The 288,358-nt window shown below is 38.1% G+C and overlaps 1 protein-coding gene across 1 annotated transcript; it reads left to right on the top strand.

Annotated features, from left to right (window-relative positions):
- Positions 1 to 86,261: 86,261 nt before the first annotated feature.
- Positions 86,262 to 258,213, top strand: PRR16 (proline rich 16). Its single transcript, XM_068981277.1, has 2 exons — positions 86,262 to 86,430; positions 256,794 to 258,213. Exons 1-2 carry the CDS (start codon positions 86,272 to 86,274, stop codon positions 257,547 to 257,549), a joined length of 915 nt encoding a protein of 304 aa, XP_068837378.1. The 5' UTR covers positions 86,262 to 86,271; the 3' UTR covers positions 257,550 to 258,213.
- The last annotated feature ends 30,145 nt before the right edge of the window (positions 258,214 to 288,358 follow it).

The raw sequence follows: 288,358 nt of genomic DNA, 5'->3' as shown, positions 1-288,358 counted from the left end.
GCGTCCAGAATAACTTCCTGATTATCATTAAATCCTTCTCTCAGTCCATTTTCTACAAGGCAGTCTGTGTTATCCTTTAAAAATGAAAATCTGATCATATTATTTCACTAGCTTAAAACTTATCAATAGCTTCTTACTGCTCTTGGGGTAAGATTGAAAATTTTAAAAAATGGCTCAGAAGAACCTGGATAATGTGGCTTTTGTCTAGGTTTCAGCATTTTTCCATATCTCTCTAAAAATGATCATATTTGTGTAGTCTTCTCAAATATTCTATTGTCCTTCCCAGAGTGCTTCTGGAATTTCTAGAATGCTCTTTCATTTCCTTGTTAGAAACTAAATATCCTTTATATTATAGGAAAAGAAAATATTTCAATTTGGATCTCTCTCTTCGTTTTAAACTCACATATAGCCTCCTAAGAGTCCCTTGGACTGCAAGGAGATCGAACCAGTCCATCCTAAAGGAAATCAGTCCTGAATATTCATTGGATGGACTGATGCTGAAGCTGAAACTCCAATACTTTGGCCACCTGAGGTGAAGAACTGACTCATTTGAAAAGACCCTGATTCTGGGAAAGATTGAAGGCAGGAGGAGAAGGGGATGACAAAAGATGAGATGACTGGATGGCATCACCAACTCAATGGACATGAGTTTGAGTAAACTCCAGGAGTTGGTGCTGGACAGGGAGGCCTGGCGTGCTGTAGCCCATGGGGTCACAAAGAGTCGGTCACGACTGAGCAACTGAACTGAACTGATAGCCATGTTATTTCCCTTTATACTATGTGTTTTCATTAGTAACTAGTAATAATTTGTGTGACTGTTTGAATGAAATCTGTCTCCCCAGCTGAACAAGGAACTCATGAAGGAAAGGATTATGTATGAGTTTCATCATAATTTCACCCTTTATATAGCAGACTACTTTTAATTTATTGCTTGATTGAATGACTTTAAAAGATACTAGCAAACCAAATCCAACAATTCATAAATAGGTCTACATATTATGACCAAGTGGAACTTATTGCAAAAGTTGAAGCTGTTTTAATAGCTTAAAACAAAAGAATAAAATATGCCCTGCCAATAGATAAAGTATAAAAAACAGACGACTACCTCAAATAGTTCAGCAAATATCCTCATGAGAAAAATGCTCAACAAAGTAGGACTGAATAACAACTTCTTCAATCTGATAAAGGATATCTACAAAAAACCCATAGCCACAAAATATTGACAAACTGAATGTTTTTCACTTAAAATTGGGAGCAAGTCAAGAAGATCCACTCTTGCCACGTAAATTAAAAATTGTATTAAAGGTCTTTGCAATTAGGCAAGATAAAGAAAAACAAATCCAGATTAGAAAGAAGTAAAATTTGTTCTATTTGCATATGGCATGAACTTGTGTATAACCATTCTAATTACTCTATTGAAATCATTAGGACTAATAAGCGAACTTAACAGGATTTACTTCAGGGTAAAAGATAAATATACAGAAAATAAATATTTCTATATACTAGATTAATATTCAAAAAATTAAAATAATTTCACTTATAATAGCATGAAAAAACAAAATACAAATAAAGTTAACAAAAGAAATTCAACATTTGAACACTGACAGTGACAAAACATTGTTGAAAGATCTAAAGAAAGAGAAAGGCATTTCATGTTCGTGGATCAGAAAATTTAATATTGTTAAAATGAAAGCACTTCTCAAAGTGATCTAAAGATTCAGTGCGATTTGTATCAAAATCCTAGATTCTTGTTTGTAGTAACTGACAATCTAAAGATAAAATTTATCTTTAGAACAGAACAAAACAATTTGAAAAAGAACAAAGTTGGAAGACTTATACTTTCCTATTTCAAAATTTACTACAAAGCTACAGTAATCAAGAAAGTGTGGTACTGACATTAGATATATAGAACAGTGGAACAGAAGTGAGAGTCCAGAAATAAACTCTTACATTTCTGGTCCGTTGACAAGGGTGCCAAGACAGTTAAATGGGGAATATTTTTTTCAATAGATGGTACTAAAATAGCTGGATAACCATATACAAAAGAATGAAATTGAACCTCAACCCCATACCATACAAAAATATTAACTCAACCTAGATCACAAAGTTAAATACAAAAGTATTCCATCCTTAGCAGAAAATATGGGGATAAACCTTTTAATTTTGAGATAGACAGTGGTTTCTTTGACACAACACTAAAAGCATCAGCAAAAAAGAAAATAAACACATACATTGAATCACATCAAAATTTTAAAAAATTGTTTTGTGCTACAAATGATATCATCCAGAAAATAAAAGAGAATATTTCTAAATCATATCTGATATGCTTGTATCTAGTATGTGCAAAGAACTCTTACAACTCAATAATAAATGTGCAAATAGCTCAATTAAAAATGGAAAAGAAACTGAACAGATATTTTTCAAAGATATCAAATTACCAAAAAGCATGTGAAGATATACTAAATATCATTAGTCATTAATAAGATGGAAATCAAGACCACAATGAGATACCATTTCACTCCCACAATTATGGGAGCTATAATGAAGAAGACAGACAGTAACAAGTCATGTTGAGTATACAGAGAAATTGGAATCCTCAGACATTTCTCTTAGAACAAAATGCAGTCACTTTGGAAAGCAATATGAAAATTCCTTAAAAATGTAAATATAGGGTACCATATGAGTCAACACTTTCACCCAAGATAGTAAAAACAATTATTTACACAAAAATGTGTACACAAATGTTCATAACAGCATTACTCATAATAGTCCAAAGTAGAAACAACCGAAATGTCTATCAACCAAAGAACAGATAAAGAGTATGTTGCATATCCATACAATGGAATATTATTTTCCATTAAAAGGTAATGAAATACTGATAACACTACAACAAGATGATTGAAAACATTATACTAAGTGAAAAAAGACAGTGACATGTAACCACATCTTGTCTGATTCAATGTATTTGAAATATCCAGAACAGACAAATATACAAAGTCATAATAAGATTAGTTATTGCTGACAGACAGGGGTGTCATGGGGAGGAAAAAGATTTGTGGTTTCTTTCAGAGAGGTCAAAGCTGTTCTAAATTTTGTTTGTGGTGATGGTTGCACAAATCTATGAAATACTTGAAGGCATTAAATTGCACACATTAAATGGGTAAATTGTATAGTATATGAATTATGTCTCCCTCAGTTCAGTTGCTCAGTTATGTCCCACTCTTTGGGACCCCAAGGACTGCAGCACACCAGGCTTCCCTGTCCATCACCAACTCCCAGAGCTTACTCAAACTCATGTCCAGAGAGTCAGTGATGCCATTCAACCATCTCATCCTTTGTCATCCCCTTCTCCTGCCTTCAATCTTTCCCAAGATCAAGGTCTTTTCAAATGAAAGGCCATATCAGGTCGCCAAAATATTGGAGTTTCAGCTTTAGCATCAGTCTTTCCAGTGAATATTCAGGACTGATTTCCTTTAGGATGGGCTGGTTGGATCTCCTTGCAGTCTAAGGGACTCTCAAGAGTCTTCTCCAACACCACCGCTCAAAAGCATCAATTCTTTGGCACTTAGCTTTCTTTATAGTCCAGCTCTCATATCCATACATGACTAGTGGAAAAACCATAGCTTTGACTAGATGGACCTTTGTTAGTAAAGTAATGTCTCTGCTTTTTAATATGCCGTCTAGGCTGGTCATATCTTTTCTTCCAAGGAGCAAGCGTCTTTTAATTTCAGGCTGCAGTCATCATCTGCAGTGACTTTGAAGCCCAAGAAGATAAAATCTCTCACTTTTCCCATTATTTCAGATACTTTAAAATGGATTGAGTAAGCACACAAATTAATTCTAAAAACAATGGTATACATTGAAGATATTTTGTAATAAATATACTAAATACACTAATTTTTTTATGTTTAATGGCTATAAAATATAAACTCCCCCAGTTGCTCTATTAATTAGAAATTTGCATGCATTTATGAAGGTGTTCTGGAGGCCATCCATAAGCAACAGTTTAAATGTGTATCCTATATGTGAGTGTCATATCTTTAACAGCTTCTTGTTTCCCCAAACTGTGAAACTGGATTTGGTGTTTCATCATGGCCTCTGAAATTAAATCCACTACCAAATCATTAGTGAGCTATGTAGATTTTATTTGTCAGATTCAAGAAAAGAGAAGACAGGGTTTATACCAAATTTTACACGGAAAAGGCCTTAATAAATATCCCATTTTACATTTCAGTCATCCCATAAATTCTTTATTCAGTTGTCACTGTTTTATCTTAACTTTCCTCCACTAGTCTAAACCTGTTTGTTTCTGCTTCCTTTGTTACACAGATTTCATGATGATCTCACAGATTTACTCAACTGCCAACTGACATATAGACCTGGACATACAACTTCCAAGTAAGTTCCTTTTGGCCTTAACTCAGTAAAACTGATGGTATTTTGTTGCCTGTATGCAAGAAACATTTTCTCTTTATCTACTGCTGCTGCTGCTGCTGCTGCTGCCTCAAAGTCGCTTCAGTCGTGTCTGACTCTGTGCGACCCCGTAGACGGCAGCCCACCAGGCTCTCCCGTCCCTGGAATTCTCCAGGCAAAAAGACTGGAGTGGGTTGCCATTTCCTTTTCCAATCCATGAAAGTGAAAAGTGAAAGTGAAGTCACTCAGTCGTGTCCCACTCTTCGCGACCCCATGGACTGCAGCCTACCAGGCTCCTCCGTCCATGGGATTTTCCAGGCAAGATTCCTGGAGTGGGTTGCCATTGCCTTCTCCTCTCTTTATCTAGATCCTTATAATTAAATATAGAGTCTTATTAAGGTAATTTGTTAAATAAATCATTAGCATGTTCTTGATGTCTAAACTTTGCAATTCAGTTGGACAACGATTTATTGACACAATGTGTCAGATAACATGGTACACACTGGATACATACAAGTACATGGTCCTTGTGCTTAAATCAACTCCTTTCACAAACATAACCTAGATTAACATTCTTCCAATACTGTAAAGAAACTCAGGCTCAAGTAAAGAAAGTAAGGAAATAAAGGCTCAAGAAGATCCTGTTGAGTCACATACCCAGTGTCCAGATTTGTGCTCACAGTTGCTAATAATAAATGTTTTCTTTTTTAATTTGACCAGTGAGTCACACTAACTATAAAACTGTATGCATACATTATCTTATTTAGGTTTCATAAAATTCCATTCACAGATTCCAAAAACATTTAATCAGAATACTTTGTATATGTATTTTTAGGCCCTATATCTGTCAGGGCTCTTATTTACGTAAGACAGGATCTGCTATGGCTAATTTGAGCAGAGAGGAATTTACTGCAGGGCAATCAACGCTGTGAGTGGGTCTTTGTTGTGATAGTGAGAGGTTCAGTCTCATTTTGATATACAAAGTTTCCAGACCCACATATTCTGGTTTGGGGAGTGAAGTATATAGAACCATGTACTGCTATCTGAGGAACATTTTAATGTGTATTTCCAAGCAAGTGCTGTAGCTTTCTTCAGTATTCCTGTCCACTCGTCTATAGTTTAGGTGATTTCTAGGTGATAAGACACCTGGTAAGGCTAATGAATCCTGTGAACAAGAGCTTCTTTCATTCTGAACATGAGTTTCTTGATCAGAAGAGATAATAAGATAATATGGTGGTAAATATTTCATAAAATACAGATATGGCTACTTTTAGAAGTGTGATGGGCAATAAAGTAAAAACTATATACAAAATAACTGTCTATTAAAACAGGAAAAATTTTGGGAAGTAATTTATTTGCCATCAAGTGATTTGTTACTCAGATATATGGCCATGTGGGAGGCCTAAGGTTAGACATAGCTGATATTATATCAGGTGAAATTGGTGGAAAATGTCAACTTAGATGATGGTTATCCTGTGTTTTTACATCTGTCCACTATCTCCATTCCTTCTACCATAACTACTTTGTCAATAAGTTCATTAGGCGAGTTATACAGATGTTTGGGTAAAAAGGCTAACTGATATCTGTAGAGTAGTTTATTTTGTCAGCATAAGATTTATTCCGAGAGGAAAGTTTGCCAAATTTTTACCAATTCTCCATTCCTACTCTTTCCAAATCCTTGACCATCTTGGCAAGCCATTCTTTAGCTCATTCTCTGAGGTTTAAGTGTCTATACTTTGGAATATATTTCCTTCCTGGAAAAAAATATTTCCTACCTACAAGGAAGTTTTCTCTACTATCCTTCAGGGTCAAGCCTAGATTGGGCTGTAGTACTCCACTAGTCTACTTCTAGCAAGTGCAGCCATTCTGTATAAAGAGATTTGTAAATTAAGCTTGTTACTGTTCCTCCTTATTAAACTAGAGAACTCCATATGAGGCTAAAGCTGTGGTCTGGGGGCGCTTGGGCAGCACAGCAGGAGTGAACACACTGAGAATGTGAGCCATCTGCTTTTGGCCTTCTTCACTTATAGCACCACATTATGTCACATCAAATACTTCAAGTACTGTGGGATAATCCTGGTAATGTCAGAATTTATGGCTTGCTGCATCAGAAGACATCCAAGTCATGACAGACAACTGAGGTTGAATGTTCACCTGGTGTCCCATGGTCCAAGAGCAGACTTTCCAGGTAGACTAGTGGTAAAGAATCTGCCTGCTGTTGCAGGAGATGCAGCAGACTTGGATTTGATCCCTGGGTAGGGAAGATCCTCTGGAGTGGGAAATGACAACCCACTCTAGTATTCTTGCCTGGAAAATTCCATGAACAGAAGAGCTTAGTGGGCTACAGTCCAAGGGGTCCCAAAGAGTTGGACAGGACTGAGCCTGCACGCACACACACACACAAACACACACACACACAGAGCCCAAGAGTAAATTGAGAGCTCAATAGGGCTCCACTGTGATTGAGTTAGTGCAGTTTGCCTATCATCCTTATCAAGCACTGACATTTTAAACCAATGTGCTTGACCAAAATGGCCAAATGACAAGACTGCTTATGCCACAGATTGTGTCTACAATGAGAACTAAGAGCACTTTGCTTCCTGCAAATAAGAACTGTAATTTCGAGTTTTCAGACAAATATAACCTGAGATAGCTTACAACAGGCATTATTACATAAAATGCTAGAGGTTTACTTTACAAATGAGAAAACATTTTTTAAATAAGGAAGATCTGAGATCAGAATAATGAACAAAGAAATTGGCAAATATCTGGGACGATATGAATTATCAATCCTGTTATCTAATTTTAGAAGTTAAAAACCAATAGAAACATATTAGACAATAACATATAAGCCAAAAAGAGAGATATGAGAAGATTTAAAGGGTTCCAAAATCCTAGTTTGTAAGCTAGGATTAACCTTTGAATGATTATGTATCTATGGTAAAAGTACAATGGCAACCAGTGAAATATTTGACGTGTGTGTAACTTCCAAAAGAAGGATTTAGAGTTTTAAAAAATCAATCCTAAGAAACAGTATAGTAAGGAAAATCAAACAATATAGACAAAATAGAACAAAACAAGAGAGATATCAAGTCATACATATTTGTGATTGAAAAACATATAAAGGAAATAGAACCACCAGTAATAAAAAAATAAATGAACAAATAAAAATGAAGGCACTGATGCTAGGTAATATTCACATATATGTTGTTTATAAAAAATAAAGTTAAAATAGGTGTACAGGCAGTAAAGTCAGAATCACAGTGGCATAAATGTCTTTTGTTTGTGTTCCATTCATCAACAATGAAAATCTGGCATCCACAAACTAAAGTGCCTTTGAAGAAACTAGGGGGTTAGTCACCATATGTGAAGGGATATAAGAGGAGTCTTGTCCGTCTTTGTGTCAAGTAATAGGCAGAGGGTCCCTGGTTCTGGCTGTGGATTCTGCAGTGTCCTGTAAACCAGCTCCAGTCCCTCTCAGTTATGGTCCAGGAGGCCCTGGGGAATGCTAACGCAAATGATCACTCATGAACAAGAGAGCCTCTATGGAAGTCCTGGTTTCCAAAAAAGAAATTTCAACATTTTGTTGGAGGAAAAATTAGAGATCTTCCATGACTTACAATGGAGTTATATCTTGGTAAACCCTCATGAGCTGAAAGAACCATAATTTGAAAATGCGTTTAATACTTCTAACCTACCAAACATCATAACTTAGCCTAACCCCACTTAAACATACTCAGAGCACTTACATTAGCCTAGAGTTGGCAAAATCATCTAACACAAAACCTATTATTTAATAAAAGTGTTGACTATCTCATGTGTGTAATGAATTGAATGCTGTACTAAAGGTGAAAATCAGAATGGTTGTATAGGTGCAGAATGCCCATAAATATATCGGTTTTTTACTGTTGTGATCATGTGACTGACTAGGAGCTGTAGTTCACTGTCACTACCCAGCCTCACAAGAGGATATCGTTTGTCATCAGCCTAGCCCTTTTCTTCAGAATTTGCAGTAAAGTTTTTACTGAAAGCATGTTGTTTTTGCATCATCATTAAACTGAAAAATTTCAAGTACGGATTCCACTTACAAATGAAACCATCTTAAGTTAGGATTCATCTGTATATATTTGGATCCACTGCAGTGGGCAGGGGAAACACTTTTACTTTACCTACATCCCTTCCTTCAAGAAAGTACAGCGTAGGATCAAGAAACATCTTTTTTTGACCAATGATTTATTCAATCAAGGAAAGAGAGAGTGTGTGAGTGAAAACCTGGCTTCCTCAGCTCTGCAGGATGCTGCCAAAATGACTAATTTCTATCTCATATCATCTAGAGCACTGAACCATGACTGCAGGATGGAAAGAGGCAGGGAGAATGGTAGCTAGAACTCCTGAGGATATTAAAGGCATATCTCAGAGATACTGAGGGTATGGTTCCAAACCACCACGATAAAGTAAATATTGCCATAAAACAAGTCACATGAATGATTTACTTTACCAGTGCATAAAAAGCTGTATTTATACTACACTGTAGTCTATTAAGTGTGCAATAATAGCATTATGTTTAAGAAACTCTGCACATACCTTAATTAAAAAATGTTTTATTACCAAAAAATGCTAACCATCATCTGCCAATGTAAGGTTGCCACAAACCTTTCATTTTTTAAAAAATGTATTGTCTATGAAGTGCAATAAAGCAAAATAGAATAAAATGAGGGATGCCTATAAGAGGCTGTGGTTCTTAACTGCATTGGGGATTCCATCAAGAAGGCAATCCACAAGTGACTGGAGCTACCTCACTTGGGGATGCCCCACCTGCCCTATAGGCACCTTTTGCATTCTATATGCTTCACCACATGTACACACCTGCCCTCTGGTCAGCTGTATACACAGAGTCTCCACAGTGTCAAGAGAGAGTTTTGACAGGCAGCTAAGGAATAGCCACAGAAAGTCAGTCGAATCTGTGGACCATGGTGAGACCACAAACTTCAGCTTTAGCACCATGTTTGAAAAAACAAGAAAGACGGTCAGCACTTGGCCTGGTATATTGCAGCATCCAGAGAAAGCCCACAATATTAAATATTCTGCCACAAGATAGAATGCAAGAGTAAGGCAAGTATCCTACAGGAAGTCTGAGATAGCCTCAAAATCTCTAGCAGGGGCAATGGAAGGTATTTCTCTTCTGAAGGCACTCTGTAGAGACTGGAGGAAGTGACTGTTCCTTCAAATATGAAGACGAACACCACAAAACTACAAAGAATATGAAAAATCAAAATAACGTGATACCACCGAGGGATCACAGTAATCTTCTGGTAAATGAACCCAAAGTCATGAAGATCTGCCTTTTATCAGATAAAGAATTCAAATAGCTATTTTAAGAAAATTCAATGAAATACATGAAAATATAGAAGGAGAGTTCAACAAAATTGGGAAAGTAATATAAGAAAAAAATGAGAATTTCAGCAAAGAGATAGAAATCATAATAAAAACAACTGGATAGAAATTATGGAGGTGTCATAGAAATTCAAAATTGTAAGTATTGAAATGAAAAGTGCAATAGAGAGAATTAACAACAGAATATATCAAACAGAAGAAAGAATCTGTGAGATCAAATACAGGAAATTTGAAATAAGCCAGTTGGAGGATAACAAGAATAAGGATAAAAAAGAATAAAGTAGAAGTGATATATCGGGTATCATCAAAAGTATCAATTTAAGAATTATTGGAGACTCAGAAGGAGAAGAGAGAGAGGAGAGGCAGAAAGCTTATTTAAAGAAATAATGGCTGGGAAATTCCCAAATCTAGGGGGAAATTTGATATGCAAATTCTTGAAAGTCATAGATCACCAAACAAAATAAATATAAAAATACCCTCCTTGATATTTTTCTCAAAGACAAAGAGAGACACTTAAGAAAGAGAAAAACTTGTAAATTGTAATGGAACCCCTGTACAACTGCTAGTTAATTACTCAGTAACTTTACAGCCCAGGAGAGAATAAAATAACATAGTCAAAGTACTGGAAGAAACTATTCTATCTAGCATATTATAGCACACCAATAACTCTTTTAGCAAAGCAATTCCTCAGAAATAAAAAAGAAATAAAGACTTTCCTAGACAAACAAAACCTGAGGTTATTCATCACCTTCACTGCCTGACAGAAAAAAGCTGAAAGGAGTTCTATAAGTGGAAATGAAAGGGTGCTAACTGGTAATATAAAAACATATTAAAATATACAACATACCATTAAACATAAATGAATAGTCAAATTCAGCATATTCTATTAGTATAATGTTGTTGTTCAGCCGCTCAGTTGTTTCTGATTCTGTGACCCCATGGACTGCAGCAAGCAAGGCTTCCCTGTCCTCTACCATCTCCCAAAGTTTGCTCAAACTCATGTTCATTGAGTTGGCTGTCGTATCCAACCATCTCATCCTCTGTTGTCCCCTTCTCCTCCTGCTCTCAATCATTCCAAGCATCAGGGTCTTTTCCAATGAGCTGGGTTTTTGTATCAGGTGGCCAAAGTATTGAAGCTTTAGTTTCATCATCAGTACTTCCAAAGAATATTCAGGGTTGGTTACCTTTAGGATTGACTGGTTTGACCTCAGGAGTCTTCTCCAGCCTGAGAAGATCTCAGGAGTCTTCTCTCAGGAGTCTTCTCCAACACCACAGGTTGAAAGCATCAGTTCTTTGGTGCTCAGTCTTCTTTTCGGTCTCTCATGTCCATACAAGGCTACTGGGAAAACCATAGTTTTGACTACACAGACCTTTGTCAGCAAAGTGATGTCTCTGCTTTTTAATATGCTGTCTAGGTTTGCCATAGCTTTTCTTCCAAGGAGCAAATGTCCTTTAATTTCATGACTACAGTCATTGTCCACAGTGATTTTGAGCCCAAGAAAATAAAATCTGCTACAGTATCCACTTTTTAAGTGATGGGACCAGATGCCATGATCTTAGCTTTTTGAGTGTTGAGTTTTAAGCCAGCTTTTTCAGTTTCCTCTTTCACCTTCATCGAGTCTCTTTAGTTCCTTTTTGCGTTCTACCATTAGAGTGCTATCATCTGCATATCTGAAGTTATTGATATTTCTCCAAGCAGTCTTGATTCCATCTTGTGATTCATCCATCCCGGCATTTCGCATGATGTACTCTGCATAGAAATTGAATGAGTAGGGTACACTTGGTGTACACTTTTCCCAATTTTGAACCAGTCCATGGTTTCATGTCTGGTTCTAACTGTTGCTTCTTATCCTGAATACAGGTTTCTCAAGAGACATGTAAGATAGTCTTGTATTCCCATCTCTTTAAGAATTTTTATAGTAGCCAATGAAACCCATGTCCAAATTCTAGCTGATAGAATCGTAAGATAATAAGTTTATATTGTTTAAGTCACTAAGCTTGTAGTAATTTGTTAAAGCAACAAAAGAAAAATAGTACATTCTTTGGATAATTTTATGAAGCTCATATATTCTTGTTAATACAAATTAAGAACAAGAAAGGGAAATTAATCTTCTTTTTGAGCCAAAGAAAAGAAAAATACCCACAAACTAAATCCACCAATGTATAAAAATAATACATTTTAAATAAGTATGATTTGACAGAGATACAAGGATGGTTTAACATTAAGAGAGTAAAGGAATAATCTGTTATGATCACCTCAGTAGATTAAAAATCTTTCCTCCAATAAAATTTCACCATGCATTCATGATTAGAACCAGAAATAAAAAGGAATTTTTTAACTGTAAATATTCTAGCTTATGAAAACCTTCATGAAATAAACTTATTGGTGAAATACTAAAGTAATTACCTTTGAAAGTAGAAATAGGACAAGAATACTCACCACCACTTTCCCAAGGATATTCTGTAGACTCTAATTCAGGATAGTGATAATAATAAATAAATGGTATAAGAAAAGGAAAAAAGAAGAAAACTGTCATTTAACTGTCATCTACTTAGATAAAAAAGGAATTTTTTTTACATGTTTGTAGAAATGGATTTACTTATGACTTCATTAGTAAAGTGAAGTTGTTCAGTAGTGTCCGACTCTTTGTGACTCCATGGCAAGAGTACTGGATTGGGTTGCCATTTCCTTCCCCAGGGGATCTTCCGGACCCAGGGATTGAACCCAGGTCTCCTGCATTGCAGGCAGACGCTTTACCCTCTGAGCCACCAAGGAAGCCCAACTGTTTCTTAAGCTATGTGATATCTACATTGATGTACATAATAGTATTATTCAATCCTATGAATAATATATTGAATATTCAATTCTTATTCTTACATATGTACTATGACAAAACATTTTATTTTAATCACACAAAGAGATTGCTTTTTTTGCTTTTGTTCTATTTTATATCTATAGTTCCCTATCAAATATTATATCTAATTTGATACTTTGCTATCATTTTTAACATACTTTTTTGTGTTGTTTAGATCTGAAATATATAAACATATATTTTTGTATGATTCCACAGATCAAAATGACTATTGATTATTTCCCTAAAAGTAGATGTTGTATGTTCTTTATTGACACAAACTTAGTCTGTTTGTTGACACAAACTTGACTGTTTAATAGCCACATTGCTACTAGTTTGTACTAATTTTTCATTTAACTAAAACTTATAACCCTAAGCTACATAATTAAATGAACCTGTACTTCATTCACAACTTATGCATTCATCAAGTATGAATTGAGTGGTATATATTAAAAATTCTGTTTGACACTGGGGCTTATGTAGCTCATAGTCTAATAGGAAAGACTGACTGAATCAATTAAACATACCACGTAAATTTTATGTCAGATTGTGATGGAAGGAAGTCAAAAGAACTTGACTTCTTCAGATAGGCCCCAGTATTGGCCTTTGGCACAGATATATCATGATACATTCGTTTAAGCAGTTTGCAATCTAAAACTCAGTGTGCATAGCAAGAAAAAAATGAAGCAGAAATTAGAAAGTTTGTTTCTGCTATTGTTACCATATTAAAGAGTTAGATATTGTCCTAAAGGTGTTAGATACTAACCTCCTTGCAACTTATGCAAGGAAAAGAAAATGTGTTTTACACCTCCAAATTATTATTTTCATCACCAAGACAGAGTAGATTAAAGAAGTTACATTATACATTATCACCAATATATAAATTATATTATCACAAATTATAGATTGAATTAAAGGTAGGATAATTGACCGTTAAGGGCATAGGCTTTTGAATGAGAATACCCAAAGTAAATCCATTACTGGCTTAGTCTCCAAAAGCTCCCTTAATATCTTTCTGAAATTGCATGATTCAATCCTGCAATCTAAGGTGTGGCATGAGTGAAAATATAGTTTTTAGAAAAACTACTATATGAAGAGTTACTGCCATACACTATTATATCAGTAAAGAATGATATCAGCAAACAGTGCATGCCTTTTTTTCAGTGACCACACAAACTTTTCACTCATGAAAAGTTTATTTGTGCAACTAACCTGCATTAGCTTTTAATACATTGCAGCCTCTTAGCACTTCTTCAAAATCTGTTACGTGAAATACTTGTAATTCAAATAATTACAAATGGCAATAGGGTCAATTAAATTCCAGCCTTAAAAAGATGTTAAATAGGCTCCTTTTAAAAACCCACCTTCTAATTACTCTCGGAAATAGTAACTAGGCATCAACTCTATAAATACTAAGATTGTTGTTTTAGGAGACAAGCTTCAAGACAGAAATAGAGTTTTACATAACCCCCTCCCATCCTTCATTTCAGCCACTTCAAAGTGTGTATTTGCAGCCAGACAGCCCTTGACAGGCCCCTGAGGGTGCTACAAGAGTCTAAGTCAAATGCTCCACAAGAGTTAAGCTGAAGTTATTCTATGGTTGAGGTTATTTGCGTCTGAGTTCAAACGTTTCAAGTCAAAATAAGTTTTCCTATTGTGAGCTATAGAGCCAAGAGTCATGATGAATCAATTATCTAAATGTTTAAGTAAGCTTCAAAGGAACTTTTAAAATCAGCAACTGGAGCAGTGTGCAGATATCCTATGCCCTACATGCACTCTGATAAGTATTGATACGATGGTGTCTCGGGCCAGTTTGCCCCACTGCCCACAGCATTCACCTGCAGATGACGACTGTGTTTCCTGAGTATCTTGTACCTAAAATCTGTGGATTATTCTTCGTTCAACCTTCTACTCAGAGGGAACAGAGTGGTCTTCTGAAATTTTAAGTAAATTAAGTAGCACCACCCTCCCTAAAAACCCTCTCTTGGACGTGGGATAAACTCCAAATTCTGTAATATGGCCCCAGGGCTCTGCAAAATCTGGCCAGGGCCTTCTCTAACTAAACCTTCTCCATCAGACCAACCAGATAGTTCCTCAAGCACACAAAGCTCTTATCTATTTTGGGATCAGTTTAGTCAGTTCAGTCACTCAGTTGTGTCCGACTCTTCGCGACTCCATGGACTGTAGCATGCTAGGCTTCCCTGTCCATCACCAACTCCCAGAACCTACTTAAAGTCATATCCATCGCATCGGTGATGCCATCCAACCATCTCATACTCTGTGGTCCCCTTCTCCTCCTGCCTTCAATCTTTCCCAGCATCAGGGTCTTTTCCAATGAGTCCATTCTTCACATCAGGTGGCCAAAGTATTAGAATTTCAGCTTTAGCATCAGTCCTTCCGGTGAGTGCTCAGGACTGATCTCCTTTAGGATGGACTGGTTGGATCTCCTTGCAGTCCAAGGGACTCTCAAGAGTCTTCTCCAGCACTAGAGTTCAAAAGCATCAATTTTTCAGCTCTCAGCTTTCTTTATAGTCCAATTATCACATCCATACATGACCACTGGAAAAACCATTGCGTTGACTAGATGGACCTTTGTCGGCAAAGTAATGTCTCTGCTTTTTAATATGTTGTCTAGGTTGGTCATAGCTTTTCTTCCAAGGAGTTAGTGTCTTTTAATTTCATGGCTGCAATCACCATCTTCAGTGATTTTGGAGCCCCCCAAAATAAAGTCTGTCACTGTTTCCATTGTTTCCCCATCTATTTGCCATGAAGTGATGGGACCAGATGCCATGTTCTTAGTTTTCTGAATTTGGGGATATTTTTACTTATTTCTAAAATGTGAAACTCTTCTCTACTCAGGACTTGACTTAACTCCTGTGCTGTGCTGTGCTTAGTCACTCAGTCGTGTCCAACTCTTTGTGACCCCATGGACTGTAGCCCACCAGGTTCCCATGTCCATGGGATTCTCCAGGCAAGAATACTGGAGTGGGTAGCCTATCCCTTCTCCAGGTGTTCTTCCTGACCCAGGAATTGAACCAGGGTCTCCTGCATTACAGATGGATTCCTTACCAGCTGAGCTACCAGGTAAGCCCATGACTTAATTCCTACTAACCTTCAAGTCTCAGCCAAAACATGATTTTCTGACTTCTCAGAAAAGCTGATTATCATCACCACTGCTGAGACTTCAATAAGGCACTCTTCTATAAAATATATATATATACATATTTGCCTGCACTGGGTCTTAGTTGCGGCACACAGAATCTCTGTTGCAGCATGTAGGACCTTCAGCTGTGGCCTGAGGAATCTTTTGATTGTGGGATGTGGGCTCTTAGTTGCAGCATGTGGGATCTAGTTCTCTGACCAGGGATTGAACCTGGGCCCTCTGCATTGGAAGTGAGGGCATAGACTACCACGGAAGTCCCAATATGGCATTCTTATTCTTCCAATGCTTCTAGATAGTGGAATGCATGAAAATACCAGTAAATCGCAAACATGTACAGCCATTAATTTGTTTATGTCCCTGTTAAGTGTTTGTTATACTCATGTACAGTTGTATGGAATATCATCATTATATATAGGGAAGTTGTTAAGTCCACAAAGATGATGCTGTCAGAGGTAAATTCAAATTAGTATGTAAACTTATTTTGGCAAGAAAAAAATACTATGTACTTCATAATGGATGGGATTGAGTAGAATCTATCTGCCACCTAAACTTGCAGCTTACTTTGACACGTTACTATAAAGGAGAATCAAGACAAGTTGAGTTGCTAAAAACTTGTACATCCTGCTGCCAAACAGCGTTTCAACAGTAACAATAGAATCCATAGTAGTGGTGGGATTGACTTTGTTGAAGAAAGTCTGTGTCATCACGTCCATGCATAGTCTACTTCCCTGTCCCCACGGCCACGTTTTTAGGATCAAGCTGTGACCTGGATGACAAGGAAAGATAAATGATACCCACAAAATAGGACCTCTTATTCCTTTCGGTTGTTAAGACTTTCTTCTTGAAAAGTTCTCTTGATGAGCATTTGCAAAGATATATTCAAGTTCGGGGACCATCTCAAAAGGTCAATTTACAATATTTCTTTCCAGTCACATTGCTGTTAATCCTCCATCTTTCATCTGAAGCCCTGACTGCTTGATTACACTGTTAATCACTGGCTAGTTCATCTCTTCTTCGAGTTAAAGTGGATCAGGAAAATGTACTGGTCAGAGTTCTGCCATTGCCCTTCCAGGACACAGTGACAGAAGCCGAAGTTTCTACTTGTTACCACAAGTTTCTACTTGTAGATGGACTAGACCTGTTCTTACCACCCTTAGAATTTTGAATTGATTCCATGAAATCTGTCCAGAATTTAAAAACTGTCTTTGAAGCTTTTGTTTTCTGTTATTTAATACTATTGGGAATATTTGCTTTAAATTTTCCACAGTGTCATTTGTTCAAATCTTCAGAGTTTTAGCCTCAATGAACTTATGGTCAGTGGGTCACAGAACAGAAAATGATTGGCTTATTTTGACCTTTTGTACCATAGAATACTTGCCATCTTAAAATAAGAACTCAATATATTTCCATTTTCCTTGGCCTGATATTCCATTGCTAATATTCTACCATGTCCCTAAAGATCTTTTGTCTACAGTTCACTCTCTGTTAACAGTATCTGTATAACTTAAAGTTCCATTTTATCTGTAGGCAACAGAAACCAACTCTGGACCAAGTAACAGCCATAACAGCAACATGGTTTGTTTGTAAAACAGCAGGGCTAGAAATTAGGAATCAAAGAGCTGGAAAACACAGGTCAAGAGAAAAGTTAATTGAGGAACTTTGGGGGGACTTCAACAAGAGAAATTCATGGACCTTGTCTTTAGGAAGTGTCTAACAAATTAATTCTACTCCAACAAGTATCTTTATGTTACATTATGAATTTTCAAATTCCTTGAGTAATTTCTCTGATTGACTCAGGCTGAAACAGTTTTTAAGGGAATGAGCTCGAGAGAGTAGAAGCCAGGTCACGTGACCTTTAAGGGTCAATGTATTTCCTGTGGTCACAAAGAGTTGGACACGACTGAAGCTAGTGAGCATGCACGCACGCACATGTTTCGTGTATAGGGCCATTTATAGAAAAAGGGGACTCTTGAAGAGAGGTACCGATCGGAGTGTACTGCATTCTCTTTTTAAGACTTGTCAGGATAGAAGGCCAGTAAAGGGCACAAGTCATCCTAAACATTTCTAAGACTCATTCTTAGAATTAAAGCATTTCCTCTTTACTCCTCCCTCAAAGTTATTTTTTATATAAAATTGTCATTTTTGTCTAATAAACTCATTGACACACTAGTCTCTTCTTAAGAGTTTACCAATTGTTTTCTTTATTAGGATATGTGCTAAAATCATGATTCACTAAGTCATTATCAAGTTTTTCCCCTTGCAAGTTTTGACTACTTGTTTCAGTTAATTTAGAAACTGAAATATTTTAACACATATAAAATCTTTGAGGTATATATTTTCATAAATTTTATTTCAATTTCACTTGCCTGCAGGTAACTTTTATTTGCATTTTAAAAATTGATCATAAGTATGCTGAGAACAGGAAATGACACTTCAGTTTCTAAGATAACTATTTAGTCATAGGCTTATTAGATTTATTTTGGAAAGAGTTCCATGAAAGTCAAATAAAATGGAAATTACTTGACAAAAAATGTTAATGATTTTGAACAAGATTCAAGACAAGAATTGCAAGGCTATTGCACGACTTGTAACTTTTGTCTCCTGGCTCTGATATATTTCTATTTGTTGTTGTTGTTGTTGTTGTTGCCCAGTCATGTAACCCCATGGACTGCAGCACACCAAGCCTCTCTGTCCCACACCATCTTTCAGAGTCTGCCCAAGTTCATGTTCATTGCATCGGTGATGCCATCCAGCCATCTCAGGATGCCCTCTTCTCCTTCTGCCTTCAATCTTTCCCAGCATCAGGGACATTTCCAATTAGTCATTAGTTGACCAAAATACATCAGATGACCAAAATACAGGAGCTTCAGCTTCAGCATCAGTCCTACCAGTGAATATTCATGGCTGATCTCTCTTAACAATTGACTGGTTTGATCTCCTTGCTGTCCAGTGAACTTTTAGGAGTCTTCTCCATCACCACAGTTTGAAGGCATCAATTCTTTGGCATTCTACCTTCTTTACTGTACATCTCCCACAACCATACACAACCACTGGGAAAACCATAGCCAGGACTGTACAGACCTTTGTCAGCAGAGTAATATCTCTGCTTGTCAACACACTAGGTTTGTAATTGCTTTCCTGCCAAGAAGCAATTGTCTTCTGATTTCATGGCTGTAGTCACAATCAACAGTGATTTTGGAGCCCAAGAAGAGGAAATCTATCACCACTTCCACCTTTTCCCCTTCTGCTTGTCATGCAGTAATGGGGCTAGATGCCATGATCTTGGTTTGTTTTTTGTTTTTTTTTTTAATATTTGGTCTTAAGCCAGCTCTTTTACTTCCCTCCTTCACTCTCATCAAGAGGCTCTTTAGTTCCTCTTCACTTTCTGCCATTAGAGTGGTATCATCTGCATATCTGAGGTTCTTGAAGTTTCTCCCTCCTGTGTTGATCCAGCTTATAACTCACCTAGCCCAGCATTTCTCATGATGTGCTCAGCTTATAGGTGAAACGATCAGGGTGATAGCAGACAGCCCTGTTGTACCCCTTTCTTGATCTTGAATCAATCAGTTGTTCCATAATGGGTTCAATCTGTTGCTTCTTGAACTGCATACAGGTTTCTCAGGAGACAGGAAAGATAGTCTGGCTTTCTCATCTCTTTAACAGTTTCCCACATTTTGTTATGATTCACACAGTCAAAGGCTTTAGCATAGTCAATGAAACAGAATTTTTTTTCCCCTGGAATTCTCTTGCTTTCTCTATGATCCAGCAAATGTAGGCGATTTGATCTCTGGTACCTCTGCCTTTCTAAACTCACCTTGAACATCTGGAAGTTCTGAGTTCACATAATGCTGAAGCCTAGCTTGGAGGATTTTGAGCATAACCTTACTAACATGGGAGATGAGTGCAATTGTTTGGTGGTTTGAATATTCTTTAGTACTACTCTTCTTGGAAATTGGGATGAGGATTGACCTTTTTTCAGTCCTATGGCCACTGCTGGGTCTTCCAGATTTGCTAAATAATGAATGCAAAACCTTGATGGCATCCTCCTTTAGGGACCTGAATATTTCGGATGGAATTTCATCACATCAGTACCTATATTAACAGCAGTGCTTAAGGCCCACTTGACTTTGCACTCCAGAATGTCTGGCTCTGGGTGACTAACCACACCATCATAGTAATTGATTCATTAAGATCTTTTTTATACAGTTCTTCCATGTAGTCTTTCTATCTCTTCTTGATCTCTACATCATCTACTAGGTCCCTACCATTTTTGCGCTTTATTGTTCCCATCTATGGGCGGAATGCTCCCTTGATGTTTCCAGTTTTATTAAAGAGGTCTCTAGTATTTCCCCTTTTGTTGTTTTCCTCTATTATTAAGCACTGTTCATTGAAGACAGCTTTTCTGTCTTTTCCAGCTATTTTCTGAAACTCTGCATTTCATTGGATATATTGTTCCCTCTCTCCCTTGGTTTCCACTTCTCTTTGTTCTTCTGATATTCATAAAGTCTCTACAGACAACCACTTTGCTTTCTTACTTTTCTATTTCTTTGGGATGGTGTTTGCCACCTCCGGTACAATATTAGAGACCTCTGTCCACAATTCTTCAGGTAAACTGTTCACTAGATCTGGTTCCTTAAATCTATTTGTTACCTCTACTGCAAATGCTCACTAGACCATTCAAATATGACTTAAATCAAATCCCTTACAATTATACAGTGGAAATGACAAATAAATTCAAAGGATTAGATCTGATAGATGGAGTGCCTGAAGAACTATGGACGGAGGTTCATGACATTGTACAAGAGGCAGTGATCAACACCATTCCCAAGAAAAAGAAATGCAAAAAGGCAAAATGGTTGTCTGAGGAGGCCTTACGTAGCTATGAAAAGAGGAGAAGCCAAAGAAAAGGAGAAAAGGAAAGATATACCCATTTGAATGCAGATTTCCAAAGAATAGCAAGGAGAGATAAGAAAGCCTTCCTCAGATAGCAGTGCAAAGAAAAAGAAGAAAACAATAAAATGGGAAAAGACTAGAAATCTCTTCAAGAAAATTAGAGATACCAAAGGAATATTTCACGCAAAGATGGGCTCGATAATGGACAGAAATTGTATCGACCTAACAGAAGCAGAAGATATTAAGAGGTGGCAAGAATACACAGAAGAACTATACAAAAAAGATCTTCATGACCAAGATAATCACGATGGTGTGAACACTCACCTAGGGTCAGACATCCTGGTATGCGAAGTCAATTGGGACTTAGGAAGCATCACTGCAAACAAAGTTAGTGGAGGTGATGGAATTCCAGCTGAGCTATTTCCGGTCCTAAAAGATGATGCTGTGAAAGTGCTGCATTCAATATGCCAGCAAATCTGGAAAACACAGCAGTGGCCACAGGACTGGAAAAGGTCAGTTTTCATGCCAATCCCAAAGAAAGGTAATGCCAAATAATGCTCAAATTACCACACAACTGCACTCATTTCACACACTAGTAAAGTAATTCTCAAAATTCCCCAAGCCAGGCTTCAACAGTATGTGAACTATGAACTTCCAGATGTTCAAGCTGATTTAGAAAAGGCAGAGGAACCAGAGATCAAATTGCCAACATCTGCTGGATCATTGAAAAAGCAAGAGAGTTCCATAAAAGCATCTACTTCTGCTTTATTGACTATGCCAAAGCCTTTGACTGTGTGGATGACAACAAACTGTGGAAAATACTTCAAGAGATGGGAATACCAGACCACCTGACTTGCCTCTTGAGAAGTCTGTATTTAGTTCAAGAAGCAACAGTTAGAACTGGACATGGAACAACAAACTTGTTCTATATTGGGAAAGGAGTAGGTCAAAGCTTGTGTTTTTCCACCCTGCTTATTTAACTTATATACAGAGTACATCATGAGAAATGCTGGACTGGATGAAGCACAAGCTGAAATCAAGATTGCCAGGAGAAATATCAGTAACCTCGGATATGCAGATGGCACCACCCTTTTGGCAGAAAGTGAAGATGAACTAAAGAGCCTCTCGATGAAGGTGAAACAGGAGAGTGAAAATGTTGGCTTAAAACTCAACATTCAGAAAACTAAGATCATGGCATCCAGTCTCATCACTTCATGGCAAATAGATAGAGAAGCAGTGGAAACAGTGACAGACTTGTTTTTTTTTGTTTTTGTTTTTTGGCTCCCAAATCACTGAAGATGGTGACTGCAGCCATGAAATTAAAAGACACTTGTTCCTTGAAAGAAAAACTATGACCAACCTAGACAGTATATTAAGAAGCAGAGACATTACTTTGCTGACAAAGGTCCATCTAGTCAAAGCTATGGTTTTTCCAGTGGTCATGTATGGATGTGAGAGTTGCACTGTAAAGAAAGCTGAACACCAAAGAATTGATGCTTTTGAATTGTGGTGTTGGAGAAGACACTTGAGAGTCCCTTGGGCAGCAATGAGATCCAGCCAGTCCATTGTAAAGGAAATCAGTCCTGAGCATTCATTGAAAGGACTGATGCTGAAGATGAAACTCTAATATTTTGGCCACCTGATGTGAAGAACTGACTCATTTGAAAAGACCCTGATGCTAGGAAAAATTGAAGGTGGGTGGAGAAGGGGATGACAGGATGAGATGGTTGGATGGCATCACTGACTCAATGGACATGAGTTTGAGTAAACTCCAGGAGCTGGTGATGGACAGCCTGGTACACTGCAGTCCATGGGGTCACAAAGAGTAGGATATGACTGAGCGAATGAACTGAACTGTAAATTCATGATAGCTTACAGTGAACGATATCAGATTCATGATCTCTGAAGAAGAAGATTTAGCTTTGGAACCAGGGACCAGGCTTGATCACTCAAGAGCTTTTGTGTAGCAGAGTTTTATTAAAATGAGAAAAGGGGCAGAGAAAGCTTCTGACATAAACAGCAGAAGTGGGATGGAGAGTGCCCTCCATCCCTAGTCTTAGCAAGGTAATTATATACTTTTTAATTGGTTAGTACAATAAATCAAAAGTATGTCTCAAGGTTGTAGTGATCCTACTAGACCCATTCCCATAATATACATTTTAAGATAACAGGTTTAGCAAGAGGTTTTTCAGGAAGGAGAGACGTGTCCTCAAGCAAGATACATTATTGTTATATAATCCTTACTAAGGAATGTAGAAAAAAACGTTTGTCCTTTTCTCTCCTCCTTGAGAATTCCAGACCCCAATTTCCTCCTTAAGAGCCCAGACCCCTTTCTCCTCCTCGGGGAACCCAGACTTCTTATCAACCTGCCTAGGAATTGACTGTCTCATTCATATGGGATTTGATTTAAGTTGTACTTGGCTGGCCTAGTGTTTTTCCTGATTTTCTTTAGTTTAAGCCTGCATTTTTCTATAAGAAGCTGATGATCTGAGCCACAGTCAGGTCCAGGTCATGTTTATTTTGACTGTATGCAGCTTCACCATCTTTGGCTACAAAGAATGTAATCAGTTTGATTTCGGTATTAACCATTTGGTGATGTCCATGTGTAAAGTTGTTTCGTGTTGTTGAAAAAAGAGTATTTTCTATGACTAGTGCATTTTCTTGGCAGAATTCAGTTAGCCTTTGCCCTGCTTCATTTTGTTCTCCAAGGCCAAACTTGCCTGTTATTCCAGGTATATCTTGACTTCCTACTTTTGCATTCCCATCCCCGATGATGAATAGAACATCTTTTTTTGGGTGTTACTTCTAGGAGGTCTTCTAGTTCTTCATAGAACTGACTAATTTCAGCATCTTCAGCAATGGTGGTAGGGGCATAGAGTTGGATTACTGTGATGTTGAAGGGCTTGCTTTGGAAATGAACCAAGATCATACTATCGTTTTAGAGATTGTACCCAAGAACTATATTTTGGACTCTTGTTGATTATGAGTGCTACTCCATTTCTTCTATGGGATTCTTGTCTACATTAGTAGAAATAAAGGTCATCTTTATTAAATTCCCCCATTCCTGTCCATTTTAGTTCACTGATTCCTAGGATGTCGATGTTTATTCTTACCATCTCCTGCTTGACCACATCCAATTTTCCTTGATTCACAGACTTAACATTCCAGTTCCTATATAGTACTGTTCTTTGCAGCATCAGATTTTACTTTCCTCATCAGACACATCCACAGCTGAGCATTGTTTCCACTTTGGCCTAGCCTCTTCATTCATTCTGGGGCTATTGGTAATTCTCTTCCACTCTTCCCCAGTAGCATACTGGATACCTTCTGACCTGGGGGACTCATCTTTTGGTATCATATCATTTTGGCCTTTATACAGTTCATGTGGTTTTCACAGAAAGTATACTGTGGTGATTTGCCATTCCCTCCTTCAGAGGATCACATTTTGTCAGAACTCTCTGCCACAACCTGTGCATCTTGGTGGCCCTGCATGGCATGGCTCAGAGCTTCATTGTGTTATGCAAGCCCCTTCGCCATGACAAGACAGTGATCCATGAAAGGGCTTATATCTGTGCCATGGTCATTTTATCATCAGTTAAGTTTGATGTCGCATTTGCACAAAACCCTTGTTTGGATTGTGTAAATGTGAAAAATATTGAAACCACGATTGTCAAAAGAAAAATTAATCTCTGATCCCTAACTGAAGATAGTCTGCATAATTGATATGTTCATCACATGAGATGAAATATGTGACTATACTCTCAGTGTTAATAATCTCAGTGAGAAATACTGAGTGTTGTTGCCTCTTTCTCTTTTTCCCTTTTATGCTATTCAACTATAGAATCTTGTTGCTTGGACTTTGAGGCATTTTTGAAATAGAATTGAAGTGTTTTCTTCTCTCTTCCAGATATCCACAATAATGTGTGACTGACATAAATTCTAACAGTAAAAAAGATACTTTCTCATAGGAAATAGTTTGTAAATCATAGTAACTCATAGTAAAAAGAGACTAGATTAAAAACCTTGTTGTAAATGCAAAGAGCTGGCTGCTGCTCCACACAGAGCTATACCCATGATCAGCATATCAGGAGATTGAAATCAGAAAAAGAAGCTTGAAAAGATATCTTGTAAGAGGGATGAGACTTTGAAGCATATATATGCACTAAGACAAGTTGGAAAAGAAGATATTGTATGAACAAAAATTAATATTATATTGCCCAGATATTGTATTCAGCAGTCAAATATAAGGTGTATAATTAGTTTTTAGACTTTAAGGAAATATATTGTTTCCTCATTCTTTCTATTTTAATTAAATCCATTTACCTCCAAATTAAAAATGATCTATTAAATATCTATTGTAATATGCTAATCATAGAAACATAGCCTTTACTTTTAATAATTTTCCTGACAAGACAGAGAATATTTGTATAGACAGACATTAATTATACATTTATATAAATGATTACATAATGGATACTTTTATATTATCTATTATACATAAATATAAAATGTTACAAAAATACCTGCATTGAACACAGAAGAAATTAAGGCATGCTTTTAACATTTTCCAAAAAAATGTACGGTTGACTAGCATAAGATTAATTGGCATAAATAAATGTATAAAAAGTATTTTATATGTGTGACTAACATCTGTTGGTATAAATCCACCCCCCTAGGAATATATAATGGATGCCAGGACAAAAGACATACAGATATCAATAGATGTGAAATAGAATTTATTACTAAGATAGTAAACCATGAAAGGATTTCCCAAGGTGAAGGGTTCAAGTTCCTTAAGGAGTGAAGCAAAAGCAAAGCAGAGAGAGTTCACTGGATACTTGTAGTCATTTGGATATGGAGCAGGGGGAGAGCCCACATGCTGCCTGGGATTGGCCAGGGAGGTTACCACTGGCTTCGCAGGATGAGTGGCTCACAGACTCTCTCTTATCTTGGTTGCCCTATGTAGAGCAACAGCAAATGGACTTAAGCAACTAAAACGATGACAGGTCAAACATAAAAAATGGAGTCAAATTCTATCTTATAAGAATAAGTGTAGAAGAAATCATGCACTGTTTTAGAAATTGTAGTTGAGTGAGAACAGCTTCTTTGATGGCTCAGTGGTAAAGAATCTGCCACCAATGCAGGAGATGCGGGTTCGATCCTTGGGTTGGGGATATCGCCTGGAGAAGGAAATGGCAACCCACTCCAGTATTTTTGCCTGGAGAATCCAGTGGACAGAGTAGCCTGGTGGGCTACAGCCAAAGGGGTCACAAGGAATCAGACACAACTTAGAGGCTAAACAACAACAACAAAGTCAAGTGAGAAGAGAGGATAAGCAAATAAAACAGAGCTTGAATTGGAGAGTGAGAGACTTGTGTAGGTCTGTCAGATGACAGAATATTCTCTACGAGGCTAAGAACTTTGGCAGGGCCTAAGCATTGTCAAGGGAGAGATTTTGTGGTGGTTTTGGGAGTGACCATTAGCAGGCTGTGCTAAATTAAGAAGTAATTGTGGCAGAGAGAGTTTAAGGATGGTTTAGACAAGACCCATTTAACTGATGATACTTAGAATGATAAGGAAAGTAAGAGTGAAGGTGACAGATGAAGGTTTCTTTTTCTCACTAGGAGAAATGTCTAAAGAAGTTAGAAACATGATACACATTTTCTCTACTGACTTACTCAGTTTAGAATTCCAGTGGTTGCTTGGATAGAGAATGTAAAAATAATCACCACAGTAGAAAGTATATTTAAAATCATGTAAAAAAATTTACTTTTCAAAAATAATGTTATCTATTAATATTTATGGTATATATCTTGTATTATGTATTGTGTTAGATTTTCTACTGTGTATAAGGATTGATATTTTCAAAAATATGAGTATTATCTAAATACATAAAATTTTTTTTCCACAAATAGAGTTTTTTTGTGGGATAGATTACATAAGACTTGACTTTTTTTCTATATACAATATTCAGTCAATGTTTTTGCCTAAGGTAAGGGATAAAACTTTATTATTTCTGTCCAGAAATTATCTGTAGATGGTTTAATTAATACTTGATAGGTTAAATGAAATGTTTCATATTACATAATATTTATAGAAAAATTCAGGTTTACTTTCTATCTATCTCAATATGAGGATTCTTTTTATTTATGCTCAGTTCAGTTCAGTTCAGTGGCTCAGTCATGTCCGACCCTTTGCAACCCCATGAACAGCAGCATGCCAGGCCTCCCTGTCCATCACCAACTCCTGGAGTTTACTCAGACTCACGTCCATCAAGTCGGTGATGGCATCCAGCCATCTCAACCTCTGTCATCCCCTTCTCCTCCTGCCCCCAATCCCCCCCAGCATCAGAGTCTTTTCCAATGAGTCAACTCTTCGCATGAGGTGGCCAAAGTACTGGAGTTTCAGCTTTAGCATCAGCCCTTACAAAGAACACTCAGGACTGATCTCCTTCACTATGGACTGGTTGGAACTCCTTGTAGTCCAGGGGATTCTCAAGAGTCTTCTCCAGCACCACAGTTCGAAAGCATCAATTCTTCAGTGCTCAGCCTTCTTCACAGTCCAACTCTCGCATCCATACATGACTACTGGAAAAAACATAGCCTTGACTAGATAGACCTTAGTCAGCAAAGTAATGTCTCTGCTTTTGAATATGCTGTCTAAGTTGGTCATGACTTTTCTTCCAAAGAGTAAGTGTCTTTTAATTTCATGGCTGCAATCACCATCTATAGTGATTTTGGAGTCCCCAAAAATAAAGTCTGACACTGTTTCCCCATGTATTTCCAATGGAGTGATGTGACCGGATGCCATGATCTTCATTTTCTGAATGTTGAGCTTTAAGCCAACTTTTTCACTCTCCTCTTTCACTTTCATCAAGAAGCTTTTTAGCTCCTCTTCACTTTCTGCCATAAGGGTGGTGTCATCTGCATATCTGAGATTATTGATATTTCTCCTGGCAATCTTGATTCCAGCTTGTGCTTCTTCCAGCCCAGCATTTCTCATAATGTACTCTGCATATAAGTTAAATAAGCAGGGTGACAATATACAGCCTTGATGTACTCCAATTCCTATTTGGAACCAGTCTGTTGTTCCATGTCCAGTTCTAACTGGTGCTTCCTAACCTGCATATAGGTTTCTCAAGAGGCCAGTCAGGTGGTCTGGTATTCCCATCTCTTTCAGATTTTTCCACAGTTTATTGTGATCCACACAGTCAAAGGCTTTGGCATAGTCAATAAAGCAGAAGAAGATGTTTTTCTGGAACTATCATGCTTTTTCCATGATCCAGCGGATGTTGGCAATTTGATCTCTGGTTCCTCTGCCTTTTCTAAAACCAGCTTGAACATCAGAAATTTCACGGTCCACATATTGCTGAAGCCTGGCTTAGAGAATTTTGAGCATTACTTTGCTAGCGTGTGAGATGAGTGTAATTGTGTGGTAGTTTGAGCATTCTTTGGCATTACCTTTCTTTGGGATTGGAATGAAAACTGACCTTTTTCAGTCCTGTGGCCACTGCTGAGTTTTCCAAACTTGCGGGCATATTGAGTGCAGCACTTTCACAGCATCATCTTTCAGGATTTGAAATAGCCCAACTGGAATTCCATCACCTCCACTAGCTTTATTCATTGTGATGTTTTCTAAGGCCCACTTGGCTTCACATTCCAGGATGTCTGGCTCTAGATGAGTGATCACACCATCATGATTATCTTGGTCATGAAGATCTTTTTTTGTACAGTTCTTCTGTGTATTCTTGCCACCTCTTCTTAATATCTTCTGCTTCTGTTAGGTCCATACCATTTCTGTCCTTTATCGAGCCCATCTTTGCATGAAATGTTCCCTTGGTATCTCTAATTTTCTTGAAGAGATATCTAGTCTTTCCCATTCTGTTCTTTTCCTCTATTTCTTTGCATTGATCACTGAGGAAGGCTTTCTTGGCTCTTCTTGCTATTCTTTGAAACTCTGCATTCAGATGCTTATATCTTTCCTTTTCTCCTTTGCTCTTTGCCTCTCTTCTTTTCACAGCTATTTGTAAGGCCTCCCCAGAGAGCCATTTTGCCTTTTTGCATTTCTTTTCCATGGGGATGGTCTTGATCCTTGTCTCCCGTACAATGTTACAAACCTCATTCCATAGTTCATTAGGCAATCTGTCTATCAGATCTAGTCCCTTAAATCTATTTCTCACTTCCACTATATAATCATATAGGATTGGATTTAGGTCATACTTGAATGGTCTAGTGGTTTTCCCTACTTTCTTCAATTTGAGTCTGAATTTGGCAATAAGGAGCTCATGATCTGAGCCACAGTCAGCTCCTGGTCTTGTTTTTGTTGACTGTATAGAGCTTCTCCATCTTTGGCTGCATAGAATATAATCTAATATCGGTGTTGCCCATCTGGTGATGTCCTTGTGTATAATCTTCTCTTGTGTTGTTGGAAGAGAGTGTTTGTTATGACCAGTGTGTTCTCTTGGCAAAACTCTATTGGCTTTTGCCCTGCTTTATTCCATATTCCAAGGCCAAATTTTCCTGTTGCTCCAGGTGTTTCCTGACTTCCACTTTTGCATTCCAGTCCCCTATAATGAAAATGACATCTTTTTTGGGTGTTAGTTCTAAAAGGTCTTGTAGGTCTTCATAGAACCATTCAACTTCAGCTTCTTCAGCATTACTGGTTTGGGCATAGACTTGGATTACTATGATATTGAATGGTTTGCCTTGGAAATGAACAGAGATCATTCTGTCGTTTTTGAGATTGCATTCAAGTACTGCATTTTGGACTCTTGTTGACCATGATGGTTCCTCCATTTCTTCTGAGGGATTCCTGCCCATAGTAGTAGATACAATGGTCATATGAGTTAAATTCACCCATTCCAGTCCATTTTAGTTTGCTAATTCCTAGAATGTCAATGTTCACTCTTGCAATCTCCTGTTTGACCACTTCCAATTTGCCTTGATTCATGGACCTGAGATTCCAGGATGCAATATTGCATCAAGCATCAGACCTTGCTTCTATCACCAGTCACATCCACAGCTGAGTATTGCTTTTGCTTTGGCTCCATCCCTTTATTCTTTCTGGAGTTATTTCTCCAATGATCTCCAGTAGCATATTCGGCACCTACCGACCTGGGGAGTTCTTCTTTCAGTATCCTATCATTTTGCCTTTTCATACTGTTCATGAGGTTCTCAAGGCAAGAATACTGAAGTGGTTTGCCATTCCCTTCTCCAGTGGACCATATTCTGTCAGACCTCTCCACCATGACCTGCCCGTCTTGGGTGTCCCCACGGGGCCTGGCTTAGTTTCATTGAGTTAGACCAGGCTGTGGTCCATGTGATTAGATTGACTAGTTTTCTGTGATTATGGTTTCAGTGTGTCTGCCCTCTGATGCCCTCTTGCAATACCTACCATCTTACTTGGATTTCTCTTACCTTGGACATGGGTATCTCTTCACGTCTGCTCCAGCAAAGTGCAGACGCTGTTCCTTACCTTGGACGAGGGGTATAAAAGAAATATTAATTAACACAAAATACTTTCCTATATTTAGTCCATTCCAGTGAAATAGTCTAACAACCTCTGAGGGCTGAGTGCTCAGTGGTGTGTGCTTACAAGGAAGACATTTTCTAGGCAGTGTTTTAAGATATGTTTTGTTTGAAAATTAAGAAAAACAATGGATATCTCTCCTACTTCACAAAATAGAGGATGAAACGTATACCAATGGCATTAAGTAGTTTTTATTCCTAAAACTTTGGGTATACAAAGAGTTTACCTACAACTTGATTAAAAAGTGGACCAAAGGATCCCCTGATGATCTAATGGCTAAGACTCCATTCTCCCATCATAGGGACCCTGGTTCAAACCCTGGTCAGGGAACTAGATCCCACAAGCCACAACAAAGATTGAAGATCCTGCATGTGACAACTAAAACCTGGTGCAGCCAAATAAATAAATATTCATTTTTTATAAAGTGGACTAAAAACCATAACAGACACCTCACCAAAGAAGATAGGTGCCAAATAAGCATATGAAAAGCTGTTCCACATCATATGTCATCAAATAATTGCAAAGTGTATGTTTTTTTAAAATAAATTAGCCTCAGGTTTTGGGTTGGCAAGATCCCCTAGAGGGGGTTTTAGCAACCCACCCTAGCACTCTTGCCTGAGAAATCCCATGGACAGAGGAGCCTGGAAGGCTGCAGTCAATAGGGTCACAAAGAGTCAGACACGACTGAAGGGATTGAGCATGTACACAAGTTATTATTCATTTAAAAATATTATGCAAGAACTGATAAGATCTTTTGATGATGAGATACACAGTGAGTTTAGATTTTTTTCATGTCCATTTAGCTTGAAGAAGAAGAGATACTAAGAATTATGCCATGTACACTGTGAAAACATATATTGTAGTTTATTGACTCAGCTAGGCAAAGCTCTATGTTAAGTAACAGTATTATAGTTCTCACTTGGGCAAGTAGCTGTGTTTTTTCCAAGGTCATAGACTGTAATCTGGATCTTAGCCATCTCTTTTTATTTCATGTCATTGATAGGAAGGAAAAATGGAACAAGAGCAATGAGTCAACACATATCTATAAATTATACTAGAAAAACATCTTAAAATACATCTCCAGCAGAGTCAGGCAGTGCTGTCACCTCCAAGTTCACCATTATTACCAGGTAATTAGTACATAATACGTATCTTCCCTAGTGGCTCAGATGGTATAGGAGACCTGGGTTTGATACCTGGATAAGGAAGATCCCTTGGAGAAAGGCATGGAAACACACTACAGTATTCTTGCCCGGAAAATCACATGAACGAAAGAGCCTGGTGGGCTAATGTCCATGGGGTCACAAAGAGTTGGACATGACTGATGGACTAACACACGGTACGTAATACAGTTGAATTCATCTTCCAAGATGGCGTTACTCTAGGAGATCACTGTATTTATTATGTTTATCAGAGAAAATGTTTATGTATAACATTGGGTTATACTTTGCAAAGGTCTTGTAGTACTGCATATATTTCTAAACCAAGAGAATTTCTGATTTTTGCTTATCTTTCAATTTACACATAATTCACATTTACTTACTCTTTATCTGATCAATACCAGATTGTTAGAATCTCAAATCCCTTGAGTGATTTATCATCTATTGAGGCACATAGCACTTTTCAAGAACACAAGTCAAAAATTTAGAGAATCACAAATTACATTACACATACACAACTTCTGTCAATTTTATCACACTCAAAACATAACCAGCTGCTTCTGAGATGATATCAAGTGACAATTAAAATAGCAACACTGATGTTATCCTACAGTTAGGTACAGAAAATATTTTATCTGGAAAAAAAAGGAAGAAATATATTTAGACGGTTAGGATTTATGTTCCATGTTAAGAGAACAGATGTTTTAAAAGATTAATCTTTGGTGCCATCATGTCTATTTGTGCAGAATGTTGGATACGACGGGGCTTGTGAGGGCCCTATGCCTGCCTTGTCCAACTTCATTCAGACCTCTAAGCAGTGATATCCAAATATCTTCTGCAGACCATTAGTTCAATAGAATACTAATACGCATACTGTCAAAAATGGGGTCTAAGGTTAAATACAATTTGGAAACACTGTGTTAAGTTTGCACATTTTCCTCTCCAGTGAGCTGTCAGACTCATTAATATACTCACATGCATTATGGATCATCTAGAGAAAATACCTCACTTCCCCAAATTATTTAGCTGTCGAACCTGTGCCAGAACAACCATTAACCATTAGGCAAATAAAATACATGTCTGGGACACCAGCAAAACTGGGAAGGAAAATTATGTCAGAATTTAATTTTTTTAGAAAGCATCAAGAAGTTAACACCAGGGAAAAATCAGAATTTTGTTGACCTGTTACATTTATTCCATAATCTAATGTGCTTATTTTACATGATGGGTATAAACTTTATTTTTTTTTTCAGTACTTTAAGGCCTTTGATGGAATAGATCCAAAACCCTTTTTTTTCCCCCTAAGGAGCATCTACTGGGGTAATGATGTATGGAACACACTTAGGGAATTGTTATTCTAAATCCCACTTGCCATATTTGTCTTTCTGCTCATCTAAGAATATCATAATACTGTTCATGCTTGGAACCTTCAGGTACAACAGTTCTCTTGAGATGTCTGTGGGTCTGATGTGGTTGCCTCAGGGTTTTCTGGTCAAGGAGGACCTAGCTATCTCCTGAGAATATATAAGGACCAATGATTGATTCAGGAGATATGGTAAGACTGCACGGGTCTCTTGCTTTGAGCAGTTGCAGACAGTGGGACAAGGTCACCTGCGTTAAACTATATCTCCTCTCTCTGAGCTGAAAAGAACTCTGCTTAACCCAAGAAATGATCACCAACCTTTGGACCAAACCACGACACAATAACAAAGCAGGCAATTTATTTTTCAGGTCAGTTCAGTCACTCAGTCGTGTCCGCCTCTTTGCGACCCCATGAATCGCAGCATGCCAGGCCTCCCTGTTCATCACCATCTCTTGGAGTTCACTCAGATTCACATCCATCGAGTCGGTGATGCCATCCAGCCATCTCATCCTCTGTCGTCCGCTTCTCCTCCTGCCCCCAATCCCTTCCAGCATCAGAGTCTTTTCCAATGAGTCAACTCTTCTCATGAGGTGGCCAAAGTACTGGAGTTTCAGCTTTAGCATCATTCCTTCCAAAGAAATCCCAGGGTTGATCTCCTTCAGAATGGACTGGTTGGATCTCCTTGCAGTCCAAGGGACTCTCAAGAGTCTTCTCCAGCACCACAGTTCAAAAGCATCAATTCTTCGGCGCTCAGCCTTCTTCGCAGTCCAACTCTCACATCCATACATGACCACAGGAAAAACCATAGCCTTGACTCAATGGACCTTAGTCAGCAAAGTAATGTGTCTGCTTTTGAATATGCTATCTAGGTCGGTCATAACTTTTCTTCCAAAGAGTAAGTGTCTTTTAATTTCATGGCTGCAATCACCATCTGCAGTGATTTTGGAGCCGCCAAAAATAAAGTCTGACACTGTTTCTACTGTTTCCCCATCTATTTCCCATGAAGTGATGGGACCGGATGCCATCGTTTACTGAATGTTGAGCTTTAAGCCAACTTTTTAACTCTCTTCTTTCACTTTCATCAAGAGGCTTTTTAGTTCCTCTTCACTTTCTGCCATAAGGGTGGTGTCATCTGCATATCTGAGGTTATTGATATTTCTCCCGCCAATCTTGATTCCAGCTTGTGCTTCTTCCAGCCCAGCATTTCTCATGATGTACTTTGCATATAAGTTAAATAAGCAGGGTGACAATATACAGCCTTGACGTACTCCTTTTCCTATTTGGAACCAGTCTCTTGTTCCATGTCCAGTTCTAACTGTTGCTTCCTGACCTGCATACAGATTTCTCAAAAGGCAGGTTAGATGGTCTGGTATTCCCATCTCTCAGAATTTTCCACAGTTTATTGTGATCCACACAATCAAAGGCTTTAGCATAGTCAATAAAGCAGAAATAGATGTTTTCTTGGAACTCTCTTGCTTTGTTGATGATCCAGCGGATGTTGGCAATTTGATCTCTGGTTCCTCTGCCTTTTCTAAAACCAGCTTGAACATCAGGGAGTTCACGGTTCATGTATTGCTGAAGCCTGGCTTGGAGAATTTTGAGCATTACTTTACTAGCATGTGAGATGAGTGCAATTGTGTGGTAGTTTGAGCATTCTTTGGCATTGCCTTTCTTTGGAATTGGAATGAAAACTGACCTTTTCCAGTCCTGTGGCCACTGCTGAGTTTTCCAAACTTGCTGACATATTGAGTGCAGCACTTTCACAGCATCATCTTTCAGGATTTGAAACAGCTCAACTGGAATTCCATCACCTCCACTAGCTTTGTTCATAGTGATGCTTTCTAAGGCCCACTTGATTTCACATTCCAAGATATCTGACTCTAGGCGAGTGATCACACCATTGTGATTATCTGGGTCATGAAGATCCGTTTTGTACAGTTCTTCCGTGTATTCTTGCCATCTCTTCTTAATATCTTTGGCTTCTGTTAGGTCCATACCATTTCTGTCCTTTATCGAGCCCATCTTTGCATGAAATATTCCCTTGGTATCTCTAATTTTCTTGAAGAGATCTCTAGTCTTTCCCATTCTGTTCTTTTCCTCTATTTCTTTGCATTGATCCCTGAGGTAGGCTTTCTTGGCTCTTCTTGCTATTCTTTGGAACTCTGCACTCAGATGCTTATATCTTTCCTTTTCTCCTTTGCTCTTTGCCTCTCTTCTTTTCACAGCTATTTGTAAGGCTTCCCCAGACAGCCATTTTGCTTTTTTGCATTTCTTTTCCATGGGGATGGTCTTGATCCCTGTCTCCTGTACAATGTCACGAACCTCATTCCGTAGTTCATCAGGCACTCTATCTATCAGATCTAGGCCCTTAAATCTATTTCTCACTTCCACTGTGTAATCATAAGGGATTTGATTTAGGTCATACCTGAATGGTCCAGCGGTTTTCCCTATTTTCTTCAATTTGAGTCTGAATTTGGTAATAAGGAGTTCATGATCTGAGCCACAGTCAGCTCCTGGTCTTGTTTTTGTTGACTGTATAGAGCTTCTCCATCTTTTGCTGCAAAGAATATAATCAATCTGATTTTGGTGTTGACCATCTGGTGATGTCCATGTGTAGAGTCTTCTCTTGTGTTGTTGGAAGAGGGTTGCTATGACCAGTACATTTTCTTGGCAAAACTCGATTAGTCTTCATTCCACATTCCAATGCCAAATTTGCCTGTTACTCCAGGTGTTTCTTGACTTCCTACTTCTGCATTCCAGTCCCCTAGAATGAAAAGGACATCTTTTTTGGGTGTTAGTTCTAAAACGTCTTGTAGGTCTTCATAGAACCGTTCAACTTCCGTTTCTTCAGCATTACTGGTTGGGGCATAGCCTTGGATAACTGTGATATTGAATGGTTTGCCTTGGAGACGAACAGAGATCATTCTGTTGTTTTTGAGATTGCATCCAAGTACTGCATTTCGGACTCTTTTGTTGACCATGATGGCTACTCCATTTCTTCTGAGGGATTCCTGCCCGCAGTAATGGTCATCTGAGTTAAATTCACCCATTCCAGTCCATTTTAGTTCTCTGATTCCTAGAATGTCGACGTTCACCCTTACCATCTCTTGTTTGACCACTTCCAATTTGCATTGATTCATGGACCTGACATTCCAGGTTCCTATGCAATATTGCTCTTTACAGCATCGTATCTTGCTTCTATCACCAGTCACATCCACAACTGGGTATTGTTTTTGCTTTGGCTCCATCCCTTCATTCTTTCTGAAGTTATTTCTCTACTGATCTCCAGTAGCATATTGGGCACCTAATGACCTGGGGAGTTCCTCTTTTGGTATCCTATCATTTTGCCTTTTCATACTGTTCATGGGGTTCTCAAGGCAAGAATACTGAAGTGGCTTGCCATTCCCTTCTCCAGTGGACCGCATTCTGTCAGACCTCTCCACTATGACCCACCTGTCTTGGGTTGCCCCGCAGGCATGGCTTGGTTTCACTGAGTTAGACAAGGCTGTGGTCCTAGTGTGATTAGATTGACTAGTTTTCTGTGAGTATGGTTTCAGTGTGTCTGCCCTCTGATGCCCTCTTGCAACACCTACCATCTTACTTGGGTTTCTCTTACCTTGGGCGTGGGGTATCTCTCCACGGCTGCTCCAGCAAAGCGCAGACGCTGCTCATTACCTTGGACGAGGGGTATCTCCTTACCACCACCGTTCCTGACGTTCAACGTGGGATAGCTCCTCTAGGCCCTCCTGTGCCTGCTCAGCCACTGCTCCTCAGGTTGCTCCTCCTGGCCGCAGGCCCTGGCCTCGGGCGTGGGTGGCTCCTCCCAACTGTTCTCTCCTCTCATATCCCAGGCAGCAATGCTCTCTGGAACCCCTCACACAGCTTTTTCTCTCAATCAGAGATTTCCTACTGCAACAATTCATTTCTCTAGTGCACTGAAGTTACTACCTCCCTGATCTACTGCTGGTGTTTATATGCTCTCTCTTCAAACACTTAGCTAAATAACAGTCAATGAATTTTTTATGACAGCTTCACCACGTGAAAAGAAAAATAACTTCTGTTTTTAAGTATAAGACTTTGAAAGTTTTTTTTTACCACTATGTGCATTTATTACTGTGATGATAATGTAATTCATTTTTAAAATGAGAATACAAACAAAGCAAGGGCAATAGAGCCTTAGCGTTTTCCACTGTGGTGAAGACTGAGTAGAGTCAAGCAGTAGAAGAGACCGCCCCCCCCCCCCCGCCCCCCGCCATTTCTTAGTCACACTTGCCCAGACTTAGTCTCAACAACACATAGCTGAGGGTAGGATAAAAAATGCTGATGGTCTCAGCTCCTGAGACTATAGCCCTCCTAATGGGAGCCACAGGAGAGGGACCTGTTCTGGGCTGCACCTTGAATGAGTGAAATCTCAGTCTCTCAGCCCCAAGGATGAAGGAAGGAGTGGGTCTTCATTCAAGTATCACAGACTCTTCTTTTTGAGTTTTAGTATGTATTTTTTAAAGAAATGTTTCTTCTTTTGCTGTATGCTCTTAAAACGATTCCTGGAAACTTAAAATGATTTTTCTTAGAAAATGATTTTCCCCAGTTTCATGGGGTACTCTAGCCATTAAACCAGAAGTATCTCTCTAATTTTATATCAGCTTCTGGTTTTATATCAGTAACTCAACTTTTGTTAGATTCAGCTACCTATTCTTTAAAATGAAACAAATACTACCTAATTTTTAAGGTGTTTCTTAGCATTAAATAACTATAAAGTATTTATAGCCTATGGTGAATGATGTCGAATTTGTGATCTCCAAAGAAGATTTACCTTCCAGACAAAGACCAGGCTTGACCACTCAGGGATCTGGTGAAGCAGAAGTTTTACTACAGTGAACAGGGTCAGAGAAAGATTCTTATATAGACATTAAAAGAGGTGGAGAGTGGCCGGCTCGCTAGTCTTTAACAAGGGAGCTATATACTTTTTTTTTCTTTTTTTTTTTAAATATAAATTTATTTTTTCCCCCGCTACACTTTATTTTTTTTCTTTTTTTAAATTTTACTTTATTTTACTTTACAATACTGTATTGGTTTTGCCATACATTGACATGAATCTGCCACGGGTGTACATGAGTTCCCAATCCTGAACTAACCTCCCACCTCGCTGCCCGTACCATTCCTCTGGGTCATCCCAGTGCAACAGCCCCAAGCATCCTGTATCCTGAATCTAACCTGGACTGGCGATTCATTACATATATGATGTTACACATATTTCAATGCCATTCTCCCAAATCATTCCACCCTCTCCCTCTCCCACAGAGTCCAAAAGACTGTTCTATACATCTGTGTCTCTTTTGCTGTCTCACATACAGGGTTATCATTACCATCTTTCTAAATTCCACATATATGCGTTAGTATACTGTATCAGTGTTTTTCATTCTGGCTTACTTCACTCTGTATAATCAGCTCCAGTTTTATCCACCTCATTATAACTGATTCAAATGTATTCTTTTTAACAGCTGAGTAATACTCCATTGTGTATATGTACCACAGCTTTCTTATCCATTCATCTGCTGATGGACATCTAGGTTGCTTCCATGTCCTGGCTATTATAAACAGTGCTGTGATGAACACTGGGGTACACGTGTCTCTTTCAATTCTGGTTTCCTTGGTGTGTATGCCCAGCAGTGGGATTGCTGGGTCATAGGGCAGTTCTATTTCCAGTTTTTAAAGGAATCTCCACACTGTTCTCCATAGTGGCTGTACTAGTTTGCATTCCCACCAACAGTGTAAGAGGGTTCCCTTTTCTCCACACCCTCTCCAGCGTTTATTGCTTGTAGATTTTTGGATCACAGCCATTCTGACTGGTGTGAAATGGTACCTCATTGTGGTTTTGATTTGCATTTCTCTAATAATGAGTGATGTTGAGCATCTTTTCATGTGTTTGTTAGCCATCTGTATGTCTTCTTTGGAGAAATGTCTGTTTAGTTCTTTGGCCCATTTTTTGATTGAATCACTTACTTTTCTGGAATTGAGCTGCAGGAGTTGCTTATATATTTTTGAGATTAGTTGTTTGTCAGTTGCTTCATTTGCTATTATTTTCTCCCATTCTGAAGGCTGTCTTTTCACCTTGCTTATATTTTCTTTTGTTGTGCAGAAGCTTTTAATTTTAATTAGGTCCCATTTGTTTCCTTTTGCTTTTATTTCCAGTATTCTGGGAGGTGGGTCATAGAGGATCCTGCTGTGATTTATTGCCTATGTTCTCCTCTAGGAGTTTTATAGTTTCTGGTGTTAGGATTAGATCTTTAATCCATTTTGAGTTTATTTTTGTGTATGGGGTTACTTTTTAAATTAGATAGTTCACTAGTTCAGTCAGTTAGTCATGTCTGACGCTTTGCAACCCCATGGACTGCAGCACACCAGGCCTCCCTGTCCATCACCAACCCCTAGAGTTTATTCAAACTTATGCCCATTGAGTCGGTGATGCCGTCCAACCAACTCATCCTCTGTCATGCCCTTGCTCCTCTCACCCTCAATTTTTCCCAGCATCAGAGTCTTTTCAAATGAGTCAGCTCTTCGCATCAGGTGGCCAAAGTATTAGAGTTTCAGATTCAGCATCAGTCCTTCCAAACAATGTCACGACTGACTTCCTTTAGGATGGACCGGCTGGATCTCCTTGCAGTCCAAGGGATTCTCAAGAGTCTTCTCCAACACCACAGTTAAAAAGTATCCATTCTTTGGCACTCAGCTTTCTTTATAGTCCAACTCTCACATCCATACATGAAGAAGGAAACATGACTACTAGAAACATCCATACATGAAGAAGGAAACATGACTACTAGAAAAAATGTCCGCCTTGATAGATGAACCTTTGTTGGCAAAGAACTGTTTCTGCTTTTTAATATGCTGTCTAGGTTGGTCGTAACTTTCCTTCCAAGGAAAAAGCATCATTTAATTTCATGGTTGCAGTTATCATCTACTGTAATTTTGGAGCCAAAAATAAATAAATAAAGTTTTCCATTCTTTTCCAATCTATTTCCCATGAAGTGATGGGACCGGATGCCATGATCTTCGTTTTCTGAATGTTGAGCTTTAAGCCAATTTTTCACTGTCTTCTTTCACTTTCATCAAGAGGCTTTTTAGTTCTTCTTCACTATCTGCCATAAGGTTGGTGTCATCTGTATATCTGAAGTTATTGATATTTCTCCTGGCAAAGTTGATTCCAGCTTGTGCTTCATCGAGCCCAGCGTTTCTAATGAGGTACTCTGAGTATAAGTTAAACAAGCAGGGTGACAATGTACAGCCTTGATGTACTCCTTTTCCTAATTGAAACCAGTCTGTTGTTCCATGTCCAGTTCTAACTGTTGCTTCTTGACCTGCATACATATTTCTCAAGAGGCAGGTCAGGTTGTTTGGTATTCCCATCTCTTTCATAATCTTCCACAGTTTATTGTGATCCACACAGTCAAAGGCTTTGGCATAGTCAATAAAGCAGAAGTAGATGTTTTTCTGGAACTCTCTTGCCTTTTTGATGATCCACCAGATGTTGGCAATTTGATCTCTAGTTCCTCTGCCTTTTCTAAATCCAGCTTGAACATCTGGAAGTTCAATATTCATGTACTGTTGCAGCCTGGCTTGGAAATTTTGACCATTAATTTACTAGTATGTGAAATGAGTGGAATTGTGGGGTAGTTTGAGCATTCTTTGCCTTTGCTTTTCTTGGAGTTGGAATGAAAACTGACCTTTTCCAGTCCTGTGGCCACTTCTGATTTTTCCAGATTTGCTGGCATATTGAGTGTAGCACTTTCACAGCATCATCTTTCAGGATTTGAAACAGCTCAACTGGAATTCCATCACCTCCACTACCTTTGCTCTCAGTGATGCTTCTAAGCCCCGCTTGACTTCACATTCCAAGAAGTATGGCTGTATGTGATTGATGACCACATAGATAGATCACCATCATGATTATCTGGGTCGTGAAGATCTTTTTTGTATATATTTCTGTGTATTCTTGCCATCTATTCTTAATATCTTCTGCTTCTTCTAGGTCCATAAAATTTTTGCCCTTTATTGAGCCCATCTTTGCATGAAAAGTTCCCTTGGTATCTCTAATTTTCTTGAAGAGATCTCTAGTCTTTTCCATTCTGTGGTTTTCATCTCTTTTTTTTTGCACTGATCACTAAGGAAGGCTTTCTTATCTCTCCTTGCTATTCTTTCAAATTCTGCACTCAAATGGGTATATCTTTCCTTTTCTTTTTTGTTTTTCACTTCTCTTATTTTCACAGCTATTTGTGTGGCCTCCTCAGACAGTCATTTTGCTTTTATGCATTTCTTTTTCTTGAGGATGATCTTGCTCCCTGTCTCCTGTACAATGTTAAAAACCTCTGTCCATAGTTCATCAGGCACTCTGTCTATCAGATCTAGTCCCTTAAATCTATTTCTCACTTCCACTGTATAATTGTAAGAGATTTGATTTAAGTCATACCTGAATGGTCCAGAGGTTTTCCCCACTTTCTTCAATTTAAGTCTGAATTTGGCAATAAAGAGTTCAATGAACCTAAGAACGTCTCAAAGTTTTAAAAATTTTACCAGACCCACTCCCACAATTTACATTTTAAGATAACAGGATGAGAACTTAACAACAGAAAAATCTTACCAGACCCAGTCACATAATATACATTTTAAGATAAAAGTAATTATTATAGTATTAACAGTATTTAAGATAACATGGAACAACAGACTTGTTCCAAATAGGAAAAGGAGTACCTCAAGGCTGTATATTCTCACCCTGCTTATTTAACTTATATGCGTAGTACATCATGAGAAACGCTGGGCTGGAAGAAGCAGAAGCTGGAATCAAGATTGCCCGGAGAAATATCAACAACCTCAGACATGCAGATGACACCACCCTTATGGCAGAAAGTGAAGAGGAACTAAGGAGCCTCTTGATGAAAGTGAAAGAGGAGACAGAAAAAGTTGGCTTAAAGCTCAACATTCAGAAAATGAAGATCATGGCATCTGGTCCCATCACTGCATGGGAAATAGACGGGGAAACAATGGAAACAATGTCAGACTATTTTGGGGGGCTTCAAAATCACTGCAGATGGTGACTGCACCCATGAAATTAAAAGACGCTTACTCCTTGGAAGAAAAGTTATGACCAACCTAGATAGCATATTCAAAAGCAGAGACATTACTTTGCCGACTAAGGTCCATCTAGTCAAGGCTATGTTTTTCCAGTGGTCATGTATGGATCTGAGAGTTGGACTGTGAAGAAGGCTGAGCGCCGAAGAATTGATGCTTCTGAACTGTGGTGTTGGAGAAGACTCTTGAGAGTCCCTTGGACTGCCAGGAGATCCAACCAGTCCTTTCTAAAGGAGATCAGCCCTGGGGGTTCTTTGGAAGGACTGATGCTAAAGCTGAAACTCCAGTACTTTGGCCACCTCATGCAAAGAGTTGACTCATTGGAAAAGACTCTGATGCTGGGAGGGATTGAGGGCAGGAGGAGAAGGGGACGACAGAGGATGAGATGGCTGGATGGCATCACCAACACGATGGACATGAGTTTGAGTGAGCTCTGGGAGTTGGTGCTGGACAGGGAGGCCTAGCGTGCTGTGGCTCATGGGGTCACAAAGAGTCAGACACGATTGAGCGACCTAAATGAACTGAACTGAAGATGACATTCAATATCACAGTAATCCAAGTCTAAGCCCCAACCAGTAATGTGGAAGAAGCTGAAGTTGAGTGGTTCTATGAAGACCTACAAGACCTTCTAGAACTAACACCCAGAACAGATGTCCTTTTCATTATAGGGGACTGGAATGCAGAAGTATGAAGTCAAGAAATACCTGGAGTATCAGGCATTTTTGATCTTGGAGTACAGATGTTAGTAAAATAATGCTCAAAATTCTCTAAGCCAGACTTCAACACTATGTGAACCATGAACTTCCAGATGTTCAAGCTGGATTTTACAAAAACAGAGGAACCAGAGATCAAATTGCCAACATCCGCTGGATCATTGAAAAAGCAAGAGAGTTCCAGAAAAACATCTACTTCTGTTTATTGACTAGGCCAAAGCCTTTGACTGTGTGGATCGCAACAAACTGGAAAATCTGAAAGAGAAGGGAATACCAGACCACCTGACCTGCCTCTTGAGAAATCTATATGTGGGTAAGGAAGTAACAGTTAGAACTGGACGTGGAACAACAGGCTGGTTCCAGATCAGGAAAGAAATACGTCAAGGCTGCATATTGTCACCCTACTTTTTAACTTATATGCAGCATACATCTTGAGAATAGGTGGGCTAGATGAAGCACAAGCTGGCATCAAGATTGCTGGGAGAAATATCAACAACCTCAGATATGCAGATGACACCACCCTTATGGCACAAAGTGAAGAACTAAAAAGCCTCTTGATGAAAGTGAAAGAGGAGAGTGAAAAAGCTGGCCTAAAGCTCAACATTCAGAAAACTAAGATCATGGTATCGGGTCCCATCACTTCATGGGAAATAGATGGGGAAACAGTGGAAACATGACAGACTTTATTTTTTTTTTTGTGGGGCAGGGGCTCTAAAATCCCTGCAGATGGTAACTGCAACCATGAAATTAAAAGACGCTTACTCCTTGGAAGGAAAGTTATGACCAACCTAGACAGCATATTAAAAAGCAGAGACATTACATTGCCAACAAATGTCCATCTAGTAAAAGCAATAGGTTTTCCAGTAATCATGTATGGATGTGAGAGCTGGGCTATAAACAAAGCTGAGCACCAAAGAATTTATGCTTTTGAATTGTGTTGTTGGAGAAGACTCTTGTGAGTCTCTTGGATTGCGATGAGTTCCAGCCAATCCATCCTAAAGGAGATCAGTCCTGGGTGTACATTGGAAGGACTGATGCTGAAGCGGAAGCTCCAATACTTTGGTCACCTGATGTGAAGAACTGACTCATTGGAAAAGACCCTGATGCTGGGAAAGATTGATTGTGGATGGAGAAGGGGATGACAGAGGATGAGATAGTTGGGTGGCATCACCAAATCAATGGACATGAGTTTGAGTAAACTCCAGGATTTGATGATGGACAGGGAGGCCTGGGGTGCTGCAGTCTATTGTGTCACACAGAGTCAGACGTGACTGAGGGACTGAACTGAACTGAGCTGAAGAAAACAGGATTAGTCAGAAGGTTTTCAGGAAGGAGAAACTGTCCTCAAACAGGATACATTGTTATTATATAATCCTTAATACAGAGTTTAAACTGAGTTGTCTGTTGTGTAATCATCAGTTCCAGGCTTAAAGGAAAAAATGTTTTATGTGACTAAGACTAAGGAATGCAGAGAGAGAAAAAAAGATGTTTGTATATTCCTCCTCCTTGAGAATTCCAGACCCCTATCTCCTCCTCGAGAACCCCAGAACCCCTCTCTCCTCCTTGGAGACCCCAGACTTCTTATCAACCTGCCTAGGAATTGAGTCTCAGTATTTAATGTACTATTTCTCATATGGAAGAGTTTAATTTGTGTGTGTGTGTGTGTGTTTAAAGAGCAACTGTGTGTTCTTTTATAAAGAACAACTATGTTCTGTATTTTGTCATTCACCCAAATATTTCTTGAGTAGAAAAGCTATGCTAGATTATTCTAGATGGTAGGAATTTTGAGTAAATCAAAGGGGATGCCTTCAGAGAGTTAATATTCTAACGGAGGAAACAGACAACATATGCATACATAAAGTCATGTCAGGAAGCACTAATTATGATAAGGAAAAGATTATGTGGCTGAAAAGTAATGAATGGGGAATGGCTATCAAAGATAGGCAGATCCCAAGTATTTATTCCACTTTTTCTGTTTGAACATCAAGTTACTTTAAACTCTCCCAAAGTTTGGTATTATATGCCTTTTGTCTTCAGAAATGGAGCAAAAATCCTTGGTTAGTTCCTGGCCCCCAGATCCTAGTTTTGGACCTGGAGTGTGTGTGTGTGTGTGTGTGTGTTTCTGCCATGATAGAGGCTAGACTTCCATACCATTGCTTACATGCAATAAACTTTAGACATTGCTTTTAAGTTCAAGCTTACCTAAAACCAGTGTCAACTGGCTAATAGACTGTTTGGGTCACTTTTAATTCTGTTCTTCTATGATATGATGATGTGCTGCATATATGAAGGATGGTTTAGAGAAAGTGAAGAAGAGAGGTTAAACTAAAAGTCCTATTAGTTTAACTACTGGAATTAAAAATATTTTAGACGTCAGAATTTATAATACTGATAGCAACTTTAAAAAAGAGAGAGAAATGTAAAATATAACAAACATCTCATCCTCTGTTGCGCCCTTCTCCTCCTTCCTTCAATCTTTCCAGGCATCAGAGTCTTTTCCAATAAATTGGCTCTTCATATCAGGTGGTCAAAGTATTGGAGCTTCAGCTTTCTCATCAGTCCTTCCAATGAATGTTCAGGGTTGATTTCCTTTAGGACTGACTGGTTTGATCTCCTTACTGTCCAAGAGACTCTCAAGAGTCTTCTCCATTAGTTTGAGTGTTCAGTTCAGTTCAGCTCAGTTCAGTCGCTCAGTCGTGTCCAACTTTTTGTGACCCCATGAATCGCAGCATGCCAGGCTTGCCTGTCCATCACCAACTACCAGAGTTTACTCAGACTCGCATCCATCGAGTCTGTGATGCCATCCAGCCATCTAATCCTCTGTCGTCCTCTTCTCCTCCTGCCCCCAATCCCTCCCAGCATCAGAGTCTTTTCCAATGAGTCAACTCTTTGCATGAGGTGGCCAAAATACTGGAGCTTCAGCTTTAGCATCATTCCTTCCAAAGAAATCCCAGGGCTAATCTCCTTCAGAATGGACTGGTTGGATCTCCTGGCAGTCCAAGGGACTCTCAAGAGTCTTCTCCAACACCACACTTCAAAAGCATCAATTCTTTGGTGCTCAGCCTTCTTCACAGCCCAACTCTCACATCCATACATGACTACTGGAAAAACCATAGCCTTGACTAGATGGACCTTAGTCGGCAAAGTAATGTCTCTGCTTTTGAATATACCATCTAGGTTGGTCGTAACTTTTCTTCCAAGGAGTAAGCGTCTTGTAATTTCATGGCTTCAGTCACCATCTGCAGTGATTTTGGAGCCCAAAAAATAAAGTCTGACACTGTTTCCACTGTTTCCCCATCTATTTCCCATGGAGTGATGGGACCGGATGCCATGATCTTTGTTTTCTGAATGTTGAGCTTTAAGCCAACTTTTTCACTCTCCTCTTTCACTTTCATCAAGAGGCTTTTTAGTTCCCCTTCACTTTCTGCCATAAGGGTAGTGTCATCTGCATGTCTGAGGTTATTGATATTTCTCCCGCCAATCTTGATTCCAGCTTGTGTTTCTTCCAGCCCAGTGTTTCTCATGATGTACTGTGCATATAAGTTAAATAAGCAGGGTGACAATATACAGCCTTGACATAGTCCTTTTCCTATTTGGAACCAGTACTGAGTTCAAATAGAAGGGAGATGGAAATAAGTAAGTAGGAGCTAGAAGATAGGAATATGTGATTTGAGAAATGAGACAGTGAATTTTAAGATTTTAGAAATGGAACAGTTCTGGGTTGTTTAAGAAGTGACCTGTAGGTGAAGGACATTGGAAATACAGGACATCAAAGAATGAGTCTAATGAATAGGGTCGGGTATTCTCATGGAAGTTGATGTTAAACAAAAGATGAAAACAGAGCAAAGAACTGTTAATAAAGCTGGTGATACAGAATTCCTCCTATGATGGTCACTAGAATAAGGGGAAAGCAGTAAATTATGGTGAGGATAAAAAAAGTAAGATAGTCTGCCCTAACCCTACCTAAGAAAACTTTCTGCAATAATGGAAAGGCTCTCTATCTGTACTAATCAATATAATATTCGCCAACCACATGCAATACTGAGCATTTGGAATATGACAATTCAATTGAGCAACTGAATTTTTAATGCTATTTAATTTAATATTAATTAAGTTTAATTGGAATAACCACATTAGGCTAATGACCATCATATAAGACACTGCAGTTTCAGAGATTTGGAAGAGCAATGTACTGAAACCAGTAAGAGTGAAGTAGTACGTTACTGATTCTACCACCAGACTGGACCTCAGAGACAAGAACATCACAGTGCCCCCCATGGTTTGTGTTTCCAGGTGTTTCGTTATATACCTTACTTGTCTAAGGGTTCAGTGGTGTGGAGACTAAAAGAAGAAGTCATGTTTAGAGGGCAGAGAGTAAATAATTAGGTGTTGGTGATAAACGTGATATTCTAATCTGTGTATGTATTTTTTTATACCAGATTATCTTTTAAGCTTCTAGAGCTACAGTAATGATTCCCAAAATTTGTTCCAGAGATCCCTGGAGATTCTTAGGACTCTTTCAGAGAGTCCAGAGATCAAAACTATTTTCAAAACATACTCTGACATAACTCGCCTTTTTTCACTATGCTGACATTTGCATTGATTTTATGCACGTAATAGTAGATAAACTTAGCACCAATCAAGGCATTGGCACCAAACTATATAAGTAATTACTGGATTTTTCACAGCCAGGCAATTGCATTTAAAAGAGAGAGCAAGAAAGATAGGGAGGGACAAAAGGAGAGAGAGAGAGAGAATATCTTGTTTAATAGTGTCTTTAATGAAACAATGAAGTTATTAATTTTGTTAAATTGTGACTCTTGCTTTCTCAAACTTTAAATATTCTTTGTGGCAAAAAAGAAATATATATTGAAGCACTTATGCTGGACACTGATATACAGTGGTCATTTCAAAATATTGTGCAATTATTTGAGTTGTAAGCTGAACTAGCTTCATTTCCCAATTAACACCATTTTCACTTGAAAGAATAACTTCCTGATTATTCAGAGTTGGGTGTCTGGCATATGTTCTCTGGAAAATGAACAAAGTGAGCCTATTACTTCAAGAAAGAGAAATAATAAAGTTTGAGATTTACATGAAAATTGGAATGTTGGACAACTTTCACTTGCCACTGTAGTCTGGACCACTTTATAAAAATTTCCAGCTTGAAAATTTTTCTGATGATATTGGTGAGGATATTAATGAATGATATATATTTTTTACATTTTATAAGGGAAGGTGTCCAAATTCGAAAGATCTGTATAATTCTGTGAGCAAATATCTTCCAAATAAACAATGTAAAATTTACAATTCATGAGGAAAACATCAAAGTGCAAGACAGGCCAGTGGATTTTAATGAAACAGGGCAAGAATAGGTTATTGACATGTTTGTAGGTTGCATATAACAACCAACCTTTAGGAGTTTACTGCTTACTGAGTTTTAACATAATATCAAAAACAATAGTCTCAATTATATGAAAAATATATTAAAATCATCTTCCCTTGTTCAATTATATATCTGAGCGAGGCAGGGTTTTCTTTGTATACATTAACCAAAACAACACTCTACAACAGATTAAATGCAGAGCAGGTATGAGAAACCAGTAATGTTTTACAGATGTTAAAGAAACTGGCAAACAGTAAAAAGCATAGTGTTACATATTATTGTAAAACAGTAATACTTTGCTTTCTTCTTAATGTGGCTATTTTTTGTAAAAATATTTTTATATTAACATGCAGTTGATTTTTATTGATCAATCTCACATGCATAAACAAAAGCTGTTTGGGGTCCTCATTTACTTTTAAGACCTCAAAGGATTCTTGAAATAAAAAATGTTTGAGAACCTCTGATCAAGTAAAAGTTATTGATTCTTCAGTGCTTAGCTTAAATCTCAGTCTTAAAAAACCCTTTTCCCTAGCTTCCCAACCACTCACTTCCCATTCTTTGTTTATAAAACATTTGTATAAAGATTCTTCAAATGTCTATATACTGTATGTGAGAGAGAGACAGAGAGAGAGACAAGCAGAGAAAAAGGAGCCAACAGATAAAGGAAATAAAAAGTAGAAGAAAAATATAGAACAATTACGCAAGAGCATTTGCTGGATTTCAAGAAAGCTGGTTATGAGGAAGAGTCAAGGAAAAAGAATTAATCTTAGGCAAGAGGAACTGCATTTTTCTCTATATATGGAGAAAGATTAAAATTTAGTGTTAGTGAAATGAAAACTAAGAATGATGAGAGACATCATGTTGAGCACCTTATTTTTTCAAAAGAAAAGAGAAAATGCTATCATCAACTGAAAGCTTTAAAAGGAGAGAAGAATTTGGCATCACGATGATTGCAGCCATCATGGCCACAAGACAGTGCAAGGAAACAAAGGATCCGAATAAAAAGTCGCACTGCACAGAGGGTGGGATGTGGCCATGATTAGATAGCTCAGAAGCTTATTGGTCGTGGTGGGGGTTTAGTTGCTAAGTCATGTCATGCTCTTGCAACCCCATGGACTGTAGCCTGCCAGGCTCCTCTGTCCATGGGATTCTCCAGGCAATTAGAGCCTCTCCAACCTTTCCCTGACTTCCTCTTATACAGCAGGACAGGGAGAGCTATTTAGAGTCAAAGTTCAGAGAAAAGGGAGCTAGTGAGCAGTTTGGGCAGACATGGAACTCTGTAATCAGGGAGCTCCAGAGAGGCTTTGTTTGTTTGCTTTATTTGGCACATTTAATTGTATGTTAAGTGTGGGGCCAATTACGTGAATAACTTACTCAGGCATGTTATTGGAGTATATTACAATTTTTGATGTCGGGATAATGTCTAATTTAATTAAGAATAATGAGCAAGTTGACTAATTATGGCTCTAATTGTAATTATTTTATGGGAATAAGGAGACCTTAGGGTAAAGCATCCCCTATGCCTTAACTCTCAGAAAACACTAATTGAGCCTAGCGTATTTTGAAATCTCTTTCATCAGCAATCACCCTTAAGTGTCACTGATGGGGGTATATAGCAGTAAATGTATTAATACATAGGTTGTGGGTGTGTGTATTTAGTCATTCAGTTGTGTCCAACTCTGCGACCCCATGAACTGTAGCTTACCAGGCTCCTCGTCCAGTGGATTCTCTAGGCAAGAATACTGAAGAGGGTAGCCATTCCCTATTCCAGGGGATATTCCTGACACAGGGATGGAACCCAGGTCTCCTGCATTGCAGGTGAATTCTTTACCACCTGAGCCACAAGGGTAGCTCATATAAATTATAGTCTTTTATAATAATTATAAACTGAATCTCTTAAATAAATTGCCATTTTGTCTGGCTTACTTTGAAAATTAACCACTGTTTAGTTTCAATCTTGTTATAAAAATACTGTTAATTTATAGCTTGTGTATTTCCACCAAAAACCTTTGATTCCTCTTCTAATTAACTATTTTTCTTAATTAATTTTTTTAAGTTTAATTTTAAAATCTTTAATTCTTACATGTGTTCCCAAACATGAAACATCATCCAAGGAGCTATCTTAATTGCCCAAGGCTAGCTGGATCCTTTTCTATCAGGTTCCCGTAACACATTGTACCAAGCTCTCTCTTGAGATGTATCATAAGATATCATAAGCACTCATTCACTTGCCTGCATCTCTCAGACAGAAATTTCCTTAGGGCAAGATATGTATTTTGTATTTTATATCCTCCTCATAGCCACAAATATTACCTTATAATTAACAAGTATTTTACACCAAATTGAACACACACCAAAAAATAAGGAAAATGAAGTACTAGAGCAAGTCACAATTGGTTTAACAAAAGTTGGTATTTTCAGGCTACGTAAAGGGACAAGGTGACACGGGGACATATTTCAGCACTCATGTTTCCAGGTGCAAACCTTGTACCTCTTTTTTGTGGGCTGCAGGAGATTTTTAATTAAAGATTACACAGACAGCCAATATATTTATGTCCCATTATTATTTAAGCACCTGGGGTTATATGTTATCTAAGATGCACAGTTTTACTTAAATATTTGAAATATGTGTGTTGCCTTCATTCTACTTGGGCACATAGAATCTCTCTACTCTCCAGAGAGTCTAAAAACCTCAGTGAACTGTCATGTACTTCTCTTTGGATATTACTTTAAATTAGAAAAATTATTTATCAGTTCTGTCTGAGAGGCTTTCAGATATTTAAAGATAATTTTAAATGATCTTTTTGAATATGAGATACTTGCAGTTAGCATTATTCAAAGGCTATAGGAGAATGTACATAATAGAGCCTCCTTCTTTTCTCCACTCACAGATACATAGCTACAAATGGGAAGTTAACTTAGGTGAGATGTTTTTTTACAGTAAGTTCTTTTCTTCTCACATATTAATCTTACTGTATACACCTTGTCAAGACTCTCCTTCATTTTAGATCTCATTTGAAAAGGCACAAACTTAAGAATTTTCCTGTGGCATGTAGGATCTTAGTTCCCCCCATGAGGGATCAAACCCACACCCCCTGCAGCAGAAGCACAGAGCATTAACCACTGGACTGACAGGGAAGTCCCATGACTCATTTAGGTTTAACGTTCTATTGTTTTGACCCCATAATATAATGTAATTTATCTTTTATAATATGCATCACACCCACAATTTATTATACAATATCTATCTTTCCCACTGGACTGTAATTTTTATAAACGGTAGGGAAAGTATTTTATCTTGTTCACAGATATGCTCTTACTCTTAAACAGTGCCTTGCACAAGTTTGATATATAATGAAGTCTCGGTGGATGAATATGAAAGGAGTAAGCGAAAGGTTGATGAATAGGAAAGGTTAATCTATGAGTCCAGTCCAAAAAAAACAGAAACCATACTAGGTCTTTTAAACAGAGGGAATAAAATTCATGGAATTGTTTGCATGGGCAGTAGAAGAGCTGGTAAATCAATTAGGGATAATGAGGCAAACCAGTGATTAATAACATTTGGGAGCATCACTAACATAGAGAAGAAGGGATAGAAAGAAGAAGCAGTGATGAAGCTATAGAAGACATTTCGAAACTCAGTAGAGCACAGATCCTTATGTCTGGGTGCAGAAAGAATTCAGCGAGAGGCAGGGTGACTGGTAAGGAAATAGTTTATTAGTACAGAGATACAAGCAGGCAGCCAAGGGATTGCCACCACAAGAATTTAGTGGGCTATATTTTTACAGTCAAAGGAAAAGTAGGGAGGGGAAGAAAACCATCTTCTTACTCATTCTTGAGCAGATGTCACACTTCCATCTTCACCTCTGCCTCCATGTCCAATGAAGGAAATTTCTGGTCCCTTCATGGCGCAACCCAGACTATCATGGCACTATCGAAATGAACAAAAAGGTTATAACATATGCTAAAATATGGTAAGTCATCTCAACTTTCAGTATGATGTCGCCTTTCCCCTATATTTCTGTTCTTAGTACAGGCAGAAAAATCCCTTGGCAAGGATCCTTAACTTATTGACTTCAGTGGGTAGTATGTGGATCTCATTCCACAATTCTTCTATTGTTTTGGGGCATGATTCACACTTCTCTTGCACAGTTTTGTTGCTAGGCAAGCGTACTTTCTTGAGTAATCATGGCATCTCCCATACTTCCTTCTCCACTTATGATCCGTTAGTGGGATTGACTATGTAATCACCTGCTTTGTCCCTTTACCATCAGTGATATCAGATCTAGAAGGTGGAGTACTCAAAGAGCAAGAACTGTGGCCATCAGCAGGTGGGTCCCTAGGGGAGAGGTTTTTGTTCTGCGTGAGCTGAGAGGATGCAGCTGCAGACAAAGTTGTTGCTGCAGAGTCTAAGAGAGAAAGAAATACTTTGGTTTCTCTATTTCTCTCACCTCCCCCTTTTTAACCATTGCTTAAAGCTATCCAGAGACTTTCCCTTTTCACTTTCATGCATTTGAGAAGGAAATGGCAGTCCACTCCAGTGTTCTTGCCTGGAGAATCCCAGGGATGGGGGAGCCTGGTGGGCTGCCGTCCATTGGGTCGCACAGAGTCGGACACAACTGAAGCGACTTAGCAGCAGCAGCAGCAGCAGCAGCAGCATAGCTATCCAGAAGCCAGTTGGCAAGAGAAACTAGCTGGCAGGAAAATGGTGTTCCCTGTGATGTAGAACAGAGTGGGAGAAAGGACAGGAAACGGATTATTAGGATGACAAATATCCAGTACAGTGGACCCTATAAATGACCCAGCAGACTGTTTTCTGAGGGAGCCAGCCTGTGATCAGTGGGACACAATATAATAATCCAGTGCAGATGAATTCAGTATAGATGCCTTTTCTGGCATTATTATTTTAAGACAAGAAAGAGCAGCATATATTGTTTATAAAATGAAAGTACCATACAGGGTTTAAATCAAGGCATAATCATAAGATGTCACTGGGTTGGTGTATAGGAAAACATATTGAATAATTAGTAAAATGAATTAAATCCCTGGACAAAATGAAAACCATGGTCCAAGTAGTTGTTTCTGACATGTAGACTATGTAGGACTTTTAGAAACACAAAAAATAAAATCACAAAATTATTTTACACACTTTTGTGGCAAACGTTTATAGGTCCTGGGACATAAAAAAGTGTGATCATAAAAGATCTTGTGTTTTTCTGACATCAAATTTATGGTCCAAGGAATAGATTTCAACCATCAGAGAAAGTATTCTTTTTTTTTTTTTTTCCATTGCTTTATTACTGAAGAGCTGAAAGGAAAATGAGAAAAGCAGTTAGTCAATTATAAAACTCTAAAGGGTTTTCAATAAGTATACTCTGTCTTGCATACAGGGTCGTCATTGCTATCTTTCTAAATTCCATATATATGTGTTAGTATACTGTATTGGTGTTTTTCTTTCTGGCTTACTTCATTCTGTATAATCGGCTCCAGTTTCATCCATCTCATCAGAACTGATTCAAATGAATTCTTTTTAACGGCTGAGTAATACTCCATTGTGTACATGTACCAAAGCTTTCTTATCCATTCATCTGCTGATGGACATCTAGGTTGTTTCCATGTCCTGGCTATTATAAACAGTGCTGCGATGAACATTGGGATACATGTGTCTCTTTCAATTCTGGTTTCCTCGGTGTGTATGCCCAGCAGTGGGATTGCTGGGTCATAAGGTAGTTCTATGTGCAATTTTTTAAGGAATCTCCACACTGTTCTCCATTTTGGACTCAGAGGGAGAGGGAGAGGGTGGGATGATTTGGGAGAATGGCATTCTATCATGTATACTATCATGTAAGAATTGAATCACCAGTCTATGTCTGATGCAGGATACAGCATGCTTGGGGCTGGTGCATGGGGATGACCCACAGAGATGTTATGGGGAGGGAGGTGGGAGGGGGGTTCATGTTTGGGAACACATGTAAGAATTAAAGATTTTAAAATTAAATAAAAAAAATTAATTAAAAAAAATAAGTATACTCTGTCTCTAGAATAAAGAAAATATTATTAGAGTAAAGAGGATGTGATCCAACAGTTAGTGAAGAGAATTATGTGTGTGTCTGTAATATTGGTACTGGAAGGAATCTAGGGAAAGAAGCAAAAAACACAGATGATGAGTTATTTCTGTTTCCTGGAGGAATCTGATAAGAAAAATAATGCAAATAAGTGAATTATTTTAATTTAAACTATCCAGGTAATCTCGTGATATACTTCAAAATTTCTGTGCACTTGATGCAAACTTTTTAAGTAAGTGATTGATTGAATATATTGAATAATACAGGTAGAAAATTTATTAGAAATCATAAAGTATTTTCATTATACAGATGAAAAATTGAGATCAAGAAGGGGAAACAACTTTCAAGTTTGCAGATATATGGCAGATAATAAATAAGAATTCCTATTTCTTGATTCAAAACTAGTACTTAAGGATACTGACTTTGCAGTCAGTCACATTTGGGATTGATTTAGAACTTTGTTACTTCTTGCCTGAACATATGAAATTAAGTTCTTTTTGCCTCAATGTTCTCATCTGTACTGTTGGTCCTCCACATCCGTGATTCCACAACTGAGGATCCAAAATATTTTTTAAAAATCCATAAAGTTCTAAAAAGCAAAGCTTTAATTTGACACATGCCAGCAACTACCTCCGTAGCATTTACATTGTATTTACAGCTAGTGACATAGCATTTACATTGTATTAGGTATTAAAAATAATCTAAAGATGATTTAAAGTATATGGGAAGATACACATAGATTACATGCCAGTACTATGCCATTTTCTATGAGGGAGTTGAGTATCTTTGGATTTTGGTATCCATAGTGGTACCAAATCCCCTGAAGCTAATCCCCTGCAGATCCTGAGGGATGACTGTAGTGTTAACTTTAGCTACATTTTCCCCAAGGACAGACACTTTTATGTTCACCAGATGCACTGGGAGAATTCTTTAAAGATATGATCAGTAACACTCCACCCTCTCAGTGAGAATCAGTCCAACATGTCTTCTCAAGTCTTCTCCTTTATAGAATTATCACGAAGGCTGGAGGGCTCCAACAATATGTAACTCTGTACAAAAACATGCTGAAGATTTATCTAAACGCTAGAATACTCTGAGCCACTATATATATATATATATAGAGAGAGAGAGAGAGACAGAGACAGAGACAGAGACAGAGACAGAGAGACAGAGACAGAGAGGCAGACAGACAGAGATAGACACTATACATATATATATATATACAGATATATATGGAGAGAGAGAGGCCATATATGTATAGAGATGCAGTCTCTCTCCATATATGTGTGTGTGTATGTATATATATATATAGTGTCTCCATCTATCTCTTTCACCAAATGAGAAAAAAATACACAGAATAAGCCAGAATGTCATGAAAACAAACTTGAGTTTCTAATAGAATTTCTAAAATAATAAACATGTAAAGCAATTTAGATATGTTCTTTCAAGTTAATCAGCCCTACCGCTGCCTATGCTGTGAAACCTGTAAGCACAGGAGTTAAAAGTATTTCAAGTACATTGAAAATATATTTACTGCCACCTAGGATTTGTGGAAAATTCAGAAAGAGATGGGAATACCAGAGCACCTGACCTGCCTCTTCAGTTCAGTTCATTTCAGTTCAGTCGCTCACTCGTGTCCGACTCTTTGTGACCCCATGAATCGCAGCACGCCAGGCCTCCCTGTCCATCACCAACTCCTGGAGTTCACTCAGATCGCGTCCATCGAGTCAGTGATACCATCCAGCCATCTCATCCTCTGTCGTCCCCTTCTCCTCCTGCCCCCAATCCCTCCCAGCATCAGAGTCTTTTCCAGTGAGTCAACTCTTCACATGAGGTGGCCAAAGCACTGGAGTTCCAGCTTTAGCATCATTCCTTCCAAAGAAATCCCAGGGTTGATCTCCTTCAGAATGGACTGATTGGATCTCCTTGCAGTCCAAGGGACTCTCAAAAGTCTTCTCCAACACCACAGTTCAAACACATCAATTCTTCAGCGCACAGCCTTCTTCACAGTCCAACTCTCACATCCATACATGACTACTGGAAAAACCATTGCCTTGACTAAACGGACCTTAGTCGGCAAAGTGATGCCTCTGCTTTTGAATATACTATCTAGGTTGGTCATAACTTTTCTTCCAAGGAGTAAGCGTCTTTTAATTTCATGGCTGCAATCACCCTCTGCAGTGATTTTGGAGCCCCCCAAAATAAAGTCTGACACTGTTTCTACTGTTTCCCCATCTATTATCCCATGGAGTGATGGGACTGGATGCCAAGATCTTCGTTTTCTGAATGTTGAGATTTAAGCCAACTTTTTCACTCTCCTCTTTCACTTTCATCAAGAGGCTTTTTAGTTCCTCTTCACTTTCTGCCATAAGGGTAGTGTCATCTGTATATCTGAGGTTATTGATATTTCTCCCAGCAATCTTGATTCCAGCTTGTGTTTCTTCCAGTCCAACGTTTCTCATGATGTACTCTGCATATAAGTTAAATAACCAGGGTGACAATATACAGCCTTGATGTACTCCTTTTCCTACTTGGAACCAGTCTGTTGTTCCATATCCAGTTCTGACTGTTGCTTCCTGGCCTGCATACAGATTTCTCAAGAGGCAGGTTAGGTGGTCTGGTATTCCCATCTCTTTCAGAATTTTCCACAGTTTATTGTGACCCATACAATCAAAGGCTTTGGCATAGTCAATAAAGCAGAAATAGATGTTCTTCTGGAGCTTTCTTGCTTTTTCCATGATCTAGCAGATGTTGGTAATTTGATATCTAGTTACTCTGCCTTTTCTAAAACCAGCTTGAACATCAGGGAGTTCGCGGTTCATGTATTGCTGAGGCCTGGTTTGGAGAATTTTGAGCATTACTTTACTAGCATGTGAGATGAGTGCAATTGTGCTGCAGTTCGAGCATTCTTTGGAATTGCCTTTCTTTGGAATTGGAATGAAAACTGACCTTTTCCAGTCCTGTGGCCACTGCTGAGTTTTCCAAATTTGCTGGCATATTGAGTGCAGCACTTTCACAGCATCATCTTCCAGGATTTGAAACAGCTCAACTGGAATGCCATTACCTCCACTAGCTTTGTTCATAGTGATGCTTTCTAAGGCCCACTTGATTTCACATTCCAAGATATCTGTCTCTAGGTGAGTGACCACACCATTGTGATTATCTGGGTCATGAAGATCTGTTTTGTACAGTTCTTCCATGTATTCTTGCCACCTCTTCTTAATATCTTCTGCTTCTGTTAGGTCCATACCATTTCTGTCCTTTATCAAGCCCATCTTTGCATGAAATGTTCCCTTGGTATCTCTAATTTTCTTGAAGTGATCTCTAGTCTTTCCCATTCTGTTCTTTTCCTCTATTTCTTTGCATTGATCGCTGAGGAAGGCTTTCTTAGCTCTTCTTGCTATTCTTTGGAACTCTGCACTCAGATGCTTATATCTTTCCTTTTCTCCTTGGCTTTTCGCTTCTCTTCTTTTCACAGCTATTTGTAAGGCCTCCTCAGACAGCCATTTTGCTTTTTTGCATTTCTTTTCCATGGGAATGGTCTTGATCCCTGTCTCCCGTACAATGTCACGAACCTCATTCCATAGTTCATCAGGCACTCTATCTATCAGATCTAGGCCCTTAAATCTATTTCTCACTTCCACTGTATAATCATAAGGGATTTGATTTAGGTCATCCTTGAATGGTCTAGTGGTTTTCCTTGTTTTCTTCAATTTGAGTCTGAATTTGGCAATAAGGAGTTCATGATCTGAGCCACAGTCAGCTCCTGGTCTTGTTTTTGCTGACTCTATAGAGCTTCTCCATCTTTTGCTGCAAAGTATATAATCAATCTGATTTTGGTGTTGACCGTCTGGTGATGTCCATGTGTAGAGTCTTCTCTTGTGTTGTTGGAAGAGGGTGTTTGCTATGACCAGTGCATTTTCTTGGCAAAACTCGATTAGTCTTTGCCCTGCTTCATTCCATATCCCAAAGCCAAATTAGCCTGTTACTCCAGGTGTTTCTTGACTTCCTACTTTTGCATTCCAGTTCCCTATAATGAAAAGGACATCTTTTTTGGGTGTTAGTTCTAAAAGGTCTTGTAGGTCTTCATAGAACCGTTCAACTTCAGTTTCTTCAATGTTACTGGTTTGGGCATAGACTTGGATTACTGTAATATTGAACGGTTTGCCTTGGAAACGAACAGAGACCATTCTGCCATTTTTCAGATTGCATCCAAGTACTGTATTTTGGACTCTTCTGTCTTGAGAAACCTATATGCAGGTCAGGAAGCAACAGTTAGAACTGGACCTGGAACAACAGACTGGTTCCAAATAGGGAAAGGAGTACATCAAGGCTGTATATTGTCACCCTGCTTATTTAACTTATATGCAGAGTACATCATGAGAAACACTGGGCTGGAAGAAGCACAAGCTGGAAGCAAACTGGTCGGGAGAAATATCAATAACCTCAGATATGCAGATGACACCACCCTTATGGCAGAAAGTGAAGAGGAACTAAAAAGCCTCTTGATGAAAGTGAAAGAGGAGAGTGAAAAAGTTGGCTTAAAGCTCAACATTCAGAAAACGAAGATCATGGTATCTGGTCCCATCACTTCATGGGAAATAGATGGGGAAACAGTGAAAACAGTGTCAGACTTTATTTTGGGGGGCTCCAAAATCACTGCAGATGGTGATTGCAGCCATGAAATTAAAAGACGCTTACCCCTTGGAAGAAAAGTTATGACCAAGCTAGATAGTATATTCAAAAGCAGAGACATTACTTTGTCAACTGAGGTCTGTTTACTCAAGGCTATGGTTTTTCCAGTGGTCATGTGTGGATAGAGAGTCGGATTGTGAAGAAAGCTGAGTGCCGAAGAATTGATGTGTTTGAACTGTGGTGTTGGAAAAGACTCTAGAGAGTCCCTTGCACTGCAAGGAGATCCTCCATTCTGGAGGAGATCAGCCCTGGGATTTCTTTGGAAGGAATGATGCTGAAGCTGAAACTCCAGTACTTTGGACACCTCATGCGAAGAGTTGACTCATTGGAAAAGACTGATGCTGGGAGGTATTGGGGGCAGGAAGAGAAGGGGGTGACAGAGGATGAGATGGCTGGATGGCCATGAGTCGATGGACATGAGTCTGAGTGAACTCTGGGTGTTGGTGATGGACAGGGAGGCCTGGCGTGCTGCAATTCATGGGGTCACAAAGAGTCGCACACGACTGAGCAACTGAACTGAACTGAACTGAGGACTGTGTTGCTGAATCTCTTTGATTTGCCTGCTACTGCTTATGGGAGAAACAACTGATGCTACTTACATATCCTGTTTTTGAATGTATCTCATTGCTTAGAAAAATAATCTGAATAAGGTGTATATGACGGTAAAGTTATTTTCCTAGCTTAAATGTGAAAGCTAAAGAAAGAAAACTTCCGAAAAATATAAAATTTTGTGTGTACCTATAAAAACATTTGACCATATAAACTTGCCAAAATTCTAATGTTTTTAATCTAATGTGTAAGCAGGACACATTAGAGAGAATGAGACGACAGGTACACACTTGATTATAAAACACCCACACATTATTTTCCTACAATGGATCTAGGATTAAAGTGTGGGACCCTAGATCTCTCATTTCCTAGACTGAAGCACTCCTATATTTTTTATAGTTTTACAAATGGGATCCTAACTACTTGGCCACCCATATGTTTGCAGACATGTTTGACTTCTAGTGTATACAAGGCAGAGTCAGCAAAAACATAGCGCTTTCCCACTGGGTAATTTGCAGAGTTTAACATAAAGACAGTCAGCAGAAATTGTCTTAGAGTGAAACGAAGCGGTGGTGCAGAACCTGAGAAGGAGCTGAGGCCTGAAGGGAAGAAGAAAATAGGATAATATAAATAGAGCCCAGGAAGATCTTTGTCAAGGGCTATGACTAAGGGACATGGTCAGTCCTACAGGAAATATGCCAGACAAGGAAATAGTTTTCCTCTAGTCCTGATTACCTGAACCAATCTGGAAAGGCAGAGGCCAAAGGAGCTCAAGAATGTAGTCTACACAGGTGAACCTCCTGTGCAGAGATCACTGCAAACAACAGTGGACAGTGTGTCTGGTTTCATTAACTCAAACTCTTACTCTGGTGATTCCTCCATCGGGTTCCATTCACTCAGCCTCTTAGCCCCCACCTGCCATCCAGTACACGTTTGTTAGCACAGAATCACTTCAGTAGAAAATACTATGGAGTAGAAAATACTATGGAACCTCATCTTAACTTTATAGCTTTAACAGTGTTATCCTTACAAAACTGACTAAAAGAGATTTGAATGTATATAGTGTAGCAAAATCAAAAGAATATTAAATTAGCTTTATAATAGATCTTGTATTGCTGGATTTAGTGAAACGTGATCTATTACAATGATGTTTAAGGTTAAAAACATATTATGTTGCAGATAAATAAGAAACAGCTTACACTCCTACTACAATCAATGTTGTGTAAGTTGTTGATTTTTTTGCTATTTTTGTACTAGAATGTAATTGTTTTACAATGTTCTGTTAGTTTCTGCTGTACAACATTGTGAATCAGCTATATATATACATATATCCTCTCCCTATTGATTTTTATGCTGTGACTCCCAAAACAATAAAAATCCTGGGTAAGGAGCAAATTGAATCCAGTGGTTACATAATTGAGAATTTGGTACATAGTGTGGACTTCCAGTCATCAAGTCCTGTGACTACAGATTACTTGGCATTCAGCCTAACCAGGAGAAGCTGTCTGAAACTCTTGTATTGCAGCATGGGTCTGTGCTGAAGTAGCCTCAGTCACACTTTCTCCTCATGGGCTGCTCTCCTGAAAGCTCAGAAGCGTCAGGAATGGTACTGAGCTGCCAGTGTGCCAAATGCATGGTGGAAAGTCCATAGGAAAGCTTTCTCTATTGTTTTCTTGGTTGCATTAGTGTGTTCTGAGCTCTTTTATGGCTCCAGATGGGCACCACTTGAATACGGCTTTCTTTTTGTAAAAGCATTGCTATGCCCTTATGGCAGGAAAAGTCCCATTGTTATATAGTACATACTGTTCTACTTCAGAATTAACCCAAAACTTTGAGGATGCAGTCTTATGCTAAAAAAAGTCTGAAAGAGCTACAGTCTTTGACATTTCTTGAATAAATCTTGGTCTGAATTTGAGAGCAAGCGATGTTCCTTCAGTATTTCAAACCAAATATAAACCTCTCTGCCTTTCCCTCCTGTTCCCAAATAGCCTGTAGCAAATAAAGATAGGGGTTCAGTTGTAGGCAGCTAAAAATAAGTGAGCAAATTCTACCCTTCACATTCCTGACCTGGAGAAGAAAATGTGTGTGTGAGTTAGTTGTTCAGTCATGTCTGACTCTTTCCAACTCTGTGATCCCATGGACTGTATCCCACCAGGCTTCTCTGTCCATGGAATTCTCTAGGTTAGAATACAGGAGTGGGGTGCCATTACCTTCTCCAGGGGATCTTCCTGATCTGTGGATCGAACCCAGTTCTCCTGTGTTACATGCAGATTCCTTACCATCTGAGCCACCAGGGAAGCCCCATTGTTTTTTGTTTGTTTGTTTGTTTTCGGTTTTTTCTTTCTTTTTTTTTTTTTGGTGGGGTGTGGAGGGGAGAGGGGCATGCAAAGATAGCAAAGAGATCTGGGAGTTGACAGTCTGAAAAGCAAAGAGTTTAAGTTGTGTTACCTTGTAGAGGAAAGCTTGGAGGGCAAGGATGAGGACTTCCAGTTTCTGTTGCTAGTTTTGCCCCACATAGCTATGTGTGATCTGGAATAACTCTCTTAGCCTTGTAAGCCTTATGTGTAAATTGAGGATAACAGTACTTCCCTGCTTTAGTTTTGTTGGATTATCCTGAGATTAAAGGAAGATGATGATATGACATTGGGACATGCTTGGAAAACAGTAAAGTTATGTATGAATATAGCATCAATCACTTCAAGAAAAATAGAAAGGGGAGAAAGTGGAAGCGGTGACAATTTTTATTTTCTTGGACTTCAAAATCACTTTGGACAGTGACCGCAGCTGTGAAATTGAAAGTCACTTGCCCTTGGAAGGAAGGGTACAACAAACCTAGATAGCATATTAAAAAGCAGAGATATCATTCTGCTGACAATGGTTCATACAGTCAGAGTTATGGTTTTTCCATTAGATATGTACGAATGTGAAAGTTGGATCATAAAGAAGGCTGAGCGCTGAAGAATTGGTGCTTTTGAACTGTGGTACTGGAGAATACCCTCAAGAGTCCCTTGGGCTGCAAGATCAAATCAGTCAATCCTGAAGGAAATCAACCCTGAATATTCACTGGAAGGACTGATGCTGAAGCTGAAGCTTCAATACTTTGAGGACCCAATGCAAACAGCAAACTCACTGGAAAAGACCCTGATGCTGAGAAAGATTAAAGGCAAAAGATGGAGGAGGAGGCTGAAGATGGGATGGTTGAGTGGCAACACTGTCTCAATTGACAAGAATCTGAGCAACCTCGGGAGTAGTGAAGGACCAGGGACCCTGGCATGCTGCAGTCCATGGGGTCTCAAAAGAGTCAGACACGACTTCGTGACGGGCAACAACAGCATAAACAAAAATACAGAACAAAATGTGTCATATGGAAAAATACATCAGCAAAAAAATATTATTGAAACATACACACTATGATTCCTGGTAAAGTCCTCCTATATAGAATAATACAGAAGACCTCCTGTTCAGCTGCCAGGCCATTCTTAGGAAAAGCAAAATATGATCAAAAGCAGTCACTAGAAACATTTTACATAGATCTTACGAAGTTGTGTTCCATGAAAATTTTTAAGCAGAATACTTTTAAGTGTTATGTTATAAAGAAGAAGGAGGGAAGAGAAAAAGTGGCTGGAAGAGAAGAAGGAAAGAAGACAGGAAAGGAAGAGACACAGAAAGGGGATTTGGAAATTTCATGGTCAAAAGAAACAAGTTTAGAAAGTAAAATTAATTGGATCTATTTTTTTTTTTTTTACCTACTGATATTTGACTTTAACTTGTGTAAGAGGGGTGCATATTATGCAATGTTTCGGTTTTTTTTTCTGAAATTTGAAACTGCTGAAACATATGTTTAAAAAAATGCTGCTGTAGAAAGTCTTACTTAATCAAGCAATTCTGGAAAGCAGCCAAATTCTGGAACAACGAAGGTAGCATTTTCCTTGATGCACAATGAACATCAGTCAAAACAAACACAAAAAAGAATAACAATGACTAACACTTGTTCAGTACTTTACAGATTAGGAAACGTTTCCACCTGCATTCTCCCTCTTGACTTTCAATCGACCTTGTAAAATAGGTACTGTATCCATATTTACAGATAAAGAAGCAAATGATGGTGGACTTTCACTGTCTGTGATCACTTAGCTGGTGGCAGAACATGGTTTTCAAACGGAAGGTGTCTTGGTGGAAATCCATTAGCTTTCCGCCAGAGCCCAGTGCTCCGCTACTGAAAAGGAGACACCGTGAGGCACTTTGTACTGTTCTTTGAAAGTTCAAAATAAAGGATAGAGACTTTTCTCCTACTAGATCCTGCATACTTTTGGCATGGTGGTTTTTATTTAATATCAACTTTTATTGGAGTACAGTTGCTTTACAAAGTTGCATTAGTTTCTGCTGTACAGCAATCAGTTACAATGTATATGTCTACCCATTCTTTCTTAGATTTTCTTCCCATTTCATTCACCACAGGTCAATGAGTAGAGTTCCCTGGACTATATAGTCACTCTGTTCAGCTGAGTTCCTCAGTTGTGTCCGACTCTCTGCGGCCCCATGGACTGCAGCACACCAGGCCTCACTGTCCATCACCAACACCTGGAGTTTGCTCAAACTCATATCCATCAAGTTGGTGATGCCATCCAAACACCTCATTCTCTGTCATCCCCTTCTCCTCTCACTTTCAATCTTTCCCAGCATCAGGGTCTTTTCAAATGAGTCAGTTCTTCGCATCAGGTGGCCAAAGTATTGGAGTTTCAGCTTCAGCATCAGAACTTCCAATGAACATTCAGGACTGATTTCCTTTAGGATGGACTGGCTGGATCTCTTTGCTGTCCAAGGGACTCTCAAAAGTTTCTCCAACACCACAGTTCAAAAGCATCAAATTTTGGCGCTCAGCTTTCTTTATAGTCCAACTCTCACATCCATACATAACTACTGGAAAAACCATAGCTTTGATTAGATGGACTTTTGTTGACAATGTAATCTCTCTGTTTTTAATAAGCTGTCTAGGTTGCTCATAACTTTTCTTCCAAGGAGCAAGCGTCTTTTAATTTCATGGCTGCAGTCACCATCTGCAGTAATTTTGGAGCCCCCATCCCAAAATAAAGCCTGTCACTGTTTCCACTGTTTCCCCATCTATTTGCCATGAAGTGATGGGACCAGATGCCATGATCTTAGTTTTCTGAATGTTGAACTTTAAGCCAACTTTTTCACTCTCCTCTTTCACCTTCCTCAAAAGGCTCTTTAGTTCTTCACTTTCTGCCATAAGGGTGGTATCATCTGAGGTTATTGATATTATATTTGAGGTTATTGATATTTCTCCTGGCAATCTTGATTCCAGATTGTGCTTCATCCAGCCCAGCATTTCTCATGATGTACTCTACATATAAGTTAAATATCAGAGTGACAATAAGTAGCCTTGACATATTCCTTTCCTGGTTGGAACCAATCTGTTGTTCCTTGTCCAGTTCTAACTGTTGCTTCTTGACCTGCATACAGATTTCTCAGGAGGCAGGTCAGGTGGTCTGGTATTCCCATCTCTTTCAGAATTTTCCACAGTTGATTGTGATCCACACAGTCAAAGGCTTTGGCATAGTCAATAAAGCTGAAGTAGAATTTTTCCTGGAACTCTTGCTTTTTTGATGATCCAACTGATGTTGGCAATTTGATTTCTGATTCCTCTGCCTTTTCTAAATACAGCTTTAACATCTGGAAGTTCATGGTTCATGTACTGTTGAAGCCTGGCTTGGGAATTTTGAACATTACTTTGCTAGCATGTGAAATGGATGCAATTGTACAGTAATTTGAGCATTCTTTGGCATTGCCTTTCTTTGGGACTAGACCTTTTCCAGTCTTGTGGCCACTGCTGAGTTTTCCAAATTTGCTGGCATATTGAGTGCAGCACTTTCACAGCATCATCTTTTAGGATTTGAAATAGCTCAACGGGAATTCCATCACCTCTACTAGCTTTGTTCGTAGTGATGCTTCCTAAGGCCCACTTGACTTCACATTCCAGGATGTCTGGCTCTAAGTGAGCGATCACACCATCGTGGTTATCTGGGTCATGAATATCTTTTTTTATAGTTCTTCGGTATATTCTTGCCACCTCTTCTTAATATCTTCTGCTTCTGTTAGATCCGTACAATTTCTGTCCTTTATTGTGCCCATCTTCACATCAAAAGTTCCCTTGATAGCTCTAATTGTCTTGATGAGATCTCTAGTCTTTGCCATTCTATTGTTTTCCTCTATTCTTTTGCATTGATCACTGAGGAATGCTTTCTTTTTTCTCCTTGCTATTCTTTAGAACTCTGCATTCAAATGCAGGGTATATCTTTCCTTTTCTCCTTTGCCTTTCACTTTTCTTCTTTTCATAGCGGTTGTAAGTCCTCCTCTGACAACCATTTTGCCTTTTTGCATTTCTTTTTCTTGGGGATGGTCCTGATCCCTGCCTCCTGTACAATGTCATGAACCTCCATCCATAGTTCATCAGGCACTCTGTCTGTCAGATCTAATCCCTTGAATTTATTTGTCACTTTCACTGTATAGTCACAAGGGATTTTATTTAGGTCATACTTGAATGGTTTAGTGGTTTTCCCTACTTTCTTCAATTTAAGTCTGAATTTGGCAATGAGGAGTTCATGATCTGAGCCACAGTCAGTTCCCAGTCTTATTTTTGCTGACTGTATAAAGCTTCTACATCTTTGGCTGCAGAGAATTTAATCAATCTGAATTTGGTATTGACCATCTGGTGATGTCCATGTGTAGAGTCTTCTCTTGTGTTTTTGGAAGAGGGTGTTTGCTATGACCAGTGCATTTTCTTGGCAAAACTCTATTAGCCTTTGCCCTGCTTTGTTCTGTACTCCAAGGCCAAATTTGCCTGTTGCTCCAGGTATTTCTTGAGTTCCTAGTTTTTCATTCCAGTCTCCTGTAATGAAAAGGACATCTTTTGGGGCATTAGTTCTAGAAGGTCTTATAGGTCTTCACAGAGCCGTTCAACTTGAGCTTCTTCAACGTTACTACTTGGCGCATAGACTTGGATTACTGTGATATTAAATGGTTTGCCTTGGAATGAACAGAGATCATTCTGCCATTTTTGAGACTGCATCCAAGTACTGCATTTTGGACTCTTTTGTTGACTATGATGGCTACTCCATTTCCTCTGAGGGATTCTTGCCCACAGTGGTAGATATTGTGGTCATCTTAGTTAAATTCACCCATTCTAGTCCATTTGATTTCGCTGATTTCTAAAATGTCGATGTTCATTCTTGCCATCTCCTGTTTGACCACTTCCAATTTGCCTTGTTTCGTGGACCTAACATTCCAGGTTCCTATGCCATATTGCTCTTTACAGCATCAGACTTTACTTCCATCACCAGTCACATCCACAACTGGGTGCTGTTTTTGCTTTGGCTCTGTGTCTTCATTCTTTTTAGAGTTAGTTCTCCATTGATCTCCAGTAGCATATTGGACACCTACTGACCTGGGGAGTTCATCTTTCAATTTCCTATCTTTTTGCCTTTTTATACTGTTCATGGTGCTCTCAAGGCAAGAATACTGAAGTAGTTTGCCATTGCCTTCTCCAGTGGACAACGTTTTGTCAGAACTCTCCACTGTGACCTGTCCATCTTGGGTGGCCCTACCCAGCATGCCTCATAGTTTCAATGAGTTAGACAAGGCTGTGGTCCATGTGATCAAATTGCTTAAATTTCTGTGATTGTGGTTTACAGTCTGTCTGCCCTCTGCTGGAGAAGGATAAGAGGCTTGTGGAAGCTTTCTGATGGGAGAGATTGACTGAGGGGGAAACTGGGTCTTGTTCTGATGGACAGGGCTGTGCTTAGTAAATCTTTAATCCAATTTTCTGTGTTCCTTCCCTGTTTTTTGACCTGAGGCCCAACTATGGTGCCTGTAATGGAGATAAGGGCGACCTCCTTCAAAAGGTCCCATGCACACACTCAATGCCCCCAACTCTGCAGCAGGGCAACGCTGACCCACGACTCTGCCAGAGTTCCTAGACACTCATTGGCAAGTCTTGGTTAGTCTCTTGTGGGGTTATTGCTCCTTTCTCCTAGGTCCTGGTATGCACAAGTTTCTGTTTGTGCCCTCCCGACTAGTTTCCCAAGTCTTGTGTAAGTTCTGGTGGCTCTATGGTGGGTTAATGGCTATCTCCTCCAAGAGGGCTTATGCCATACCCAGATCTACTGAACCCAGAGCCCCTGCCCCCTCAGCAGTCCATTGCTGACACGTACCTCCTCAGGAGACACCAAAACACAGTTCTGTCTCAGTCTTTCTGGGGTCTCTGGGTCCTGGTACACACAAGTATGTTTAAACCCTCTGAGTATCTCTGGAAGGTATGGGGTTTGATGCTAAATGCAATTTCGCCCCTCCTACCATCATACTGGGGCTTCTCCTTTGCCCTTGTGCTATGCAGTAGGTTCTCATTATTTCACACATAGGTAGTGTGCATATGTCAGTCCCAGTCTCCCAATTCATCCCACCCTGCTGCTTCCTCTTCGGTAACTGTAAGTCCATTCTCTATGCCTGTGTCTCTATTTCTGCTTTGCTAATTATTTCATGTGCACCATTTCTCTAGCTTCCACGTATAAACAATATTATATGATGTTTGTTTTTCTCTTTCTGACTTACTTTGCTCTGTATGACAGTCTCTAGGTCCATCCACATCTCTCCAAATGATACTATTTCATTCCTTTTTATGGCTGAGTAATGTTTCATTGTATATATGTATCACATCTTCTTTCCTCCATCAGTGGACATTTAGGTTGCTTCCATGTCCTGGCTACTGTAAATAGCAGTGAACACCGGGATGCCTGCATCCTTTCAAGTTTTAATTTTCTCCAAATATATGCCTAGGAGTGGGATTGCTGGTTCATATGGGCTCCAAAATCACTGCAGATGGTGATCGCAGCCATGAAATTATAAGACGCTTACTCCTTGGAAGAAAAGTTATGACCAACCTAGATAGCATATTCAAAAGCAGAGACATTACTTTGCCAACTAAGGTCTGTCGAGTCAAGGCTATGGTTTTTCCAGTGGTCATGTATGGATGTGAAAGTTGGACGGTGAAGAAGGCTGAGCGCCGAAGAATTGATGCTTTTGAACTGTGGTGTTGGAGAAGACTCTTGAGAGTCCCTTGGATTGCAAGGAGATCCAACCAGTCCATTCTAAAGGAGATAGGCCCTGGGATTTCTTTGGAAGGAATGATGCTAAAGCTAAAACTCCAGTACTTTGGCCACCTCATGCAAAGAGTTGACTCATTGGAAAAGACTTTGATGCTGGGAGGGATTGGGGGCAGGAGGAGAAGCGGACGACAGAGGATGAGATGGCTGGATGGCATCACTGACTAGATGGATGTGAGTCTGAGTGAACTCTAGGAGTTGGTGATGGACAGGGAGGCCTAGCGTGCTGCGATTCATGGGGTTGCAAAGAGTCGGACACGACTGAGCAACCAAACTGAACTGATGGGAGCTCTATTTTTAGTTTTTTAAGGAACTTCCATACTGTTCTTCAATGGCTGTCCTAATTTACATTCTCACCATCAGTGCAGGGGAATGTGCTCTTCCTTTTCGTCACACTCTCTCAAGCATTTATTATTTGTAGATTTTTTTGATGATGGCCATTTTGACTGGTATGAGGTGATAACATCGTTGTAGTTTTGATTTGCATTTCCCTATTAATTAGTGATGTTGAGCATGTTTTCGTGTGCTTGTTGGCCCTCTGTATATCTTCTTTGGTGAAATATGTATTTAGGTCTTCCACCCAGTTTTTGATTGGGTTATTCATTTTTTTGGTATTGAGCTGCATGGGCTGTTTGTATATTTTGGAGATTAATTCCTTGTCAGTTGCTTCCTTTGCAAATAAAACTCTTAGAGGAAAATATAGGCAGAACAATCTTTGGCATAAATCACAGCGATATCTTTTTGGATCCATTGTTTAGGGTAATGAACATAAAACCAAAAATAAACAAATGGGACCTAATTAAACTTGAAACTTTTGCATAGCAAAGAAAAGCATGAACAAAACAAAAAGTCACAGTGTGTTTAAAAGAGAACAGGACCACCACGTAGGGGGCATTTTAGATGTCTGGACAGCTGGTATGACTGGCACTTACTGGAATGAGGGATATTAAATGTCTGTGTATGTGAGAAAGAGCTGAACCATTTTCAAACGTCTGGCTAAACTATTAGTTTAGCTAGTGCTAAGCTTTCTGAAAATACAAACTAGTAGTGATTTATACATGATAATCTTAAAAAGTTTTTACAAAAATTATATGAAAAGCTAAAGGTAAATAGGAGACAGTCATTATGATGGAATATTATTATAGAATAAAAACTTTGTCTTTAAATTTATTGGCATTAAGCATCTTTTCCTCTCAATTATAGCATTTACAAATACATAGTGAGTTGAAAAAATTCAGTGGATTAGAACAATTACTAGAAAAGGAAAACAGCTTTTATGTATGTAAAAAGAAATTTGAAAAAAAATGACAGAACATATATTATTAAAATAGCAGAGATATCAAGGCTTTGGTCAAATTTTATTAGGAAAAGATGGTTAAAATAGTTCCTATGTGGCCATCCTAAATTTTGAAACAAAAGAAGGAATCTGTGTTGTGAAAAGTTACATACTAAATTTTGTTGTATTGCCTAGTTGACAGCTTTCTTTCTAGTTTTGAGACTGTCGCTCCAGTATTCCTGCCTGGAAAATCCCATGGACTGAGGAGCCTGGTAGGCTATATGTGTCCATTGGGTCACAAAGAATCAGACACAACTGAGCAACTTCACATGGAGGTCTCCTATTTTACTTTCCTAGAATCTCCAGCATTTTCTAATTATTGCTCTCTTCCAAAGGATATTATTGGCAAAATCTTTTTCAAGTACTAGTTGTTCAGTCACTCAGTTGTGTCTGGCTCTTTGCAACCCCATGGATTACAGTATGCCTGGCTTCCCTGTCCTTCACTATCTCCCAGAATTTGTTCAAACTCATTTCTGTTGAGTCAATGATGCCATCCAACCATTTCATCCTCTGTTGTTCCCTTCTTTTTCTGCCCTCAATCTTTCCCAGCATCGGGGTCTTTTCAACGAGTCAGCTCTTCCCATCAGGTGGCCAAAATATTGGAGCTTCAGCATCAGTCTTTCCAATGAATATTCAGGGTTGATTTCCTTTAGGATTGACTAGTTTGACCTCCTTGCTATCCAAGAGTCTTCTCCAGCACCACATTTCGAAAGCCTCAATTCTTTGGTGCTCAGCCTTCTTTTTGGTCCAACTCTCACATTCATACATGACAAGTGAAAAAATCTTAGTTTTGACTATATGGACCTTTGTCAGCAAAGAGATGGCTCTGCTTTTTAATACACTGTCTAGGTTTGTCACAGCCTTTCTTCCAAAAAGCAAACATCTTTTAATTTCATGGCTGCAGTCACCATCTGCAGTGCTTTTGAAGCCCAGGAAAATAAAGTCTGTCGCTGTTTCCATTTTTCCCCATCTATTTGCCAAGAAGTGATGGAACTGGATGCCATGATCTTAGCTTTTTGAATGTTGACTTTTAAGCCAGCTTCTAAAGTACAAGAGATCTTAGTAATTATGTCTTAAGATGTAGGAATCTCTTAAGATAGGAAAAGTAACTTCTATGCAACCTCATTATTACAGTGCTTTCAAAAAGAGTCAGCTTAAGGATAGGTAATATTACCTTAATCTGCTTATATCATTCAAGGGCCCATGTATGCAAGTCTGATTCTGATCATTTGCTGACTGTTGACTTTGTTGATTCTCCAGCTAATCCTACACTTTCTCTACTCAGTATCTCTAACAGTAAGACTAAAATATTTGGATTATATAGCTTCTAAATCATTTCCATTCCTGAAATACTGAGATTTTTTAAACTCTTGCTACAATCAGTGTTTTCTGTTAGAGTGCAAACATCTGCTTCTTTTGTGATGTTGACTATTTTTATACATGAACTTTTAGAAAATACTGCTTGGTCTCTGAATGGTATATTATTTATATACATACTTCGGTTCTCATTAGGAGAACAACGTATGGACATTCAACTTCATGCTATATGGTATATTTATTCTGCTTATTTTTCCTTCATTCCATCAAAATGTACCTTTACCAGATTAGGCATGACTTTTAGCTATATCTCAAAACATTAGAATGGGCATTTGAGAATAATTTAGATTCAAACTTAAAATCAAACTTAACTTCTTTCTTACTGATATATTAAATTAGTTACCAGATCATGTGGCTGATAAGTCCTTCTCATTCCTGAAAACCTATGGATTATCTCCAATTTAGGCTCACTATTTCTATGTAGTTTTGGCCCTTAGGCTATATGCACATCCAAAGCAACCATCATCCTACCTGGGCAGACTTCTGCTCTTTCTCTCTAATCCTTTCTCTCCATTACAGAAGACTTGAACATTCAAATTTATACCTTGTGAATTGCAAAGTCCCAGAGGGCCTCGTGCGTATCTATGCTCTGTGTACCAGCCAAATTCTGAAACTTATCTCAAATACTGCCTAAGAGAGATGCCACCACTTTCATGTAATTGTAGAACTCCTCTGGGGTGGACAATACCTTTTACAGGGAGCTCTGCCTGCTGTAACAAAGCACCATAGACTGTGTGGCTTAAAGAACAGGAATTTATCTTCTTACAATCTGGAAGCTGAGATGTCCAAGTTCAAGGTGTCAGCACATTTGGTTCCTGGTGAGAGGTCCCCTCCTGGCTTATTCTTCCTTTTCCTGATATGTCCTCACATGGCCTTTCCTTGGTGCATGTAGATGGAGAGAAAGACAGAGAGAGAAAGGGGACAGTGGAGAGTTGGGGAAAAGAGAGAATCTATTCCTCTTCTTTGAACGCTACTTATCCTACCTTGAAAGCTCAACCTCATGACCTCATCTTAACTGCCTCCCAAAGGCCCCATCTCCAAATATTATAACATAGGGTTAGGGCGTAAACATAGGAATTTTGAGGGGAAGTAAGCCAGTTGAGCTCTTTCAAATCCTGAAAGATGATGCTATAAAAGTGCTGCACTTAATATGCCAGCAAATTTGGAAAACTCAGCAGTGGCCACAGGACTGGAAAAGGTCAGTTTTCATTCCAATCCCAAAGAAAGGCAATGCCAAAGAATGCTCAAACTATGGCACAATTGCACTCATCTCACACGCTAGTAAAGTAATCCTCAAAATTCTCCAAGCCAGGCTTCAGCAATACATGAACCATGAACTCCCAGATGTTCGAGCTGGTTTTAGAAAAGGCAGAGGAACCAGAGATCAAATTGCCAACATCTGCTGGGTCATGGAAAAAGCAAGAGGGTTCCAGAAAAACATCTATTTCTACTTTATTGACTATGCCAAAGCCTTTGACTGTGTGGGTCACAATAAACTGTGGAAAATTCTGAAAGACATGGAAATACCAGACCACCTAACCTGCCACTTGAGAACCTATATCCAGGTCAGGAAGCAACAGTCAGAACTGGACATGGAACAACAGACTGGTTCCAAATAGGAAAAGGAGTATGTCAAGGCTGTATATTGTCACCCTGCTTATTTAACTTCTATGCAGAGTACATCATGAGAAACACTGGGCTGGAGGGAGCACAAGCTGGAATCAAGTTTGCCAGGAGAAATATCAATAACCTCAGATATGCAGATGACACCACCCTTATGGAAGAAAGTGAAGAGGAACTAAAAAGCCTCTTGATGAAAGTGAAAGAGGAGAGTGAAAAAGTTGGCTTAAAGCTCAACATTCAGAAAATGAAGATCATGGCATCTGGTTCCATCACTTCATGGGAAATAGATGGGGAAACAGTGGAAACTGTGTCAGACTTTATTTTTTTGGGCTCCAAAATCACTGCAGATGGTGACTGCAGCCATGAAATTAAAAGACACTTACTCCTTGCAAGGGAAAGTTATGACCAACCTAGATAGCATATTGAAAAGCAGAGACATTACTTTGCCAACAAAAGTCTGTCTAGTTAAGAGTATGGTTTTTCCTGTGGTCATGTACGGATGTGAGAGTTGGACTGTGAAGAAAGCTGAGCGCCGAAGAATTGATGCTTTTGAACTGTGGTGTTGGAGAAGACTCTTGAGAGTCCCTTGGACTGCAAGGTGATCCAACCAGTCCATTCTGAAGGAGATAGGCCCTGGGATTTCTTTGGAGGGAGTGATTTTGAAGCTGAAACTCCAGTACTTTGGCCACCTCATGTGAAGGGTTGACTCATTGGAAAAGACTCTGATGCTGGGTGGGAATGGGGGCAAGAAGAGAAGGGGATGACAGAGGATGAGATGGCTGGATGGCATCACTGACTCGATGGACGTGAGTCTGAATGAACTCTAGGAGTTGGTGATGGACAGGGAGGCCTGGCGTGCTGCGATTCATGCGGTCGCAAAGAGTTGGACATGACTGAGCAACTGAACTGAACTGAACTGAACCGAACTGAAGCATTCACTCCATACCATTCTATCCCTGGCCTCCCAAATTCATGTCCTTCTGAAATGGAAAGTACATTCATTTCATCCCAACAGACTTCAAAGTCTTAAATTATTCCAGCATCATTTAAAATCTGTAGTCTAAAGTCTCATATAAATATTATATTAATCAGGTATGTGTGAGATTTCAGATAAAGTTTTGTTACCAAAAGTGCTGTCTGGCTGCTTCTCACTCTAAAGCCAATACTCAAGAGGCAAAGCTGGTGGAAAGGAAAGTTTGATTCATTTCTGGAGAAAAAGCAGACTTGTGGCCAAAGGCCAACTCTCTGCACTGACAAGCGGGCAAGAGCTTCTATAGGTGAGGGGAGGGGGCTACATGCAGGCAGAGCACAGTCAGCTCTGACAGTCATCGTGAAATTGGTCCTGCAGTGTTCTGATCAATGTCATTTTGATTGATTTATGTACAGTTAGTCTTCAGTTCCAGGGTTATTTATTTTTCCCATTTCTTTGAGGCATATTCTCAGAATCGTAGCAGTTTATGTTATGGCTATAGTCTTGTCATCATACAATTAACTTCTTCCACCTGGTGGAGGTTTTGGTATCTATAAAATGGCTCAAGGGATATGGCTCAGAATATTATCTGTAGCCCTTGAGGAGGAACTAAGTTCCTTGACTTTGCTTAATGACTAAACTATTACTATTTTGACTGCTTTCCTTAGCTTCCACATCTTCTCACTTCTCTGATTAAGCTTACTCTTTGGCTAAAGTTTTTCAGCAGACAAAAGGCAGGCAGAGGACATGGTGGCCTCCAAGAGGTGGGGTAAGGAAGGACCAGAGGAGGGTCCTGCTCTGTTTCAGTTCTTCCTGGGGCAAAATTATTCTCTATCAATGAATCTGTGAACAGATATGTCAGTGCACTTCCAAATTACAGTGGTGGCATAGATAGGCATTCCCATTCCAAAAGGGAAAAACATGGAAGAAGGAAAGAATGATGGGTTCAGAGCGAGTCCAAAATCTAGCAAGGTAAATCCCATCTCATCTTCAGTGCTGTACACTACAGGCCTGCCGTGGCAGCAGTTCTGCCTTCAGTACCCGCTGAAGTTGTCAACAGAGATTTTCTGTGAATCTGATGGGAGGGGTTCATACCCCAAGACTCTGGGTTGCCCTGTCCCATTGCTTTGCAGGACTGTCTCATACCCAAGTCTTTGGATGAAAGCCATCTGGTCTATTAAATCCGCAGTGGTGACCCTGATGATCTCGACATGATTTCTGGGATCTTTTCATTTCCTTGAAAAAGAGTACATGTTTCCATCCTTATAGAAATATGATCCAACCCAACAGAATCTAAGTCTGACATCTTTCTTTCATTTTGTTCCATCTCTGTCCTCTTCAATTCAATGGCTATATTTCAGTTTTTATAATTCTATAATATCTTTGATTGATTGTCCAGCCTTTCCCTTGGTATTCTCTTCAGAATATGCTTTTGTTTTTTTTTTTTGTTTTGTTTTGGTTTTTTTTTGCAAAATAGTCAGACTGAGAATTTTCCAAGTCATTAAGTCTGATTCCTTTTTTGCTTAAAAATCCCCCCTTCAATTCACCTTTTTTTTTTTTTGCTTTATGCTGTAAGCAGTCAAGAGGAATCAGACTGCTCCTTCAACATTTGCTTGAAAATCTCTTTAATTAAATATCCAATTTCATTACTCATGAGTTCTGTCTTCTGTAAAATACTTGAACTGACATACTTTAACCAACTACTTTGTCACTTTATAATAATGATAGCCTTTCTTCCAGTTAACAATAACATATCCTTAGGTCTGCAGGAGACATCACCAGAATGGCCCTTCATGTCCATATTTCTACAAACATCCTATTCATGAGTATTTATGCAATCTCTTAGAAGATGGAGGCTTTTTATTCTGATTTCCTGTTTTATTTCTCAGCCCCCTCCAGAATGGCCTAAATGACCATAGTTCAAGCATGTACCTCAAAACCTTTCAGCCTTTACCCATTACCCCGTTCAAAAGCTGCTTCCACATTTTTAGGTATTTGTCACAGCAGTGCCCCATTTCTCAATATCAAAATCCTATTTTAGAATTACCAGGTAATCTAGCAATTGCACTTCTAGATATATGTCTAAAGGAAGTAAAATCAGGATCTCAGAGAATTATGTATACTGTCATGTTCATGGAAGCTTTATTCGTGATGGGAAAGATATGGAAATAACCTATGTCAGTCAATGGATGAACAAATAAAGAAGATGTGGTGTGCATAAACAGTGAACTATTATTCAACCATGATAAAACAAGACAGCTTGCCATTTGTAACAGCATGGATGGATCTTGGGGGTATCATGCTAAGTGAAATATGTCAGACAGAGGAAACAGTGTATAATATCATTTATATATTGACTCTAAAAAAATGTTGAGCTCTAGAAATGGAGTAGAATGGTGTTTACTAGGGGCTAGATGGTAGGGGCTAGGGGAGAATTTGGTCATAGGGTACAAATTTCAGTTACAAGCTGAATACCTTCTGGGGATCTCAAATACGGAGTGGTATGTGTGTGTACTTAGTTGCTTAGTTGCGTCTGACTCTTTCTAACCCCATGGACTGTAGCCCACCAGTTTCCTCTGTTAATAGGAATTCTTCAGGCAAAAATACTGCAGTGAGTTGCCATGCCCTTCTTCAAGGGATCTTCCCAAACCATGGACCAAACTCAGGTCTCCCACATTGCAGGCACATATTTTTACTATCTGAGCCACCAAGGAAACCCAGTGATTTTAGCTAATAATACTGTATGATATAATTAAAAGGTACTAAGAGAACAGATCTTAAATGTTCTTATTACAAAATAATAAATTGCAATTATGCAATGGAATAGAGGCATCCGCTAATGCTATGGTGGTAATCATTCTGCAACATGCAGATGTATTGAATTAACATGTCTACATCTAAAAATTATGCAATATTATATGTTAATTATATTTAAATAAAGCTAGAAGAACAAAACAAAGCTAAATATTAGTCATCTTGGACTTCCACACCACATTACTGTAAGTTGGGTACATTCAACACTGAGATTCATTTTTCTCACAGTTTTAAAAGTTAATCATTACACAAAATGTTCTTGATTGTATCCAGATTTGGGTTATTCTATCTGAGATGAGAGACTAAACTGCACACTCTATCTAGCCATACAGAGTGGATAATATTGGTGCCACTTTACACCTGGCAGGATACGGCTTTATATTCCTGAAGGTCAAGGCTATCTATAAGTGGATGGAGGGGTACAGCCTCTGCCAACTTCTCAGTCCTCTTTACTCTGTTAGAAACAGTAGTGCTTCTTGGCCCACCATTACTAATTTCCATGGGGCAAAACAATCCTGAAACTTAATAAGGATAAGGATCTTCAGGTATATCTAAAATTAATTGGGTGCACTATGCCAAAGCCTTTTACTGTGTGGACCACAATAAACTGTGGAAAATTCTGAAAGAGATGGGAATACCAGACCACCTGACCTGCCTCTTGAGAAACCTATATGCAGATCAGGAAGCAAGTTAGAACTGGATATGGAACAACAGACTGGTTCCAAATAGGAAAAGGAATATGTCAAGGCTGTATATTGTCACCCTGCTTATTTAACTTATATGCAGAGTATATCATGTGAAATGCTGGGCTGGAGGAAGCACAAGCTGGAATCAAGATTGCCAGGAGAAATATTAATAACCTCAGATATGCAAATGACACCACCCTTATGGCAGAAAGTGAAGAAGAACTAAAAAGCCTCTTGATGGAAGTGAAAGAAGACAGTGAAAAATTGGCTTAAAGCTCAACATTCAGAAAATGGAGATCATGGCATCTGGTCCCATCACTTCATGGAAAACAAATGGGGAAACACTGGAAACAGTATCAGACTTTATTTTTTGGGGCTCCAAAATCACTGCAGATGGTGATTGGAGCCATGAAATTAAAAGACGCTTACTCCTTGTGAGGAAAGTTATGATCAACCTAGATAGCATATTAAAAAGCAGAGACATCACTTTGCCAACAAAGGTCCATCTAGTCAAGGCTATGGTTTTTCCAGTGGTCATGTATGGATGTGAGAGTTGGACTGTGAAGAAAGCTGAGTGCCGAAGAATTGATGCTTTTGAACTGTGGTGTTGGAGAAGACTCTTGAGAGTCCCTTGGACTGCAAGGAGATCAGTCCTGGGTGTTCATTGGAAGGACTGATGTTGAAGCTGAAACTCCAATACTTTGGCCACCTGATGCAAAGAGCTGACTCATTGGAAAAGACCCTGATGCTGGGAGGGATTGGGGGCAGGAGGAGAAGGGGACGACAGAGGATGAGATGGCTCGATGGCATCACCGACTCAATGGACATGGGTTTGGGTGGACTCTGCGAGTTGGTGACGGACAGGGAGGCCTGGCATGCTGCGGTTCATGTGGTCACAAACAGTCAGACACGACTGAGCAACTGAACTGAACTGATGAATGGTTGACTAGAACTTTCAGTCATTTTAGTGTTTACAGTATGTATTGGGCTCTACAGAATGATCAAATATCCTTTAGTTGTTGCTGAATCTCTTTGCATAGAAAAGCTGTTAATCTGTGTAGGGTGGCAACTGGCCAAGTTTTTAGAACACCTCTTTGGCCAAGTCTGTAAGAGTCCTGGAGTACTGAAAATCTCAGGTTCTTTTTTCACTTGGTCCAGCAGTTTGTAGCTGAGAGGTAGAATGAGATTGGATAGAATGAGATGTCCGGCATGGGTCCCAAGGTTTCAGGATGAGTAGAAATTCTTAAAAACTTAGGTGAAAGGGTATAGTAGTTTCAGTATTTTGCTTGCACACATGGTGGGGTAATTTAACAACTATGGTTTTAGTGAGTCCTTGAAATGAGTTCTTGGGCTCAATTCCAATGTGAGCACATGTGCATGTGTGTGTTTGTGTGTGTGTATATGTGTGTAGGTTTCCCCACACCAACAAGCAATTCTGGATACCAGCAACATGTCTGAACATTCAACTCAGTGCTCACACTATTTACTGGAATGTAGAATTAGACTCTACAAGTAAAGTGTTTAGTCCTAGAACCCCTCCCCTTACTTCAAACCCCAATCACAAGTCCTAGTTGTTGTCCATACTTTTGACCAACTAGGTACAATTCAGAAGTACCCACAATCCTCTCCTCAGGTTCAAAGAATTTGCTAGAATTGCTCACAGAACTCAAGAAAACCCATTACTCACTTACTGATTTATTATAAAAGGATATTAAAGGGCACAAACCAACAGTGAGATGAGGAGATACATTGGGTGAGGTTCAGAACAGAAGAGCTTCTGTCCACCTGGAGGCTGGGGCCAGCACTTGGAAACACTCTTGTTCCCCATCTTGAAAGCTGTCCAAAAAGGGGTGACAGAAGCTGCCCTTCTGGGTTTTTATGGAGGCTTCACTACATAGTCATGACTAACTAAATCATTGGCCAATGGTGATTGATTTAACCCAAAGCTCCTCATCTCTTTCTGGGAATCAGGGAGTGAGATTTAAAGTCTCAACTTTCTAATCATATGGTTGATTCTCTTGGCAACCAGCACTCTCCCTTGGGTGAGATCCAAAAGCCAGTTTCCTTGTAGCATTTTCAAGAACTAAAGGACAAGAGACCAAACATTATCACATTGTTACTATTGCCCAGGAAATTCCAAGGGTTTTAGAGGCTGTGTCCATCTGAATAACCAACTGCACACACACACACCTGCACACACATGCACACACACACACATGCACACACACACACATGCACATATACACACACGTATATATATCACAATAGTAATATTGCAGGTGTTTAGAGCTGGGACCCTAAAATGGGAATGGATGAAGGGGTTAATGCTCAAACTAAGACTTGAGTGCCGCTAGCTTTGCAATGGCGCCCCACTCCAGCACTTTGCCTGGAAAATCCCATGGACGGAGGAGCCTGGTGCGCTGCAGTCCATGGAGTCACTAGGAGTCAGACACGACTGAGCGACTTCACTTTCACTTTTCACTTTCATGTATTGGAGAAGGAAATGGCAACCCACTCCAGTGTTCTTGCCTGGAGAATCCCAGGGACGGGGGAGCCTTGGTGGACTGCCGTCCATGGGGTTGCACAGAGTTGAAAACGACTGACGCGACTTAGCAGCAGCAGCAGCAGATTTGGGAAACAAAGCAATTTAGAAATGTTAATCTACAGGTATGCAAAAGAATCTATAGGCGGTATGGTAAATAACTTTTCTCCAGCTTTGAGGGAGAAATAGGCCAATGGTGTAGGAAACTTGACCCAAGTTGGGCCAGTCATTAAACTGCCTCATTACCAGTTACTGACCCAAGAAGTGCATATGTGACTATTAGGTTGCTTCAGTTGTGTCTGCCTGTTTATAACCCTATGGACTGTAGCTGGCCAGACTTCTCTGCCCATGGGATTCTACGGGCAAGAATACTAGAGTGGGTTGCCATGCCCTCCTCCAGGGGACCTTCCTGACCCAGGGATCAAACCAGGATCTCTTACATCTCCCCCATTGGCAGGCTGGATCTTTACCTCTAACACTACCTGGGAAGCCCTGACCCGGGTAGAACCATTGCTGATTCATATGATGTCTTTCTTTGTATGAATCTGAAAATAAGTTTGCTTCCTAAAGATACTTTACCTCTATAGATTAGAAAATTATAACACACCCATTTTTGTAGACTGACTCATCTTACTGCCACCTGCTGGAGAGTCATGGCAATAAATATACAAATATTTTCATTTATAGCTTAGACTTCTCTCTAAGAATGGCACACTGTAATCGTTACTCTGCACCTGAGCCTGTCATAGTGATTGGCCACAGTGTATATCTCTGACCGAAGCTAGACCTATTAAAGTCCTCTCCTAGGAGCTTACTGTAATTAGCTCTTTTTTTTTTTTTCTTCTACTTGCAGAGTTATAAGATGTGAGTATGTATTTATCATTGACCAAAGTTCAACTTTAGGGAGAAACTGAAGACAATCCACTAAACGAGGATGGGATATAAGGACAGAAATAAGTAGTCCCAGTGGACTCTGGCTCCATTTCTGGCTCCAGTTCCACTAGAAAATATGTCTCTTCTTGCCTTTCTATGGTTAAGCTATGACATAATTTCCTTTGTTCAGTTAAGCAAAATTCAGTTTCTGTCTCATGAATAAAAAGTAAGGAAAACAATGTTAAATATACATTAACTTTGTAGGTAAGTAAAGTAGACTGACTGTCGTTGAGAAAGAGGGCATAAAAGAGATACTCTGGGGTAAAATCATTTTATATTAGAGTCATGTGTGGGATTATCTAATTGTTCTTGCTGGGGCTGTGTCTTGCTAATCCTAGCAGCACATCCACTCCATAGCATAGATTCTTACCTAAGCTAACCATTTGCTAAGTATTTGTCAAATTAAATTAGTTTCAAAACACACAAGATAGACAACACTTCATTCATTCATCTCCTTATCAAGTATTTATTGATCAGCTACATTGGAATAGACACAGCTCTAATTACTCTGGATACATTTGTATTTTAACTTCCATATCACATTTGTTTTTCACCAATATGCTTCTATAATAGATAGCCATCATGCCAAGAGCAATGGAAACATTAAAAAGGAGACCTTCTCCAGACAAATGGAGACAAAACCACAAGATATCTAAGGCAGTATGAGGTTCTAGCTTCCAGTTTATATTCCCTAGATGTGATGTATTGGAGGTATCATTTAACCTCCCCAGACCATGTTTCCTCATCTGTCAAATGAAGATTTGTAACTGGATGATCTTTAAGGTTGATTTTGGCTAAAAGGAGCCTAAAGTTTTCTTTCAGTCTTTCTAGGTAATGGCTTTCAGAGTTTGACCCTTTCCATCGGCCTAAAAACTTAGTGGAACACAAATTTCAGACCCTTTTCCCAGACCTACTGGATCAGACACCCTGGTAGTGGGGTCTGTTAACAATGGTTGGTTGTTAACCAATGATGTATGGTTTTCCAGTAGTCATGTATGGATGTGAGAGTTGGACTATAAAGAAAGCTGAGTGCTGAAGAACTGATGCTTTTGAACTGTGGTGTTGGAGAAGACTGTTGAGAGTCCCTTGGACTGCAAGGAGATCCAACCAGTCCATCCTAAAGGAAATCAGTCCTGAATATTCATTGGAAGGACTGATGCTGAAGCTGAAACTCCAATACTTTGGCCACCTGAGGTGAAGAACTGACTCATTTGAAAAGACCCTGATGCTGGGAAAGATTAAGGCGGGAGGAGAAGGGGACGACAGAGAATTAGATGGTTGGGTGGCATCCCTGGCTCAATGGACAAGAGTTTGAGTAAACTCCAGGAGTTGGTGATGGACAGGGAGGCCTGGCGTGCTGCAGTCCATGGGGTCACAGAGTCAGACACGACTGAATGACTGAACTGAACTGAACTGTAACAGTAGATTGGTAAGTCCAACTATTTTGGATCAAAATTGGATCATAATTATTACTATAAAACATGTTATGCACATCCATATCACAAATTACTTTTAAGTAAAGGCTAGCCTCCATCTATATATCTATCAATCTGTAAATATGATATGGAGTTAACTGAAAGGAGAAAAGTTAAAATTGGCTTCCAAATCCAAACTATAACAGCTAGTTAGCCCCCAGCAGTGATGAATTACTTCTTCTTAAGACTAAGAAGCTCTAGTGTCTCTGAGAATCGCGGCCTAGACATATCATGTACAGTATATTTCTTAGTGTGCATGTGGAGAACTCATTTTCCTCTGTTGCATTTCACGAGCAGTATTTTCTCTCATAGATATCCACGTTGTTCTCCATTATTTTTCACCCAGTGAAAACTATTTTGATGGGGACAAAGTTGTCACTCCCCCATTTTTTTTCTTTTTTCTTAATGTTTTCAAAAATCTCTAATGACTTCACTGGATTTTACAGTTTATGCAAAAGAAAAAAAAATGAAAACAGTGTTGCCATTATTATGCATATTATCCTCTTTTTAAAGATGCAACGAACATTATTGTGATAGTATAGTAATAAAAGCTGCTGCCAACAAAATATTTTGGGATTCTTTTTGAGTTCTTCATGAATTAAAAAGTATGGCAGTGTTGTAGCATTCCTCATGTAGGTTAATTATTACAGCTTGAATTCAGTAGATTAAACACACACAGAGGAGAATATTGATAAGTGCCCGGAACTGAACAAACCACCATTAGATGATTTCCTATAATTATCCAATCCTTCCTGCTGCAACACTCAGAAAATACTGACTAAATAGACAGAAAGAATAAAATGCTGGGTGCACAGTCATTTCTAAAAGAAAAAATCAGATACTTTTTTATTAGCAGTCTGTTATTCTAAGTTTATAAGTGATGTGGTTTGCATATGTACTCATTTGCCTCTACCACTAGTACATAAACATATTTATGAACACATTAATAAGAAATTTTATTAGGTGTCATTTTTGCTGTGTGATCACCATAAGTTGGCTTTAAAACATCATACATACTAATCTCTGAGAAAGAACAGGATGCATCAAAGGGATGTGTCTGACTCTTTGAAACCCCATGGAATTCTCCAAGCCAGAATACTGGAGTGGGTAGCCTTTCCCTTCTCCAGGGGATCTTCCCAACCCAGGGATCAAACCCAGGTCTCCTGCATTGCAGGTGAATTCTTTACCAGCTGAGCCACAAGGGAAGCCCAATTTTTCCCAAGGGTGATTAAAAAAATAGAGTGAATAGACTTGACTATATCCTTCTGTTCTTCTCATTCTGTCTCCTTCCCCTCAATATCTTTAAGTCTCTTTGTAAAACTTTCTTCTTTAGGAATATTTTATGCATACCTGATTAATGACTAATAGATAGTGGTAGTCATCACTGCTGGGGGCTGTCTAGCTGTTATAGTTTGGATTTGGAAGCCAATTTTAACTTTTCTCCTTTCAGTTAACTCCATATCATATTTACAGTTGATAGATATATAGATGGAGGATAGCCTTTACTTAAGAGTAATTTGTGATATGGATGTGCATAGCATGTTTTATAGTAATAATTATGATTCAATTTTGATCCAAAATAGTTGGACCCACTCATCTACTGTAGTTCAGTTGCTAATTGGTGTCCAACTCTTTGCGACCCCATGGACTGCAGCATACCAGGCTTCCCTGTCCTCACTTTCTCCTGCGTTTGTTCAGAATCATGTCCATTGAGCTAGTGATGCCATCCAACCATTTTATCCTCTGTTGTCCCCTTCTCCTGCCTTCAACCTTTCCCAGCATCAGGGTCGTTTCCAATGAATAGGCTCTTGGCATCAGGTGGTCAAAGTATTGGAGCTTCAGCTTCATGAAGTAACCATCCTTCCAGTGAATATTCAGGATTGATTTCTTAGATACTATAGGAGAAAAGAATATTTTAAATTGTCAGTGAAGGAGATTTAGCATAGCATGAAAATATTCTTATATTAATGAAACTTACTTTGTCTGTGGGAGAAAACCACCAAGACACCATCGTCTTTCCTATTTTCCAGTATTCTTGCCTAACTTTGTTATTTCTGAGTTTTGAGGGCTTTTCTATTCACTTGTCTACTGTTGAGAGTCAAAAATTCAGACATAAAGGAGTAGCACCTTTCCTCTTTCTCACCTTCTTTCCTGCCATTTCTGACCACTTATCCTTCTTCCGATATTAAGTAAGAGTATAATTAAAGATTAGGAATTTACAATGGAGGAGTTTGTAAACCTGTTGTATATACTTATTACTGTTACATCTTTTAATATAAAGAACCTGCAGACACATGGTCATTTAAAACTATATATTCTCTTTACCTTAGAGAACTCAAGCATATTACTTATTTAACACTTATAATTATTTCTTCCCTCTTCTCTCCAGTTTACCTAGTGCACACTGGTTTCTTTATTCTTGCCTTATTTTAATTTTTTCCAGCAGCCTCTGCTTTCTACCTTTCTTCTTTTGCCTCTGATTTTTCAATGAATTTTAAATTTTTAAATTAATTTTTAAAATTCTCTTTGACACCACTTCTAAATTCCTATTTTTCTTCTGTTGTGTCTTTTTTTCCTTCCATATTGCAAATAAGACTTACAAGGATTTATCAAGATGAATTATTCAGAATGAAGAGACTGAATATGAGGGGCCCAAGGGACTAGGAAGAGGGGAGCTGCCAAGATTTTTTTCTTGTATGGAAGCATGTTGGAACAACCTGGGGTATGAGAAGTAAGAGACAGAGATGCCTGCTAAGGCATGACCAAATGGGAAGTCTATTAAAGTAATAGTTTGGAGTAGAGTGCACTGAAGAAAACAAACTAAATCCAGCCCTCTAGGTCAATAGCTAATAACCCATGAGTTTGCCACTCAGGAAATTAGAACTTTTAACTAATGAGAATCCTAGCCACCTACTGAGAATGAAACCCAAGGCTTCCTATTAACTCCCTTCCCTAGATCTTTTTAACAGAGCAGTCAAAAAGTTATTTCCTCTTTATTTAATTGCAAAAGACTTGAAATAGATACAAAAACAAAAAAGAAAAAAGTTGGAAGCAAACTCTTCTTAGTCTCTCTCACAGCAGGAGATTCAGTGTATTTCCCCCTCTACCCAAAACATACATCAGCATAGGTCGTGAAAAGAGGAAGGACAGTTAACAAAAAACAAAAAACAATTGTCCCAGATAAGTAGAGCCAAGATGACTCAGTCTCCTAGGGGATTTTTTGGTGAGTGGACTTGCGATTAATAAATCCTCTATTAGCTCTGTGGAATCAGCAGGATTAAGCTACCTCTTTCAAGAACACTGTTTAACTATCATGATTCCAGGGGGTGAGGGGTCAATTTTACCGACTTCTCTCCTTTTAAAACAAACAAACAAACAAACAAAAAACCTGTTCGTCTGTGTTAACTCTTAGCTGAGTAGGAGAGTGACTGGAGGCCTTCTGGACATACTCTCGCCCTGGATAAACATTTAGGTTCGCTTTTACTAACCCTATATCCAACTTCTGACCCTCCTGTGGTTCTTGATTAATTGATCAGGAAAAGTGTGGTGGGGATCCTGGTCCCTGCTGGTGGGGAAACAGCAGGAATCCAAGCTGGATGTGAAAAGACATCCAGCATGATCAAATGAGGGAGGGCATTTCAGGATCTAGACGAGAGGGTGGGCAGGACCCTGCTCCCAGACGCCCAGGTATTCCGGAGAGAACCCGGAGGAGGCACGTGCCGGGGACTGCAGCTGACAGCCGGGCCGGCGGCCCGGCGCCCCTCTCGGCGCGCGGGCGGGGAACAGCGAGCGCGTGTGTGCGCGAGAGCGGCGGGCGGAGGCGCAGGCGCGCTGTTCGCCCGTCTGCAGCCCGGCGCCGAGCGCCGTGTCTTGTGGAGCCGATGGCAGCACCACCACGGTGCGGCCGCCCGGCCGAGCGCCGAGCGCAGCCACCACCCGCCGCTGCCCGGGGAGCGTCCAGGATGTGGGGGGACCGGGGCGCGCAGCAGCCTCCGCTGGCCCGCCTGTGCTGACCTGCCTCGCTTGCCCCCAAAGAATGTCAGCCAAGTCCAAGGGGACCCCCTCCTCGTCCTCTCCAGCCGAGGGACCGCCGGCAGCCTCCAAAACCAAGGTGAAGGAACAGATCAAGATCATCGTGGAGGATCTGGAATTAGTCCTGGGCGACCTGAAGGACGTGGCCAAGGAACTTAAGGAGGTGAGAGGTGGCGGGGGCTGGGGGGTGGAGGGCTGGGGAAGGAGTTCGTTGTCTTTTACCCACTAGGGGTCCGTTTTCACTGGGGACCGCCAGATTTCTTAACTCCTAGGAAACTATAGAAAGAGGACGCCTGCGGATAGACTTGCTCTGCTCCTGCGACTCCCGAGAAGTTGCTGCACTTTCTTGTTTTTAATCAGGAGGAAATCAACTAGTGTTTTTTAATCGATGGACCTGGGCTGGTAGGAGGGGTGAACATGCGAGTCTCCGTATCTAAGTGTGTGTGTTGAGTGTGTGTGTGTGAGAGAGAGAGAGAGTAGGGGATTAACTGGGGGTGTGTCGACAGAGGAAGAGACCAGCCACCGGCCTGAGAGTGCAAGATGCTTCTCCCCTGCTCTCTTGCTCTCCCAGGCTTGTCGCTCCTTGCCTGGCAGCCTTCCTGGACCAAGGCTGATGGGGCGGGTTTCGGCCCCGAGCCAGACCCTGGAGGGCAGCCTGGGAGAAGCTCGACTCCAGCTCTGCTCCCCGCTTCCCGAGCCTCGAACCCTGCTGGAGGAAAGCGACCCGGGGTTGCTTGCAGGAGATCTCAGACGTGGGGATATAGAAGGGTCTGGGACTTCCTCACTTTCGCAGTTCAGGAGGCAGCCGCTGCACTCCTTAGTAACTCCGGGCCTGCCCGCTACCCCACCTCCTTTCTTCTTCCCGTCCTATCGCCAGTTGGCATAGAAGCTGGGGCACAGAGCGCCTCGGGGTGTGTGTGTGCATGTATGTGTGCCTGTGATGCGCGTGCACCAGCTTCTGGCCACTTGAGTACTAGCTTTTGGGGCCCCGGACTGTTTTGGTTCTTCCTCGCTCCCACGAACCCCCATTCTACTTCTACCCTTTCACCCCCACCAGCCTTGATCCGGATAGAAAGAAGCACAGACAGTGTCAAGGCTGAGGATGCGTAACTCCCGCTGCAGCTCCAGGCGGGGGCGAGGGCAGGGATGGGGCGGTGGGGTCTCCCGCGAGCCCGAAGGTGGCTTCTTGGAGGAGCTGGTGGCTGTCCCAACCCAGTAGTTCCCCGCTACTGAATTGGTGCCGGTGCTGTTTTGCGTCAGAGAATCCGCACCCCTAGTCGCAGGAGAGCTACCACGGTAACTTCTAAGGTGGTAGCCACGGTGGGAAGGGAAGGGGTGGGGCATAGTCTGGATCCAAAATGTAATCCTGTTTTAGAGGCCAAGTGGGAGGAGATTGAGGGTCTTTTGGATGTCTGGCCTCTAGAGACTGACCTCTTTTGTCCAATTTCCAATCCAAATGTAAAGATAGAGCCCCCCCCCCCTCTTTTTTTTCTTCACATCTCCCCATTCAGTGAACTGAACTCAGCGAATGTTACCAAATGCAAGTCTGTTTACATGGCCCATTTATCAACAGGGTTCGGTTTGGCAATGGCAAGTGTCATTCTTGGAGGCTGCTCCATCGACAATATAATTACTAACCTGGAAGCGGAGAGTGATACAGGTGATCAATCCGAGGAGGAAACTTACTTGTTCATGTTTCAGGGCTTCTCTAGGATCACTGCTTCACTACTGGTTGGCAGATGGCAAGGTTATGCATTGAAATTCAGTTCTAAAGGCGCTGTTTGTTTCTTTGTTACCCTTTTATTTGACATCTTTGGCAGGTTGTGTTTTCATTTGAAACGTAATGATGTTTTTTTTTAAAAAAAAAATAAACAAATTTTTGCACGTTCCTTTTGGTAGAATTGTGCTTTTCAGTTGTTGAGGTTTCTAAGATGGGGGATGTGGGAAACTTACATCAGCACAGAAACGTTTTTACTGTTTCATCCAGCAGCCTGAGATAAAGAGAAAGGTAGTCAATGAAAATGGCATCTTTGGGCAAATACTTCTTATATTACCATGTGTCACTCCACTCTCTATTTTAGGCAGCATAAATGACAAGAAACTGCACATGGTCCCAGTTCTGCTTCGCATCCTTATTTTGTGGATGTTTGCAGACCAGGTTGATGTATTGTGAAACTTTTAACCTCACCATAGATCTTGGTTGGAATCACAAGGAAGTAAATCAGGGAGTCTGTGGGTCTCTCTCCCTTTCACTCTTTCTGTGTTTTCATTTGCTTGAGGATTTTTCTTTTTTAGGGAAAACAACACCAGGCAAACCGGTATGTAAAAGAAATAGAAAAGCATAGAAAATGTACAACCAATTAAATTAAAGGATCTGTCTTCCAGGCATATCTCAAGATGAAATGTTGACTTGATGCTTTGTAAGCTTTGATTGGGTGCTGGGGCCTGACTGATTTAAGATTTCACTCTCACGAGTAAACTTTATGAATGATAAATTATTTGATGTGATTGTTAACTTTTGTGAGGAGGATATCATCTTCCTAAGTTTGCACTCGGAGTTGTATATATTATGTCTGAATCTCAAAACGCTGGCCATTTATATTGTAGGAGAAAGAGTTATTTCAAGAACAAAATATTTATAGGGCATGTTTAACCTATGACATCTTGCAGTTGTCCAGCATTTATCTTTTTAAGATAATGTAGCACACATGACTGAACATGTCTATGACGTAATTTTGAATGGGGGAGTAAGTGAAAAACCTGTTAGTGTCTATGCTTATGATTTGTAAATATAAATATCACTATTTATCAGTTACTACATTCGCTATTCTGGCAGGTTGTCATAGGAATATATTAAATACAAACTGTTGCATTTAGAATTCTAATTCTTTTATTGGCAATGGTATAATTTTAGGCCATGATGTATTTTGATATAAATTAGCACAGAGCTCTTATTAACTTGGAACAGAAGTTAAAAATAAGAAGGTGATTATGACTTGATTACTATATCATTCACCATATGGTATTTGTTTTTCCCCCTGTTCATTCTATCTAAAATGCAGTATCTTTTTTTGAATATTTTTTCCTTTATTTTTGTATAAATTCTGCACCAACAATATTGGACTTTTGTTTGAGGTTGTTTTGAAATTTATTTTCTTTTTAGAAGTTTTCTGGACTTCAGTCAATTCAGGTAGTGGGATGGATTCCAATATAATAGTAGGTACTTGGAACTCTTTAATAGTAACAATATTTCATTACCATTGGTATCTCTTATCATTAGCTATTGTTACTTAACCATTTATAATTAGATTGAATATTAGGAGAAGAGGGTTGGGATTTCTCTAGTGTCTAAGGGCAGATTTATTCTGCCCTCTGAATTTAATAAAACCTCAAATAGCTTGACTGTTCAGAAATAATGTGAGTTTCTTAAGGAAAAGCCTTAAGTATAATTAAACATATTTATTCAGTAGTTACTGTGTGCCAAATACTATGTTATCATTTTATTGCTACTAGTATGAGTAGTTTGAGCTTCTGATCTCAGTGAACTCAGAGAGTTGTTTGGGAGACATTTATCCTGTCTTTCAGCATCAATACTATGTAAAGACATTGCTGCTTTTAGTGGGTACCCTTACTGTGATCTAAGAAAAGAGACTTGAGTATAAGAATATGTAGATTTATAAACGAGTACTTACTATGTACTTAGTAGTATGGTAAACCTTTGGTGAAAAGAGTGGTAGAAGCTTAAAAAAGATGGTAAGATATGAATTTGAAGAAGCTTATGGTTTCTTCAGATTGTCATGATTAACAAAAATGATCAGTGCCATATATGGGAACTCACATATCCAACTGTTACAATGAAACAGTGGAGATTTTATGAAACAACAGCTGCTACTGCTAAACAACTATACCCCAGTAAAGAAAATATAAATAAACAGTGGAGATTTTCATGATGATTAAGCTCTTAGGGGGGATGAAGAGTTGAAAAGGAAAATTTGGGGTCTTTGAGATGTGGATAAGGTTTGAAAAGGTAGAAAGGAGGACTTGAGGAGGGGAAATAGCATTGGAGTGCAAGATAATTCCATGTTGCTTTTTTATACACAGAGAAAAAAATTAGTGGTGAAATGCTAAAGTTGTAGGGATAAAATTAGCAATTTCTGGCTTATTAGGTATGGAATGATCCTTTTTTTTTTTTTAATGAAGTAATGCAGAAGAAAGAGTGCTTTTAAAAAATAATTCTCATATAATCTGACAGCTCTTCATATCATTTTGCCTGTTCTTTATGAAGAAGCTTGCATGCTCAGTCACTCAGTAGAAGTCAATTCTTTGTGACCCCATGGACGGTAGCCCACCAGGCTCCTCTGTTCAAGGAATTCTCCAGGCAAGAATACTGGAGTGGGTTGCCATTTCCTCCTCCAGCAGATCTTCCAGACTCAGGGATCAAACCCACATCTCTAGCCTCCCATGTTTCCTACATTGCAGGCAGATTCTTTATCACTACACCACCTGGGAAGCTCTTTTATGAAGTCACTGGCAAACTTGGTTTGCATCAAGTGTTGGTGTTAGTATAGGATCACAGATCTTCTTGATTAGGGAAATACTGGAGTATGTAATAAGTAGCTTTTTACTTCGAAACAAAATTCACTGCTGCTTTAGTTGGATTCTCATTTAGACTGTTTATAGCCTTGGTAATTTTTCATACTATTTCATTTTATGATTTTAAGTAACATGACTATCATATGAGTTAAATATATATGTACATACATATATCTGTATACATACATATACGTACACATATGTATATAACATATAGCTAAGCCATGTGAGTAGACATACTGTTATGGAGAAACCAGCTAAGATGAGTTGTTTTGTCTGCCCCACAGTCACTGACTGATGGGACTCCATGAGTGGGAAGGTTTTGTCAGCTTTGTGACTATGAATTGGAAAGCATTCATCTTTTTTCTTATAATGTCATAAAAGGAAATAAAATTAAGTTTAATTTTAAAAAGTTTGAAAACCTTGGGAAATGATCCATTTGTGGGGGGCATTGAAAACAGAATTAATCGAATTAACAGCAACAACAAAATAGAATTAACAATTATCTACAAAATATTTCTGTTTTGTTAAATGTTTTTACCCTTATCCACATGAAGTGCTGTAGTTTATTGGTCTGGGAAATCCTACCAAATATTTTCTGGTTAATGAATCCATGCATATAAAATTCATTACTTGAACAAATTACAGAAAATAATCTCTGCAGTATTTTCTAAGTTCTAAAATTGTGAATGAGTAAAATTTCATAGTTAATTCAATTGCAGCTATAGCTGTAGTTCTGCTACTCTACTCAATAGTCTGCCTTCTCAAACAAGTATATTTACCTGCTAAAATGCTTTTTAGTTTTTCTTTTCTTAAGCATGATGGCTTAGCATGTTACTAAAAGAGCAGCATGGTTCTGAGGAAATAAAAATAACCAGTAACCATCCCTTACTGTCTCTCTATTTCCAATGCATTAAACTATTTAAGACTCAGAGAATTACCTGATAAGAAATTCAAGCAGACTGAAAGTAATAAATAGTGTACTTCAGGCAATAGTGAAGTAATAGATAATAAAACCAATGCAGTAATTTGTTACCTGCATTATTTTTTTTTCTACCTTTACTGCTCTGAGGATCTCACGTAATTAAAACAAAGTGTAAGAAAAAGATAGAATGTAAGTTTGAGTAAAACATATTTTTCTCAAATAAATTAAACTATAGAAGCTTCTATAGAACTAGTTCATGAAAAATAGCATGGGCAATATTTTAAAATTAAAAAGGAAAATTTCCAATAATATGCTAACTAATTTCTGATTAATATGTACATAACTGACATAAAGCTGAAAATCAGAGTTTGGTAACAATGAAGGGTACTTTTTTTTCTTTAAAAGATTAATTTGTGTATTTTATTTTTTGGGGGGGAGCAGTTTTAGGTTCCCAGCAAAATCGAGGAGGAGGTGCAGAGATTCCTATGTCCCTATGTCCCTGTCCGTATGTATCATCCTGCATTATCAGCATCCCCCACCAGATTGGTACATTGGTATAATTGATGGATATACAGAGACTAAGGGCAAAAGGAGAAGGGGGTGACAGAGGATGAGATGGCTGGATGGCATCACCAACTCAATGGACATGAGTTTGAGCAAACTCCAGGAGGTAGTGAAGGACAGGGAAGCCTGGTGTGTTGTAGTCTATGGAGTTGCAAAGAGTTGGACATGGCTTAGTGACTAAACCACATTAACACATCATTATCATCCAAAGTCCGTAGTTTATGTTAGGGTTTACTCTTAATTTCAGACATTTTGTGACTTTAGACAAATGTCTAATGATATATATCTATCATTTTGGTGTTCCATAGAGTATTTTCACTGCCCTAAAATTCCTGCTCCACCTGTTTTTCTTTCCTTCCAATCCTGAGGGTATTAATTTTTTTTAAAGAAAATATTTCAATTTTTTTGTGATTTCTTACATAATACAGTGTATGAATAATATAGAAAGTTTGGGACAAGTCTAAAAAACAGGAGAAAACAAAAGTTGTCTTTAATGCCACACATAAATAAATATATTGAGAATTTTGCTACATTTTCTTTCCATCTTTTTTTTTTTTTAATATCTGTTTATGTAATTTGTCTGCATTGGGTCTTTATTGCAGCTCACAGACTCTCTAGTTGTGGCACTCAGGCTTAGTTGCTCCATAGCATGTGGAATCTTAGTTCCCTGACCAGGGTTTGAACATACATCCTCTGTACTGCAAGGCAGATTCTTAACCACTGGACCACCAGACAAGCCCTTCTGTCTTTTTGTATGTGTATTTTTAAATTAGACAAAGTCATGTAAAATTATGAAGTTATGTGCAATGATGTTTTCTGCTTTCTGGAGTACTATTAGATCATAACCATTATATAAATCTATTGTAAGTTACTTTATAGGTCCCCTAATGTGGAAATATATGGGGAAACAGTGGAAACAGTGTCAGACTATTTGGGGGGCTCCAAAATCACTGCAGATGGTGACTGTAGCCATGAAATTAAAAGACACTTACTCCTTGGAAGGAAAGTTATGACCAACCTAGATAGCACGTTCAAAAGCAGAGACATTACTTTGCCAACAAAGGTCCGTCTAGTCAAGGCTATGGTTTTTCCAGTGGTCATGTATGGATGTGAGAGTTGGACTGTGAAGAAAGCTGAGCGCCGAAGAATTGATGCTTTTGACCTGTGGTGTTGGAGAAGACTCTTGAGAGTCCCTTGGACTGCAAGGAGATCCAACCAGTCCATTCTGAAGGAGATCAGCCCTGGGATTTCTTTGGAAGGAATGATGCTAAAGCTGAAACTCCAGTACTTTGGCCACCTCATGTGAAGAGTTGACTCATTGGAAAAGACTCTGATGCTGGGAGGGATTGGGGGCAGGAGGAAAAGGGAACGACAGAGGATGAGATGGCTGGATGGCATCACTGACTCGATGGACGTGAGTCTGAGTGAACTCCGGGAGTTGGTGATGGACAGGGAGGCCTGGGGTGCTGTGATTCATGGGGTCGCGAAGAGTCGGACATGACTGAGCGACTGAACTGAACTGAATTGAATGTTCAACAGCCTATTTATTAACAAGTTTTTGTGTTTGTTAAGGATCTCTAAAAGAACAGCTTTGACAATAAAAACAGCAAAGAAATTTTTACCCTCTGCCTGGTACTGTTCTAAGTATATTTCTTAATATTAGGACTTCTAATTCTCAAAACAGACATGTGAGGAAGGTAGAGTTGTTACTGTTTTCCAGATAAGAAAACAGAGGTCAGAGATATAGTCACTTGCCAAGGTCCCTTACTTGTAAGTGAGGCTTCATTGCTAGGCATTTTATTGCTGCAGCCCAGGCATTTCCCAGGTGGCACTTGTGGTGAAGAACTCGCCTGCCAATACACGAGACTCAAGAGACACAGGTTTGAATCTTGGGTTGGGAAGATCCTCTCGATCTTCAATATGCTTGCCTGGAAAATTCCATGGGCAGAGGAGCCTGGTGGGCTACAGTGCATGGGGCCCCAAAGAGTTGATCATGACTGGACACACAGCACAACTCAGGCATTTAACCACTAAGCTCTGTATTTTCCTCCTTTTCCTCCATTTGTTTAGAAATCAAGGGTGTGGAAGTTTTAAAGTCTTCAATCCACTTTGCCAAGTTGTCTTCCAGAGAGTTTTTCACAAGTTTTTTTTACCCCTGGTATCTGTATATGTATGGACTCTGCTTCTTCAATGTCTAGTGAAAATGATAAAACTTTTCATGTTGTTGTGAGTGAATTATTTCTTTGTGATAACATTGTTTTTGTTGGGTTGTACTCAGTTTTGGACACCAGTATTGAAGCAGATCTAACAGTGGGTTAATTAGACATTGTAGTTTTCATCCTTCAAATAAGTAGGTACTGCAGTGAATTACTTTTGACCTATTTACTCTTCAACAAAAACATTAATAATAATATGACATCTCTATTTTTATATTATGACTTAGAAAATAAAGGAGCAACTAATATGGGTACTTCCTGATCTTGAACATTATATAGAGAAGTTTCAAATGAATTTAAAAGAATTTGTTGTTCAGTCATTCAGTATGTCTGATTCGTTGTGACATCATGGCCTGTAGCATGCCAGGCTTCCCTGTCCTTCACTGTCTCCCAGAGTTTACTCAAACCCATGTCCAGTGAGTTGATGATGCCATCCAACTATCCATCCTCTGTCTCTCCCTTCTCCTCCTGCCCTCAGTCTTTCCCAGCATCATGGTCTTTTCCAATGAGTCAACTCTTCACATCCGGTGGACAAAGCATTGCAGCTTCAGCTTCAGCATCAGTCCTTCCAGTAACTATTCAGGGTTGATTTCCTTTAGGATTGACTGGTTTGATCTCCTTGCTGTCCAAGGGACTCTCAAGAGTCTTCTCTAGCACCACAGTTTGAAAGCATCCATTCTTTGGTGCTCAGCCTTCTTTATGGTCCAACTCTCATATCTGTCCATGACGTCTGGAAAAGCCATAGCTTTGACCATACAGACCTTTATTGGCAAAGCGATGTCTCTGGTTTTTAATATGCTGTTTAGGTTTGTCATAACTTCTCTTCCAAGGGGCAAATGTCTTTTAATTTCATGGCTGCAGTCACCATCCACAGTTATTTTGGAACCCAAGAAAATAAAGTCTGTCACTGTTTCAATAACTTTTATTCTCTTTTGTTGTTTTCAAATTGTAGTAGAAAGGGACTACTGTACTTAAGTTTTCTGAAATGTCTGGGGTTTTTACAGTTGTTTTACTTTCTGCTGTGACAGATGAGTAGAGAAGCTTGTGGAGTTATGTAAAAGGCTCCAAATTATTGAGCTGCCTAACAGTAGCATGGCTTCCCTGGTGGTTCAGTGGTAAAGAATCTTCCTGCAGTTGCAGAAGGTGTGGGTTTGATCCTGGATCAGGAAGATCCCCTGGAGAAGGAAATGGCAACCTACTCCAGTATTCTTGCTTGGAAAATCCCATGGACGGCGGAGCCTGGTAGGCTGCTGTCCTTGGGGTCTCAAAGAGTCAGACATGGCGGAGGGACTTCACTTTCACTTTCACGTATGAGGAAGCTGAAATGGAGAGATAACTTGAGCTGGCCAAAATGTTTGTTTTGAGTTTCCCCTGTAAGATGTTATGGGAAAACCCGAATGCTCTTTTTGGCTGATCCACCAATGTAGAGAGCAGAGATGGAGCTGGTCTCTTGATACTTGTCCCTCTAGACCCTTGTCCAGAAGTACAGCTTCCCAGTTGTCAGCAGCAACAGTGTTACTCTGCTATTTTACGGGCTTTTAACTTCAGTATAATCTCTTTCTCTCTCCTTCCTCCTCTACCTCATCTGTCACACTTTCCCTTCTTGTTCTTCCCTTCTTCTCTGTCTTCTTCACTTTTTTTGTTCTTGAAACTTCTCTTTTCCTTCTCCTTCCACGTAAGCTTCTTTGATATGCTGCATAAGCGTCTTTGATTATGCCTCAATATATTATACACTTACGCAAAAATTTTGTTTAAATTTCTACGTTCTTTAAATAGCTACTATATGCAAGGCAGTGTACTAGGGAATAAAAGCACAGTATTGAGCAACACACAACACCCCGACATCTGGAACTTACATACTAATAGGAAGACATTATTCAAATAATAACAGAGATAATATCTTTTAAGGCCCGTTAAAGGCTGTGAAAGAAAAGCTCCTGGTACAGCAGGAGCGTAAAATCTTTGGGAAGTCTTGTAAACTCTTCTAAATAGGGGGCTTCAGATTGACCGCCTGCCTTCCTGCTGCCACCTCTCCTATCCTTGTGCTATGAATTTCATGGATGATGTTTTATTAGCCCTAGAGCTGTCTGTCTCTTGTTCAGCTCTCCTCTGCCAGTTCATTCTTTAAACACTACCAGATTAATCTTCTTAACACACTGCTTTCTTCAGGCCACTCCCCTGCTTAAAAGATCACACACTGTTCTCCTGATACTTAAAATGTCAAGTGAACAAACCCAGACTTCCAGGCTGATATCTAGCAGTTCCATTTTTATAGCGTGGCCTTATCTCCTCTTCTTTGAGGGGTAAAGCAGAGACCATCCCAGACAATCTTGACATCACAGTTTTTAACCCAACTTGAATTCTGTATTCCTCATGTTTATGGTCACTATGCCACTCAGCTGTGTTTTCTTATGTTCCGTAACAATCGTTCCATGATTGTGCCTTAAAAAAAGTTAGTAACCTTTCTCTTTTAGTTAGTAACCATGTAATATTCATTGCAACATTTTTAAAGTCTTACTCTTGTTATCTGAGGAGGGACTTAAATTTGAGGATCCAGTTCTGAGTAATACTTGTTAAAGATGTTAAGGACTAAAATTCAGTAATTCTGCTTGTGCATAACAGCCTGTTCTTTCTCATCTACTCAAGAAAATCACTAACAATTCTCACCTATTTCTGCTATATTATTTTTTATTCATTCTCCCCAGATGATTCCCATGAATGTAAAAGTGAAAATAATGATAATAGTAAAGCCCTCTCTTGACTCCACTTGCCTTGAAAATGACCATCCCACTTCTTAGCTCTCTTCTATAGAATATCCTGAGTCTTATATTTGCCATCACCTATTTCATCTTACTCTTTCCTAAACCCCCTTTGATCAGACCTGTACTCTACCTGGGGCTTCCCTGGTGGTTAAGATGGTAAAGACTCCACATGCTATGCAGGAGACCTAGGTTCGATCCCTGGATTGGGAAGATCCCCTGGAGGAGGGCATAGCAGCCCACTCCAGTATTCTTGCCTAGAGAATCCCCATGGCAGAGAACCCTGGTGTCTCCAGACCTTCTAATTTTTTAAGATCAGTGGTCTTCTCTGTATCTCTACCTGAATGTCTTAAGAGACATCTTCACCTTTTTGTGTGCAAATTGGAATACTGTTTTTTCTCTTTCCCTCAAAACTTAGGTTTTGCAGTCTCTCCCAAGTCAATGGATAGTGTTAGAGTTAAATTCATCAGTCTGGTTGGCTGTACCTTCAGAATATTTGTAAAATTTGACCAGTTCCTCCTCTGGTGCCACTCTGGTCCATGGCAGCAACATCCTCTCTCACTCCAGTCGCTACAGTAACGTCCTGATTGTTCTCTTTTGCTTCCTTGAGCCCTCATTTTTTGCTCAGCAGTCTGGGTAAACCACCATCATATTGTTCTCAAATCTGCGTAATGATTGGCTGTTCTCAAAGTGCTTACAGTGGTTACAAGGCCCCAGATTTCCTTTCACCCCTGTTTTCATGCCGACTTTCACTTTCATGCTCACTTACTAGTTTTTTGGCTCTCTCCGCTTCAGCTTCATTAATCTTGGCTATTTCAGGCATGAATGTGTCATCCACATTTCCATGGCTAACTCTGCCCTACTGCTCTGTAATTTTATTAAAGTTTCCCTCATGTGTTATCCCACCACGGCTGATTCTGGCGGCTCCGTATGTTACCATATACTCTGGCAGCCTCTATCTTTCTTTTCTTATTTCAACTTTTCTCTCTTTATTAATAGTTTCTAATATACTAAACAGCTTATTTCTACTATTCATTGTTTGTTTGTTTCCTACATCTAGAATATTCACTCCTAGAGGTCAGTGACTTTTGTTTTATATATCTCAAAGAACTAGAGCAGTGGCTATCATATAATAGGTGCTCATTAAATTAGTTTATGAATAACCGATGCCTTTCCAAGTCTTGTTCCATTAAAGTTCTCAAAGATCAAACTATTATGTATCAGTTAGAGAGAAAGAACATGTAGTCGATGCTTTCTAAACACTTTTTACCTGGTTTCTTTATCTTCCTGCCTTTTCATGTGGTGGTAGTTTGTAGTAGGCTGGAGGCAGCTCTTGGTCCCCTGCTTTGCCCACTCACCTCAGTAAACCCACTACACTAAACCCAGTTCATATTCTTTGAAATGGCCCAAGGATCTCTCAGTAATGTTTACTATGTGTCATGTAAGGTTCTAAATGTTGAAAAAAACATTAACTCATTAAGTCCTCACCTTTCTTGAACCCAACCACTGGCTCCCTTATTATCCCTCCCATATGGAAATTCTAGAGACATCCTGTCTATTTAAACCCCGAACGTGGTGTAACTTTAGGCCCTCACCTTCAGACAAGTCTGGCTTTGATTTCAGAGCTCATTATTCCCTGAAGATCAGAGTTGTCATTTTAAGCTCTTTGAAGCACATTAGATGCAATTCTACTTTCTTCTAATCGAGTGTGTAAACTAAAATGTGGAGAAAGTATATATATATATATATATATATATATATATATATATAATTTTTTTTTTACAGCATTTACCATGTTTTTCTGCTTTTTGAACATTGTGTCCCTGTCTTACCATTAGTCATTATAAATTTTAAATTGACTGGAAAATGACATGCAAAAGAGGTTTTGGATATTGCTTAAATATGTTTTAATTATTCCACTATGTCCATAAGAAATAAGAAAGCAGTTCATTGAGAAGACCTGATATTATACAAAATCTTATATTTGTATTTGGCCTCTTTTTCTTTTTTTTTCTTTTGTGTACTCCCTCTAGTGTTCAAAAATATGAGTACTTGTAATTAGCTTATTCAGATACTGAAGAACACACAGTAATGTAGAAATAAGGCCTTCTTTACCTGATATATGTGTGTGTGTGTGTGTGTGTGTGTGTGTGTGTGTGTGTATTTTGTTTGTTTGTTTCTCACACTGGAGATTATATTATCCAGTTAGTGAATTTTCAATGTTTGTATGAACAGCATTCTTTCTCCCCTTTCCTGTAGGGATTTGATTGTGTCTGTTTTTTCATATGTGTAATTTTACCCCGTCTACTTTAGTCAGGGGAAATAGTGGATTTCTTGAACATCTGTCTTTAAAGATCAGAATTTTCCTCAGTTTTAAAAACTAAAGTCTAGATATTAGTTGGGCAGTTTGGATATGAACAGGAATCCTCCCACATGCTAAAATTAAAAAATAAAAATAAAAAACTGTTTAACTAGAGCTGTGTCTTTGAACATAGAATTTAAAGTATTTAAATAATTGACATAATTTTATTTTAATATACTGAAACATTATCTAAATACATTGGCTTCAAGATACCTTAAGAAATAATGAAGGTATCTCTAGGAATAACAAATATGAAAATTTAGAAATCTTCCTAATCCAGGGATTGAACCCAAGTCTCATGCATTGCAGGCAGATTCTTAAACATCTGAGCCACCAGGGAAGCCCTTAAATAATGTATATATTACTTTATATATTATATATATTATATTATTCTCATTTAATATAGAATATTAAAACTGCTAGCATATATGGAAGAGAAAATAATTTTAAATTGTAAAGTTAACTAAATTATTACTATTCAGAAATTTTTAAAAATTCGAGGCTACTGTTTGAAGTGAATTTTTCTAAACTGATGTATAAGATTGTTACTTATATTTGATTAATGCCCTATGTTTTTAAACTTCTTTGATGCCTACTATTTTGAACTACTTTGATGCCTACTATTGCTCATAGTCAAACAAAGCATTGATAAAAAAGAATAGAAGTAATAAATTAAGTGACTTTCAGAGACATTGTTTTCTAAGCTCTATCTACTCCCTGGAAATACTTTTATATTATAATGATTAGTGCATTTTAAATGAATCTAATACTCCACATTCATACTATATATTTTAAGGGGAGAATTATTCAATACTTTAACCTTATTCATAACAGACTGCATTATATGCCTTTGGGGAAACATATTTTTTAAATATGCAGAATAGTAATATGCCACCGATGCCTATTTGGGGTTGTTTCATTATAGACAGTATGTACCAAAATGCTTGAGAACTTAACATCTGCTTTCTGAAGTTGTTATTACTAATAAATATAATGTCTAATGAAGTCCATTACTCACTGACAACCCTAGGTCCTGATATACTCTGTTACTTAATACTAGGTTGGCCAGTAACACTTCTTGAATTTTTTATTTTTTGGCTAACGGGGGATAGTTACTGAACCACTATCTGAATTCCTGTTCATAATGCTTTTTTTGGTCACTCTACTGATTTAGTAGTATTTATTGGCGATAACGCTTATATTGCTACACTTAGCTCTTTCTTAGATTTGAAATATTTCTAACCACATTACATTTTTATTGGTTCCTGATCATGTGTCTTCTTTCTTCAGAAAATTGATGGAAAAAAGGGATGTAATTTTAAAAAAAGCACTGATACCTGAGCAGAGTTGCAGAGAAAAAAAAAAAAAAAAAGAAGAGCAGGGGCTATCACTTAATTTAAAAATATAGTAATAAGCTTGCTTTGTATAGAGTTAGAATACCATTATAACATTTACTGAAGATGGGAGATGATTTACTAAATTTGGCTTCCCTGATGACTCAGTTGGTAAAGAATCTGCCTGCAATGTCAGAGACCTGGGTGTGATCCCTGGGTTGGGAAGATCCACTGGAGAAGGAAAAGGCTACCCACTCCAGTATTCTGGCCTGGAGAATTTCATGAACTGTATAGTCCATGGGGTTGCAAAGAGTTGAACATGACTGAGCGACTTTCATGTTCATATTTGAGTTTACACAAGAGGATGATAGCTTTAAATTGTGAGGAAATCTAAACCAATTAAGAACTCTTTAGTAAGAAACTTTGATCTCCTATGCAGTTATATAAAATTGTCTTATTTTACCATAGATGGAAGTGTTAGTAGCTAAGTCATGTCCTACTCTTTGAGACCCCGTGGACTATAGACCGACAGGCTTCTTTGTCTTTGGAATTCTCCAGGCAAGGATACTGGAGTGGGTTGCCATTCGCTTCTCCAGGGGATCTTCCTGACCCAGGGATTGAATCCAGGTTTCCTGCATTGCAGGCAGATTCTTAAACCAACAGAAAATGTATGAGAACTGATTGAATTAATGTCTTCATACGTCCTCTTCAAAGTCACCCTACATAGTACTCCTGAACTTGGCAATGACCTGAAGTACTTTTTGACAAAGAAGTACATAGCAGACAGCACTTTGGCTAACTTATTTCCCTTGGATATTTGATAATTATCAAAAATAACACAGACACTTAACCAACATTTTAAAAGATATCATTACAGATATTGGTTCCATTTTTAGTATAGGAGAAGTACATGTGTGTATTATAAAATTCTGAAAGTCTGTGGGAGATCTTGTGTTTTTTGAAAATAGATATCTAAATAATACTATATTATATTAATATATTTCCTATAAATTATTGAAAGCATATTACTTTTCTCAGTGCAGGTGGAAACCAATACATGGCTAGGAGCAAACTTTAAAAAATGCTTTTGTGCATTTAAGAAAATCTTCTTAATACAAGTTCCATTAATACACAGAATTTGGTAGGTGATAAAGAAAATTTTAGATTGTAGTATTAGGTAAAATATGTAGCAATTTTCCTAGAATATTTCTTTTCCAAAATAAATTTTGAAATAGTTTGCTGATTATATTCAAATAGGAATCCATTACTAAAGAGAACCAAGAAATACCAAAATTTGATTTAGTATCTGATCTGTTATTCTAACAGAAAATAAAGATTAATGGCTCATTTTTTGTTTCTTTAATCACCATAATTTCCATATGTTTTTAAATGACAATTAGCAGGGAAACAGAATTACAAATATAATTATCAAATAAGAAAAGTGCCATCTTTTTTTTCTTTAATGAGCATATTACCCACTGGGCCTTTTCTTCCTTATAGTCAGAGTATATGTTCCATGAGAGTAAACACCTCATATGTCTTATATTACTTTGTTCTCTTAGTTTAGAGCGGTGCCTACCATGCAGTGGGGTTTCTCAGGTGGCACAGTGGTAAAGAATCCGCCTGCCAACCAGGAGTTGGGTTCGACCCATGGGTTGGGAAGATCGCATGGAAGGAAGTGGCACCCACTGCAATAAGTGAAGTCACTCAGTCGTGTTCGACTCTTTGTGACCCCATGGACTGTAGCCTACCATGCTCCTCCATCCGTGGGATTCTCCAGGCAAGAATACTGGAGTGGGTTGCCACTTAATACTCTTGCCTAGAAAATCCCATTGACCAGAGGAGCCTGGGTGGGCTACGGTCCATGGGGTTGCAAAGAGTCGGACAGAACTAAGCATGCACCACATGAAAAGCAAATTCCCTCTTAAAAAATGTATACTTTCTGTCAGTCTCATTAAATTCAAACAGAGAATTTCACTGAAGGATATACCTTAATGTTATGTTTTGTTATTTAAAAGAATGGATCTTGTAGCATGCTGATTAAAGTCCGTCCATGAGAAGAGAATCATAATTATTTGAGTTCATGCTAAACTGCATAAATTTTATACTCTTCTTTGTTTGTCTTATAGGTTGAATAGAATTCAGTGCTAGGATGAGAATTTCTTGCTTTCATTTTATGATACTTTCTTACATAACAACTGAGAAAGCTTAAAAAACAAAGTGAGCTACTATGATATGAACTACATTAGAAATGAAAGATGAAAAGATTGAGCAGTTGCCCCCAGAGAATTCAGGAGAGCGGCTTTTAAATTTATTCATAGAACCATTAAAGTTGTTATCTTGAAATAATGCAGAATATTTTTCTTGAAAATATATAGTAAATGTGAAAGGACTGAAAATGAAAGTGAAGTCGTTCAGTCCTGTCCAACCCTTTGTGACCCCATGGACTGTAGCCTACCAGGCTCCTCCCTCCATGGGATTTTCCAGGCAATAGTATTGGAGTGGATTGCCATTGCCTTCTCCAGGGGATCTTCCCAACCCAGGGATTGAACCCAGGTCTCCTGCCTTGTAGACAGACACTTTACCATTTGTGCCACCAGGGAAGTCCCTTTTCATAGAAGCATTAAAGTTGTTATCTTGAAATAAAACAGAATATTTTTCCTGAATATATATAGTAAATGTGAAAGGACTGAGGAAGGTAGAAATGTGTAGAATAAATTAATTCTAATTAACTTAATTAGAATAAATTAATTTAATTAATGTAAATTAAATGAAGAAATATTCAGAATTGGGTTTAGCCTTTGTGAATGACATACTTAACTTAATCACATAAAGTAAATTAATTGAAGTTTACATCTGAATCCTATCATCAGTAACTTTCAAGTGAAAAAAGATTTAAACATTTACTGAAAAGAGGATAGTATATCCATCAGAAGTTCAACTATGTGCCAGATGTTTCTTTTGTCTAGAAAAAAGAAGGGCTTGGAGATACAAAAATACACACACATAAACATACATATATAATGTGGAGTCTTGATAAGTAAAGATTAACTTGTAAGAATGTCTAATTTATGATGGTATGATGAAAAAGAAGTTATTTGCCACATTTTTAAACCCTATTTTAAGGGGATATATTTAATAAACTATTCTTCTCTATAGTTTAAAGGACATTTACATTAAGCTGACATTTCTATATGTTGGTTAGAACATATAGAACACATATGTTGATTAGACATTTCTATATGTTGCATTTTTTTCTATAAATAAAAAATATCAGAGAATGTGATCTAGTGATTCACAAAAGAAGAAAAAGAAATGAAAGACTGGTGTGCATTTAAAAAGTCACTGTACAGGGGAGGAGAGAATCAAGCATTTTCAAAATAAAGCTAATGAGAGTGTAAATTGGAACAATATTTCCGAAGGACATTTTTGTCAATATTCATCAGAAGTCATGCAAACTCTTTTTTCCCAGCGAACAATAGACTCCATTTAAAAGGAAATAATTAGAGAAGCAGAGAAAATTGTAAATAACAGAGTATGCATCAAAATATCTATATCAATTTTCTTTTATGTGTTCTCTTTATTCATATTTTTCTTCATATTTCTGCTCTTATTTATTTTTACATTGTACAACTGAAAGTGTCACTTTCCTAATTCTTAAAGAAATCCCAAAAATACTATTTTCAAAAGCAGATACTAAAATTGTAACAGTTAACCCATTTAAACCCCATGCAGTATCTAGTCAAGTCTTATATTCTTTGTATTGTCTTTGTTATTCCTCAGGCAGAAAATCTTTTTAATTCTGCCTTGTATGTGTGACAGGAGTGTTTTTAGTGGTAGGAAACAAAAACTGTAATAAAAAGACAACTGGTATGTTAAGCGGCTCTGTGTGCTTAAAATTCAAGGCCACCTAGTGTGGGAAATCAGAGGTCTTGCTTTGGATTCCACCTTTGTTACTGCTGCTAAGTCGCTTCAGTCGTGTCTGACTCTGTGCGACCCCATAGACGGCAGCCCACCAGGCCTCCCCTCCCTGGGATTCTCCAGGCAAGAACACTGGAGTGGGTTGCCTTTTCCTTCTCCAATGCGTGAAAGTGAAAAGTGAAGGTGAAGTCGCTCAGTCATGTCGGACTCAGTGACCCCATGGACGGCAGCCTACCAGGCTCCTCTATCCATGGGATTTTCCAGGCAAGAGTACTGGAGTGGGTTGCCCGTTGCCTTCTCCAGCTTTGTTACTAACCTTGGACTAGTCTGTTAACCCCTCTGGGAGGCAATTTTCTTTTTATTAGTCAAAGCATATGATATTGCCATTTTTTTGGTCAAACACTTCCGTACTGGCAGTCTGGTTCACCCTAATAAAATGAGTGATCGATTTTTTCCTAGCACCAATGATCTATGAGTTTATTATAGAGGTAATGAAGTTTTGCCTAAAAAAAGTGATTTCTTCTTAGGCAAAAAGTCTCCTTTTAGGAGGCAGAGGGACATTTCTGTCCTTTTAAAAGCCTTCTCATATTAACTAGAGAAATGTTTAGCTCAAGTAACCTGTAACATATCTTTTTATGTGAAAAATATTTTGCTGGTTTACATTTCCGTGTTATGTTGAAGCACATAAATACTAGGGCACCACTAAGTTAAAAAAAGTTAATCGTTGCACATTCAGTTAATCTTAAAAACATCAGATTCCACCAGCAATTCTAAGAAAGTTTAAGAATAAATTAGAAAATTAAATATTGAAAACTTTTGTAAATGTCATAAAAATTCTGAGAAAATATTTCAGACTCTAGAGACCAAAGTATTTCATGTTTAATGAAAGGAGGGAAAAGGACAGAAAATGCAAATTTAGAAAAACATTTACTTAAAATGATGCACATTATAAAAATTTAAAGTGTTTTTTTAAAAAATACATAATTTCATTCATTTATGATTTCTACCAAGTGGCATAATTTTGCGCAGTCTCATTTTAGGTGTAGGAAAAATGTTTTTATTGATAGTGTGAGTGCTCTAATGGAAATAATAACAGACACAGAGTCAATGCAGGGAAATCTGGAGGCCAGTGGCACTATAGCTGAAGTATGGTGAGAGGACTCAGGGCAGAGAGATTCAGATAATCTCCTGAACTGAGAACTTTTATTGTCATGCAAGTGAGATTCCCACTTCCTTGAAAAGACTGCGAAGTAGTCCATCTGTTGGCCACACAACGGTTTTTAGAGGAGGCTGAGGCCCCTTGCCCACACCCTTCTTCTGTCTGCCCTGGCCTTGGTGCTGATTCTGCTGGACGTTAACAACCAGCCAAGTTCCATCATCTCAAGTTGGAAAAGTCATTGGCAGCACATCTGAAGCAGCAGGAATTTGGGGTCTCATAGCATATCATATCCTAGTGGAGACAAATCAAGAGAGATGAATTTCTTTAATTTTTTACCAAGTGTTTCTTACCCATGAAGCTAAGCTCCTTAAGACATTGTGGAGATATTCCTAAAATCTTTTTCTCCTACCTTGTGACTACCTGCCATGACGTACTATGTTCACATGTTGAAAAGAAACTCTCTTACTCGTCGTTGAGAAGTACTTCCAGTGAATAAGGACAACAGTGAGTCACCCTTCAGAGGGTTGATGTGGGCAGTGAACATTTGGTCCAAGAAGGGCAGGGTCTCTGGAGGAAAATGATGATGTGGTCATTAAGGAGGAGCTCAGGCAGGGATTCAGAAAAATGCAGCAACCAGTTTCTTGCTGCACAGCCATGATGTCCCCCAAAGCCTAGACTCTCAAGGTGGATGACAGCACCTCTGGCCTTTTCTTACTGCTTCTTAGGTTTATTAAATGTGAGTGTCAGAGACTCCCATACTCTGGGAGTACCTGCACTGTCACATCAAATCCGGCAGGGCCCACAGTTATAGATCTGTAGGCAATGAAACACTCTGCATTCTCAAGGATCTGATCCCACTGACTCATGAGTACAGAAGGAAGTGGTTGATTTTCGAAGGCAGGAACACTTGTGCCTGATGTTGGCATCTATTATTGTAGAACCTCTCTGGGTTTTTAGGAATTCTCTCAATTTAGTATTATTTTTTTCTAAACATTTGGAATGTAATCTGGAGAATCAAGCTGCGTTGGAGTGGTTTCAAGAATAATGTTAAAAAGAATTCCACCTGATTAATCCTCTCTGCCTTCTCTTCTCCTCTTCTCTTTCTTCTCCCTTTCCAAACACGTTTCTGACTCCTAGAAAGGAGTTTCAGGATAATATAAGTTTAATGAGGCTCATCAGAAGTATTTGAATTGGAAACTCTATGTCTAAAGAAACACTGATGGGGTGCTTAATAAAGAAACAATTTCTAATCTATTTGATTATTAAAGTGTTCCTGAACAAATGCAATAAAAACAATCCAAGTCTTGGGCAAGAAATTTTAACAGGAAGTGGGTTACTTTAAACATGTTTGAATGTGGTTTTTGCTTCCTGCTTGGGCAGGTATTCAATCATAAATGAATTTCCCAAATGGACTCCTTTGCACTTCACTTACCAGATGGAGAGTGCTTGAGTAGCTGAAGCTGGAATTCCAAAACCTGCCTCTCAAAATTTAGTTTAAGACTGTTCATCATAAGAATTATCAGGCTATCCATCACTGGAAGACAAAGGTTACAAATGTTTGGCAGTTATACGTTTGGCGTTTACTTTAATGGAAAAAGTGGCAGGGAATTTTCCATTTTTCTTTGATAACAGATCACTACAGAGCAAAATTTTAAACAGGTTGAAACCATTTGTAGTCTTTTCTCTATGAGTAATCTCAAAAACTGTATAACATAAAAATTATTCATGAATTATTTGCTCTATCTGCTTGAAACTGATACATAATATCTACTTTTAAAACTTACTACTCTTCTTCTGAAATATGTATATGTATTTCTATAATATGTATATGTATTTCCACCTTCTTGAGCACAAAATATATCTTGTTTTGTCACATTTACTTGTAAAGTCATATCATGTGATAAAATTCATGAGAACTGAAAAATGCTGATGTCTGGGACTTCTCTGGTGGTTCAGTGGTTAAGAATCCACTTTGGAACGCAGGGGATGTGAGTTTGATCCCTGGTCAGGAAACTAAGCCTGTGCACCCAGCTAGAGAGTCCACAAGGAAAGAGCCTGCATGATGTAACCAGGACCTGAGGCAGCCAAAGAAATAAATATTAAAAAAAAATACACAAACAAACTGATTTCTCAGCAATGATACTTTAAAAACAAATGAAGAAACAGATAGGTATGGATACTATCCAGAAACTGTGGGCTATTTTCATCTGAATTACCTTCTAGTTACTGCCTGTGTGTTCTTGTTTTAACTTGGAATTTTGACAATAATTAGTTTTTAGGCTTTATGTTTAACTCTTTCCATCTTTATCCTATCTTAGAAGGGAAGGACAAAAATAATAGCATTTTGGAAGAAATTCCTGCAAACCAAAATTTAAACATATTAGACTATGTTTGGATTAGCTATTTCCAAAAAAGCATTTAAGAATTTCATTAAGAGATATGGTCTGATGTTCTACAAACATAGGGTATGAGGATAAGTCCAGTTCTTTCATGACCTTTCTTTCAAACTGGCAAGATGAGGGTTGGAGAAGGGAAAAAGCACGTGCGTTGACTATTAGTGTTTCAGTCATTCTCGTGTGTTAAATATGGCATTTTGAGCTTGGACGTCTTTGGGGCAGCAATCACTTCCTGCTAAAAAGAATCAGTAGAAACTGAATCTCCCTTTCTGAGACTTTCAGAACTATGTTCTGTTGGGTTATACACAGAAATACCTGGACAACAAAGCAGTATATTTGTAACAGCAAGCTACTGCTTGTTGCCTACCCACTGCCTGTGCCTCTTTCTCCCTTCATGTCAGAATCTTACTTTGATTTGAGACACATTTGATTTAATGTGCCCATTGTAAATAACTACAATTTTCTGCTTTTCTTACTAAAAGCTGACATACTCAGGTCAGTCATTTCAAAATATAAGTCGTTGGTAACACTTATGGGGACACTTTTAAAAGAGGGAAGATGCTGTACATTGCTTTTCTCCTCTTCTTCCTTCCCCGCCCTTCCCGTTGCCTGGAATAGAGATGTGATGCCCAAGGAAAAAGTTGTCCTTTTGAGACCGTGAGGATGCATGCCAGACACCAAGATGGACGGTGTCTGGAGTATTCATTCAAGACTTCTTATAGTTGTTGCATCATCTTGGACTACTTAAAATTGGGCTTTCTATTCTGTAAACCCCTATATGCTGAAAGCAGTTTTTTTTTTTTTTAATGTGCAATTGAATGCAGTTTTCAGTTGTTACAGCAACATAAAGGAGCAAATGTGGAGACTAATGACAATTTGCCCCCTTCAGTAGCAGTCTGCTGCAATATGATAAAATCAGCTTCCTTTGGGTAGATGGTAATCCATGCTATTTCAACTGCTTTAGAAATTACAGTAGAAAGGAAAGGCTTTAAAACGATGGTATTATCCCTCTGTATATCATTGAATTCCTGTATTTAGAGGCTCAGGCTTTCCCAGTATATAAAGAATATGCTTATAAAATCTGTCTTTGCTTAACAGTGCCTTATGTGAATAATATCTCTCTGCAAACACTTTACTTTTACGTTTTGAACGTTTACCCCATATGCAGGGATCATCATCATGGGTTTTAAGTAAGACATTTGTTTGAGGAGAAAGCTATTTTATGCTTGTGGTTTGCTGTATCAAACAGTGAATATGTTAAATGTATAAATGCTGCCTGTGGATTAGTTAAACTAAAATGTCATGAGAATTACTACACTTATCATCATTTGAATTTAAATTTTCATTATTATGTGCTTTTTTCCCCGGTATAACCGGTAACTTCTGTTGTATGAAATTGGATGGTGATCATTTGTTTTTCTTAGTCAAATAAAATTTGTAAAATTGAAAATATATACTGGTGATACTAGCTCTCACTCTAAAATAGGCTGTTGTTGATTTAGATTTCATAACCCTTTTCTTATATCATGAGATTCCATTATGGCTCATCTGGTAAAGAATCTGCCTGCAATGAGGGAGACCTGGGTTGGGAAGATCCCCAGAGAAGGGAAAGGCTACCCACTCCAGTAATCTGGCCTGGAGAATTTCATGAACTGTATAGCCATGGGATCGCAAAGAGTTGGACATGACTGAGTGACTTTCACTTTCGTCTTATATCATACACCCATGAATCTAGATAACAAATTTCTAATTGGTGGGCAAAATTCAACAGTGCAATCAATCCTTATCTTTTACATTCATGTGTACTTTGTGTTTCTTGTTTTCATTTTGTAAATATTTTAACTTGCATGGTTTATGAGTAACACAGGCCCACTGGTATAATCATACATCTGTAGGCCAGATTACCCCCTGGGCTTCTGCTGAGTTCTCTGTATACATCTGTAGGACTGTTTACAACCATATGCTCTAGGATCCTGTGAGAGCAGAAGGTCTGGCTGAGACCACCAGAAGATCGATGGCAAGTCACTTGGGCTACCGAACTTTTTCAATTAGATGCAATCACATGCTGGAGAGTAGGCTGGGTGGCTGAGGCATCTTACTCTCTGTGGGAGATGCAGGAAACAATAGCTTAGAAGGGCTTCCCCACTGAGGATTTCTTTATCTATGGAGTTTCTTCCGTCATTCTTTGGAGTTAAATATACTAGCATCTGGATGTTACTGGGAGTAGGGGATTTTAAATTTTAAAATTAAAATTTTATCAGTTTTATGCTACTGTAGGCTGTTGAGTTTATGTTTTCTTTCAATGTTAAAGAAAATGAAGTGTTAGTGGCCCAGTCATGTTCAACACTTTGCAACCCCATGGAGTGTAGCCCACCAGACTCCTCTGTCCATGGAATTCTCTAGGCAAGAATACTGGAGGAAGTTGCCATTTTCATCTACAGAGGATCTTCCTAACCCAGGGATTGAACCAGAGTCTCCCACATTGTGGGCAGATTCTTCACCTTCTGAGCCACCAGGGCAGCTCCTCAGTGTTAAAGGCATCAGGATTTTACTTTATAGTATTTGAGTTAGAGCTGGAAGAAATTGGGCTTCCCTTGTGGCTCAGCTGGTAAAGAATCCGCCTGCAATGCAGGAGACCTGGGTTGGGAAGATCCCCTGGAGAAGGGAAAGGCTACCCACTCCAGTATTCTGGCCTGGAGAATTCCATGGACAAGTCCATGGGGTCACAAAGAGTCGGACACAACTAAGCAACTTTCAGTTATGAAGAAATTAATATGCACTAGTCAGGTGAATATCAAGACAGTTCAGTTTTTATTTATCTATTCAATCAGAAATGTTCAGTAATAGTGAATAGTCTCCTAAATGGGAATTTTGTGCCATCACTGAGTAATATTTAATGTATAACAGCTTATCAGAACTTCAGGTCCTTTCATCAGGGTTTTTTTTTTTTTTTTTTTTTTCTCAGCTTGACCTGCTGAGTTTCTGACATGACAAGGCTCCTGGTTTTCTATTCCTTAAACTGCCTTCTCCATGTATATATTTGGGCTAGTTTATCAGTGAGGTTTCTATTAGCCCAAAAGAAAGTTTCAAAAAGAGCTAGTCCATGAAGGGTTAAAAGAGTCTCACAAGAGAATGGCCTAAACTGGGTAAATATATCTTTGATTCTAACTGGGCTTATTATTGAAACAGTTTTGTTATTAACTTGCTCCAACTTAGTTTCTCAGCTGTTAAAGTGAGAATGATTTATGCCTGCCTCCAAAGAGATGGTATTAGTAGCAAAGTACCCATGATTGGCAGGACACTTTGTGTTCTCAGAAAGCTACTTAAATACTAAATAGTAACATTCAGGACATTCTGTGGGAGCTTGTTAATGTATGTGAGAATACAGTTCATAGGAAAACATGAGAAATGGATAAGTCTTGACAGTTGAAACAGGCTCCTCAGTTGAAATTGCTAAGATGAAAAATTACTCTCTGGCATGTTATTATTGTGCAGAAGAGTCTGCTATCTTTGAGGGATTACTTTTCACTTCCTGTCATTTATAGAAAAGGATCATGTCCTATGAAATGCCATCTGTACCCACATATTGGGTGTTAGACATGGCATGATGCTACTGTATTTTTAAACGTTCAGAGACAACCTCATACATGGCCAGTGAAGAAGGAGATAGGATGCACTGGGTGATGGTGAGGGGGAGTTTGAAAAATCACTTAATTATGAATTCAGCTTAGCAGTGTTGAATTGGAATGCCTAGGGAATTCTTACTTATCCCACACTCTGGAATTTAGACAGAGAGTCAATAGATAATTAGTGTGTTACATACATTTCTGATACAAGGTGGACAAGGAATCAGAACCAGATTCCAGTTCTGGTTGTGCCACATAGAAGCCGTGTGCCTTTAATTATCTCATCTGCCAAATGTATGGGTTGTGTTTTCCCTACTTGTTTAGAAGCACTAATATCATGTTTGCAAGATGATATTGCATGATATGGTCTGGTTTTCAGCTTTACAGTCTCAGAAACCTAATTTATTGGCATTCTGGATGTGAGTCTGTCTCTCAGCATCCAGCATATAAGTTCCCAGAAATTAATGGAAACAAGCAGAATGCTGGCATGTTCATGTGTAATGAAAATAGCACTACTAAAGGGACCATTATTTTTTGGCTAGCTGATTTCTCCACAAAGGCAATCTAACTGACAGACCAGAATATATTTTAAAAACCTTTACTGATTGCACAAAATCAGTTTAGATTGAATGGCATCAATGTAAGGTAACTTAATTCATGCAAATAAGATTTATTTGTCCATGGAATCAGAGAGAACTCATCCTTGGGCAAAATCGTTCTCTTCCTTGCACCAGAACTCTAAGAATGTTTGTCTTCTGTATTTTTATCAAATCTCATTGCTGATTTCCCTTTGACTGGTGCATTATTTTTGGCTTTAGTTTCATTATAATCAGGTTTCCCTATCAGGGAGCCATTTGTGACTTTTCAAAATGAGTCAGCTTGTTTCCCTTTCACCTATTATATGATTATTTTATAATTTAATTTTCAGAGGGAAACCTTATCTCTCTTATTTCTCAGTTCTTGGTGGGATTTCTTGTTATAGCCCCTCCGTTAATTCAATATTTAGAGAACTCAGACTTCGAGCCACTTCCCACTCACTTAGTGTATTTATTTGGGTAGTTTTGGAGTTTAAGAGGCAATTTGATTTTTTTCAGATTTTCCTCTCATCCTGTAGAAAACACTTAGATTCCTTTGAAACATTAGGTATATGTGCGCAGTAGCTTCAGTCATGTCTGACTGTTTGCGACCCCATGGACAGCCTGCCAGGCTCCTCTGTTCATGGAATTCTCCAGGCAAGAATACTAGAGTGGGTTTCCATTAACTAGGCAACAGAGGAGAAATAGCATTATCTTTTTGACATAGTTCAGTGTCAACAGACATAGACAGAAACCAAGGAAGCTGCTCTAGGTTGTGTCATCCCATCAGTTTGGATTATTTTAGAAAAGTAAGGAAACTCATTCCTTCTGGAGGCCCTCCAAGGAAATGAACAACTGATGTTTTTAAAAACTGGTGAAAGAAGTATCTGTGAAGCTTTGTACCCCATAATTAAATTAGTTTTTATCTTTGCAGATATTTGGCGATGCTTTATTATTGTGATTTGGCCTTCCCTGGTGGCTCAGACAGTAAAGAATCTGCCTGCAATACAGGAGACCTGGTTTGATCCCTGAGTTGGAAAGATCCCCTGGAGAAGAGGATGGCTACACACTCCAGTATTCTTGCCTGGAGAGTCCCATGGACAGAGGAGCCTGGTGGGCTTCAGTCCATGGAGTCACAAAAAGTTAGACACGACTGAGCAGCTAGCACTTTGACTTACTTTTCATAGCACTGCCCCAGATCCAGGCATCTGCTGATCAGCTCTGCAGGCTTCCAGCATTACCCAGGATATATTCCTGGAATCCACTTCCATCGACCTGTTCCTTCACCCCCACTCCATGTAGAAATAGTGTTCAGGATACACATCCCTATTCCTCCCATATCCATTTCCCTAACTTTTTGATTTGACACAACTGCATTTCCCTGCAGCTTTGTGAGCATGAGGGGTATAAAAGTTCTGGGGGATCAAATCCATAGAAGATCAAAATTGTCTGGGTATGGTTCTACAATTAGCTAAAAAAAGGTCTGCCATCATGAGAATGAGGTGGAAAACTTCCCATAAGCCTGGGGAATCTCTGGCAGAAGTTTATATATGAAAATCCTTTCTTCCTGGGATGCTTGCTTTTGACCATTCTTCCCAGATGTATGGGACAGATGGATGAATTTCATTTTGCAGGGGGTTGGTTTCTGGCAGTAGAAAAAAGATCTTAGGAAGATATTGAGGTTGTATTTTCTATAAGCACTCTCTAAACGTTCTACTTAAGGCTTAGATCCAGGTCATGCTGCTTGTATCCTTTGAATGACTTCATGATGACCTTGAAGTACAAACCTCTCACAAATGATCTCTTGTTGCCTACCTTTCAGGCTTTGCTGAGATCTCACTCTTCTTTGCTTCTTATAGCGTCACCATGCCGACCCCTTCCAGTTCTTAAATGCTTATGACTCTTGGGGCTCAAACCCTTCATGCATGTTTCCTTTGTCTGGAGTTCCAGCTCTCCTCTTTAAGTCTCACAGTGAGACTTAAAAGGTTAGATAACATCTGTTTCATTCATCATTATATGTCCAGTTTTTAGCATCATGTCTGACACATGCCAGATACTCAATAGGTCTTTTATAAATGAATGATGAATGGATACACCTAAGATGCCATTTGCAGCCTAATGATTTATCAGTTCTCTATGCCTCTATGTCAAGTGGGGTTTAGAATGCTTGGGCAGTCAGTAAACCCAAGAGTTCATTCTGTTTTATTTGAAATTGAAGGCTTTTTGCAAATTTGTGATAAAGAAATGTTAATGCATTTTCTTTAACTGTCAAAGATATATATATGGGGATGTATCTACTGTTCTAAATTATCTTCTAGGGATTCCTTAATATTCATAGGTTAGCTTTTTTTAAGTAGGAAGGATATGCTAAATGCCTTATCCCATTTTCAGTTGGAGTGTCTTTCTAAAATAATGTGTTTTTTTAAAATCAATGAAAAAGTAATATATGATTGATAATGCTGATTATATAAATAATACAGATGATGGCATGGATGACAGGAATTTTTTATAATGTAGCTGAACATGGCACTTTTCTATAGAAATTGCTTGGGGTAAACAATATCAGGAATATGCTCACCTACTGATATCTTTTTCTCTTTAAAAAAATTTTATCCACTGACTCAAAAAACTGTTAATAGTATACTGTACCAGTCTTTGACATAAGCTGCACCCATGTGCATATTAATTTACACAGTAAATACCATGTATTTTCACAACCAGTGTTAAGTAATATATTATAGGAAGTTTACCCACGGAAACAAAGTATGCCATATGTTTATGCAAAGATCTCAGATTTATTGCCTTTATAGCATTTATATTTCTGAGATTATTTCAGTTTTATTCAGTTGGGAGGTATTTCTGTACATTTTATATTGGTATTATTTCTTTCTTCAAGGATTTCTTGTTCAAGAGAGCCTGACCTTAAACATCTTTTAAACTTCAGTTGTTGCTGTCTTTCTCCTTATTGTGGATTTTCTGGTAGGTGATTTTCACTCCTCTAAGTCCATCTTGTTAGTGCAATTGTTTCCCTGTATCATCCCCACCTTACAGTTCAAGTCTGAGCATTTTTATGTTAGAAAAAGAGATCCCTTGATATTATCTCTCAGGGAGGAAGTACAGACATACATCAGCAGTCACAGGAAATTTACAGTACATCTTCAGGCCATCCTATCACAACATTAGTGCCTATAGAATGTTAATTCTGCTGAGCAAAATATGGCCTGTATGGATGTTTTTCTGGGTACATTTTCTTGTTTCAAAATGTAGCTATTTCAGGCACCAAAGAGGTGAAAAGGTAATAAGAATATGTTGAAATACTATTTGGTGTAGCACCATGGATTGGTGATATTCCATGGATATTGGGCATTTCAAAGGCAGGAATGTTTTGCATCATAGACTAATGCTGATTCTACCATGGCAGGGGAAGCTGGTGGCTTCAGAACCTGCTGCTTTATTTCCTATTTTAGCAATTTCCATATGGCTCATGTGGTACCTACCAGCAGGCTTGGCCAGGTAAGACTACAGAATGGCCGGTGGCATTTTGAACATCCTGCTGGTACTGTATCATAACCAAGAAATGATTTCTATTGTTAGCAAATTCTGTGAGAAATCCTCCTGAGGTGAATACAACCCAAAGAGAAGGCTTCTTGGGGATTTCCCTGAGTCAGAGTAAAAAATTGGTGCAAAGTTATCATTGGCAATGGATACTTTTACATGGATGATTTTAAAATGGATACTCTCCTTGGGCTCCAGAATCACTGCAGATGGTAATTGCAGCCATGATATTAAAAGACACTTGCTCCTTGGAAGAAAAGCTATGACCAACCTAGACAGCATATTAAAAACCAGAGACATTACTTTGCTAACAAAGGTCTGTCTAGTCAAAGCTCCAGTTTTTCCAGTAATTATGTATGGATGTGAGCATTGCACTGTAAAGAAAGCTGAACGCCAAAGAATTGATGCTTTTGAACTGTAGTGTTGGAGAAGACTCTTGAGAATCCCTTGGACAACAGGAAGAGGAAACCAGTCAGTCCTAAAGGAAATCAGTCCTGAATATTCATTGGAAGGACTGATGCTGAAGCTGAAGCTCCAATACTTTGGCCACCTGATGCAAAGAACTGACTCACTGGAAAAGACCCTGATGCTGGGAGGGATTGAAGGCGGGAGGAGAAAGGTATGACAGAGGACAAGATGGTTGGATGGCATCACCACCTTGATGGACATGAATTTGAGCAAGTTCCAGGAGCTGGTGATGGACAGGGAAGCCTGGTGTGCTGCAGTCCATGGGGTTGCAAAGAGTTGGACACGACTGAGTGACTGAACTGAACTCTTACACGGTTGTGCTGGAATAGTCTGTAGGAAAACAAGACAGAGAACAAACCAAGGTTGATTTTCCTGACTTGAATCCTTTTGAGTAGCCTACTTTTGCTCTTTTGAAAACATTAATTTTAATGTAGTATTGATTTTATTTTAGTTATACAAGCAATGCCCTGAATTCATTTCATTCCCCTATAAGAGAAATTAGAATATTACAGTTGAAGCATAAGTCTGCCCAGATAGCTACAAGTGTGCTTCTCTCTTTTCCTGCTCTCTCTGCCTACTCCCCACTCATGCGGGCCCTCAGAAACTCAAGACTGAAGACTGTTAAGCCTTTCGTGTGTATTCTTTCACTTAGGAAAAAAAAGCTTTTCACATGCACATGTGGATTCCCTTTTAAAATATATGGTTTTCATTTTTTTATATTTAAAATGTAAATGGAGGGGGGGAAAAACTTTTCTATGGTGAAAAAAATATCCTGGGAAATGTCCAAAAAGCAATTTCATATTTTGGCTTTATTCACTTTTTATTTAAAATTCTTTAGTGAAGTATACTTGATTTACAGTGTTGTACCAGTCTCTCCTGTCCAGAAAAGTGACTCAGTTGTATACATATATACATTCTTTTTTTTAATTAAAGTTTTTATATTGAATTCAGTTCAGTTCAGGCACTCAGTCATGTCCAAATCTGCGACCCCATGGACTGCAGCATACCAGGCCTCCCTGTCCATCACCGACTTCCGGAGTTTACTCAAATTTATGTCCATTGAGTCATTGATACCATCCATCCATCTTATCCTCCCACCTTCAATCTATCCAAGCATCACTGTCTTTTCAAATGAGTCAGATTTTTTTCCATCAGGTGGCTAAAATATTGGAGTTTCAGCTTCAGCATCAGTTCTTCCATTGAATATTCAGGACTGACTTCCTTTTGGATGTTCTGATTGGATCTCCTTGCAGTCCAAGGGACTCTCAAGAGTCTTCGCCAACACCACAGTTCAGAAGTATAATTTCTTCAGTGCTCACATCCATACATGACCACTGGTAAAACCATAGCTTTGACTAGACAGACCTTTGTTGGCAAAGTAACGTCTCTGGTTTTTAATATGCTGACTAGGTTGGTCATAGCTTTTCTTCCAAGGAGCAAGTGTCTTTTAATTTCATTGCTGCAGTCACCATCTGCAGTGATTTTGGAGCCCAGAAAATAGTCTGTCACTATTTCCACTGTTTCCCCATCTATATGCCATGAAGTGATGGGACCAGATGCCATGATCTTAGTTTTCTGAATGTTGAGTTTTAAGCCAACTTTTTTACTCTCCTCTTTCACTTTCATCAAGAGGCTCTCTTTGCTTTCTGCAAATAGTGTATTGTCATCTGCATATCTGAGGTTATTGATATTTCTCCCCACAATCTTGATTCCAGCTTCTGCTTCATCCAGTCCAGCATTTCTCATGATGTACTCTGCATATATGTTAAATAAGCAATATGTGTGACAATATACAGCCATGATGTACTCCTTTCCCAATTTGGAACCAGTCTGCTGTTCCATGTCCAGTTCTAACTGTTGCTTCCTGACCTACATACAGATTTCTCAGGAAGTAAGTCAGATGGTCTGCTATTCCCATCTTTTTCAGAATATTCCACAGTTTGTTGTGATCCACACAGTCAAAGGCATTGGCATAGTCAATAAAGCAGAAGTAGATGTTTTTCTGAAACTCTCTTGCTTTTTCAATGATCCAGTGGATGTTGGCAATTTGATGTCTGGTTTCTTTGCCTTTTCTAAATCTAGCTTGAAGATCTGGAAGTTCACGGTTCACATACTGTTGAAGGCTGACTTGTAGAATTTTGAGCATTACTTTACTATTGTGTGAAATGAGTGCAATTGTGTGGTAGTTTGAGTATTCTTTGGCATTGCCTTTCTTTGGGGTTGGAATGAAAACTGTCCTTTTCCAGTCCTGTGGCCACTGGTGAGTTTTTCAAACTTGCTGGCATATTGAGTGCAGCACTTTCACAGCATCATCTTTTAGGATTGGAAATAGCTCAACTGGAATGCCATCACCTCCACTAGCTTTGCTCATAGTGATGCTTCCTAAGGCTCACTTGACTTTGCATTCCAGGATGTCTAGCTCTAGGTGAGTGATCACACCATCGTGATTATCTGGGTCGTGAAGATCTTTTTTGTACAGTTCTTCTGTGTATTCTTGCCACCTCTTCTTAATATCTTCTGCTTCTGTTAGGTCCATACCATTTTTGTCCTTTATTGTGCCCATCTTTGCATGAAAAGTTCCCTTGATATCTTTGATTTTCTTTAGGGGATCTCTAGTCTTTGCCATTCTACTGTTTTCCTCTATTTCTTTGCATTGATCCCCGAGGAAGGCTTCCTTATCTCTCCTCGCTATTCTTTGGAACTTTGCATTCAAATGGGTATATGTTTCCTTTTCTTGTCTTTCGCTTCTTTTCTAGTCATAGATTTCTGTAAGGCCTCCTCAGACAACCATTTTGCCTTTTTGCATTTCTTTTTCTTGGGGATGGTCTTGATCACTGCCTCCTGTACAGTGTCTGAAACCTCTGCCCATAGTTCTTCAGGCACTCTGTCTATCAGATCTAACCCCTTGAATCCATTTCTCACTTCTACTGTATAATTGTAAGGGATTTGATTCAGGTCATACCTGAATGGTCTAGTGCTTTTCCCTACTTTCTTCGATTACGTCTGAATTTGGCAATAAGGATTTGCTTTCTTTACAAAAGTAGCTGAATTTTTGAGATTGCTCTCTCTTTAGAGAAATACTCCAGAATATTAATGGCTCATACTTTGTAGGTAATAGGAGAGTATTCCTAGATGGAACATGGCTCTGTGCCTGTCTCAGTAATTCTCTTCTTGATTTCTGTAGAGAAGGTCCAGTGTGAAGTAGCGACTGAGCTCTCTCTTCTGAGAACCAGAAGACTCAGTGTCTTATCTGTCTCTGCTCTATGTGTGACCTTCCTCGGCATTACTTCTGTGAGATCTACAAAGACTTACTGAACTCTAAAAGTTTGAGACTCTCTGTGATGCTTGCAAGGAGAATAGAGTAACCTGGCTGAAGGAAAAGTTGTGTGTCCATGGAACAAAGGATGAGTCACCGTATTGAATCATAGAATCTGGAGTCAACTTGCCTGGATTTGAATCTTTCTTGTTCATTCTTGGGTGTGTATGACCCTGTATTATTAAAAAGCTCAGTTGTCTTTCCTGATTGCCTTTTTTATGAACTTAAATCTCTAGGAACCTATTTGTATTTCTCACCTAAACCATCTTTTGTACCAGAAGTGAAATAACAGCTGTGTGTTTTTTTTTTTTTTTTTTTGCTGTTGTTGACTCATTATTTTAAATGCTGTGCCAACTATTTCTATTACTACAGGGGAAAAAAAAAGTTGTGTACAATGAAATAAGATAATATGCTGATTGAGAGGAATACCAGAGCAAATTTCTCTGAGGAATTAACATGGGATCCGTTTTTAAGGATGGGGTGGGGCAAAACTTTAAGAGGACAGGATGCATGTAAAAGCTTTGAGATAGGAAGTGTTCTGCATAGTTGAGGACCTAGATGAAAGCTACATGCAGCGCTGTGGTGATACTGGGGAAGGACTTGTACAGAGTAAAGCTGTAGAGGGTGTATAGGACCCTGTGATAGCACGAACCGCATCTGGTATTGCTCACTCTTGTGTCTCCAGACTCCATTCTGCTAAATAAATGAGTGAACAAATACATGTATGAGGTGACCAAAGACAGAAGGGGCTGCCAGCAAGTTAGAAAGAAAACCACGAGAGCCTGGTGTCACGGAAGAATAAAGCAGAACGCTTCATAGATGGAAGGGATGTTCAGTTACTGCTGAGAAGCGGAGTAAAGTGAGGATGAAAGTTACCCAGCGGTTTTGGTAGCATCATGGTCACTGTACACGAAGTTGGAACAATTCCGTTGGGCAGTAGAGTTGACAGCCGGACTGGAGTAGGGAGGTGGTTAGGAATAGTAGTGAAGAACATAAATATAAGATATAAATACAACTCTCTTTCAGAAGTTGAGGGAGTCTTTTAAGATTGAAGGTATGAGATTCAAGAGGCTTTGAATATTTAAGGGTATAATCCAGTGGAAAAAAGAGCACAGATGTAAGAGGGAGGTGACATATTAGGGGAGTTGGTATGCTGAAGAATTACTGAAAATAATGCATTTTATGTTTTTATTCTTATTTTTTTCACACTTGGTTATCTCCTTTTCAGCTTTCCCTTTCTATACTGAAAATACCTACTCTTTTTGCTTTGCTCTTCTATAGATAAGTCCCTAAACGAATCCCTTTTCTTCTCTGCATCTTTTCTAGATACTGTTAATCCTGAACATTATTATTAAAAGCATCACATGTATGGAAGCACCATAATTTTATGAAAGAGTAGAATCACATTTTTCTACTGTCATATGATAATATACAGTATTTTAGTAGAATTTTGCCAGCAAAGTTTGAGTCTAATCCTGAAATTGCAGTAAAAGCCAGAAGAAAGAAAAAAAAGCAAAGGGTCCTTGTCAATAAAGGACATCTTCTTCCCTTTAAAAGAACCCAGGCTGAGAGAATCCTTTCCCCCAGATTTCAGTTCATGTCAGTTCAGTGTTTTAACAATTGAAGCATGTGGTATTTGACTACTTGTAGTGCATTAACATTGGATATCTTTTGATGTGGGTTGAAATTTCATCATTGCAACCCAATGAATTGTCATGTACATTTGAAAATTAATCATACTCTATACAATGCCGAGAATGGTAATCCTTTGTTTAAAACCTTGAGGTTCTTATTTCTCCATTTGGAGTTTGTCTCTTCCTACTAAAAAAAAACATTCTTAAAGGTTGTACTGATTGCCATTTTGGTTAATTTCTTTTAAAATGAATTATAGCACATCATACTTTTCCTTCACAGTATCACAGGTCATGTTTCTCAGGAGATGGAGATTTGTCTGTAGGAGACTGATGAGGAAATGCCTTTGGAAGCAGCTATGAGGGAATCTGAGAAGGGGCAGGCAGGAAGAGAAGCAGAACTGTGCCGTGGTCCCAAGAACGGGCTCAGCCAGTTGTAGCTAAGGCTGTGAAGATGGTATGGCCCTTTAGAAATATCAGATTTGAGGCAAGAGTCTTTGTACCTCTGTGCCAGCTAGACTTTGGGTAAGTGATGCTTCCAGGAGGGAGGGTAGCTTTGGATAAGACAACTTCCTTGGGCTGAGGAGGAGTCCTAGATGGAACTCAGCTGTAAGCTGTCCACAGGCATCAATCCTGGCATCTGGGGGTATTAGGCCTCTGTTCCGAAGAGAGAATGAGGGCAGCATACAAAGTTAAATTGACATTTAGTGAGGGGAATAAGGGAAAAATGCAAAAAATGCAAAATGAGTTTAAGGAAAGAGGAAATAGAAATAATAGGCTCTCAAAATAAGTGTCCATTTTCTGTTGTTAAAGTATATTAGTGCGTTAGTCACTCAGTCATGTCCAACTCTTTGTGACCCCATGGACTATAATGTCTCAACTGAGATTATTGACTTTTATTAGAATAATCATAAAGAACACACCTTTAGTACTACAGGTTTTTTATTTTGTAAATTTCTGGATGTATTATTGCTATTATCATTGTCATTTATCTCTGATGGAATATATGTACTTTCTTTGTAATATGTGTACAGCAACCCAGAGTCACAGGTAGCTTGCCTGTCTTTACGGGACTCATTTTTGTGGTAATATTTTGAGCCTCTTATCTACCTTTTGGCTTCATTCAGAATCATAGAACTTGAATCCCAGGCTGTCTTATTCTAAATTACCTTCAAAAGGGTCACTAAAATGATTTTAAGTTTTTCATTTGTTACTATCTTATTTGAGGTAGAATTCATAGTTTGAGCATTTCAAGAAAATAACACATCATTACATTTATGTATGGTTTTGATCTAATCATTTGTTCTAAGTTGGTATCTTGAAAACATATGGAACTTTTAAAGGTGTAATTGCCTCTAAAAACAGTATATTTCAATGGAATCTCTTAGTTACAGCATATAGGATTAAGTGTGTTATATAATAGTCAATGTTATTATTAATGTGCTTTTATTAATGGGGTAAATGCTGTTTTGAATTGCATTTATGAACTTGGCCATAGCACAAACAAGTACAAAAATCCATTTCTATTTTCACATATTAAACACCATTTAGTATTGATGTCAGTGAAAATGTTTTTTTCTGTTTATACCATTTAATATCCTTTAAATTTATAATAACATTTATTAAACATAAAACTCATTAATTTTTTTAACAATATTTATTTTGAATTGAATCCGATTTTTTTCTGAGGGCTTCATAATTTACTGCTGTTATTACTCCCTATAGCCAGTAGAGGTAAAAAGCTTTATCATGCTTGAATTTATATATATTCTTAATTTATCACATATATTTTCTAGCAGAAATCACCTTTTGTCAGCATTTCAGTGTATATTATTTATGAATTCATTTATTGATTTCTTAAAATCTAACTTGTACCATGAAAATTTGAGTTAATATTAAAAAATACTTTCTCATAAAAGTAGAATAAAGAAGAAATATATAGTTATAAGCAAAGGAAAATTTAAAGAAGTTATCACTGAAAACCAGGGGAAAGAATATTAATATGTAGACCATACGGTCTTCAGTGCCTGAAGCTGAGTTTCTAAACTGGCTCTGAGTTTTCCAGCCACAATAGAAAGCAATAAAGGCTCAGTTATGTAGCATTCATTGTTAGAGAAAGTGATAGAGTCATTTTCAATTTACAGATGACAAAAGTGAGACACAGATATTTATATAACCTGCCCAGTATCACCAAACCAGCTTGAATAGGGATATCAGCACAGTTAAGCTGACTTGTGTTGAACCTCTATCCTTCTCTATGACATAGTTTTCAACATATGCCCCATAAAATCCCTACAGAAAACACAGTACCAGAATCCAGAGGTTGTTGTTACTGAGTTCCTGTTCTGAAAACGGATCTTAGTGCCTTTCAGGATAATTGTGTGTCTTTGTTGATACTTTTTGCCTAATGAAGTAAGAACATGTACAATCTAGAAAGTTAAGTGAGGGTGAACACATTTTGATATTTCAGAAGATCCGTGTCACAGTTTGTTTTCACTGATATCTAAATCAGGAAGGTGAATATGGCTGATATGTAACCAGTTTTGACCTCCAGAATGATAGTTCCATGTAGTTCAGCCTAGTATTGAAAGTGATATCTTAAAAATATAATAATAAAGAAATGTCCCATTTGTTCACAGGGTCATGTAGAGATTCCCTGTAATAGGTCCTCTAATTCTACTTCTCATGTCTATATATGTCTTCTTAAAAACATTTGGTGTCACAGTCTACAGAAAGCAGGTTTCAATGATAAATCACTTTTTCCAAAGAGACTTAGTTTCCTTATCACTAAAGCAGAGTTACTGAGATAAGAAAATGCATATAGTTGGTGTTTTTATATATACTTAAAAGTGATATGTAAATGTGAGCTTTCTCACTGTATGTTTAAATATACTAAATCAGGTTGACTTCAAATTTACCACGCTGTCCTCTTTGCAAGCTAAATGACTCAAGCTTCACTACACGGCTCATTACAGCTCCTTATTTCTGCCAGTTCTTCCATACCCAGACTTAAACAAAATAATGTAAATTGTACCACTACCATTGATTTTCTCTTTTATTCCCCCCTCCCTTTAATTTATGTTCTCTTGCTCCATTTAAAAAATCTTTATAAGACATCTTATATTTTTTTCTGGCATATGGCTCATTATAAATAAATACATTTACTAAGAGGATGTTCCACTTCAAACTCTTCGGTTCCATGGGCCACTGTGAATATGCAACCATGGCCTAATTCAATAACATATGATTTTCCCTTAGCATTGACATTTAAAATATTGCATTTTAAAAGTTGACCACTGGGTAGAAAATTCTGCTGTGTATCATGAGGGCCTTGTCTTGCCAAATCTGTGCCCATAAGTAACTAATGTGGACAAATGGACACACATGAAGCAGTTACGGAATTGGTGTTTATAAGTCATTAGTGCACTTTGAAACATAAGCCTTGACAAGGACTCACTGTGCAGTTCAGATGGTCACGTTGGTGCAGTAGATGTTGAGCATAACATTTATTTATTTTTTTAATGAGGCAATGAATGGATTATTATGTAATGATAAGGTTTACTCCCTGTTGAAAGAATTTCATGTGTTCAAAAAGAACCGATAGCATTTTGGGACAAGCATTTTGCCATGAAAAGCAGCAGATTATGGACATGACTGAGCAACTGAATTGAACTGAACTGAACTGAAAGAGCAATCTGATATAATTTATTCTTGCCAAGAAAAGGGACTGGGTGACAGTCAGGTCCCCAATTCCAGATCTAGTCTTTCTGTTCTGAGGGAGAAGATCAGCTGTGGTATGAGCTGTGAAGCAAATATAGTGTACTCCCAGAGACTTTCTGTGCCTGGGTTAAGAGAGGTCTCATCCTCTTGTCATCAGGGTAAGCCTGGCAAACTGTTCCCCTTTCACACACCAGGTTCCACCCAGACCCGCCTTTCCCAGTGGGAACACAGATCAGGCTACCTCAATCCCTTGTTATTCCTGAAAACAGGTACACAAGTACTTTCACATCCATATATCTCCTAAGAGCTCAGTTGGTAAAGAATCCACCTGCAATGCAGGAGACCCCAGTTCAATTCCTGGGTCAGGAAGATCTGCTGGAGAAGGGATAGGCTACCTTCTCCAGTATTCTTGGGCTTCCCCTGTGGCTCAGCTGGTAAAGAATCCACCTGCAATGCAGGAAACTTGAGTTTGATCCCTGGGTTAGGAAGATCCCCTGGAGAAGGGAAAGGCTACCCACTCCAGTATTCTGGCCTGGAGAATTCCATGGACTGTATAGTTTGTGGGGTTGCAAAGAGTCAGACACGACTGAATGACTTTCACTCACTCATTTAATTATAATCATGTAACACTTACTTCCCTTTTTGACTTCCTGAATACATTTCTGTACCTTATGTATTTGCTACTCAGGCAACAAATCCAGGAAATGACATGAATTACTGCAGCCCTCCTTCACTTACTCATCTTACACTGCATTCACTGAGCTCCACTGTGTGTCAAGCCCTGGACTGGGCCCATCTTTGGGAACAGAGCCACTGTATCCTCTATCACCTCTGCTGTGTTTCAGGGACTGGTAATCAGAAAATATTAAAGCCTGTAAGTGCATCAATTGGTTAAATCACATTATTAAAAATTTGGAATGCTCTGATTTTAGAAACCTCAAAATAAAGTAATAGGTGAAATAATATATAGTAACTATTTCCCAAGAGTTTATAGACTATTTATCTTAAGTTTCCAATGACATCATTATAGCAGAACCATCCTAACTATTCCAGATAAGCCTTTGAAGAGAATCAGTAATGTGTGATCTGAAGACAGTATCAGAATAATTTTCTCATACCCAGCCACTATTCAGATAGCATTCTTCTCTAGATTATGTCACTGTGTAGGTGGACTTTACAGCCCAAGGGTCATGGGAAGTAAAGCTTGGTGACATTGTAATCTTCAAAGTGCAAGTAGTAAGGGAATCAAAAACCCCTGGTAGTATGAAATGAAAGCAGTGTTGCAGGAGTCAATGGTTGAAGTGGATTTACCTACTGTTAAAGCACTGACTTTCCTGATCAATTTATTTGTGTTTCCTGTAGCTATATAGGTTTTCACCCTGATTAATGATATGTCCCTAAAGTCTATTCAGGTTAGTGTCTAAGTGGCAGATACAGTAAATCCATTCCCGTGCCCAAAGCTCCTAACTTCAGGGCAGTGAATCAAACCTCTTGGATCTGATAGCCGTAGCTTGTTCGCAGCTGGATCTTGGGTTTTGGCCTTTGTTCAAAATTCCATGCTGGACTTTGTGATTTAAACAAGGTCACAGTACCAGAAGTTCAAATTAGCAGTGAGACATAGCTATTGATGCACTTCTAAATCTCCATGCCAGTGTGACTACTTCTCAATGAGTGTTGGAGGGCAGAGTGAACAGAAGTGAAGAATTGCTGTCTTTAGGACAAATAGAAGCTGGTGATAGTTAAAGGAAATTGCTAGAAAGAGAGGGTAAACCACAGTGGAGACAGTGCATTAGTGTGGTTAGGAATGGGAGCTCAGTAGTCAAAGTGTAGTATGCTGCGTACTAGCTCTGTGCCTTAGGTAAGCTGGATAGCTTTTCTGAGTTTGCATTTCACTATTATCTTTAAACGGAAACAATGCCAACCTAAAGGGTTTGAAGTTCATAAAGCCCAATACTTAGTAAGCAGTCAATCAATTCTAGGAATGAATACCAATTTGAAAAGGGTGACATGAGTTTTAGTAAGAAAATCATAGTTGCCACTTGATATTTAGTCAATAAGCATTATAACCAGCAGGAAAAACTATATAGAGATAAATGTCTATGTATATATTTAGACCTATCTATCTGTCTGTCTGTCTATAGTTTAATCTGTTACAAAAAAATGTATATAAGGTGAAGCTCCTAGAAGTCTTGGATTAAACAGCTATGGAAGTTTTTCTTTGCAATTCATGGACTATTTCCAGCTGTGTTTCAATAAAGCAGGGATCAGCAAACCTGTTTTATAAAGGGCCAGATAACTGTTTCAGGCTTTGTAGGCTGAGAGATAAAATCAAGGACATAATATAAATAGTTATGTAACGAACACTTTTCCATAAATTTTGATTCATGAAATTCAAAATAAAATAATGAGTACAAATATTTGTATCACAAGTCTACTAAGTCTAATTGAATTATGAGACTTTAAGGGGGAATAATATTTTCCTTAATAGTGGTTCAAAGTTATTGTTCCCTGTCATCAAATTGACTGCTGATATTCATCTGTAAAATCCGTTCTTAGCTTATGTGCTGAGTAGAGACAGGTGGCAGACTGGATTTGGCTCATGGGCTGTTCTTTGCTGACCTTGGTCTTAAAGGATTAAGGAAACAGCCTTGAGAGACTCTGATCAAATTAACATGTTAGCAAATAACAGTTTGAGTAGCCTCTGGCTAATTTTGAGTCATGAAATGAGAAATACAGCTAAAATAGTGTCTGAACAACTTTAGATGTAGAATGCAAATGGGAACAAAGCTTGGGACTATGCCATGGGTCCCTGATCCTTGGAAGAACATTCTGGAATCTGAAATTGAATTTCCTTTCTCCCTTTTCATTTGCCTGAACTTTCTGCTAAGAGGGTAGACAGGGTTGACAGATGCCTCATTATGTGCAGGTTTCTAGATGCTGGGGCCATGTTAGCAGAAGGGAGAAAAGGCACATTAACTGAGGTGCTAAGGGATTCTCATTTCACTTCCTCTCTTCAATGATCATACATGCTTAGTTGCCTCAGCCGTGTCCAATTCTTTGCAACTCTGTGCACTGTAGCCCTCTAGGCTCCTCTGTAGATGTAGGAGCCTGGAAATGGAAACAGACAAGAATGGAAATTACCTTTCCCCTTTCTATATGCCCAATGCAGAAACAGCATGAAGAAGTGAAAGAAAATCAGCAGATAGTCCACAGAACCCTTTTGCAAAAAAAAAAAAAAAATTTGGATTAAGTTACTTAGTATTATTTTAAAGACAAGTCAGATAGGAAAAACGTGTAGAAGCCGTGATAGTGATGGGGTGTCCAGCCCCTCTTGCCTGGCAAAGCTGAGCTTCTCATACACCTGGGACTGATAGACTGCTGCTGCTGCTGTTGGCATAATGGAGAGATGAGGTCAGAACAGGGAATCTAAATGTGACACTAATAGAAACAAAAATATGCTGAGCTTTTGGCACCGTCAGCACTGTGGAGAACCAAAAAGGTGAGAAGAGAGAGCCCTGGTTGAGGAGACCCACTGATACAGTTGCTGTTGCCCTAAGATGGCCTTTAGGGCTTCCCAGTGGCTCAGTGGTAAAGAATCCCCCTGCCAATACGGGAGACACAGGTTCGATCCCTGGATTGGGAAGGTCCCCTGGAGATGGAAATGGCGACCCTGGGAAACCCTTTGGACAGAAGGAGCCTGGAAGGCTACAGTCCATGGGGTCGCAAAGAGTCAGACACCACTGACGGACTGAGCATGCACGCCCACAAAATGCCCTTCAGTTGAGTGCAGCTGAATGGTGGCGATTGCTGTACCCCTCAGTATTTTACAGGAATCAGGGCAGTAATTTTCTGTGGCAACTTTGGCATATTCTGAGCTTAGGGTAGAGGAACGAGCAGTGAGTGGCAGGGAGCCCATGGAAAAGAAGAAAATGGGAAAACTGGTACCTCAGGGGAAGTATGGAGAGTCCCTCAATCCGATGGAAATTCGGGCTCTGTGAAGGCATCTGAGTTTCCAGCTGAGATTTAGGAATCCAGTACAGAATAGAGAGGACAAGGGCCTCAGTTTTATTTTTGCCTTATTTATTTTTATTTTTTAAATACCTGAGTCTAAGACAAAAATCTAATTTTTTTCTCTGTAGAACAGCAATCACAGTAAATAATCTTTGGATTATATAACATATCCTGCAACATTTATCCATTTCAATTAAGTGCAAAAATTCCTGCTGGGAGTTCACTGTCCCCAAGTGCATCAGCTTTCATGGTTTGAGAACTGCTTGCTTGCAAATCAGCTTGATGAGGAGTGAAATAGGACAGAGAAAAATCCTTAAACATTCTCTTGAAAATGACAGGGGAGGAAAGGACAAACTTTAAGAGTGAAAAATAATCTCAGAATTCAGGAACAGGATATTTTTTAACCCCTTTGTATTGGTTTACACTAAAATAGAATAATTTTCAAAGGATCTAGTTACCATGGTGATACATCTTTTAAGAGTATATAAGTAGATAAAATCACTTAGTTATAATACCAGAAAATATTGAACACAGTGCTACAGGTTTCCTTTCTTTTTAATATTAGCCTTTTTAAATTAAATAAAACTAATACAAAATTGAGTTTTGTGTGCTGGAATAAAATGAGAAGAAAAGAATATATTATTATACAATATTTCATTTTTAGGAAGCTTACATTTCTTAAAATATGTACATATATATATATATTTTTTTTTTTTCCTGGCATATATCAAGCTAACACAAATTGACCATTTGGGAACCAAGTACATGCAATTCACAACGAGAGTTTTATCCCTATAAATATGCTACTCACATTTTTTTTTTTACTTAAATGCTGCATATAAAGCAGTTAGCACAATGCCTGCCCCTAAGTAAGCCCTCACTACTTACGAACAATGATGAATCTCTTCGCTGCCTTTCCACCTTTCCTTTTTCCAACTTCCAATCTCTTTCTTGTCCTTCTTTCATTGTGTCTCCCTGAACTTTCTGTTTTGTAGTTACCTCGATTGTCTTAGTTCCCTTCTCTTTTGCTCCCTTGTTTTCCTTTTCCTTCCATTTTTCCTAACCAATTTTTAAAAATTCATCCATTTATAATTGGAGGATTAAAAAAAAAAAATAAAGTAGGAGGGAAGTAGCATAACACTCGTGCTTGGATAACTCCACAACAGTAAAACAGTGTACTTTAGCAAGGTTGTGTAACATTTGATTTTAGATGAGGTGAGGTGCAGGGAATCCGGGGGAAGTAAGCATGATAAAGGGGTGGCAGGGTGGAATTTGATAGGAGGAAAAAGGAACAGCCTTAAGTAAAAGAGAGATTTGAATAATGAGGATTAGTTTCCCTGGCAGCATCAAGACAGAAGTTTCTGTTTGCCTATGTATGCCAGGGAGCTTCATGCAGTCTTTACTACCAAAATAGTAGATGATTTTAGCAGACGTTCTGCAGGAGGCTTTAGTAGAGCACATTGCAATCTTAGAATTTTACCTCCATCATTGCATACAGTGCGTAGCTTAGAGAAGCAGAAAATAGAAATAGAAATACAGTTGGTGAAGAATAATTGAAGTATAAAAGAAATGCACTGACAGTCTCCTTCTTCTTCCAGATCAAACATTCTCTTTGCTTAGCTCCATTTTTCTATGTTTTCCAATTACACTGGCTGGAATAAGAAAGGGGTATGAAAACCCAGAGTTCAGTTTTTTGTTTTGTTTTTTCCTGTTTAAAGGAAATAAAACTATCAAGTAAGAACCTTTCTTGAATATAACAATCTTCTTTCTGTCTTTAGTGATGGTAGTTTTATGGCAACCTATAGGTTGATATGTTTGATTGTAGTTTAACCATGGGAAATCGTTGTTTGGTGGGAGCAGTTCAGATCTTTAAGAGAATATTGCTCCTTGGTTTCTTCTCTGTGATGCCCTACTGATCTTGGTGTTATTATGACCAGAATGAGCAGGTGAGGTAGAGGTCTGAGAGGTCTAGAAGCATATGCTTGGTGTCCACCCTTCCATCCATAACACATCATTCCTAAATACAATAAAGGGGTCAGTGGACATAGGCACCCTCTAGCAGGTCATTCTCATAAAAGCTTCATTTTTGGGTGAAGTAATTTGGATCTTTTGATTTCTGCCTTGTTTGTATTTTCAATTATTTCGGCAGTTTGTCTTGCAACATGCTGTCACTATCTAAATGGTGCTTCAGAACCCTCTAAATTGGCACACATTTTGTATAGAAGAACCCAAGAAAAAACAGAAAAAAAAGACATAGTATCTCCTACTCATAATACTAATATTTAATTTGTGCATACATCTTTAAATACGTAAATATCCTACAAAGCATCATTAATTTATTGATGAGACTCTGCTAAGCCATTATATGGTGAGTTGACAAGACAGTGATAAAAGAGTTGTTAACTGGCATCTAATGAATTGAAAACATCCACGGTCACCTTATTACTGTGAGTTAATTGAAAGGGTACTTATTAAAAAAAAAACTCCATTAGAAATATCCTTTTTGAATGTGCTAGAGTTTTCTTTTCTGGTATTCTGAAAAAGAAAGTGTAGATTGAGTTTTATATTATCAGAGAACATGAGAATGAAATTTAAATGATGATTATATAATATGATGTCAAAGTCAATAAGATCCTATTGATCGGGACCCAGAGACACCATCTTACCAAATCCTCTCACTCTGGACTAACCTCCACATCAGTCTCACTATGATTATCCAGGCATGCCATTGTTGGTTAGGATAATACACTGTAGTTTGGAAATATTTTCCTTATTTCTTTCTTACGCATAAGTTCTTCAGAAAATCTGTCTAGAAGTCCTTTGGAACACTTTTCTGGCTTCTTTATAACAGTCAATTAGAAAGTTATTTGTTAGGTTTCATATGACATCACCTAATCAGAATGGTTGACATTTCTAGTTTTTTATTTTGACAGTTTTTATACCTTCATTGTCCAAGTCATACCTCAGGATAGAATGCTTGAAACCTTATAATGTACAATATTACATTCAGGGAAATTAGAAGTAATTTTAATTATTCAATTTTCTCCTATACGAATATAGTTTTATTTTTGTAAGGAAATGTGTATAGGCTTTTAGAAGAAATTGTATGTAAGAATGGACCTTCAGTGTTGTAGAATTATTTGGAAAGAAATCCACATACTAGAATAATGACAAAAAAAGCAAAACCTCACTCCAAAGGGCTGGGGCTGTCATTCTAGTAACTTCTCTGTATAAACTAGAATGAGTAGGTTAAGATAGTGTCGACCTTCTCTTTTCAGTGTTCCCAGGTGGTGCTGACTTACAGCAGGGTCCCTTAAGTCACAGGAAGGTTGTTACTCTCCTGCGCTTTCTTTTCCTTTTCATCTCTGGTTGTCGTCCTCAGGGATCTGCTACAAATGGAATGAAGAAGCTTAACTAGAAAGCACCTCTTCTCCTCTCTTGCCCTTATGGAGTAATCTTCTGGATTTCTGTGCAGAAATCTTTACAATTATAGATAAGATTTAGTAGTTCCTAAAAACCTAAACATCTGTATCTCTTAAGGTTTTTTCTTTGTTTGTTTTAGTTTCAGTTTAACTCAACAAATATTTATTGAGTGCCAATTATGTGCTAGGCTATCGGGGTTTGGTGTGTATAAGTAAATGGAAACAATGTTGGAACCGAATTTTTAAAGGGGAGATGGATAGTAAACAGTAGACATAATAAATTGGTAAGTTATATAACATTTCCCTGGTAGCTCAGAGGTAAAGCATCTGCCTGCAATGCGGGAGACCCAGGTTCGATCCTTGGGCCGGGAAGATCCCCTGGAGAAGGAATTGGCAACCCACTCCACTATTCTTACCTGGAGAATCCAATGGACAGAGGAGCCTGGTAGGTTATGGTCCACAGAGTCGCAAAGAGTTGGACATGACTGAGCTACTTCATTTTCACAGCATTTTAGAGTGGCTTATCTGGTGGTTCAGCTGGTAAAGAATCTGCCTGCAATGCAGCCAGATTTCCACTGTTTCCCCATCTATTTCCCATGAAGTGATGGGACCGGATGCCATGGTCTTAGTTTTCTGAATGTTGAGCTTTAAGCCAACTTTTTCACTCTCCTCTTTCACTTTCATCAAGAGGCACTTTAGTTCTTCACTTTCTGCCATAAGGGTGGTGTCATCTGCGTATCTGAGGTTATTGATATTTCTCCTAGCAATCTTGATTCCAGCTTGTGCTTCCTCCAGCCCAGTTTCTCATGATGTACTCTGCATATAAGTTAATAAGCAGAGTGACAATATACAGCCTTGATGTACTCCTTTTCTTATTTGGAAGCAGTCTGTTGTTCCAGGTCCAGTTCTAACTGTTGCCTCCTGACTTGCATACAGGTTTCTCAAGAGGCAGGTCAGGTGGTCTGGTATTCCCATCTCTGAACAAGGGATGCTGAATAGTCTATTAATTGATTTCAGCCACATTAAATATTTACTATTTAGAAAATGTAAGTAAGCTGTTATTAATATTTGCATTTCTGATTCCAACAAGATTTCTAGTACCCTTCTTTCAAGCAACTGAATTAGTTTAATTGATGGATATTCTGATTTTGGAAGTCACCCAAAACAGGGCAATTTCAGCTGTATTTCTCTGTGATGTAGAATTTTGTCACTGTTCTGTAACCACAATGAAATCTATGAATAATGCATCTGTGAAAGCAACAGTCATCTGTCACCCTCAACTTCAAAATTTTATGTTGTTAAGTGAAGTCACTCAGTCGTGTCCGACACTTTGTGACCCCAATGACTGTAGCCCACCAGGCTTCTCCATCCATGGAATTTTCCAGGCAAGAATACTGGAGTGGGTTGCCATTTTCTTCTCCAGGGGATATTCCTGACCCAGGGATCAAACCTGGCCTCCTGCATTACAGGCAGATACTTTACCATCTGAGCCACCAGGGGAGGCCCTGGTGTAGTATGTTGCTAAAATATACATCAATTGATGTATGTTGTTAAAATATACATCAATTCAGTTTACTGAGTATACAAATTGCAATTTTGAATTTGTAAACATTAATATATACTATTAAAATGCCACTTTGACTGGATATTTAATGGACTGAACAAAGGTTTCCACTGCTAACAGTTTCATCATTGCTTGGTGATAATCATGATAGTATGATCACCAACCTAGAGCCAGACATCCTGGAATGCAAAGTCAAGTGGGCCTTAGGAAGCATCACTACAAACAAAGCTAGTGGAGGTGATGAAATTCCAGTTGAGCTATTTCAAATCCTAAAACATGATGTGTGAAAGTGCTTCACTCAATATGCCAGCAAATTTGGAAAACTCAGCAGTGGCCACAGGACTGGAAAAGGTCAGTTTTCAGTCCAGTCCCAAAGAAAGGCAATGCCAAAGAATGTTCAAGCTACTGCATAACTGCGCTCATCTCACACGCTAGTAAAGTAATGCTCAAAATTCTCTAAGCCAGGCTTCAACAGTATGTGAACCATGAACTTCCAGATGTTCAAGCTAGATTTAGACAAGGCAGAGGAACCAGAGATCAAATTGCCAACATCCACTGGATCATTGAAAAGGCAAGTGAGTTCCAGAAAAACATCTACTTCTGCTTTATTCACTATGTGAAAGCCTTTGTGTGGACCACAACAAAGTGTGGAAAATTCTGAAAGAGATGGGAATACCAGACCACCCGACCTGCCTCTTGCAAATCTGTATGCAGGTCAGGAAGCAGCAGTTAGAACTGGACATGGAACAACAGACTGTTTCCAAATCAGGAAAGGAGTAAGTCAAGGCTGTATATTGTCAACCTTCTTATTCAACTTATATGCAGAGTACATCATGAGAAACTGGATGAAGCACAAGCTGGAATCAAGATCACAGAGTCAGACAGGACTGAGCAACTGAACTGAACTGAACTGAACTGGTGTTTTAAATTTCCTCGGGGCTTGGTGCGGGGGAGGGGAGTGGTGGCGGAAAGATACAGATCCACAGTGTGTTTTTGCAAACTGAAAGGATCTTCAGCATTTACACTAATGTGTTGCAATTAAAGGTAAAAAAAAGAACATTGCTCTTGTTTCCCAGACTTTTCTAAGTGCTCCCAAATAATCTGGTTCCTTGGAGATATCAATCTTCTGAAATACCTCACAGTTTCCTTTTTTCTAGGGGTTTCAGCCAGGTTTGGTGGAGAAGGCAATGGCACCCCACTCCAGTACTCTTCCTTGGAAAATCCCATGGATGGAGGAGCCTGGTAGGCTGCAGTCCATGGGGTTGCTAAGAGTGGAACACAACTTAGCGACTTCACTTTCACTTTTCACTTTCTTGCATTGGAGAAGGAAATGGCAACCCACTCCAGTGTTCTTGCCTGGAGAATCCCAGAGAGGGGGGAGCCTGGTGGGCTGCCGTCTATGGGGTCGCACAGAGGCGGACACGACTGAAGTGAGGACAGCAGCAGCAGCAGCCAGGTTTGGAGTGGTAGAGTTTAGCACCACTGCTGAAGAAAATGTTGGCTGCTGACTAGCGATTGTATTGTGAATTTGTTCCCTGGAGGAAGATTGTGAAAAAGTAGGAGAAGTGAAATAGAGAGAAATAAAATTGGTATGGAGGAACATGGCTAAATCAGGAGTAGATGACCCTAAGGGCAGAAAAGGCTTTTTTTTTTTTTTTTTTTTTTAATACCTGGTATCCTGAGAAAGCAGGAAAGAGCAGCTCAGAATGATTTTTAGCATTTTGTGAAATTTCTGACAGGCAGCTTTGAGACTATTTCTACAGCATGAAGAGAACAGATGCAGGCTCTCATACATATTTCCTATTGAAGTAAGCAAGATTTTAAAAAGTTCTGATATTGATAACACACAGCAGCTTTATTTGTTTGAACATGGTGCTTTTTTCCCCTGAAAGACTGAAACTATTTCAAATCAGGACCAGATACTTAAAAAAGAGATCAAGGAATAAGAAATAATAACCACATGTTATTCAAAAAGCTTTTCAAGTGGCATTTATTCCAAAATTTAAAAGATTGATAATCATTGATTTTGTGAACAACCATCTTAGACTACGATTGATTTCAGTCTTTTTATCCAGCAAAATATTAGCTGTATTTGTTGGCAGAAGGTGTGGAGACAAACGTTATGAGGCATGAGGTGCTTGTATTATTCACTCATTAGTCTTTTGAATTATCGTTTTGTATAATATAATTGAATGTTTATCTTTTTTGACAATAATTATTATATCAGCCTAATGCAATTGAAGTGTCTGTGTGTGTGTTATGTGTGTTAAGTAGTGCATTTGTGTCCAAAACTTTTCAACCCTATGTACTGTAACCAGCCAGGCCCCCCGTCCATGGGATTTCCTAGGCAACAATACTGGAGCGGCCATTTCCTCCTCCAGGAGATTTTCCCAACCCAGGGATCAAACCCATGTTTCTTGTGTCTCCTGCTTTGGCAGATGGGTTCTTTACCACTAGTGCCACCTGGGAAGCCCTCAAGTGTGTTTTTTAAGTATTTTATTTTTGCCTTTTTTTTTTTTTCAGGAATGATCGTGGAAAATTGCAAGCATATTAAGTTTTCTTTCTTTCTTTCTTTTTTTTTTTTTTTTTGATGAATGGTTTATGCTTAGTGGGAGAGATAACTGAGACATGTTTAGAGTTTATTGTCTTTTACATTTGGGGATCTTTGTTGTTTCAAAATGTCTGGTTGAAATTCATGCACATTACTCCTAAAACTGAGAACACAGCTGCTTCTGCTGAGACCCATGCCCTTGTTATTTTACTTGGAAACCAGTTTCTATTTTGTTGAACCTAGCAGTGTTCCATATCGTGGTGGATCATTAGACAGAAAATGGTAATGGAAGTGTTGCTTTCTTGAGCGAGCCAAGCACGTTCATACAGTGGACGTGTTCATACTTTTTGTCCAGCCGGGACCTGAATTCTCATCAGGGCCACAGCTGAGGACCCTCTGGGGCATCTCTCACCTCCTCGTGCAAAGCAGCAAATTGATCTGTCTTGAGTATAAGTGTGAAAATGCCTCTTTCCTCCTTACCTGTCTTACAGACTTGGGCTTACTTTTACCTGAAAATTCAGGGCTCTGAGGATAAAGACGAGATTCTTTCTCAGTCCTCTAAGACCCTCTGTAGCCTCTCTCACCGGGTGCATACCTCCCTGAGCAGCCAGAGTTCTGGTCCCATGGGCCTGTTTCCTGCCCCTTGACAATGTCTTACTCCTTCCTGCCTGGGATCTTAGATATCCTGCACCACACCCTCCCCCACAAACAACTCTTTTCCATTCTTCAGAACTCAGACTAAAAAGCTTAGCCTTCTCTTGACCCCAGAAAAGGTTAATACCTGCTTTGTGCTATCCTCCAATATCTTGTGCTATATTCCTTTGTAGCATTTATCATATTACAACTGTAATTAATTTTATTATTGGTGCTTCAGTATCTACCAGCCCCGATCAAGTGTATGTTCTGGATAGGCATGTGGAACTGTGCCATGAACACAGAAGATATGCAGTAAATACTATTCAAACAAATGAATTCAGATCCATAAATATGGATAATATATATAATATATAATGTATCATATAAATAATTTATAAAACAATTCTTTTGAGGTTTTATACATGATTGCTTTAGAGTTTGATGTAAGGCAAAAGTAGCACAGTCTAGAAATATAGCAATAAATTACTGTTTTTTGAAAGTCTGAACATTTTTCAGTACTTCCCAACTCTGTCTCATTTCTAGTCACAAGCACAGGGTTTTGATGAGCAGTGAAGAGCAAAATGCCCACTAGAGTATGGATTATACTCCTAAAAACTACTGATGATCAATTAAATATGCTCTCCTGCCATATTTCTGCCAAAAAAAAAAAAAAAATGTGGTCTTCTGCCACAGTAGATATAGGGCTTTAAAATATAGGGTTCAAGGACATTTTGAAAAAGTACCTGTTTCCTAGGATTCAGGTGCTGAGATACCCTCATATACAAAATCATTTTTTATAACAAACATTCAGTTCAGTTCAGTTCAGTCGCTCAGTCGTGTCCTACTCTTTGTGACCCCATGAATTGCAGTTCGCCAGGCCTCCCTGTCCATCACCAACTCCTGGAGTTCACTCAGATTCACGTCCATTGAGTCCGTGATGCCATCCAGCCATCTCATCCTTCTCCTCCTGCCCCCAATCCCTCCCAGCATCAGAGTCTTTTCCAATGAGTCAACTCTTCGCATGAGGTGGCCAAAGTACTGGAGTTTCAGCTTTAGCATCATTCCTTGCAAAGAACACCCAGGACTGATCTCCTTTAGTTTTAGTAATAACTGTGGATCCAGACATAGGAGCATTCCTGCTGGGATAAATGGGATCATACAACTTTCAGGGCCCAGGTGGGCTATTTTGGAAATAAACATATTCATCAACTGAAAAGCCATTTCTGCCAGGATATCTTGACCTCTTCATATGCTTCTGATCTCTTTCTGAAACAATACGTATATTGATTGGTACATATCAATATATGTATTGAATACGTATATAGGCTTCCCCTCACCCTTTGTTCTTTTTTTTTTTTCATACTGGTAAGTATTCATTGAAACCATAGATTAAAGATAAGTAAGTAATCTTATCTTGAGACTAAATAATCTTATCTTGAGACTCAAGTAGTCTTCCTGAGACTAAAATCATTGGCATTTCTTCTGAAAAGACTAAAACTCTGTGTGTGTGTGTGTGTGTGTGTGTGTGTGTATTATATCTTACAGGGGGCTTTGTGTTTCAGAGTTGGAGCAACCTCAGGGCTTTGTTTTAGCCATGACCTTGTTATAAGCCTTCAGCCATCTTGTTGCAAGGTTTTGAGTGTGGACACAGTTGTGATGATGTAGCTTTTTGATAAAGGGATGTTTTCCTCAGGATGCATTTATCCTTTTCTGTTTTTACTGCTAACTAACATGGCATTCTCATAACATCTTTATTAATGGTTTCTCATGATTTATAATAAACCTTTTAATTTTAGGTTTTTATAGAACACTTAATTGCAAAAATAGTCCAGAGAGTTCTTATATATCTCTCACCTAGTTTCCCCTAATGTTAACATCTTTCATTACCAAGATATATTTGTCAGAATTAGGAAATTAATGTGGGTTCTTCATATTTTAGAAGGTATACTATGTAGTAATTGATTTACACCAGTCTACACTCCATCAACACACACACACACACACACACACACACACACACACACACATATACACTTGGATAATGGAGATAAGGAGGAAAACTAATGTGAACAAAAGATGAGATTAGTGAGAATAGAGTTGTTGCTGTTTAATTGCCATGTCATGTACGACTCTTGTGACCCCATGGACTGTAGCCCACCAGACTCTTCTGTCCATGGGGTTTCCTGGGCAAGAATACTGGATTGGGTTGCCATTTGCTTCTCTAGGGGATCTTCCTGATGGAAACATCAAACCTGCATCTCCTGTACTGACAGGCAGATTCTTTACCACTGAGCCACCTGGGAAGCCCTATCTGTATTGCTCGTAGATCATTCACACATAGCACATCACATTGGCTTTATACTGCTTTTCACTTCTGAAAATCATTTAACTAAAGGCAGTCATGTGTTATTGAAAAGGCATCAAGATAGGAGTGAGAACTTATTTCTAATCATGAAATTACTAACTCGTTGACCTTCAACATTTTACTTGCTCTCTTTGTATCTCAGTCTCCTCATCTGTGAAATGGAAAGTTTAAACAGGATCTCTAAAGCATGTGTTGGCTTTATAAACAGAGGATTTGGTAATCATTTCTTTGATGATCAGGTACAGTCACTATTCAGTGTCCTGTCAGGCTGTGGAATAATTCAGGCCAAATCATGAGTTTCTGTAACAATCCTTAGACCTCTGTGATCATCGTGGGAGCAAAAGTCTAGACCAGAGGGAACAAATTCAAATGGATGATGTTATCGAGCAGATACAGAACTGAGTGAAAAGGTAGGAGGTAAGGACCCTGATGACTTGAAGAGCCCATCCTCTTCCTAATGGTGCACCTGTTACTCAGCTTCCAAGGCCTATGCCCCAGAAGAACATCTTTTGACCTTTCAAAGGAAGCCACATAAATAGCTTTTCATTGAACTCTCATTGTCTTTATTAGCAACTAGTTCAATGTAAAGAAACCAACCCTTAAATATTCAGTAGTCTGGAACTTATGCAGTGGATGCCACTTTGTGATTTCTGTTCCTATTTCTGTAGCTTTCCAACATTTTTGCCCATTTCAACATAATAAATGCCTGTGTCTTCACAACCCAGTACACACTTGTGTGTGAGTGTGTTACATGGGTATGTGTGTATGTGAAACTAAAATGAAAAAATAGAATGATGATCATAATACAATTATATTTTCAATTTTATTCAATATGACATGTTTTCTATAGTTTTATATTTCACTTCTTGAAAAAAAGTAGTCACACAGAGACTCATTGAGTACAAGACCCACCAACTGGTTGATTTCTTAGTCATTGCTCTTTTTCAAAAATCTAGAAGTTAGCACTCCTGATGGCTGTATATGATTTTCCCACCCAGAGATCTGATATCTGAAGTATCTCAGAGGTGTTTCCTCAGCTTGAAGTCTTGAGGAGAGTATGAATGTATTGCTTGCTGGGAATTTGATGTTTCCAAGTAAACTTTTCCAGTGTACTGGGAAATAATGTCCCCAAGAAGAAAGCAATGCTGAACAGAGAGCATGGGCGAGAGGGAACAGAGAGGGGTTTATTTAGGAACCCTGAAATGAACATTGCATGTCTTTTTGGTTGACGAGATAATTTTCTTCCTTTTAATTGCTTACATGTGGCATGTCTTTATGTTTGTTCATATGCACATAGATGTATCCATAAAAATCTTTGTCTCTTCCAAATGTTTAAGTTATTTTCTGGGAAATAAAAATTAGCTTCATTAGATAATCAGTTTATGTGGCATTATATATTGTATTCTGTCCATGAGGTTCATATTTTGATTATACTCTTTATTTGGAGTGAATCAGTGTTTTCCACCTAATGTGAAACTCATTGGTTGGGTTCCTTTCAACCCTAACACCTTATAATTATATAGTTGACAACTTATATATGGCATGGCTTTCATAATGTCGTAAAGTGGTATGAAAAATCTTGACTTACACTTCTTATACTATAAGTCAATGAAGCTTGATTTTAGAAGAAAATAATTGGCCAAAAAAATATAAAAATAAGATGTTGTATAGTTCTTTCTAAATTACATTCTTTTTAAAATTGCTGTATGATATATAGTTTCTAGTGGAGAAATGTCCTAAAAGCATATATTTTGTCAATAAATCATTAAATATCAAGACCATGTTAGACTACTTGTAATGAATAATTTGTCTCATTAAAAAGAAAATAAAAAGACATTGGGTACTACAGATTTGATATTTTTTAGCTCTTACACATCCATTTTTTCCTCAATTTCCAAATATAAGTGGAAGGAAAATATCATCCTCAAACAGTTTGAAAGGTAAGGTACACATCTTATCAATTTCCTTTTGGATACTTTAATATACACTTGAGGTTCTGTTTTCTGTTGATCTCAACAATGTAGTTCAATGAAGATATGGTCTTCTTCAACTGAGGTAGATCAGTACCAGCTTTGCTATATAAGTGCTTTCCATATATTACTCTCAGAGCACTATAAGGAGTATTTTTATCACTTCCATTTTATAAGTGCAAAAGCTGAAATTTAAAATGTTGTAACACAGTTAGACCTAGAGTCCATGTTCTTAACACTTTATCCATATTTGGTATCAAAAAAATTTATTTGCAAGGCTGTCAATATTTGTCATCATACTCCCTAAAATATAGAGATGTTTGGTGGCTCAGACTGTAAAGAATTGGCCTGCAAAGCAGGAAACCCTGGGTTGGGAGTATCCCCTGGAGAAGAGAATGGCAACCCACTCCAGTATTCTTGCTCACAGACAGAGAAGCCTGGTGGACTACAGTCCATGGGGTCACAAAGAGTCAGACACAACTAAGTAACTAACACCTTCACTTTCAATCATATAGCTATGGCTAATATTCAGTCGGTGATAAATGATAAAGATGTACCTATTGGATTGTGAAATTACTGAAACGTTTTCCTTTGAAAGATAATTATTAATCTGACCTTGTCTCCCTGCCCTCTCCCCTAGAGCCAGAGCTTCCCCCAGTGTATCAACAGGTCCACCCCCATTCAGAAGTGAAACGATCATTGCTTGACACAACAGGAGGAGCTGGCAGAAGCCTGTTCTAGTACACAAGCCCAGGCTCTTATCTACAAGCCCTGTCTACTTATCAGTGTTGTAACTTGTGGCAACAGTTGCTATTATTGGTCAGCTGTCATTGCCTGATCTGCTGAGTCAAAAGCACACCATGGGAGGTGACCAAGGATTTGACCAGAGATGTCATCTCTACTCTTGGGAGTCTGGGGGATGAGCATGGAAATCCAGTCATCTCAGTGAAGGGGCCTTAGAGATTTCTAAAGAGCTTAAACTATTATCGTTTTCCAAGACTGCCGAAATACTCCCAAATCACTGAGTCCCTCTTAATTCCTGGGACAATACACCTCATTTCCCCCCAGAAAGACAGGGAAACAATATGGAAATTCTTGGGGTATAGTTTTAGTTGCCGAATGAGGTAGAAAACAGAAGAAAAGAAAGCATTAGTCATTCAGTTCTGTTCAACTCTTTGTGACCCCATAAACTGTAGCCGACCAGGCTCCTCTGTCCTTGGAATTTTACAGGTGAGAATCCTGGAGTGAGTAGCCATTCCCTTCTCCAGGGGATCTTCCCCACCCAGGCATCAAACCCCAGGTCTCTTGCATTGTAGACAGATTCTTTACTGTCTGAGACAGCAAGGAAGTCTTGAATATTTCACCAAATCCCATCCAACCATCATGGTCTGCCTCAGCAGGGTGACAGAGCCTCCCTCTAAACTCAGAGGCTCTGGCAGCCTGTCCTGAGAAGAAAAATGTAAGATCTTGGGACTCTCCTATCTGTGATTTTTTTAAAACCTTGACTATTATTTGTAGATATGCCTCTTTGGGAAGGTAGATCATCGTCATTATGATGCAATTTTCATTCTTTTACAATACTGATTATCTTTTGGCATTATCTATAAGAACATACAGTCAAGAAGCAACAGTTAGAACTGGACATGGAACAACAGACTGCTTCCAAATTGGGAAAGGAGTATGTCAAGGCTGTATATTGTCACCCTGCTTATTTAATTCATATGCAGAGTACATCATGAGAAATGCTGGGCTGGATGAAGCACAAGCTGGAATCAAGATTGCCGGAAGAAATATCAATAACCTCAGATATGCAGATGACACCACCCTTATGGCAGAAAGTGAAGAATTAAAGAGCCTCTTGATGAAAGTGAAAGAGGAGAGCGAAAAAGTTGGCTTAAAACTCAACATTCAGAAAACAAAGATCATGGCATCTGGTCCCATCACTCTATGGCAAGTAGATGGGAAACAATGGAAACAGTGAGAGACTTTATTTTTTGGGGCTCCCAAATTACTACAGATGGTGACTGCAGCCATGAAATGAAAAAAAACTTGCTTCTTGGAAGAAAAGTTATGACCAACCTAGATAGCATATTAAAAAGCAGAGACATTACTTTGCCAACAAGGTTTGTCTGTTCAAAGCTTTGGTTTTTCTAGTAGTCATATATGGATGTTAGAGTTGAACTGTAAAGAAAGCTGAGTGCCAAAGAATTGATGCTTTTGAACTGTGGTGTTGGAGAAGACTCTTGAGAGTCCCTTGGATTGCAAGGAGATCCTTCCAGTCCATCCTAACAGAAGACAGTCTGAATATTCATTGGAAGGACTAATACTGATCCTGAAACTCCAATACTTTGGCCATCTGATGCGAAGAGCTGACTCATTTGAAAAGACCCTGATGCTGGAAAAGATTGAAGGCAGGAGGAGAAGTGGACGATAGAGAATGAGAAGGTTGGATGGCATCACTGACTCGATGGACATGAGTTTGTGTACACTCTGGGAGTTGGTGATGGACAAGAAAGCCTGGCATACTGCAGTCCACGGGGTTGCAAAGAGTCGGACATGACTGAGTGACTGAACTGAACTGAACTGATAAGAACATAATTGATCAAAAAAAAAAAAAAAGATTCTTCCTTTCTGGCCCAGGCTGTTTGAAGAGTACAATGTCAGTCACTGAAATGAGCAAAGTAGTCAATTATTTGAAATGTTTAAAAATTTCTGCAACAATTATGAATTGTCTTGTGCTGTGAGACTTACACTCAAAAAAAGGGAAAAGATATGAATATCTATGGGGATATAATTTTTGTTGTTGTTCAGTCACTCAGTTGTGTCTGTCTGTTTCCAACCTCATGGACTGCAGCATGCCAGGTTTCCCTCTCCTTCAGTATCATGGTAATCCAAGTCTATGCCCCAACCAGTGACGCTGAAGAAACTGAAGTTGAATGGTTCTATGAAGACCTACAAGACCTTTTAGAACTAACACCCCCAAAACATGTCCTTTTCATTATAGGGGACTGGAATACAAAAGTAGGAAGTCAAGTAACAACTGGCGTAACAGGCAAATTTGGCCTCGGAATGCGGAATGAAGCAAGGCAAAGTCTAATAGAGTTTTGCCAAGAGAATGCACTGGCCATAGCAAACACCCTCTTCCAACAACACAAGAGAAGACTCTACATGTGGACATCACCAGATGGCCAACACCAAAATCAGATTGATTATATTCTTTGCAGCCAAAGATGGAGAAGCTCTATACAGTCAGCAAAAACGAGACCAGGAGCTAACTGTGGCTCAGATCATGAACTCCTTATTACCAAATTCAGACTTAAATTGAAGAAAGTAGGGGACGCTAGTGCTGCATGCTAGACCATTCAGGTATGACCTAAATCAAATTCCTTATGATTATACAGTGGAAGTGAGAAATAGATTTAAGGGACTAGATCTGATAAAGTGCCATGATAGACGGAGGTTTGTGACATTGTACAGGAGACAGTGATCAAGACCATCCCCAAGAAAAAGAAATGCAAAAAAAAAAAACCAAAATAGCTGTCTGATGATGCCTTACAAATAGCTGTGAAAAGAAGAGAAGCAAAAAGCAAAGGAGAAAAGGAAAGATATACCCATCTGAATGCAGAGTTTCAAAGAATAGCAAGGAGAGATAAGAAAGTCTTCCTCAGTGATCAATACAAAGAAATAGAGGAAAACAATAGAATGTCAAAGCCTAGAAATCTCTTCTAGAAAATTAGAGATACCAAGGGAACATTTCATGCAAACATGAACACAACAAAATAGAGAAACAGTATGGACCTAACAGAAGCAGAAGATATTAAGAAGAGGTGGAAAGAATACACAGAAGAACTAAACAAAAAAGATCTTCATGACCCAGATAATCACGATGGTGTGATCACTCACCTGGAGCCAGACATCCTGGAATATGAAGTCAAGTGGGCCTTAGGAAGCATCACTACGAACAAAGCTAGTGGAGGTGATGAAAGTCCAGTTGCAGTATTTGAAATCCTAAAACATGATGCTGTGAAAGTGCTGCACTCAGTATGTCAGCAAATTTGGAAAACTCAGCAGTGGCCACAGGACTGGAAAAGGTCAGTTTTCATTCTAATCCCAAAGAAAGGCAATGCCAAAGAATGCTCAAACTACCGCACAATTGCACTCATAAATGGCAACCCACTCCAGTATTCTTGCCTGGAGAACCCCATGGATTGAGGTGCCTGGTGGGCTACAGTCCACAGGGTTGCAAAGAGTTGGACACAACTGAGCGACTTCACTTCACATGCTAGTAAAGTAATGCTCAAAATTCTCCAAGCCAGGCTTCAGCAATACATGAACTGTGAACTTCCAGATGTTCAAGCTGGTTTTAGAAAAGGCAGAGGAACCAGAGATCAAATTGCCAACATCCGCTGGATCATCGCAAAAGGAAGAGAGTTCCAGGAAAACATCTATTTCTGCTTTATTGACTATGGCAAAGCCTTTGACTATATGGATCACAATACACTGGAAGATTCTGAGAGAGATGGGGATACCAGACCACCTGACCTGCCTCTTGAGGAATCTGTATGCAGGTCAGGAAGCAACAGTTAGAACTGGACATGGAACAACAGACTGGTTCCAAATAGGAAAAGGAGTATGTCAAGGCTGTATATTGTCACCCTGCTTATTTAACTTATATGCAGAGTACATCATGAGAATTGCTGGGCTGGAAGAAGCACAAGCTGGAATCAAGATTGCTGGAAGAAATATCAATAACCTCGGATATGCAGATGACACCACCCTTATGGCAGAAAGGGAAGAGGAACTAAAGAGGCTTTTGATGAACGTGAAAGAGGAGAGTGAAATAGTTGGCTTAAAAGTCAACATTCAGAAAATGAAGATCATGGCATCCGGTCCCATCACTTCATGGGAAATCAATGGGGAAACAGTGTCAGAGTTTATTTTTTTGGGCTCCAAAATCACTGCAGTTGGTGATTACAGACATGAAATTAAAGGACGCCTATTACTGGAAGGAAAGTTATGACCAACCTGGAGAGCATATTAAAAAGCAGAGACATTACTTTGCTGACAACAGTCCATCTAGTCAAAGCTATGGCTTTTCCAGTAGTCATGTATGGATGTGGGAGTTGAACAGTGAAGAAAGCTGAGTGCTAAAGAATTTATGCTTTTGAACTGTGCTGTTGGATAAGACTTCTGAGACTCCCTTGCACAGCAAGGAGATCCAACCTGTCCATCCTAAAGGGGATCAGTCCTGGGTGTTCATTGGAAGTACTGATGTTGAGGCTGAAACTCCAATACTTTGTCCACCTCATGCAAAGAGCTGACTCATTTGAAAAGACCCTGATGCTGGGAAAAAATGAGGGCAGGAGGAGAAGGGGACGATAGAGGTTGAGATGTTTGGATGGTATCACTGACTCAATGGACATGATTTTGGGTAAACTCCGAGAGCTGGTGATGGACAGAGAGCCCTGGTGTGATGCAGTCAATGGAGTCACAAAGAGTCGGACATGACTGAGCGACTGAACTGAACTGAACTGACATATATTATCTTTCATGGATTGATTTTAACATCCTGATTCATCTGACTTGTTATTGGCCAAGATGTGACTAAAAAATTAAGCAACCGACAGTGATATAAACAGTTGCTTGACCGCCAGGCTTTTTGCTTCCAGTTAACTTACACAAATTAGCTTCTAATGTACTGAACCAAGTTTAAATGCACTGATATCTGAGTGCTAAAGAGGTTCAGAGTTGGTGTTAAAAAAAAGAGAACTGAAAAAACTAGGTTCTCTCTCTGTCTCTCTCTCTCACTCACACACACACACACACACACACACACACACACATCCATGTACACACCGATACACATTTGTTTTTTAAAAAGAAATAACAAATAAATAATAAAGCTAAATTACCATTCTAGAAGAGTGTATTAACTTATTTTCCTGATGTTTCCAGTTTGCCTAAACTTGTATATTTTTCCACTTTTATTCTTTAAAAGATAAATTTATTAGGATAATCTTCCTAGAATGTAAATTCCAACATGTACTCCCAATATTAAAAATTGAAAGTGACTCTCTGTGGTCTACCCCATAGAATGAAATTGCAGTCTGAGTTTTAACACACTTCTTAATATCTGATCTTTCTCCTTAACGTCCTCACTATTTCTTCATCTTCTGTAAGAGTCAGCAAGCTTCTTCCTGTTCCTTCATAGTAGCTAGTGTTTTCTGTGTTTCTGTGGTCAGAAACCACCTCTTTTAATCCACATCCATTACATATTTTGCTGATCACTGGATCCTATACCCCTGGTCTACCCTGAAACCTTTTCTGGCTGCGTCACCTTCAGTGAACTGTCTTCCTGATATCCCTGTGTTACTGCTGCCATTTTTCACTTCCTCAAATTTCTCTCAGCTTCTTAGTTATTCAGCTAGACTCTGAACTTTTTGAGAGGAATAATCACAATCTGTATGTCTTTGTTCTTCTGTAGCATCTCATATGTATAAAGATTCTGAATACACACTTGGTGAGTCTGACATTTATCAGTAATGAATTAGGGGCCAAGGCAGTTCATGGCTAAAGTGGCTAGGATGCAACATTGGTTCAATTAATTAAGTTTCAAAACCAGTAAATATTATTGTGTTCCATGGCTACAGATTTATGTTGCCCTAACTTTTGGTTCATCTGCAAATTAATTATTTCAGCAAATGCTTATGAAGCATCTATTATGCATAGGAATGCTGTTAGACACTTAGGGATACAATGTTGAATTAAAAGAGAGGAGTTCCTGCTCTTCTGGAGTTTATATTGTACCCTGAGGGACTAAAACTATATAACACCTCATAGAAACAGATAGTTGCAACACTCTTCAGCCCTGGAAAGGATACCTGTGGGGATTTGGCAAAAATTAGAACAAAGTTTCTTAGGAGAGGAAAGTAAAGAATGAACGCACATTAACTAAGTGATGATAAGGAGGTCTGACTGTGCTGGACAGAGAGAATGCCATTCATAAAAGCGTTCTCGTAAACATGAGATATTACATGGCATTTTCTATCCTATCTTATCTGTCCCCGTCACTGGAAAAGCACCTTCAGACCTACAGTCCTCTGTCACTGCTTACTCAAGACATTATACAATTTGTTGGGAAATTACAGATGTAGTAATTAGGTTTGAATATTTTGTATCTCAATTTTTCTAAGAGGTTCTGTAGAACAAAAAGTTATTTGGCTATACTGAAAATGGAAAGGAACAGAAAAAATGTTAAATTATGGGTTTATTTTACAGGCACAAAATATAGGAAGTTCCTGGGTTTGGTGAGTAGCTAAAGGGTTTAGGTGAGTTACCAAAGGAGTAAATAAAGAGGTTTTAGAAAGCAGCTCTGCTTCTCTTCCAGTCTCAAGAGAGCAAGAACTGTTCCAGTACCCTCTGTGTTGATTAGGATTGATAGGAGTGAGTGGACCTCAATATATGTAGTAAACATAGGTGTTTGCAAGTGTATCATCTCTGAGTCAAACAGGCCTGATTTTAAATCCTGGTGCTGCTATTCAGAGGGTGATTTCTCTATCAGTGAAAATAGAAACACTATTAAGAGGATTAACTGTGTTAATACTTGTGCAAGTGCCCAGCATGATAGATGAACACAGATGCTTCTTTTATTTTATCCCTCTTTCTGTTCTTATCCTCACTCCTTTTTTTTTTTCCTCATCATTAACATATTTTTTAAAACACAATACAGCCTAAAGGAGGGAAAGACCAAACTTGGCAGATGCCTTCATTGTTTCAAATCTTCATTGCTTTTCATTAGCCCTCAATATTGTGTTTATTCAGGGAGGCTGCATTAAGATTTGACTTTTCGAATCAGATGAACTTGGGTTAAATTGCTGGCTCTCAGGCTTACCAGCTGTGTGACTGTTGTCCAGTTATTTAACTTCACTTTAGATTCAGATTTATCCTCTATTAAGTGTGGATAATAAGTACTCCTTCATGAAGTTATGCTCTTAGCAATCATGAGTGCATGACAATGCACGTTAGCTTCTTCTGTCAAACTGAAAGTGAAGCTATATCAAATGTTACTGTGTGGTAAACCAAGAATTTTCTACCCACAGCCAGTGCTTCCTTTGGTGAAATGTAAGACCTGTGCGTTCTTCTGAGGGTAGTGTAGTTAAGTGAAGTAGCTCAGTCGTGTCCAACGCTTTGTAGTGTAGCAGAGTGTTATTCGCTCAGTCATGTCTGACTCTTTGCAACCCCATGTACTGTAGCCTGGCAGGCTCCTCTGTCCATGGGATACTCCAGGCAAGAATACTGGAGTGGATTGCCTTTCCATTCTCCATCTTGTGAGGGTAGGATATGATAAATATGTAACAGAAATTGCTGTTCGATGTGGACCCAGTGTTGGTGCAGGAGTATGGAGAGAAACATTAGCCACACTGGAAAAGCTGCCTGAATCACCAGAGGGAAGACACCAGTGAATTCTCTGACTTGGTAGAACAGGTTCTCATCTGCTCGCATTGTGCCTTATTTAGCAAGTATTGGGGTCACAAAGAGTTGGAGACGATTTAGCAACTGAATAGCAACACCGTTTGATTGGATGGATGAATGAAAATGTCCACCAAGAGCTCAGTGCAGGATGTCCAGAGCATTTCATGGATTTATCCCCCTTTTGTAGAACCAGAGAAAAACTTTTCTGCTGATGGAGCCATAAGCAAAAATGAGTCTCAGACATCCCATCAGATCCCATTCCCCTGTGACATTCATAGACTAAAAGTGGCATGTGGCCTTCACAGTAGTGGCCTTCTATACGATAGGTATACTGTGTTAATAAGAGCACGTGAATTATGCTGATTTGAAATTCAATTTGTGTCTCCCAGAAACCTCTGGTGGTTCCTTTCATTACCATGGCTGCAGATATTGTCAGTGGGAACTAGTGGTAAACACTTCTTTTCCCAGTCTCATTATATTGCTTCAGGTGACTGCTGTGGGAACTAGATGCTTTATTTTTTTTATTGATAGTCATTGATTATGACATTAAAATGATCTACAAAATGCAGAAGAATTATAGCCAAATGATAGGTATATATGTGTTTTGGGGAAATCACATTGACATCTGGAATATAGCTGAATCAAATGGAAAAAGGAGGCATAGAGTGAAACACAATATTTATAATTTTACCATTCAGAATCCATGTCATTTATATCACTTAAAATAAACCTGAAAGTTAAAAATGTATTTTCTGGTCACATGTGAATTATTCCTATCTTGTCCTACAAAACTGTTCCAGTTTCTTTTTTATGTTAGAAAGAGTTTTAGGAAATTCTTGTCATTCAGAAGCTATATTTTATATATAAAACAAAGCCTTTTTTCTTGACCTTGGACTATACTTGTGGAAATAAATCACGTGCAAATTTGTTCTGCAACTTTCTAAGCTTAGACAAAATGTATCTTACAGTAATGAAAATTTTGCAGAAGAATCATTAATGAATTATCAGGATTATAGTTTTATTTCCATAGCATGTCATGCCTTAGGAAGTTCTTTAGCACTTATTTCCTATTGATTTTTAGAGTCATACACTGCATATTGATAGTGAAAAGAAGATCAGAATTCAAATGAGGAGACTGAAGTACTGAGCTTGCCTTCTTAACTAGCCAGCCTCATGATATTAACTAAAGATTTTCAGTGCTCTGAGGCCACACATTTCAGAGAATGGACCAGATAACTCTGAACTCATCTACTTCTCTCATTTTATAGGTAGTCAGAGATTTTAACTGGTATGTCCATGACAAATTTGACTAACTAATTTATGTAAAAATATAATACAAAACTTTTCTGCCTCAGTTTTACTTCTATTTCCACAACATTTAGACAACATGGAGAATGAAGGTTAATAGGTTTTTATAAGTGGTAAATCATTTTCTTCCCTTTTGGTGTTGTTGTTTAATTGATAAGTCATGTCCAACTCTTTTGTGACCCCATGGACTGTAGCCTGCCAGGCTCCTCTGTCCATGGGATTTCCCAGGCAAGAGTACTGGAGTGGGGTGCCATTTCCTTCTCCAGGGGATCTTCCCAACCCAGGGATTGAACCTGTGTCTCCTGCATTGGCAGGTGGATTCTTACCATTGAGCCACCAGGGAAGTCCTTTCTTACCTTAGTGAAAAATGAAACATTGTGCAAGGTACATACACAAGTCATTATTCTTGCCTAATTTTACATAGACTTGTTATTAAACCATGGTTTCGGGATGTTAAAAAGATCCCAATGACCAGAAAGTGAAAGTATTAGTCACCCAATCGTGTCTGACTCTTTCCAACCCCATGGGCTATAGCCTACCAGGCTCCTCTGTCCATGGAATTGTCCAGGCAAGAATACCAGTGTGGATAGCTGTTCCTTTCTCCAGAGGATCTTCTTGACCCAGGAATCAAACCCTGCATTGCAGGCAGATTTTTACTGTCTAAGCCACCAGGGAATTCCACCCATGATGACCAGAGTATTGTGTGTATTCCATATGAACAATATCATGACATTCATTTAATGTTTCCATAGTACTAAATAGTAAATTACATACTACTTTCTCTGTATCATGAGTTGATTTTAGTAAGGTATTTTGCAAGGGTCTCATTATGTCTTTGCTTGTGGAGAGACCCTCCCTCAAATCAAGAAGAAAATATGCTTCGAATTATGACTTACAGTTTTTCAAAGAGAGAAAGATTATGAATAATAACTCATGCGGGCCTGCATTTCAGCAGTTTTTTGGTTTTCTTGTGAAGATGCTTTATCTTTTCTGCTTTTTATTTAAATCACTTGGTCTCTTGATTTTTAAGATGACTATCACACTGCACTATCTTCATAAGGTATCTGCAAAATCATGAAATCATCACCATCTTCTGTGTTCACATTACTTTGGAGAATTTATTTTTAATGCCACACCCACCTCAACTGGTGAATATTTTCAAGAATTAGAAGGCTCCGAAAAGACTTTGATGCTGGGAGGGATTGGGGGCAGGAGGAAAAGGGGACGACAGAGGATGAGATGGCTGGATGGCATCACTGACTCGATGGACATGAATCTGAGTGAACTCTGGGAGTTGGTGATGGACGGGGAGGCCTGGCGTGCTGCGATTCATGAGGTCGCAAAGAGTCGGACACGACTGAGCGACTGAACTGAACTGAACTTGCTATTCTTTGAAACTCTACATACAAATGGGTATATGTTTCCTTTTCTCCCTTGCCTGTCACTTCTTTTCTTTTCACAGCTATTTATAAGGCCTCTTCAGACTGCCATTTTGCCTTTTTGCGTTTCCTTTCTTGGAGATGGTCCTGATCCCTGCCTCCTGTACAACGTCACAAACCTCTGTCCATGTTTCTTCAGGCACTCTATCAGACCTAATCCCTTGAATCTATTTGTCACTTCCACTGTATAATTGTAAGGGTTTTGATTCAGGTCATACCTGGATGGTCTAGTGGTTTTCCCTACTTTCTTCAATTTAAGTCTGAATTTGGCAATAAGAAGTTCATGATCTGAGCCACAGTCAGCTCCCTGTCTTGTTTTTGCTGATCATGTAGAGCTTCTCCATCTTTTGCTGCAAAGAATACAGTCAGTCTGATTTCATTATTGACCATCTTGTGATGTCCGTGTCTAGAGTCTTCTCTTGTGTTGTTGGAAGAGGGTGTTTGCTATGAACAGTACATTCTCTTCACGAAACTCTGTTAGCCTTTGACCTGCTTTGTTTTGTACTCCAAGGCCAAATTTGCCTGTTACTCCAGATGTTTCTTGACTTCCTACTTTTACTTTCCAGTCCCCTATAATGAAAATTGCCGGGAGCCAGCGTGAGGAATCCCGCCCACGACAAGGTCATGAGGAAGGAAGCCTGACAAAATGCAAGGATGTGATTAGGCTGTAGGGGTTCCCCCTGGAATTTCCTGAGTATGTACCCCAAAAAACCAAAAATCTGCCAGCTTTTGTACTCTGCTCTTCTGATATTCTCTGGAAAAAGTCAAATCAGGGCTTTAGTCTTCTGCATTTGAAAGGGATGTTTCAGTTAAACCCCCTCTGATAGCTCTCTAGCTTGCCTAACAGGTTCCCCGGACCTCTTACAGCTTGTGAATTGCTTACAGCCTCCCAACTGCAAAAGGCACAATGCTTAAAAGCATCTTAAAGATACAGAGCCTTTTCTAGAGAGTTAAAAATCATATTGGTGACAGGTTTCCACTGTTGACTCAATGATTGCTGCCAGGCCTCCATATTCTTTATCTTTTAGGCACCTGGGAGGATGTTAATCAATGTAAATGGGATATGGAAAAAGATATATATTAGTTTTGATGTTAGCAACACTAGACTTTTGAGTTAATTACTTTTCTTTTGTTGTAAATCACTGTACTCCTTTTACTTGTTATAAATTGCTGTATCTTTGCTATGTAAGAATGTAACTTTATTTAGTGCTTTCTGAGAGTGGCACCAGACTTTGGGAAGATCAACACAAATAAGTCTTCTGGTTGACAAACCCTTATCAGAAAAAAGGCTGTAAAATGTTAATTGGCCCTTTTGGCCAGAAGATGATGTAAATTACCTAAGACTTGTGTATACAACTAGGTATGCAGAGAGAAAAGCCTGGTTTTGATAAGAGTCTGGGCTGCTAACGCTGCATAACTTTGTGTTACCCATTGATCTCTATGTATAATCAAAAAGTATAAAAGGCCTTCTGAACAATAGAGGAGGGGCCAGTCGCTGGACTGGTTCCCCTGTGTCTCCTCTCTAATTTCTGGCTGAATTCCCATCTGTGGTGTGGAGGCTCACCATGTCTGCTTACTTGTCCCGGCTTTTAAGATCCACGCGAGGGGGAGCCCAAGGCGGGGCACGGCCCCAATATTCAAGAGGACACCGGTGGCCTAACGTAGATGGTGCAAGCTCCTTGTCTGGAACTTTATTGGCTTCCCTTGTAAACCAAGTTATTCAGCCTTCTTTCTCCACTTAATTTTCCTACTACACTATTTCTCCCTAATCTAACCTTATATTAATAAATAAATCTTTCCTCACCAATGCCGTCCACGCTTTGAATTCCCTGGATCCACCGGGGCTGGACCCTGGCTGAAAAGGATATCTTTTTTGGGATGTTAGTTCTAGAGGTCTTGTAGGTGTTCATGGAACCATTCATCTTCAGGTTGTTCAGCATTACTGGTTGGGGCAAGGACTTGGATTGCTGTGATATTGAGTGGTTTGCCGTGGAAACGAATAGAGAGCATTCTGTCATTTTTGAGGTTGCTTCCGAGTACTGCATTATGGACTCTCTTGTTGACTTTGATGGCTACTCCATTTCTTCTAAGGGATTCTTGTCCACAGTAGTAGATATAATGGTCATCTGAATTAAATTCACCCATTCCAGTCCATTTTAGTTCACTGATTCCTAAAAATCTCAATGTTCAATCTTGTCATCTCCTGTTTGACCTCTTTCAATTTGCCTTGCTTCATGGACCTAACATTCCAGGTTCCTATGTTATATTGCTCTTTACAGCATTGGAATTTACTTCCATCACCAGTCACATCCACAACTGGGTGCTGTTTTTGCTTTGGCTCTGTCTCTTCATTCTTTCTGGAGTTATTTCTCCACTGATTTCCAGTAGCATATTGGGCACCTACTGACCTGGGGAGTTCATCTTTCAGTGTCTATCTTTTTGCCTTTTCATACAGTTCATGGGGTTCTCAAGGCAAGAATACTGAAGTGGTTTGCCATTCCCTTCTCCAGTGGACTGCATTTTGTCAGAACTCTCCACCATGACCCATCCATCTTGGGTTGCTCTACACGGCATGGCTCATAGTTTCGTTGAGTTAGACAAGACTGTGGTCCATGTGATCAGACTGGTTAATTTTCTGTGATTGTGCTTTTCATTCTATCTGCCCTTTAATGGAGAAGTATAAGAAATTAGGTAGTGTCTAACAAATCACTCAGTAGTAATTCAATAAACGTTCTACTTTTCTTGTTGAGTCTTACCAGAAGGGGCATCTCTGGCAACATTCTAATAAATTCTGTTTTGCTTTGTCCCTTTCAATATCTTCTCCTTGGATTAGTTGAATCCATAGAAGAAATACTAACTAAATTTGCAAATGACACACAGTTGAGAGAGGATAGAAAACATATTGAAGTTTGAACTCAAATTTTTAAAATCAAGTTTCTGTAATGCTGTTTTTGAAAGGGACCAGGTGTGTAGGCATGGCTGCCAGATCTGATTTTGTAGCTTTTCTTTTCAGATTCCCACTTTGGGAGGCTTCATGTCAATAATGTGTGTGCATTCTTTCAAGAGAATATGTTTTAATGTACAGTGTTTGTTTACTCATTCTTTCATTTGTTTGAGCCAAATTTGGCATTCATGAGATCTTGATTAGCTGGCACTACAGGGAGAAATTATTACCATATTTAACATAGATGGATTTTAAATACTCAATTAATATTTTAAAAATTCAGTTGTATGCAAGTAGGACAGTCAGGGTTGTTTTTTTTTTTTTCAAACAAAACTGAGTATTAACTGGATGGCTTCATTAAAATTAGCTCAGTGAAGACATGATCCCATGGAACAGCAATATAGGAGTTCAGGTATAAGGAGAAAAATGATAATGCAATTCAGATTGTAGCTTGGCTCTAATCTGAGAGGTAATTCAATTTCCTGAATGGAGACAAGATTGGATGAGCATAAATAGTAGAACTAGGATTGATTATGGACTATGCTGCAGATCATCTGTTAGTTGTTTTCACACACACTATTTCACATAAGCCTCACAACAGCCTAGACTTCCGTCTTCCGGTATCACCTCAACCAGAGCAACTTTACTGTTGCTCTGTAACTTGAAACTCTGTTACTCGAAACTCTGTAACTTGAAAGACTGTGCTAGGTTGGGATTAGAAGGAAGGATGCTTTTGAACTGTGGTGTTGGAGAAGACTCTTGAGAGTCCCTTGGACTGCAAGGAGATCCAACCAGTCCATCCTAAAGGAAATCAGTCCTGAATATTCATTGGAAGGACTGATGCTAAAGCCGAAGCTCCAGTTCTTTGGCAACCTGATGTGAAGAACTGACTTAGTGAAAAAGACCTTGATGCTGGGAAAGATTGAAGGCAGGAGGAGAAGGGCATGATAGAAGATGAGATGGTTGGATGGCATCACTGACTCAATGGACATGGGTTTGAGCAAGCTCTGAGAGTTGGTGATGGACAGTGAGGCCAGGTGTGCTGCAGTCCATGGGACTGCAGAGAGTAGGACATGACTGAGCTACTGAACTGAACTGAGAAGGAAGGAACATAATAGAAGTATGTGACATAATTGTCTTATGAATTTAGTGAAGATTGCAATAATAACACAAAAAACGTTAACCAAAAACAGCAGAAGCAGTTGCAGCATGTCTTTTCTTACATCATGGAAACTCATGCTGGTGACACTGGATATAGGGAGGGCTATGTCAGCAGAGAGGATGAAGCCCAATTCTTGCTAAGTCATTATGCTTTTCGGCAAGTTTGGAATCGTCATAAATATGTAGCATTTATTCATTCATTCTTTCAGTTTTAGGAAACTCAGCACTCATAGTATGATATCTTCATTCATGGTAAAGCAGCATTGGCCCCCTCATTCCAAATAATATTTAATATCACTCTGCTTCATATTCTGGAAAATCTCAGAGGCACCATATAAGGTTTGCTTGAAAAGAGTTGTCCACTGCTACAAGCCAGTCAGTTGGGGGAAACTCTGTGTTTTACCTGTGTTAGTCAGCTCCAGTTGCCGTTAACAGAATACCACAGACTGGATATAGTAAAGCTACAGGAATTTAGTTTTCATAGTTCTGGAGCCCGGGAAGTCTAGGATCAAGGGGTTGGCAGATTTCGTTCTTTGTGGGGACTTTCTTCCTGGCTTGCTACACCTTCACATGGAGAAGATAAAGAGCTCTGTCTCTCTTTCTTTTCTTATAAGTACTCTAATCCCATCCTGGAGCACCTACCCTCATCATCTCATCTAAGCCTAACTATTTCTCAAAGGCTTCACTTCTAGATACCATCATTATAGAGAGTTAAGGCATCAACATACAAATTTTGGAGGGACACAGCCCTCCAGCTTGAAAATATTCATAACGGGGCCTATTTATAAAATTAGTAACTTACTTTTTCCACAGATTTTAATCTGTTGGGTAAACTTGTAAGATTTTATTGGTTTGAGTTTCCTCTGTCACTTTCTTTTCCCTATATGGTACAATAAGATTTTAGTTCACAAAATATTATTCTGGCCATTTTCACAGTTGTTTCCCCATTTAGAAAAAAATTATTTTTATAAATGGTGAGCTGTTGTTTTCCTTTGTCAATAATTCTACATCAGCCAAGTCATTTTCTCTGAATGTAATCTCCAAGCACCCAGCAATATTGCTGTAAGCCTCAGAGTGTGATGAAATAAAAAGTTAACAGTTTAAGTGGTGTAAAGTAGAACTATGTTTTAACTGACATTTTTTCTGTCTCCTCCCATAGCATACTGAAAAGCCTATGTTCTGGTTGCCAAAAAGAAGCCTTCAGGAAACAGCTCTGGAGTCTCTTGTAGTTCTGGGTCTAGATATATGATACTTTAATCTGTATACTAAATAAATAACTTTCTGTTTCCTCTTTATATTTTTATTCAGCTTACATGCTGTTTGATTGTATCTACACTCTTTTTTAATAAATTGCTTCAGATTGTAATTGCTAATGCAATTAATTAAACGTACATTGATATGATAAAAAGAGATATGGACTTCAGGAAATCTGAGTTCAAATAATTGACCCAGTTATTTCTTAGCTTTTTTACCCCCAGCTTTATTAAGTTATTATTGACAAACAAAAGTTATATACATTTAAGGTAGAGAATGTGATGTTTTGATATATGTATATATTATGAATTGTTTACCACAATTAAGTTAAAACAAATCCATCACCTCACAGTTACTCCTTTCTGTGTATGGAGAGAGCACTTGAGATGTACTCTCAGCAGATTTCAAGGACACAGTGCATTATTGCAAATTATCCTGCACTTTAGGTCTCCAGAACTTATTTATTTTATTAATTTAACTAGAATTTCATACCCTCTGACCAACATCTTCCCTTTTGCTCAACCCCTGGCCCTTGTTAACCATTCTGCTCTCTCTTACTATAATTTGGCTGTATTTTAATTTTATTTTACATATTTTATATATACATATACATATTTTACATATACTATAAGATCATGCAGTGTTTGTCTATGTCTGATTTACTTCACTTAGGGTGATGTCCTCCAGGTTTATTCATGTTATTGAAAGTGACAAAAGAGAATTTCCTTATTTTGTAGGCTAAATAATATACATATATATATATTTTTTTCTTTATCATTTGTTAGTTGTCACTGAACATTCCATATCTTGGCTACTATAAATAGTGCCGTGATTAACATGGGTGTACAAATATCTATTCAAGAGGGTTATTTTATTTCCTTTGGATATATACCCAAGAAGGTGATGGATCAAATGATAGTTCTATTTTTATTTTTCTGAGGGACCTCTATCCTGTTTTCCATAATGGCTGTACCAACTTACATTCTTACCAGTGTGTACAAAGACACCCTTTTGTCCACATCATCATCAATGCTTGTTATTTTTTTACTTTTTGATAATAACCATTGGGGTGTCCCCAGTGGCTCAGTGGGTGAAGAATCCTCTTGCAATGCAGGAGTTATAGAGATGCGGGTTTAATCCCTGGGTCGGGAAGATCCCCCGGAGAAGGAAATGGTAACCTACTCTAGTATTCTCACCCAAAATTCCAGGGACAGAAGAGCCTGGTAGGCTACAGTTCATGGGGTCGCAACGAGTTTAACACAACTGAGCAGATACACACACATCCTAACGCGTGTGAGGTGGTTTGTTATTGTTGTTTTGATTTTCTTTTCCCTGACTATTAGTGATGTTGAACATTTTTCCATATACCTTTTGGCTATTCATGTGACATCTTTGGAGACATGTCTATCTAGGTCCTTTGCCCATTTTTAAAATCAAGGTACCTAGTTAATTTTTTTCTTGCTGTTGAGTTGTATGAGTTCCTTATATATTTTTGATATTAATTCCTTGTCAGATATATGGTTTGCAAATACTTTCTTATGTTCTGTATTACCTCTACATTGTACTGATTATTTTCTAGGCTATGAGAAACTTTTTAGTCTGATATAGACAAATGTGTTTATTTTTTATTTTATTGCCTGTGCGTTTGATCTAAAAGTCAGATCCGGAAAAAATCAATGCCAAGACCAGTACTTTGGAAAAATCTCTGCCAGTTCTAGATATGCATTTTCTCATGCAAATAAGGAGTTTGGATATACATAATTATAGTTCCTGTGGTTTCTTTTTCATTCTTAAATAGGGATTGTGATATATAATTACATTTAAATTCATGAAATACTTAGAAAAATGCAAACTATATCTGATAACTGTTATTGATAATTAGAAATTATTTACCATTCCATGGAAATAACATGTTTTTCAAAGTTAGAATTCTTGTACATGGTATTTCTGAAGAAACATTTTAGAATTCATTCTACTTGAAACCTATTACTATGAAAGGCCATTTCAAATTCTGTAGTGGCAGTATATTGTTTTTCGTTAGAGCTTTAGAAGTTATATTATAAAATACAGGAACTTTTCATTAGAAATGAGGTATTTTACCATATTCAAGTAGCATGTTTAAAATTTTAAGGTTATTTAAGCATTTTCATGGTTTCAATTTTTTTTTTGTAATTTAAAAACCAGAAGTCTAAAGAACTATTGTTTAATCCATTTTCTATGCAAACTAACTTGATTGTTGGAATCTTTTTATAGTATATACATTTATCAAATCATCATGTTGTACACTCTAAAAGAATTCTAATTTAATGTGTTATCAAATCATCATGTTGTACACTCTAAAAGAATTCTAATTTAATGTGTTAATTCTACCTCAGTAGAGCTTCAACTCTAAGATAAACATCCATTCTTCTACAAAACAAAATAAAGACACTGAAATCTTCTCCACCTAAGGATTGAAAGACCATTAAGAAGTAAATTAACATAATCTGATAGAAGTCGTGAAGACACTCAGTTGTGTCTGACTCTTTGTGACCCCATGGACCATAGCCCACCAGGCTCTTCCATCCATGGAATTTTCTAGGCAAGAGTACCAGAGTGGGTTGCCATTTCCTTCTCCAGGGGATCTTCCCGACCCAGGGATCGAGCCCGGGTCTCACGCATTGCGGGCAGACACTTTGCTGTCTGAGCCACCAGGGAATCATGACATTAAAAGACGCTTACTCCTTGGAAGAAAAGTTATGACCAACCTAGATAGTATATTCCAAAGCAGAGACATTACTTTGCCGACTAAGGTCCGTCTAGTCAAGGCTGTGATTTTTCCTGTGGTCATGTATGGATGTAAGAGTTGGACTGTGAAGAAGGCTGAGCGCCGAAGAATTGATGCTTTTGAACTGTGGTGTTGGAGAAGACTCTTGAGAGTCCCCTGGACTGCAAGGAGATCCAACCAGTCCATTCTGAAGGAGGTCAGCCCTGGGATTTCTTTGGAAGGAATGATGCTAAAGCTGAAACTCCAGTACTTTGGCCACCTCATGCAAAGAGTTGACTCATTGGGAAAGACTCTGATGTTGGGAGGGATTGAGGGCAGGAGGAGAAGGGGACGACAGAGGATGAGATGGCTGGATGGCATCACTGACTCGATGGACGTGAGTTTGAGTGAATTCCTGGAGTTGGTGATGGACAGGGAGGCCTGGCATGCTGCGATTCATGGGGTCGCAAAGAGTCGGACATGACTGAGCGACTGAACTGAAGAAGTAAATTGGTATAATGACTTGGAGGTGAATTCTTTGTTTATATAGACAGTATGTAATTGTGCAAGGACAAAAACATTTGGAAGGATTAGATAAAGGATAGATCTACTTTTTTTTTTTGATTGAGCTGGTTCTTCATCACTGCACATAGACTTTCTCTGGAAGCAATGAGTTGGGGCTGGTCAGTTGCAGTGCATGAGCAGTGGCTTTTCTTGTTGTGGAGCACAGACTCTAGAGCACGGGCTTCAGAGGTTGTGGTACAGGGCCTTAGCATGTGGGGTCTTCCAGGACCAGGGATCAAACCTGTGTCCCCTTCAATAGGCAGGTGGATTCTTAACCACTGCACCACCAAGGACATGCCTACTTCTGTGTTTTTCATGTAGGAAATATGGAAACCAAATTGATATCTTGCCACTAGACTCTAATGTTGGTTCCATATGTAAATTTGAATGTGATTTTGCCTATCTATCATTTTAAGTAAAGATTAGCTCATATTCTTCCAGGAGATAATGGAGTAATCATTTTTTGAAACCGATATCTAAATTCCTTTATCAAATGATACTATCAATATATTCCAATTTTTCTTACATAAATTTTTAAGGAACTTGACTTCTTGCTCAATATTAATAAAATAACTTCAATTACAGCATCAACAAAAATATGCAATCTTAATTTGGTCATTTGTTTGTTTTTGATTAACAGAACTCTTTATACACTAAGTATAAATTAACATAAAAAGCTTTAGTGACTTGTGTTCAGTTCAGTTGCTCAGTCATGTCCACCTCTTCGCAACCCCATGGACTGCAGCACTCCAGGCTTCCCTGTCCATCACCAACTCCCAGAACTTACTCAAACTCATGTCCATCGAGTCAGTGATGCCATCCAACTGTCTCATCCTCTGTCATCCCCTTCTCCTCCCGTCTTCAATCATTCCCAGCATCAGGGTCTTTTCAAATGAGTCACTTCTTTACATCAGATGGCCAGAGTATTGAAGTTTCACCTTCAGCATGAGTCTTCCAATGAATATTCAAAACTGATTTCCTTTAGGATGGACTGGTTGGAGACTTGTGTTAGTTGCCCACAATTGAAAGTTAGGTCCAGATGGATGCAGTGGCATATAGCATTGTAGTAGTTTTGGGGCGAGCTAGTGTATTTATGATGCATTTATATGCTTATGTTTATACTTGTGCTAAAATCCTTGCTGAGTTTGAGCTTTTTAGTTTATGTGTGATATAACAGATGTTGACTGGGGAAAAAAACATTTAAAAATATATTAACACCAGGTATAACCTTGTAAAATAAAGTAGTAAACTGGTGTAATTACACATGTCATTGAGATGAAATGACATTTTGATGTTCTGTACTCTTTATATGGTTCATATGTTGAAAGTAGCCCATTTAGATTAATATGATTAACTTGGGCTATATGTGGAGAATCATTTCAAAACTAATAGTTTCAATAAGAACTTGTTCTGCTTTGTTTGATTTCTAATTCATCAAAATTTGATCTGGTAATATCATAGGTGTTTGAAATAAAGCAGAACTCTGATTCATTTCTCTACTACTTCCTATGAACGAGACTGCTGGCAAATCTCTAGACTTACACATATAATAATAATAAAATAATATTCTACTTAAGGATTTGTGGGATGGAGAAAGGAAGAATGTTTCCTGTGAAAAAGGCTTGTTAATTCTAAAGTACATTACTTGCCTTAATAGCTTCTTAAAACCCGATACCTCTAAAATATCATGATAGTTCTTTTTAATACCAGGCTTATTATAAGTACAATTAACTGTACAATTACACCACATATTGGTTTCTTTCAGAGTATTTTAACATTTCAATTTATTCCGAATAGTTTTCCCCCGAAATCTTGACAGGACTGTTTTAGCATATTCACACATGGATTGTGGCATATTCTGTGTTAAATACGTGGCAGGATTGACTGGGGTGTGTGACTTTTTATCCCATTCCAGTGGAAGTTATCAGAAAAATAGCTTGACTGACATGAACTTTCCTAGCCTTTTGAGTTTTAGTTTTCTTCTGGTGTTTATTTTCACCAACAGTTTAGAATTTCTTGACCCTCATGACTATTTAGAACAATATCTTACTGAGATATACTATTGACTGATGGAAGTATTTTTGATCACTGATTTCAGAATATAGTTATAGCCATCTGTAAAAAACAAAGTGAGAAATTCAAGCACTCTTATCTTGTTTTGAAACTGGTTAATTTCTAAATAGTTTATAGATATAAATTCTATAAAACATAAGTTTTAAAAGGGCGTTCACTTTATAGTAAGACTCCTCTTCTGTCTCTATCTCTCTGCTCTCATTCCATCTCCTGGGAAGCAATAATTTTAACAGTTTGTTGAATTACTTCCCATACATATTCTAGAAGCTATTCTCTGTGAATTCAATCAGTAAAGAGTTCATACCCTAACTTAGTCAATATCGTGCTTTGATATATTACTCTGAAATTGGTAAAAATGTGATTATCTTGTGTAGTTGACCAAGTTCTTTCAGGTTTTTGTTGTTGTTGTTGTTGTTCCTCAGGCATGCTTAACCCCTGCATAATTTCTAAGTAAACAGCTTTTCAGTAGTTTGTGTTTGGTCTTTCAGGCTTATCAGATCAGTGAGCGTTATGCTTTCATGCTCCCCGTATCCTGTAAGTTGATGTAGAGGAATACATCTGTTATCCGAAGTTGGAGACTTCATGCCTGCTTTTAAGCTTGTAATGGCACTCCTGTGGCTCACATTGACAGCACTGGCTCTTAACTTAAAAACGTATGCTCAGTCTGTGTTCCTGGCTTACTGGTCTTACTTGTTTCATCTGAAGTATGATATGCTTGCCTGGGGCCCTATTAATGGCTAAATACTTGTGTACTATCCCTGGTTCTTATGCTGAAGCCCTAACCTCCAATGCTAGGGTATTAGGAGGGGGGGCCTTAGAGAGACAGTGAGGCTTAGATGAGGTCATGTGAGTGGTTCTCATGATGAGATTAGTGTCCTTAGAAGCAGGGACCAGAGAACTTCTTCTTTTCTTCATGTGAGACTGTGGTAAGAAGGTAGCTGGCCGCCTGCAGAGCAGGAGGGAAGGTCTCATAAGACATCAGACCTACTGGCACCTTGATCTTGGACCTCTCAGCCTCAAGAACTGTCAGAAATAGATGTGTGCTTTTTTTGCTTGTTTGTTTACATCAAGGGATTTATGGTATTTTATTAGCTCAGACTGTCTAGCCCTTGACATGTCTAGCCCTCCTAGAGCCTTTTACCTGAGGACTGGAACTTGCTGTGGTGTTTCAGTTGACCTTCCCACCACTATGATTTTCCCATCACATTTGCCTGGCATAGAGTTCACAGAGCCTGGTGTGATGTTATCAGTAGGACAGCTCACTAAATTCTAGGAGAAAGCCCTGTGTGAGAAATGATCTGTCCCTTGAGACCAGGACCTATCTTGTGCAGGCTCATTCTTCTTTCCACCCATTTCCACTCAGCTTTCATATGTCTGTTGGATGAGACTGCAGGATATGTGACAGCTATAACTTCATACAGTTGCATGGTATATTTCTAATACAGTGTGATACAAACTCTAGTTTAAATGAATATACTGGGACTCTCCATCGTTTCTGTGGTTGTTAATGCATCACCAGCACCAGTGGGACAAGTGATTACAAGCTTTGTGCTTTGAGGTAATTGCTTCTCTGCATTTCAGTCATCTTTTAGGAGACCTCGGGAATCCAGAAAAACAGAAGCAGATGGAACCAGGCACTGTGCAGCAAGAGCATAGACTGCAATGCAAATACATGGGCCTAATAAGCTGGCTTTCAAAAAATATATGTCTCCAAGAACTGCCCAGGGAGAGTCTAGATCAATAGGGCTGGGATGCAACCCAAACGATTAGTACTTCTAAAGTCTCCCTATGTGATAAAGTTGTGCTTCTAGTAGGGAATTACTTTTCCAAAGAGCAGTCATCACAGATGTACCGTCATTGGTTATGGTTAGGGAAATGAGATATTTATGGGGAAGATCATTCTTGAAAGAAACCAAAATAAATTCATTCAAGGGAAAAATGATTTCTAATACTCTATATACATTAAAAAGCAATGTAAAAGATCAACTCCTGTCCGTCAATCTCCCTACTTCCTTTGCCACCTAATGAAGGGACAAGTTTAAATAGAAAATATTGTTCAATATTTGTTGATTTATTGTCTGTGTTGTATAACATAGCATATAGGCTATAGCACTTTTTACTTTTGGATTGAACAGTGTGCTATGAAAGTGAGAATTACACATTCTTTTGTAATAATAGACTACAAACACTACAAGCATTTTTTTAAAGTGATTGCATGCTTTTTTTGGCACACAAGATTTAGACATTAACTATCTGATCTACTAGGTTAACTTCTCAGAACCATCTACATAGAAGTTACCTGCAATGAATTTAGCTAATTTTAGGCAAATCGTGAAAGATTTTGGATGCTCTCATCACTGGTTCTTGACAAACGTAACGATAGGATCACCAGTCACTTCTCAGAACTCTGATATTAGGTCCCCTTTCTGATGCCTCCACCTATGAATGTTTGTTTCTCTCCCTGGGTCATATGGAATTCATTCATTTCTCTCTTATTTTGGCAGCCTCATTCTATTTATTTTTGTCATCACTATCCTGCTTTTAGTGGTCATTTGTTTTCTTTCTGCTTTTAAATGTTTATAAATAGTTTAAATGTGTTAAATTGCCTTGTTTTTTACCCATAAAACATTATTTTCAATCATTTGTTTACTTTATCTTTCATAAACATTAAGGTGCTTTTTAAAAATGATCTCTCTTATAAATTTACAAATCTAATACTTGTAAAACTCATAAGAGTGGTGCACAGATTTTCAGAACACTAAGAGTAATATGCTGAAAAGAGACCAGTGCTATGCAAATGTTGACAAGTTCATTGTTTTAGCCATAATAATAATGGGGTTACACAGAATCTTACATTTTGGGAACTGAGATACTAGAGTGAAAATGTGGCTACCAGATAATGGAGAAAACATGGACCTACTTTGCCTGATGTGTTCATTCAATAAGGATTTATTGTCTTGAGAGAGATAATGAAATAAAACTCATGGCCCATGAACTTAGTGGGACAAGAGGACATGCATACTGCAGCCCAGCAGAAAATGTCCATGGAAATGTAAGACTCTACAAGAGATGACAAGCACAGAACACCATCCCCCAAAAGGCACAGCCAGAAAAGGCGATGATGTCATATGATGCCCCAGCATGGTCAGGAAAGGGTTCATAAATGAAAAGGGGACAAATTGGGCTTTAAAATGTTGGTGAGAATTTGCTAGAAAGAAGGTAGAAAATAATAAATGTCAGGAGAGTGTTTGAAAATAAGGAACCTGGTTGACACAGCTGGGTAGAGTGTTCATGTGAAGGAACAATTGGAGATGAAATTAAGGATATATTATTACTCTTATGAGACAGGTAACAAAAGCTGGTTAAATAAATAAATAAATGGTAGGTATCATCATATCATGATGGCTTAAAATTCCAGAAATAGAATTCAGTTTAGATATGGCTTATGAGCCACTTGATATGACAAAGAAGATGTGAAGATGTGACCAAGACAGGTTTTCTCTTATTGTTTTTTGACTCTATATTCCCAGAATTTGCTCCAGTCCCAAGTTTACAAGCTTTTAATCTTTATCAAGATGAAAACATCTCTTTGGGAAGTTCTGTAAAAGACAATTAAATTACTTTTCCCCAGAATCTCCAGCAAACATCTCTAAGTGCTATATCTGCTATTCTTGAATTGATCACTGTAGATCAAGAGGATGGGATGTACTGAATGGTTCTTCCTTATCAGTTTCATTTCTAGAGCTGGCTTTGTGACACAGCCACCTGAACTTCCAAAAATGGGGAAGAAATGAACTTACCAAAGGAAAATTAGGGTACTATTGTTGTAAAAATGTAGCATAGTTGGTGAAAAGACAACCACCAGAAGTCCTGCACAGGAAAATAATTTGGGCCAAATATATAATGTAGGGACTAAGGAAGTGCAGATGGTTTTCAGTAGAAACATGGACTCATACAAAGTGTAATCAAAAATTACCCTTGGAATTATACTGTTAGGTATTTTACCAAGGAGAATTCTTGAACATAGGCAGTGAAAGACACATAAAATAGTATTCATAGTGGAAAATCTGAAAACCATCTAAATGTCAATCAAGACAAGAGTAGACGAGTAATTTGTTGAATATTCACAAAACCATATCACAAGCAAAATGAATACACACACACACATATACATATATATATATATATATATATATATATACACATAGCAATATGCAGCAACATGGATAAATGTTAGTAATAAATTACTAAATATTAAATGAAAAGTGAATTCCCAAAGATTATAAACATGATGGTATTTTTGTAAACTTAAAAACAAATGATTTTAAAATATATAGCTTTTTAAGTACATATTGCCTTTAAGAATGCAATAAAAATTATACAAAAAGTGTTGAGACAGAAGATAAACAAGTGAATAGGTAATATAGAAGACTGTGTTATGTGGCTTATGAAAAAGAAGAAAACAATAATAAATGACAGAATATGCAGGAGTGGGATGCTTTTTGTATGTCATGGTCATTGACATCCTCTCTTAGAAGATGCTGTTTAAGCAGAGAATTGATGGGAGTAAAGGGGTAAACTACGTAGAATTGCTGGAAGTCGAAGGGTGAGCTCAGTGGGTGACAAGGAGGGAATCTGTTTCGGCAGAGGAATAGTAAATGCAAACGCAGTAGGAAATGCCAGGGGAGTGTGCTTGGTGTGTTGTAGAGAATTTCGGTGAAACCAGTACGGCTGAGGGAGTGCATACCAGGAAGAATGGTGAGACGTAAAGTCAGAGCAGTAGCGGAGGTTCAGATCATGTAGGGCTGTCAGGGCCATTGCAAGGACCTGGCTGTTGGTCTTCATGAGATAGGAATTAACCACTATAAGACAGCAGTCCATTGGAGGGTGTTGAGCAGAACGATGTATTATTTAAAAGATTACTGTGACTGCTTTGTGCAGAGAAGGATGGCAAGGTCAAGCTGGGAATCAGGGAAAGCAGAGATCAGTTAGAAGAGTTTAAATTAATTCCAGAGAGGGGTGATGGTACCTTGGGAGAGGATGAGTGTTCTGACTATTTACAACTTTGGAACAAATTACCCCTGATTTAGTGGCTTGTACATCAACCATCTTATTATACATCATGTTTTTGAGGGCCAAGGATATAGGCAGCGTTCTCTGCTGGGCAGTTCTGCTTCATGAGGAGCAAACAAGGGTAGTTTGGAGATATTCAGCTGGTATCTTATTTGTTGATCCAAGACAGCTTCCTCTACCTACCCAGGGCCTCTCTACATGGTCTATTCAGTATTCAGACTACCTACATAGTAGTTTAGAACTCAGGAGCAGGTATCCCAAAAGGGCAAAAGTGATAGTTACCAGTGTCTAGATCTAGAAAGTGCCACACCATCACTTCTGTCACATTATATTTGTCAAAGCGGTCACAAAATGCACCCAAATTCCAGGGTTGGAGATTTCGACTTATCTCTCTTTTGTGAAAATTATTTATTAGGTGACACTGAGTCTCAGTTGCAGCATATGGGATCTAGATCCCCAATCAGAAATCAAACCTGGACCCTTGCATTGGAATCACAGAGTCTTAGCTACTGGACAGTCAGAGAAGTCTCTAAACTTTATCTCTTGATAGGAGGACTCTTAAAGAATTTGTGGCCATATATAAACTGTTACGAGGTACAGGCTGAGAAGTGATTAATTCTGGATAGCTTTAAATGTTTAGGTTTGGCCAATGGATTAAATATGCATTTGAGAGCAAAAGAAGGATCAGGGATGGCCCCATGATTTTTGATCTAGACAACTGGAGAAACAGAGAGTGTACTGAGATAGGGAAAACTATGGGAAGGAAGATCAGAGTGCATGGCAAGTTTTCATTTTGTGCATGGCAAGTATGAGTTGCTTGACAACCCAGTGGATATATCAAATAGGCTGTCACGTATATGATTCTGGAGTTCACGAGAAAGGTTTGGGCAGAGGCTATCTGTGTATAGATGATATTTAAATTAATGGGACTGCATGAGTTTCATTTAGAGAGGAAGAGTAGGTGGAGAAGAGGAGAAATCTAATTACTGAGCCTAAGGGAAGTGCAAATATTTATAATTATTAGGAAATGATGAGAAACCAGCAAAGAAATCAAGAACGAGTAGGTCATGAAGTAGAAGTACCAAGGGAAAATGATGTCTAAGAAGCCTAGAGAAATCATTAATGGAGTTGGGAATAATCAAATTTGTTACACACTGCTTATTACACAAATGAGGACTGAAACTTGAATATTTTCTTGGAGCCTAGACGGCTGATGACCCTTATAGGAGCTATTTTGTTTGAGCCATAGAAACAAAAGCCCATATGAGTGGCTGCAAGAAAAAAAAAAAAAAATCTGGGAGCAAGAAGAGAAAGCTTGCATGGACAAAACCTTAACACACTTTCTAGAATTCCTCTTGTCTGCCAAAAAGAAACACCCTGTTCTCTTTCTGGCCCCAGTATCTAAACAGGGGCAAATGACGGCCCTGGGCATTTGTATCAACTTAAGGGCATTTGCCAAAGCTGATTGTCGATGATTTAAAGAATGTCAACTAGAGTTGTTTCTGGTCATTGAATATGCTTCTGTTTGTCTCCTTCTGACACTGTTAAATATACAGAAGGTTTCATCACTTTGAATTTAAATGCTTGTTTAGAAATGCTTTCTTACTATTACATAAAATGGCAAGAGGAATAAATTCCAGTTTCAAATGCATGAAGAAAAAAATTGAATTTGAAAGCCTTTGGGCTTCTGCTTCCCAGCTGGTCATAGTTCACACCATTATCTGCTATCTTACTAATAGTTCCTGCCTTGTCTATGATTATTTGTGTTTGAGCTGTTGATATCATTGTGGTAAGGCTTCAACCCTCTCTTGCACTAACTTAGTATAACTTTGAAGGAGCACAGTGACAATTTTCAGACTTAGAATTCCTTGGAGTGACAAACCACTGCTACTCACTAGCTGATATTGATGGCAATGATGTTACTGGTAGTAATATCACCTCTCCAACATGATGGCAAAGAAAAAGAAGGTGCCATGCTAATTCTATTACACATATTCTCTGAAAGGATCTTTCCTGTAAACTGAGGTAGTAATTACTCTTGTCATTTTACAGATGAAGAATAGAGGTTTAATGAGGTTTAATAACTTGTCCAGTGTCATATATCTAATCTGTGCAGTCAACTTGGAAAGTTAGGCAGAATCTAGAGCTTATAAGGCTTGAATGGTGTCTTCTCTTTACTAACTTTAATTTATTTAATGACATAAAGATAACGATTGATGTACTTATTCCTCATTGTGAGTAACATATATAGGTGTGTGTGTATGTGTAACTTTTTATAAAATACATATGTAATTTTGAGATAATTTCTAAAATGAAGATGGAACATAATTAGTTTAACCCTCTGATTGACCCATTTTTTAAGGTCTCGTTCTGAGAACTTTTTTAGAATTTATTTTTTACTGAAGTATATTTGAATTACAATGTTATGTTATTTCTGATGTACAGCAAAGTTATTTAGTCATGCATATATATATATATATTTATATAGATTTATGTATTCTTATCCATTATGGTTTATTATACAATATTGAATATAGCTCTCTGTGCTATACAATGGGACTTTGTTATTTATACATTCTATGTGTAATAGTTTTTACCTCCTAATCTCAGACTCCCAGTCTAGACCTCCTCTATCTACTTCTCCCTTGGCAAACACACATCTGTTCTCTATGTCTGTGAGTTTATTTCTGTTTCTTAAGTGAGTTCTTTTGTGTCGTATTTTAGATTCTACATATAAGTGATACCATGTGGCAATTTGTCTTTCTCTTTCCGACTTATCTTACCTCGTTAATCTCTGGGTCCATTCATGTTGCTGCAAATTTCATTTTTTTATGGCTGAATAGTATTCCAGTGTGTGTGCGTGTGTGCACATCTTTATCCATTTATCTGTCAATGGACATTTAAGTTGCTTCTGTATTTCAGCTATTGTAAATAGTGCTACTCTGAACATCGGGGTGAATGTATCATTTCAAATCAGAGTTTTCTCTGATAAATGCCCAGGAGTGGAATTGCTGGATCATATGGCAACTCTGTTTTTAATTTTTTGAGGAATGCCCATACTGTTTTCCATAGTGACGGCACCAATTTTCATTCCCACCAACAGTATAGAAGAGATCTCTTTTCTTCACACCCTCTCCAGCAGTTGTTATTTGTAGACTTTTTAACGATGACCAGTCTGACCTGTATGAGGTGGTACCTCATAGTTTTAATTTGCAAGTCTCTAATAATAAGTGATGTTGAGCATCTTTTTATGTGCCTATTGGCCATCTATATATTTTCTTTGCAAAAATGTCTATTTAGGTCTTCTGCCTATTTGGGGAAGTTTTTGTTGTTGTTTCTGTTGTCTGAGCTGTTTGTATATTTTGGAAATTAACCTCTTGTCGGTCATATCATTTGCTACTGTTTCTTCCCAGTCCATAGATAGTCTTTTTGCTTTATGGTTTCATTGATGTGCAAAAGCTTGTAAGTTTGATTAGGTCCTATTTGTTTACTTTTGCTATTATTTCTATTGTCTTGAGAGACTGACCTAAAAAAGCATTGCTGTGAATTATATCAGAGAATGTTTTGCCTCTGTTCTCTTCTAGTAGTTTTAGAGGTCATGTCATATTTAAGTCGTTAAATTGAGATAATCTTGTGATTTTATCTTTTCTTTTGTGGATGTGGTGTATCGCATTGATTGATTTGCAAATTGTTGAACCATTCCTGTGACCCTGGGATGAATCCAACTTGGTTGTGATGCATGATCTTTTTTATGTGTTGTTGGATTCAATTTGCTAATTCTTTGTTACAGCTAATGTAATGCCCAGAATTGACTCCTTTGAGAGAAAAAGCTTAACATTTTTTACAAAAATTCTTTCTGATAGTAAGAAAAATGCCTACTTCTATACACTATCCTTTTCCCATTATTATCCTAAATTGAGCTATCATTACTTAATCACACTGTTACTTGTTCTTGTATTCTTACCTGGAAAAATCAGAAAAATATTATTAAATTTTAAAATCAGTGACTGTTTAAGCTGGGATGTTGCTGTTTTCCTGCTTTTGAACTTGAACTGAACAATTGGTTTTACTTGGGTCTCCAGTCTGTTGGCTTTTGGAATGAAGCCTACAGTATTGGCTCTCCTGGTTCCCATGCCTTTGGACTGGCGTTAGAACTACAATATTAACTTCCCAGCATTTTCAGCTTACTGACTGCAGACTGCAGGGCTTCCTGGCTTCCATAATCATCTAAGCCAGTTTCTTATAATCCTTCTCTCTATTTCTCTCTCTGTATGCATGCAGTTTCTTATGTTTCTCCAATACAGACACTGTTTTTTAAAAAGTTGGTTTACTTATGCTGGCAGATTCTTTTTTTTTTTTTTTCTTTTGAAGCATGGGTGAATTCCAGGAAATGGTTCAAAATGGGTGAATAATGGGATATTCTTGTGCTTTCACGCTAATATGATTCACACATAACTATATATAGCTATGTGTACAGACAGAAGCAGTGTGTGTTCCAAGGATGTGCTTTGAAATATTTAACAAAGAAATGCAAGCCAAAAGGTATTGTATTTTCATCTGAAATGTCCTTGTTTAAACTCCTGCAGTTTTCATATTGAGAAGTCACTAGCATATGTAATCTCTATCAGCAAAGGCTGCAAACTGAAAAATGTCAAAGCTTGAGAAACTATATTGTTGAGGTTTAGAGGATGACCTTGGCCCATCCATGTTCACAATGAACAGTAACTTGATTAGCACATTAGTTCAGGTTTGAGAAAATCAATTAGGAACAAAGAAATAATACCACTGTTTTCTTCCAGATAAGTTTTCATTTTGAGGGTTTCTTCTGTTGTGAAACACTTACCTCTCCTTGATGTTTTCAGGAAACACTGTTCCCTGGAACTGCTCTCAAATCTTTTTACACATGTCAGAGCAACATTAAAGAACACACAAATGTTTTCTTTAGTTAGATAATATTTGAAGTTCCTTCTGTTTTTTTTTAATATAGAACTTCTCACAGTGAACCAAAAGTGAAGTCAGTCAGTTGTGTCCAACTCTTTGCGACCCCATGAACTGTAGCCTACCAGGCTCCTCTGTCCATGCAAGCAAGAGTACTGGAGTGGGTTGCCATTTCCTTCTCCAGGAGATCTTCCTGACCCAGGGATTGAACCCAGGTCTCCCACATTGTAGGCAGATGCTTTACCGTCTGAGCCACCAGGGAACTTCTCAAAAGGGAGGTAAATAAGGACACAGAAGGGGGAATGACAGGCCGGAAACTGCAGAGTAACAGGTCTCATCTGCTAAGTAATGGCCATGTGATAGTAGGCACCATGCCAAGAGTTTTATTATTGTTGTTTCACTTAATTTTCCAGCAATCAGAAATGGAAATGCTATTGTTATGCTAATTTGTACAGATTTAGAAAACTAGGAAGTTACCAACTTAGATAAACTCACACTGGTAGAAAGTATATGTGCATGCTAAGTCATTTCAGTTGTATCAGACTCTGTGACTCTATGGATGTGTTACCTGCCAGGCCTCTCTGTCCATGGGAATTCTCCAGGCAAGAATACTGGAGTAGGTTGCCATTTCCTCCTCCAGGGGTTCCTCCAAGGCAGGGATTGAACCCGAGTCTCTTAAGTCCCCTGCATTGGCAGGTGAATTCTTTACCACTAGTGCCATCTGGAAAGCCCAGTAGAAAGTGACTTGAGTAATCATTTAAATGCAGTTTTTGAGGAATTCAGAAACCAAACTCTTAATTGGTACGCCAACTTATGAATGAAGAAAAGAGATAGAATAAAGAGAAGGAGGGAAGTGAGGATAAGAAAAAAAAGAAAATTAATTTAAAAATATTTCATTGTAAAATATATTTTTATTATAAAATATTTGGTAAAATAACAGAAAATATGGAAAAAGTCAGTCAGACAGCCACAAACCATAGGACCTCTTTTATATTTTCCCTTAGTTATTATGCTATATGTAAATTTGCTTGATTGTGTTCCTGTTATACATGTGCTTTAGTTATTTTGTTTCCTCACTTGGGATTTCCCTGGTGGTCCAGTGATTAAGACTCTGTGCCACCAGTGGAGGGGGCTGGGGTTCAGTCCCTGGTCAGGGAACTAAAATCCCACATGCCAGACTGCATGTCACAAAAACAAAAACAAAATTTTCTCACTGAACATTTACCTTCAGTATTTTCCGAGTTATTATAAATCTTTGTAAACACGTTTATGTTGTATAATATGTTAAGAAAATGAACCATAACATAATGATGTTTGTTGAAAGCATTTAGTTGTTCTCTGATACACACTGCAAATATGAACACCAGTATCCACACAACTTTTGGATTAGTCTTATACCTCTGAATAATTATTTTATGCAAAACTTCTAAAGTAGTAGACTCGACAATTTTTATTTTAGAGAAGGATGTTATTAACAACTACCCTCTTATATAGAATTGCTACCCTGAAAATAAATTTTAAAAACCCTTAACATACAAGCCTTTTCACTCTTACACAGTAAATTTCCTTGTGATAAATTGTACATCATTTATTTTTAAGATAGAGCACCTCAGTGTTAACTTTCCAAAAATCTTAGAATACTGATAAGATTCTTTCCTACAACAGTAATACTTGTTTTTTTTAATCTTCTTTAGACATTGCAAGTAAGTCTTTTATCAATACATATTAGGAATATTCAAATGAAGATTAACTGTTTCACAAAGTAAGCACCGTGTTCATAAACTTTTTATTTTATGTCACTTCTTATCACCTTTAGTTACTTAGACTTTCATCATCATATTACTGAAGTGTAAATCACAAACCTGACTTGGTTTTCAAAATCATCTATGAAGTTTTGAGTCCAGAGAGATTACCAAAGCATACTATTTTTTTTTTTTTTTTGTCTTTGCACCTCTTCACCCCTTTAAATTTGAGAGAAAGGGCTACAGTATTCCTACGGAGAAGACTGTTCACTGAACTTATAACAGAGGAAGTTCTAGTTTCTAAAATTTTGTATTTTGTCCTAATTATACCCTCAATTGTATCTTGGTTTCCTAATTTTTATGTAGTCTGTCAAAATTAAAATCTATATGGAATGTTGGAAAAGGCTGATTTTTCTAGTTTTATGGCTGCATTTTATACAGTAGGCATCCTTTGAATTTGAATATGTTTAATGTCAATAAATAATTTAATGGTTTAAGGTCCTGACCTTCTCCAACTGTGGATAATCACATGTAATGAATATTAAGTAATTGAACACAATGGAACAGTGAGGAAGTAACCTACTTGCTAAAAGCCTGAATACAAACATGAACATAGATATAAATATAAGAATTATAGGTATAGAGAAGGCGATGGCACCCCGCTCCAGTACTCTCACCTGGAAAATCCCATGGATGGAGGAGCCTGGTAGGCTGCAGCCCATGACACGACAGAGCGACTTCCCTTTCAGTTTTCACTTTCATGCATTGGAGAAGGAAATGGCAACCCAGTCCAGTGTTCTTGCCTGGAGAATCCCAGGGACGGGGGAGCCTGGTGCACTGCCGTCTATGGGGTCACACAGAGTCGGACACGACTGAAGTGACTTAGCAGCAGTAGCAGCACTGACCTATAAAATGCTTATATTGTCAATTAATACAGCAACTCTGGAGCCAGGTAAATTATCACCCTTATTTTATAGATGGTAAAACTGAATCATATAAGAATAGGCAGCTTTGCTTAGCTGCTCAGTCGTGTCTGACTTTTTGTAACCCTATGGACTGTAGCCAGCCAGGCTCCTCTGTCCACGGGGATTCTCCAGGCAAGAATACTGTAGTAGGTTGCCATTCCGTTCTCCAGCCCAGGGATCAAACCCAGGTCTCCTGCAATGGAGGCACATTCTTTACCATCTGAGCCACCAGGGAAGCCCATATTAAAAAAGTAAATTGACTTATTTTGACTTCAGGAGTGTGCTATTTAGCGGATAAGAAGGAGATCTTCTGATTGGCACATTCTAGAACAAGTTTGTAAACTATCTGATGTATTTGTTGGTGGGTGACTGGGCAAAGAACCTTAGGTTTGAGGTGGCCATAGGTTAAAGGTGGGATGAGGAGTGAAATCTAAGAATGAAAACTGAGTGATCAAAAATGTGTTTCAGAGAAATTTTTGAATGGATTTAAAATCAAATAAATGGGAAAGATTTCATTGTGAGAGAATAAAGCGTACCTGGGGTTTACAGTGTTGTGCATTTTCTGCCAAAAATATTCATGTTTCATTAAAGATGGAAAGAACTACATTTTAAAAAATAACCAGTGAGAACAAATTCTGTTGGAGAAATACAGGTGACAAAATGGATGAGGACATACTGTGGAGGCCTTTAAACAATAATCTGGAGGTTTTTTTTTTTTTTTTTACCAAATAAGATATTTAGGACAGTACATTCTGATTGATTTTCTTATTTCTTCCATAATTGGTGATATTTGGTATGGGAATATACAATTCAGAATGGTTATTTGCAGATCATCTCTCAGTTAAAAAATGCCCAAAGAATATGAGAGATCTAAGATGTTCTTAAATCTAATAGTAAATGGACATTCCAAAAGTTAGGCATCCTGCGAAATCAATTTTCATTATCTATTGCTGAATAACAAATATTTTCAAAACTTTGATGACTTAAAACAGCCATATTCATCCATTACCTCTGGTGGTTTCCATGGGTCTCAGCTGGAAGATTCACACATTGGAGGTTGGGACTACTTATAGTCTCATCCATGCACAGAGTTGGCCCTGGGAGCCTGCTATAGCTATTGTTGGTATGCCTACCTAGGACCGCTTCATTTAGCCTGGGATTCCTTACAACATGGTGGCTGGGTTCCAAGAGCAAATGTCTTAAGTCAGAGGGTGATCTAGTCTGAGGTCCTTTTGCTTTTTATTACCTAGCCTCAGAAGTCATTAAGCACCACATCCCCTACATATTATTGATTAAGGTAGTTACTAAAGTCCACCCAGTTTGAAGACAGAGAGACCCTAGACCTCCCATTTCACTGGAGGATTGCCATCACATTTTTACTGAAGTGTGCAGGAAGGGATATGTGTTCGTGTATGTGTATGTATCACCATGCTCAGAAAATACAATCTGCCATTCCATCTGAGGGTTCTAAAACTTGCCAGGGCCTGGCAAGCCAGGTAGGAAGCAATGAGTCACACTTATCTCCAGAAGATACTTTATTAAGCATGACAGGGACTAGGCAAACTCACAAGAGGAGACTTTATTTTTGTTTTCTTTAGCCTGTACATTTTGGTGAGTATTTGTTCTGAGAAAACAGGAATTTACTTCATGGCACATGATTGGAAACAGATCTAAAAAATAAAATAATTGTGTCACAGATGAAATAACTGTCAAGAATGGCATTGCAGTTGTTTGTAAATCTCATGAGATTTAGACACGGTGAACTGTCAAGGCTAAAGATTAGTTGCCTGGCACAAAGACAACTCTGGATTGGTGGATTATATCAGAATGATGTTATTTGTTGTTCAGATCGAAACTACCTCTGAAGTACTGGGCACTCTGTCTGGAGGCCATCCACGAGTTGCCTAATGTTAGGGAGGATTCTCAGACCCATTGGCCTAGCTGCTGTAATCAATTTAGGCATTTAACCCAGGCATTCCAGGAATTTGTTGCAAGTTTCAAAGGTTATCCTGACTGGGTTATGGATCTAACTTGATGTTAAGTATCTGTTACAGACCAACCGTTGTATGCTGCAAGTATAAAAATGAACAAGGTCCCCTCTGTCCTGTACTGTGTCTACCAAAAGAAAGAGACATGAGAATAGGTGATTTCACTACAGGATGGAAGTGCCCTGGTAAAGAGGGAGATCTGTGAAGCAGAGGTCATTTCCATCATGATGTGGGCAGAGTGGGATTGAAACATGTCCTGTTGGAATCCAAGCTCCTAGCCTTTCCACCCCACCATATTGGCCTACTGTTGTCCTCAGTCTCTTAAAAGTATTCTCTAAAATAAAACAACAATGTGTTTACTTTCCCCCATGGAAAAATGAAAGATTCAATTGTTGAAACAGCTTAAAAATCAATGGACTCTGCAATGCTAAATAAGAACAAGACAGATAAGTCAATTCCACTCCTGTGCTTGATGGCTTATTGAAGGAGGTCTAATTTTTTACTATTTAAATTTTAAGTCAGTAGACAGCAGCGCACATCAGTACATAACAGTATTAAGAACATTTTGCTAGTTTCAGAAAATGAAGAACTGACCAGGTGTTTCTCTTTGGTTGAAAATAAAGCTTAATTTTTGTTTGTCTTCCCAATTATTTACATTTCACTGAGAATTTCAGCTACAGTTCAGGTTAGTATTTCAAGATGAGCATAGGTGTTTCAGGTACATGTTAACACATTACCTGCAGTTCTGGTAGTCCTGTTATCTTGAAGTTTACTCTCCAAGAAGAAGTGAAATACAAAAATACATTTTAAATTGTTATGTGCAAAATTATCTTGAATGTAATATGTTAAGCAACTCTCAGCCTAAATATTAGGATATTTATCTTTTGCTCTCCTTTATTTTTCTCTTTTAGAAAATATTTGGACAGTCTAGTCCTTCCCTCTATGTCTAACATAGGATCCATATGTTATTTATACTAAAACCCAGTTCTAATAATGTTATTTTACTAAAGAGAGAAGTCCCAGTAAACATTCTGGATTAGAATCTTGGCTCTGCCATTTCCTAGCAATGTGACCTTAAACTGTTTAGCCTTTCTTGGCTTCAGTTTTATCCTCTATAAAATATGGATAACAGCAAAACCCACTTCATAGGGTTGTTATGGAATAAATAACTAAGCTTTGTATTTTAATAAAGAATAAAAAGTAAGCTCATTTGCCTAATTTTGCAAGGCTCTTTACTAAAGACACTTTCTGAAATGTATCTTATGCTTTAAAAAATGTATGTTCCAACTGACCAGGAACATGCCTAATTTTCTGAATGCTAGTTATCAGCTCCAACTTTCTCACCTTTGCAGATGCTACTCTCTTTCCAATCTCTATCTATTTTCCCCTTATCAGTTGAATGTAATGTAGCCTATTCTAAGGAAAATATCCGTAAGTTTTCAAAATATAGGAATGTCCAGCACAATACAAATTGTATTGCCATTTACACTGGTTTAGTCTGAGGCTATGGATTTAGGGTGGTGATCCTTAGAATAACTGGCCAAATGGCAACAAGTGAAATGGGATTGAGTTCTTAATTTGCCTACCAAAAGATACCTTTAAGCTAATAATAGTTTCCCTTTATCCATATGATAGTAATCATGTCTTCCTTCTCTACTCAAAACTGTTTCTGTGATTCATAGTTGATTTATTTGATTTCTTATCTAGGATCATCAGCTAGTACTTTGTAAACACTTTATTGAAACATGATTGACTTAGAAAAAGGTACATATATATATTTAATGTGTACAACTTAGTGACTTTGGAGATAAGTATATGCTTGTATCATATTCTTGAAATTAGTATCACAGTCAATGCCATAAACATATCCATCACCTCCAAAAGTTTCCTCTTGCCCTTTTTACTTACTATTTTCATTTGTGATTAGAAAACAATATCTACCCTTTTAGTACCTTTTTAAGAGATACCTTCTCTCTCATGGTCCTTTCAGCTATTATTTTTGCTCCATATTCTAAGTCATGATTTTGAGAAAACACTTGACTGTAAGAATGTTTTCCTCTCAATAGAATATAAACAAACAATAAATCTCATTGTCAAATATTCTGTTACCTGAGCAAGCCCTCATGTCCCAGCCTCTCCCCACCTGGATCCTTTGAGATCTGGCAGTTTCTTGATTTTGCCCCTTTGCGCTCTTCTCTTGCTTCTAAGTGCCTATGGCAGTTTGTGCCTATGTTGCTCTATCCATCTTGCTCTTTTTCTGTCCTGAACTAATTGGGACACTTAACTTTTTTTACTAGGAAATAGTGAATGGCTGGAGAGGGGTTTGCCTCATCTTTCCATTTACCTCAAGTATCTTGTTTGTGAAAGTGAAAGTGAAAGTGAAGTTACTCAATCGTGTCCGACTCTTTGAGACCCCATGGACTGTAGCCCACAAGGCTCCTCCGTCCATGGGATTCTCCAGGCAAGAATACTGGAGTGAGTTGCCATTGCCTTCTCCAGGGGATCTTCCCGACCCAGGGATTGAACCTGGGTAACCTCTGAGCCACCAGGGAAGCCCAATGTTTTCTTTTATCTTAATTCTGTAATTATTGATAATACTTTTATGCTCATTTGGTAGTGACTGATTCAGTGTTAAAGTTTTAGAAAATTTTACTTTTTTCAGAGATCTTCAAAATTCGAGAGGTAACTAATATACCTAGAATTCTCAACAGCTGAAATTGCTGCTTGAACTGTTTGGGGGCGAGTTTGAGGTCAAGCGTGTCTAAGCTCGTGTCAGTATGTAGGTGCTCCCTTGTTTGATGAAGGCAGAACGAGATCTTGACCATAAGTTCAAGTCCATGTCTCACAATGACCATTCAGTTAAGATTGGGCATTATTATTACTATGAATAAAAATGAGTATATATGTATATATAGTCATAATTATTCATCACAGTTCTGATACATAGTAGTAGGCCATGGAGAAAGCTTCTCTGATCCTCATTGGTTATATGTATTTTGTATTCTTTAGATTTAATCTAATGGTATTCCAAACTATTTCAATACCAGTCTAATAATGGTATTTTTATTTTAAAATGGTAAACTCATAGAGATTAGTGCCATTGCAAATTGTATAAAAAGTGTTTTGAATGAATTATCTTGATTCTTTAAAAAAACAAGATAAAATAAAAGTTTTAGAATGGTGTCTTCTTTAAGAGACATGCTAAAACAGTTTTGCAAGAGTAGCTTATGTTTCCATTTGATGTGTTTAAGAGAAAAAGGAATCCTAAGATTGCTATCAGAGTGTTTTTCCTTATGCAGTATGACAGCTTGAATCTTTGTATGGTATTTTGGACATCTATCACTTTCATCATCAAAATATCTAAGAAGATAAACTAGTATAACCAAGGCATTATATTATGTTATAGTTTTAGCATACATACTAATGAAGATATCATTCCCCTCTTCTATAAATTTGGGTAACACACTTATCTCACTTGACATCTATGTGCTGCTTCTAAAACACTCTTTTTCAAATATAAATTTCAAATCAAAATACTCTACTTATTAAAATGAAAAAAATACTTGTATACCTGGGGAGTGAAATGCAAAATAACTTTTAGAACACAGTGGATGCTTAGTAAATATTCTTGACTAAATTGACAATTGGCATGACCAAATTGTAAAATGCTGTGTTCAGGACCAGCCAGTTTGTTATATTTTGTTTTATTTTATTTTGACATATATTACATCAACCAATATATTATATGAAGTGTTTGAATCATAGTAAATAATAATTTTTTTATATTGTGGCTTTAGGGAAATAGGCTTTTAGCAAATAATGGAACCATAATCTTTTGCAATGATTGCTTTTAATTTGAAACACAATTAGTTTACACATTATATATCTTTCCTTTCTCTTTGTTGCCCACTCTCTTAGTGATTCACCCTTGGTAGACCATAAATTATTGTTTAAATGAGACAGTATATATCTTAGCTAATAATTAACTTTGGATTTTCATGATAATTATTATTATTTTATAGGGCATGTGGATATATTTTGTTATATTATTGACATTTTATTAATACATTTTCTGTGTAATATTTCATAGTCTCAGTGTTAAATGCTAAATTCTAAAGATGTCTTACTCTGTTTTCTGGAATAGCATGAGATAATTAAACAAATTAAATTAATAATTTTAAAAATTAAACTCTTGAACAGTTACAAAAACCTAAGGTAGCTACTATATTTTTGATTTCTTTTTTAAATTAGTAATGTGAGAAATCACTTTATTCTCAAAGTGTCCTAATGTGAATTTGATATTTCCCTTTAAGAATCTTTTTCTTTCACCAATTAGTGTTTATCTTTCATATAAATACTTTCGCTTTAGGGCTCCCCCTGGTGGCTCAGGCAGTAAAGAATTTGCCTGCAATGTGAGAGACCTGGGTTCAGTTCCTGTGTTGGGAAGAACCCCTGGAGGAAGGCATGGTATGCAAACTCCCCAAGGACAGAGGAGCCTTGCGGGCTCCAGTCTATGGGGTTACAAAGAGTCGGACACGACTGAGCGACTAAGCATAACACAGTATTGTTTTATCTCAACAGTAGTCCTAATTCAAAGAATTTACCTTTGCAACTTCACTCAGTGTTTCCATCATTAAAATGTATTTTCTAGCAGCATGCAATATTTTATGAGTACCCTTTTTAAGTTGAGATACTCATAGCAAGGTCAAAGATTGGTAGCTATTAGGAAAGTTTAAGAGGTTTCTTCTGTGTTAAGGATGACTTTGTTCTGAAGTGTCAGCAATTACTTGGCTTTGCTTTGAATTAGCCATTGAAATACAGAAAAGTCTCATGACTTGTACTATCTATTTCTTTACCTGTCACATAATAAATACCTCCTTTTTGATGTCTTGTCATTTCTTTTTAATCCATTGACCACTGTGACTGATTAAAGCTGTAGTCTTGATTTATGTTCATGAGATGTGAGAAGGCATCTGCTGGAGCTTTTTGGGAAAGTTTCTTGTCTCTTACTAGATACAGTAAACCCCACTTTATCTGAATACTGCAGTAAGAGCGTGAGCTCTGTATACCTGCCTGAGGGTGAAGTTAAAACACTTGAAGTGAGGATGCATGGTTTTCATTAAACTAGAGCCTGATTATGCTGAAAAGCCTAGACATTTAGTATATCTAATTTAAAATTTTATACAAGTGTAATAAAATATCACAAATACGGTTTAAAACCCTTGAATAAACCTTCCTAATCCCCTTTTCCTTTCCTTTCTCTTTTTCTCTGTACCTAGACATAAACAAAATCCTGAATTTGGTATCAATTATTATTATATATTTTCTATGTTTTCTCCTTATGTAGAAATTTACACATAATATGCATCATTCTTTGAATTCTTTATAATTTGTGTCATATACACTTCTGCAAATAATTTTTCATAAGTTTCTTAAAATTTCTGCTTAGAGTTTATACATTTTTACTGATGGATATTATTCCATTATAGACTATATAGGGCATTCCATTATAAAGACATACCACTATATATATATATATATATATATATATATATATATATATATACACACACACATATATATATACACACACTCACCCATTGATTGGCAGTTATAGATTTTCAAGTTTCATTATTAAGGATATTAAAATGCATTTAATTAATATTTTAAATCATTGTTTCCTTGATTATAAATATTCATTGGCCATTTGGATTTTCACACTTATTAAAATTTTTGTTTAAATAATTTGTATTTTTCTACTGGATTATTCATCGTTTCAGTATTGATTTTTAGAAGGTTTTCTTTGCTATTCTTGAGTACTGGTACTTCATATGATACATGCTTTGGAAATATCTGTTTCTAATTTTTTCATTATTTGAAACATTGTTTATAGAATCTCTTACACTTTTTAGTCAAATTTATCACCATTTTGCGTCATACTTTGTGCTTTTTGAGTCTTGTTTAAGAATCTATATTTCAAGATTATAATTATGTAATTTTTTCTAAAATTGCTGAAGTTTTGCCTTTCATACTTAAGAAATAAACATAGATAGATAGATATAGATATAGTGTGGCTCAAAGCGATGCATATCTTATGAAATCATTTTATTTTCTCTAGGTGAAATCTGAAATACTCAAAGTTTTAAAAAAATGTTTTATTTGCAATTAGATATAGGTATTAGATATATATGTTACATTACTCATATGACTGAAAAAGAAAGTAGTAAAAAATTCCTCATTTTTATTATCTGGAAATCTTTATTTTCTTTCCTATTTCCCTGGGCTATTCCCTAGAATAATGGTTTAAACTGGGAGAAACTTCCACAGTTTCAGTTCTGTTATTAAAATCTCAGAATTACATTTTCACATTGTACTTAGCTTTCCAAATCTCAGGTCCCACAAAGACCTAGTGTCTTTGGGTATTGAAGCCTGGCCTCTGCTTTGTTCAAATTCCATTAACAATAATGTTTTACCCTCAGGTGTATTTGTACAATCTAATCTCAAATGTGTGTGGGCATGTGTTACAGGCCCATTTTAGCACCTTGAACAGCTAAGCTGCAAAGACAGTTGGAAAAGCAGTTTCTTCCCATTTAAGGTGTAGATTTGTGTTGGAGTTTGGTTTCCTCCATCACTGTCCATCTGTTTGCTAGGGCCAAATGAATAAATTACCTTCGCTACAAAGGTAACTGGTTCAAAATTAAACTGCCTTGAAATAGTATTTTTCAAAGTTGTACTCTCCCTTTATTTAAACCTGAATGTTTGAAGTGGCAACATAAAATTTTAGTTTTGAGGTGATATTAACTACAGTTCATATATATACTTTACAGCAAATAAAAACATTTCAATACATATTATTTTTAAAATATGTAATTTTCTGCTCTAAAAAGCTTATAATAAATGAAATTTTCTATTGCATTATTCAGTAAAATATGCATATGCTATTACTTCCACACAATCCAATTCTTTTTTAGTGTGAGTATGAATGCAGGTATGTTTTTAATTGAACACTGAGGTGACATGATCATGTTTGATCCTGAAAAGTTACAGAACTTACATTTTCATTTTATTTAAGTTATAGATTAAAGTTTGCTCTGTACTATTTTCTGAAACTGAAACTAAATTCTTATAGAAGGAAAATATATGAGCATTGTACATATTTTGTGAAGATTATGGGAAAAGCATCCATTGAGCATGTCAGCGGAGACTGAAGGACATATAATGCTGTTATTTACCGATGAAGTTACACATGGAGCATGGGTATAATACATCTTGCCCATGTCTGAATAGTGCTGACCTATGGCTCTGCTGGAGACTTCTGGACACTCACAGGCAAATCTGGGTCAGCGTATTAAACCTAGACAGTATATTAAAAAGCAGAGACATTACTTTGCCGACAAAGGTCCATCTAGTCAAAGCTATGTTTTTTCCAGTAGTCATGTATGGATGTGAGAGTTGGACTATAAAGAAAGCTGAGTGCTGAAGAATTGATGCTTTTAAACTGTGGTGTTGGAGAAGACTCTTGAGACTTCCTTGGACTGCAAGGAGATCAAACCAGTCAATTCTAAAGGAAATCAGTCCTGAATATTCACTTGAAGGACTGATGCTGAAGCTGAAACTCTATTACATTGGCCACCTGATGTGAAGAACTGACTCATTGAAAAAGACCCTGATGCTGGGAAAGATTGAAGGCAGGAGAAGGGGACAACAGAGGATGAGATGGTTGGGTATCACCAACTTGATGGACATGAGTTTGAGCAAACTTTGGGAATTGGTGATGGACAGGAAAGCCTGGTGTGCTGCAGTCCACGGGGTCTCAAAGAGTCAGACACGACTGAGCAACTGAACTGAACTGATTTCTGAATACAGTGAAGGAAATCTACTAATTAAGCATGAATTTTAAAACAAGGATCATGTTTTATTGTTTATTTGCTGATTTACTGAATAATCATAAAATGCACAATTAAAGTTAGTATTGGTATGTTGTAAATGAGAAATATTAGATTGTATGGTTGGATTTTATCTTTCTGATAGCACTTTGACTGAAAATGATTTAAATTTTAAATTTTACAAATTTTTTTTTCTATTTTATTTTCTCTTAAATCTTAGAATATTTATCTTAAATTGGCCTGTGAAAGATCATGCTTTGGTTTTATTTCCCCCCATAATACTATATGTATAATACCAAATTTCATGATTTAAATCTCCCTGTGATATTCCAAACTTATTTACATGAACGTTACTTAGACCATGCATTTTACCTTTCATTTAGGACAAAATAAATAAGTGTAATCCAAAATGTGAACATTTTATTTAATTCATATGATCAATTTATATGTATGATCTATTATTGAATTAAATTCAGCTTTAAAAAACATTTATATTGTCGACTTTTCTGGAGTTCTTGGTGCAATTCCAACACCATAGTTATATGCTGTACTTAATAAATACCTTTTTGTTTAAGGCAATAATGTATCATTTAAGTGATGGTTGTTAAAAATGAAACAGAACCCTGCATTTTAAGTCTTTATATCCAGACACATGATTTATTTAAGAAATCTGGGCTAAGAATCAATAGCCCTCTGCTACTTAGCCTAAGAGGTGAGATTTAATTAAGTTTGTTCAGCCAATAAAAAAATCTCCTTTGATTCTTAGATTTTGGCGCTATGAAAATGAATAAGTTTATTGCTTCCCTAGAGGAACTTTGAGTGCAGCCAGTTGTATACTGACTAGAATTTGAATGATGCTTTCCTTCGCAGAGTACTCATCCACAGGGATTCAGTTGATGGATATTTGTAGATTGTAGGTTATAGGTGTATGCTCGATTCCCAGATAAATCTGATGGTTTCATACAGAGACATCTTTTCTTCTGTAACCAGACTGTGACTCTGTGCATGTGACACGTTGTACAAATGCAAATGATAGTGATCATAAGGGAGACACGATAATGTGACACGTTCAGTGTAAAACCCATAATGATTCAGGAGTAACCTGTTCAACATTCAGTTCTTATCCTGTGGGCATTTCTCCATTTGTTTGAAGGATAAGCAAATACTCAAGGTAGAGTTATCAAAACAGACTGTGGACATTGATTAATTCTGGGAAGGAAAAAATCGTAAATGCACATTGGTCAAGAATTCAAGTTTGGTACTCTTTCCTCTAACAAATTCACATCATTTTCTGTTATTTCCCGATAGTGATTCCGAGTATAAAGTTTAGACATTTTCCTTCTAGATTGGGTAATGATACTCTAGATAATTGAAATATAGCTTAATGATTTACTCCAGTATTTAACAGATAATTATCAAACCTTTTTCATTTTGCTGTTAGCCTAGTCTGAGACTGTATCTAAAATACATGAGGGAAATGAAGGAAGGACTCGTTTAGCTTGTATTTGACAAAAGGGCTCTGTTGTTGAATAAGACTACAGTTATGGCTGGAGTGGTTTAGTAATAGCTTTTTCCACTGTGCAAAGCCAAACAGTCTTTGCCAAATAACAAGACAGAATCTATACTGTCAAATGGAAAAAGTGGTGGCAATTATGACGCTGGGGAATTCTGGCAGCACACTTAGAATTTGGCACTTCACTGTGAGGAAGAATATATCAGTTCAGTTCAGTCGCTCAGTCGTGTCCGACTTTTTGTGATCCCATGACCTGCAGCACGCCAGGCCTCCCTGTCCATCACCAACTCCCGGAGTTCACCCAAACTCATGTCCATTGAGTCGGTGATGCCATCCAGCCATCTCATCCTCTACATCCCCTTCTCTTCTTGCCCCCAGTCCCTCCCAGCATCAGGGTCTTTTCCAATGAGTCAACTCTTCACATGAGGTGGCTGAAGTATTGGAGTTTCAGCTTTAGCATCATTCCTTCCAGAGAATACCCAGGACTGATCTCCTTTAGAATGGACTAGTTAGATCTCCTTGCAGTCCAAGGGACTCTCAAGAGTCTTCTCCAACACCACAGTTCAAAAGCATCAATTCTTTGGTGCTCAGCTTTCTTCACAGTCCAACTTTCACATCCATACATGACTACTGGGAAAACCATAGCCTTGACTAGACATTACTTTGTAATGTCTCTGCTTTTGAAAATGCTATCTAGGTTGATCATAACTTTCCTTCCAAGAAGTAAGTGTCTTACAATTTCATGGCTGCAGTCACCATCTGCAGTGATTTTGGAGCCCCCAAAAATAAAGTCTGACACTGTTTCCCCATCTATTTCCCATGAAGGGATGGGACCAGATGCCATGATCTTAGTTTTCTGCATGTTGAGTTTTAAGCCAACTTTTTCACTCTCTTCTTTCACTTTCATCAAGAGGCTTTTTCGTTCCCCTTCACCTTATGCCATAAGGGTGGTGTCATCTACACATCTGAGGTTATTGATATTTCTCCCAGCAATCTTGATTCCAGCTTGTGCTTCTTCCAGTCCAGCATATCTCATGATGTACTCTGCATATAAGTTAAATAAGCAGGGTGACAATATACAGCCTTAACTTACTCCTTTTCTTATTTGGTATCAGTCTGTTGTTCCATGTCCAGTTCTAACTGTTGCTTTCTGAGCTGCATATAGGTTTCTCAAGAGGCAGGTCAGGTAGTCTGGTATTCCCATCTCTTTCAGAATTATCCACAGTTTATTGTGACCCACACAGTCAAAGGCTTTGGCATAGTCAATAAAGCAGAATTAAATGTTTTTCTGGAACTCTCTTCCTTTTTCCATGATCCAGTGGATGTTGACAGTTTGATCTCTGGTTCCTCTGCCTTTTCTAAAACCAGCTTGAACATCTGGAAGTTCATGGTTCACATATTGCTGAAGCCTGACTTGGAGAATGTTGAGCATTGCCTTACTAGCATGTGAGATGAGTGCAATTGTGCCGTAGTTTGAGCATTCTTTGGCATTGCCTTTCTTTGGGATTGGAATGAAAACTGACCTTTCCCAGTCCTGTGGCCACTGCTGAGTTTTCCAAGTTGCTAGCATATTGAGTGCAGCACTTTCACAGCATTGTCTTTGAGGATTTGAAATTGCTCAACTGGAATTCCATCACCTCCACTAGCTTTGTTTGTAGTGATGCTTTCTAAGGCCCACTTGACTTCACATTCCAGGATGTCTGGCTCTAGGTGATGGATCACACCATCGTGATTATCTTGGTCATGAAGGAATCAGTGAACTAAAATGGACTGGAATGGGTGAATTTAACTCAAATGACCATTATATCTACTACTGCGGGCAGGAATCCCTTAGAAGAAATGAGGGAACCATCATGGTCTACAAAAGAGTCCGAAATGCAGTACTTGGATGCAATCTCAAAAACGACAGAATGATCTCTGTTCATTTCCAAGGCAAATCATTCAATATCACAGTAATCCAAGTCTGTGCCCCAACCAGTAATGCTGAAGAAGCTGAAGTTGTACGGTTCTATGAAGACCTTCAAGACCTTTTAGAACTAACATCCAAAAAAGATGTCCTTTTCATTTTATGGTACTGGAAAGCAAAAGTAGGAAGTCAAGAAACACCTGAGGTAACAGACAAATTTGGCCTTGGAATATGGAATGAACGCACTGGTCATAGCAAACACCCTCTTCGAAGAACACAAGAGAAGACTCTATACATAGACATTACCAGATGGTCAACACTAAAATCAGATTGATTACCTTCTTTACAGCCGAAGGTGGTGAAGCTCTATACAGTCAGCAAAAGCAAGACTGGGAGCTGACTGTGGCTCAGATCATAAAGTCCTTATTGCCAAATTCAGACTTAATTTGAAGAAAGTAGGGAAAACCACTCGACCATTCACGTATGACCTAAATAAAATTCCTTATGATTATACAGTGGAAGTGAGAAATAGATTTAAGGGACTAGATCTGATAGATAGAGTGCCTGATGAACTATGGACAGAGGGGCGTGACATTGTACAGGAGACAGGGATCAAGACCATCCCCATGGAAAAGAAATGCAAAACAGCAAAATGGCTGTCTGGTGAGGCTTTCAAATAGCTGTGAAAAGAAGAAAAGTGAAAAGCAAAGGAGAAAATGAAAGATATAAGCATCTGAATGCAGAGTTCCAAAGAATAGCAAGGAGAGATAAGAAAGCCTTCCTCAGCGATCATTGCAAAGAAATAGAGGAAAAGAACAGAATGGGAAAGACTAGAGATCTCTTCAAGAAAATTAGAGATACCAAGGGAACATTTCATGCAAAGATGGGCTCGATAAAGGACAGAAATGGTCTGGACCTAACAGAAGCAGAAGATATTAAGAAGAGGTGGCAAGAAAACACAGAAGAACTGTACAGAAAAAAAAAAAAAGAATATATAGGTACCAAAAATTGCAGCTTTGCTGTTGTATTGCCTGGGGAAATACTTGATCCAGATTAGTGAATGACAGGAGCTTCCCTAGTGGCTCAGACTGTAAAGAATCTGCCTGCAATGCAGGAGTTCCATGTTCCATCCCTGGGTCAGGGAAGATCCCCTGAAGAAGGGAATGGCTACCCTCCCTAGTATTCTTGCCTAGAGAATTCCTAGGACAGAGGAGCCTGGTGAGAACCGTCCACGGGGTTGATGAATGCCAAAGCTTAGGTGTTTGGTTCAGAATTCTTTTCTGAAAATTTTTATTGGAGAATAGTATAGTATTGTGTTAGTTTTAGGTGTACAACAAAGTGAATCAGTTATACATGTACATATATCCACTCTTTTTTGGATTTTTTCCCATATAAGCCAATACAGAGTACTGACTAGAGTTCCCTGTGCTATACAGTAGTTTCTTACTAGTTATCTGTTTTTTATATAGTAGTGTGTATATGTCAATTGCAACCTCCCAATTTGTCTTCCCCCTCAATTCCTTATCCCCTGGTAACCATAAGTTTGTTTTCTACATCTGTGACTCCTGTTTTGTAAATAAGTTCATTTGCCCCCCTTTTTCCCCTTCATTTAGAGTGTTCTGAGATCCTCTGTCAGTAAAGATTTTGACATGGATAGTTGCTGCAGTGCTCTTCCAATTTAATACATGTAAACACCTATTCTGTGCTTTAAAAAGTCTTACATCCTTTTCATGTGTTAGCTCATTTAATTTTCACACTAACCCTATGAATCAAGTTGTTCCATAAACAATGTTGGTGTGAACTCTGTGGATCCACTTACATGCATTTTTTTTTTTCAGAAATGTACTGTGCTGCTGCTAAGTCGCTTCAGTCGCGTCTGACTCTATGCGAACCCATAGACGGCAGCCCACCAGGCTCTGCCATCCCTGGGATTCTCCAGGCAAGAGCGCTGGAGTGGGTTGCCATTACCTTGTCCAATGCATGAAAGTGAAAAAAGAAAGTGAAGTCACTCAGTCGTGTCCGACTCTTAGTGACCTCATGGACCGCAGCCTACCAGGCTCCTCCGTCCATGGGATTTTCCAGGCAAGAGTACTGGAGTGGGGTGCCATTGCCTTCTCCGAGAAATGTACTGTATTAGCATGTAATCTGTTGTTGGTTGAATCCATAGATTCAGAACTGAGCAAAGAGTGAAGATTGTAAGGTTATATGGATTTTTGACTACAAGAGGGTAGATACCCCTAACCTCCCTGTTGTTCAAGGATCAACTATATTTTTACCTCCCCTGCAGGGACGAGAGAGAAAGCAGAGAATTAGTACTTTGCCTCGGACCACACAGCTACCATACTTCTACCCCCAGTCTCCAGTGTCTTGGTATGGCAAATGAAACAGTAGTGTTCAATGGAAAAGTCTCTGTTCCTTTCATAGGTCCTTAAAGCTGTTTTGGTTTTTTCTTGTTTGTTTTTTTTAATGGCTTTTTGGGGTAAACATTCTTTGGGTAGAAGGGGAAAACAGAGATGCATAATTTCCATCAGAAGTGTTAACATAGGGTGATTTTTATCTTTTCTTTGCTTTTCCACTACAGCATTATAACTTTATGAATCTGATTTTTGACAACATTGTTAAGGGTATTCATGTAGATTTAATGTGAAATGTGGTTGGAACGTTTGATTGCTTTCCTTATTTTTGACTGTTAACTTTGTTAATGTTCAAATCATAAAATTTTTCAATACTAAGTAACAGATAGTGCTTGCATAATACTATTCATTAGGTTTTTAAATTAATTTTAAGTGTTTTGCTTCCAAACTTTATAATTCATTATTAACAAAAATGTTTCTTCTAATCTGTGTATATGTAATAAAAATGTGGGCAGGTGTTTTTGTTTTTATTTCTTTTTTTTTTTTTTTAACCAGCAACTAGAAGTACTCCTGGCATATAATTGGTGCTAAGTGAGTATGTCATGAATTGACATTCCTTATAAATGGATGAATGGTGATGTTAATTGCCTTGAGCTTATTCACATGTATATGTTTGCTTTTCCTCTACTAAATTTTCAAAGATCTTATTGATGAAGAAAACTGGTAATAGCATAGGAAGCAAAAGGAAGCTGAGAAACATGTGCCTTTCCTCAACATGGCCCCAAGCTGGTTCTTTGAGCTACTTCAGGGAGGGTTCTTTCTCATTCATCTCAGCATTCCTAGTACTGACCAAGCATAGTGCTCTTTAAGCAGTGAGAGAATGAGTGAATGATTTTGCAAAGTGGATGACTGAAACCCGTGTCCTTAAGTCTTAAGTTATAGCAAGTGCAGTGTTTGGGGAACATGGTACCAAAGTCTTAAGGCAGGATTGAGGGACTGCACACTTGGGGACTGACTGTAATTCATGCACATGGGCTCAGTACTTAGACCTCTCAGGCCATGGACTCTGTCCTCACTGCCCTCTGATACTTGGAGTCCTGACAGTGTCACTGCCAAGAGACCACTCTGCCTCTGTTTTAACCAGATCGGTCACGCAGGGGTAGTGTCATCCTTGGTTCCCATGACCTGGAGTGTGTTTCTCAGAGGCTGGTTCAGTCCATTGGCACCTCATACAACAAGCCGAGGTTTTGTGAGACATTTGTGAGATATTTCAGGATAGCACTCTCATTTCCACAGGCTCCTCTGTACCGCCACACTACTTGGGAGTATTTGTATCAGCTTTTGTGACGTGGTTGACTGCCCCTTCTCTCTGATAGGGGTTTTCTCAATGGCTCAGTGGGTAAAGAATCCAAGCACAGTGCAGGAGCCACAGGAGACTCAGGTTCAGTCCCTGGGTCAGGAAGATCCTCTGGAGGAGGACGTAGCAGCCCGCTCCAGTCTTCTTGCCTGGAAGATCCCGTGGACAGAGGAGCCTGGGGGAGTACAGTCCATGGGGTTGCAAAGAGTTGGACACGACTGAGCAACTAAGGACATGTCTCTTTTGATTACTATTTCCAGAGGGGGTCCTCATTTGCCTGTGTTAATAATATGTTGGGCAGCAATACTAAAACAGTATTGATTAATGAATGTGATTAATGAATGTCACTAAAGAAAGTTTCTAGTGACTTGCTCTAGTATTCTATATTCAGAAAGAATAGATTCTCAGGGAGTGTTCTTGACGTCTTGATTGACTGACTGATCTGTCCCATGGCTCTAATGTTTTCATTCACGTTATTTCATCCTTCATGTGCATTTCCTCCATATACATGCTTCATATGTTAACTCCTCTCTTCCATTCATGTGTTCGTCAGTACAGCCTAGGGCTTCATATTGGCTAATGCCCTGCTCCCCACTTCATCATCTCCTGTACCTGTTCAGTTCAATGTGTTTTGGAAAGTCTAAAGTAAATACATTATTTTTTAAAGTTCTCTAATTTTTTTAACAGAAGCTCCATTACCTACTCCCACCTCCCCACATGATGAAACAGGGAAACAGTGCTGCAGGCAGACAGTGGCAGCAGGACACCAGGAAATGCCTGAGAAGGTCAGCACTGTTTTGCCTGATATTTACAGGAATTTAGACAACACATAATTGCATTTCTGAGAAACACGCAAGTCCATGGTATCATTTGTTATTTGAAATATACAGACAAGATACAATTACCAGTTAGATCTCTTTGAATATTAAGGTTATTAAATAATGACCACAGTAACATGATTAACAATCACACACTAATTATCACCATAGAAATTATCATATATTTAGTCTATGTTTTATATTGAAATTTCATAGAGGAAAATATGTATAATAGTATCATGAAATTCAGCAATGTTTTCTTTGTAACATTTAAAAAATATTCGGAGGAACATTTATGGTGTTTTTCAAATTGCAAAATTTAACTTTTAACATATCAGGATTAACAAGTACATGGTAAAACAGCCATGTTTTCTATGAACAAAACTAGTTTAAATTTTGATAATTATTTTTATTAACTATAGGAAAGTAGTAAGTTTCACCATGAAAATAAAAACAAGATTATATAAATGATATTATTTATAATCAAATATTGAATTAATGTTCATTTTTTTAAAGAAAGTTGATTTTGGGGCTACATAAGACATTAACAATTTAGGGATAGTCCTGCCTTCACCATATGTGACCATAAGAAGGACTATTACTTTTACTAGCTTTGCATTCCTAAAGTGAAAACATGTAAAGTCAGAAATGTTCTTCTGTTGCAGTTTTCTGTTTCTTACCATAAAAGGCTGACAATAAAGTTTCATTGGTGTCTGTTTTTTATATATGAAAGATTATGGGTTTATTAACCCATATTAAGCCTTATTAACCACTGATGCTTCTGGAGCAATAATTTAATTTCATGATTTCTATCTATATAGGACTCTACTTATCATTTCAATATGAAACTAAATTTTTCCACATCTAGATAAATCTGAGAGATAGTTGTGATCAGTCAGTTATTTAATTTGAAGACTGAATTTATTCTATCTAAAACCAAAAATAAAAGATGGCTGGATAATGTCAGATAATGAGTATATATTGACATGTTTACAATCACTGTTTTTCTTTAAACACTTACATACATTTATCATTTGGGAATACTCTATTTAAAATTAATTCCTCTGAGTGATATTGGTTTTGTACTTGAAAGCCTGTTAAATAAATTTGCTACATTCCTATACAGTGACTTCAAGAACTTAGTAAACTATTTTCATTTGTGAGATTGTAGCAATCGTACTGTTTTTAACAGTTAGGACTTGTGTCATGCATTAAGTCTTTTTCTTTACGTGCTCTAATTAGAAAATAGGCAATGCTATTTGGAATTTAGCTATACTTAACTTCTTAATCAAATTCTACTTTAGAGGTAACTAAATTAGAAAGAATAGAACATATTATAGAAAGTATGGAGTATATTACATAGAGTATAAATGTAAAAATATACTGAAGAAAAGTGAGGCTAAGTTGTTGACTAAGCCAGGATAAAAAGATTTTAAAAATCTGGCTATGTCTATACTGATAGACAAGACCTATGAAGAAATATTTATAATTTCTGCTTTTATTTTCTCTTCATTCTTTATAAATCATGTGAATTCACCATTTTGCTATGTGACAAATTGAAGAACAAAATATGTGGTGAAGATATAAGAACAGAAATGGATATTTTTCAAGTTCTATCTCTAATGTTAATTTACTTGTTAATATTCTGCAAGTCATTTATTTAATCGGAGTTCCCAAGACCTTCAGTTGACTAAATGGACCAGAGGATTCAAGATTTGCTTTCTGTGTATTCTGTTGACATAAATTTTACAGAAAAAGCGGGGCACTGTAGGCTCAGCATTTTTTAATTGAAATAAAATCTAGATAATCTACATTGAAACAATATCTGTCTCATTTTAGTGAAGTATTTGCAACCTCTACACATCTGGTGTACTTGTCACACTGTCATAGAACCTCTCAAACTTCATAATGTTTCTATAAAAAATATTCATTTCTAATATTTAACTGTTTCAGCAGAGTTTGGTTGATTAAAAATGGTGAAATCACTGTTGAAGTAATTATAAAGTTGACTAATAAAATAGTAATATAAAATATGTACTGTCTTTCCATAATAATTGTAGGTACTTCTAATTTTAAAATAAAAGAATTTTTGCTACATTGAGCAAGTGAGAAAATCCAACATTTAATGTTGCTATTGAGTTTAAACACACTGCTAGTTCCTGATGATAAAAAGGAAAAAAAAAAGTCAATTGAGTGGCAGTTGTCACTCAAAATTGCTTGCACATATGCTAGCATACTAATGAAAATTACATATCCAAATAGAAAGAAGGTAGGAAAATTTGGGGGACTGATGAATCTCAGCAACAGGAAAGTTTTTCCTAAGGGTCTTATTTAAAATATAATAAAGCAGTCTTTTTACATCTTAATCATTTTTGTCAAACTCAATAAAGAACAGTTTGAACTAATCTAGTAGATTATTTAACTCATCCATTCATTCCACGTTAATTGCACATGCATTTAGTACTGGGCACCATGCTGGACATAAGCCATGTGACGATTAGTAAGACACAGTTCTGCCCTTGATGTGTTCAGACTCTACCAGAAGGGTTAAAACATAAACAAGATAAGACAAGTGAGTTGGAGGTAAATCAGAGAGAGCATACAAAGTAATTAATTGAGTTTATGAAACAAGGATGGATGGTTAAAACAGAAGCTAAAATCAATGTGGCTCAGAACCTAAAATAAGTATTAATAATCATTGGAATTCTGTTGAAGAAATACACAGTGAATTAGCAAGCCATGGCAAAGTCTTCTGATTTTGTTAGCAAAATGAAAGGAAGAATAGGAGAAATACCTATGAGAACTTTTACAAGATTGTGCTCATCCAGAAGGAAACAGGGAATGAGACTTCAGTTTATTCATCACAAGATAGGCCTTGAATGTGGTAACAGTGAAAAATGATGGAGCACAGTAACAAGGCCAGCAGGTGGAGTGCTGAAACAGGAAGGTCAGGTTCATGGTTCTATTGCAGTTCTCCCCCAGATACATGCAGGGCTTGATAACCTTCAGGGGCCTGTGCTTATGAGATGGTGTTGCTTGATTTTGTCGTTAAAACACTGTGGAAATTATTCTAGAGAAGTATAGTTTACATGCAACCTTAGCCAGCAAATAAGTAGTTCTAGGAGCAATGCTATAGGAGAAGAGTGCCAGAAAGTACTTTTTGGTTGCAGTTGTTAGAAGGTTAGCTGTCAAGGTTCTGTGCATGGAAGAGGTGAATTTACATTTCCCCTCTGCCTCACTGGCTGTTCCTCCTTAGTGTTTTTGGCTGAACCCTTGCTTCCTTAACATCTAAATGTTACATTGACCAGATGTTTAGTTTGAGGGCTTGTTTACACATCCGTGCTCACTCGCAGATGCATGGTCTCCTCTCTCCCTCTCCCCACTCTTTCTGTTTCTCTCACGCTCTTTTATTTCCCTTCCTATCCTGTCTTCCTCCTCCCCACCGCCAACTCCATGATGATTTCATCTAGTCCCATAGATTGAAACACCAAGTATATGTGAGTGACTGCCAAGTTTTTATCTCTAGCTCTAAACTTTTCCCTGAACCCACTCAGTCATCTTCATTGGCTATTTAACAGGCACTTAGATAGCAAAAGCAAAACCTAAGAATCAATGCTCAGACCCAGAACTTTCTTGTTTGGTTTCTTCTATATCATGATTTCTTCTGTCATCTAACCAGTTGCCTGGGCCAGAACTCTTGGCATCATTTTTGCTTCCTCCCTTTCATTCACCCCTCATGTCCATTCTTTCAGAAAGCTTAGTCAAGTCTACCTCCAAAGTACATGTTAAATCCTTCTTTGCACCATCTCCACTATGCCCATCTAAGCTATCTTCATCTTTTCATTAGACTGCCTTCATACAAACTTCTAACCAGATCTTTCTTCTTCCCTTGCCCTCCAATAATTTGTTTTCCTGTGAGCAGCACAAGTATAATTTTTGAAATGTAAAAGGTTGTGTCATCTCACATGAAATACTTGTGTGACTCCCCATTTCACTGAGAGCTCCTTCAGTCTCTTGACCTTGGCTATTTACCTTGTGATCCATCCACTGTGATCTATTCTGAGCCCAGAAGTCATCTTCTATTGGAGTCTGGTGCCCCTGCCTCGCAAGCTGTTTTTTGGGTTCCTTGGGCTGCCCAAGTTCATTCCCTCTTCTGGGCCTCTGCACTTAGCATGCACATAGCTGGCTGCTTCTCTTCTTTTTAGCATCAGTTTCTATGTTATGTTTTTCAGAAGTCCTTTTGCCAGCCCCCCCAGCCTGGGCTCTGGCTGACTGTGTGCCTACTTCTCACTCCCTCGCCTGCACACTCCTGTCTTTCATAGTGCTATCTGTGATTTTCTCCACAGCACTTACTACTCTGTGAGATCTTGTTATGCATTTGCCTTCTTATTTGTTGACTCCTGCCTGTCAAACGTAACTTCCTTCAGGGCAGTGGACTGGATCCTTGACATCTAGAAAAATCATGGCACAATAAGTATGTAGTAAAAAAAAAAAAAGGAAAACTCTCTATATAGATCCATTTGTTCTTCTTTTTTGCATCTTCAGAGGCTTTAAAGAAGTTACCAAGAAATAAAGTAGCTACAGAGAGCTGAAGAAATGTCTTACTTGCTACTCCGATACTGTCTTCTTAGAACAAAGCATGAAAAATGTGCATTTCTTAGAACTTGGCATTCCATATTTTCACAACTTTTGTAGTCTTTAAATCTAGTGCTTCTTGCATGATTTCCTTTTTGGTACTTAAAAGGCCGTATGTCAAAATAGAATTTGATTTGCAGAAACTTAATGTTAGCACTTTGAAAAGTATACAATAGGAAGAAAACAATGAAAAAAATGTACTGCTCGCTCACAAACAACACATTTTATATCTTAGAATGAGATATTAATGTACGAATGATCCTTTGATAGAAAAATGAAAAGTAATATGAAGTAGTGTTTGACTGCAGATCCATTTTGTTGTTTACAAGTATTTACAGAATATATCACCATTTGAAAATGTGCTGTCCCTGCAGTTACTTTAGGACAGGGAAGAAAGAAAAAAGTTCTAATCATCATACTACTTACTAAAGAGAAGAAGAGACATATGAAAGTGAAAAGGTATTAGAATAATAAAAGTATCAAGAGTTAACATAAACACATTGTGATGAATAAATCATATCTGCCTTCCTAGATTTTGCTTGGTAGGTTTATGTAATATTTATTTCCTAGTTTGTTCCTACTATTAGGGATTCTACACGTGTAAGTGAAATGATCGCCTGGGACCCTGTGGAAGACAGCTGTGTATAACTGCTGAAATATGAATTCTGGGTTTAGAATGCCTAAATCTGAAGCCCAGCCTCACCTCTTAATATCTGTGTGCTCTGGTATGTTACTTAGTTCTTCTTTTGTAAAATGAGAATTAACAGATTAATACTCGCCTTTTGGAGTTGTTTTGGGCATTCCATAAGATAAAACATGTAGAACATAATGTTTGGGGGCATGATAAGCCCCTAATAATATTAATAAATGTTACTCTATTTATTATCTTCTTGACACTTATTCATGCTGTCATATGTTATTAACTGTCATCTTTCTCATAATTTAGACCTCAAAGGTTGTATTGGAATAAGGTTTCATCAGAAGAATAAGAAATGTTTGCATTAACATGTTTTGAATTGCTTAGATGTCTGGAGCAATTCTTAGCATTTTACAGTCAATATAGGTAAAAAAGCTATTATGGAGGAAAAAAGCAGATTCCATTATTGTAATAGTTTAATAAATGCTGCATTGAACAAATTTAGTTTATATCCATCAGAACTTTAAAAAGCCTTTAAAATATTACTATAGAGCTGCATTTCATTTATCTGTAGGTTTCTCTTTCACAAGTATGTACCTAATAATTGTGTAATTAAAGAGTTTAAAATGTGTATATGAACCATGATCTTCCAAGGATGATATAAATCACACTAGATTTTTAAAAATTGGGGATGTTTTCTCAGAGGGTGTACTACTCTGTCAATTCACAATGAGAATGATTGGTTACAAAGAGTATGTTCATATGGTCAGCTTAGGGAGCCTTTCTAATGTTTAAAGACCTCTTCTGTGAACTTGAAAAGCTTGACTTTTTCAGCATTACGTTTACATGAAATGGATGAGAGTTTAAGATGAAACTGAAAGTGGAATATAACTTACCTTGTTTCACTTATCTTTGTAAGAGGCATTTCTCTGTGGCTTCAGTTCAGTTCAGTTCAGTTCAGTCACTCAGTCGTGTCCGACTCTTTGCGACCCCATGAATCGCAGCACACCAGGCCTCCCTGTCCATCACCAACTCCTGGAGTTCACCCAAACTCATGTCCATCAAGTCGGTGATGCCATCCAGCCATCTCATCCTCTGTTGTCCCCTTCTCCTCCTGCCTCCAATCCCTCCCAGCATCAGGGTCTTTAACAATGAATCAACTCTTCTCATGAGGTGGCCAAAGTATTGTAGTTTCAGCTTTAGCATTACTCCTTCCAGTGAACACCCAGGACTGATCTCCTTTAGGATGGACTGGTTGGACCTCCTTGCAGTTCCAGGGACTCTCAAGAGTCTTCTCCAACACCACAATTCAAAAGCATCAATTCTTTGGCACTCAGCTTTCTTCACAGTCCAACTCTCACATCCATACATGACCACTGGAAAAACCATGGCCTTGACTAGACGGACCTTTGTTGGCAAAGTAATGTCTCTGCTTTTTAATATGCTATCTTGTAGGCCAAATAGTCTGATTGAAGGAAATGGGTCTATGTGGCAAACAAAACTGATGGTGCTTCTACTTGTCTTTTCTGGGAATACATCCACTTCAGTCAGATATTTCTGTCTTCCAGCAAAAGGAGTAGCAAAGCATAGTGGCGTAAACCAAACACTACACCCAGGTTGCTTGGTTTGAAACTCAGCTTTATACTTACAAGCTAGGTGATCCTGGTTAAATTACTCAACTTTTCTGCGCCTTGATTATCTGATCCAAAATTGATGCTAATAGAGTGGCTAATAGAGTGGCTAATAGAGTGGTTATAAAGATGAAATGAGTTACTATTTTTAAAGAATTCAGAACCGTTCCTGGCCCATAATATGCACTATATATTATTAAATAATTAAATTAAGCTGGAGAAGCCATTCCATTGCCTTTTCTATTTATTTATTTTTAAAATTCATTAATTAATTTTAATTGGAAGCTAATTACTTTACAATATTGTGGTGGGTTTTGTCATATATTGACATGAATCAGCCATGGGTGCATATGTGTCCTTCCATCCTAAGCTATTTATTTTTTATTCTTTTCCTTCTGTCATGAGTCAAATGTTACATTCAAGAGGATGTGAGAGCAGGAAGAATGGTCTTCCTATGGTAAATCTTACTCTGCTACTTTTTCTCTGAATCCAGCAAGAGATCTTGAAGCAAGAGGTCATTAGATAATATTCCCCATCCAATGACTATATGGTAATGGCCAGACAGGAAAATAGGTATTTTGCTCTACCTCATATAAAAACATGCAGTGTCTGTGCTTGATTATTATACTGTATTAATCAAAAATAAGGGTTGCATCTCTTAGTGGGAAAGTGTTGTTGATGTGGTTCAGTCACTCAGTTGTGTCCAACTCTTTGTTACCCAATGGACTGCAGCACACCAGGCTTCCCTGTCCATCACCATCTCCGGGAGCTTATTCAAACTCATGTCCATTGAGTTGGTGATGCCATCCAACCATCTCGTCCTCTGTCATCCCCTTCTCTTCCTGCCTTCAATATTCCCAGCATCAGGGTCTTTTCTAATGAATCAGCTCTTCGCCTCAAGTGGCCATAGTATTAGAACTTCAGTTTCAGCATCAGTCCTTCCAGTGAATATTCAGGACTGATTTCCTTTAAGATTGACTGGTTGAGTGGGAAAATAGATTCAAAAATCTTCTAAACATTTTGTTTTAACAGCAGTAGTAAAAGTGAAGTCACTCAGTCGTGTCCGACTCTTTGTGACCCCATGGACTGTAGCCCACCAGGCTCCTCAATCCATGCAATTTTCTAGGCAAGAATACTGGAGTGGGTTGCCATTTCCTTCTCCAGGTGATCCTCCTGACCCAGGGATTGAACCCGGGTCTCCTGCATTGCAGGCAGATGCTTTACCATCTGAGCCACCAGGGAAATCAAAAAATATTTAATGATGATTTAGTACACAATTTTAATTATAATAATTAACATCTAGTAAGCACTTTGCTAAGTGTCTTTTGCATCATCTTATCTTTACTATAAAGGCTTCCTTGGTGGTTCAGATGGTCAAGAATCGGCCCACAATGCAGGAGACTTGGGTTGGAAAGATCCTCTGGAGAAGGGAAGGCTACCCACTCCAGTGTTCTTGCCTGGAGAATCCCATGGACATAGCCTGGTGATGGGGTGCATGGGGCCACAAAGAGTCACACACAACTGAGTGACTCACACTCTCACTATAAATTCATAATGGAGCCACCGTCATTATCCCCATTCTACAGTGAAGAAAACCAAGGAAGTTAATGAAGAACCCGCCTAATTTAGAATATATGAAGTCAAATTGGTTTACAGACCCCAAGGAATCAGACTCTAGAATCTGTGCTCTTAACCACATTACAAATTCTCTCTCTCTTCACCTGGAAACTTTAGAACAATGGAGCACCTGGAAAGTCTAAATTTATGGTTTGTGTATCTGAGAACCAATTTCCCCAAGGCTGAGTAAGCACTATTTGTGTGTGTGTGTGTATGTATATACACACACATATATCCATAAAACTGGATTATGGTGTCCAAGGCAGCGCTACTCATAATAGCCCAAAATGGAAGTAATTCAAATGTTCATCAACTGATATTAGATAAACAAAACATGAACTATACATTTAGTAGAATATTATTGAGCAATAAAAATTAACAAACTCCTTTTCTGAGGTATGCTGAGGAAAAGAAATGCCTAGTAAAGAAGGCAGATAGAAAAGACTACATAGTGTATAATTTTACTTATATGAAATATCCATAAAAAGCAAAGTGATAGAATAGGATAGTAGAGTATTGGCGACCTGGGACTAGGGGTTATAATAGGGATTGATTGCAAAGGATCATGAGAGGTTTCTGGGGGGCAATGGACATTTATGGTGATGGTTGCACAAATCTGTAAATTTACTAAAGATCATTTGCTAAAAGAATTCTCCATTTAAACGGTGAATTTTATCTTATGTCAATTATTTCTCAATAATGCTGTTAGTAAGAGACAAACTGGATTATGGCTTAGAAATTTAATGTCTTGGACCATACTTTTGTGATAAGGCAGACTGAAAATCAAATTCAGAAGTTTATAATCCATTGTAATTTTTATGTTTGTCTGCTTTCCATAATTTAATGAATAAAAGATAAAACATGAGTTTTTACATTTAACATAAAAAATAAATTGGCAATAAAGTAGAAAGTGTTATTTATTTAGAATTCTGTTCAGTTATAATTTCCCTTTGATGTGATAAATGGAGTATCGGACTTTAGAAAGAAATTAAACATTAGATGTCTCTTCAAATGAAAATGTTCAAATGGAGATTGCATCATAATATTAAGTTCATGTATAGAGTAATATCTACACAGGTAGCAGAAACCTACTACCTGCACCCTGGGCACTGCCTGTGCTGGTATGGTTCATCGATAACACTGCCTTATAGTCATTACCCAGTTTCACTATGTCCTATCCTCTGATTTTCAACTTATGTCTCCTTTGAGGTATGTAAGTCATTCACTTATCATTTTCCCCATTTTGCAGATAAAACAACAGAGACCTACAAGGGTTAAGCCCAAGTCAAGTAGCTTTAATGTGTCTGATGTGGACCTAGTACCCAGTTTTCCTGAACACATAATCCAAATGTAATCCTAATACTCAGTACTTTTTGTTTGAAATAGATATTTAATAACTGCTGATTGATGAGTTTTGTAGATCTATATTAGATATCATAGCTGGGTTCCTAAGTGGTTTCATTACTATCATCTTATATGAGTCTGTTAACATCATGTAGTAAGTTGGGACTGCAAATGGTACAGGTCTAAAATATGACTTGTAACTAATACATTATAATAGTGTTTGATGTACATTATCAATTATAATAAGCAGATGGAGAAAAGTATGATGCCCCATCACAGCACCCTTTAAAAATAACGTTCCGAAGAGCATCATTTTTCATTCCTGAACTTTGGGAAGGATTATAGATTATTTAAATATAGTGCTGGCTTACCGTACATCAAAACAAGAGAAGAGAGACACACTGCTGCTTTTAGAAAAGGTAGCATTTTGCTCTGATGTATCTCCAAGTTATTCCTCCCCAGGAACGTTCTGAATGGTGCACATCCTGACGCTTAAAAGCATCTCAGTTCGGAACTTATGGGCTCAACAACTTATTGTTAAAGACAGATTTGTCAAAAGCTCACAAATCCATTTTCTTCCTTTTTAGTCCCTCTCTTAAAAGAAATAAAAGAACTGTAATGGGTTTTGTTGTTGTTTAAAACAATATCTCTTGATCTACTCTTAGTACAATTATATTTCTTAACTATAGCACCTTTCTGTTGTCCTGATTCTGCTGGTTATATATCCTCTTTTAGCAGCAACATGGACCTTATAATCATTTCTTCAGTTGTTCTGTTATCTTTTTGCGAATTTGTGTTCCTTATACACGAAGATGGATTGTTCCCTAGAAGGCTGAATGTCAAGCCTGGATGCTTTGTTTTTTATTTGCAGTCCTCTTGTTTTCACTTGATATTTTTTTGCCTTCAGAAACCGTTGTGCTGACAGCAAGGGAACAAAGATGCATATCTTTTTTTCTGAAAACAGTATGCATGGGAAGCATGTAAACGTTTTTCTGGTTACATTTATTTTACTTTCAAGATGGTTGTTTTTTAGGTATAAGTGAGACTGAGTGGGGTGGACTTAATATAAAGCACATGTATTGGCAAGTTTGCAGACACTTGTTAGAACTCTCTCCGCATATGTTGAATAATGGATTGTTTCTGTTATGTGCTTTTGGCAAAGCCCAGAACTTGTGCCTTTTAAAGTCTAGGAAACATGTAAGTTTATTGGAACTCTTTACCTGCCTAAGGCTGTAAAGGGGAAAGGACTTAACGTGTAGGCAAAAGAGATTGGATTTCTCTGGAATAAAGAAGATTTTTATCTTCTGTTTTGTGAAGTTATATCTGTTTCTTTCCCAACCAACAGTAAGCATCTTAAAGGCAGGAACCTGACTTTCATTGTTGAATTCCTTCAACTTGTTTGAAGTCCACACTTGTTTTCTTGCTCTTTCAGTTCAGTTTAGTTCAGTTCAGTCGTGTCCGACTCTTTGCGACCCCCATGAATCGCAGCTCGCCAGGCCTCCCTGTCTTTAGAAACTACATTTGCTTTTTTACATGCATGCCTGCTTTATGCAATATATGTTTCTAAAATGCAAATTTAACATGCCTTAGCAGAGTTTCTATAAGCTTCTTGACCAACAAAAGGATCTTAGAATGTTTTAATTCTGCTCACTACTTTATTGATCAATAGTTTAGATCCATTATGGTTTATATGCCCTAAAGAGGTCGTTATTATTGTTACTCGCTATACTGACAATGCTTATTTATATTTTCTGATGCTTCCTGATACCTTCCCTTACCATTGCGTCTCAGTTCTTTTTGGGTCAGTTTCCATATTCCTAAAATATGTCCTCTAGTTCTTAAGAACCCAGAAGGACACAAGAAGCTGGTACAAGAAGCTGATAGTTTTTGCTTCATGTTAGATCATTTACTGGACATAAGATTCTATGAAATTTAGTTACTTCTTGTACCAAGAAGCTGGTACAAGAAGCTGATTGTTTTTTCCTTCATGTTAGATCATTTACTGGGCATAAGAGTCTACGAAAAATTGTTACTTCCAATCAGCCTTTTAATAATATTAATCCATTATCTTCTGGTTTCGACTATGGCATTTGAACAGTCTAAAATCAGCCGTCTGCATCGCATTGATTCTTTAGAAGTTAATCTGTTTTTTTCTCTCTGTTTTTAAGATCTTCTCTATTCTTTGGTCATTGGTCATTCCATTATGATGACTCAGATTTGCATTTTATTTTCAAATCACATTCACATCTCATTTCCCCCTCTGTCAGAGGATTTGTGTTTTTCAGCGATTCTGGAAAACTCTCAGTCATTCTTCCTTTAAATACTCATTTATTCTCATTTTCTTTATTTTCATTTATATTGTCTCCTTCCCTCCCTCCTCTCTCTCTCAGAACTTTTATTACACCTTGTTCCTTCCTATTCTATCATCTACATCTCTTAAATTTTTAATGTTTTAAAAATCTTTACATTTTTCTGGTTTGTTCCTTCGTGTATTTCTCTGGTTAACTGTTTTCCTCATTGCTGTTATTTCGTTGCTAATGTGTGTCTGACTCTTCGTGACTCTATGGACTGCAGCCCTCCAGGTTCCTCTGTCCTCTGCTATCTCCTGGAGTTTGCTCAAATTCATGTCCATTGACTCAATGATGCTATTTAACTATCTCATCCTCTCTCATCCCCTTCTCCTCTGGTCCTCAGTCTTTCCCAGCATCAGGGTCTTTTCCAATGAGCCAGCTCTTCGCATCAGGTTGCCAGTGTATTGGGGTTTTCCTCATTAACTGTGTTTAATTTGATATTTAATTTGCTTATAAGCTTATTTATATTTATATGCATTATTTTATTGTATACTTATTTTTTAATTATTTAGTAACTTTAAATGTGTTTATTTCATAATTTACCTTTTAGAATTTTATTTATTATTATTTTGGTTGTTCTCATGACATGAGGGATCTTAGTTCTGCTGCTGCTGCTGCTGCTGCTAAGTCGCTTCAGTCGTGCCCCACTCTGTGCGACCCCAAAGAAGGCAGCCGACCAGGCTCCTCCGGCCATGGGATTCTCCAGGCAAGAATACTGGAGTGGGTTGCCATTTCCTTCTCTAATGCATGCATGCATGCAAAGTCACTTCAGTCATGTCTAACTCTCTGCAACCCTATGGACAGCAGCCCACCAGGCTCCTGCTACCCAGATCAAACCTGTGTACCCTACATTGGGAGCATAGTCTTAACTACTGAGCCTCAGGGGAAAGTCCTTCACCATTTATCTTTTGTTATTAATATCAAGTGTTTGGGTTTCTAATCCTGCTGGTGTGCTCTGTGCTCTCAGTTTTAGTGGTTTGTTTCTTTATGTATTTTGTCACTTTTTTGTTATAAAGTCATCTGAATCTTTAAAATCTCCTATGGTCTGACTGACCTCTATTTTTTTTCCAGAGGCTTCTGTGCTATCACTAGCTCACTGCTAGACATCTGCTAAGTCACTTCAGTCGTGTCCAGCTCTTTGTGACCCCATGGACTGTTGCCTGCTAGGCTTCTCTATCCACGGGATTCTCCAGACAAGAATACGGGATTGGGTAGCCCTTCCTGTCTCCAGGGGATCGTCCTGACCCAGGGATCCAACCCCAGTCTCCTGTATTGCAGAAAGATTCTTTACTTTCTGAGCCACAAGGAAAGCCCCACTTCTAGACAGGCTTTTATAATTCCCTGCTTTGGGGCTACCATGTTGTTCAGATGCTATATGTTTAAATCCCAAACCCAGGTAAAGTGTTTTAAAAGTTACCAAAAAGACCACTTTGTTTCCCTTGACCTGTGGTTCAGAAGCATGTCCCTGTCTCCTACTTTTAAGGAGACGGTTACTTTTTTCTCGCCTGCCTCTTTGCAGAGATTCAGCGCTTCTCAGATCCTGCTTTGATGCAGGTGTCACTACCTCATTATCTGTGATCTCTGTGGGCGCCAAGCCCCAAACCACTTGATTACTTAGACAGTCACCTTGCGAAGGGTTTGTTTCTGTGCCAGTGTGTGTTGGCTTACTTTTCTGTTTCTGGGACCTAAATAGTCCCTTTTCTTTTTGAGCAAATCTGAATGTTTGTTTTAGAGAAGTTTCAGGTTTTCCAGTCCATCTACTCTGGTATATTGTGACAAAGAGAAGTCTCCCATCTCCCCCACCGCCCGTTGTTTAACTGTGGTTTTCCTAATGGTCAGTGTTCACCCACAAATACACAGATATTTAATGTTTGGATTTGACTCATCCAAACATTAAATGAAGAAGCAAATGACAATAGAATAGGCAGATGATGAAGATTTATTTAAAACATAAAATTTCACAGGGGATTTACTAGATTCCAAATGAAAAAGACCTCATCTTTGTTTTTTTGTTTTGTTTTGTTTTAAGACCTCATCTTTGTATAACCTTTATATACACCATAATAAAGTAAGAGCAGATATTTTAAAACTGACAATTCTGGGGCAAATTCAGAGCCCTAATTTTATATGTGCATATGTAAGCTGACTCATTTGAAAAGACTCTGATGCTGGGAAAGACTGAAGGTGGGAGGAGAAGGGGACGACAGAGGATGAGGTGGTTGGATGGCTTCACCAACTCAATGGACATGAGTCTGAGTAAACTCCAGGAGTTGGTGATGGACAGGGAGGCCTGTCATGCTGCAGTCCACAGGGTCAGAAAGAATCGGACACGACTGAGTGACTGAACTGATTGACGTAATAATAACCTGGAAGACTCCTCTTCTACTGAGCATGAAAAGAAATAGATGTGAAGGAAAGCAGATTACCATTTGAGTGTTGCTTTTTTCTGTCTGTTCTTCCTATTAGATGAATCTACTTCCTCTGCCTTTATGTCATCCTGTTTTTTGTTGTTCTTTTTCTGCTTTCAACTGATTCTATCCCACACACTTTAAAATAAGAACTCTCTCAAAAGAAAGTCTGATTTAGCAGTTTTATTGTTGGCTTGCTTTGAAATGAATGCAAAGTAACACATAAAGGCAAAAAAAAACAAAAAAACAAAAACAAAAACTTGAGATACTGTAATAATATTATGTCATCCTCTTTCTTAGAAATTTTAGCCTGATTCATTAATCATTCATTAACTCATCATCCAGTGTTAGTAGGCAGCATAGTAACTCTTTTAAAATATAGAAATATTTAATATAGAAACAGCATAACAGACAGGTTATTTTACCAAAGTCATCCATAAAGTTATTAGCAATGTGTTATTTTCAAACACATATATATGAAAAAGCTGTCTGAACACTGTATTTGACTCAATATTTTTAGGAAATTTTATGACAGAGAGGTTAGAAGAATATCATAATGGTAATTGCTAAAAAGCCTCTTGATGAAAGTGAAAGAGGAGAGCGAAAAAGTTGGCTTAAAGCTTAACATTCAGAAAATGAAAATCATGGCATCTGGTCCCATCACTTCATGGGAAATAGATGGGAAAACAGTGGATACAGTGTCAGACTTTATTTTTGGGGGCTCCAAAATCACTGCAGATGGTGACTGCAGCCATGAAATTAAAAGATGCTTACTCCTTGGAAGAAAAGTTATGACCAACCTAGATAGTATATTCAAAAGCAGAGACATTACTTTGCCGACTAAGGTCCGTCTAGTCAAGGCTATGGTTTTCCCTGTGGTCATGTATGGATGTGAGAGTTGGACTGTGAAGAAGGCTGAGTGCCGAAGAATTGATGCTTTTGAACTGTGGTGTTGGAGAAGACTCTTGAGAGTCCCTTGGACTGCAAGGACATCCAACCAGTCCATTCTGAAGGAGATCAACCCTGGGATTTCTTTGGAAGAAATGATGCTAAAGCTGAAACTCCAGTACTTTGGCCACCTCATGCGAAGAGTTGACTCATTGGAAAAGACTCTGATGCTGGGAGGGATTGGGGGCAGGAGGAGAAGGGGACAACAGAGGATGAGATGGCTGGATAGCATCACGGACTCGATGGATGTGAGTCTGAGTGAGCTCCAGGAGATGGTGATGGACAGGGAGGCCTGGTGTGCTGCGATTCATGGGGTCGCAAAGAGTCGGACACGACTGAGCGACTGAACTGAACTGAACTGAACTGAATCAGTAAAAGATAAAACTGTGAACCAGGCACTGTTCCAGGACTTCCTGTTTAAGTCCTCATTTAATTCCAACAAATCCATGAAATTCTCTTAAAATCCCACATAAAGACAAGGTTTGCTGAGAGGTCAGGCTCCTTCTCAAAGTTGTGTAGCTAGGAGACAGTGAAGCTGGGACTAGCAACCATTGCATCTGCAGTCTGACTCCACAATCTAACTGTGGACTACTGCTCTGAACTGTCTCTGGCTTCACGTACACACATACACACTCATACACACATATACTGTATCTCCAATATACACATCCAACACACATCCCCAAAATATATGGAGTCTGTGGTGTAAAATTTATCATAGAAATAACTCTATCTGTCTTCTTATCTCTCCATCTGATTAGTAAGAAAGGGGCAAGCTCTCATTCATTTTATGATAATGACCCCCATATAGTGAACTATTTGATCAGTGGCAAATGCTTTAATCCTAATGAAAGATGTTATTTCAGAGGCACTGTGGCTTGTGTTTCATTGGATTAAAGCCAAGATCTTACCCATGTAGTTCAGTTCGAGGAGTTCTAAAATCATTATAACTCATGCTTCATTGTTATTGGAAAAGAACAGATTTTATTTCAAACTTCACTATCTAGTGATTTAATTCAACATCTGTGCTTCCAACTAACTCAAAACAAGCAATGAATGACATTTATCATTATTAAGTAACTTATTTTTTGGTGCTTAGCCATTTTATACATGATGAACTTTTCATCAATATAAGCTTTAATTATGATTTTGGATTCAATTAATATATTTTTATTTTTAAATTAAAAAATTTAGTTTATTATAGTTATAGTATTTGTTTATATCATATAATTGTCTGGAAAGAAACAAAATTATAATCAGTTTAATACTAAGAAGTTTATAAAAAATGGAAATGAATGTCTAATGAGTAAAACGTACAGTTTACTTCCTCTCTTAGCATATCAATGTATATGACATTCTGTTTTCTCCTGAAGGTTGACTGACTAGATTAAGATTGGTGAAAAATTGTATAGAAATGCTTTGCAAATGCTCAAAACCCAACGTCCCAAAATAATGGTAGCTTCTCAGGTTCTCATTCTTCTTTCCCTTAAAATAGTCTCATTGTCATTTTAAATCAATGTAACTGAATTAAATCTGTGACCTGTACATACTCCAAAAATGTTTACACTGATGACATTAATGTATCTGAATCTACGAAGAAGGAGAAACGTGAAACAGACACACATGGTTTCCTGAAGGTAGTCCTTCTGAGGCTACATCAGTTCAGTCAGTCAGTCACTCAGTCGTGTCTGACTCTTTGCGACCTCATGGGCTGCAGCACGCCAGGCCTCCCTGTCCATGACCATCTCCCAGAGCTCGCTCAAACTCATGTCCATCAAGTTGGTGATGCTATCCAACCATCTCATCCTCTGTCATCCCCTGCTCCTCCTGCCTTCAATCTTTCCCAGCATCAGGGTCTTTTCCAATGAGTCGGCTCTTTGTATCAGATGGCCAAAATATTGGAGCTTCAGCTTCAGCATTAGTCCTTCCAATGAATGTTCAGAATTGATTTTCTTGAGGACTGACTGGTTGGATCTCCTTGCAGGCCAAGGGACTCTCAAGAGTCTTCTCCAACACCACAGTTCAAAAGCATCAGTTCTTCTGTGCTCAGCTTTCTTTATGGTCCAACTCTCACATCCATATGTTACAACTGGAAAAACCATAGCTTTGACTAGACAGACCTTTGTCAATAAACTAATGTCTCTGCTTTTCAATATGCTGTCTAGGTTGGTCATAGCTTTTCTTCCAAGGAGCAAGCATCTTTCTTTTTTTTTTTTTTTGACTCTTAACACATCGATTTTATTTTATTTTATTTTTACTTTACAATACTGTATTGGTTTTGCCATACATCAACATGAATCCACCACAGGTATACATGTGTTCCCCATCCTGAACCTCCCTGCCTCTTCCCTCACCTTACCATCCCTCTGGGTCGTCCCAGTGCACCAGCTCCAAGCATCCAGTATCATGCATCAAACCTGGACTGGCGATTCGTTTCATATATGACATTATACATGTTTCAATGCCCTTCTCCCAAATCATCCCACCCTTTCCTCCCACAGAGTCCAAAAGCCTGTACTATACATCTGTGTCTCTTTTGCTGTCTTATATACAGGGTTATCGTTACCATCTTTCTAAATCGTCTTTCAATTTCACGGCTGCAGTCACTATCTGCGGTGATTTTGGAGCCCAGAAAATAAAGTCTATCACTGTTTCCATTGTTTCCCCATCTATTTGCCATGAAGTGATGGGACTGGATGCCATGATCTTAGTTTTTTGAATGCTGAGTTTTAAGCCAGCTTTTTCACTTTCCTCTTTCACCTTCATCAAGAGGTTCTTTAGTGTCTCTTTGCTTTCTGCCATCTGCATATCTGAGGTTATTGATATTTCTCCCAGCAATCTTGATTCCAGCTTGTGCTTCATCCACCCTGGCATTTTCCATGATGTACTCTGCCTGTAAGTTAAATAATCAAGGTGACAATATATAGCCTTAACGTACTCCTTTCCCAGTTTGGAACCAGTCTGTTCCATGTATGGTTTATTCGATGACATTATAATTTCTCATCAGTGCAGTGGCAGTTTTGAAGGCAGTATATCCTTAGAAAAAGTGTGTTTTATTGAGGTGCTAATCATTTACATGTGGATAGACAGCAGGAATAACTTTTAGAGGCTGACATATGCCTTTGCATGGAATGCTAGGTGGGGCCAAAGGTAGAATCTGAATTGCTGTTTCTTCACAGGAAAACTTTGAGCCAATGCTTTCTTCTTTATTGAAAGTAGACAAAGAGTACTGTCAAATGATATCACTAATCTAAAAAAAAACTCAAGAAAAAAATACCAAGGCAAAACATCACAAAACACAGCTCATCTCCTCTGTTCTCCCTGAATCTTTCACCCATAAAACCACTACTGGGCTTTAACCCGGAGAAGGCAATGGCACCGCACTCCAGTACTCTTGCCTGGAAAATCCCATGGTTGGAGGAGCCTGGAAGGCTGCAGTCCATGAGGTCGCTGAGGGTCGGACATGACTGAGCGACTTCACTTCACGTTTCACTTTTCATGCATTGGAGAAGGATATGGCAACCCACTCTAGTGTTCTTGCCTGGAGAATCCCAGGAACGGGGGAACCTGGTGGACTGCCATCTATGGGGTCACACAGAGTCGGACACGACTGACGTGACTTAGCAGCAGCAGCTTACTGGTTAGGCTGTTTTCACATTGCCATCCTGAGAATTGTCTGTCTGTGAATTGGCTCTCAGTGATTTACCAGACTTCCTGCAGAGCCTTGAGGCAGCGAATAAGAGAAATAGCCATTGCCTAATTTTTTTTTAAAAAAGAGGCCATTGCAAGGCCAGTGCCTTGGCAGCCGGAGGAACAGAGTAGCGGTGGAGGTGGGAAGGGAGCAAGAAGGTAACAACAAACCAAAGCAGACAGCCAGTGAGAGTGAGGGAGCTAAACAGAACTTTCCTCTAGTTTAAAATTAGACCGAGGCTGAGCAGAACATGACCTGTCTTCTCTGTACGCAAACAAGCTCCTCAGTTCATTCATTCACCAAATGTTTATTGAGGCCTATGTGTAAAGGCCACAGACTCAACCATTAAAAAGTTACAGTACCTTGTCTGGCAGAGCTAACAGATTAATGACTGAGACAGACAAAACTAATAATTATAATACAGTTAGATGAGCAGCAAGAGACATACGTATAAGTACTCTGTAGTTCTTGAAAAATATATGCAAAAGAGAAAAAAAAATGTTTTTTCTCCTCTTGAGTTCTCCAGCTTCTCTATGCTTGGGAGAGGAGCACCCCACTTCCAGGTGGCATTGTCACAGTGTCACACTGCCCTGAATGACATGGGGAATGATGCTCAGGCAGTGTTTCTGCATGGGACCACTATGCACGCCTTGAGAGTGGAAAACGACATCCATCCATGTGCCTCTGGCCATGTAGGAACACTTGAAGCTTGCTTCTGCTTTAGTTGACTTTCATCCTTTCAGCAAGTATAAGAAGGTGTCGCTGTTCTCTCTGGAGAACCGTTTTCTCCTGGAAAACGTGCCAGGGACACATCATCCATCTGTAGCCTCACTGTCTCTCACAGATCTGATGAGAGAATTCATCTGAGCCACAGGGTGGTTTTTATCCTGACCTCAGGGATGATGTCCTTTTGCATATTGATCATTTTTAAAGGGTTATGCCCAGAACCTCTAAGCCAATATGTCAAATACTGTGTCCATCTGGTTCTCTACCCTTCCTGTGCCCGACCACCTCAGTCCTTCCCTCTTATGTAAGTCTCATATTGGCTGCCTGTTTCCCCAAACTAAAAGCCGGTGCCTTCCCTAATTTCCTTTCCTCCACATCTCCTAATTCAGCAAGTCTTGCCTGTGCTACCTCCCAAACTTGTCTACTGTGTATCCTTTCCTTTGATCCTTCAAGCTGTTGCTATTTCTCACCTGGACAGTTGGGACAGCACATTCACTAACCAGTCTTAGTCCTGTCAGCCACCAGTGTTTCTTCACTGTAAGCTAAGCAGGTGATCTCTTTTCCGGATATGTGTACTTAGTTGCTCAGTCATGTCTGACTCTTTGCGACCCCATGGACTGTAGCTCACCAGGCTTCTCTATCCATGGGGATGCTCCAGGCAAGAATACTGGAGTAGGTTGTCATGCTGTCCTCCAGGGGATCTTTCCAGCCTCAGGACTGAACCCAAGTCTTCCCAACCTAAGGATTGCAGGAGGCTTTACTGAAACCCTTTCCCAAATAGGGCTTCAGTAAATCTGGATGAAGTTGAGGGTGAGGGTATTCTTGTGCAGCGTGTTCTGTCATGCCCACCTGTTTGTGACCCATTGGCCTGCACCGGGCTCCTCTGTCTATGGAATTTTCCAGGCAAGAGAATTAGGAGTAGGTTGCCATTTCCCCCTCCAAGGGGATCTTCTCCATCCAGGGATTGAACCTGTGTCTCCCGTGTCTCCTGCACTGCAGGCAGATCCTTTGCTACTGACCATCATTGGGGGGTGGAGGAGGAGGTATCCTTAGGGCTAAAGCATTTTAGCCAAGGCCATAGCACCCAGAGACCTGGGTTCCAAAGCTACGTATTCTCTTACTAGCTGTGTGTGAAGGTTATTAACTTCTCTAATCTCCAATTTCCACTTCTGGGGAATAGAGATGATAATAACTGTCTCATAATGCGTATTCGTGGAGATAATGTACATTAAGTGCTTAGTTTAATTCCGGGCCCATGGAATCCACTTAATAAACATTGGCTATTATTTTTATTTGACTCCAGTATATAGAATATTGGTCCTCTGTAGGATTCTGATATTTTAGTGGGGCTGCTGTGGGAAAGAGGCAAAATGCAGTGTTTGAGTATTCTAAGAATAAGAAGCTTGGGAAATGTCAAATGCTTATATTATAACAAATGATGTTTAATCTTGCTCATGTTCTTAATAAAAGAGCCTGATGGGAGTTAAAGATGTATAAGGCAGATAGATGTACAGGGTAACGCACCCAGGGAGTGCAGGCAGGGCTCTCCGGAGTATCTGACAGCCTGCTGTTTCATTTACACCTGAGTCGACAGAAAATTGAATCGCATTTATATTCTCATCTAATGTTGTCTCTTGGATCAAATATTTCATAAACTTTTGAGCTGAGAGCCAGGCCTACCTCATTCTTTCTGGTGTATAGTCACATTCTTCATCTGACCTGGCATTTGAAAAGTCATTCCTGTTTGTTTCTTTGAGTAATGGATGATGCCTGTATTTCTCAGCTAGAATGTTGCCATTGAGGGCATTTCATATAGTGAAATAAGTTACTGGTTCTGTTGGTTTATACTCTGAGTTCATAAGCCATGTGGTAATTTATATTACTTTAAATGAGACCTTTGTTAGAAAGCCTTCTTCCCTGACTTCCATTTACAGTAAAAAAGATTCATCTCAACAACCTATTCATCCAAAGCCAGCTGTTGACTAAAATCACATATGTATCCCTGTAGCTCTCTTCCGATTTTGTGCCTTGCCAGCGTTCATATGTCTTGTCATCTCTGGAGAGTTTTCAATATTTTCAACTTCTCTGACACTTAGACCTTTTTTGTTTAAAACTGCAAATTACTTGACTGTGTTTATGGACTGTTATGGAGACAAGACACGAATCCTTTCTTTACTAAAGAATAAGATTAACAAACTTGAGTACTTTTCCTCTTTGTCTTTTTATATCATCGTAGGTGTTCAACTTGTGTGTTATAGCATCACAGGAAACACATTCTAATTGAGCTGAGACTTTAAACCTAATGATGTAGTCCTTAACAACCTGGACACACACACATATACACACAGAGATAGAATATACATGAAAAATATTTTAGTTGAAATCCAACTTTAATTTTCCCAGCTACTATTTTTGACCAGCTATTATCAGCAAAAAATGACACCAGTCTCCATTCTCAGCATGTTTACAGTCCAGTATTGTAATATGTCATGATTCGCTGCAAATTGCTGGCTTAAACAGAAAGGGAAATTTGAAAGTCACTTAATAACAAGTTTTGAGATAGGTCTGTCTGTGGGTACCACAGAATTGGTTCATTCAGCAGCCCGGTGATATCATCAAGAGCCAGTCTCCCTTTATTGCACCATTGTGTCATCCTTGGTTTTGGTATTGAACTCATTCTGTTAACTAATTATCTGCTGTACTTCCAGGCAGTACACCTTGAGTATCAATGACCAGAAGAAGGAACACATACCATGTAATCTTACGGTTACCGTTCTTAAGACAGAGGACATTTTTTCCTGCAAACAGCCCAGTAGTCTCCCCTTTTAATGTCTTACTGTCCAGTGGAGGGACAATAACTGATTTAGATTACTTATCTAAGGGGAATAGATGTTTTGGGAGTTACTTAAAATCCCCCAAATAGGAGGATAAGTTCAGATTGTAAATAAGTATAATATAGACCAGAGAGTGATAAATATGGAATGATTGTTAATCTTTGTGGTTGTAAGGGATAAAGAAAATGTCAAAAAAGTTCCGGTTGTGTTGTTTATTCATTTTAGAAAATAGTACCATTAACTTTTCCATCTAGGCACCTCTCACAATTGCAGCCACTTATATGTAAGATCTTTTTAAATTTTTCTTTTGTTACCTCCATACTGGAACTTCATAAGGATAGGAAAAATGATCATCTTAGTCATCAATGTATCCCTCTTTGCTAGATGAATCAAAGAATGAATACATAGGCTTGGAGAATTTGGAGAATTTTTATAGCATGCAAGAGGAGGACAGTCAGGTAAAGGGCACATCCTTAGCAAATTTGTAAGTCAAGAAACCTCAGACACCTGTTTGAAGCTTAGTGCATGTATAGCAGAAGGGTGAGAAACCTCTGGGATGATGCACAGAGCGTGAAATGCATGGATGCAATTAGCAGTCATTGAGATGAATTCAGTGTTTCAGATATGGAAGGTGATGCAGTAAGAGCTGGTTTTAGAAGAGAAGCTTGGCAATGATATATAAGATTGATGACATGAGGAGAAGAATGGGTATGAGACTGCTGACCAGAGGCTGTATCAACAATTGAGAAGTGGTTAAAACTTTAATCTGGGCTCCTGAGGAACAAAATTATAATTAAATTCATATCTAGTAATGTTATAGATGAGAATTGAAATGGCTTATTCAAATATAAGTAACACAAGAATGAATTAGCAGTGAAAAGACCAAGAGAAACACGACAACAGAATTGTTGTTGTTTAGTTGCTAAGTCATGTCCGACTCTTTACAACCCCATGGACTGTAGCCTGCCAGGCTCCTCTGTCCATGGAATTTCCCATGCAAGAATACTGGAGTTGGCTGTCATTTCCTTCTCCAGGGGATCTTCCTGACCTGGGATCAAACCCACATCTCCTGTATTGCAGGAGGATTCTTTACCATTGAGCCACCAGGGAGCAGGCATTATATTTTGCTTTGTTTTATTTACAGAGAATAGGGGTAGCATGTTGTGGCAAGAAAAGGCAGTGAATCTCTAAGTGGATGACAGTTTCAGGTCCCTGAAGCTGCCATAATAGGAGATATTCAGCTCTGGAAATTTTATAGAATGACAGTACAATAATAAAATTTATATTAAATACTTTCTGAAATAAATTATAAATAATTCATATTAATCTCAAATGACGTTAAGATTAAGGAAAGAATTAGACTAAAACCCTGACAGAAAAAGCATGGGATGAGAAGTTTTAAGAAAGAAATACTGACTATATTGACATGTTTTGCCCCCTCTTATTCAGCTGTTGTCCAGTATGTGTCTTGGCATCAATCATTCATTTATAGGATGCAAAGAGCTTTGTGATGTTTTCTAGTCTTCAAGTAGATGACAATTAAAAGATTATAGATATATGATCTACTTCATTTTCAAAGAGATACTTCAAAAAGAATTCATAAACAGACTCACTTTATATTTGGGCAATAAGTATCAGTCCCTGCCAAGAAAGCTGAGCACAGAAGAATTGGTGCTTTTGAACTGTGGGGTTGGAGAAGACTCTTGAGAGTCCATTGGACTGCAAGGAGATCCAGCCAGTCCATCCTAAAGGAAATCAGTCCTAGGTGTTCATTGGAAGGACTAATGTTGAAGCTGAAACTCCAATATTTTGGCTACCTGATGTGAAAAGCTGACTCATCTGAAAAGACCCTGATGCTGGGAAAGACTGAAGGCAGGAGGAGAAGGGAACGACAGAGGATGAGATGGTTAGATGGCATCACTGACTCAATGGAAATGAGTTTGGGTAAACTCCGAGAGTTGGTGATGGACAGGGAGGCTTGGCATGCTGTGGTTCATGGGGTCACAGAGTCAGACACGACTGAGTGCCTGAACTGAACTGATTGGAAATTCCCAGATATAATTAACGTATATTAATACTTGTAAGTAATAATTCCCTGCCAAGAAATTTTTCTTTGTGTAATTGCACTTTAGTATAATTAATCGCTTATACCAAAAATGTAAGCTCATCTGTTTTTGGTGTGTGGCTTGATAGACTACATTTGACTAATTCCTTTAACTGCAAAGCTTTAACTTACTGACATCCATTATAATGCCACCCTTCAGGCTATTTCTTTAATAATAATTTTTTTCTAAAAGTTATCCATATATAATTGTATAATCTATAATTGCTTTTGGCTGACTTCTGAACCCTTTTTAAAAACTTACCATTATTTTAAATTCTGTATAGCTTAGATATGTTGCGGGCCTTTGTAAAAGCATCCAAGTGTCATGCTTCATCTCAATATCATTTCCTAAAGTACTTTAGAAACAACTGATATTTACAGGTGCTGTGAGGAAATTTCCAGGTTACATACTTTTTTTTTGTAGAGAAGTACTGAGATCCTGACTTAGGTACTACCAGAGAAATGAAACAGCAATAAATACATATTTAATCACATGACACAGGTAAAACTGAGAGAACTCATTACACTATTAGATACAGTACTTTGGAGAGGAATGGGTTAGCAATTCACTGAAACTGGAAAATCAAGAGAAATATGAGAACTTTTAGGGATAGATAGACAGACAGACAAATGAAAGCAAAGTGCAAGTATTTGTTGCTTAGTCCTGTTCAACTCTTTGGACCCCCAAGGATTGTAGCCCACCAGGCTCTTCTGTCCATGGAATTCTCCAGGCAAGAATACTGAAGTGGGTAGCCATTCCCTTCTCCAGGGGATCTTCCTGACCCCAGGGATCGAACCTGGGTCTCCCACATTGCAGGCAGATTCTTTCCCGTCTGAGGCACCAGAGAAGCCATATGTATTGGCTTCTTATATGTGGAACTCCTCTGAGATTTGGTTTGCTAGTACTCAGTATAAATATACAAACAATTTAGAAAATGTTAATCTACCTTGCACCTGTTAACTATTTTTGAATCATAGCTTCTATTTTCACATGTGTTGATATGTTGCCAAGCCTGTGTGAACACTATAAGATAGCTTACATTTACTAAGCATCTGTGATAACTTCACACATATCATCTCATGATGTGTTCACAAAAACTCTGTAACATTGGATATTACCACATTTTTTTAGGAAGCAAGAATTCAAGCTTAGATTATAGTCTCAGTATAGTAAGAAGTAAGATGGATTAAACCCACTTCTGTCTACCAGCAGTAAGCTCTCATACCTTTCTTTACATTAACAATTTGTAAAATTGAAATTCACAGAGACACTCTCTCACTGATAAATGATTTTGGGAATGGCATTGATTTTCTACTTTTCTCTCAAAAGAATAAAAATATTTATTATTTTTAAATGAATCAGTGTTACGTACAAAGCTGAAAGTTTACCCAAAACAAATATCTCTAAAGACAATCAACACTAAGAAATTTGAGGAAAGGGGTGCAGAAAGAATTAGCAAAGTTGGGGGAGAGTTAAATATGTGATTGGTTGGTGGTGTGCTGATGAATGTTTAACAGCCAGTTCTCTGAGATGTGGAAGCAAAACCCTTGTTTATGACATTTGCTTATTTTCTAATTTTCATGGTTTAAATATTCTCACGATGGCTTACTTCAGGCTACTAACTCGATGTTACTAAATGTGGAATTGGGAAAAGATGCATAGCAGCATACAATTGTGTGTTACGTAGAACTTTCGCCACACACAATAGATGTGAATGACCACAAAGTTATATGTAATAGCACAGCTCTGATGGAAGAGTTTTGAATAGTTATTACCTTTGTTTTTAGTATGATTAATTGTCATTTTACAGAATAATTTTAATAATGTCTGTGTTTTACAATAGGTTCACAAATTCCAAAATATTTAGCAAGTGCTTCTCATAAGCACACCACTGGATCATGTACAAAAAACGCTGCCTGGGGGACATTTTAGCTCTAGCTCGATATAGTTTTCTCCTACTCTTTTGAAGTTTAGTATGAATATCAGTTTTAAGTTGATTTTTAATAGCATAAGTTTTCTAGGAAGGTTTCAGTGTATTTCTTGCTGATTTAAATTGATTATTCAGATATGTGGTGTATAACAGTCAGGGCAGACCACATCTTCAAAGTTAGCATGAAGATCAAGAGTCATTTTGCCTCAGGGATGAGTGATGACAGCAGAATCTGTGTTTGAAGATCCCTATCGTTTCTATTACTACTGATTGTACAGGAGATATGAGTTATCCAGTGTCTTATTTTTACCTCAGTTCAAAAAGGAGAATGAAAAGTGGGTTTAAACATAAAATGAACAAATGTAACTTCAGCCACTGGCCTTTGGGAAAATAATTTAAATTACTGAATGGCATTTAAGAGTTGAGGGTGTTACAATTTACAGTATAGTATATAGAAAAGACAGTATGTTGCTGTCTGAGTTGTCAGGGTAATAGAATGTTTTACTCATTAAACTAAAGAAAGAGTTAATATTTTTCTTCAGGCATATGTCCCCTGGACTTAGAAATTTTATCTTCTTAGATAGCAACAACTTATTTGTTATGTTCTTAATGAGGTATTCCTTAATACATTAAATGGTGTGATCTGTTCTAATCTTCTATGAATAAATTCCCTCAGCGTTCTTCTGTATTTTCTTCTGTAATATCAACTTTTAATATGATATGGTGTGTATTTTTGGAAATTTTCTTTAGAAAATCTGTAATTAGGTCTACATGTATAAAAAGAATGAAAAAGAGTCATCCAAAATTTTACTGACCCAGATCTTCAGATGATCTTTATATGAACTATGTAGTTGTCTAGTTCCTTCACTTGGCCTTATATCAGCCCCGTCTAAGACTATTTCTATAGGTGCATGCTGATCTAAAGATCAAGTTAATTAACTACTTTGATAATTTAGAAGATTCTGTAAGAAAAACACATTTTTAGTATGTCTGTGTCTTTTGGGCTGATACTCTACATGGATGTCATACATTGGATCTGTGGTAAATGTGATTTTCTTGTAAGTTTCTATATATTATATTAGTTAAAATGCTGCGCTTTGGAGTCATAGCCTGTCATGTTGTGTTAAATAAGCCTGTTATTTTTTCATATGTATTACTTCCTTTGGAATATGAAAGGGGGGGGAATAAACAGGTAACTTTGCAGTGGGGAAATCTGAGAAACACTACCTAAAGCAAAGTGATTCAGATTAACATCAACAGTGATAAATCATATTGATATTAAATACCCTTTATATCATGTGATGACAGTGGGCACTTTACCTCTTCAGTCTTCTCAATGAAATCACATTTCCTCAGACTAACCATGAGAAAAACATCAGATAAATCCTAGCTGAGTGACATTCTATAAAATACCCAACTAATAATCCTTAAAACTCTCAAGTTCATGAGGGAAAAAAAGAAAAAGAAAAATCTGAGAAATTGGAACAACAAAGAAAGCCTAAAGAGACATGATGATTGTATATGATGTGGGGTCTTAGACAGGACCCTGGAACAGAAAAAACATAATGGAAAAACTGAGAAAATTTCAGTAAATATAAGCTTTAGTTAACAGGCTTTCCTGATGGTTCAGTGGTAAACAGCCTACTTACCAATGTGGGACACACGGGTTCAAGCTGTAGGTCAGAAAGGTCCCCTGGAGAAGGAAATCATTCTTAGTATTCTTGGGTGGGAAATCCCATGGACAGAGGAGCCTACAGTACATTGGGTAGCTAAGAGTTACGCAGCTTAGTAACTAAATAACAATAACAGCAAAGGTTTAGTTAACAGTGGGACGATGTTGGTTTGTTAATAGTGGCAAATACTCCATGCTGATATAAAATTCTGATAATAGGGAAAATCAGGCTGAAACTCTGCATTTTTTCTCAAATATACAGTAAATCTAAAAATATTATTTGTATTATAAAGTAAAATAAAGTAAAAATTAAAATATAAAAAAATTAGAATTTTACAGCCAAGAAAAGAGCTTCATTTAAAATAAAACTGTATATCCAACAATGTAGAAATATCTTATCATATAATATTCAGCCAAAGAAGCTGGATCCAAGAGTACATATGGGATTATGCCATTTTTATGAAGTTCAAAGATAGTAAAACTAATCCATGCTACTAGATGTCAGGGAAGTCATTTCCCTTGAAAGGGGGTAGTGACTAGAAGGGGCCCAAAGATATTTTGGATGCTGGTTATCACTTAAATTGAAGAAAGTAAGGAAAACCACTAGACCATTCAGGTATGACCTAAATCAAATCCCTTATGACTACACAGTGGAAGTGAGAAATAGATTGAAGGGACTAGATCTGATAGATAGAGTGCCTGATGAACTATGGACGGAGGTTCGTGACATTGTTCAGGACACAGGGATAAAGACCATCCCCAAGAAAAGGAAATGCAAAAAAGGAAAAGGGCTCTCTGAGGGGCCCTCACAAATAGCTGGGAAAAGAAGAGAAGTGAAAGGTAAAGGAGAAAAGGAAAGATATAAGCAACTGAATGTGGAGTTTCAAAGAATAGCAAGGTTAGATAAGAAAGTCTACTTCAGTGATCAGTACAAAGAAATAGAGGGTAACAATAGAATGTGAAAGACTAGAGATCTCTTCAAGAAAATTAGAGATGCAAGGGAAACATACCATGCAAAGATGGGCTCAATAAAGGACAGAAATCATATGGACCTAACAGAAGCAGATGATATTAAGAAGAGGTGTTAAGAATACACAGAAGAACTATACCGAGAAGATCTTCACAACCCAGATAATCATGGTGGTGTGATCACGCACCTAGAGCCAGACATCCTGCAATGTGAAGTCAAGTGGGCCTTAGGAAGCATCACTATGAACAAAGCTAGTGGAGGTGATGGAATTCCAGTTTAGCTAATTCAAATCCTAAAAGATTACGCTGTGTAAGTGCTTCACTCAATATGCCAGCAAATTTGGAAAACTCACCAGTGGCCACGGGACTGGAAATGGTCAGTTTTCATTCCAATCCCAAAGAAAGGCAATGCCAAAGAATGCTCAAACTACCGCACAATTACCCTCATCTCACACGCTAGTAAAGTAATGCTCAAAATCCTCCAAACCAGGCTTCAACAGTTCATGAACTGTGAACTTCCAGATGTTTAAGCTGGTTTTAGAAAAGGCAGAGGAACCAGAGATCAAATTGCCAACATCCACTGTATCATCAGGAAAGCAAGAAAGTTCCAGAAAAACATCTATTTCTGCTTTATTGACTATGCCAAAGCCTTTGACTGTGTGGATCACAATAACCTGTGGAAAATTCTTCAAGAGATGGGAATACCAGACCATCTGACCTGCCTCTTGAGAAATCTGTATGCAGGTCAGGAAGCAACAGTTAGAACTGGACATGGAACAACAGACTGTTTCCAAATAAGGAAAGGAGTACGTCAAGGCTGTATATTGTCACCCTGCTTATTTAACTTATATGCAGAGTACATCATGAGAAATGCTGGACTGGAAGAAGCACAAGCTGGAATCAAGATTGCTGGGAGAAATATCAATAACCTCAGATATGCAGATGACACCACTCTTATGGCAGAAAGTGAAGAAGAAAAAAGAGCCTTTTGATGAAAGTGAAAGAGGACAGTGAAAAAGTTGGCTTAAATCTCAACATTCAGAAAACAAAGATCATGGCAGCTGGTCCCATCACTTCATGGCAAATAGATGGGGAAACAGTGGAAACAGTGGTTGACTTTATTTTTGGGTGCTCCAAAATCAATGCAGTTGGTGAGTGCAGCCATGAAATTAAAAGATGCTTACTCCTTAGAAGGAAAGTTATGACCAACCTAGACAGCATATTCAAAAGCAGAGACATTACTTTGCCAACAAAGGTCCGTCTAGTCAAGGCTGTGGTTTTTCCTGTGATCGTGTGTGGATGTGAGAGTTGGAATATAAAGAAAGCTGAGTGCCAAAGAATTGATGCTTTTGAACTGTGGTGTTGGAGAAGACTCTTGAGAGTCCCTTGGACTGCAAGGAAATCCAACCTGTCCATCCTAAAAGTCATCAGTCCTGAGTGTTCATTGGAAGGACTGATGTTGACTCTGAAACTCCAATACTTTGGTCACCTGATGTGAAGAGGTGACTCATTTGAAAAGACCCAGATGCTGGGAAAGATGAAAGGCAGGAGGAGAAGGGGACGACAGAGGATGAAATGGCTGGATGGCATCACCACTCAATAGACATGAGTTTGGGTAAACACCGGAGTTGGTGACAGACAGGTAGCCCTGACGTCCATGAGGTCGCAAAGAGTCAGACACGCTTGAGCAACTGAACTGACTGAACTGAATATTCAGATTCTTGGTCTCTGTGTTAGTCACCTGGCTGTGTTCACTTTGAAAAAAAACTTTTGACCTATACTAGGGTTTTTATGTTTATCTGTATATATGTTACAGAATTTAAAAAGGAATGGAATTACTTGGTTTTGCTCAATTACATTTGGATTACATAAATTATAAAGTTTTTTTAACATTAAATACCAAAATACATTTTATGGGAAGTGATTCAAAATAAACTGATAGGTAAGGAACAGCACTGTATTAACTCATAAATGTAACACATAAATATTATGTTGTGAAATTCCAACTTGGATGGGCTATGTATTCCTTCTACACTTTTCTAGAGAATTCTTCTATGCACACTCAGTAGCTCTGTCATGTCCACCTCCGCAACTCCATCGCCTCTAGCGCACCGGGCTCCTCTGTCCATGCGATTATCCCAGCAAGAATACTGGGGTGGATTGTGATTTTCTCCTCCAAATGATCTTCCAACCCAGGGATCAAACTCATGTCTCCTGCCGCTCCTGCATTGGCAGGTGGATTCTTTACCACTGAGCCACCTGGGACTCCTGAGAAGAGGTCTTATAAATGTTTATTATGTCATCATATTGTAGTTATGATTTTTTATGTCTTTCTTCTTTAATAGAATAAGATCATGAAAAGCAGAAACATTGTCTTACTCATCTCTTCTTTCCAGTGCGTAGAATTACATTCTGGCACGTATTGAGTTGGCCAAAAAGTTCGTTTGGCTCTGACCAAATTTTTTGGCCTACTAGTAGTTTGTGGTCAATGATTATGACTGGCTTTACATGAGATAAAAATGACTATATGCATAGTTCAGTGAGTATCTACTGAGCATAATTTACTGTTTTAAGATGTACTCACATATTGTTTTTGATTATTCTGTCTCCACCATCTTTCTTCTCTCTTTCTGATAATTCTTAGAAGTTGATTATAGAATGTCCTGGATTGATCCTACAATGTTTTTATCATTTCTTTCCTATTTTTCATTTCAGCCATTTTATCCTACTTTCTGGAATTTTATCTTCTGATCTTTTTACTGGAGTTTGAAATGTGGTAATAAAGTGTTCAATATATGAGAGACCTTTCTTATTTTTTATTACGTATTTTCATAGAACAATATTCCTTTTCACCAGATGCAGTATATTCTCTCTTTCTGTAAGGATATTCATAATGATATTTGAGGTTCACCTTTTATCTCCATAGTATTTCTTCTAAATTCTTTCTACCTGTTTCTCCCCTCCTAGACCAGTGAGAGTGGGTGATAGATTAAGAAGACTTCTTCAGCTCTAAGATTTGTCTGAACTTTCTGAAACAACTCTTATGTGTCAAACAGATTATGTAGTGAGGGGCCAAGGAGAGACTGTTTTTGTCTTCTGTTGAGTGCCTTGGCTAGCTTCCCATGAAAAGGAGCTGAGGCTGAGTAGAGGTAGGAGTAGAACATTTCAGACAAAGGGGACAACTTACACTAATATGCGGACATAATGGGGACTGGTAGATAGATGTAGTTTCAATCTAGAATGCATTTGTAGGATTGATGAGAGCTGACGTTAGAAAGATAGGTAGAAATGAAATCCTAAATGATGTTTTGTACTCATTCTGATCAGACTTAACTCTGAAGGGCTAACTCTCCACATAGCTGGAGTTTATATGTGTGAGGAACCAGTTTATCTCTCATGTAAGACAGGCAGTCCAGTGTATCGTCAATGATCATCTCCTATTTTGTGGTCCCCAATGGCTGCTTCAGTCATTGTGTCAACATTTCAAGCATCAGAATGGAGGAAAGGGCAGCAGATCAAAAACTCCTCCCTTAAAGGTATTTTCTGGAAGTTGAATCTACCATTTATATTCCATTGGGTAGGTATCCACTGTACGTCATAGTTCACATTCAAGTATTCTCTTACTGAGAGAAGAAGGGGGGAGTATGTTAGGGGACAATTCATGGGCTTGTTTAAAAGTTTATGATTTACCTAGATGATGCATAGAGGCAACTGAAGAGGTTTAGGCCAAGGAATTTCTCATTTTTGAAAAATGTCACATGACCTGAAGAATAAAGAGGAATGTGACCTGAAGAATAAAGTGATGTGAGAGCAGAGGTGGTTTAAGCAGCCAGGCAACCATGAGAAGCACCTGAGTATGAGAAATATCCCTTCTTATGGCTGTCAGTAAGGGGCTGAAGAGAGAAACTCAGCACTAGTAACATTCAATGATTGCACCGATTTTGGCTTTTTATCTGTAAGGTTGTACATTTGATTTCTAATTATTTATGGAAGCACATTCATCATAAACCTAGGCCTAAGTCACATAGATGGCATTCAATACTCTTGACGACAGATGCCCTTTCCTAAATCTTTTTGTTTTTGTCCTATTTCTAGATACCTTATTTCTCTAAGGATGTGTTGTGATTAAAAAAAAAAAAGACATATACACATGGTGAAAATTTAAATGCAAAGATATATCAAAAATATATCTTTCTTTACGTTCGAAGTACATTTTTCTTTATACTCCAAAATCCCAGAACATTATCAGTCCCACTGTCTCAACACAAATGGTTTATCCTTCTATAAAACCATCACACGTATACCTTCATTTGTTTCAATAGTGTATTATTTTCAGAGGATTTCCAACATAACTCCTTTGAATTATGGAGTTTAGCTATGTGTGCAAACTCAGCATAACAAAGGATCTTGGGAGGTAGGTTTAAATATGTAGTCTGTTCAGTGTCCATATGCTCAGGAGTGAGCATATAAATATACTGTGTATAAATTTAGACTCACTGATCTCTGTTCCCCTGACATTGTATCATATTAGCATCATTTAGAGTTCAATGTGACTGTTATTTATATACATGCATATTTACATTATTTCACCATATATACAACATGGACTTTAAAAGCAAGCTAATTACTTCCCATCTGTTACTTTGTCAAACAGTGAATCTATTCCAAGGCTGAAGGGAAAATGTGATAGAATCATAAAACTTCCTGTGTTAAGATTATGGAAAAAGCATGTATTAATCTCCAACTTAGAGTCTTCCTCAATGATTTTTATTGTAAACTGAATCCCACCATATGTACCATTCTGTATTTTTGTTCTTGTTTAAAAATACAGCTTCTTGATCTTTCTTAGTCAGCCATATCAGTACATCAGACCTTTCTACATCAGTTTTATTCAGCTGCACTCTGTATACTCATTTCCCATTGATGGACATTTCATTATGTTTTGTGTTTTTGTTTCGTTTTACTTCTTTCAATTTGTGAGACTTTGCTTTTGTTCTTTTACTTGTTTCTGGCAACAGTGCTTTAACTAGTGATATTTAGATTAGCATGCTCATATACATGATGGGGATATATTTAGAGTTACACATATATACATATGTAATAAATAGTACTTAAGTGGAAGTATTAAATTATATGTATAAATACATGCATACACAGATAGGATAAATTCCTGGAGGTAGAACTGAGGGCTAATTTTTATTTTGATTAATTTAAAATTACTCACCAAAATTATTGTGCCACGTGCTTCCACACAAAGATTTCATGATGCCTTAGGTCAGTAACATTAATGTAAGGAGTTCAGCTGCTTACGCTGAGACCAAGCAACCTTTCTGTGTTCTCCTTTCAAACAATGGCTACCAAACTGTCTAAATAAAATAGCTGCTTTGGGTTACATGCTTACCACAGTGATTATTATAAACCTTTTTACTTCTGCTATCCTGATTAGAAAATGATATTTTAATGACAAGGCTGGGCAGTATTTTTTCTTTATAAGAAATATGCCTATATTTGTGAACTTTTCCATTTCCTTTGTGGGCCATGACAATGAACCAGATAAGGGAATAGGTATTGCAGATCTGATGCTAGAAAACAAGAAAAGTGTTGGAGAAAAAACTTAGTTATACTGAGCCATCAATGGAGCCCGAGTGTAGACAGAAAGCTGGCAGAACAAAAAATTCAGAAGCTTTATAAGACAAAGAGGTATGCTTCTGAGTGTTCACATTTCCCCCTTATTTTCCACTGATAGATGGCACTCCAGCCTTTCCTTATAACTTTATACTTATTTATTATTTCTGTTAACTGTGGGCTCTGGTAATGATAACTACTTAATAATGTGATCTTTGATAATATTCAATTTCTGTTGGAGATTTTGTACATTGGCTTGTTGACATCAGTCTGTCAAATTTACTTGTACAAATCAAAAAGATAGATATTTATAATGTTGACAGGCATTTTCAATGGATGGGTTTTCTTCAACTCAAAATTGACTTTTTACAAGAGATTTTTATGATGCTTAATAGTTTAGTATGTAAAAGGAAGAACAGAAGGAAGATAAGCTATTTATTACAGATATATTAATATATTTAGAAGCTTTTATATAAATAAATTTAGAAAAGGAGAGGAAAGAGCAAGAGAAGTAGTATATTAGGTAGATTAATAATAATTTAGGAACCAATTTAATTTTTGTTTTCCTCTAACATTTCTTTAGTATAAAATCTACATGCTTAGGAATATGATATGTGGGATTGTCCATTGCAATCCTCTAGTATTGGAAAACAGAGTACAATCAAACTGTGCAATTACATGCCCCATTATAATGCAAATTTGTATGATAGTGATTGACAGTTGGTTTTCATTCTTAACTCAGCCCACATTTTTAAAGGAAAGTGGTCTAATGAGGAGGCTGGATATGGAAGGAAGAGTGAGACTTTCCCCCACCCCCAACCTTGGGGAGCCAGAAGAATTGAGGAGAGTTCTCATATTTATGTTATTCATCATTCCCAGCACTCTCCATGGGGATGTTGAGACAAATGACAGCTAATCAGGAGATGCCTGAATTTCTGTCACTATACAAGAGATCCCAAATAGAATTGGTACTAAATATTTTTCCTCCTTCTACATTTAAGATGGAGTAGTGGTGCCAAATTCCAGCTTGGACTTTATAGATTTGGAACATGCAGCTAGACCCATAGTATTCTAAACCATCTAATTATTTAGACTTGTCCCATTCTTTTCATTATCCTTGTACTATCACTGCCACCTTTTACACAAATAACTCTTTGAATGCTGCTTACCACATTATGATGGAGTTTCATTGTACTTTAATTTCTATTGACAGAAAATCTGCAATTATGCTCTCATTGGGCATCCTGAAAGAAGTCAACTGAGAGGTTAAACTGGGTAGCCGATTTTAGGTTATGTATTTGCTTGTCTTTGGCTCATTTATCTCTCCATTTCTTATGGCACCTCTTTTCTTAATAGACATGAGGTTCAAGAGTGGTTGGTAGCTATTATTTGGATAAAAAAATTTTTTCATAGTCTCTTGCCACACTCAACTCCAAAGAAAGTAGAAAGACTTTCTCATGGTAGTAATTACTATTTGGGGGGAAAAAAAAAGTTAAAGTAACTTATCAAACATATCAGAATGTGGAAAATAATTGTAAACATAAATGTCAACCTCTAAAATTCAGTGTAATTGTGACCTGTAAAAGGGGCATATTTAAGTTGACAGTTTGCCAAAGTAGCTTTTTACCAATTTTTAGCCACATATGTAATTTTTGTGTCTGGCATAAACAAGTGTAAGCAATTTAAATAGTCTCTCAATTGAGATGCCTTCCTTGCACCTCAAGCTGAACAAGTGTATCCTCTGGAGATATCTTGCTTACTTACAAAAGGAAGAGACTTTCTACAATACATATGCAATATTTTGTGCTTAATGTTTCAGTATTAAACTGTTTAGAAATGTATTTCAGTCAATCTCAGTCTACATATATAATGATTACCAGATATCTGTGAAGAAAGCAGATCCAAATGCTTTCAGTAGGAATTTTTGAGGCTAGTAATAAAAGAATATTTGCTATTTTTAATTTCCCAGAACTTTGGCATGAGAAATGTCTTCATTTACTTTAATACAGCCAAATGATTTTTTAACAAAAGGCCGACATGTTTGAAAGAAAGTTGCAAAGCATGCTATTATTTATGTATATATTGCTATATATACATACATATATATACATATATGGAAATATCCCTATAACATTTCAAAAGCTAATGTATCTATTCATTTTTATTTGCTAAGTGCTTAGTGTGTTTGATTTACTGTATTTCTCAAAGAGACATAAAGGTAAATTGGAAATGGCCCATATATTGGACCTCTATATATTTTGATGTTTAAAGGAAAGAAATAATTAGCACTCCTCTTGCCAACCCAGGTTTTAAATCATTTGAGAAATTAAACTTTACCATAATCAGATTGGAGCTACAATATGACGTAAGTTACAGATACAAGGCAGCTTGCATAATGACACTGGGGAGTGGCATGGTGGAGTCAGCTCACAGGGCTGTGAGAGCCCCTAGCTTTCACACCTTCTCTGTTCAGTGATATTGTATTGGTAGCTTGAAATTAGCTCTGATGGTAGTATTTACACCATAGAAATTGGTAAGTGATACAAATCAGAGGCTTTCCCTCCCCTGGAGAGCTGCTAGTTAAACATTTAATGGCATACTGCAGTCTGAAAACATGTGTTAGTCCAAATAGGGCATTTTACAGTTGCCAATTCAGCTCCACGCAGTGGAGGCAGGGCGATACCCTTGTTGCACCTAGAACTGACTGTGAATGAACTTGAGATCACTCACTTATGAGAAGGGCAAAGAACTCTACATGAGTGCTTCATTACTAAACTCATCCTGATGTAACGAAGCTAGTTTAAGGACAATATAAATACATGTCATCCTTGTAGGCAAAGTAAGAATTTTACAGTGTACTTGTGAACTTTCTATCTTTTGGTCACCAAATATATACATTATAGTTATTTTTAAACTTGAGATCATATTTCTTAGAAACAGTTTTCATTGTTATCAATATATTTTAAGTCATCTGATATCAGTGGAAACATATTTTGTGACTAATTTCTTTTCACTGAGAGACGTCACTGCAGAAGAAGCTTGCCACAGGGCTCTTCTTGTTTGTTTTCTTAATAGAGAATCTGCATTTTGATAACATCACTTGAAATAAAGTTAAAATGTTCAAAAGTGCTACACGGTAAAGCACACTAATACATTTTGCAGGCTTTGCAGTTTTAAATATTTTTAATCATTAATGTATTAAGCATATAGAAAGAAAGTATGAAAAATTAAAAAAAAATAAGCACCTGGTACAAATGATTCAGATTTATCCTTGTTTGTCATGTTTGCCTAGGAACATTTTTTTTCCTATTTAACATACACAGATACACCCAAACTTCTGAGTCCTTTACTCCCAGTCTAGTCTCCTCTTTCCTCCTGAAGCTGTTGCTTGTCTTCCCCACACATGCTTTTGAACTTTAACATGATACTCATGATAATATGTAGTCTAAATGTGTTTTTAGAATTTACATAAATTGTATAATTTATGAATTTATTTTAAATTATGGTTTTATTGTTTAATGACTATGAAAAGTAAAAAGCAAAACTGGATTTGAAATACTTTTCCATGTTTGATATGAGCCCATGCTGTCAAGTATAGTGTCAAGTAATTTTTGTTTGTTTTATTTGTGTTTGTTTTCAAAGATGTATTCAAGAGATCTTGTAATCTGTGTGTTCTTATATTCTTGAGAATCTCTATCCATTGTCTCTATATTGAAGGACTTTTTTTTTTAATATTCTGGTAATGTACTTTAAAAAAATTTTTTTTTAATATTCTGGTAATGATGACAGAGAATGAGATGGTTGGATGGCATCACCGAGTCAATGGACATGATTTTGAGTAAACTCCGGGAGTTGGTGATGGACAGGGAAGCCTGGTGTGCTGCAGTCCATGGGGTTGCAGAGTTGGACACAACTGAACAACTGAACTGAACTGAACTGAATGTACTTTTGTCTTTCAAAATGTGTGGACCTGGCCACAGAATACTGAGCTAATCCCTGGTGGCTCAGACAGTAAAGAATCTGCGACCCAGGTTTGATCCCTGGGTCTGGGAACATCTGGAGGAGGGCATGAAAACCTACTCCAGTATTCATGCCTGGGAAACTTCATGGACAGAGGAGCCTGGCGGGCTGCAGTCCATGGGGTTGCAAAGAGTTAGAAAGGACTTAGCAACTAAGGCTTTCACTTTCATCACAACCTTCCCTGCCATCTTTTGGACTGGTGAATTTTGGTGTTTGCTATCTTTTTTGGGTACTTGAGATATGAGGTTGTTATGTCTGTTATCTTTATACTTGCATAGCAACTTGGCTGAGAAGGACATTCTTGGCTCACACTTTCTTTCCCTCAGAACTTAGTATATACTGCTTTTCCCTCTTCTGTTTAATGTTGCCCTGGTAAAGGCTGATACCAGACTTTTCTGATACCAGATTTTTCTTCCTTGTATTTAACTTGCAGCTTCTCCTTGATGTCTATCCTTAAAATGCTGGCTATTCCTTAGTGGCAATCATTGACCAACAGATTTCGCTGCAGCATATTGCATAGTTTAACAGCCAAACTTGGTAGTTTCTTCCTTTCAGAGAAATTAAGCATTTTGAGTGTGTTATTCCTTCTGTTCTGTGATAATGTTTACTTCTAGGAAAACCAATACTCTCTGTGCTGTATATCAACTTTGAATTTCCTTCGCAGTTACTGTTATTTTCTCTCTAATTTCTGCAGTAGACACTATCTTTAGATCTGAGCAAGACAGACTCGTGCCTTGAACACCGTACATTAGAGCTCCCCAACCCCACCCTCCTCTATCTGCTGCAGGAGACCCAGGCAGCCATGTACAGTCAGAGTCCATATTTCCCGTGTGGACCATACTGCAGTACCCTAGATTCTGAAATTCCTCTACCATGAGTTCCAAACACATTTCAAGGAGTGTGGTAGCTTCCTATAGCTCTCTGAATATAGACCACGCCACTGATAAATTTATCTTTAGACTTATTTGGGGCTTCCCTGGTAGCTCAGCTGGTGAAGAATCTGCCTGCAATGCAAGAGACACTGGTTTGATTCCTGGGTCAGGAAGATTCCCTGGAGAAGGGATAGGCTACCCACACCAGTATTCTTGGGCTTCTGTGGTAGCTCAGACGGTAAAGAATCCGCCTGCAAAGCAGGAGACCTGGATTAAATCCCTGGATTGGGACTATCCCCTGGAGGAGGGGGCAGCAACCCACTTCAGTATTCTTGCTTGGAGAATCCCATGGGCAGAGGAGCAAGGCGGGCTACATACAGCCCATGAGGCCACAAAGAGAGTCAGACACGACTGAGTGATTAAGCACACACAGACTAATTTATCTTTACATTTATTGGTCAAATGTTAACTATCTGTAGAGACTGGGCAGAGTTTGGAAGTATGGCCTGGGGTATGCACACATATGAATTTGAGGTACTGATGGTGTAAGGAACACTAGGGTGGGAGAAGGAGAGTGATGGGCCCAGGTTAGAGCCTGGGGGCTGGAACTTGTCCATCTTCGCTGCCTCCCTCTGATGTGGATGCTGAGTTGTCCAGAAATTCTGTAAACATTTAAAAATAATTTATTGGCTTGAAATTAAAATTATTTAATGTTTCATTGTATGGTATTTTAGTTTTACCCCAGATGCTGAAAATATTCCGAACAAGCCTATTTGAAACTCCAGAGTTTCCTTTCTGCGGTCACAGAGATCATGTCGAGCTTTCCTTTTTTGTCAGTAATTGCATTGCAGTCATATCTGTTCTCTAGCTTGCTGTTTGCATTTTATTTGTGAGTTTGGTAATGGTTGTATTTGGAAATGCACCATGTTTCTTTGGGTCCTCAATTCCATTTCTGTTTTATTCTTCTGTATGTTTATTTCACTGAGTGTTTCTATAGCACCTAAAGCACTCAGGGCAAATTTCTTCCAAAATGAGTTCTTTACCTGTCTTTTGCATAATGTACTCTTTTGCTTCTTTTCTTGCCACAGTTGTGTTTATAGAGTCACCATGCCAGTTCTTTTTGTCTTGCTTAACTTAAGTAGCTCTGCTTTGAACTTCCATTGGGCCTCAAGTAGTACGGGTGACTTTTCCTATGTTCCTAGCACGTCTAAGTTTGATTTATCCTCGCAAGCAAGCCCCAGTGTGAAGCTGAGCTTATTTCATGTTCTAATCACAGTTCTGTAGCTTGAAGGCCAGGGCAGTGGGGGCAGGAGAAGGGTGAAGAGGGGTCCTGCAATTGTTGCTCTCCCTTTTTAGAAAAAGTGAATGTCGTGTTTTGCTTCATGCTACTACTACACTCAAGGCTTCTGCATTTGCCCTTTTGTGGTCGTATCATTCCTAGAGTTCAGCCCCTTGCTTACTTAATTGTTTCACTGTCTTCTCTTCTACAGTTCTGCCCACTCAGAGTCCACATCTTTTTTTTTTTTCATATTTGACACAATTTGTAAAACTTGAAGACTATTGTTAACGTCACTGGTACCATCCTGAGGCACTGAGACCAGTTTAAAGATCTGTACTGACTTGAGTTAAAATTTTATTTCTTTTGCTTATAGTGTTTCAAATTTAAGACTGTGGGTTGTGCCTCTTTACTTATATTTATTTATTTTGTTTATGAATTTAAAGATTTTTTACTGTTTTTCCTTTTATTTGTTAATGAGGAAGGAGATTCTACAATACTCTTAGCTCTCTAATATACACATTAACATCCTTATAGAGTACTCCCCTTATATTTTAGAGAATTGGATTATCACTGTATTGTTTTTGACCGCTGACTCTAAGCGAACTATCGGTGTCTTGGCACTATTTGTTGAGCAATGCTTTGAAACAGCTTGTAATAAAAAGTCCTTCGGTAACATGCAATGACAGCCTTATGTTGCAACATCTTCTGAGGTGGACTATAGTTAAATTTTGTTTAGTAATAATAAACATTGAAGTTGGGGACTTGATTTATTTTTAAAAAATTAACTCGTGAAGCATACATTAAACTAACAAATATATTGACAGCTAGACAAATCCTTGTCTTCCCTAAGACCTGCTTGGTCCCGGGAAGAGTAACTCAGTGGGCACTTCTTTCTACATGTAATGAGGCAATGAAAGGTTGAGAATGCTTTAAGAGCTAAACTGACCCTGCAGCAAGTAAGATGCCCTCCTTTATTGCTTAAGGCTAATTCAAGTATATTCATTTTCAGAACCATTTGTCTAAAGGTTTTCTCAAAGGTGCAAAAAGAGACATTCTAAATTGGACTGGTATAATGACATAGAGTCTCTTGGGTCAGAGCTCTCAAAATGGTGTGGTGTAAGCTGGTTTAGCCCTGTTTACAGATTTGGTTTGCATGATCTTTGTGTGTGTATGTTTGAAAAATCTATAAACTTTATATACAAGTCAGTCTTCTCTCCTCTCTTAAAATCTTTCAAAAAGGTCAAGACAGTGGCCTCTTTGTGTTCCCTTTAGACAGTCATATCTTCTACTGTCCACCGTAATTCCCTTCTTTATTGCAGTGGACTCACATGCCTTCCTCAGTTAAATCTGACAGCTCTGTTTTTGTGGTATATCTGAAAATGCAACATTACTTTCTAAGCATTCCTCATCATTATTATGTAAACATAATTATAAAACATAAAACATATTATTTACATCGTTATTATGTAAACATATGGTTAACACCAGCCTTCTGGAAAAAAATGTCTAAATGGCCAGATATTACAAATTACCTGGAATATTTAGTCATCATCCTCTAATTCTTGGATTATATGTGTTCTAAATCAATATGCAAAATCTAATTTTTTCTGTTAGTTAAACTTTGAACTTTCAGCACATTTTATTCACACTGCCTCATAATTTTGTGTTATATGGCATATTTTTAAAAATTCCGTTCTTAATGACGTTAAGTAGCACAATTATTCCACCTTTTCATTAATTTAGACCCTGGTAAAAAAGAAAGTGTAGTTTTGAAAGAAGAAACAGTATTCCTGGGTTTTAGATTAGCAATGTAACAAATAGGCTAATAATTTTTATTTATTTGTTTACTTGTTTATTTGTTGGCCATGCCACATGGTATGAAGGACACTAGATCCCTGACCAGGGACCTAACCTGTGCCCCCTGCATTGGAAGCTGAGAGTCCCAACCACTGGACTCCCAGGGAAGTCCCCCTGTTTTTTAAACAGCAATGGAGAATTTGACCAAGTAGACTGGTGAGTCCGGAGAAGGCAATGGCACCCCACTCCAGTACTCTTTCCTGGAGAATCCCAGGGACAGGGGAGCCTGGTGGGCTGCCGTCTCTGGGGTCGCACAGAGTCAGACATGACTGAGCGACTTCACTTTCACTTTTCACTTTTATGCACTGGAGAAGGAAATGGCAACCCACGTCAGTGTTCTTGCCTGGAGAATCCCGGGGACGGCGGAGCCTGGTGGGCTGCCGTCTATGGGGTCGCATAGCGTCGGACACGACTGAAGCGACTTAGCAGCAACAGCAGCAGCAGAGTAGTCAGTCAGTGGTCTGTTAGTCGTGTCTGACTCTGCAATTCCATGGACTGTGGCCCACCAGTCTCCTCTGTTCATGGAATTTTCCAGGAAGGAATACTAGGATGGGTTGCCATGCCCTCTTCCAAGAGATCTTCCTGACCCCTGGGGATTGAACCTCAAGTGTCTTACTTCTGCATTGATAGGCAAGTTCTTTACCACTAACACCACCTGGGAAGCCCAAGTACAGTAGAACTATCTACAATTTTGGCCATCAGAGGGCTTTCACATATATATCAGTATCAGTTCAGTCGCTCAGTTGTGTCCGACTCTTCGCAACCCCATGAACCTCAGCACGTCAGGCCTCCCGGTCCATCACCCACTCCTGGAGTCCACCCAAATCCATGTCCATCGAGTTGGTGGTGCCATCCAACCATCTCATCCTCTGTCATCCCCTTCTCCTCCTGCCCTCAATCTTTCCTAGCATCAGGGTCTTTACAAATGAGTGAGCTCGTCACATCAGTTCATATATATATATATATGTTTTAACCAATGAAAGCATAATTGTTAAGATAAACAGTGAAGTTTATATGGCAACCAAAGTTTACCTGGTTAAAGGCAAAAATGTAAATGTGGTTATAGTATATAAAGTATGCAAGAATCTTATCCTGGCTATACATAAAATATATTTGAGGTATATTGGTAAGGCACTGTTTTATAATTTAGTAAGTGAAAAGTAGTCAATATTTCAATCTCACAGATGGGATAAGTTTTCATATGTTCATTGCCTTAACATTTTAAAAGCATTAGAAAAATATTCTACATTTCATTTATTTTAATAACATATATAGAACATGTGTATTTATAGTACCTTTGCATATCTTTTTGTTAGAACTAAATAGTAGGAATAGCTTTTGTTATGAATACTCCATTCTTGTAAAAATTAAAAAATCCATGCTGAAGTCTTTCACATATTTTTCAACAAAATGACAGCTGTGAAAGATCAATTTTCAAAGTCCTCACAGATTTAAATGGCTGTTGACTCTCTGTGGTAAGATTGTTTGTTGTTTTTCAAATTATGTGTAAATTATGTTTTATAAAATATCTCTGGAGGCCCTGGACAATGAAGACAGATGCTTGAGAAGCCTATTTTAAAAGAATTCCAAATTTTAAATCCCCTCTCTTTCATCTCATATAGTCTGGCTCATTAAATCAGACATGAAGGTGTTATATTTTAAAATGCAACTCCCTTTATTGCATTAAGAATGGAGTAGAACTCGGGCACAGGGGGGAATATCATAATGCTTTCATACCTTTATTAAACCGAGGATAATGCCCCGCATGCTTCCACCATAATTGAGTTAGACTAGATATTTTCAAGTTGGGAAAGACATTCTAAAGATGGGCTTTAGAGATTTTCAGATGTTTTTTTTTTCACTAATGCAAAAATAATGTAATGTAACCTTCCCATTTGCATCATTTTCAATAATTTTCCCTAGGTTTGCTTATGACAAGAATAATCATTTTTAATCACTTGTTTTATGGCACTGTCTTTCCATTCCCTCAAGGCTACAATCATAGTTGCTCACATCACTTTTCTGTTTCAGCTTTGCCTTTAACTTTCAAGTAAAGGCCAACTTATAATATTTAGCATGGTGTTGAAGACCCTTTGGTTCGCAGCACTCCCTCACCTGCATCCCGTTTTCTTTCTGTCTCTATACCCTTTCTGCTTTTCCTAGTTTACCTCTTCGTCTATTAAACATGCCGTCAAATGCGTGTGAACACACACACAGCACACATGCACAAACCATACCCTTTCCATCTACCACAGTACAGCTTTCTACTGGAAATCTCAGTTGATTTTCAAACCTCCTTTTGTTTCCTCTTTAGGGCTTCCCTGGTAGCTCAGATGGTGAAGTGTCTGCCTGCAATGCAGGAGACCCAGTTTTGATTCCTGGGTTGGGAAGATCCTCTGGAGAAGGAAATGGCGACCCACTCCAGTACTCTTGCCTGGAAAATTCCATGGACAGAGAAGCTTGGTAGGCTACAGTACATGGCGTCGTAAAGAGTCAGCCACGACTGAGCGACTCCACTTCCTTTACTTTGCATTTTATTGTGCCTGGAATTATCTTCCACTTTTTTCTACCTGATCCTTCCAAAGTATGTTAGTTGCTCAGCCGTGTCTAACTCTTTGGGACCCCATGGACTGTAGCCCGCCAGGCTCTTCTGTCCATAGAATTCTGCAGGCAAGAATACTCCAGGTGAGTGGGTAGCCATTCCCTTCTCCAGGGCTTAAACCCAGGTCTGCCTCATTGCAGGCAGATTCTTTACCAGCTAAGCCACCAGAGAAGCTTAATACTCTTATTTCAGACATTGTTTCTCCCTCTCTGGCAGAATTAACTGTTCTTGCTCTCTCCTCGCAAAATATTTTATACATAATCATACTCTAACAGGTACACAGATACCACAGACTATTTTTCTTTCTTTCATTTTTTTCTTTTAATTAACAATGTGGGAGAACTAATATTAGGAAGGAAGACCCAGTTTCACCATCATACAGCTCATGAGAGCCCAAATTATAATTATGTCTAATTACCATACCTTCGAATCCAGCTATGTTATCAATATCAACATTTCTAGAAATATTGAAAGTTCAATAAATGCTGTCATTTCTGTAATTATGTGTTTGAGATATCAAGAAAGGAGTAATAGATTTTTTCTGATGTTTTTGACAAGTAATTTAATATTCATATAGATTCTAAGATAACTTGGACAAATATTAGTCTAAATTACAAACTTTCTCTTCCCTTTATGTTATATAGTAAACTCAGTGTCTGATAAAAAGTAAAAACATATGTCAAAGTGTTATTTTAATGTGTATGTAAATATTTTAATACTGATATTGGTAAATGATGTCCTTTAGTAATCTTGCAAATGTACTTTAATATGTCATTCCAGGGTCTTTCCTCTAATAGAAAATACCTTTTTTAAAAAAAAAATTTTTTACTTTATTTTGCTTTACAATACTGTATTGGTTTTGCCATACATTGGCATTAATCAGCCACGGGTGTACATGAGCTCCCAATCCTGAACCCCCCTCCCACCTCCCACCCCATGTCATCTCTCTGGATCATCCCCATGCACCAGCCCCAAGCATCCTGTATCCTGTATCAAACCTAGACTGGCGATTCGTTTCTTACATGATAGTATACATGTTTCAATGCCATTCTCCCAAATCATCCCACCCTCTCCCTCTCCCACAGAGTCCAAAATTCCGTTCTATACATCTGTGTCTCTTGCTGTCTCGCATACAGGGTTATCATTACCATCTTTCTAAATTCCATATATATGTGTTAGTATACTGTATTGGTGTTTTTCTTTCTGGCTTACTTCACTCTGTATAATCAGCTCCAGTTTCATCCACCTCATTAGAACTGATTCAAATGTATTCTTTTTAATGGCTGAGTAATACTCCATTATATTTTTAAGATAAGATAAGCAGTCTCATGAACTTTGTTTATTTCCAACCTGAATCAATCACCTTAAAAGTTTACAAATATACACCAAACCATAAGCAATAGCAACCTAATGTAAAAGTATTTTGTTATAGTATCTTTGCTTTATTTATTTATGTCATGATTTTTTCATTCAATATATATTTTGTTTTAGGCATAAAGTCACAGGATGCTCTGCCCTCTGGGTCCTTACATTTCCACCATGGAGACTGGCATTAAAGAGCTATTTACATGATCTATCACTTTGTTAGTGCATTTCATACTGTGAAGCACGGATGCAGGAGCTTTAGGCTGTGTTGCAGGACTTCAGGGCTATCAGGAAGCTTTCCTTGAAGAGGAGAAATCAGGGTTAATTTTTGAAGGATAAGGAAAAATATGTGTGAATATGAATATATGTGCCTATGAATGTGTGCATTTTGTACAGACAGTGAAGGATAACTAGGTCTTGGTGGAGGATGACTTATACAAAGATCCAGCTTAGCATCTTCTAAGCACAGGATGAAACAGAAAAAGCAGGGGCATGAGGCAGGCTGATGTACAAAGCAGGACCCAGGTCATGTTTTTATTAAGTATTTAGTCTTTATCCAAAGAGCAATAGGAAACCACTTAAGGTTTAATAATTTATGTTATATGTACAGACTTAAGGAAAGCACTGTCTGGTTGCAATGCAAAAATTGGATTAAATGAAAGAGACAATGGGATGGATAGAGAAGAATTTTGTTCTTACAGCTTTTACAGAATATTTTTTATTGATCTAGTTTATCATCAGTAAGGAATGTAATGCACAATCTGAGGTTATTCATTTGCACTTTTACAAATACAGAAAGATATCAGAGATTGAGAGCTATAAGCGTGTGCTAAGTTTACAGATCCATTATCCTGAGTTACAGCTTCCCCCTTTACATTATTAACATAATGGAATCATTTTGATGTGTGTACTCACAAAAGGCAAGAGGATGAGTCTTTTATATCTATTAAGCTGCTGAAGCAATTGTGATGAGGGATGTTTCCTTTTCCACATTTTACAAGAACCCTAGTACAAGCATATTGCCTGTTAAAATAACCAGGTACTTTATGAAAACAGAAATTAAAGTTAGCAATGCATTTCAGCTGTCATAGTCTGTGGGTAATGTTTGTTACAGAAGAAAGAAAAGTTGTAAATACTCACTAAAACTAACAGGCAAGTAAACATGAGACTTTGATGAAGTGATCATCACAGCTAGTGCATTAGAGCTGAGCTGTGTGTTATGCTATGCTATGCTATGCTAAGTCACTTATAGCACTTAATCCCTTGGTTCTCAGTTGTCTTATGTTTCTTTATTCTAAACAGTAAGCATGTGGGTACATGACATTTAGAAACTGTGTGTGATAATTTGGGGGATTTCTACTTCCTCCAACAGCCCCTCAAAAATGCTTGCAGTTCTATAAGGTAATGATTTAAATGAAACCAGGTACTATTGTATTATAAGTTAAAAAAATTAAACATCTTCATTTTGCAAATTGTAGTTACTAATTTTGGATCGAGTGCTTTAAATAACATAAACTGTTATTTGTGATAAACTGCTACTTGTGTAATTTTCTAAGGCTGCCAAGACCCATTAACATTTTTGGATAAATCATATCTAGACTTTTATATTTAGACCTGGACTTTCTACATGCTGTTCATTCCATGGCTATAAAACAATTTGACTTAAAAAGAAATTAACCTACTAAAATATGTATGTCCATGTGCATCCTCTGTCAAGGAGCTAACTTTATGCATTTTGGGGATGGTGCCACAAAATATTTGTTAAATATTCACAGGGAAACATTCCTTTCATTCAGTAACCGGCATCTCAATAATGAAAGCAGAATGAAACACTGCTAATGAACTCACAAATAAATTTACACCTGTATTTCTAAACCTGAACCTTTCAAAAGAGAACTCAAGTTTCAAATGGATTCTCTTTTTACATACATTATACTCATCACTCACTGCAATATTTTTCTTTTCCCTATCACTGATGCGCTGACAACTTTCCAGTTATTTGACTGTTGAATGTAATTCATTATATTTTTCTTGAAGTCTTCTGATTTCCTGTTTTAGCTTAGAATAATCACTTTGGGGACTCTAGTATAATTATCATTCTTGAATTTTTTAAATTTGTTTTCACACTTCTGTGTTAATTATGTTTCTTGCATCCTGTGCTTTCCTCCTTTCTTGGATTCCATTTTACTGAGCTATAGAATATCCTTAACTTTTAAAGCATAGACACAAGAGAAGTAAATTGTCCTAATACCTAAACATTTTAATTCTTCATTATAATAAATTGTTGATTTAGTTACTATAGAATCAGGGTTAAAATTATTTTGCCGCAGACCTTTGGAGGTTACTGGTAAAATGTCTTTCATCCTCCACTCATCCAGAAGACACTGTGATGATCATTTAATTATCACTTCTTTCTGGTTTTCTGTATTTATTTGGTAAGTTATTGACTTTGCTTTCTTTTTCATTCATCCTGATTAACACTCAGTTTCCATCTGAAGCTCCTAGTATTGTCAACTGTAAAATTTCCTCTGTTTTTAATTATCGCAATCCCACTTTTTTTTCTTTTTTTCCCCCATTTTTACTAGAACTTCTCAGTCATTGAAGCTGCAAGATTCATTTTCTTGTGTTCCATGCCTTTAAATCTTTTCTTACATTTTCCTTGAAAAAATATTTTTGATTTATGATTAGGAATATTTTATAGATTCTTTTAGATTTTCTTAAAATCTTAAGATTTTCTTAAAAATATCTCTTTACATTTATATTTCTGTTTTATACTTCAAATGTGTCTTATTTTATGTCTCTTCTTTTATAACATTATATTATTTTATAGCTGCAATATATTCTCAAACTTCTCCTAGTACATTAATTAAAATTACTACAAAGTTCTCTTAATTAACTAATAACAGCCACTTTATCACTTTATCTTAATATTGATCTGTTCATTCATCTTAGTCCTTCTATTTTGTGATGTTGGCATTATTAAGATGTTTTATCAGCCTCTCCTACATACAGGAAAAGGCAGGATGCTGACTGAAGATTGTGACTATGTCAGATGGGCATGCAGTACTTTAGAAGACAGGCTAGCTGCTCTTGCCCCATTACTACCACCTTCCCAATGGAAAAACTTAATATTATTATTGTGATAAAAATAGGGGAGAAGAGCTTTGTTTTGAGATGCTACCAGCCACATTTAGGGCCTTCTTATCCAGAGATATTGTTCAGTCTCTTTACAGCAAGAATTTCAGTTTATCTTTAGGATGTAAGCTATTAGCACATTGCCAGTCTTGTTGCACCATTTGATACAAACTATTTTCCATTGTGAAAGATAGTCACTCAGCAATTTCACACCCTAAATTTTGCATTATTTCTCACTCCTACTGTGTCTCTATTTCATTTTCAAGTTTGGAATCCTTCTGGGACTCCATCAGTGCTTTTGCCACCTTTTTATTAATTTACTCAAGTATTCATACAAGCTTCCCTGCGGCTCAGATAGTAAAGAACTTGCCTGCAAGACGAGAGACCCAGTTTCAATCCCTGGATTGAGAAGATCCCTGGAGAAGGGAATGGCAGTCCACTCCAGTATTTTTGCTGGGAGAATCCCATGGACAGAGAAGCCTGGTGGGCTACAGTCCATGGGATCACAAAGAGTTGGACACGATTGAGTGATTAATGCTTTCACTTTAATGTATTTATAAAAATCTCTGATTACACTTAGACCACAGGTTGAGAAGATTTTCTGAATTTATTACTGCTTTTATTTCTTTACTCTCATTTGAATATGATTTGCAAAGGAAGGCACTAAGTACATATGATCAGTATCTATTAAACTAGAAGCCTCATTTCTTAATCCTCATTGTCTCATATAGTAACAGATTAATCATATTCATACAATAAATATTTGTCAAACCCAATTGACCCCACATAAAAAGAAGAAAAATTGCATTATAGTTTTAGCTTATTTTCTGTTCATCAGGCTTGATGATGAATTATGATTATTATAATTTTCAAATCTTATTTACTTTCAGAGAAAAGGGTATATATTGACACAAATACCTTCAAAAGCATATACTGCCTTCTGTCTCAAAAAATGGTTCAATTTTTAGTAAGAATCTTTAAGCAAGTTTATAACCTTCATATTTATTTTCCAATAAGAAAGAAAACTTCCTGGGATCACTGAATGCATTATCCTTTCATTAAGTCTTGCTGTTTCACTCCAACAAACAGATTCCACTTGGACAGGTGACTCAGTTTCAAGTTTGAGATACACATTTCTCCTTTGCTCCTGATGTTTAGGTGTGGATGTTCTTATATTTTGATTGATGTCATGCTGCCTTCTCACCTCTATATATCTGCAGCATGTCTCTCTAGTCCTTCTTTCTTTTATTTTGTTTTCCCCTTAATTCCATCATGCCTGTGGTTATAATCCCTTTAGTTGCAATATGATACTTTGAAATTCTGTTAGCGAAACACAGAGTGTAATTATAAGGATACAGTATATTCCTTGTCAGGTTAATTTATTCATTTTTCACTTGGCTGCAATATCCTCTAACTCAACAAGTAAATAAACTTCAGCAGCCTTCAATGTGTTCTCCACATGGCAGCTGTGAGAAATACTTCTATTTCTTTCTAAATTTATTTCAGTTCAGTTCAGTTCAGTCACTCAGTCGTGTCCGACTCTTTGCGACCCCATGACTCGCAGCACGCCAGGCCTCCCTGTCCATCACCAACTCCCGGAGTTCACTCAGACTCGCATCCATTGAGTCAGTGATGCCATCCAGCCATCTCATCCTCTGTCGTCCCCTCCTCCTCCTGCCCCCAATCCCTCCCAGCATCAGAGTCTTTTCCAATGAGTCAACTCTTCGCATGAGGTGGCCAAAGTACTGGAGTTTCAGCTTTAGCATCATTCGTTTCAAAGAAATCCCAGGGTTGATCTCCTTCAGAATGGACTGGTTGGACCTCCTTGCAGTCCAAGGGACTCTCAAGAGTCTTCTCCAACACCACAGTTCAAAAGCATCAATTCTTTGGCGCTCTGCCTTCTTCACGGTCCAACTCTCACATCCATACATGACTACTGGAAAAACCATAGCCTTGACTAGACGGACCTTAGTCGGCAAAGTAATGTCTCTGCTTTTGAATATGCTATCTAGGTTGGTCATAATTTTCCTTCCAAGGAGTAGGCGTCTTTTAATTTCATGGCTGCAATCACCATCTGTGGTGATCTTGGAGCCCCAAAAAATAAAAGTCTGACACTGTTTCCACTCTTTCTCCATCTATTTGCCATGGAGTGAAGGGACCGGATGCCATGATCTTCGTTTTCTGAATGTTGAGCTTTAAGCCAACATTTTCACTCTCCTCTTTCACTTTCATCAAGAGGCTTTTTAGTTCCTCTTCACTTTCTGCCATAAGGGTGGTGTCATCTGCATATCTCAGGTTATTGATATTTCTCCCGGCAATCTTGATTCCAGCTTGTGCTTCTTCCAGCTCAGTGTTTCTCATGATGTACTCTGCATAGAAGTTAAATAAGCAGGGTGACAATACACAGCCTTGACGTACTCCTTTTCCTATTTGGAACCAGTCTGTTGTTCCATGTCCAGTTCTAACTCTTGCTTCCTGCCCTGCATACAGATTTCTCAAGAGGCAGGTGAGGTGGTCTGGTATTCCCATCTCTCTCAGAATTTTCCACAGTTTATTGTGATCCACACAGTCAAAGAAAGGCTTTGGCATAGTCAATAAAGCAGAAATAGATGTTTTTCTGGAACTCTCTTGCTTTTTCCATGATCCAGCGCATGTTGGCAATTTGATCTCTGGTTCCTCTGCCTTTTCTAAAACCAGCTTGAACATCAGGAAGTTCACGGTTGACGTATTGCTGAAGCCTAGCTTGGAGAATTTTGAGCATTACTTTACTAGCGTGTGAGATGAGTGCAGTTGTGCGGTAGTCTGGCTTGGAGAATTTTGAGCATTACTTTACTAGCGTGTGAGATGAGTGCAGTTGTGCAGTAGTCTGAGCATTCTTTGGCATTGCCTTTCTTTGGGATTGGAATGAAAACTGACCTTTTCAGGTCCTGTGGCCATTGCAGAGTTTTCCAAATTTGCTGGCATATTGAGTGCAGCACTTTTACAGCATCATCGTTCAGGATTTGAAATAGCTCAACTGGAATTCCATCACTTCCACTAGCTTTGTTCGTAGTGATGCTTTCTAAGGCACACTCGACTTCACATTCCAAGATGTCTGGTTCTAGATGAGTGATCACACCATCGTGATTATCCAGGTCATGAAGATCCTTTTTGTACAGTTCTTCTGTGTATTCTTGCCATCTCTTCTTAATATCTTCTGCTTCTGTTAGGTCCATACCATTTCTGTACTTTATTGAGCCCATCTTTGCATGAGACGTTCCCTTGGTATCTCTAATTTTCTTGAAGAGATCTCTAGTCTTTCCCATTCTGTTCTTTTCCTCTATTTCTTTGCATTGATCACTGAGGAAGGCTTTCTTAGCTCTTCTTGCTATTCTTTGGAACGCTGCACTCAGATGCTTATATCTTTCCTTTTCTCCTTGGCTTTTTGCTTCTCTTCTTTTCACAGCTATTTGTAAGCCTTCCCCAGACAGCCATTTTGCTTTTTTGCATTTCTTTTCCGTGGTGATGGTCTTGATCCCTCTCTCCTGTACAATGTCATGAACCTCATTCCATAGAAGATCAGCACTCTATCTATTAGATCTAGGCCCTTAAATCTGTTTCTCACTTCCACTGTATAATCGTAAGGGATTTGATTTAGGTCATACCTGAATGGTCTAGTGGTTTTCCCTGCTTTCTTCAGTTTAAGTCTGAATTTGGCAAAAAGGAGTTCATGATCTGAGCCACAGTCAGCTCCTGGTCTTGTTTTTGTTGACTGTATAGAGCTTCTCCAACTTTTGCTGCAGAGTATATAATCAATCTGATTTCGGTGTTGACCATCTGGTGATGTCCATGTGTAGAGTCTTCTCTCGTGTTGTTGGAAGAGGGTGTTTGCTATGACCAGTGCATTTTTTGGCAAAACTCTATTAGTCTTTGCACTGCTTCATTCCGCATTCCAAGGCCACATTTACCTGTTACTCCAGGTGTTTCTTGACTTCCTGCTTTTGCATTCCAGTCCCCTATAATGAAAAGGACATCTTCTTTGGGTGTTAGTTCTAGAAGGTCTTGTAGGTCTTCATAAAACCGTTCAACTTCAGCTTCTTCAGCGTTACTGGTTGGGGCATAGACTTGGATTACTGTGATATTGATTGGTTTGCCTTGGAAATGAACAGAGATCATTCTGTCATTTTTGAGATTGCTTCCAAGTGCTGCATTTCCGACTCTTCTGTTGACCATGATGGCTACTCCATTTCTTCTGAGGGATTCCTGCCCTCAGTAGTAGATATAATGGTCATCTGAGTTAAATTCACCCATTCCAGTCCATTTTAGTTCACTGATTCCTAGAATGTTGATGTTCACCCTTGCCATCTCCTTTTTGACCACTTCTAATTTGCGTTGATTCGTAGACCTGACATTCCAGGTTCCTATGCAATATTGCTCTTTACAGCATCAGACCTTGCTTCTATCACCAGTGACATCCACAGCTGGGTATTGTTTTTGCTTTGGCTCCATCCCTTCATTCTTTCTGGAATTATTTCTCCACTGAACTCCAGTAGTATATTGGGCACCTACTGACCTGGGGAGTTCCTCTTTCGGTATCTATCATTTTGCCTTTTCATACTGTTCATGGGGTTCTCAAGGCAAGAATACTGAAGTGGTTTGCCATTCTCTTCTCCAGTGGACCACATTCTGTCAGATCTCTCTATCATGACCCGCCCGTCTTGGTTTGCCCCACGGGCATGGCTTGGTTTCATTGAGTTAGACAAGGCTGTGGTCCTTGTGTGATTAGATTGACTAGATTTCTGTGACTATGGTTTCAGTGTGTCTGCCCTCTGATGCCCTCTTGCAACACCTACCATTTTACTTGGGTTTTTCTTACCTTGGACATGGGGTACCTCTTCACAGCTGCTCCACCAAAGCACAGCCTCTGCTCTTTACCTTGGATGAGGGTTTATTTAAGTAGTGATAAATATTTATTTTATCTTCAATTATAAAAGACTTTGCACATGACATAAAATAAGTACTATATCAAATATAACCTGAACTTAACAAATGTTAACACTTTATCATAATTACTTTATGTGAAGTTTTAAAAGAAACTATTTCATCTATGTAGCTGATGTCTCCTGACAGTCTTTCCTCTTCCTTCTTGCCTAAACTTAATGTATATCAATTATTTCATGTTGTAGAAACTAAAATATCTGTTCTTCTACATATAAACAGTATATTTTATACTTTTAGTGGATCTTTTTTAACATTTTTGTGCTCAACTAAAGGTTTTTGAGATTTATCATTGTTGATACGTATAGCTGTTGTTACTTCATTTGAACTGTTTATATTTACTTATCTTATCACTTACTAGCAGATATTTAGGTTGCTTCCAATTTTTTGCAATGGCAAAACAAACCAAAAAAGAAAAAAATAATACAAGAACTATCCTTGTGCTTTTTCAAGCCTGTGCACATCTCTTAGAATTTCTCCAGAATAGTCCAGACTTTGTTCTTAGAAGACTTATACCATAGAGTATGAACCTTATCCAATTTATAAGACATTGTCAAAAAGTTTCCCAATGCACTGAATTTACATTTCCACTGGCAATATACAAAGTTCCCATTTATTCACCTCATCATCAAATAGAACTATTAGACTGGTTTGTTTTTCCTAAAGTACTCAGAAGAAAATAAATACTTTCTCATTTTTCTTCAGTTTGCACTAGCTTGATTACTCGTGAGACTGAGTGTATGATTTTTGAAAATTTAGACTTACCTTATGTGAATTACTTCTTTATAACTTTTATCCCATTGTTCGATTGTGTGTGTGTGTGTGTGTGTACATGAGCTTTCAGTTTTATTTCATTCATTATTTTTCATCTCTGATGGATAATGTTTATTTCAGCCTCACTTTTACAGAAAAGTTACACTATATTCCATATCCAATTTCTCTCTTTCAGTAGGAAACATATTTCTAAAGTCAGTCTAAATTTTATTATTGTGTAAATGTTTGGTGTTTTATTTTGTCATTGTAAAACTTTAATCATTACTTTCTAATGTTCTGTATTTTCACTATAGTATCTCTGGTTGTTTGTTTGCTTATACTTTCCTGCTTGAGACTCTGCATACTTCTTTAATTAGTTCGGAAAAACTGAATTCATTGTCTCTTGAATATTGCTTCTCTCATTTCTGAAACCCTTTAAAAAATATGTAGTCCTTTATCGCAACATAACTAGGACTCACACAGCCTAGCTGCTATCCAACTCTCCAGCCTTGTCTCTCACAGTGTCCTTCAGCCAAGAGTCCTCTCTAAATTGCTCACACTCAGGGGTTCTCTTCTATCCAAATACCTTGATGAGGCTCTTTCCTAAATGGACTTCTAGAATCACTCCTGTTCTACCAGTTCACTGTAACTCATCCTTCAGGAATGCTTCACCCACTTTCTCACATGGTTTTATTTCCTTTTATAATAGCTTGTATTTCTCTTTCAAAGCACCTGGGGCATTTGTGCTTTTACTGTTACCTGTTTGAGAACCTAATTGATGTCAGGCCATTCCACTAGATACCCTGTTCCATGGGAGCATTATTTTGCTTGTTTCTGGGTTTTTTTTTTTTTTGGTGTTGTTCTATTAGCATTTTTAGGCATTTGGGAAATAGCACTGTACAGACCAAAACCAGTCAGGAACTACTGAACCATTAGGGCCCCAGGCAGTGTATTTATCTCTGAAAATCATTTTCACTTTCCTCACAGTAGACTAGCTTTCTCTCCTTTGCTGAAGATTTTAAAAAAAAGGCTTAGGTAGGTAACCACTCTGGGTTAAACAGTACACAATAGACATGAGCCAAGATGTTCAGCTATCTATCATGATATTTAGGTGTCCTTCCACTTGAATTTCTATGATATCTTGCTAAGAGCTAGAGAATGTGATACCTACTCTGTGCATCATTTAAAAAGCAGAAGCATTACTTTGCCAACAAAGGTCCATCTAATCATAGCTATGGTTTTTCCAGTAGTCATGTATGGATATGAGAGTTGGACTATAAAGAAGGCTGAGGACCGAAGAATTGATGCTTTTGAACTGTGGGGTTGGAGAAGACTCTTGAGAGTCCCTTGGACTGCAAGGAGATCCAACCAGTCCATCCTAAAAGAAATCAATCCTGAATATTCATTGGAAGGAATGATGCTGAAGCTGAAACTCCAGTACTTTGGCCACCTGATGTGAAGAACTGACTCATTGGACAAGACCCTGATGCTGAGAAAGATTAAAGGCAGGAGGAGAAGGGGATGACAGAGGATGAGATGGTTGGATGGTATCACCAACTCAATGGACATGAGTTTGAGAAAACTCTGGGAGTTTATGATGGACAGGGAGGCCTAGTATGCTGCAGTCTGTGGTGGGTTGCAAAGAGTCAGACATGACTGAGTGACTGAACTGAACTGAACTCTGTGCATCATTTATAGCTAAGTCATTATCCCCTGATTTTATTCTAGAATTCAGTGATTATGAATTTTAAAGTAACACCTTCAAAAATCAAATAGAAAAAGAAGTGCTTTTGCTCACAGTTGAATCAAAGAAACAACCTCAGTGAATTCATACAAGTTTTGTTGAGTCTCTTTTGTATACCATTCACATATTTGGTCTTTAAGATCCAAGAGTAAAAACCAACAAGGTCCTCAGTCTCACTGAGATTGAGATCTAGAGAGAAGACATTATTCCAATACTCAGCTACTACTAAACAAATAATTTTTTAAAAATGTGATAACTTTGAATGAAAGAAATGTTTTCTTGGGAATATTTAACAAATTAACTAGACCAATAAGGGAAATAACAGCAGGAGGGAAAAATTTTACTTCACAAGTTTAACTCCTGAGCTAAGATTTTAATAAAAAGTAAGAGTTGGTGATGGACAGGGAGGCCTGGCATGCTGCTGTTCATGAGGTCACAAAGAGTCAGACACGACTGAGCGACTGAACTGAACTGAACTGAAGAGTTAATTAGACAAAGAGGAGAAGTCAGAGCATTTCAAGAAAAAAAAAAATAGTATGTTCAAATGCTTTAGGGTGGGAAGCAGACTGGTGATTATAAGGATCCAAAAGAATATCAAGAAGTGTGAGAAAAGAAAGGGAATATTATTAGAATTGAATATAGGGGGTTCTCAAAGCTAAGAAATGTTCAAACTACCAGACAACTGCACTCATTTCATATGCTAGCCAAGTAATTCTAAAAATTCCCCAAGGTAGACTTCAACAGTATGTGAACCAAGAACTTCCAGATATACAAGTTGGATTTAGAAAAGGCAGAGGAAACAGAGATCAAATTCTAACATCCATTGGATCATAGAAAAAGCAAGGGAATTAAAAAAAAAAATCTACTTCTGTTTCATTGACTACTCTAAAGCCTTTGACTATGTGGATCACAATAAACTGTGGAAAATTCCTGAAGAGATGAGAATACCAGACCACCTGACCTGCCTCCTGAGAAATCTGTATGCAGGTCAAGAAACAACAGTTAAATCTGGACATAGAACAACAGGCTGGTTCCAAATTGGGAAAGGAGTACATCAAGGCTGTATATTATCACCCTGCTTATTTAAGCTATATGCAAAGTACATCATGAAAAATGCTGGGCTTAATAAATCACAATTTGGAATCAAGATTGCTGGGAGAAATATCAACAACCTCAGATGTGCAGATGATAATCACTCTAATGGCAGAAAGTGAAGAGGAACTAAAGAGCCTCTTGATGAAGGTGAAAAAGCTGGCTTAAAACTCAACATTCAAAAACCTAAGGTCATGGCATCCGTTCCTATCACTTCATGGCAAATAGATGGGGAAAAAGTGGAAACAGTGATGCATTTTATTTTCTTGGGCTGAAAAATCACTGCAGATGGTGACTGTAGCCATAAAATTAAGACACTTGCTTCTTGGAAGAAAAGCTATGACAAACCTAGACAGTGAATTAAAAAGAAGAGACAGAAAAAAGAGAGAGACATTACTTTACCAACAAAGGTCCATATAGCCAAAGCTATGGTTTTTCCAGTAGTCACGTATGGTATGAGTTGAACCATAAAAAAGGCTGAGAGTCAAAGAATTGATGCTTTCAAACTGTGGTGTCAGATAAGACTGTTGCGAGTCCCTTGGACAGTAAGAAGATCAAACCAGTCAATTCTAAAGGAAATCAACCCTGACTATTCATCGGAAGGACTGATGCTGAAGCTGAAGCTCTAATACTTTGGCAAACTGATGCGAAGAGCCAACTCACTGGAAAACACCCTGATGCTAATAAAGACTGAGGGCAGGAGGAGAGGGGACAACAGAGGATGAGGTGATTGAATGGCATGACTGACTCAATAGACATGAGTTTGTGCAAACTCCAGGAGATAGTGAAAAACAGGAAACCCTGGTGTGTTGTAGTCTGTGGGGTTGCAAAGAGTCAGACACAACTTAGTGACTCAACAACAACTGATGGCTCAGATGGTAAAGAATCTGCCTGCAATTCCAGAGGCTCATGTTTGATCCCTGGGTGAAGAAGAACCCCTGAAGAAGGGAATGGCAGCCCACTCCAGTATTCTTGCCTGGAGAATTCTGTGGACAGAATAACCTGGTGGGATATAGTCCATGGGATTGCAAAGACTCAGACAAGACTGAATGGCTAACACACACACACACACACACACACACACACACACACACAACAATATATAGAAGGTAATTAGGAATGCTATCTCATACTGGCTAAAAAGGGCCAATTGCTTTATTTTCAGAAATCTTGTGAGCCATTTGTGAAATAACTGTTATTGAAAACTGAAATATATGAACCTATATTAAATAAATTACATTAAAAAGATTTTTTTTTGTCTAATTCTAGTCATTCCTAATTATTTTACTACATTTTAATATGTATTTGTACTCCTGAGTTTGTGTCTATTCTACTGGTATGGTGGAAACTCTTTATAATGATACACCCATGCATGTTTCTTCCCAGTCTCATATTCAGTGATGCTGCCTTACTCCCTTGAAGTTAACCGTGGCATGAGACCACACCATGGAAACTGTTAAACTCTTTAAATCAGGACTCACTCATATCCCTAAGAACCAGTTATTCAACAATTATCAGAACAACACTGAGTGAGACTTTACAAGCCCCCGGACACCATGTTAAATTGTTATGTATCATAGAAGAAATGAACAAGTATTGAAAGTTTTAAGCAGGGAATAACAAAAACACAACTCAGTTTTTTAAAAGATCACTGAGATTATAAAACTGAGAAGGGGAGGCAAGGCTCAGACTAGGATCAAAGAAAGGAAGATGGAGAGAAGTGAATGGATTCAGGAGCTAAAATTGAAGGCCTCATGGTACTGGTATTAATCAATCACAAAAGACTCACATGTGGAAGAAGTAAATTCTCCATGTCCTCTCTAACTTCTGGTTGGTTATGATGTCTTCATTTTGAGCCCAATCTTGTGTCAAAGGGCTAACTTCACAGTTGAACACACTTCGGCCTGAGTAAGAGAGGAGGAAAAAGCCTACATATGGAAACATGAGATGAAGGGACTCATTCCATTTGAAAATAAATTATTTTTAAAGTCACCCTTAGCTTCCTTCATCGTGTAAACATAACAGTACATGTACCGCAGCTGTGAGAATGGTCTCTAAGATCTGTGACTTCAGAGAGTGTAAATGACAGAGGGGCAAACTTCTTGGCTCTGAAATTGAGCATTCGAGCTGAAACTATGTTTCCCACAGGCTATTCCAGACCATGACTTAACAGCGAAGAGACTCTAAGCCAGCCGGTTGTAGGAGGTGCTGGATTCCTTAACTCCATGGCTCTCTGCTGGCCCTGCCCAACTTGCCTTAGAAAGACGTGGCCTAGAACTCTGCCACCCAGTTTTCCTGTCTTCACAAGAACTCTCTTACACTCGGGGTTGATCCTGCATTGTGGTGTGATGGGCCTGCAGTCTTACTTGATTTCCTGATTCTGTCTTGTGTCTTTGGCATATACTGAGCAGCTGTGACTTGGATCCTTCCCCCAAGTGGTAGCAGACAGAAGTAGGTTCCTGGATCCAAGAGAATGTTTCATCTCCTTCACCAAGGACATGGCACCTCTTTCTTGCAGCCTAGAAGCAGCAGATCATTGCCTATGTTTTAGAGGTTAGAGGATTTCTTGCCATCCCCCCAGTGCTGAAGGCTTCTGTTGTGTAAGAAGGGTCGGGAAATGGGTGAGTTTTTGTGCCCAGGAGGGACCCTTTGCAGTCTCTACCTGCCCTCAGAGAAGCCTATGGAAAAAGGGGCACCGAGTGAGAACAGGCTACATTGTGTCTGGGGTCCTCAGGTTTCTGACTTGTCATGATAGCACATTCTGCCTTTAATTACTCTTTAATGTCTTGGCTGTTTTCTTGACTCACTTTCGTATACTACATCTTTTCCCTGTGATTGGCCACAGATGGAACAGTCTTTGTGTCCTGTCTACCCTCACAGGGTTTGGAGCTCTTTACAGTTCAGTTTATTTGGTTACTTTGTGATCTCAGTTCTCTGATAATCTCTAGAAAATTTTGATTTTTGCAGGTTTTCAGGCTTTGTTTCATTTTAGCATGAGATTAATGTTCTCCTATGCTTTCTACAGGGTAAATCAGAAGGAAAGTCCCCTCCTCTTTTTAAAATCAGTTTGATAACCAGTGGGGAGAAGGGTGCGGGAGGGGCAAAGAGGAGTAAGTGATTAAGAGGCACCAACTACTACATATAAAATAAGCTACAAGGGTATACTGTACAACACAGGGGATATAGCCAATATTTTATAATACATTTAAATAAAGGGTAACCTATAAAAATACCATCACTGTATTGTACACCTGAAACTAACATTGTAAATCAGTTTTAAAAATCAGTTATGTTTCTGTGTTATATTTTATCTTTGGATACAGCAGAGTCAGGATAGAACATATACATAAATAGCATATTCTAGGCATGTGAAATCATTATGTTATCAAATAGTTGGTGCTCTTCTGGTAAATACTCTAAATTTGTTGAATGAAAACTTAAGAAGCATGGAATTCACCATTCAGTATTAGTCCCTGTTCCCATATCTGATTAAGAAATAGGAAGACACTTGTGGCATATTTTGCTTTGAGTCGTTATTCAACATGATTACCTTGTCCTTTTTACCAGGTGGTTGACCAGATTGATACCCTGACCTCTGACCTACAGCTGGAGGATGAGATGACTGACAGCTCCAAAACGGACACCCTGAATAGTAGCTCAAGCGGGACGACAGCCTCCAGCATAGAGAAGATCAAAGTGCAGGCCAATGCCCCCCTCATTAAGCCCCCAGCCCACCCATCTGCTATCCTCACGGTCCTGAGAAAGCCAAACCCTCCAGCGCCTCCTCCACGGTTGACACCCGTGAAGTGTGAAGACCCCCAGCGAGTGGTGCCCACTGTCAATCCGGTAAAGACCAATGGCACCCTTCTGCGAAACGGAGGCTTCCCTGGGGCACCAACCAAAATCCCCAACGGAGACATCTACTGCAAACCCAGCAGTAACTTGGACAAGGCTCCCGGGCAGCCTCTGATGCACAGACCCGAAAAAGACAGGTGCCCCCAAGCTGGGCCTCGGGAGCGAGTAAGGTTTAATGAAAAAGTCCAGTACCATGGCTACTGTCCTGACTGTGACACCAGGTATCACGTAAAGAACAGGGAGGTCCACTTACACAGTGAACCCGTCCACCCACCAGGAAAGCTTCCTCCCCAAGGCCCTACCCACCCACTTCCCCCTCATCTCCCTCCTTTTCCACTAGAAAATGGGGGGCTGGGAATAAGCCACAGTAACAGCTTTCCCCCCCTCAGACCTGCAACTGTGCCTCCTCCCACTGCACCAAAACCACAGAAGACGATCTTGAGGAAGTCCACCACTACAACAGTGTGATGTATGCCATTTAAAAGCTTTTCTTTTTGTTTTTTTTTGTGTTTTTTTTTAATTTTTCTATATTATAAACATAAAATAATAAGTAATGAGCACTTTCTACTCAAGCAATAAAAAGCCCAAATATATTTATCCTGCATTCAGCAGAGTGACATAAAAATCACCTGGTAAGTATGCAGTACGTTGTTTATATCCTGAGTATTCATTGTTTAAAAAGTTACATGATCAGAAACCACGGAATAATGAAAAAACTGAATATATCATTGTTTTCAGTTAACCCATTACAAACTGTAGTTTTCAAAGATTTTGATTTACTATAAGAGATGGGGTTAGATTCATTTTATTCATGCCTGACTCATCTATGCATTAATAACATGCCATACTCTTAACTTCAGTGTCATGCTTTTTAATAAGAAATTTTAATACTGAAGGACTATTTTATTATTTTTTTCTAAAGATGTTTGTCACTAGTTTTGCATAATTAAATGCTGAGGGTGATACAAGAAGGTTTATTTTCTATGCTATACAATTATGATCCTATGTTCACCTATATATGTAATGAAAGATTTGGTCTGTGGAAATATATGTCAATAAACAATGGTAAATAATGACGAAATCAAATGTTCCTCGGAATTAAAAGGAAGCAGTGGTTCACTCAATCCCGTGGTAATTCACATCAAGATGGATAGCAACTCTGACAGAGTTTGGAGGTCACTGTGAGTATAAGTCAGAATGTTTCAACTTAAATGTCATAATCCAGGTACTAAACAGGACTGTACACATATGATGTGCTTCCATTTTGGTACCTCAAGGATGATCTAGTGCATGCCAGCCCTTGAAGGTCCCCCTCACTCTCAGCATGCCTCCCGGACGCCCCATTAGCCAGCTCACTGAAGCAGTGGGATGACTCACCTCCTGCATCAGCAAGCTCTCTGCCTCCCTGAGGGAGTCCCTCATTTATAGGAGAATCGTACGGGAAAATACAGATGTTTCCGGAACAGGATGTTTTTAGCATTCGCCTTAAGCTGATTCCCCTCAGAGGTGAAATATGCCAGGGTTCTTTGTTATTCTATAGAAGGGAGAGAGGAAATCCTTTCCTTCTAATATCCAATAAATGGGCTTCTCTTTAATTTGTCAGCTTAGGTGATACTTACCCAATTCTTAACTACCATGATTGGGACTGATAGTGTGATTTGCCCTGGAGTGAGAAATGGGTGTACTCCCTTAGAATCGTGATGAAAGGTAAGTGCCTGAGCAAAATGTGTCCATAAAGTGGCAGGAATAGAGGGAGTCATCTTTGGTGGAGATTTGATTATTATGCAACTTAAAAAAGAATACTGTAATACTTTTGAATATCTCGGTTTTGATCTCAAAACTTTAATTTTTGCTGCTGCAGAGAGGTACTCTTCAATCATATTTCTTTGTTGCCTTTTTCAAGTTATATCATAATAATTTGGAATACTATTTTTGAACAACTTCCTATTTAAAGTGATAATATTTAAGCATAATTCCCTAAAGAAAATAAGTTTATTTTTTTAAAGGAACCATGAAATAAGGGGAAAAAATAGAGATATCATGTTGAAAATTTACTCTGCATGATTTTTGTTGTGTGTATGTTGGACATGAAGATAATGCAAGCAGAATAAATCCAACTTTTCAGAAACTTACAGAACATAAGACCAATAATCAAAGACCAGAATGTAAAGTGTATTAACTATATGATCTGTATGTTTAATAAATGTGAGCCAAGTAAATAAATAATTGACTTATTGAATATCAGAATTACATATATATTCTTAATGTTTTAATGTGTTCATTTAGGCTTGTTATAAATAAACCCAGGATTTTATCACCTTTCTAGATTTAAATATTTACATCCTTTCAAATGTCCATCTGGTGTTAGGTCTTTGGATATTACAGTCATAGAAGACTTGCTCTTTTCTCTCTTCAGGCCCTCTTTCTTTCACAGCCAATTACTATGACCTAATAATTATAGTTTGAGACTTTGAACCTTGTGATGTCTGGGAACCAACCTGGACCTCAAAATTGAGCTTACTAACAGCTGCATATCATCCGTGGAGCAGATAACTCATTTGCAGTAAAGCAAGTTGAATAAACTGGAGGATTTAATCTTGCTGGTTAAGGATCTTTGAGCCAGATGCTTAGACACAATCTCGGAGGTTCAAAGCCATCTCTCTTCCTCAAATTGTAGACAAAGCTACCTCATAAAAAATCATCTTTTTATGTTTGATTAGTGACATATGCCAAAACCACAACTCCTGTTTTTATTTAACACATTTATAAGTTATTGCCTGTAAAGCTAGGTTCAGCCCCAGCGTTAAGACGGTTACAGTTGTTGACCTTCTCTTACTACAGTCTATCACTTAGTCAACATTAAATGGTAGATTACAGGAAGTGTTGGACATTCTTTTTAGTTTTTGTTCCATATGTTCCTTTTTTTTTTTTTTCACTAAGGTATAGACTATATTGGGCCAATAGGGGTTTTTTTGCCCAATAATTTTGTAACATTCACTGGAACTTAGTCATGCCTCTAAATATATATAAACTTGTAAAACATGGAAAGTAATTAACATAGAGTGTCATAATATTTGCCTGGAAATTTGCAATTAAAGTGTCATAAGTGGCGGTGTAGTTTTTGTAATCAGCCAACTCTTGCTTTTGAAATTTAAATTCTGAAATGCAAGTTCTGTACATCATTTATTAAATCATCATAAAACATGGTCTATATTTTTTCTTCCTGAATATACCAAAGCAGGATTTTTTTTTTTTTTCCAAATCTTTAAGGGCATGGTCTTTTTTCATATCATGATTTTAACTCTTTTATTCACACATGGAGTAGTATACCAAAAAGCTGACCTCCATGCTCCTTTGGAAGATAATGTTTCTACAAAATGTAAAGTGGTAGTGCTGCTTATGACCGCATCTCTTTATAGTGAAAGGTAGAACATATGGCTCAAAAAACTATATCCATTAATTAAATTGGAATAAGAAAAGTAGGCAGAGGCTGAGGTGGTGAGATGGTTAGATAGCATCACTGACTCACTGGACATGAATTTGAGCAAACTCTGGGACACGGCAAAAGACAAGGAAGCCTGGCATGCTGCAGTCCATGCACACACAGCTTAGCAACTGAACAACAACAAGGAAAAGTGTTGTCTTGTTAGTTTAAACACAGATGGTCCCATTTTTGTGATGAGAGGTTATTGTATCTCCACTGCTAAATGGTGAAAAGAAAAGAAAGTTGACCAAAGTTCTCTTCCATCTCTCAGTAGTTATAGGAGTTATAAAAGGAAATAAAACTGATTTTTCTAGGCCATGCTTAAGCTAAACATAAAATACCTGCTAAAAAATACAGGACATGGAAGAAAAGAAATTCCCCACTCTTCAGTCTGATTATATTCATACCTCCTCTTATTAGTTTAATAATAGTCTATGAAAAAAATGTCTGCTATTAACTGAAGTGATTTAATTAACCTAAAAAATCTTGGGTTTGAATCATGCCTGCATCTAACTGCTTAATGAATAAAGGAATAAGGCACTGTATATTTTATGGCTTTCTTTAGACAAATCAGTAGTTCTTTTTAACATCACCAAGAACAGCAGCTACACAGTCTCTGAAACTCTGCAGGGCGTTTTATCTGCATGTTCTAATTATAGTTCTTGGATGCTTCGTGAAGAAAAGGCTGAGTAGTTCCACATGTAATTGCTTTGGGAATGATGTAATCAAGTCTTGAATCACCACCTTGACTGAATTTTTTCCCATGGAATATAGGCAATAACGCAATGTCTTTCCCATGGAATACAGGCAATAACATATTTGTCCTGGTTCGGATTTCTTTCCCCAGTTTCTCTGGTCTTTCCCCAGTTTCACATGCTGTAATGTACACTCATATTTGTAGCAAAAGATTGCATTGTTGTGCATGTGTACCTAGTGATGTTTTCTAAGTGAGGAAATGCTTTGTGAGCAATAAAATTCCATATCACATAATTAAGTAAAGTACACAGAATCTGACGTTTACTAGACACTGTTGCAAAATCACAGACATTTTTTGAGTCCATATGGAACTGTGACACTATTCAAATTTTAGACTAAACCTTTCACGTTTTTAGAATTGTGTAAGTCGCCTGATTCTGAAATAATGATAGGTGTGATACTGCCATTTGGGCAAGCAGCAGTGTTGAACATAAAACTGCATTGTTGTTGTTTAGTCTAAGTCATGTCTGACTCTTTTGCGACCCCATGGACTGTAGCTGACCATACTCTATCCACAGAATTTCCCAGGCAAGAATACTGGAGTGGGTTGCCATTTCCTTCTCCAGAAGATCTTCCCGACCCAGGGATCAAGCTTGCATCTCCTGCATTGGCAGGCGGATTTTTTACCACTGAGCCACCCAGGGTGGCCCATAAAACTGCATTAGCTGCATTTTAGTGGAGCCTCCCTTATGAAGGGTGTTATTTCATTGGAAGCACTTGGATTTATCAATCCGGTCTTTTTGGATAAATCTAGAGTGGGACATAAAGAAGCTCTGCAAACAATATTCTCTTAAAACATAGTTAGATCAACCTGGGATATAGTACTATGTGAAGACCAAGCAAAATACATAGGAAACTTTGCTTATGACTTATGAATTCCAGGCTGATCAAAGATGGGTAAACTAATGTTTTTAATGTTTTCTGAAACTTTGCATACAGTAGTAGTTTTTTCTACCTCTCATATGAATGTATAAAATAGAAATTATTATCCTGATTTAAAAGTGAAGAAATCCAGGACCCCAGTTTCAGTGCTTTGCCAAAACTGACCCCTTAGTAAATGACTGGCTGGCATTTTGTTAATAGTACCAGCAGGACTTCCATGTTTTTTCCCCCACAATATCAGCATTTAATTGTGTTCTTTAGAGCCCTGAAATTTTCCATTTTTTCCTTTGTTCTGAGGAGTTATTTTGACTCTTGAAAGGGGATGTCTAATATTATTTTGACATTCCTAATATGTTTGATCTTTGCAGAATGTGAAAGGGATTTCAGGCAATTTCTCTACCATCAAAAATGAATGAGCTGTTGAATAATTCAAGCTTCATTTTCTCATGTATTATACCAGAGGCATTACCTTTCTGTTTTTTTATCTTAAGTTCAAAGGCTGTCTATTATTCTGGATTATTTTTCCCCTAACAAGTTCTGATTTCATAGTATTAATACCATTTGACACTACCTGTGTCACTTCCATTACTGGTATTTCATTTAGGAGTTTCATCTGTTTAACATTGACCCTGACAGCTGATAGATCCACAGAGTGGATCTATCTAAAGAACCAGTGCATTAAAGCTCTAATAAAAGCATTTCCATCCTTTTGTTATTAGACTATAGATAGGTTTTTTCAACTATTGGTGATGTAGTTGTCAATTATCCTAACCACCAAAGGGAATTTGGGGTCAGCTAAATAAAACACTGTGTGCCCTTGGGTAGGTTAGAGTTGATGTTGACAATACATGATATCTAGCCCTTATCAATGGCTTGCCGTGTGTCATTCTCCTGTGTGTTTTTGTGTTATTTTTTGCTCACAATATCATTTTTCCTCCTAAAAATGCCGTGTCTTAGCCGCTGTATTATTATCTACATTGTACAAATGAGGAAACTGTGTCACTGCTGTCTAAGGTCATAGAGCCAGGCGGTGGTCACAGCAGGATTGTAAGGCAGGAGGTCAGCTTCCACAGCCCACGCTGTTCACCCCTTCTCAGGACTGCTCAAAGCACAGCCCCTGCATTGTGCACGGGTCATCTATAAAGCTTACAGACATTTAAGTGAAACTTACTTGAAGGATGCTGGCAGATAGTAAAAACATAAGCCAAGATAGACTAGTGCATGCTGTGGTAGCAAACAGCTAGTATCACAGAAGCATTGTGTTGTTTCTCGTTGACTCCAAGTTTACCCTGAGTCCCTCAGACTCTCCAGAGCAAGTCTACCTCAGGTGGTCATTCAGTGATCTGGGCTGGGGTGAGTGTGTCTCCAGCACCTGGCCATGCGTCCTCTTCCAAAATCACCACAACAGAAGGAGAGGAGACTGGAGAATCTTAGCTGTACTTTTTCCTCAGTCCTTGTTTGTGTCATTGGCCAAAACTAGTCATGTAGCCCTTTCTGTCATCCCCATGTCCTCAAGAAAGGAAAGGATATCCACATATTGGTGAGTACCAGTCATGTCAACCATGGCTTCCAAAGGAGTAATTTTTTGGCATGTGTATAATGCAAATATACTACAGACCTCCTTTTCTTTCCTTTTCATATTACTTGACATTTGTTTAATCTCAGCATAAGTTACAATGCCATGTCAGTTTAAACAAAGAAGGAGAGAAAAGACGTGACTCTAACAACAGCCTTGCTAAAAATTTAGTGGAGGGAATTGACAGCATTTATGAAGATGACAGGTAGATTTTATCTCAACTTTAGCTACCATAATTGAATTCTGAGATTATTCACCAACATACATGTTTTATTTAAGCATTTGAGGAGTGCAATTTTTGAATGAAGAATTTTTCAGTAAATTAGGATACTATATGAATAGCTATCCTCATAATGATAGATCAACCTTTGACAACTTATTTACCCCAACTAGTAAAAAAATGTGACATTCTACTACAGAAATTTGTCATAGATAATGTAACTTATGTCATGTTTATAATGTTAATTTATAGGATAAAAGTGTAAATTTGAAACCAGAAGATCTGGATTCGAAGTTCAATTTTCCCATTTCCCATGTGTTCTTGGTAAAATTACTTAACTATGTCTGAAGCTTGCTTTCAAATGAGGATTAACAGTGTTATTTTCTACCTAATAGGCAACCCACTTTAGTATTCTTGCCTGGAGAATTCCATGGACAGAGGAGCCTGGTGGGCTACAGTCCATAGGGTCGCAGAGTCGGACATGACTGAGCAACTAAGCACAGCACGGAGCTTTTGGTCACTATCCTCTTCCCTGTGTGTACTTGGGGTTCACCCAGTCCTCCTTTACAAAGTAAGAGGCAAGAAGATTAAGATCAGCAGAAGGATGCTGCAGTTTCTCAAACCCCAAGTGAATGTCTATGGCATCAGAACTATAAGCTTCCACTCTTCTTAGGCAGCAGTGCTGAGAGGTAAAATGGATGAGGCAACACGGAGAGGCAATTTTAGGATTCAAGAAGTCTGTAACCTTTAGTACAATCGAACAGATAAAAATCACCAAATCATTCCACCTTATTCTTTACATACATCAGAAACACATCCCAAACTCTTCCTCTAGGCTGGTGCTAAGTAAATTATGTGTGGCAGCGTAGCTAATTACTGTTTACTTTATGTCTTGGTTTAAATTCCATTATATTATTTGCATAGGATGAAAGCTCTGCTGACACAGAGTGAGTTACATACAAAGTTCCATCATTCTTCTGCTTTATTTGCTCAAATTCCCACTATTTTCCAGCTCATGTCTCTCTCCTGATGTGCATTTCCTCTGTCTTATTTTGCTTATACCTTCATGAGGTACTTGTTCCCCAAATTGCCTGGCATCACACATATTATTTCTACCAGAGTAATACTGATAGACTAACCGTCCTCCACTAGCACCCAATTTCCTAAGACTTTAGGAAAGTATGCATGTATGCTCAGCCATGTCCAACTCTTTGTGACCCCATGTACTATAGTCCTCCAGGCTCCTGTCTAGGCAAGAACACTGGAGTGGATTGCCATTTCCTACTCCAGGGGGTCTTCCCAACATAGGGATTGAATCTTTATCTCCTGCAACTCCTGAATTGGCAGACAGATTCCTTAATGGTGAGCCACCTGGGAAGCCCTTGTATTTCTCCTCTAAAGGATACCTTCAACATGTTGTTATAAGGCCATAATGATTTAATAAATCTGAAAGTATTTTGCTAATAGTAAAACCTCAAACAAATGTAGGTCAATTTATACTTCTTACCAAATTACCATGTTCCTTAATACTCATGGATTGATTTGTCTATGCCTACTGTTCTTGCCTAGAGAATGCCAGGGTCAGGGGAGCCTGGTAGGCTGCCATCTATGGGGTCACACAGAGTCAGACATGATTGAAATGACTTAGCAGCAGCAGTGGCAAGCCACTCCAGTACTCTCACCTGGAAAATCCCATGAATGGAGGCGCCTGGTAGGCTGCAGTCCATGGGGTCACGAAGAGTCAGACACGACTGAGCGAATTCACTTTCACTTTTCACTTTCACACACTGGAGAAGGAAATGGCAACCCACTCCAGTGTTCACGCCTGGAGAATCCTAGGGACAAGGGAGCCTCGTGGGCTGCCATCTATGGGGTTGCACACAGTCGGACACGACTGAAGCGACTTAGCAGCAGCAGCAGTTTGATGCTCAGTTCAGTTCAGTTCAATCGCTCAGCCATGTCTGACTCTTTGCAACCCCATGAATTGCAGCACGCCAGGCCTCCCTGTCCATCACCAACTCCCAGAGTTCACTCAGACTCATGTCCATCGCGTCACTGATGCCATCCAGCCATCTCATCCTCTGTCGTCCCCTTCTCCTCCTGCCCCCAATCCCTCCCAGCATCAGAGTCTTTTCCAATGAGTCAACTCTTCGCATGAGGTGGCCAAAGTACTGGAGTTTCAGCTTCAGCATCATTCCCTCCAAAGAAATCCCAGGGCTGATCTCCTTCAGAATGGACTGGTTGGATCTCCTTGCAGTCCAAGGGACTTTCAAGAGTCTTCTCCAACACCACAGTTCAAAAGCATCAGTTCTTCAGCACTCAGCTTTCTTCACAGTCCACCTCTCACATCCATACATGACTACTGGAAAAATCATAGCCTTGACTAGACGGACCTTAGTCGGCAAAGTAATGTCTCTGCTTTTCAACATGCTATCTAGGTTGGTCATAACTTTTCTTCCAAGGAGTAAGCGTCTTTTAATTCCATGGCTGCAATCACCATCTGCAGTGATTTTGGAGCCCCCAAAAATAAAGTCTAACACTGTTTTCACTGTTTTCCCATCTATTTCCCATGAAGTGATGGGACCAAATGCCAAGATCTTCGTTAAAGTAATGCTCAAAATTCTCCAAGCCAGGCTTCGGCAATACGTGAACCGTGAACTCCCAGATGTTCAAGCTGGTTTTAGAAAAGGCAGAGGAACCAGAGATCAAATTGCCAACATGTGCTGGATCATTAAAAAAAACAAGAGAGTTGCAGAAAAACATCTATTTTGCTTTATTGACTATGCCAAAGCCTTTGACTGTGTGGATCACAATAAACTGGAAAATTCTCAAAGAGATGGGCATACCAGACCACCTGACCTGCCTTGTGAGAAACCTATATGCAGGTCAGGAAGCAACAGATAGAACTGGACATGGAACAACAGACTGGTTCCCAATAGGAAAAGGAGTACGTCAAGGCTGTATATTGTCACCCTGCTTATTTAACTTATATGCAGAGTACATCATGAGAAACACTGGGCTGGAAGAAGCAGAAGCTGCAATCAAGATTGCCGGGAGAAATATCAATCACCTCAGATATGCAGATGACACCACCCTTATGGCAGAAAGTGAAGAGAAGCTAAAAAGCCTCTTGATGAAAGTGAAAGAGGAGAGTGAAAATGTTGGCTTTAAGCTCAACATTCAGAAAACGAAGTTTGATGCTACTGATATTTTATTCATCTCATTTATAAATAATCATTTTACATAGTTTTTTAAGTTACTATTTTCAAGTAAACCTAATAATTTTCTTAGAACCCTCTTAGTTCAAATGTAGAACTCTCATTCTTGACTTACTAGATTTTGTGAATTAGAAAATGAACATGCTAGAAATTCAAGGCGACTATAATCGAGCCCAGTTTATTAAACTGTTTTGACAAGTATAGCTTAATTTTAATTATTTATAATAATACTTAATAGTACATGAGTGAATTCATTTATAATATATCAAATTAATTAAAGTCTAATACCACTAAGCCTTTATAACTCCTAAAAATGGTCAAATAAAAGATTAAATTATCAAGCTATTGTTTAAAAAAAGGAATGTCTGTGTTTGTGGTTAAAAACATTGTCAGTGATATTAGTAAAATTTGACAAAGTATTAACTCTTAGTTTGCTTTAAACAAGTGTAATATACTTGACTGCACTGAAATGGTGTGGTACCTCCCCAAAAGACTAAGAAACAAAAGTTCTTTGATCACAGTGAATTATGACTTAAGTATAAGTAAATATTACTAATAGCAGTCCAAAAACAATTATTGCCAACAATTCAAGCCACTCTTAAGGACAAAATGGAATATTTGGATTTCTTTCACTTTTGTTTCCCAAGACTTTATAGTTGTGTCAAATAATGACTATATTCTGCTTAATATTTTAAATATAGTACTGATATTCTTTTTTTAATAGATTTATTTTTCCTGAGTGGCTTTATTATCAGTATTACAGAAAATTAGTATTAAAATAGCTCTTCTATGAAAGTTGCTCAGTCGTGACTGACTCTTTGCAACCCCATGGCTCCTCTGTCCATGGGATTCTCCAGGCAAGAATACTGGAGTGGATAGCCATTCTTTTCTCCAGGGCATCTTCCTGACCCAGGGATTGAACTCCAGTCTCCTCCACTGCATGCAGTTTCTTTACTGTCTGAGCCACCAAGGAAGCCTAGCTCTTCTTTATGATTTCCCAGTAGATCTTCTAATTATCAAAGCTCCAGTTTTCAGCTGGATTTAAGCTGGATTTGGATCCTACTTCTCCTTTGCTCCTTTTCTTTTACCCAAGTTATTTAAATTTTTTGCCAGTGTGTGTGTGTGGGTGTGGGGGTGTGTGTGGTAATGCCATACTCAATCACGCTCTCCTCAGAGAGGCTTTTATCCCCTACATTCTGTCATTACATTGTCTCCTGTTTTTCACTCATACTCTTACCTCAGCTGCTAGACTGTTCTGCAGATCAGTCAGTATCAGTTGAATCACTCAGTCGTGTCCAACTCTTTGCGACCCCATGAACCTCAGCACACCAGGCATCCCTGTCCATCACCAACTCCCGGAGTTTACTCAAACTCATGTCCATTGAGCCGGTGATGCCATCCAACCATCTCAACTTCTGTCTTCCCCTTGTCCTCCTGCCTTTAATCTTTCCCAGCATCAGGGTCTTTTCCAATGAGTCAGCTCTTTGCATCAGGTGGCCAAAGTATTGGAGTTTCAGCTTCAACATCAGTTCTTGCAATGAATATTCAGGACTGATTTCCTTTAGGATGGACTGGTTGGATCTCCTTGTAGTCCAAGGACTCTCAAGAGTCTTCTACAACACCACAGTTCAAAAGCAATTCTGCAAATACCAACAGAGAAATTTTCCTTTCACTATTTCATCTCAATCCAGAAAATTTCAAGACTCAGGATAATCTGCTGTTTAAAATTCTTAAGTGTGGGCTTGGCAGTTCAGTTCTAGCAAAAACCTTTCAGAGACTGCTAATCTAGGGAGCTAATTAGGGAGTAAAAGCCTTTCTGAGGCACCTAATCTGAGGGAGCTCAACACTAGTAAGACTGTTCCCATCCAGTAATCAAAATGCCCAACCTCCTGGCAGGCCTTGCTGCTGCTGCTAAGTCACTTCAGTTGTGTCCAACTCTGTGTGATCCCATAGACGGCAGCCCACCAGGCTCCCCCGTCCCTGGGATTCTCCAGGCAAGAACACTGGAGTGGGCTGCCATTTCCTCCTCCAATGCATGAAAGTGAAAAGTGAAAGTGAAGTCGCTCAGTCGTGTCCAACTCGTAGCGACCCCATGGACTGCAGCCCCCCAGGCTCCCCTGTCCATGGGATTTTCCAGGCAAGAGTACTGGAGTGGGGTGCCATTGCCTTCTCCCCTAGCAGGCCTTACTCAGTTCCTATTACTGTACCTTCTCCTGAGCCCCGCTTGAAATAATTTATCCTCTCTGTTTCAAGAGAGGAGCTTTTGTACATCTTGCTCGGTCAATTTCCACTATTTATCTCAATCTTTTCATTACAAATAAAATATTACAAACCCATAGTAGTAAAATGGGTATAACACAGGTAAAAGTTAAAAAGTATAAAACTTAAAAATGCCTTTGGAAAAAATACCCAACTATTAATTAAACAAATATGAATTTCAATGCATATTACCTCTTAAATTAACAATATTATGGAAAGGCAATTATTTATTATCTACTTTCACTAAAAAAAAAAAAGGATATTAGAGTAAAAGAAGCTTAGATAATTAAGTCCAGTCTCTTCACTTAATAGGCTATAAAACAGACCTCTTAGTAGGACAAGTAAACTCATTCGAATTCATGTAAAGAACTGGTTTCCTCACTTGATATGAAATGTATTCTTGGGTATTTAAGCAGTTCCCAGTAGAAGACAGATTGCTGCATATTGATGCATGAGAAATGGGATCTTTAAGCAAGAAAATGTGAGCTAGTAATGTAAGGTTTATCACATATGCAGAAAGTGCTAGACAAAGAAGGAAGGGAAGTAAAAAGAAAATTGAAAAAAGGTAAGCAATTAAAATCTCATATCTAAAAAGTGAGCCGAATACAATGGAATAAAGTGAAGGCTATACACTTAATATGTGAAGGTTGAGTTGTATTTTTTACTGCTTAGACTAAGTTTATGTAGCATGTGACTATTTTATTTGACATACCTTTATGAATTTGAAGACACGCACTACTTTGACAGCAATGTGGAAGAAAGATATTTTCCTTCCCAGGAATGTAGATGGCTGATATGAGAAATTTGTGACCCAGGTGTGTTGTTTAAAGAGGGCTTTGTGAAAGTCAGGTGTGTCTTGTAAAGGTTCTCATGAGAATGAGGCTTTTAGTTAGGTTTATACTGTCTTTCCGGAGAAGGCAATGGCACCCCACTCCAGTACTCTTGCCTGGAAAATCCTATGGATGGAGGAGCCTGGTGCGCTGCAGTCCATGGGGTTGCTGAGGGTTGGACACGACTGAGTGACTTCACTTTCACTTTTCACTTTTATGCATTGGAGAAGGAAATGGCAACCCACTCCAGTGTTCTTGCCTGGAGAATCCCAGGGACGGGGGAGCCTGGTGGGCTGCCGTCTCTGGGGTCACACAGAGTCGGACACGACTAAAGCGACTTAGCAGCAGCAGCAGCAGCAGCAGCACACTGTCTTTCACTGCATGCATTCAGAATCCATCTTACCTAAGCTCTACCAGATCACTACGCTGGTATAGTCGGGGACATCTGAGTACTCTCAGGCAGCAAGGACTACACGGCCAGACTCAGAAAAAAGAGGTAAATACTATTTGCAACTGGAATGTTACAGATAGCATTCTCCTTAAGCCACCCTAAACTTGGCTCCACTTACTGGAGTAAATATACAAGTTGTATAAATTTTCTTCCCAGTGAGGAAATTATAATTATTTTTCCATGGTTCAGTTCAGCACTTAACATCAAATTTATTTTCTAAGCCTAGAAAATTGAACCCCCATGTTTTCTGTTAGAGCACTTATTCTGTGAACTGAATCCAGAATGTTCTGTTGTGCTTGATAAAATCATTTTGATAAAGATGAGCAGTCCTCTCAATATATTTGTTGACAGAACTCATGGAGTGAACAGTCTGCTGTGAAGTGTTTTATTGATTACCATTTCCTATAGCTTTTGCCATGGCCCTTATTTAATGTATTGTGCCTTCCAATAATGCTTGGGGAGATTGGAATGAAATTTGAAAAGACTATTTTTGTATCTTTGGTTCAGTGTGTGTGAGAGCTTTCTTGCTGATGGTTAAGATGTGTGACATTTACTTAGCTTAGGTTATAAAGGTTAGACCTCATAAATTTCCTAATCCATGAAATGAGGGAAGCTATACTGGATTTCTTATAACCTATGGACTGATATAAACAGCAGCTGATACACACTAGTCCTTTAAACAACAGAGGAGTGGAATTGGAACTGGTAGTATATATTACCTTTAGGTATCTTAACTTCTTTTCTATATTGAGTTAAATACTAACAATTCATCTGGGCTTATATAGGCAAACAGAACTGTGGCAGTTTTTGTTTTTTTTTTTTCAGTGTCAGAATTCAAACACAGAAACTAATATAAGAACACAGTTTCTTGCACTCCTTTCTGAACTTCCTAGGAAAATAGCTTCTTCAAAAAAAAAAATGGGGGAGAGGAAACAAACACCAGTGAAGGTGGTAGAGAGGATAAAAGATGCCTATATATAGCTTCTGAGCAGACAGTGCTGTGGAAAGCAGGATTTTCACAAGTGTGGGAGACTGACTCCATTGGCTTGAGATTCTTTTTAATCTCCTTTGCTGATCTGGGGATGTTATTACAAATCAGAATAAATGCAGGGTTCTTATAAAAGAGGAGTGCTAATTGTACCAAAGAAAAAACTGATGTTTTCCAGATGGAGAGATGAAGAAATCCCAGAATATATGTTCTAAAATTTCTTAGAGCTGGATGGTATAGAAAGTAGAGCACCACTGTGCTGAGGAATATTTCAGATGTCCTCTGAGTCTGTCCTTTTGCTTTTGTGCTATACCAGTGTGGATCTCAGTGCTGGCCAAATAGCAGAATCACCTGGGAAGATTTACAACATGTTCCATCCTGAACCAGTTCAATCAGAATCGCTCATAATCAGCTCAATATTAGATGACTTTTAAATTACGCAAGTGATTCTAGGATATCAGCATTTTAAGAACACTGAATAATAATATACAGAGAATGATACATCTGATATTTTTTATCCTAATTGCAGCAGCATGAAATTAATATGGAGTATATTTATATTTTCCTTTTCACATATAAGCAAGAGAAGAATGTACTTAGAAATCTATATTTTAAAGGGCTTATGTGAAACACTAAAATCTTGCTTTGGTTAATGCAGCATTAAAAAGATAATCCCTGAGCTAGAGATGTATTTAAGGTCAATATAAAGTGGGGAATGTATGTCTTCTGTGTAGTACGTTGCCACTCAAAGGTTCTGTGATTTACTGCATCATTGTTTTAAAAAGTGAAAAGTGAAACTTGATATTAAATTGTGAGAGAAACCAAAAGTAGAATTGCAAACGTTTTAAGAATATTGCTTAAGTATCTGTAATATACAGTTCAGTTCAGTCCCTCAGTCGTGTCCGACTCTTTGCGACCCCATGAATCACAGCACGCCAGGCCTCCCTATTCATCACCAACTCCAAGGAATCAGTAATTCTAAGTCAAATATGAATATGAATATTATCCTAATTTTATGACAATAATTCATTGTCATTTGGTATTCATATTTTCTGATGGTGTATTTAAGCTAAAGCATCAGATATAGTATCCTGACATTGCTAGAAATCTTACAGTCTTCATGGCCTCCCTGAAATTCTTCTTTCTACAAGTCATGTTAATTAATTATAACAAGCTCAAATATATTGTGGTATTTTCCACATGTACTTTAAATAAGCTTTAAGTGTCTGTATATGTGTTTTATTTTTATGCCAAGGAAGTAGAAGTCAATTTTCAAAATTTAGAAAAATAATATTCTACATAACTACTTCAAGATTAATTTTCTATTAATTATGTTTATTTTTCATGATCAGCTTATATCCTTCACTAAATTTAACAAACTTTAAATTTTCTTTATTCCTTTGTTTTTATGCTCTTTGGCTAAGCAAATAAAAGTTATTGTTGACATTCAGAGCATAAGCTTACAATAAGGATATATAATCATTAAAAATATTCAAATTATATATTAACTATTAATATTAATACTTATAAATAACTTGCAGTGCTCTCTTCTGATCTGGTTGTAATTACTCTTAGAAATAAATACTGCCAGTTAATAAGTTGAACTGGAGCCTGTCATAAGATGATATGGATCGAAAAATGTTGTAAAGCATTTCAAAAAAATTATCAAATATTTCAACAGAGATCTTGGTATGTCACTGATTATTTATTCCATAACAGGAAACTCACCTTTGAAAAAGCACTTTTATTTAAAAATTCACATATTTTGTATCATTCCCCTTAAAGAGTCATGTAGCAATGTTCAGAGAAATGGAATCTAATTAAAATGGATTTTAAAATGGCTACAAATAGTCTTCGGAGTGATTTTACTAGAGAATAAAAAGCCATTTTCATACTCATGAAAATCAAACTGATAGTGAGTGATTTGTGTTTTATTTTTCACTCAGAGATTCTCTTGTAAAGGGGGATTTCTTTGGGTTAACTCAGATCACATTCAGACTTTCTCGGTCTTTGAGATTTTACGTTTAATATTACTGTCCATGCCATCCCCATGCCTCTTGATGAGACAGTTCTCTGATATCCCTGTGCCATGACTGTATCTGTTTCTAAAGAGAAAACTTGCAGTTTGGCTTAGGGAACAAAGTATTTGCCCTCTCTGCTTGGAATTTGGTGTGGGTGGCACTGTATTTGGGCTGGAGATCTTCTGGATCCTCTGGCCAAGAGGCAGCTGTCCAAAAGCCCCATCGCTGTAGCAGGCACTAATGTGCAGATCAGCTCAGCAGATGCCAGGAATATAACTTACTGTTGGATTCCTTGAATCTGTTCTTATATAAAAGACAAAAGTTGCTTAACAGCCGTATCATACCCACATACCTGATCTTTTGAGGGTAAAAAGACATTTGGGATTTTCAGGGATCTCTGTTCTGAGAGGAATTGTGTGCTTGGAAAGAGGGAGATAGAGGAAAAAGTAATATTTACTGAACAACCATTATTAGTTATTTGGGTATTTTATTTCTCTAATATTTTATTTCATAAGAGAGAGACGGATGGAATTCAATCATCTATGGCAAAACATCAATAAATCTGGTTGGTTCTTAAATTGTTTTCTATAACCCTATGTATGACCCTTTTTTTAATTAAAAAGAAAACAGTGATTCAAAGTAATTTAAAAATTATGCGACAGAGGATGAGATGATTGGATAGCATCACCAACTCAATAGACAAGAGTTTAAGCAAACTCTAGGAAATAGGGAAGGACAGGGAAGCCTGGAGCCCTGCCTACAGTTGAGTCAAGCTGAGCAGAATGTGAAAACTGTCTTGATCTCCTTTAGGAGAGATGGTTATTCCCTTGTTACTGAGACCCTGAGACTTGGAAGGGTAAACTTTACTTACCTGAGGTTTCCCAGCTATTAAGTTACAGAGTTGTGTTTGTGTGTGTGTGTTCAGTGGTGTACAACTTTTTGCAATCCCATGGACTGTAGCCTGCCAGACTCCTCTGTCCATGGGATTTCCCAGGCAAGACTATTGGAATGGGTTGCCTTTTCCTCCTCCAGGGGATCTTACCGACCCAGGGATCAAACCTGCGTCTCCTGTGGCTCCTGTATTGGCAGGCAGGTTTTTTACCTGAGACAGAGCTGTGACTTCACCATAATTCTGATCTGTTTCAAGACCTATGAACCTTCCAGTATACTTCAACCTTGTGAAAATCGCAGGCAAGAGGACAACACTGGCTGCCTAAGAAGTTTCAAAGAGTGAGTTATTTTCCTAAAACTCTCCAGCAACTTTAAGGAAAGGATTATCCTAGCAAAGTTGTATTCACTTGAAACTATTGTATGCCACATGTTCGATAGTTTTAAACAATCTGAATATTTTATTGACTTAAAAACAGATGCAGCTTTAGGGAAAGAGCCATTTAATTTGCTTGCCTGCTATGTTCCTTATTTCTAATAAAGGCTCCTTACAGGCTGCAAATGATTCTCTTAGGATATTTGTGAAACAGCTGTAGGAAATTTCCATTTTTCCATCAAATGAAAATCGTTTGTTTGTATTACTTATGAGTTACTGCACCATTTTTGATAAAGGAAAGAAGAAAAGGAAAGTTAAAGGAAATAACTTGTTATTAATAAATGGAGTTTTTTTTTCTCTGATTAATATCTTGAGAGAAACAAAGTATGAAAAGCTGTCAGGGGCAATTCTGTTGCCTATCAGAATTAGATCTAACTGTGGCATCACCATGCATAGATTCTTACCATAGGCTATAAACCGATGAGCCAGGGAGACTCAAGTTACCTATTGGTTACTGATCAGTTTTTAGCTTCTAAGAATGGGAGGAAGTGTGTTTGTCTTCACAGAATCAGCATCTATGAAAATGTTTAATTTTTTTTTCACTTTAATGATTTTAGTCTTGATTTTTTTAAAAAAATTATCAATTACAACCATCTATTTTGGGGGCATTTCTGATGGCAGTAAAGACACCTCTTATCCTCAGCAAAATCTCTTCTTGAATTTAGTAACTACCAGGATTAATCCTTCACCTTTCCCAGTGAGGCATTTACTATAAGAAACGTGGTCAATGTTGACAATGTTGTCCATTGCTTGCTTTTAATCTTAGGATGTTTGAAAGACAAAAGACTTTTTTTTTTTAGATAATGAGTGTATCAAAAGCTATAAAATTCCAACCAGTGTTCTAGTCATGTCTATAATTTATTTCAAATTTTCAACAGAATGGTTGAGAACACCCATCTTTTCTTCTGTCAGAAGGGTCATTTTCTTTTACAACAGCACTTATGAGCTCCTAGTTAGATTTTAATTGTCAGGAAATGATTTCCTTAGGATACTTGAAATGAAATGTTCTTAGAACTTCCTTACTTGACTATGCCAGTATTCTAATAAACCTCAGATAGGAAAAGCTAAAAATGCTGTTATTATTATTGAGGAAATAAAATGGATAGGGTAAAGCAGACACTCATGATTTCATGAGGTACAAGGAGCCATTTTCAAGTACTGTAAACACTAGGAGACATTATTACTGGTTGTATTAAACATATCTATTTCAGAAGGACATGAGAATTAAACTAAATGTACATGCATAGCTTCAGATTTTTAAGAGTTTGGGAAAATAGAAAACAGAATTAAAGAAGGTACATGGACATTATCAAACACATTCAGTTTAAGTTAGCATTTAGTTATAATAGTATTTTCAGGCCATTTTTGACTAGTCATCTGCAAAGAATGCCAACACTTGCAGTGAGATTTTTTTCCAGGGGAGAATTTTTATCATTATCTGTTCATACTAATTACCAGTCTTTAGCATTCCCTTCAAAAACCCTTTATAATTACATCTAATCTTGTGTGTGATAATCTCTACTTGTAGAAATTTATACTGAAAATAAATAATCTTTATTAATTCACAAAATTCAAATAAAACCATGTGATCTTAGTTTGATATCTCAAAAACAGGACAATGGCCTAATTTCAACAGCACTGGCTTTAGTGATGGCTTATTTTCAGATTCACAGTGGTTTGTTACAAGTTGATATACTTAACAGTTTTGAATTTGTAAAATGTTTATCCCTCTAGAAACAAATAACAAGTAATATCCCAGCTGTCTTGAAACAAGGATACTCTTGCTCTTTTGATAGTGAAATTTTTCCAATCTTTATTTTGGAAGGAAGATTTACAATTTGTATTTCCTTGTACAGCTTTATTCTTTCAGGCATTTGCCCCAAATAGACTCGAGAATTTCAGAATTTTCAAGAGGAATAAAGTTTATAAAAATAGCAGACTACAGTGATGAATTGTAGAGGAGATAGCACACTGGAATATCTCTTAATTGGACATTTATCTCAATTTAATCCTTACTAGCCTACTGCTGCCGCTAAGTCGTTTCAGTCGTGTCCGGCTCTGTGTGACCCCCTAGACGGCAGCCCACTGATCCCTGGGATTCTCCAGGCAAGAACACTGGAGTGAGTTCTCCGCCTTACTAGGCTATATACCTCCAAATTCCAAGTAGTTGTGATCTATCCTGAAGAAGTTGGGACTAGAGGAAGACCTAAAGATGAGGATTTCTGCTAGCCCTCAGTTGTTAAGCAAGACTCAGTATCACTGTGACTCTAGAAGGCACAGACAGAAATGTTTTAGAATTCAGAGATTATTTGGGCCAAATTCTCCATTAAACATGCAGAACTGAAACCAGAACCCTTGGCTTCTTAAGTATGTTTTTCTTCAATATTCTTCATTTATCTTCAATATTCTTCATTTGTCTTCAATATTCTTCATTTGTCTTCAATTTTTTTTCAATAAGTATGTTTTATTTCATTATTAGAAAGTAAGGCATAAATGAGATTTGCTGTGACATGTGTTGGAGGGTCAATATCAGGATAAGTATAGAAGTGATTCAAGTGTAATCACTGCAGCCTCAACACAAAGTGAAGGCAATTTCCTTCTCTTATTTCTAAGCTTGTCAATGGGTAACTAGATAGGGAGTCATAGACTCAGTTGTAATCAGAGTACAGGCTGATAATGTAAAAGAAGTTGGATGTTTGTCTATGAGAAAGACAATAAGGAGTGGTGAGCAGGGCCCTTGAATACTCTCACAGACTAAAGACACACTTACCATCAGAGATCTTTCCTGCATGACATTACACACAGTAAAATATTCCCACATCCTACATTAGATGGAATTTTCCATTAAAGTTTGGATATTTAGAATTTCTTTTAGAAATTATTTGGCAGCCATTAACCGTTTTGGTTGACAGTTGACTATAATGATTTCATAATCATATAAACTACATAATCAGAAATACATATGAATTCTTGCCAAAGGAGAAAATTGTTTTCAAATGTAGTAAATTTTACTTATGTACTAAGTTAATATAACTGAATTTACCATAGTGGCACATTTTATAAGTATATAATTAAATGTATTGACTTTATTTTGCAAAGGGTCTTTTTTTAAAAATTATAATTTTGGAGAAATTAAAGGAGTCTCAAAATTGTTGTCAGTTACTGAGAATCTCATAGGCCCTCATTACTCTGCCCATATATCCAGTGAGAAAAAAATTACTTATAATGTGGGCATGTGACCAGCAGCAAAGCATATGAGCTTCCTAAATGCATTTACATTAGAAGTATTTTAAAATACTCAGCTAGGTAGGCTGCCCTGCCATGTGCATAGTAGCTCATGAGAGGAGTAGGTATGCTCTTCTCATTATGACTACAGGTGTATTCCTAGCATGTATTACTACAATTTTAGTTTTCTATTGGTGTTGTAACATATTACCCCAAATAGTAACTTAAAACCACCTAAATGTATTATCATTCTAGAGGGCAGAAGTCTGCAGTCATTTTCACTGGACTAAAATAAGTCGGCAGGGATATGTTTTATTCTGGAGACTCTAGAGAATTCTCCAGACTTTTTCAGCTTATAGAGTTAGCCTCCATTCCTTCTCTCATGGCCCTTTTTAATCTTGAAAGCCAGGAATGGCCTGCTGAATTTTTCTTACTTGGTATTATTTTAATACTGGCTCTTCTATCTCCCTTTTGCATGTTTCATGAACTGTTTTGATTATATTTGGCCCACATGGATAATAACGATTTCCCATATTGAGGTCAGTTGATCAGCAACTTTTATTTAATTTGCAATCTTTATTTCCCTTTTCTATGTAACCTAACATATTCATTGATTCTTAAATTAGGACATAGACATCTTTGGAGAGCCATTATTCTGCCTGTCACAACTACAATTATTGTATTCATTTACTTGTTTTCCTTTCCACTGAAATATAAAAACATTGATAGTATATAAATGGCAGTTCAGAATATTAAAAAAAAACTTTGAACTTTTTAACTTGAAATTTACATGATTAAGCCATCAATATTACAGATTAAAAATCTGAGTTGAAAAGTCTGTAAGTAACTTGCTCAGGTTCCCTCAGCTCCATAGTGGGTTAGAACCTAGCACTTCTTGTCAGTAATTTTCTCTCTCTCACAAAACTGTCTATTTGTAATGCATCCCCTTTTTCACATGCAGTATAATTTTGAGATTAATAGTTGGTTGAATTCATAGAATATAGGTCCAATGAAAGTTAAACTTGTAGAATTTCAATATATACAATACACTTAATAAGTATGACTATCGTTAGAATGATATAAAAGCTTTTGAATATACCTTGACTTCAATAAGTAATCTTTTTCTAAGCTGTTCTCCTATATCAAAGCCTAGATTATATAAAAAACTGCTCTTCAGCCAAAATTTTAATACATTTCCTAGATTCATGAACCGTACTGGTGCCCAAGGGCTTGGTTTACGTTACTGGTATATTATGATTCAAAAACAATTTTTAAAAAAACAATTATCTGACTTAATGTCTTATTTTGTTCAGGTAATCAATTTCTTCTTTGTGTTACATATGTCTATTAAAACAGATAGCGATATTAAGTTCATGAAAAGGAGTGTCCATGGAAGTAAATGGCATGAGTTATTATTATAGTCAATGATTAATGTCAAGCAACTTGTTAGAATTTTTATTAAAATCAAATATAGAAGTACAGACTGTAAAATATGTAATTGGAAATAATTGAGTTTTCTGAAAAAGTGTTATGATAAGAATTACATTTTGCCAGAAGTGACTTGAGTTATGGAGTATAGAAGTTAAATTGATTTCCTAAGTCTGATCTGTAAGCAGCAACCTTGTTAAATTTTGAATTCTACCTGTTCTGCCTTTAAAAATAAATTATAGGACTTTATTATGACTGGCACACGGCACTGTGGAAGCTGTTTTGGTTTTAGTACTTCATGTTTATATCCTTTGAAAGTCAATGAAAAATAAACACCCACACACACATATTTATGACAAAAATTGAGTAATTAGCAAGCTGTAAATAACATGTCCTAGATGCATTCAGAAGCTAAAATTAAGTGAAAATATTCTTAGGTATGGTAATATTTCATATACTATTTAATATGATTTCCATTTAGAAGTATTGTATAGTACCCAACACTTATTCACCTTGAGGTTCAGTTTGATTTCTGAGCCAATACAATATCATTTTGTGTTATGTTCTTCTTACCATGTTAAAAATCAAAACAGAGCAAAAGCAGATGAAAGCAGTGGTGGTATGTATGAAAAGCAAAATAAAATGCTTGTTGTTTTCCCTTTTATTATTATTCTGTGGCTATTCCAGAAAATGAACTGTTTTTGAAGTTGCCACCAATGCTTCTTACCTGCCTATCACAGATTTTAAACACAAAAAGAAAAAGTGGGAGAGCCTGGTAAGAAAGCATCTCCAGAAATATTCCAACATGGAGAAATATTGATCACAAATGGGACATCTTCTCAGTCATCATCTTCTCCTATGACATTCATTCAACAAACTTTCATCAGGCTCCTTCTTTGTTCACTTCCTTTCCAAATCCTTCCCCTTCCTTGACTTTGTGGCCAGCGGAGATCTATCTTCCCACCTATATGCCTGGTCCTCTCAGAAGGCATCACCAACTTCCCACTGTTCTTTGAATCTAAATGAATCCCACCATTTTTTTCTTTAACTCTCATTACATTTTTGTATATTTCCATTACAACCGCCAGTCACCCACTGAGCATTAGCACTTGCTCACAGTATTTATGTTTTGTTCTCCCTTCCTCTCCTAACTGTATCATCAATTACCACTCCTTGAAGACAAAACTGCCTGTGTTCTGCCTGTATCACCGGTGCTGGCTTAATTCCTGGGATGAATGTAAGGCTGAATACCTAGTTGTGGATGGATATGTAAAATGAGTGAGTGAGTGAGTGAATGAATGAATTGTGATTCCTGAGAATTTTCTCTGCACCAGGTAATGTGCTGAGAGCTGAACATGAGGGAGATGAACATGGCTCATTTCATCACTGAGCTTACAGCCTGACAATACTTTCTATAATGGCTTCACCCTTCCTCGACAATTATTTTGAACTTAAAGTATTATAGTTTGGTGAAGCACATCTGACTAAAGTTTTTCTTCACTAGTAATTTCAAACATCTTTTCTGTTGTACAGTCATTAGGTCAAAGATATGAACACTTTAAGCTGTAACTCTTTCTTGTCTCCTTCACTTTTTGGGAAATAAGGGAGTTGTAACTATTGGGTTATGCTTGTTTGTATTTTTAGCCAGAGGGAAATTTTTTTTTAAGATTTCCTAGAACTTCCTTTATATTTTGAAAAAAGAAAAAAATGTAAAGGGAATATTGTAGTTGTGTATAGTTTACTTCTGGTTTAATCTTTCTATGAGTTTTGCTATAGTTATCTTTGATCATTTATTCTTGAAAACTTCTGAGGGAATGCATGGGTGACCTGACAAAAATAATGATTTGATTAATAAACTCATGGGGATAGATTGGCATAGAAAGCACAAAGCTTTTTCTTACACGTGTGTAGTTTCAGTTTTCTGCTCAGTCACGGGCTGCAAACAAGATTGCCAATGATGTGTGGTACATATGCAGTCTCTTTCTTCTTGCCTAGAAAGATGATGGCATTTGACTTGAAAAGGGCCTGGTATAAGCAATGTCTGATGTTTTCTTGGTATAATATCCTCCCGTATCTGAAGTTCTCCATGACTCTGGGCTTCTCATTTGAAAAATGAACCATACTATTTAGAGTCAAGAGAGTATTCATTAAAGTTGAATATCAGGAAGGAAAATTTATAACAACTTATAACATTTTATCATTTAATACACAAATCAAGATGGAAATTCTAAGTGGGATTTGCTTTTTACATTTAATCTGTAACTTACATTCAGTGCTACAAATTTGAAGTGATAGAAACTGAATATTTTGCTTATTTCCTTCCATAGTCTAGAATTTTTATTAAGACAGAAGATAAATGCCTTTTGGATTCAACTCATCATCTCTGTAATACATTGCCCATGATAGAACTTTGATTATTGGAAGTTCATATTGCTGGTGATATTTCAGAAATCTTATAAAGTAGCTCTGATGCAAAAGATAAGATTATTGCTAAATTCTTCTAGTCTGATATTCACATTCTAATTGAAACTATATTCTGTTATTCATTTAACATATTTTAGGGCCTCAGTTCAGTTCAGTCGCTCAGTCGTGTCCAATTCTTTGCGACCCCATGAATCACAGCACACCAGACCTCCCTGTCCATCACTAACTACCAGAGTTCACTCAGACTCGCGTCCATCGATTCAGTGATGCCATCCAGCCATCTCATCCTCGGTCGTCCCCTTCTCCTCCTGCCCCCAATCCCTCCCAGCATCAGGGTCTTTTCCAATGAGTCAACTCTTCACATGAGGTGGCCAAAGTACTGGAGCTTCAGCTGTAGCATCATTCCTTCCAAAGAAATCCCAGGGTTGATCTCCTTCAGAATGGACTGGTTGGGTCTCCTTGCAGTCCAAGGGACTCTCAAGAGTCTTCTCCAACAGCACAGTTCAAAAGCATTGATTCTTCTGTGCTCAGCTTTCTTTATAGTCCAACTCTCACATCCATACATGACTACTGGAAAAACCATGGTCTTGATTTTTTTTTTCCAGTCTGATGTTTACATTCCAATTGAAACTATAGTCTATTATTCATTTAACATATTTTAAGGCCTAGTAAAGTGAAAAAAAAACTGACATTTACATAGGAGACATGACACAAATAACAGAAAACTTCAGTCTATCAAGTTTAATTAAAAAATCATTTATCTTTCATACCAAGAAGATATATGACTCCAGGGGTGGTGATTCAGGAGCTGAATGATATAAACAAGAAACCAGTTGTTTGTCTTCTATTCTTGGTGTCTCTGGCAACCTCCCTTCATGGTTGCTAAATCATTTCTGCAGCTGCAGACCTGACATGAGGAACGATAAGTCTCCAAAGAAGGGGAGTGGTCAACTCATTCTTGATTTTATTTTTTTAAACTTAAAAAAATCTTTTCCAGAAGCCACTTAAACTGCTGCCCCTCATTGAGCAGCATTATGTCTAACAACTATGCCTAAACTAATCACTGGTAATAGAAGAGAATTACAATGCTAAGCTACTATCCTTGGCTTATCCTGGTTCAGGAAAGATAATATCTTTCTCTGAACTACATGTTATTTTTCAGTTCAGTTCAGTTCAGTCGCTCAGTCGTGTCCGACTCTTTGCGACTCCATGAATTGCAGCACGCTAGGCCTCCCTGTCCATCGCCAACTCCCGGAGTTCACTCAAACTCACGTCCATCGAGTCAGTGATGCCATCCAGCCATCTCATCCTCTGTCGTCCCCTTCTCCTCCTGCCCCCAATCCCCCCCAGCATCAGAGTCTTTTCCAATGAGTCAACTCTTCGCATGAGGTGGCCAAAGTACTGGAGTTTCAGCTTTAGCATCATTCCTTCCAAAGAACACCCAGGGTTGATCTCCTTCAGAATGGACTGGTTGGATCTCCTTGCAGTCCAAGGGACTCTCAAGAGTCCTCTCCAACACCACAGTTCAAACGCATCAATTCTTTGGTGCTCAGCCTTCTTCACAGTCCACCTCTCACATCCATACATGACCACAGGAAAAACCATAGCCTTGACTAGACGGACCTTAGTCGGCAAAGTAATGTCTCTGCTTTTGAATATACTATCTAGGTTGGTCATAACTTTTCTTCCAAGGAGTAAGCGTCTTTTAATTTCATGGCTGCAATCACCATCTGCAGTGATTTTGGAGCCCCCCAAAATAAAGTCTGACACTGTTTCCACTGTTTCCCCATCTATTTCCCATTATGGGTGCACCTAAAATACAGTCAGAACTCTGCTATCAAGGAATTATGTATAAGGATTCAGCCTTTGTTAGGCAACAAATATTACCTCCAAAAGTATTACAAATTAAACTAGGTTATGGCCCTGAAGATTTTTACAGTCTAGTGTAGGAAACTAATAGGACAGCAGAGGATTATAAACAGTACCCCCGGTACACCCTAATAGAAGCATGTACTAGATGCTGTGGGAGTTAGGAAGAGAAGCACTGAGAAAGGCATATGATTTTAGATTGAGAGGAGAAAATGAAAATACTACAGATGGGAGGATAAGATTAGAGGATAAATATTAATGCTGGGTGTCTATGACTGTATATCAGGAACATATCAGGAAATATATTTGATGGTTTTCAATTTTTCAGTGCATCATTTTGACCAGTTGTGAAAGGTATCTTAAAGATTTTTGTTGTTACTTCAGTCACATTATATTTTCAATTTAATTTTTAAATGAGATATGCTTTGGGATTCCCAGGTAGCACTAGTGGTAAAGAATCCACCTGCCAATGCAGGAGACACAAGAGATATGGGTTCAATTCCTGGGTCAGTAAGGTCCCCTGAAGAAGAAAATGGCAACCCACTCCAGTATTCTTGCCTGAGAAATTCATGGACAGAGGAGCCTGGCAGGCTACATTCCATGGAATCACAGAAGAGTCAGACAGGATTTAGGGACAGAAAACAGCAACATTATATACTTGTCTTGGATTACGTATGCACAAAGTGATATCTAAAGCTTCCTTATAGCTTTAAAGTTTGTTATTTCATATCTAGTGAGTTTGATTGATCTGACTCATAAGGACAATAATAATAGATGATCATGATGTTATATGCATGTTGGCTCCATTAATTTGACTGTATGTGATGTCATATGAATTGTAGGAAATATTTTATTCTGAGCTTATGTATTGTATATTAAACATCATTAAGCATTCTACAATAAATTAAATCCATCAAGGTAATTATCAGTTTTACTGTCACAAAAATAACAAAAAAATGTGTTGCCTTTTTCAATTCTTCTATTTTAATTATAATCATGAAAGGAGAGAGAGTAGAAATGATGATATTTTGGGTTTTAGGTGATGGGAACATTTTTATGCTCATTAAATCCATTTGCCAGTAGTACTGTGATTTGAAACATGTTGTACAACAACAACCACAAAAGCCAGTATTGTCTCATGAAATGCATATTCTCAGTTCTAGGTAAGACTAGGAGAAGAGCATGACAGTTATATGGGAAGTAATTTACATACTCTCAACTTTCTATTTGTGGAAACATTCTAATTGAAACTAATGACACAGATTAAATCAAATTTCTTTAAAAAATCATTTTTTCTTGATCTCTTATGTGAGGTGATGTCAGATGAGAATGGCATACCTATTTTGTAATTGATTGCAAATCCCAAAAGATTGTATAAAACTCCTGTAAAATGAAATAACTGCCATGGTTAGTCTTAATTTGGAAGACATCATGGCATATTCTAATTAAAAAGTGGAAAAACCCTGTACAAAGTTTTGTATACAGTAGAGGGTTTTATTGATTAATTGCTTAAATATGGCACAAAAGTGAGAACAGTTGTTAAAGTCTTTATTTTATTGATATTTCATTGTGCCAACTGGGGGCAAAAATAATTATTTATAGCTACAAGAAGGTGACTCTTGCCTCCTGTCTTCTAATCTACTAAACAGGGCCTCGCACCAGACTCAGAACTCTGGTTTTGAGTCATTATGTGTTTTACATTTTTCCTCTTTTTTTTGCTTCCACCATTCTTCTTATCTTCATCTTTATTTTGCCATTTTCCTACCCAAATTTATAGTTTACTAGGTTACCTTTTGATCCATTATTATCTTCATCTCTTCCAAATGCAAAAAAGTAATGTATCTTTCTTCTACATATATAAGAAACTTAATTCTCCCAAGATTCTCACTTGCTTTAATTCATAAGAATTCAAAGAATTGTCAATATCTATCTGATTTTTTTCTGATTTTTATCAACTTGTAGTAGAAATAGTTTTTTGAGGAATGGTGGATAATCTGTTCTCATTTCTCTTTTCCACTTTTTGGTCAAGGAGCTATCAAACAATGAAAATTTGGAAAATTAGAAATAAAATTCCTTAATAATTGACTGTAAGTGACATAAATGTCTTTACTGTACATATTTTTATGTTTGTTCTTCTATATTTAGGGCAAGTATTTTCCCAGAGTGTGTCTTGAACAGTTTTGTGATGGATTTTTAAATATTTTTTCCTTTATTTTATTCTTTTGTCTAAATGAACTGCACGTAGATCTTTTACCTATTCTTTAAAATTTCCAGATACCCTATTCTTTGGGGAAAAGGAAGTTCCCATCACTCAGGGTACTACAATAACCTTCAGTTGTTAATACCTCTTCTCACTCCATCATCTGCCATTTCAGGGTATAGGTAAATATCTGTGTAACTCATCTATACCAAATATACGAGGAACCTACCACACACCAGACACAGTTCTAAGATGTGAGAAAACAGCAGCAGACTAATTGATGAGATCCACCTGTCATGGAATTTCCATTGAAAAACAAATGTATAATATAATATCTGTAGCAATAAATATTTGGGGAGAAAAGAAAACCTAAGTGATAGAGGAGCAGATCATCATTTTAGCTTGAAAAGGATTATTAGAGCAGACCACTGTGAGAAGATATTTGAACAGAGAATCAAATGAGATAAAGGAACAAGAGCTGGCACTACCCTGGAGAGAGAGTATTGCCAATGGAAGAAATCATGTGTAAAGGGCTTGAAGTGGGAGCCAACTTGAGCTCTTTGATCAGCAGGGAGATCAGATGGCTGAAGTACAGTGAGTAGGAAAGGGAAGGGGATGAGATCATGAAAGGATCATGACTATCTAATTAATTTTATCCTTGGTTTCATGGTGATCTCCTTGAGGGTTTCACATTTAAGTGATTTGTTTTATTCCCAAGATACAGTTCAGGTACTTCCCAAGTGGCTCAGCAGTGGTGGGGGTGGGGGGGAATCCACCTGCCAATGCAGGAGACTCAGGTTCAATCCCTGGATTGGAAAGCTCCCCCGGTGGAAGGAATGGCAACCTACTCTAGTATTCTTGCCTGGAAAATTTCATGGGCAGAGGATCCTGCCAGGTTACAGCCACGGGGTCAGACACAGTCCAAAGAGTTGAGCACAATTGAATGCCTGAGTACACATGCACACATGAACCTGGCACATGCTAGGTCTTTAAGTAAATATTTGTTGGAAAACATGATTAAGATGCAGGGATTAAGACCATTCAGATGTTTGTTCAATCAGACTAGAATGAACAAAACAGCAGAATATTCAGGGACTTCCAGCAGTTTGATGCAGCTGAAAGACGCTAGGTACCAGGAGGCACTGGAAGAAAGAAACAATAGCGAGTGGATGTCAGACCACAAGAGGGCTCTTGGTACTACCAGGAAGAGCTAGGATTCCATCCTCTAGGCAAGTGCAGAGTTGACAATAGGGTATAATATTATCAGGCTTTAATTTGGGTCAGGGGGACACAGTCTGCTGGTAATGTGAAAGATGAACTAAGGCGGGATCAGCTATAAAAGCTGTACTAACTTGGTAGAATCCATGGCATTTCAAATATGTTACATATTTTGGGTTAAGAAGAGAAGGTAGTCCTTGAGGTTCCCAGTTTTCTGCTTCAGGACCTGATGATGGTTCTGCCACTCAGTGGCACTGGCATGGGAGCATGGAGACCAGATTCTGGGAATAGGGAACAATATTATTTATTGTTTGAATTGTTACTTGTAGGTCTAGTTGACTGGATTTAAACAAGTAGGAAAAGAACAGTGTGTTATATCACTTTGTCATCCATTTATTCTGGTATGATGACCTGCACATGCAATTCTTCATTGTATATTAAGAATTATACATATCAGTATCCTGTATTAAGTACACCTTATAAGTTTGATGAAAGGAGCGGGGAATAACTGTGTGGTTGAAGTGGTATATAATTTCCTCCCAGTTTTCCATGGGAGTAAGCAGATTACAATGAAACGTCTTAGCATAGAGCATTCAAAGGAGTTAACTGTTATCTTTGCCATATTGTCCATGAAACAAGATGATACAAAAATCTCCAAATTTGAGGATTTAAGGCATTGACAGATAAAAAAATATCTTGAAAACTAGTTTACATGTATTGCATTAATTGTGATAAAAAAATCAAAACCCCAATATACTATTCTCAATTTTAAAGGTATGTAAAAAAGATCAAATATTTTTATTTTCCTAAAGAAAGTAATTTTCATCAACAAACTCTACTGAAACATCAGTTGATCCCCTAGGCTAGTCTAATGTCATATAATGAGTATTTAATTGCAGTTATT

Source organism: Capricornis sumatraensis, chromosome 9, assembly GCF_032405125.1.
Source record: "Capricornis sumatraensis isolate serow.1 chromosome 9, serow.2, whole genome shotgun sequence".
NCBI classification, from domain to species: domain Eukaryota; kingdom Metazoa; phylum Chordata; class Mammalia; order Artiodactyla; family Bovidae; genus Capricornis; species Capricornis sumatraensis.
The sequence above is the reverse complement of the archived record's forward strand: the minus strand, read 5'-3'. Positions and strand labels throughout refer to the sequence as shown.

Bases quoted from the DNA above. Each gene is read 5' to 3' on its own strand.
- PRR16 (XM_068981277.1), top strand. From the start codon at position 86,272: ATGTCAGCCAAGTCCAAGGGGACCCCCTCCTCGTCCTCTCCAGCCGAG. The intron at 86,431-256,793 runs GTGAGAGGTGGC...CCTTTTTACCAG, and splicing joins TGGCCAAGGAACTTAAGGAG to GTGGTTGACCAGATTGATAC.